Source organism: Bos mutus, chromosome 16, assembly GCF_027580195.1.
Source record: "Bos mutus isolate GX-2022 chromosome 16, NWIPB_WYAK_1.1, whole genome shotgun sequence".
Classification (NCBI taxonomy): Eukaryota; Metazoa; Chordata; class Mammalia; order Artiodactyla; family Bovidae; genus Bos; species Bos mutus.
The window spans coordinates 22,433,073-22,703,444 of NC_091632.1; the positions used below are offsets into that span (position 1 = coordinate 22,433,073).

Sequence of the window (270,372 nt, forward strand, 5' to 3'; positions counted from 1 at the left end):
GCTGCCCACAGGTAGGCATGTAGATAAATCATGTCAAAGTTGATGAGGGATGTCATGATGCTCACTCCTAAACATTCATGTGTCTTTGAAGAATAAGGACATTTGGAGAGGCGAACTTTGAGTTGGGTCTTGTTGGATGAAGAGGAGTTCATCAGACAAAAGGAGAAGGTCATTCCAGGCAATGGCAAATGGGTGAAAGGTGAGGAGCATTTGGGGGGAAAGGTTACGGAATGTGACCAGAGCTGAAGTGGTTGGGGAGCAGGTAGAAGAGGAGGCTGGAGCAACTGATTTGAACCGACTGTGGAGAAAGGGGAATGTCCCACTAAGGATTTCATCATGGGGCCCCGGGGAGGGGGCAGGTGGGGGTGGGAGATACTGGAGGTTTTAAAAGGGTGAGGACATGCTCCAATTTTTTTTTTTTTTTTTTAAATCTTGTACCAGAGTAGGCAGGATGGGAAGGATGTAAGAAGATGGTTTAGGATGTAGGAAGGTGGACAGTGGCTGTGAGGATGGAAAGGGGAGAGTCCAGAGATCAGATGATAGTAGACGGGGACTCAGAGGCTGACTGGAAACAGGAAGGGCACTTCTCTGGTTGTCCAGTGGGTAAGACTTTGCCTTTCAATTCGGGGGGTGGGGTGGGGACAGGCTCAATTCTGGGTTGGGGAGCTAACATCCCACATGCCTCCTGGACAAAAAAAACCCTAGAATATAAACAACAGAAGCAATATTGTAATGATTTCAAAAAAGACTTAAAATGGCCTGTATTTAAAAATTTTTTTTTAAAGAAAGAAGGGTGAAAGTGAGAGATCATTGGTGGTGAGTGAGATTTTTCTCAAGACCAGCTGAACAGATGTTTTCCTGCCATTCATCAAGTCACATCTGCACACATAATGGTGTACGTACTGAACGAGTTTTGGACAAGTATGAAGACCTAGTATGCAGGTGGAAATATGGATTTTGAATGCTAGAAAGGGCCAGAGAGATGGGTTTGGGTCCAGGGGTGCAGCAGCATATAGACAGTGGTTGAAGCAAAACAACTTAACTCTGGTGGAGGCTAAAGTACAAGCAGAGAGGCTGGCCAGGGCACAAGCTTGGGCAGCACCTCTATGGAAGGACAGACGGAAGACAAGAGGGACAGCTACGGAGGTGGGAGACCAGCCAGAGAGGGGCCTGTCCACCTCGTAGGTTCCCAGTGAGCATTAAATGAGCTCATGTGTGTGAGATTCCAAACTCCAGGCTAGGACAGGTAGTTGCTGGGTAAGTGAAAGTACCATCCTTAGAGTGGAGGAAGGTTCTATCTAGGTGACACGTGTGACTCCAGGGTCAATAGGTGCCAGGACTGACCAGGCTAGTCCTAACTTGTGCCTTGGAAGCTGAAAGCTGTGTTCCTGTTGCCAAGAAGGGAAGACCAGATTGAACTAAGAGAAGGAAGGTAAACCTTCATTATGAGGATCCTCTTGAAGCTGGGGATGTGAACATCTGGAAAGCAGGGAAAGAGCTTTCTGCAGCTCTGGAAGGGGCAAGGATGGGGCCGTCTATGCAGTGAGTGGCAGCATTGCTGCATGGATGCTGGAGTCAGATGTGTGTGTGCTAAGTCACCTCAGCGGTGTTCGACTCTGTGACCTTATAGACTGCAGCCCGTCAGGATCAGGAGATTCTCCAGGCAAGAATACTGGAGTGAGGTGCCATGACCTCCTCCAAGGGATCTTCCTGACCCAGGGATCGAACCCGTGTCTCTTATGTCTCCTGCATTAGCAGGTGGGTTCTTTACCACTAGCATGACCTGGGGAGCCCTGGAGTCAGATGTTCAGTTCAGTTCAGTCGCTCAGTCATGTCCGACTCTTTGCCACCCCATGAACCGCAGCACGCCAGGCTTCCCTGTCCATCACCAATTTCGGAGTTTACCCAGATTCATGTCCATTGAGTCAGTGACCCAGTATCAAATCATGGCTCTGCCCTCCTCCTCTCTTCAGTTAGCCTCTCTATGTCTTGGTTGCCCCATCTGTAAAACAACGACAGCAAGCCTACCTTCTGCACAGGTTAGCACAAGGGTGAGATGAGAAGAACCATAAATGTAGGGCACAGAGGTGCTCGATTCACGTTAGTGATTGTCATCACCATCGCTGCGGCTGGGGGCTTCGGGAAGCCTGGGGCTTCGCTCCAGCAGGTTTTCCTGTGGCCCACACTGAAACAGCCCAGCCAGAGGGCGAGTGGAGGCGGAGTGGCTCTCTGGGGCTGGTCACACAGCTCAGCGCGTGTCTCCCCTGCTCAGATGTGGCCGGCCCATTAGGCAGAGCTCATTTTTTTCTCTGCCAAACATCATGCACCACCCCCTGCTGCGCTCTTCCCTCTGTCCACCTGGGCCTGTTTCTAGGACATCTGCTATGGCAGGGGCTGACGGCCGGGGAGCTTGTGGAAGGACCACCTGTTCCCTCGGCTCCCCCCTCCCTCCCTCCCACCCTGCCGCTGCCGGCCCCAGTCTCCAGCGGCTCACACAGCCCGCCACGTTCCTCCCTCCGTGCATGGGGGCCGCAGGCAGTGTAAGAGGCACGTTTCCTCCCAACTTGTTACAGTGCTCACAGCCGGTGTTGATGCTTTGTCAAGCCTCCCACTTGGCTACAAGATTGCTTTTCCTCTGAGCTCCTGTATCAGCCCTCCCCGCCCCACCCCACCCCCACTCTCCCTATGGAAATGGGGTTCGGGGACAGTGACTCAAAGGAAGGCAGGTTCCCTGACTCCCAGGAGATGGCAACCCCCCGCTGTAGCTCTGACCTGACTTCTCTGCACGTGCCTGAGACATTCACATGCCAGGGCTTGCTGGGTGAGCGGTCCTTGTGCATGTCTGTGGCCTGCGTGCTGTGCTTGGTGGCTCAGTCATGTCCGACTCTTTGCGACCCCATGGACTGTAGCCTGCCAGCCTCCTCTATCCATGGGGATTCTCCAAGCAAGAATACCGGAGGCAGTTCTCCTCCAGGGGAGCTTTCCAACCCAGGGATCGAACCCGGTCTCCTGCATGGGAAAACCACTGGGTCATGGAGAGCTCTGCAAATGGCACGTCCCTCCCGTCAAGAAAAAGTCAGGTGTTAGCCGCGGCTGCAACCAGCTGAAATCCGTTCTTCCTACCAAACCCAGCACCTCCCTAGCACCTGCCTCTCTGGAACACCTAGGAGCGGGGGAAGGGGATGGAGTGTGCAGTGGCTTTCCTCACTGAAGACCTTCAGAGGGATGGCATGACATGGCACGCCTCTGTGTGTTTGGTGCCCTGTTTCCAGCTCAAGCTGGGCTCTGAATCACTGATGTCGGCCAGACATTCCCCAACTTTGGGCTGGTTTTTCTGCACTAGGGGATTCTACAAGCCCCAGAGGGGGTCACATTTGGGAGGCGCATAATAATAAATATCATTGTGTAAGCCAGCCTGTCTATGACCCATTTCCAGAAAGTCCTCTGGTTGAAGTTCAGCCAAGAATGCTTGTGATCCCAAAAGCCTGGGGAGGCTGGGTTGACAGTGGATCTCCGAGACATCCACCAAGTCCAGCGGGGGATGCATTCCTCCCTTCCCCATCCAGCATTTCACGACTATACCTATATTAGGCTGGACACTGCCCTAGGCACAAGTCCAAGGTTCCAGGCCACCCTGAGGTAGTGTCTGAGGGGAGCACCCATGTCTCAAAGGCAGCTTTCCAACCGAGGAGAGCACGCACAGTGTCCCTAGAACCAGGGAGAGTCTGGTGTGCTGAGCTTTCCTGAGAGATGAGGGTGGGTGGGCTGGCAGTTAAGCTGCTACTTGTCTATGGGAGTCTTTCAGTCCTCTGCCCCTCCACACACACACACCGCACCCCACACACACACACAGCCCCCTGCTGCAGCTCTGACCTGACATCTCTGCACGTGCCTGAGACATTCACATGCCAGGGCTTGCTGTGTGAGCGGTCCTTGTGTATCATCTGTGGCCTGCGTGCTGTGCTTAGTTGCTCAGTCGTGTCTGACTCTTTGCAACCCCATGGACTGTAGCCCACCAGACTCCTCTATCCATGGGGATTCTCCAGGCAAGAATACCAGAGTTGGTTGCTATGCCTTCCTCCAGGGGATCTTCCCTGGAGGGAAGACTCACACAATCACGATTTGAGAGTAAAATAGGGTTTCATGCAGGCTGTTTGCAGAGTCTTCCCAGACAGCAGGGCACCTTCTTCTTGCCCAGAACATTACCTATCAGCAGTGTGGTTGTCCTGGATGGAGGATACAATAGAGGGAGCCAGTTGGTCAGGACCCCCCTCTCCTCCCCAACCAGGCATCTGTCAGATTCTCTCGGTGCTTGTTTCCTGCCTGCAGTGATGCACAAGCCAGCGGGCAGTACCTGCCTCACATCGCAGGTCTGGAATCCAAGTCTTCACTCCTCAGCCCAGAAAAGAACAGGGAATTGGAAGTATAAACCTCCCTTTTCAGCCATTTGCAAATCCCAGGCTTCACTTTTTTCCATCCTCAAATCTTTTATTATTCAGATGATACTACTCTAATGGCAGAAAGTGAAGAGGAACTAAAGAGCCTCTTGACGAGAGTGAAAGAGGAGAGTGAAAAGCTGGTTTGAAACTCAACATTTAGAAAACTAAGATCATGGCATCTGCTCTCATCACTTCAGGCCAAATAGATGGGGAAACAATGGAAATCGTGACAGATTTTATATTCTTGGGCTCCAAAATCACTGCAGATGGTGACTGCAGCCATGATCCTTGGAAGTAAAGCTATGACCAACCTATACAGCATATTAAAAAGCAGAGACATCATTTTGCCCACAGAGGTCTGTGTAGCCAAAGCTATGGTTTTTCCAGTAGTCATGTACAGATGTGAGAGTTGGACTATAAAGAAGGCTGAGCACTGAAGAATTGATACTTTCAAACTGTGGTGCTGGAGGGGACTTTTGAGTCCTTTGGACTGCAAGGAGAACAAAGCAGTCAATCCTGAGGGATAGCAACCCTGAATATTCATTGGAAGGACTGATGCTAAAGCTGAAGCTCCAATCCTTTGGCCACCTGATGCAAAGAGCTGACAATTGGAAAAGACCCTGATGCTGGGAAAGATTGAGGGCAAAAGTAGAAGGCAAAAAATTGAAGGCAAAAAGGGGTGGCAGAGAATAGATGGTTAGGTAGCATCACTGACTCAATGGACATGAATTTGAGCAAACTCCGGGAGACCGTGGAGGACAGAGGAGCCTGGCACGCTGCAGTCCATGGGTTGCAAAGCGACTAAACAGCAACAAACAACAAATCTTTTATTCTAAGTGGTTTCTTAAGGCCTTGGAAAATTATCAAGTGAGAACAATCTGGATTTTGATAAAACTTTGTTTCTAAGATTCAGTGAGTGGAAGTGAGATGCTCTCAGAAAAAAAATGACACGTGACGAAAGTGCAAAGGAGGAGGGTGATAAAGAGGAAGACAGAACCCCAGGGTGCTTAAGGAACCCTCCTAGTTTGGAACTGGTAGTAGTAGGGTGAGATGGGGCTCATCTATGGCCACTGATTTATTTGGTGCTTTAGGGAACGCATCAACACGCAAGCACAGGCACCACAGGGAGGGGTCTAGAACAGCACACTGCAGGGGGACCCCGGGCACTGAGAGCATGCAGGATTCAGGGACAGGCAGGCAGTCTGGTAGAAGTGTGGGGTAAAGCAAATCATCACAGCCAGGCAGGCAGGCCCATCTGAGTGCAGCACACCACACAACGGCAAGCGCAGGGCCTGTGAAGGGCCACGGGCCGAATGCAATCATGAGAAAACATCTACTGGGGGCTCCATCTACCAGCAGGAGGGTGAAGAGGAACAAAGGCCTCCCCAAGCCCCACATAGCCCAGATGGGAACTGGAGATCTGCCTCCCTTGAAAGCCGCCCCTGGGTTCTTTCCAAGGTAGGAGCCAGGGTCCTCATGAGCACAGAGGGCTGGGGAGGCATCGCTGGGAAGGGAGGTGGGGCAAAGCAGCTGAAATGAGTTTTCCTGAAAAGATTATAAAAGCCCAGATGTTAGCTGAGGGACTTTAGCAGAGAAAGGGACCTCGGCAGTCACACATGGGAATCACACACGCAAAAAGGACAGAAGCAGCAGACAAGTCCAGAGCCAGCGATGACACACAGCCGAGGGCAAAAAACAAAAGAAAATGGGAAGTGTGAATGGTGGGAGGGATGGGGAGCAAGGAAGAGGGGTAGGAGGAGGATACAGGAGAGAAATCTATGGAAGGCAGAAGACGAAGGGTAATGTCTTCCCAAGCCTCTGCTTCATTCATCTCACAGTGATGAAGTCTGAGCTCCAGAAAACATCACACACAGACGGGATGCTGTATGTTAGGAACTCAGGCTCTGGACTTGAGCTGAGAGCAAAACCCAGCTTGACCACTCGCTAGCTGTGTGATGGCAGTAAGTGACTTTACCCACCTCTGCCAGCGTTTACTCAAATGTAAAATGAGGACAAGACAGAACCTGCCTTATGGGGTAATTATGAGAACTGAAAAGTAGTTCAGGGGAAAGAAAGCACAGAACAGAGCCTGGCACACAGGCAGTGTTCAGTAAACGTTAGCTATCATGACCTTTGTTGAAACAGAAGCCAGTCAGCCAACATTCATAGAATACACACCAAACCGGGCATGCTGCCAGGGGCTGAAGATAAAAAGAGGACCAAGACCATGATCCTTGCCCTCTAGGAGCTCACAGAGCAAACAACCAGACTGGGAATCAATTCTAAGTTCAGGGCAACATAGGGAGGAGCAAGTTCCAGAGACGAGAGAGCACTTGAGCTCAGCCTCAAAAATAACAAACAAACTCAAGTGAACACAAGTCCCATCGTTGTAGAACTCAGACTAGTGTTTGCCTCTGATGTGGGGTGTGGTGGGAGGTTGGCTGGAAGGAGCATGAAGGTTTCTAGGATGATGGAAGTATTCCATAGCTTGATTGGCTCTTAGGTAAAATGCCATCTGGCAAGCTGGCATGGTGTATGATGGCTACGTGGGTGTCTACATTCATCAAAACTCATTGAGCTGAACACTTAAGATCTGTGCATTTACTATATGCTAGCTGTATCTCAATCTGTGTAAATTAGTGAAGTCGCTCAGTCGTGTCCGACTCTTTGCAACCCCATGGACAGTAGCCAACCAAGCTCCTCCGTCCATGGGATTTTCCAGGCAAGAATACTGGAGTGGGTTACCATTTCCTTCTCCAGGGGATCTTCCCGACCCAGGGATCGAACCCAGCTCTCCCGCATTGTAGGCAGACGCTTTACTGTCTGAGCCACCAGGGAAGGTCTTTTTTTTTTTTTTTTACATGAAAGGTACTAAATCCAATCTAAAATACACTGAAAGCCAAATATAAAATAGGAACAGAATAGGCATTTTCCTAAAAGGAATAATTGCTATTGGGAGAAATCTACATGTAAGGTATTATCTTGCTTTGATACAGCTAAAAAATAAAAATAAATTTCATGTCTAAATTTTTAGGCTTATAATATATAATTCTGTTTTTACAGGTAGTTCAACTAGGGGAAATAAGTTAGCACAATCATTTGAATTGGTTGCCTACATACTGGACAGGGCTTATTCTTTTTTTTTAACTTCTTTGCACATGTAAAGCATGCCATAAGATGTCCTGTTTTGCCATGGACGATGCAACCATTTTTAGGTCGACCCTGGCAAAGAGAAGAACCACAAGACAAAGAAGAAAGTAGAGAGTCTAGTTTTCCCCTTAATGCCATTGAACCTTGTGTGATTTGCCAGGGTGTAGATTAGTTTACTGAAAATAAATTTGAAAGTGAGAACTGGCCTCAGTCATTAAAAGGAATGACATAATACCATTTGCAGCAACATGGATGGATCTAGACTGTCATCCTGAGTGAAGTCAGTGAGATGAGAAATATCCTATGACATCCCTTATATGTGGAATCCGAAACAAGAAATGATACAAGTGAACTTACTTACAAATAAGGAGGAGATTCAGACTCAGAAGAGGAACTTACGGTTGCCAGGGGGGAAGGGATAGTTAGGGAGCTCGGGAAGGTCATGTACACACTGCTGTATTTAAAATGGATAACCAGCAAGGACCTACTGTACAGCAAATGGAACTCTGCTCAGTGTTACGTGGCAGCCTAGATGGGTGTGTGCGGGGTGGTGGTGGTTGGGGTAGAATGGATCCATGTACATGTATGGCTGAGTCCCTTTGCTGTTCACCTGAAATTACCACAACATCATTAATCGGCTATACCGTAATACAAAATGAAAAGTTTGAAAAAACTGGGATTGGAGAGTCCTTCAGAAATCAAGAAAGTGTTTTCATTTCCTCTAACCACTTCCAGTAGACAAAGGTCCTGTCTCGACCTCAGTTGCCTTGGAAAGAATGGTCAGGGAGAGCTGAAAGAGATGGAGGGCCACGTGGCTGGGGCCTTGCGGATGTTGAGTCCTGACCGCAAGTGACCCAGGTACAGAGCTGTGTCTGCGCAGTCTCCATTAAAGAGAGTGCATCTGCTCTGGGCTCACGGGGCAAAAATGAGGTCAGGTTCTGTTAAAGCCAGTGCAATTCACAGGCGAGCTCAACTTGCTGGATTGACAGCAACTGTTTAGTCATTACTGAAATTGCAGACATGAACCGACTTACCTGCTGGGAAGAGAATTTGGGATAAACCGTGAACTTCAAAAACTTTCTGCCTGGAAACTGAAGGGGTAACCATGGCAACCGGAGGCAGGTCGAGCTAGGAGAGGGCTCTTCATCTTGAGCAGGGAGCTTTGTGCTCCTGGATTCGCCCCTCTGCGCACCATGCATCAATCCCTTTGTCTCTTTCACTTTCTTTGCTGAATGAAAAAGTACTAGCTCAGGAATCTGGACACCGGGCCCAGGGTGCAGCTGTTTTCAGCTCCAGTGCCCTTAACTAAGTGTCTTACCCACTGCTGTTTTGTTGTCTGCAGAACGGACACTTAAAAGCTCCTTTGGCCTATTCATGGGGATACAGAAAGAACAGGAAGGTTTGAAGAGGTTTTCTGCCTAACCACTATTCTTGTTGTCATGTGGCCATATCCAGGCTGATTCCAGCGTGGCACTACCAAGGATAAGACCGAGGGTTCAATCCATCCGTAAACGCACCTTTATTGCTTGGAGAAAAGCTATCCCAGACACCACCCACGTCCCCATTCGGCAGCTGTGTGATAAGTGTGCACTGGGACAGGGGCGGCACCAGGTGAAAAAATAGCCATCTCCCAGATAATGCGTCATCGTGTGGACCAAGGACCGAGCTGAGCAGCAGACGTTCAAAAAGGCCTCCTTCCGTGGCCTCCTCCCACGCCTTGCTCATCGCCCTGCCCCACACCAGTCCGGCCCCAGACTTGTGAGAAAGGCAGAACAAGAGCCAAGGTGGGCGAGTCCGGGTGCAGGTGGATCTGGCACTAAGATGGCACTGCTGCCTCTACCCCTGCGCTCCATGAACCAAGCCTCTAATGGGCTGGGGGGCTGGGGAGGGCTCAGCTCTGGTTTCAGAGTGCATCAGCTTTTGACTTCCTGGGTCAGCTCCCGCAGGCACTGCCTTAAAAAAGGAAACTGCTCTGACAGAAGATCCCCCACGTGGTTCTGATTTGGGCATCATTTCCTGTAGTCATGCCTTGTTTCACAGCCTTCCTTCCCCTTCCCCTCTGTGGTTTTTCGCCTTTCCCTCCCTGACCGGCTTTTCTGGGCCTTCTCATGGGTTCTATCAGGGGAGATCTCTTCTCCTGTGTCCTCTCTTTTCCGACCCTTTACTTCCAGGCCTCATTGAGAAATAGCAACTCTCAAATGCCCCTTGTGAAATAAACACCTAAATTCCCAGAGTCACAAAAAATGTGCTATTGAGGCTTATCCTTTTTGTCTAGCAACTTTTGTATCCCTACTAAGTAAATATGAGAGTGAAGACTGACTGAGTGCTGACTATGAGTTGAGTGCTGTCCCAAGCACCTTCTGGGTGTGGTCACAGGTGCTGCATCTCCCAGATTTCCTTCTGGGACCAGACCCCCATTCCCCAGTGTGCTGGCTGCTGTAGTCACAGCAGTCTCTCTCAGTTGCTGCCTTGACAGAGGGAATTGCATGGTTTAAAATGAGGTAGTCCAATGAACCGGTGACATGGGGTGCAAAGGCCTGCCCCTTGCTTCAGTGGGGGACTTCTCAGAAGGGCCATCCCACTCCAGAGCATCCCCTGGGACCCACTTTGGCATTTGCTTCCTCCCTCTGCCCGGCCCTGTTTCCCTCCCACCCTCTTAGTTCCCAGAACTCTCCCCAGCGAGTCTCTGCCTCAGAGGAACCGAGTTTCCTGTTTCCTAGGGAATTCAAACTAAGAATTAAATGTATTTAGTCCTCACAACAACTTTATGAAATAAGTACATGATTTATTCTAGAGGCAAGGAAACAGAGGCATGGAATGGTTAAGAAGCCTGCCTAAGGTCTCCCATCAGTAAATGGAAGAGCCCAGATTTGAAACTGAAAAATGTGGATCTTACACTCAGGTGCAGGCTCTTTTGCATTGCATTGCAGGTGGATTCTTTACCACTGAGCCATCAGGGAAGCCCTCAGGTGCAGCCTCTTAATAGCAATCCCAAAGGGAAGTATCAGAAAATGGGGAAACTGGGGAGAGAGGCAGGGCATTTATTACCTGTATCTCAGAGATGAAGATGCTGAACTAGCTAACAACTGCTTAAAGGCAGGATCATTCATTAGTTACCGAAGTGTTGGGATTTGAAGAGGACCAGCAGAAAAAGTATGGTAAGTTCATATTTGAATTCCGGGAGAACACTCACTGTGTGACTTTGAGCAAATCATTCAACCTGAGTCTTAGTAATAAGTACATAGTAGATGCTCAATAAAGCCAGCACCCACCTCCCCACAAACACACACACTTCTTGTCTGCTCTTTCTAACTCTGATCTTGAGCAAGTCTTTTTAACGTTCTGACTCAAGTTTCTCCGTCTATAAAATGAGGTGATGACGACAAAGGGCTTATTTGGTTGACCCGAGGCCATCTGGGTAAGAATACAGTAAATGGAAGTTATCAGTATTACCATGATGCTGTGCTGTCGGGCTTGCACCGTATGCTCGGGTCGTTAGGGCCGAACAGGCTCAGGCTGGAGCTGTGATCGACACCAGATGTACTCCCCTCATCCACCACCCCCACGCAAATTCTCCTGGCATCGCTGAGTTGGTTTCCTGCTTTTACTAGCAGCCGGCGGTTTTTTTTTTTTTTTTTTCCCTACTAAACTGGGTGCGCGCGTCTCATCTCGGTGTGACTTCTCTGCCGCTTCTCCTCCCCACGCCGGCGGCCGCTCGGAGGAGGGGGCAGCCCCGTGAGCACCCCCGCGGGGCGAAGGTTGCACCCGGCGAGGGCGCATCCTGGGTCGGGCGCCCCGCCCCGTCGAGCTCCAGGCCCCGCCTCCGCCTTCGCCCGCTCTCAGTACCGCTCTCCGATTGGTCGGCAGCGCGCAGCCTCTCCGCCCCCTACAAGGGAATAAAAGCTGCTGGCTCCGCGCATCCCGAGTAGTAAACCCAGACAGGCGCTGGCCGCCTTTCATCTGTATTCGCGTTCTGCGGTGCCCGCTGGAGCCCGCTACCATCGTCCCCAAGACGTGCTGCCCTGCATCCGTAGCCATGTGTCGGACCCTGGCCGCCTTCCCCACCTCCTGCCTGGAGAGGTAAGAGCAGCTTCTCCAGATGCCTGGGGAAAGAAGAAGTCCCACCAACCTTAGGGAGTGAAGCAGAAAGCTTGCAGACCTGTGTGGTCTGGAGAACAGGATGAAAATGACTTCAGAGGTAGAGGTCAAATTGGTTCCACGTTCTCAGATGCCTCTCTTAGAGTCTCAGGGAAGGATGGGTGACGGGAACCGAGAAGGCAAAGCCAAGGGAAGCAGGGGGACCACTGTTTACTGCCATTCCCCATCATTCCTCTGCCAAGTGGCAGTTCTACTGCAGGAAGACTGTGGTGGCATCACCAGGCAAAACTGAGTCTTCCCCAGTTTCTTAAGCACTTGGTTTTCATTCTGAGTTACAGATCTAAGGGCATGGCCTCCTCTGATCCTGGAAATACAGGGAACTGTTTTTCAGGCCCTCAGCGAGGGATGTCCCCACTTCCCAGGGAGCTATACACCCACTCCAATCCTTGCTGGAGTCGGTGGCTGGGAAGGAAAAAGTAAAGATGAAGGCAGAAATCAGCTTCCACACAGCTCCGAAAATATTTGTGACAAGCCTAGAGAGTACTGAATTACCTTCTGCTAAGTCAACAGGCACAAAAAGCCTGACCTAAGTGGGGAAAAAGCCCATATGTGCTATACTGCAAACCCCCAAACTGTAAGACAGTCAAGTCACGGCTCAAATATTGCTTTAATTGTTTCTGGGCTCATGATACTGATGAGAGAGGTGAAGTGTAAGCCCTGGGAACAGCTATGGGTTCCCAGAAACACTCAGGCTTGGAATTTGGGTGGCACAAACCTGTGCTCTTCTGGGACTTCATGGATCTCTCTGCCCTGGTTGAGCAAGGAGAGAATCCTCATGAACTCATGCTTTGCCTTCCAGAGCCAAAGAATTCAAGACACGGCTGGGGATCTTTCTTCATAAGTCAGAACTGGGCTCTGATACTGGGAGTGTTGGCAAGTTCGAGTGGGGCAGTAAACACAGCAAAGAAGGGTAAGTCCCGCCGACCAGCCCGGAGCCCCTAGAGGGAAGGAGCCAGATTTAGGAAGGGAGCCCTGAGAAGGAAAATACTAGGAGACATTAGGACATACCGTCGTGGACCTCTTCCTAGAGATTGTAATGGAACTTCTTGCTGGTCTGCTGTGGCTGGCTGGCTCATGGGTGACTGGGTGAATGGCTCCAGCCTTCTAAGTCCACCAACAAATGAAGATACCCAGGGTTGGAATGTCTAGTTACCAGATTCTCCCATCTGGAGATGCCATTGGGTGTGTGACCAGGGCAAGGGCAGGGCCCAAGGCCACTGGACTCTGCTGCTACTTGCGTGCAGTTTACCGGGAAGCCGTGTTATATTGACCATCAACTGTGCCAGGTGCTGTGCTGGTCTCTGGGGTTGTGGGTAGGCATAATCTCTATTCAGGAGACCCTTATTTCCTTGGGAAAGTGTACAAAACAAACTGAGAGGGGAATCGGAGGAATTTTGGACAGCAAAAACACAGTCTTAGATATTTACTGAGGGCCGGAAGGTCCCTGCTTGGGTTTCTGGTTACTAGACACAACCATTTCCCTAAACCTCAGCAAAAAGTTGGGGAGTTTGAGGAGTCAGCTCCGGTAATTTTACTGAGCAAGCCTCCGTGTGAATTATACAACTTCAGAGTTCTGGCTAGGATTTGTGCTGTGTATTAGTTTGTTGTTGTTTTTAAAATTAAAATCTTGCCCCCTCCCCCCCTTTTTTTTTAGCAAAAACTTCTCAGAAGATGTGCTGGGATGGAAAGAGTCATTTGACTTGCTGCTGAGCAGTAAAAGTGAGTTGTGTCTGTTGTGTCTGTCTGTGGGTGGCACACGGGTGGCACATGGGTACCCATGTGCCGCAGAGCCAGCCTGAGGATGCTGAGAACATGGGCAAAATAATAGTAATAATAGTAATAATCCCCTAGTGTGTCAGCCTCTATCCAGAATACAAAGGCAGGTCCTTGTTTGAGAAAATTACATCCCCAAAATAGAGCCATTAACTACAATTGCTGTCTTTTCTTCTTTTATTCCCGGCTGGCTGTCCCCGCTGTCTGACCTGTCTCTTCCTCTCTCCCTGCAACCCCAGATGGAGTGGCCGCCTTCCACGCCTTCCTGAAGACAGAGTTCAGCGAGGAGAACCTGGAGTTCTGGCTGGCCTGTGAGGAGTTCAAGAAGCTCCGGTCCGCTACCAAGCTGGGATCCCGGGCTCACCGGATCTTTGAGGAGTTCATCTGCAGTGAAGCCCCCAAAGAGGTCAGAGCCATGACACATTCCAGGGATCCTGCAGACCCTGCCTGCTCCTTCCCCACTGAGAACTGGGGATGATCAGGGGCCAGTAAGGGAAGGGCCAAGTTTAGAAGCAGAGTGGCCTTATCTGACACAGGAGGCTGGAGATCAAAAAAGCCAGGCTCCAGGTCACCCCTGGGTACCATTACCCTCAGAGTCACAATGGGACTGGAGGGGTTGGCAGGGGTTTTGGCTTCTGTCGACACCCACCTTTGTAAACTAAGCCCTTTTTAGAGACTCAGAATACTTAACACAACTGCGGAGACAGGTCATTTTAGGATAACCTGACTCACTCACTCAGGTCTGTGGTTGGTGACCCTTTCAACCTTCCCTCTGGTCTCCACCGTGTTTGATAAGGAATATGACGCCACCTCTTGGAGAGAAGGAAGTAATGGCTTGCCTTTGTATCTTATTTTGTATTATTTTCTGAGCATTTTTATTTCTCCCATAAAGATATGTTGGGCACCAGTTACATGCAAGGCACATTTATAGTCATCAAGGATATGGCAGTGAACACAAAGCCTCTACCCCAGTGAGAGAAGATGACGATAACCAGTTAAATAAATATTTCCAGGGGGTGATCTGTGCTCTGATAAAAAGAAAGCAGGCTATGAGAGGGAGTACCAGGGTACAGGGTTGGAGGATGTAACACAGGAAACAGAAAATACAAAGATCAAAGAGTGCCTTTGTGATCACAGGCCAGCAAGTGGGCCCGTGTGGAGCAGGAAGTGAGAGAGAGAGGGAGGTGATGTCACACAGGTGGCAGGCGGCCAGGTGCTGGCCCAGGTAGCCTTGTGGGCTCAGCACCCGTGTCGGCCTTTTCTTGGAGTGATGGGGAACAACAGAACTGCCAGAAAACTGACTTGTGTTTTATAAGGCTCTCTTTGCTGCTGGGTGGAGAACAGACCCTGGGGTTCAGGGGAGGAGAGAGAGACCCAATAGCAGGTGCTGGCACTAGCCTAGGAGAGAGGTGGCAATGACTTGAACCTGGGTTGTCACAGAGAAACAGGTGAAAAGAGGGTGGATCTGTACCCATTCGTAACATCTCCTGGGTTGTTCTGAGAGAGAGGAGGGTAGAAGGGAGGAAAGGCCCAGAGCTGAAAAGCCCACTGATGGTCAACTCAGCAGAGCCCCAGTTCCTGGTTCAGAATCCAGTGCTTCTTCCACTGCCCCCTCCAGTCCTCCCAGGCCTGCCAGCCCCCTCACCCTGGCTCTGAGCCCCCCATTCACCCACATGCTTGTCCTCCTTCCCACAGGTGAATATAGACCACGAGACCAGGGAGCTGACCAGGACAAACCTGCAGGCCGCCACAGCCGTGTGCTTCGACGCGGCGCAGTGGAAGGTGCGAGCCCTGATGGAGAAGGACTCCTACCCGCGCTTCCTGAAGTCCCCCGCTTACCGGGACCTGGCCACGCAAGCCACAGCCGCCTCTGCCTCCCTGTCCAGCAGCAGCCCAGCTGAGCCCTTGCACACCTGAGCCTCAGGGCCTGGAAGGAGCCAGCCGGGCAGAGAGATTGAGTCACCCACCCCCGAGGTGCTGTCCCCATGGGGAGGCAGGTTCTGCAAAGCAAGAGAGGACAGCGAAGGAAAAAGCTGACCCGGTGACACCCTCACCTCCAGATCCTTGGGACTGAATTCCATGCGTGAGAGGGTCACCCCACTTCTAGGACCTGTGGACCAGGGCTGAAGATAAGGGTTGTGTGGGGCTTTCAAGGGTGGGAAGAATGATGGTGCAAGAGTCATCATTGGCTCTGGCCATTCTCAACAGGACAAGGGATATTCCCAGGGGGCTTTGCAAAATGCATGGATAAAGGGGAACTTGAAAATGAGGGAGAGAAAGACAACCAGGTTAGCCAGTTTTGCTTGTCGAACGGTTGACCTGTTTTCCTAATTTCCAGACTGTCCTGGGCATGAAGGGAGCCATGAATGTGGAGTCTTCCCATCCTGTCCTCCTCACCTGTCTCTGGGCTACTGGTGGTGGTGGGTGGTGGTGGGGGTCCCCTAGCTTGCACTTCTCAACACTTCTGTGTCCAGCCTGGCAGTCTTGTCAAGGCCAGAAAACCAATGTGATGCTTACCCCGAATGAGATATTTACCTCAAAAACTGGCTTTCAAGCCCCTCTCCAAATCAGTAGAGAGGCCTGAAAACAGGCCATCTTGCCCATGCGAAATGAACCTTGGTGCTCTTGGTGGGCTCTTGCGGGGGCCTCTGACTCCATGTGTGCTGCCGGGTCCACCTGTGAGCAGGACCTGCTGAGAGCCTCTTGCTGGGATGTGCCCCCTCTTAGCTCTGAGCTGCCTGGAGCAAGACGTGAGGCCTCTTGGTGAGCAGCTTTAGTCCAGCCCTTATGCTGGGCAGGGTGGAACGAGGGAGAAAGAGCTCCTGGGAGACAAACCTCATGGCAGTTCCAGAAAGTCCTGTTTAAATCAAGCTAATATTTTATTTTTGTGAGGAGAAGAACAGGGAAAAAGAGATTCCCCAGGATGGAAGGGGAACCTTGTGTTTCTTTCCTGTGGATTGCGGGGGCGTACTCACTGGGGGTGTCCATGGAAATGAGGCAGGGACCTTGATGAACTTGGACAGCCTGTAGAAGCTGGGAATGAAACTGGGGTGGAGAGAGGCTGCTGGCAAGAGCAGGACTAGGGGGAATCAGAACCTGCTTGTCACCCCAGGGCATCACCAAACACCCATTCCCTGGTGGGACTTCTGCCCCGGCTGGGCTGGGGAGGTGAATTAACCAGGCAGCCCCTCTTGCCCCCAGGGAATCCACACTGTTCTCTCTGCGCTAGGAGCTCCTCCAGGAGAAAAGTATTTAAGCCTAACATATTGTTGGTTTTGTGACAATGGTCATGGCACATTATTTTTTATTTCTGTTGTCGTGTTGTTGCTATTATTATTTATTGTCATTTGCGCGTCTGCCTCTCCTGGAGAATCCACAGGAGCTGGTAGCCTGGCTGTCTCCCTCTTTCCAGCAGATGCTACCTCTTGAAGTGCTGGGAACCTCTTGGCGCCTGCCAGGAACTCCTCGCCATTTAAATATTTATTTATTGTTGACCACGGGAGCTGGTTTCCTAAATGTGAATGATGTACTTATTCAACCCCCATTTTCCTATTGCAGCATGTTATTTTATTGTGAAATAAAAATAAAACCCAAACACGAGATTGATCCTGTCTGCAAGGGCCGTATGGTCAGGGGAAGAGGGAAGGGAAGTGCTCAGGGCGGGGGGTGCCTTGTGGGAGAGCTGGTCTCCAGAAATGTCACAGGACACACGGGGAAGCTTGCCGGTATGTGGGCAGAGGTGCACATCCAAGGCCCGAGTTTGCCTGGTGACTGGTTCTAACAGTGGCCTCCAGGATGGTAACTTCCTTCAGCTGGTGACGGCCCAGCTTGTTGGGGGCTGGCGTGAGGCACTCCGCCCGTGGCAAAGGTCATGAGGAAGGAGGCTCGACATACGCAAAGGCGGGATCGGGCCTCAGGAGTCCCCCTGGAAATCCTCGAGCATCTACCCCGATAACCAGAGCCTGCCTACTTTACTACTTTGTGCTCTCACCTACACCTCTGACTTTACCACCTCTTTCTGAGAAGGAATTAACTCAGAGCTCCAGTTAATAATAATTCCTGGGCATGACAGGAGTGTTTCAACTTACAAACTCTTCTGAAGTTTCTCTAGCCTGCCTGACAGGCTTGTCCGGCCACATGTGATTGCTCACAGCCTCCCAACCGTGAGAGGCACGAGATGCTTTAAACCTTCTAAAAACAGGTTCTTTAGAGAAGTTAGAAAATTATTAGTATAAGTATAGTGGGCTGATTAGAAATTGTATTGGTGAAGGGTTTTTCATTTGTTGAGCCAATGTTTGTTGCTAAGTCTCCACATCCACTGCCCTTATACACATTAATGAATGTATAGAAGAAATAAGTATTAACCTTTGATATTAATCACGTTGGACCTTAGGCTAAGTAAATTCTTTCCTTAATTAAAACCCACTACACCCTCACCCTATAAGAATGTAACTTTATCTGGTACCTTCGGAAGGTGGAGTCTGTTTTAAGAATAATCACTCCTGGAGGAATAACTGTTGACTAACCGCTGTCACAAGGAGAGGGTCATAAATTGTCAGCAGGCCCCCCTGGCCAGAAGATGAAGTAACACCCCTAAGACCTCTGTATACATTTGTATGAAGCACCTGACTTTAATAAAAGTCAGGACTGCCGTCCTCACGTGACTTTTGTATAACATCTCAGTGTATAAAAACACTCTGGAAAATAAAGAATTGGGATCAGTTCCTTGAAAGACTGGTCTCCCCATGTTGCTCTCTCTCTCAAACTCTGGTTGAGTCTCCATCTGGAGTGCAGAGCCTGCCATGCTTACTAATTATGCTTGGGCTTCTAAGATCCGACCGGGAGGCCTCAGTGTCTCCTGTCCTTCAGGAGAATGGAAGGACGCCTGCGGCCTACGTAAGTGGTGCAAGCTTCTTGTCTTGAAGTTTTATTGGTTTCCTGCGTAAACCAAGCTACTCAGCCTCTTTTCTCCACTGAATTTTCCTGCTGAGCTATCCTCATTCTATTACTCTTTATATCTTTGATGAATATTTAAATTAAGTCACCGACGCCATCTCCCCTTCAAATACCCTGGATCAGCCGGGGCTGGACCCTGGCACCAGCTCATGTCAAGCTGTTGTGTCCTGTTGATGGTGAGCCTAGCCTGGGACCTGGGACGCTTTGCAGCAAGGCTGCAATGCTTGTACCTGGATACACGTTGAGCAACAAAACACAAAGGCACTGTGGGACTCAACCCTGTGCATGCACAGCTGGGGCAAATTCTGAACTCAAAAGATACAAAGAGACCAAAAAACACAACTGCCACTTTTGAGCAGCCTAGAGTAAAAATAGGGTACTGCACAGGCACCCTGCACACAACACCACCTAAGGGGTGGACAGAACACCTAGGCTACCCCTCCTGCCTAAGCCTGAACAACACTCCACCCTCCCCTCACAAAGGAACCAGCTCCCACTCCTCAGGGAGCGAGCAAGCAAGGGAACCTGCTGTTTGCTCTTGCTCCCCACTGCTGCAGCAGCGGCCTCAGTTGAGCCGTGCCTGAATTGTCTGGCTGCCAGTGAATTTCTATTGATTGGGGAAGGCCAAGAACCCTGGCTGGTAACAGTCGGACCCGGCTCAGCTGTCATTGCAGAGCCCATCTCCTCTGTCCACCTGACCCAACATGAGCTGTTCCCGGTTCTTGGAACAGCAAGGGGTGGCTTGCCCTGGCCAAGTCACCGCACATTATCAGTTGCAGGGGTTGGGGGGGCACTTCTGTGCCATTTTCACCTTTGCCCATTTCCAATTTGCATTAGTGTACTTTTGGGCTTCCTTCATAGCTCAGTTGGTAAAGAATCCAGCTACAATGCGGGAGACCTGGGTTCGATCCCTGGGTTGGGAAAATCTCCTGGAGAAGGGAAGAGCTACCCACTCCAGTACTCTGGTCTGGAGAATTCCATGGACTGTATAGTCCATGGGGTCACAAAGAGTTGACATGACTGAATGACTTTCACTTCACTATGAATTCAAGGAATCAGCATTCCTTATAATTTCATAGACATCTCTGAGATGAACTTTGGGAAGCAGCGTGATGCTTGGGACTACTCCATTCCCGGGGAAGAGAATGAGCAGTTTGCACTGGGTTAGAAAGAACTTGGCCTTAGGCTTGCAAGGATCAAATCTGCTCTTCCTCTGCCAGTCACCTCCTTGTTCTCCCCAAATTCCTCTCTAAGTTGAATTATCTGTTTATATGCAAATCTAGGCTTTATATTGACTTTTATTTCTCCCTCATTGTTAGTCTTCAGAGAAAGCAATGGCACCCCACTCCAGTACTCTTGCCTGGAAAATCCCAGAGACGGGGGAGCCTGGTGGGCTGCTGTCTATGGGGTCACAGAGTCAGACACGACTGAAGTGACTTCACTTTCACTTTTCACTTTCATGCATTGGAGAAGGAAATGGCAACCCACTCCAGTGTTCTTGCCTGGAGAATCCCAGGGACGGGGGAGCCTGGTGGGCTGCTGTCTATGGGATCACACAGAGTTGGACACGACTGAAGTGACTTGGCAGCAGCAGTGTTGTTAGTCTGAGTAAAGTGACCAGACTTCAGTAGAAAAGCCCATGGAATCATATTTGAAGCCCAGATCTAAGGGGCAGTTGTGTGTGTGATGCCAGGAGGGATTCTGAGGTTAACAGTCAGAAAGGAAGATGGGAACAAACACCAGGGCCGGCCCTGATCTCGTTTAGTCCAATGACAGCTCTGTGAGGTAGGTGTGATAACCCTCTGATACAGACAGGGAAACTGAAGCTCCTAGGGGTGGGGTCTGGGGGAACATGCCCAGGGAAGCCAGTTTGAGAGAGGGGCAGAGATGAGATCTGAATACAATTAAACCCAGGGGGTGGGGTGGGAAGTCCAGTCTGTGAGAGATGGTCAAGGGATATGATGCATGAGGGAAGAAAAAAGATGGTACCCAGACAGTCAGGAACCTTGTCTCCATTACTTTTCTTCCACCTTTTGTTTTTTTTTTTTTTTTTTTTTTAGAACAAGCATTTATTGTATCTAGTGCATCCTGCATGCCTGGCAGAAAACCAAAAATAGCTGTAACTGTAGGTGGCCTCAGTTAATGGTGGATGGGGATTCTGGGTAAGTTCAGACAAGGGCACAAATGTGTATTTTCTGATGCAGTATAGGCTTCCCAGTTGGCACAGTGGTAAAGAATCTGCCTACCAATGCGGGAGACTCGGGTTGAGATCCTGGATTGGGAAGATCCAACGGAAGAGGAAATGGAAACCCACTCTAGTATTCTTGCCCGGGAAATCCCATGGACAGTGGAGATTTGTGGGCTACCATGCATGGGGTTGCAAAGTCAGACACGACTAAAATGACTGAGCATGCATGTATGGCTGCCAGTAGGAAATGGTGGGTGTAGTCGGCGAATGGTAGAGCAATGAATGGGAGGAGATGGACTTCCAGGGACTGAGGTGAGTACTAGCAGGCTCCTCATCCAGTAAGTCCATCCTCAAGGCTTGTTGCCCTCTCCTAGCCCTTCTTCACATACAGGATGGTCTTGAAGCCCATGGTGTAGCCTCAAGGTGGTAGATACTCATTAGAGATAAAGAAGACTCTTGGCTGACCTTGGAGACCAATGGCTCTTGGTCTTCCAGGTGTCAGGCATAGACCAAACATGGGACCCCTGTTGTATTGGTTCTCAGAGTGTTTAAGAGATTTCTTGAAAATCTTGCAGCCAGCAAGAAGTCTCCAGCATCTTTAAACTCACCAACTCAGTTCGTCCCCCCAGCACTTCAGGCTTTGGCTTAGCACCCAAAGCCCTTCTTGAGTGGGCCGCCCATGCTTCTCCGGCCTCTGCCCCCTCACCTGCCCCTTGAAAACAAATCGTACACGGCTCCCACACTCACCCTACTGTTCAAGCCTCCTGGCTTCTGCCTCCTGGCCCACCTCCCTGCTGGGTTGCCTACTCTCATCACAGCTACCTACGGCCTCCTTTATCAGCCCAGGGAAGCAACTTTCAACAGCTGGCCCAAGGGTCTTTCTGGGGCGCCGTCCCTGAGCCCTTGGGTCTGATCATGGACGCCTGTGCCTCACCTGTCCCCGCTGTGCCAGTCTTTAGCCATAAAGCAGTGATCAGAGCAGTCCGTGCCTGCATTCAAGCCCTTCAGTGGCTCTCCTTTGACCCTGAGAGAGTCCAGCTCTCAGGATGACATACAAGGCTCTCTGACCCGACACAAGTCCCTCTTATGACTTCCCCCCTGCTCAGGCGGCCCATACCCACCTGCTGTTTTTCTCTGCTTGGAATGTCTTTTTCCTTTTATTTGTTTTTAACAATTAGAGCTTGGGAGCTGTGGAGGAGAATGCCCTCCTCAAAAAGCCTCTCGAAAATCTAGCAAAACCATCACCTTCTTAAGTGAAGCCTTCCCAGACATCCATTTCCCAGACTCTCTCTGACACTTCAATGATTCTAGGACAGCCTTGCCAACAAAAAAAAAAAAAAAAAAAGCTCATAACCTGAAAGTTGAGAATTGTGTTTATTTATTTGGTGGGGATTTTTAGGACTTCAAGCCCAGGAGGCAGCATCTCAGGTGGCCCTTGAGAAACTGCTCTGGGGGTGGGGGTGGGAGTGAGGGTGTGGTGGGTGGAAAGGGAAGGAGGGGAGCCGGGTAGGAGGGTGGGGAAGGGAGTCAGGTTATATAGAAGTTTGTAACAAAAGAGGTAGATAGTCTGAACATCGAAGATTATTGTTAATTAAGGAAAATCAGCTATCTCAGGGAATTTAGGGCTCCTCTATGTATGGGAAGATGAAAGAGTCAGGGCTCACTGAACTCATTCCTTTCATATGCATCTCAGCTATCTGGGGCCTGTATCTTTTTTTTTTTTTTTAATTTTGTTGCATCCTTAGTCACTGTAGGGAGTGGTGGGAGCTGACAGCTGCTGGATTGCAGGCATTGTTCTCCCTTCTGGGGGCCCTCGAGGCTCAGAAATTCATTTGGAGGGCAGAATCTCAAACCGATGCCTGTGACATCCTTGTTTATAGATGTGGCAGGAGATATTCCTTTTCACACCCTCTTCTTGCTGTGACTACTTCATGTAAGACATGACTCTGTCACTTACCTCTTCACAGCTCTTTTTTTCACTAAACCACTCTTCAAGATTGGGAGCCATATTATTTGATCCAATGGGACAGACAGACCATGGCAGAGTGCAACCCAGCCTGTAGAGTTGGAATGTTGGAGTAGAAACTGGTTCATTCATTGTATGACCTGGGGGAGTTATTAAACCTCTCCAAAGGCTTAGGTCTCTCATCTGTAAAGGAGGATAATAAGAGTGCATGCACCCTTCATAGAGCATGGAATGAAAACGTGTTTGGCACAACACTGATGTCTCACGAATATTAAACTGTAATTATTATCTGATTCCAGGTACTCAGCATGGTCAATAACTATTTATTGACTTTTGAAAAGAATGCAAGAGTCCCAATTCAAAGCCAGGATTCCAAGTCTACTTTTCTTTCTTTTTTTCCTACTTTTCTTAGTACAGCTGTTTCCATACTATATTTTATTTGCTATGAAGGGCATTCCAGAATTCCAGCAGAGGGAATCAAGTGTTGAGACATTAATCCTGATAGTATTCACTTAAAGCCGGGTTGGCTGATGCTGTTTCCCCATCAGTCCTGTTGTTTCCTGTGACTGTGGAGGCCTGGCCCAGCCCGCACCAGGCCATCCCACACTCTCTGCTGCCTCCCTGTGGCTATGTCAAGTCAGGCTATACAAACCTTTTCCTTGGAATCGCCTGTTATTCAGTCATTAAGTCATGTCTGACTCTTTGCAACCTCATGGACTGGAGCACGCCAGGCTCCTCTGTCCTCCACTATCTCCTAGAGTTTTCTCAGTTTCATGACCATTGAGTCAGTGATGCTACCTAACCATTGTATCCTCTACCATCGCTTTCTTCTTTGGTCTTCAATCTGTCCCAGCCTCAGGGTCTTTTCCAATGAGTTGGTTCTTTGCAACACATGGCCAAAATATTGGAGCTTCAGCATTAGCCATAGTCCTTCCAATGAATATTCAGGGCTGAGCTCCTTTAGGATTGACTGGTTTGATCTCCTTGTTGTCCAAGGGACTCTCAAGAGTCTTCTCCAGCACCACAGCACGAAAGCATCAGTTCTTTGGCACCCAGCCTACTTTACGGTCCAACTCTCACATCCATAGGTGACTTACTGGAAAAACCATAGTTTCGACTATATGGGCCTTTGTCGCCAAAGTGATGTCTCTACTTTTTAACACACTGTCTAGGTTTGTTATAGCTTTTCTTCCAAGGAGCAAGCATTTTTAATTTCATGACGGCAGTCACCATCCTCAGTGATTTTGGAGCCCAAGAAAATAAAATCTGTCACTGCTTCCACTTTTTCTTCTTCCATTTTCCGTGAAGTGACGGGACCAGATGCCAGGATCTTAGTTTTTCTGAATGTTGAGTTTCAAGCCAACTTTTTCACTCTCCTCTTTCACCCTCATCAAAAGACTCCCTTGTTCTTCTTCACTTCCTGCCATTAGAGTCATATCATTTGTGTATCTGAGGTTGTTAATATTTCTCCCAGCAATCTTGATTCCAGCTTTTGATTCATCCAGCCTGGCATTTTCCATGATGTACTCTGCATATAAGTTAAGTAAGCAGGGTGACAATATACAGCCTTGACGTACTCCTTTTTTAATTTTGAGCCACTCAGTTGTTCCATGACCAGTTCTAACTATTGCTTCTTGACCTGCATACAGGTTTCTCAGAAGACAGGTAAGGTGGTCTGGTATTCCCATTTCTTTAAGACTTTTCCACAGTTTCTTATGATCCACACAGTCAAAGGCTTTAACATTGCCAATAAGGCAGAACTAGATATTTTTCTGGAATTCTCTAGCTTTCTCCTTAATTTAATGTCTATTGGCAGTTTGATCTCTGGTTCCTCAGCCTTTTCTAAACCCAGTTTGAACATATGGAAGTTCTTGATTCATGTACTGCTGAAGCCTAGCTTGAAAGATTTTGAGCATAACCTTGCTAGTGTGTGAAATAAGTGCAATTGTGTGGTAGTCTGAACACTCTTTGGTATTGCCCTTCTTTGGGACTGAACTTTACCAGTCCTGTGGCCACTGCTAAGTTTTCCAAATTTTTGGCATATTGAGCATGGCACTTTCACAGCATCATTTTTAGGATTTGAATAGCTCAGCTGGAACTCTGTCACCTCCACTATCTTTGTTTATAGTAATGCTTCTTAAGGCACACTTAATGTTATACTCCAGGATGTCTGGCTCTAGGTGAGTGACCACACCACTGTGGTTATCTGAAGAAATCTCTAGTCTCTCCAACACCATTGTAACCTATTTCTTTGCACTATTCATTTAAGAATTAAATTTGCACTATTTAAATGAATTTAAATTAAAATGAATTTTAAGAATTAATTTGCACTATTTCATTTAAGAAGGCCTTCTTATCTCTCCTTGCTATTCTCTGGAACTCTCTATTCAGTTCGGTATATCTTTTCCTTTCTTCCTTGCTTTTTGCTTCTCTTATTTCCTCAGCTATTTGTAAGGCCTCCTCAGACAACCATTTGGCCTTCTTGCAGTTCTTCTCCTTTTGGGATAGTTTTGGTCACTGCCTCCTATACAACGTTACAAACCTCCATCCATAGTTCTTCAGACACTTTGTCTACCAGATCCAATCCTGTTTGTTACTTAACAATTATGTTAATAATTTTCAATTCAATTAATGTTTCACATCATTATTAAACTGCATTAATAAACAAAACTAAAGGTTATATTTCTTGGATATAATTATTAACATAATTGTTAAGATAGTTCAGTAGGTACAGGGGTTACAGTAAGATTTCTTTATTCAGCAGGGCTGCACAGTTTGTGAGATTGTAAATTGTAAATTTCTCAAGATAGAAAACAGTACGGAGCCTCCTCAGAAAATTAAAAATGGAACTGTCCTATGATCTATTAATTCGCCTTCTTTTCTTTTTATTGTAGCTATATGGGATAATGGGTGTTAACTAAACCTATTGTGGTAATTACTTCATAGTATATGTGAATCAATACATCGTGCTATGTAACTTTAATTTCTAGAATGACATATGTCAGCTATTTCTCAATAAAACTAGAGGGAATTCCCTGGCAGTTAGGACTTGGTGCTTTCACTGCCAAGGCCTGGGTTTGATTCCTGGTCATGTGTCATGGACAAAAAAAATCAAAATCAAAAAGTAAAATAAAACTAGAAAAAAATTTTTTAATGGAAGCTCTTAGGTAACAAGAACAAGGTGTTTGGGGCATATTAAGTGCTGATCACAAGGTAATTCACTGTTACTGAACCTTTTAAATTGGCCCAGCTGTTCAAATTACTTTCTGAGGAGAAGAAAGATTTAAAACTTAAATAATTGAGGAATGATCCTAAGGGTAAGGAATGTAATGTAGTTAGGTGCTAGATAATGGAGTTTCAGTTTTCATTATTTAGAAAATATCTCTCTTGACTCATAATTCCCATTCTGGTGTTTTCAACCTTCCTGATTCTACTTATTATTCTCTGTAGGATTTTCCCCATAAAGCACATTATACATAATTTACTTATTTTGTTCATTTTCTGGCTTCTCCCACAAGAATGAGGGTAGGCATCTTTCTCTGTGCTGTTCCTTGAGGTAGCTCAAATCTCTAGAACAATTGAATTCACTTAATCACTTTGTGCCTCATTTTCTCCATCTGTACAATGGAGTCAAAATAGCATCTATCTCAGGACTTAAGTGACTGAACAACAACAAAAATGTGTATTTTTTGTTCGCCCAGAACAGTTCCTACAGCATACTAAAGAGCTACATAAATGCTTGCTACTACCATCATTATTATTAGTTCAGATAGCAAAAGCAGCGTGTGCAGAGACACGGAGGTGGGAAGCAGCATGATGTGATGGGGGACTGGATGGTAGTGGTGATGATGCCCATAAGGAACTGGGATGGTCAGGGTCATGATATCATGACCTGAAATCATGTTCAGTTCAGTTCAGCTGCTCAGTCGTGTCCAACTCTTTGCAACCCCATGAATCCCAGCATGCCAGGCCTCCCTGTCCATCACCAACTCCCGGAGTTCACTCAAACTCACGTCCATCGAGTCAGTGATGCCATCCAGCCATCTCATCCTCTGTTGTCCCCTTTTCCTCTTGTCCCCAATCCCTCCCAGCATCAGGGTCTTTTCCAATGAGTCAACTCTTCCCGTGAGGTAGCCGAAGTACTGGAGTTTCAGCTTTAGCATCATTCCTTCCAAAGAACACCCAGGGCTGATCTTCAGAATGGACTGGTTGGATCTCCTTGCAGTCCAAGGGACTCTTAAGAGTCTTCTCCAACACCACAGTTCAAAAGCATCAATTCTTTGGCACTCAGCTTTCTTCATAGTCCAACTCTCACATCCATACATGACTACTGGAAAAACCATAGCCTTGACTAGACGGACCTTGCATTTCTCAATGATTAATGGTCTATTTCTCCGTACTAAGATGCAAGCTCCAGGGAGACTCCCCACGAGGCATTTGTGTGATGAATCACTGTATCCCAACATCATTCAACTCCCTGCCTGAGGTCACCCAGCAGAACAGCCACAGCTCTGGACTGCCAGCCCTGTGCCCTTTCCAGAGTGCCCAGGTGAGTGAGGGAGCTTGGGCTTTGGGCTCACCCAGCTTTCCTGAGCCTCGGTTTCATCATCAGCAGTATTGTTAGGGGTTGACTGGGTGCATATCTCTTGTGAAGCAATGAACAAAGTGCCGGGGACCCAGTCAGTGCTTAATAAATGTTTATTTACCGCTCATTTCCCTTAAGAAGATATGGGATTTGGAACAACATGGTCGGGATGGAACTGGGTGCTGTGACCTGAAAGGCCGCAGGCCTAGCGGCAGGATGCATGCGGCCTCCCTGCCCCCTCCATGCCCCGGGCTCCTTGGTCCATGGGATTCTGCAGGCAAGGATGCTGGAGTGGGTTGCCATTTCTGCCTCCAGGGGATCTTCTCAATCCAGGGATCGAACCCAGGTCTCCTGCATTGCCGGCAGATTCCTTACTGTTTGAGCCGCCAGCGAAGCCCGAAGATGCTACTAGCTCAGGCCACCGCTGCCGAGTGTGGGCGTGGTCAGCGTTCCCTCCTCCTCCTGTCACTCTCCGGGCTCCGCCCCGCGAGCTCAGTTCTCAGGAGGGGCTGTTTTCCTGCCGGCAACAGTATTTGACGGTTAGATGCCGTCAGAGGAATGACTGAGGACGAGGCATCTACGTTTAGAAGGTAGGATACGCAGAAGGAGGAGAGCTGGGAAAGCTTGAGAAGGTGTTTTCTTTGAAGGATTCCTCGGGCTTTGGGGACTGGAAGTGAAGTGGGCGTGGAACTGGGGGAGAGGAAGGAGCACACGGAGCCAGTCCCAGGGGACCCTTTGCACCTAAGCCCTTCTGAGATTTCCAGGGTTCTGTCATAATTCACACATTATTTCTTCAAGGCGTCTCTGTTTATCAGGCTCCTCTGGTCGTGTGGGGAAAATGAAACTGAAAGCAGGACTCTCCTTTCGCAAGGTTTTTGTTGAGCTGTTTTTATTTTCTACTCTGATGTTTTACTCGGAGTTCTTTTATTATTGTTATTATTATTATTCCCTGGAGCAGGAAATGGCAACCCAGTACTCTTGCCTGGAAAATTCCACGGACAGAGAAGCCTGGTGGGCTACAGGCCGTGGAGTCTTACTACTATCTTTTTTTTTTTTTTTTTGCATTTCCTCATAAGTTAGTCCAAGGTGTGGTGTTCTTAAATGATTGTATTACTTTGAAATTAGCAGTTGAAGGAAGCGCCTGAAATAAATAAAGGAGCAGAGAAGAAAAGAAGTTTGAACAAACCCTGAATCCTCCAGGTTTCTTTGAGCTTCTTTCTTTCCTTGATCTTTTCCAGCCCACCTCACATTCATTGTAGATAAAGTTGTTTACACAAACATTTGATCCAAAGAGTTCAGCTGGGTGACTGTGCTTCTGCTGCACATTTGGTTAGCTCTCTGAGGATAGAGGCTTTGAGACTGTCAGGCAGGTGGGACTACTGAAAAATGGTTGCTTTGTGATTTTTGTAGCAGAAGCAGTTATAAACATTCAGGTAAGTTTGCTGCCCTCTGCTGTCTGAATTGTATCTAAATTGCTCAGATCTGATGGAGGGCTGCTGCTGCTAAGTCACTTCAGTCGTGTCCGACTCTTAGCGACCCCGACCCCACGGACTGCAGCCTACCAGGTTCCTCCGTCCATGGGATTTTCCAGGCAAGAGTACTGGAGTGGGGTGCCATTGCCTTCTCCGCTGATGGAGGGCAGTTGGACTAAATTGACCCCTCATAGATTCCCTATTTGTGTAGCATGTAAAGCACTGGGTGGGAAGAACAGGGTGTGTTAAAGTTTTTTTCTTCTTTTCATAAAGTGATGTAATTAGCTCTACCATTTATTGAAGGCCTAATATTTTACCTTCTCTCTACTTCAATGCACTTTATATGGGGGACTGTATTTTTTGTCGTCCCTATTTGAGGAAACAAAAAATTCAGACTCAATAATATAAGGTTACACAATTAGGAAGAGTCTAGAGTTACACAGTGGCACCCCACTCCAGTACTCTTGCCTGGAAAATCCCATGGGCAGAGGAGCCTGGTAGGCTGCAGTCCATGGGGTTGCTAAGAGTCGGACATGACTGAGCGACTTCACTTTTCACTTTCATGCATTGGAGAAGGAAATGGCAACCCACTCCAGTGTTCTTGCCTGGAGAATCCCAGGGACCGGGAGTCTGGTGGGCTGCCGTCTATGGGGTCGCACAGAGTTGGACACGACTGAAGAGACGCAGCAGCAGCAGAGTTACACAACCAGGGGCCAAACTTAGATCTTGCAGAGGTGGGAGTTCGAGTTCTTTCCCACCTCTGGGATCTAATGCCAGATGACTTGAGTTGGAGCTGATGTAATAATAATAGAAATAAAGTGCACAATAAATGTTATGCTCTGAATCATCTCCAAACCCACCCCTTCCCCACCCCCAGTCCGTGGAAAAATTGTCTTCCACAAAACTGGTCCCTGGTGCCCCAAAGTTTGGGGACTTCTGCTTACTCTACACTACTTTGAATAGGAGTGCACACTTTTGCACTTGCAAAGAGCCAGGAATGGACTGAGCATGCTTAACCAGAAATGCAGATTGATGAAAAACACATATTTTCTTATTAAACAAGGGTTCTGGTTTTTTAAAGAGGCCATTTATTTCTATTGAGAGTGTGTTTATATGGCATTGGAAAAAAATGTATTATAGGTTGAGAATCTTAAAAACAATCATAGCCTTTGACTGGTCATTCAGTTCTTTGAAATCAATTGAAAGAAATCTATTATAAGACCTATCATAAGAAAACAAGATCAGTTCAGTTCAGTTCAGTCGCTCAGTCGTGTCCAACTCTTTGCAACCCCATGAATCGCAGCACGCCAGGCCTCCCTGTCCATCACCATCTCCTGGAGTTCACTCAGACTCACGTCCATCGAGTCGGTGATGCCATCCAGCCATCTCATCCTCTATCGTCCCCTTTTGCTCCTGCCCCCAATCCCTCCCAGCATCAGAGTCTTTTCCAATGAGTCTACTCTTCCCATGAGGTGGCCAAAGTACTGGAGTTTCAGCTTTAGCATCATTCCTTCCAAAGAACACCCAGGGCTGATCTCCTTTAGAATGGATTGGTTGGATCTCCTTGCAGTCCAAGGGACTCTCAAGAGTCTTCTCCAACACCACGGTTCAAAAGCATCAATTCTTTGGCGCTCAGCTTACTTCACAGTCCAACTCTCCCATCTATACAGGACCACTGGAAAAACCATAGCCTTGACTCAACAGACCTTTGTTGGCAAAGTAATGTCTCTGCTTTTGAATATGCTATCTAGGTTGGTCATAACTTTTCTTCCAAGGAGTAAGCATCTTTTAATTTCATAACAAGATAAAATAAGCTAAATTTGCTGCAACATTATTTAGAATTGTGAAAAAAAAATCAAATTTTGAAACTCTTGTTTAAAAGTTACTTTAAAAATCTGCTCAGTAGTAGGGAACTGAAACACCTCTCTGATGGTCTATTGCAGACATTAAAATATTTTAAAATACTTTGTAATAACATAGGACATTATTTATAATTAAGGTGTTAAATGAAAGGAGCCAAATACAAAGTTACAGGTCATGAGTCCAACTATTTTTAAAAATAATGTATAGACTATACTAAAATATTAACTATGCCTGTTTCTAAGCAGTGGGAGAATAGAGTAATACTTTTCTTGTTTGCAATTTACATATATTTATGTTGTTGTTGCTGTTCAGTTGCTAAGTTGTGGCTGACTTTTTGTGACACCCTGGACTGCAGCACACCAGGCTCCTCTGTCCTTCATTGTCTCCCGGAGCTTGCTCAAATTCATGTCCATTGAGTCGGTGATGCTGTCTAACCATCTCATCCTCTGTTGCCCCCTTCTCCTCCTGCCCTCAATCTTTCCCAACATCAGGGTCTTTCCCAATGAGTCGGCTCTTCACATCAGGTGGCCAAAGTATTGGAGCTTCAGCTTCAGCATCAGTCCTTCCAATGAATATTCAGGACTGAACCCCATGAACAGTATAAAAAGATATATATTTATAATATTCTATAATAAAAAATTCTATAATAGATGTATTTTGAAAACATTGCTAGTAAAGTTAATTTCTCTAATTCAAATGTTTTCTCACTCTTGTAACACTACAAATTACCTCTCTCATCTCCAGGCGAAAAGTCAGAAGACTGCAAGAGTATTGTGCCTCCTCATACTGGTGGTCTGTAGCCAGACAATTCCTATTTCCCCTGACAGGAGTTTCTAACAGTTCAATGTCTCTTTGATCAAATCCCAAGAAGATAAGTTTTCATTTTCTCAAAGAGAAGGCAAGAAAATTGTAACCAGTGGTATATACCATCATGGAGACTGAGAGCCATAACAACCCTCAGGAAAGACCCACACCCTCTAGTAATGGGAAGGCTTCAATGGGAGACAATCATTCATTAATTAAAGCTGTTAGAGATGAAGACATTGAGTTGGTCCAGCAATTGCTAGAAAGAGGGGCTGATGTCAATTTCCAGGAAGAATGGGGCTGGTCACCTTTGCATAATGCAGTACAAGTTGACAGAGAGGACATTGTGGAACTTCTGCTTAGTCATGGTGCTGAGCCTTGTCTGCGGAAGAAGAATGGGGCCACTCCCTTCATCATTGCTGGGATTGTGGGAAATGTGAAGTTGCTCAAACTATTACTTCCTAAAGTAACAGATGTCAATGAGTGCGATGTTAATGGCTTCACAGCTTTCATGGAAGCTGCTGTGTATGGCAAAGTCGAAGCCTTAAGGTTCCTGTGTAACAACGGAGCAGAGGTGAATTTGCACAGAAAGACAATGGAGAATCAAGAGAGGGTCAAGAAAGGAGGGGCCACTGCTCTCATGGATGCTGCTAGAATAGGGCATGTAGATGTCGTAGAGATCCTCCTTCATGAGATGGGGGCAGATGTCAATGCCCAGGACAATAGGGGCAGAAACGCCTTGATCTATGCTCTTCTGAACTCTGATGATGAGAAGGTGAAAGCCATTACTCGCCTTCTGCTGGACTATAAGGTTGATGTCAATGTGAGGGGGGAAGGAAGGAAGACGCCGCTGATCTTGGCAGTGGAAAAGAAGAACCTGGATCTGGTGCAGATGCTTCTGGAACAAACAGCTATAGAGATTAATGACACAGACAGTGAGGGTAAAACAGCACTGCTGCTTGCTGTCGAGCTCAAGCTGAAGGAAATTGCCCAGTTGCTGTGTCGCAAAGGAGCCAGCACAAAATGCGGGGACCTCGTCGCAATAGCGAAGCGCAATTATGACTGTGACCTTGCAAAGTTCCTTCGCCAGCATGGAGCCGTAGAAGACGTTTGCCCTCCTGCTAAAGCCTGGAAGCCTCAGAGCTCACGTTGGGGGGAGGCCCTGAAACATCTTCAGAGGATATACCGCCCTATGATAGGCAAACTCAAGATCTTTATTGATGAAGAATATAAAATCGCTGACACTTCCCAAGGGGGCATCTACCTGGGGTTATATGAGGAACAAGAGGTAGCTGTGAAGCGGTTCCCTAAAGGCAGCACACGGGGACAAAATGAAGTCTCTTGTTTGCAGAGCAACCGAGCCAACGGTCACGTGGTGACGTTCTATGGCAGTGAGAGCGACAGGACCTGTCTGTATGTGTGCCTTGCCCTGTGTGAGCACACGCTGGAGAAGCACTTGGACGACCGCAAAGGAGAGGCTGTGCAAAACAAGGAAGATGAATTTGCCCGCAACATCCTCTCATCTCTGTTTAAGGCTGTTGAGGAACTACACCGGTCTGGATACACTCATCAGGATCTGCAACCGCAGAACATCTTAATAGGTGAGTCCCCAGTCTTCTCCAGAAATGTAGGGTCTTTATTTATCAGAGGAACAGCTTTTCATGGCAGAATAGGAAAGAACTAGAGTCAGTGTGAGTTGTTCAATTTGAGGATGAATGTAGCAAATCCGTAGATACAGTGCGGTTTCTCCTGCTACCAGGTAGAACCTGTATTATTCTGTGTGGAGGTGAAGGAAGCTCATGGAATACCAGGCTAAGCTTATGCTGCCCTTAGCAAATACAAATATGAATGTAGGTCTTGGATGGAGCCAACTCCAAGTTCAAATTCTTAGAATAGTCTGCAAGTAAGAGAATCTAGAAAGTGTGTTCCTTCAGACAAGGTGGCAGCTAACAGTGAATGTTGTGTGTGTGCTCAGTTACTGTGAAACTTAACGGCAAAACTGAGGTCAAACTTGGGATCCAGGATAAGATGTGACACAAATGAAACACACTGCAAGGAGGCTGAACAAGTCAGTGTGTGCTCTTGTAAACCAAGACCATACACTAAAGCAATGTTCAAGGAAACAAGCATAGCTGAGTATAAAGTCCCAGGAGACAAGGTAGTGCAGGAGTAAGAGCCTCGGCTTGGACTTCCCTCGTGGTCCAGTGGTTGAGAACCCGCCTGCCAATGCAGGGACACATGTTCGATCCCTGGTCCAGGAAGATTCCACATGTCGCCAGGCAACTACGCCCATGCGCCACAACTACTGAAGCCCTTACTCTAGAGCCTGTACTCCACAGCAGGGGAAGTCACCGAAACGAGAAGTCCATGAACCGAAACTAGGGAGTAACTGCTGCTGTCCACAGCTAGAGAAAGCCATCTTGCAGCAATGAAGACCCAATGCAGCCAAACATAAATAATAATTTAGAAAGATCCTCAGCTTCAGCCAGGTTTAGGGAGCCTTGCAGCCTAGTCCCACCACTTTGTAGTTTTGTAACCTCAAGCAAGTTGCTTAATTCTGTGAGTGTTGGTTTCCTCCCTTGGGACTGATAATACCTCCTTCATAAGGTTGTTACAAAGTCTAAGTGCCGTGTGTCAAATGGACAAGTCACCTGTACATGGTACGTGCCCAACAAAGGCCAGGTACTTGTCTAGAGGGCTAAAGCGGAAGTGGATACCTAACCTACAGACATGCACTAGTTTAACTCTGGTGTAAGGGACCAGGGCAAAAAGAAGGTGTGGGCATTTAGAGGCAGAGAGCAGTATATAAGGTACTGGAAGACAGAAATGGGTACACATAAGATCTGGCTTTAGTTTGAGGACGCGTGCTCATGCCATTCCTTCCTGGTTTTAAGCAGCTTTGCTGAGGAGACGGACAAGGGTCAGAAGTATGTACAACTCTACCTGGTGAGAAAGAGTCTTTGAGGTTCATTCAGGGGTGAGGACCTTCCCAATTCTACATGCCGATCTTGATGTGAAAGGGTCACACATCACATTCTAAAGAAAAATAATCTCTGACTACCTATTCTTCAAAATTTCTAGCACCATTTCTTCCACTCCTAAGCGTGAACAATAAAGAATCGATTATATTTCTGCATCAAGGTGGTGAACCTAGCACATACTGCAGACTCTTCCCTGTATTAAATTCTTCAAATGATGGGAAAAGATTTTTAAGTGAATTTGTAATTAAAATCAACACTAAAAAAAGAATTCTTAGAGGACAAAATCCTTGAGGAATCATGGAGAGGCTAAACATAGATAGGATGGGATTGAAGAATAGCATAGGAGCCCAGGACAAAGTCAGAAAGCCACAGAAAAGCATTCCTCATGAAAGCGGGAAGAGTACAGAACAGCACCACTCAAAAGCGATGGAAGCCAGAAGTGAGGGAACCAAGGACCAGAGAGCAGGCAGATCGCTACCTCGGTAGAAATTAGGAAGATCAAACCCTGGGCTTCCCCTCTCCCTAGGGACCAAGCATCTATGACAGGCCTTTCTGCCTGCAGACAGGGGGACTGCTTGAGACATTGAGTCACTGATGATTTTAAGAGAAAGACTCAAATGTGTTCCTTTATATGGCTGGGAAATATTCCATCTATTACATATATATGTACCACAACTTCTTTATCCATTCATCTGTCGGTGGACATTAGGCTGCTTCCATGTCCAAGCTATTGTAAATAGTGCTGTGATGAACTTTGGGGTATATGTGTCTTTTTCAGTTATTGTTTCCTCAGGGTATGTGTCCCGTAGTGGGATTACTGGGTTATATGGTAGTTTTATTCCTAGTTTTTAAAGGAATCTCCATACTGTTCTCCATTGTTGGTGTATCAATTTACATTCCCACCAACAGTGCAAGAGGATTCCCTTTCCTCCACACGCTCTTCAGCATTTATTGCTTAAAGTGGGGGGTGGGGGGTGGGTGGCAGGGAGAGGGTGGGACGAATTGAGAGAGTAGCACATAACATTACCATGAATAAAATAGATAGCTAATGGGAAGTTTCTGTATAACACAGGGAGCTCAACACAGTGCTCTGTGACAAGCTAGAGGGGCAGATGAGGTAAGACTCAAGAGGAAGGGATATAGGTATACTTATGACTGATTCACATTGTTTTATGGCAGAGCCAACACAATAGTGTAAAGCAATTATCTTCCAATTAATAATAAATTTAAAAAAACTCATAAGAATTCAGGAAAAAAGAGAGAAACAAAGAGCTGTTATATACACAGGATATCTGCCAAAGCAACTATTAAATGGCATGGCCCACTTACCCCAGAGCCTCACTGAGAAAAAAGCAAAGCAGAAGATCTGACAGTGCTCTCATCCCTCCTCTGTGTTGGATGGCATTAACAGAAGCAACTCAGGATGTCAGGGAGTCTCAACTGCAATGTAAAACATACAGTCAAAAATCACCTAAGAGTTGCTGGTAGACTTCCCTGGTGGTTCTAGTGGTTGGGACTCCCTGCTTCCAATGCAGGGGCCATGGGTTCCATTCCTGGTTGGGGAACTAAAATCCCACATGCCACACGATGTGGCAAAAAAAAAAAAAAAGTTATAAGAGTTGCTGATACTGAAAGGTTGTTGCTGAACCACAAAAGATGCCAGGATTCTTGGCCTCCGGAGGAGAAGAATTCAATCCGGGGCCAGTGACAAGGCTTGATCACTCAGAGCTTTTGTGTAATAAAGCTTTATTAAAGTATAAGAGATAGAGAAAGCTTCTGACATAGACATCAGCAGGGGGCAGAAGGAGTGCCCCCCCTGCTAGTCTTTAGGCGGATGTTATATAGCTACTAGCATTCTGCTAATTAGAGAAAGGAAATGTCTCAAAACTCAGAGACTGGCACCAGGCCCCTCACCCACAACACACATTTTGAGATAACATTGGCATTAGGCGAGTCATCCCGGGTTATAAAACGATTGACATGAATCTTGAAGAAAGGCAGGTTTCCAAGTAAATATAGAGAGTTTCATTAACATAGATTAGGAGAATAATGTATGAGTAAAACATACTGGTTTGTCAAGTGGGTTCTGAGTCTGAGGCAGAACCGACTTGAAGACAGAGTCCAGGGTAAATACATGGTTCATTAACATAGCTTAAAACAAATATTTCCATAAGAAAAATGCATTGGTTAGCTAACGGTTTGAGAAAAGTTAAGTTCAGAAACGCTGGGCTGGATGAAGCACAAGCTGGAATCAAGATTGCCGGGAGAAATATCAATAACCTCAGACATGCAGATGACACCACCCTTATGGCAGAAAGTGAAGAAGAACTAAAGAGCCTCTTGATGAAAGTGAAAGAGCAGAGTGAAAAAGTGGGCTTAAAGCTCAACATTCAGAAAACTAAGATCACGGCATCCAGTCCCATCACTTCATAGCAAATAGATGGGGAAACAGTGGAAACAGTGGCTGACTTTATTTTTGGGGCTCCAAAATCACTGCAGGTGGTGACTGCAGCCATGAAATGAAAAGACACTTGCTCCTTGGAAGAAAAGTTACGACCAACCTAGACAGCATATTAAAAAGCAGAGACATTACTTTGCCAACAAAGATCCATCTAGTCAAGGCTATGGTTTTTCCAGTGGTCATGTATGGATGTGAGAGTTGGACTATAAAGAAAGCTGAGTGCTGAAGAATTGATGCTTTTGAACTATGGTGTTGGAGAAGACTCTTGAAAATCCCTTGGACTGCATGGAGATCCAATCAGTCCATCCTAAAGGAAATCAGTCCTGAATACTCATTAGATGGACTGATGCTGAAGCTGAAACTCCAATACTTTGGCCACCTGATGTGAAAAACTGACTCATCTGAAAAGTCCCTGATGCTGGGAAAGATTGAAGGTGGGAGGAGAAGGGGACGACAGAGGATGAGATGGTTGGATGGCATCACTGGCTCAATGGACATGAGTTTGAGTAAACTCTGGGAGTCAGTGATGGACAGGCCTGGTGTGCTGCAGTCCATGGGGTCTCAAAGAGTCAGACACAACTGAGCGACTGAACTGAACTGAACTGAACTGAACTTCAGGTGGAGCTAGGTGTCATCATGGCAACATAGAATTTTAAGAGAAACCTCTTTTTAAATTTGTATAGAGAAGGGGAGGAGAAGGCAATGGCACCCCACTCCAGTACTCTTGCCTGGAAAATCCCATGGATGGAGGAGCCTGGTGGGCTGCAGTCCATAGGGTAGCTAAGAGTGGGACACGACTGAGCGACTTCACTTTCACTTTTCACTTTTATGCATTGGAGAAGGAAATGGCAACCCACTCCAATGTTCTTGCCTGGAGAATCCCAGGGATGGGGTAGCCTGGTGGGCTGCTGTCTATGGGGTCGCACAGAGTCAGCCACGACTGAAGTGACTTAGCAGCAGCAGCAGCAGAGAAGGGGAAAAAAAAAATCTTAACATTTGTAGTTTGTTTCCTCCTGCCACTTAAGAGAGAAAAAATGTCTGACACTTGCAGCCTATTTCCTCCTTTTGGAAACCCCTGACCCTCCTGCCTGTTATCCTCTCAATACCATGAAAGAGAGGCATGAAACAGGAGAATTTATACCCAAAGAAACATAATTATAACCAAGTGTATAACTTTCTCATGGCTGTTGAAAGAAATTGTCGCAAACTTGGTGCCTTAAAACAATAGGAATTTAATCTCCCATGGTTCTGGAGGCCAGAAGTGTGAAACCAGTTCCACTGGCACCAAGTCAAGTGTCAGCAGGGCCAAAGCCCCTCTTGATACTGTATACAGAAACTGGGCGTAAGCTTTAAAATTTTTATAGCACTTTAACAATGTCTGTTGAAAGTAAAAATAAAAAATTGGGCTCAGATGGTAAAGAAACTTCCTGCGATGCAGGAGACACGGGTTCAATTGCTGGATCGGGAAGATTCCCCTGGAGAAGGAAATGGCACCCCACTCCAGTATTTTTGCCTGGAAAACCCCACGGACAGAGGAGCCTTGATGGGCTACAATCTGTGGGATCACAAAGAGTCAGACAGGACTGAGTGACTAACACTTTCACTTTTCATGGGAAAAAAAATCAAATGCTAGAAGAGATGTGAAGTGTTCATTAAACACTTTCAAATTTCTGTAGCAGAAAACACCAAGTGGCTTAAATAAGTGAAGGGAATTATTGAAATAATTGAAAACAGTCTGTGATTTATGATGTGCACCCCCGTCTGCTCCTTATTCTCCATGCATTCCTATCTGGAATTCTCTCTTCCCTTTCTTCCCCATTCCACTCACCTATCCAATTTCTACTGATCTTTTCTCTCTAGGCATCTCTTCCTTTTTTTTTTTTTTTTTTGGCCTCATCCTGAGGCTTGTGGGATCTTAGTTCCCTGACCAGGGATTGAACCCATGCCCCTTACACTGGAAGTGTGGGGTCCTAACCACTGGGTCTCCAGGAAATTCCCTAGGCATCTCTTCCTTAATGAAAACTTCCCCCTCTCTATGCAGCCATGTAGTTCTTCTCATGGTACACTTTTAGGGCATCCTGAACTTTTGGCTAGCATTTTGAAAACTGCAATTAATGTTTAGCCATGTATTTATCCCTTTACTATCGGTCTCCTTGCCCAGAGACTCTAAACTCTGTAGAGCAAGGACTGTGTTCTCCTTCCTCGCCATCATTTTTTCTCTCATAAGACATTTGTTGAACAATTTGATGGGTTCATTTTTGTTAGACTCTGAATTTCCCTACAATGCTGAGGTCCAAATTCATAATGAAAGGGCTCTGAGTACACAGTTGCACTGGCTGGTATCTGCGGTTACCCAGCCTTCCTTCTCAGACTCCTTTAAGCCACCTCTTTGAGGACAAATCACCTTTCACTCTGTTCCCCACCTCTCTTATCCCTGTTTCTGAGAACTCAGTGGCTTCCTTCAAGGGAGGAAGATGCTGAAGGGGGGAGGGAGGCAACGACTCATTAGAAGCACGTGGTTGACTCGTGGTCACAGATGACAATGTCATAGAGGGCAGTGGCGAGTGGGCTTGATTTGGTGGAATGCTACGCTAAGGTGGTGCTGGATTTGGACCCTTCGGCTCTAAGGTCCAGTTGTTCTTCAGCTATAGGACGTAACCTCAACTCTGGCCAGCAGCTTCTTTACAAGTCTGTGCTCTTTGACCCCAGGAATTGCATGAAGGGGGAGCTGGCTATACTTATCCTCTTGCTTCCCCAACCCGTGGCTTGGGATGTGTAAAATGTACATCTTGCTCTTGGCAGATACCAGTAGGTCAAAGAACGCAGTGCACATGACTGTTTTGAAAAGTAAACAAGGCAGATATGAGCTCATCATTGTCTTCCTCAGTGATGATGGATTGTACATTGAGTTACAGATTTATGTAAATTAATTCTAACATGGGGATTGAGGATTTTCTTTTTTAAAAATGTATTTATATATTTTTTAATTGAAGGATAATTGCTTTACAGTATTGTGTTTGTTTCTGCCAAACATCAACAAGAATCAGCCACAGTATACATGTCCCCTCCCTTTTGAACCTCCCACCCACTCCCACCCTCTAGGTTGTTACAGAGCCCCAGTTTGAGTTCCCTGAGTCATACAGCAAATTCCCATTTGGCTATCTATTTTACATATGGTAATGTAAGTTTCCATGTTACCCTCTCCATACATCCCGCCCAAGAATAAGCAATTTCAATGCATCTCCACAAACTCTCCTTTAGATTCCAAGAATGGTGCTTGCCTGGCAGATTTTGATAAAAGCATCAAGGGGACTGGAGATCCACAGGAAATCAAGAGAGATCTAGAGGTAATTTCTAGAAACAGTTTTCTTTTCCATCTCTCTACTTCCTCATTCGTTCATTATCTTACTTCCTGTGGCTGATTAAAGGACGTTCCTATTTTGCCTAGGAAAGAAAGAAGTTTCAAGGCATTTCCCTGGTATGATGGCCCTCACTCCCTTGCAGACAACAGCATCTCTCTGGGTGGGTGTGGAGTTGGTCCTTGCTGTGGCCGTTTCTGTGTCTCTTTGCATGTCTCTTTACCCTCACAGGCTAAATAGCAAATACATTGAGCATGCCACATTTCTTGAAGAATTACCTCCAGGAGATTTCTCCAGAATAATTCCACAATTCCTGTAGGAGGTATTTGCTGCCTGAAGACAAAGTAAATGAGATTTCTTTTCCCACTCTATTCAAATGCATGTGCTAAACTCCTAGGAGGGCCAGATACTAAGGCCCTCTGAAGCACATGGGAATGATGGGATTGATCCCCAGCTCAAAAGAGACTATACTTGGCCCCACAGGTTAAGATCCTAAATAACTGTTTCCCCAGAGAGGAGACAAAGCAGGAGACATATAGCCTCTGTAGACCACAGCTCCTGGATAGACTCTGAGCCGTTAGGGCAGCTGGCCCCTGGAGTTCTCCAGGGTGCTGAACTTCCAACCCAATTGGTAAGAGTTCTCCATCCATGCCTGGCCTTTCTGGCTCAGTGGCTCCAGATTTGAGCTCCTTCCCTGACTGGTGTCTTTCTTAATGCAGAAGTTCCTGTGCTGGTCTCCTCCCTAGTCTTTCTTCCCTGCTGTGTCCTGACTCCTGGGGTGTTCACTGTGTTCTTCTGGACCTGGTCTGGCTCTTTAATGTCCTGCCTGACACAGGCCCAACCCAAAGTCCCTGTTCCTAGCCAGACTCTGAGCAACCCCCTCCCCTTGTTTAAAACCCTCTCCCTTTCCCTGGTTTATCTAAAAATTCTATCTGTACTTTGAGGTCTAGCTCAAATTCCTCTTCCTCTACACAGTCTGCTCTGACAGCTCTGGCCTGGGATTATCTTTTGCTCCTTATAAACCTAAACTACACTTTCTTGAAGAGTTATCCATGCCCAAGCCCATACCCAACCTGTGGGCTCCTTGAGATTCTACCCATTTTCCATTTGCTCATAGCCTGTGCCCCACCCTCCAAAGTTCCCCAAATAGAGTGCTAATTCATAAGCACTTTTGACTTGATTTATGGGCTTCCCTGGTGGCTTAGATAGTAAAGAATCTTCCTACAATGCAGGAGACCTGGGTTTGATCCCTGGGTGGGGAAGATCCCCTGGAGAAGGGAATGGCAACCCACTCCAGTATTCTTTCCTGGAGAATCCCATGGACAGAGGAGCCTGGTGGGCTACAGTGCATGGGGTTGCAAAGAGTCAGAAATGACTGAATGACTTTCATTTACTCATGGCTTCTGTGCAGGCCCTGGGACTGCTGGTCCTGTATGTGGTAAAAAAGGGAAACGATACTTTTGAGATGTTGAAGAATCTAAGAACTGAAGAGTTGATTGAGCGTTCTCCAGATAAGGAAACTCGGGACCTCATTCAGCATCTGTTAGTCCCTGGGGACAATGTGAAGGGCCATCTGAGTGGCCTGCTGGCTCATCCCTTCTTTTGGAGTTGGGAGAGGTAAGGAAAACAGTGTATATTACAGGCCTCTAGGATGGAGATGGTGAGTGTATTAGTCAGGGCTCTTTATATTGGGTTGGCCAAAAAGTTCATTTGAGTTTTTCCATAAGATGTTACTATAGAAGAACCGCAAAGAACTTTTCAACCAACCTGATATATATACAAAATAAGGAAATGCCTCATGCAATACTGGGGCTGAGAAGTTCCACCATCTGCCCTCTTCAAGCTGGTGACCCAGGAAAGTCAGTTGTATAATTTAGTCTGAATTCAAAAGCATAGGAACCAGGAGAGCTAAAGATGCAGATTCCAGTAAAGGTCTGAGGGCCTAAGAACTTGGAGAACTGAGAGCAGGAGTAGAACCATGTCCCAGCCAAAGTGATCAGCAGGGAGGGGGCAAATTTCCCCTTTCATTCTGTTCAGGCCACCCATAGATTGGATGATGCCTACTTGCACTGGGAAGGGCTGTCTGCTTCACTGGTTCAAATGCTAATCTCCTCTGGAAACATCCTCACAGACACACCCAGAGTAATATTTAATCTAAGTGCTGTGTGTGTGGTTGGTGAAATTAACAGATGAAATTAACCATCACGGTGAGGTGGGCAGGAGTCAGACTGGGAATAAGCAGACCCAGGCTTTTCTCTCAGCTTGGAATTTCCTGGGAGGACGTCATCAGAAGAGTGACTTAACTTCTCTGGATCTGATTTTCTCCATTGAAGAATAGAAAAATGATCTGGGCAAAAAGAGACAGCAAGTGCTCTCCTAATGTGCAGATTGTTTAGAAACATGCTTTTACTACTCTTATCAAATGCCAAAATCTAATAGTTTCCTCCTTCTGGGAAAAGTGGGAAGGGTGGAATGATCATGATCATTCTGTCATTCTCAGCCGCTACCGGACCCTCCGGGATGTGGGAAACGAATCTGACATCAAAACACGAAATACTAATGGCAAGATCCTCCAGCTTCTGCAACCTGAAACATCTGAACTTCCAAGTTTTGCCCAGTGGACAATTGAGGTATGAACAACTCCTATGGTCTGGGAGTTATTCCAGGAATAAGAATCTGTGTTATGTGTTATGTTGGTTTTCCTAACTTTTTTATACTATGAGCCTGGTTCAGTCAAGGGGTAAGAGGGGTTTTCCTTGCCTTCTTCCCATCCCAGACCCCCTCAGCTCTTCTGGGTCTCTGCTGTAGGCGAGGTTCTCCTGAGATATTTATCTAGGCTCCTCTTTAGGATGGACTTGTCACAGCCCACAAGCCTTTTCCTTTTCTGTGACTCTTTCTCTCAAGCCTTATTTTCTGAGTGAGGTCTGACTAATAATTCTATTTCCACTGTGACACGAGCAGCTGATTAAATAGAGTTTAGTCCAAGGGAGGTACTTCCACAGGGGCATTTCCATCCAGGGAGCCTGGCTGCCTCTTATGCCAGTGAACAGCCCAGCATTGAGCATCCACACACCCATACCTGCTTTCTGGATGAGAAAACAGAGAAACAAAAAACAATCATCTTTCAAATTCCTTCTCTTCCAGAGAAGGTCCGCCCAACTTGAACTCAATATAGTGGAACATGGGCTTCCCAGGTGGCACTAATAGTAAAGAACCCGCCCGCCAATGCAGGAGACACAAGGGACGTGGGTTTGATCCCTGGGTTGGGAAGATCCTCTGAAGGAAGGCAAGGCAACCCACTTCAATATTCTTGCCTGGAGAATCCCATGGACAGAGGAGCCTGGTGGGCTATAGTCCATAGGGTCATACAGAGTCAGACATGACTGAAGCAACTTAGCACACAGGTACTTATGGTGGAGCATAGTAATTAATCACTCATTCAGTCTAATTGGCACCATCAGAACTTTCACTATTATTAGTTAGAAGACATCTGTCAAATACAAGTATGTGTTAGGACCACATGAGGTCATGGATATACAAAGCAGAATATAGCATCCAAGTGGGGCTGAGAGACCTACAGAAGGGATGGCTGTGGGATACATGCTGGGTACCCCTGAGACATAAGCAGAGCATTATGGGAAAATCCATAACTCTCGTCTTTGAGTGGGACCAACATCTTTCATATCTTGGGCCTGATGTAGGGCTCTGCTTCTCCCATACCTCCTTGTTTCTGGGTCTCGTTTTGCTTTCCTTCCCTTGTCTGCCTCTAGATCACAGGTCACACTCATAATTGCTGGCTTAATCTGTCTTTCCCGCTGCCCAGTAAGTTCTGCAAGGAACTGATGGTACCACCCAGGCAGCCTTCTAGTCACCAGTTACTCTTCCTAAGGGACCCTCTGGCTTCATGGTTGTTGCATCTTATTCTCTTACTCCAAACTATTTCTAAATATCAGAACTATCTACAAAGAGTGTGAGCACAAATAGCCAGTGGGAATTTGCTGTATGATGCAGGGAGCTCAAACCAGGTGCTCTGTGACAACCTAGAGGGGTCGGAAGGGGTGGAGATGGGAGGGAGGTTCAAGAAGGAGGGGACATATGTATATACTTATGGCTGATTCATGTTGCTATATGGCAGAAACTAACACAATATTATAAAGCAATCATCCTCCAATTAAAAATTTAAAAAATAAATGAAAAAAAAAGTGAGAGCACAAAGAAGAAGGCATTACTGATATGAGAGCAGCTGCCCTGGGACACCTAGGGACAAGGAGAAACATGTAACCTTTGGAACCATAACTACAAACAAAACAAAGAACAGCCACACTCACTACGGCAATGGCTGCAAGGCCTGGTCTCAGTCAGGACAACCCTCCTTAAAGAGGCGATGTAATCAGGTTTGAATTTGGAAAGGTGGCCGCAGGATAGCAGTACTGTATAGTATAATGAGCCAATTTCCTCATGTAGTAGCCAACGATTTCCTAAACCGTGTTTTACTGTAGTTAATTTCTATGAAAATAATTCTCTTGGAAAATAGATACACAAATTTAAAGTTATTTATGGTCCCACATCCAAATACAAACACAATTAGCACTATGGTGCACCGTGTTTACTTCCATTCTTTTCTATTAATTTGCTTTATTAATTAGTGGTAATTTTGACCTATATTCATATTTGTATTCTGCCTTTTTGTATTAACATTCTATCAGATTTATTTTGTATTGTTACCACATTTTTGTGTAATTTTTTTTTTTAGGTTGACAAATCTGTGATGAAAAAAATGAATGCGTTTTATAAAAAAGGGAATACCTATCAGAACACTGTAGGTGACCTGCTGAAGTTCATCCGGAATGTGGGAGAGCACATTAATGAACAAAAGAATATAGAGTAAGAACTGTTTTCACTCTTATAAGTCATATATGAGATGAGAATAATTTAAAAATTCCGGTTCGAAGTTTACATCTGCTATTGGATGGAAAGAAGAAAACTTATTTTGATGAAGGGAAAGTCATTCCTCCCTTCTGTTTGGAAAAGGCCCACCGCGAGGGTCTTATAGTCGATGATGGACGTTCCCATCAGGCTCTTGTCTTCCTTTTCCGTTTTTGTTGAGCCTGCTTCTAATGAGAAGGGACACAGGAGACTGGGTGGCTGCGTAAAACAAATGTACATTGTGAGTGTAGCCCCATGTTAATTCACTTAGCTTTTGCTCCCGAAAACCTCAGTTGCAGACTCACCCAAAGTCTGCAGTTTTCAGGGCTCTTTTGGATTTCAGCATTGTAGATAAGGGATTGTAGAACTGTATTATCTCCATTTTATGGATAATAAAACTGAGGTGCAAAAAAACTTAAGTTGCCGAAATTTACTGTTAGATGAACAGTCAGGAGATGAATCTTGCTCTGTCAGATTCCAAAGTCTTTATTTATTCTGCTATAGACACCAGGGGAGCAAAAAAAAATCTCCAGGGCCATATGCTGTAAAAGGGAGGATGCAGAGTTTGGGGCAGGCGTATCAAAATATTTCTGTTTCATTTCAGGATGAAGTCAAAAATTGGAGAACCTTCCCAGTATTTTCAGGAGAAATTTCCAGATCTGGTCATGTATGTCTATAAAAGACTACAGAACACAGAATATGCAAAGCATTTTCCAAAAAATCTCAACCTGAACAAAGCCGACGTGTGATGCAATTGGTGGTGGTGAGCAGGCTGGCCAGCCCTAGTGCCTTTTGAATTCAGGGAGGTACAATTTTGCTGTGCGAGTCACAACTCTCTGGGCCTCTTGATTTTTTATTTTTATTCTTTGGCCATGCCATGCAGCACGTGGGATCTTGTTTCCCCCATCAGGGACTGAACCTGGGCCCTCTGCAATGGAAGTGTGGAGTCCCAGCCGCTGGACCACCAGCGAATTCCCTGGGCCTCTTGACTAACCTGGTTGCTTGTGAGTGATGAATTGGATAGCCGATGTGTCAGTTCCTGGCGCAGTGCTCAACATTCTCCACATTCACGACAACAAAAAGCGTATGCTCAAACTACTTTGGTCCTTAGTAAAGCTTAGTGGCAGGAGCTGAGAGGGCATCCTGCTGAGATGGCATCCTCTTGCCGATTGCACCGAAGGAGTGAGTTCCTGGACCCCTAATGCTTTATTTTTACATCAATTATCTCATGTAATTCTTCCAACGACCTTGCAAGATAGGATTAATGTCCCCATTTAGGAACTGAAGAGTCCGACAGACTCAGGGAGGTTGAACAACTGGACGCAGCTTATACAGCCTGCACAGAGTGCCGTATAAACGGACGTGGAGCTATTGTTAACTCTCACTCGGTCACCTTAGAACTCAATGACTAGCTCAGAGCTTTTCTGCATGAGACCCAAAAAGAGTAGGTCAAAGGGACTCTAAGTGGTTCATTCGTTCCATTCATTCATTCATTAATATTTGTTGAGCACTAACTAGTATGTCTAAGCACCAATTATATGAGCCGCGTCCCTTCTAGAATCACCTGTGCTGGTTTCCTATGACCTAAGGTACTATTTTTGAACTGTTGACAATCTTGCCCTTCAGAGGTTATTTGGCAGTTAAATGGCTTTCTGAGCAGAGGGTAGGAGGTGGTACTGGTGTTCTAATAGAGGTCAGGGATGCTGCTGAATGCTCTATGATATATGCAGGACAGCACCCCGCAAACAGAATGATCCAGCCTAAAATATCAGTGGCTTGAGGATGAGAAACTCTGCCTTAAGAGGCTGTGACACCTCTGAGCTGGCTGGGAGCCCAGGACTGTGGAGTGTGTGGCCCACCTCACAAAGGAGTGACCAGAGTTTGATGTCTTGCTTTAGGATCTGTAATGAGACAGCACCAGGGTCACCTCCTCAGGAAGTCCCCTGAAGCCCCTCACTTTCCACACCCGAGTCTGAGTGTCCTATCTGCTCCCTAGCACCCATAGCCACCCCAGAGCATGCTTCTCTCCACCCAGAGCATGGTTCTTCCTCTCTGGAATCTAAGCTCCTTAGGGCCCATGATATATTGATGTGTGTTATTGCAGCCTAGCAAAATGTCTGCCACATGGCAATGATCAATAATTATTCATTGAAAAATGAACGATCCATCTTATAGATGAGTAATATTTGTAGATGACATTTTGATGGTGTTTTACACCTGCATATTTTATCTTTTAGTTTTAAAAATAATCCTGTAAGCTAAGTGTTATGATCCTTATTTCGCAGATGAGGAAACTAAGGTTAGAGACAGATTGATTTACTCAATGCATAGGAAATGTGACTATCTCGATCTGAAAGGACTTTCTGGCATGAAGTCTGATTTCTTTCCATTTATCCTCACTGGCCTGACGTGCTGCGGTTCATGGGGTCACAAAGAGTTGGACACGACTGAGCGACTGAACTGAACTGAATCCTCACTGTGGTGGTGAAGATGAAGCTTTGTAATGAAAGGAGCTGGGGAAGAACATGTCTCTCAGGTTCTTTTTAAAAAAGGAGGTGGGGACTTCCCTGGTGGTCGTGGTTAAGAACTGCCTGCCAATGCTGGGAACAGGGGTTTGATCCCTGGGCCAGGAAGATTCCGCAAGCCGAGGGGCAGCTAAGCCCCTCGTTGTTGTGTGCCACAGCTACTGAGCCTGTGCTCCAAAGCCCATGCCATAACTAGAGAAAGCCCACAGCACTGACGATCCAGCACGGCCATGAATAAACAGATAAATAAAAATTTTAAAATACATACATAAAAAGAAGGTGGTCTCTGTATAGCTCAGGGAACTCTACGCAGTGCTCTGTGGTGATCTAAATGGGAAGGAAATCCAAGGAAGAGGGGATATATGTGTATACATATAGCTGACCCACTTTGCTGTATAGTAGAAACTAACACAACACTGTAAGGCAACTGTATGCCAATAAAAAGAAATAAAAAATAAAAAGGAGATGGTATCGACTTCCCTGGTTGTCCAGTGGTTAAAACTCTGTGCTTCCAATGCAGGGGGCACAGGTTTGATCCCTGGTCAGGGAACTAACTGGCACCTCAAGCAGAGGTTCCAGTTACACAGAGATGAGGGGAGCTTGCCTGCCTAGAATGCACTAAACAACTGTGCATGCCTCATGGTACAGCCAATGGATAAATTAAAAAATATTAAAAGGAGATGGTCTAAAACAGGTGTTATGGAATGAAATTGACAAGTGCTGGAAGAAACTTAAGATTTCTCTTTAAGGTTTCAGGAGCAGTAGTTTTAAGTTTTAAAAGTAAGATTTGATTTTCTGATTTGTAGTGAGTACCTAGATATGACAATCAAATGTCCATTAGTAAAATTCAGTAAAACTTTGAATTATCTGAATGTCTGATTTTCTGAGTAACATTTCCACTTTAGAGAGTGGTGATATCTATAGTAGGAAATGCTCAATGATTAACTCCTGGGTAAATTTTAAGAAAGGCATTCTGCTCTTTAGTAATGGGAAAAGGAACCTAATTTTAGCCCCCCATTAATCTGAGACACCCTGGGTGTCCTTGTAGAAAAAGATCTGATCATTTTTCTCCCTGCTTTAATTCTCTAAGGGTTTCTGTGGATAATGCTACAAATATTTCTGATTCAGTTGCCATTATCACAAACATTTAATTGAGCTTGTAGTTCATGTTAGGTACTGTGTTAGGCACTGTGATTCTGTGCATGGATTTGTCAAGCAGAGGTGCCAGCTACACAGAGATGAGGGGAGCTTGCCTGCCTAGAATGCACTAAACAAGCAACATAAGAGAGAAAATTACGTTAAGAATAATCATTACCACCTCTTGAGCACCCACCGCTTTCTAGAGCCGAATACTTTTACATATGACATCCCGAAACACACATGACATTGCCATAAGATGCAATTATTCCGATTTTATAGAAGATACAACTGATGCCCAGAAAGAATTGCTAAGTATGGGTAGTAAGTGGAAGAGCCAAGGTGCAAACCCAGTTCTGCAAGTCCATAGAGTGTGGTTTTTCTGGACAGCCAAAGATGGCTTTTCATCATCCTTTTCATCATCTAGTCCTCAGCTACAGGAGTCCAGGTAGGCTGGGTGGTCACTGTGTGGCTGTGTCTCGGGGCTTTTCATCCATTCCTTCATTAAGCCTAGGAGGTCAGAATTACCCATGACCTGCAGAGCAACCGAATCCAATGGTCCTTCTCTGTCTTCATTAAGCTTATACCACAGCTGATTCAGGTAACTGTTCTCTTGCCCATGCCTCTGTCTTCTTTAGCATCCTCACATCACACTCACCTGCTTTCCTTCCCCACTGGCTGTTCCTCCACACTGTCCTTTGCCAGCTAGCTCCTCCTCTGCTCAAACGCTAAACACTGAGTATCCCCCAAATTAATCCTCAAGCAAGTCACTCTTTTCTCTTTCCCCGTAGTGTTCTTTTCAAGAGCCGTGACTCGTATCATCATAAACAGGCAGATGATATCCATGTTCTGAAATTTATGTACCTAGTTGCCTACAAATTATCCGTCTTTTGCTTCTTTTTTCCCCGTGCCCCCACATCCAGTCTATTAACAAATCCAGTAGATTCTCGCACCAAAATAAATTCTAAATCTGTTCACAGCCATTTGTGTCTGCTGTGCTCTGACCATCATCATTTCTTGTTGGACTGAAACATGAGCCTTGAAATTGGCTACTGTGCTTTCGTGCTCATCCTCCAATAATCTTTTATCCACAAAGTGATCTTGAAAAAACATGGGTCACATCAGGTCACTTCCCTGAGGAAAATCCTTCAGTGACTTTCCATGGCAATTAGGATAAAACCCAACTGTTGCCACCATATGCAGGGCCTTATGTGAGCAGACGGCATCTGTATTATTGTGCCCATTGCTTTGCTGTCTTACCTGGCAGGCTCAACTCCTCCCATACTGGCCTTGTCTCTGTTCTTCGAGAATGCTGAGACCTTTGCCTCCTGGAGGTTGTGGCTCTTGTTCACCCCTCTGCCTGGAATTTGTATCTAGTTCCTTTTCATCATTTAGTTCTCAGCTACAGTGTCTGTACTTTGATGGGCCTTCCCCTATCCAAAGTTGTTCCTAACTGTCATTATTTTTGAGGACACCATAGCACTATCTGAATTTTATATGAGATTATAAAATTTTTTTCACATAAAAAAAAACCTTTCTTCTTCATGATGATGAGAACATAAGCTCCGTGATAGCAGTAATGCTGTCATATTCACCATTATATTCCATCTCTGACACTTAGTACAGTGCCTGGAACAAAGCAAATTTTGATATATTTTTATTGAATGGAGAAGTAAATGCTTCTATGAGTGTAATATGTCACCATTAAGTTAGAATTATCTCATTATAAGCCTTTCTTTAATATATAAACATCTAGAAGGGCGAGATTTTTTTCTTGTTCATTGTGTTTGGCACTGAATAGGTGGTTTGGTAAAATTCATTGTTTGGCTGATCCTTTCGCCCCCGGGGGCTCTGTCATGTTAATATGGGTCTCTCAATGAATGCTGAGGGCCTGAAAAATACACAATTGAAAAGTGTGACAGCAGGTGTCGTGTGGGAGGCAGCGAAGGACATTAGGACGCTTTCTGGTGTCTCTCAAATTATTTCAAGACATTTGCCTGTAAGAGAAGCAGACGTCAGGTCCCTAACTTCCCCTGGCCTGTGGAATAACGAAGTGGTGATAGAGTCAGGCCCATGGACTTGACTGACTGTCGTCCCTCCCACCAGCCCAGCTTCCTCTGAAGTTTGTTTGCAGATGAAACTTTCTTTGGTATTAGCTTGCACACACTTAAGGCAACAACTCTACCCCATGTGCTGTATTCAGAAGTAGGTGGCGTTTATGCCTATTTCCCTGGAGCCTGGTACAGTGTCTGACATGTTATAGGTGCATAGGAGATGCTTCTTAAATTCACTATAATTGATTTTTGAAGGGTCCCTCCTGCAGCATGGGAAACGGGTAAGTCATGGGGCTCACTCCAAGGGCAGCTTCTTCTCATTGCCCACTCGCCTCCACTTTATGACAGTGGGGTTTCAAGATGCTTTGGATAAAGTGCAGCAGAACCTTCCTCCAGAGGAAATGTTGGGAAACCCAACTTTCCCTTTGGGCTCTCAGGGTTGCCAACATGGCCAGTGCAGTGCCTGACATATAGGAGGCACTTAGTATCAGTTGCTGCTATTGTTAATCACCTAGCTCATGACAGGCTTGCAGCAAATCTTTTATGCTCCTTCTCTCTTCTCCTATTGCAGGAAATAGAAATATCAAGAGGGAAAAGTGTCACAATGTCTCATTTCTTCCACAGTGTTTTTCACCGGAGTCATGCTTTAATTGCTTTATGGACTGTTTGCTTAGCTTAAGAAAGGCTGATAACAAATAGAAGTGAGTGGAATAAAACAGGGGGATTGGATTTTCAGAGGCTCTAGAGAAACATTAACAGGATTAGACATTAATAATACTTATTGTTTTTAAAGATTAGTATGTGCCTATCACTATGTTTATCCCTAATAGAAGCCTATGAAAGCTTAACACAAGAATCCTAAAGTGATTTCGTGTTTCCAGGAAGGATGAACTCCAGTAGGGAGAACTATCAATGCAGAGACTTTCATTCTCTTTCTCTCCTGAAAATTCTCTCCTCTTCTGGAGTATTAGGTAGGATTCTGTTTTTGTGATTTTGTAAAATTGAGATAATCAAGTAGGATTTTACTTAGTAGCTCTTTTAATAAAGCTCAAATGAAAGTGACTGAAGTATGGTATTTCTTTCATGATAAAGCCTCAGTGGCCAGAAATCCAGGAAGGAGGTGATTATGCCCCATGAGTCACGGCGAGAACAGTGTTTTGCTATCTTCAGTGATTAACGAACAAGAAACACTACAGTGAACAAACCAAGACCTCTGTCCTCACAGAGAATTAGAGAGGTGGAAGATGGAATTAAGCATTAATATAGGTGTGGGGTCACTACGAGTCGGTCACGACCGAGCAACTTCACTTTCACTTTTCACTTCCGTCCATTGGAAAAGGAAATGGCAACCCACTCCAGTGTTCTTGCCTGGAGAATCCCAGGAACGGGGGTAACCCCAGTGGGCTGCCGTCCATGGGGTCGCACAGAGTCAGACACGACTGAAGCGACTCAGCAGCAGCAGCAGCAGCAGCAGCAGCAGCATAGGCATAGAGGGACTTCCCTGGTCCAGTGGTTAAGACTCTGAACTCTCTATACAGGGTTTGATCCCTGGTTAGGGAACTAGATCTTGCATGTTACAACTAAGATTCAGTACCGTCAAATAAATAAAACAATAAAATGCAAAAAATGATACGGCACACTAAAAGGTGATAATGACCAGGGATGAAAGTGTGGTAGATTAAGAGGTTGGAAATTAGAAAAAGTGAAATTAAAATAGAGTGACCAGAAGAAAAAGCCCTCTGTACTCATTCTCATTATTATCTTCTTCTCTTCTTTGGGCTTCCTGGTGGCTCAGCTGCGATGTATCTGCCTGCAATGTGGGAGACCCCGGTTCGATCCCTGGGTTGGGAAGATCCGCTGGAGACGGATAGGCTACCCACTACAGTATTCTTGGGCTTCCCTGGTGGTTCATCTGGTAAAGAGCCCACCTGCAATGTGGGAGACCTGGGTTTGATTCCTGGGTTGGGAAAAACCCCTGGAGAAGGGAATGGCTACCCACTCCAGTATTCTGGCCTGGGGAATTCCATGGACTGTATGGTCCATGGGGTTGCAAAGAGCTGGACACAACTGAGTGACTTTCACTCACTCACTTTTCTTCTCTAGCAATAAACTATATATGGCACGTATCATTAGTTCTTGAAACTAGCTCTGTTAGAATCATTTGGGGCCTGTCCTAGACTAATTAAGTCAGAACCTTGGTGGGGCCCAGGCTTAAGCTTTTCAAAAAAAAAAAAGATATCTGGAAACTTCAGGCTTCTTTCTGATCCAACACATAAGGAGCTTAGAAATCATCACTCTGTTCTCACGGTAAGTAAAAAGTTGAACTGAAGAATCAACTCCTCTTCTATCTGTCAGAGAAATGAAGTCACAGGACAAATGACTACTCCCCAAGCGAGAGAGATGAATACAGAGAATCCTAACTTCCAGAGCAGAAACCCACCTCGGCAAGAACCAGTAACAGGATAGTAAAACTTAAGTTGTCACGTCAGTTCAGTTCAGTCACTCAGTTGTGTCTGACTCTTTGTGACCCCATGGACCGCAACACGCCAGGTCTCCCTGTCCATCACCAACTCCTGGAGTTTACCCAAACTCATGTCCGTTGAGTCAGTGATGCCATCCAACCATCATCCTCTGTCATCCCCTTCTCCTCCTGCCCTCAATCTTTCCCAGCATCAGGGTCTTTTCAAATGAGTCAGCCCTTCGCATCAGGTGGCCAAAGTATTGGAGTTACAGCTTCAACATCAGTCCTTCCAATGAACACTCAGGACTGATCTCCTTTAGGATGGACTGGTTGGATCTCCTTGCAGTCCAAGAGACTTTCAAGAGTCTTCTCCAACACCACAGTTCAAAAGCATCAATTCTTCAGCACTCAGCTTTCTTTATAGTCCAACTCTCACATCCATACATGACTACTGGAAAAACCATAGTTTGACTAGACAGACCTTTGTTGGCAAAGTAATGTCTCTGCTTTTTAATATGCTGTCTATGTTGGTCATAACTTTCCTTCCAAGGAGTAAGCGTCTTAATTTTATGGCTACAGTCACCATCTGCAGTGATTTTGCTGCTGCTGCTGCTAAGTCGCTTCAGTCGTGGCCGACTCTGTGCGACCCCACAGACGGCAGCCCACCAGGCTCTGCCATCCCTGGGATTCTCCAGGCAAGAACACTGGAGTGGGTTGCCATTTCCTTCTCCAATGCATGAAAGTGAAAAGTGAAAGTGAAGTCGCTCAGTCCTGTCCGACTCTTAGCGACCCCACGGACTGCAGCCTACCAGGCTCCTCCATCCATTGGATTTTCCAGGCAAGAGTACTGGAGTGGGTTGCCGTTGCCTGAGCCCCCAAATAAAGTCTGTCACTGTTTCCACTGTTTCCCCATCTACTTGCCATGAAGTGATGGGGCTGGATGCCATGATCTTAGTTTTCTGAATGTTAAGCTTTAAGCCAACTTTTTCACTCTCCTCTTTCACTTTCATCCAGAGGCTCTTTAGTTCTTCTTCACTTTCTGCCATAAGGGTGGTGTCATCTGCATATCTGAGGTTATTGATATTTCTCCCGGCAATCTTGATTCTAGCTTGTGCTCCATCCAGCCCAGCATTTCTCATGATGTACTCTGCATATAAGTTAGATAGGCAGGGTAACTAATGAATTTCTGGAGGCTCAGTGTGGACAAGTCTGAGAGATGAAAACTCCAGAGGGACTCCGCTGTTAAAGGGATGGTAAAGGCTCACACCTCCATGGACCATGTATCTTATTGGAGGAAGTCCTTTTAGAATTTTCTCAGGATTCAGCTCTTCGGTTATACCACTCCTGGTCAATCACTTTCTTCATGTTCTGAGAGGTTAGGGGAAAAGATAGAAAGAGGGAACCAGCAACTAATGTCCCCGCCCCCAACTTGGTGCCTGGTCCCTGTGGAGTGCACTTGGCCTGCAAGACTTCAGGTTACTCTCCACACAGCTCTATGAGGGTAGACACTGTCACCTCCATTTCACAGAGAAGGGTGTGGGGAATTCAGGGAGGCTGAGTAATTTGCTGGTGATCACAGAGTTCCTAAGGAATGGAGAGAAAACCAGCCTGCGTCAGGGGAAACTGGAACTCTGAAGGGAGGGCAGCAGGGCCTCCTGCTTGGGCTCTGCTGGCCAGGGGAGCGCCCATGTGCCAGAGACTCTGGATGACAATGGCTGGCGCCTGGTTTTGATCCAGAATAGGGAGTAGTATTTCTACTAACCTCTTCAATTGGAAGTGACCTTAGGAGTCTTCTGGGAAGTAACATCCCTGTGCCCTTTAATGAGACTATGGGAGGCCCACGATTATAAACATGGCTGTTTTCTATTCTGGTTAATGATATGCGGAGCTCGTTGAGGAGCAGGGGTGAGGACCGGCCCCCCGCGGTGCTGCACAAGAGAGCGCCTCTCTTCTGCAGTGACACCTGGGTCATTTGGAGCCACTCATGATGATGGACTACTGCTACAGAAAGAGGGCCGATTTATATCACTTCTAGGCCCACAGAACTGAAAAGCTTCCGGAAGGTGGAAGACAGATCTCTCTCGGGCTCTTTTGCTCTGTTTCTTTCTGTCAGCCTTTAGTCTGAATGGGTTATATGAGCTTCCTTTAAAAAACAGAAAGTTCTGAAAGCATCAAGCATTACTGGAATATGAAAATGTTTCATAAGGAAATTTGGATATTTCTTCTTTATTGTGCTGGTCACAATTGTATTGATTACTAATTCGATTTTCTGGTCAACAGCACCATCTACTCTAATGGACTGTGAGGTCAGCGTAATTGGCTGTAAGGTCAGGGCAGCCATGAACTGCATATTCTGTTTTCTCCACTCCATTCTCAGTGCCCAGCACAGTTCGCTTACAAATGCTTTCAATGTGTATTGACGGCGCAGCTATTACATGCATTACTGTGCTAGGTGTTGGAGGTATGAAGAACAACAGGACATGGTATCTGCCCTATAAAAGTATATAGTCTAGTAAGCGAGGCACAGACATGCATATTAAGTCGCTTCAGTCATGTCTCACTCTGTGCGACCCCATGGACTGTAGCCCGCTTGGCTCCTCTGTCCATGGGATTCTCCAGGCAAGGATACTGGAGTGGGTTATCATTTCCTCCTCCAGGAGATCTTCCTGGCCCAGGGATTGAACCCACGTCTCTTACGTCTCCTGCATTTGCAGGTGGATTCTTTACCATTAGCGCCTCCTGGGAAGCCCATACACAAACAGGTATCTCTGAGAAGTGGGGGGAAACTGTTGCAGAAACAGAAGGGTAAAAGGAGAAAGGAGATAATCAGAAGATGTCAGCGCTGTGATGTCTCTTATCACCCAGTGGAGAAGAAAGGGAAGGTCATTTTAGATAATCGTGTTGCTGGAGGTTGGAGTTCATGAGCAGGAGGGGCAAGAGATGAATGTGGAAACCTAGCCTGTGGTCGAGTTGTCAACGGTCTTGTGTCTGCCACTAAGGAGCTGAGGCTTTTTCAACTGGGCAAAGAAAGCCTGACAGTCAGCAAGGAAACAAGACCTTAGTCTCCAATCACAGGGACTGGATTCTCCCAACAACCTGAACTAGCAAGGACATGGATCCATCCATAGAGCTTCTATAAAGGAATGCAGTCCTGCACACCTTGATATTAGCCCCATGAGTCCTAGGTCAGACTTGTTACCTTCACAACTGTAAGGTAATAATTTGATGTTGTTTTAAGCCACTGAGTTTCCAATCATTCATTATGGTAGCAACAGAAAACAAATACAAGGGATTTCCCTGATGGTCCAGTGGCTAAGACTCCACATTCCCAATGCAGGGGGTCCAGGCTCGATGCCTGGTCAGGGAACTAGACCTCACAAGCAATAACTAAAGTCTGCATGCCGCAACTAAAGATCCTGCCCGAGGCAACTAAGATTCAGCACAGTAAATTAATTAATTAAAAAGAAAAAGAATACAAGGGACAAGAGTAGGCCAGCTTCCTTACCTGTCTCTTCTGCCTCAGCCCTTTCCTTAGAGGTCCATGGCCCCTGTAGGTCTATTGTGGGGACATCTCTTTCTCCATTCTGATGACCCAGGACCCAAACATAATTTCACAGAAAAAGCAATAGCTCAAAGCAAAAACTGCAGCTCACTGGGCTGTGGACCAAGCTTGCCCACATCCAGGTTTTGCTTACCCTGCACATGTTATAAAAATTCTAGACATCTCATTCTTTTTTATTTTTCTTTTTCCTTCCTTCCCCCTTTCTCCCCCTCTTCCTTCTCTCCCTCTTTCACTTTCTCCTTCCTTTTCTTTCTTTCATTTTTTCCCAAGTAAAGAACTCTGACAGCACTGGGTTGGCAGCTCGAGCTGATTGTCAATGTCCCCTTTGAGCTCATCACAGGCTCTACCACCTTGTTATCCCTTGGGGGTTACTTTACCCTCTTACATGACCCACCTGAATTCTACAGGTGATTGACTTTGGGACATTTACCTACTTCTGGTATTATCTCTAACACCAGATCTCTGAGGATCTGAAGTTTCTTATTCTCTCACTTCAGGGATCTCTGAAGCAATCAGAAGCAATCAGTGAGACTCAGTGAAAGAGTACAGTTTTTTCCTACTCAGACTGGTCCTCCTAAGTGCCACGCGGCCTTTTAAATAACATGTTTGCAGATGCTTGCACACCTGTGCATGAATACACCTATGAGTGAGCATGCAGAGAGAGAAAGAGAAGTGAAAAACAAGCAAAGATCACAGTTTTGAATGACCCACTGAACAACCTTTCTTTTCCTTCAGTGGGACCCACTTACTGCCAGCCTATGGATCCAGCCTTGCCTCAGGCCACTGCAAGGGTAGGCAGGCAACAGCCCTGAGTTGGTATTTTATTAGACCCTCATCCGTCACCTTGCTGCTGACCTGACGTCTTCTCTGGTTCCACATTCTGATTCCTGTTCTTTTGGACCAAGCTCATTCCTGGCACCTCAGTTTCAGTAACAGGGCTCTTCATCCTTTTCCTGGCATCTTGCCTTAGTTTCTTGCCTGAGTTTTGGGAACTGAAATTCTGTCTCATGCCCTCTGCTGCTTCTGTTAACTAAAGTCCTTTTCTGGAGCCCTGGCTCTGTTTGGGGAGGAGGAGGCCTTACTCCCTTCCTCTGGATCCCCTTATGTTGGATGCTTGCTCTGCTGGACTTTGTCCCAGCGCCCAAGAGGCTCCCCACTCCTTGCCTCTATCCAGACCCGCCCTAGGCATATTCGCCTACAGTGTTCCTGGACCCGTCATAGTCACAGCCCCACCCAGATGATTCTACAGTCCTGGGTGGGCATGAGCCCTGCTGTCCTCACATCTCAACACTTACCATCTTAAGAAAAGTCTAGGGAATAAAGGTCATCAGCGTAGCAGGATACTTTGTTTGGAAATTAGACCAGATTCTCCAATAAGCTTTCTAATTTTTCCTTGTCCCGCAACCCATGGAATCAAAGAGCCACGTGGAGGGCTTATTTAGGGTATTCTGACCCATTTTGCTCCCAACTGTCTCCAAAGGACAGAAAATGGGCCTGGCCACTCTGATGACAGTAATTCGGCTTACAGGCTAGACATCTTCCTGAGTCTCTTTATTGATTAATTTGGCAAGTGGACAGAACTCCAGGGAAGAGCTCTTCCTTCGGTGTAGAAAGCTGTGCAGATGGTCGCCATGCAATGAGAGCTGGCCAGCGAATCGGGAGTGATGTGTTCTGGTCCAGACTCTGAATTCATTTACCGTCTCTGTGTGCCAGTTCTTCATCTATTTAAAAATTAATGATCTCAGACATGGTCACTCACAGGGTTGTGAGGATCTGCTGAGACAACAGGGGTGTGAGTCATTGTCCGAATGGGAGGATCCTTGCAACAAAAGATCTGATCTGATAAAACAGTACCTTGCTTCCTAGAGTGTTTAATGCCATCTGCACATAGGTCTCCTGGGATTCTTCAACCACCTTGTGTCAAGGATTTGCTCAAGGCCATGTGGCTGCAGAGTGCAACAGGTGTCCAGACCCTGAGGGTAGGTGTTCTGTTGCACACCCACCATGGAAAGACTGTCTCTGACTCCAGGACAGGATGGGATTGGGGGCAGAGGTGCTTCTCTCCACTCCCATCTTAGCCACTGCAGTCTGGTCCCGCCATATCCAGGCCGCTCCCCCACTGATCTTTCTGGGGGCAGATGGCGTCAGGGCATTTCATTTCTGACCAGAAAAGGTTCTGTCAGTGGGAGGAGGCTTCTGAGAGATGATGTGCCTCTGTTGGGGTCTGACTTGATTACTTCCTCTCCTTTTTGGTGCTGGGTAATTTTGGTCTGAAGGAAGAGAGAAGAGTGGCCAGTTATCACAGTGGCATTGAGGTAACTAGCACTGTACTCTCTGCTGGTTGGTTGCTGTCCTCCCCTTTAAGTGAGGTGATGGCCAAAACCGATACCCTTTTACCCCCAGCATTCTTATCCTCATCTTCCTCTTTAAGAACTTGTAACTCTGAAGCAACCCATTGCCTTTCTGTGCAAAGAGCCCCCAAGTTTCTGGCTTGTCTTCCAGGCACCAGCAACCAGCAAATGATACTTGGGCAGCTCCAAGCCCCTGTTGGACTAGCAGCAGATCTGAGAAGGTGGGATGGCTGGTGAGAAGCCAGGCCTGCCATTCATAGAGCCTACTGTCTATAAACTTGACCTTCCAGTAGCTCTTTGGCACTGTTTCCATGACGCCCCTAGGGATTCTCCTATAGCCCTAACTTACCATCAGTCCTGCTCTGATGCTTGTACAGAAGTGAATTAGGCTAAATCAGATTTTGACAGTCTCAAATCCTCTCCATCCTTATTGCAATATCTGGCCATGCAGAAGAATAGCTCTTCTTTCCTGTCTTATACATTGTACTCCGGAGGACTGGAGTATTAGTGTGCTATGTTGCTTCAGTCAAGTCCCACTCTTTGCGACCCTATGGACTGTAGCCTGCCAGGCTCCTCTGTCCATGGGAGTTCTTCAGGCAAGAATACTAGAGTAGGTTACCATGCCCTCCTCCATGGGATCTTCCCAATCCAGGGATCAAACTCATGTCTCTTACATCTCCTGCAAGGCAGGTGAGGGCTTTACCCACTAGTACCACCTGGGAAGCCCCCAGAGTATTAGGGCAGCCAGCAACAAAAGATCATGTGCGACACTTCCCCCAACAATAGCATTCTACTGGGAGATGGGTCAGGGGCTCCATTTTCTTAAAAGTGTCTGTTTTGATGGAGGTGGGCAACAACCCATAGAGAAACCCTTCCCTCACTAGCCTGACTATAAGCCTCTTGAGAGGCTCAGCTTCTTGGTTCTGTATGCCAAGGGGTGTCGGGATGTGGAGCTAGGTTTCTCCCCCCTCTCCCATCATATACTTGGACAAAGCAACTTCTTCTGGACCAAAGAAGAGGACTTCCAGTTCATGCCTACCCTGGGACAGAACACAGCTGCATGGCAGAGATCGCATGTCTTGACTGAGTAAAGATGCTAGATGAAGCTAAAGACAAATACAGAGAAAAACACATCAGCACTAATGGCACAGGCACTCATCGGAAGATCATTCCAGGACAGCCTCCAGGGAAGGAGTCGGGAAAGGGAGGGGGAAGCAGTGGTGCTCCAGGGACATTTAGGAGCCTCATTTCTGGGCTACGATATATATATTTTTTGTCTTAGGAGACATTTCATTTGGATGCAGAGGTCATGATGCCAACCTCATAGATCCAAGGAAGTAAAATAAGGAGATTAATCTGCCAGAGGAGCACTAGAATCACAAGACTTTAGGGCTGTTTGGATTTTACAGATCATGGGAATGTTCTGTAGCTGCCTCCCTCATTAAGCAACAAGGGGACATAAACGGACAAGCAGGTAGGGGAAGCTGGCACCTCATGCCTTTGGGAAGCAGAGAAGCAGTATCTCCCAACCTGGAAACAAATGCTGACAACTGGGATAGAAAGGAAAGGCTGGTTGGGAGAGACCATGTAGACCACAGAGGCAGGTTTAGTGCTTGGGGGTGGAATTGGCTCGAGGCTGAAGATGGGGAAGAAAAAAGGATATAACAAGGACCCCAAAATGTGAAGCTAAAGCCAGAGAGTTTATTACAGGGATAAGAAGATCAGTAGCAGGAGCCTCTGGAAAGTAGATGGTGTGGGGTGGAGGTCCTGTTTCAGTCAGCAGGTACTCTCAGTGGGACGAAAATGTTCCCATTGGGATGTTACTATTGTCTCTTAATAAAGATCACACACCATGCCCAGAAATGGTCGACAGCCAGGAGAGAGACAGAGAAGCTTAAGGCATTCCCCTTCAAGGGCCTATACCAGGAGCCATCATCAGGAAGATATAATTATTCAAATGAGAGCTGTGCATGGAGCCCTGGAAGGGTGGTCAGGAGACCTGGTTCTCACCCCCATCCCTTGTGACTGGCAGTCACTTCCCATTTTGGGGGTCTTGGTCTCTTCCTGGTCAGTAAGGAGACTTGGCCTTCCCGTCACCCTCTAAATGAGCAGTGGACTTCCACCTCCAACTCACAGTTTTGGACTGAACTTCCTGCCGCATCCCGGGGTTGAGGCCGCAACCACTCAATGCCTCTGCACAAGGTGAATCTGAGGATGGCTTGGTCTCCTGGAAGGAAGAAGGGGCACACAGCACAGTGGTGCCCAACAGAGTAAGTCTGCATACGTCAGCAAGAGAGGCCCTGTGTACCATTCTTCAGATTACAGGATGTGAGTCATAGAACACTACCTCCACCTCCACCACCTCTGCAACGGAGATCGGGGGCGTGAGGCTGAGACAGGGAAGCAAGATGGCCCAGGACTCTCCAGGCTGAGAACCCAGGGGGCCTGACCCTTAGCTCAAGGTGCCCTGCTGCCCTCTTCAGACTTCTGAAAAGATTTGGGCATTTGCTTCCTGGGAACTCAGCAGGAGGAAGGGAGCCAAAGGCTGGACGCTCTGGGGCCACTCCTAAGGGACACTTTCTGGCTCTTCCGAGTGAGCAGCATTTGCCCTTCCTGCCTGCCCCCTTCCCTCTCCTTTTTCTGTCACTGCTCCTCTCCTCCGCTACCCCCACTGGCATCCCCAATAAGCCCTTGCACCCCCAGGGACATTTTGCCCCACATCCTAAATAGATTGCTGATTTCCGTCTGCTGATGTGACACTTCCGTCTGCTAAGACAAGGATGATGAGCAATATTCATTGACCCTTGGGGTGACTGCAGCGGGAGAGGTAGATGGTGTGTTTCGGACTAAGGTGAGGACACTCTCAGAGGGGTAGGACACTCCACACCAGCCAGCCTTGCTTCCCTTACCATTTGGGGGGTCAGCCAGAGATGGACTGAGGTCTCAAGGACCCTTGTTTGCACTCCAGGAAGCAGGTGGGGTGCTTGTTTGTGGGGGATGGGATGGGGCAGGGGTGGGTATCTGGGGAAGTGGACGTGAGAATGGGGCGGCTTTGAGCTGAAACGACAGGACACTCAGCTCCTGCTGTCTCAGGATGGTTAGCAGCCGTTTTTAAGTTTCTTGTCCTGTCTCTGTGTTTTGTCCTGATGCTGGTACAGTTCTCAGATCTGTTATCTTTGTTTCCCAAAATTTCTACTGCAGAGACATCCAGTCTTACCCTTTGCCAGGCACTTCCCTGTGAACCCTCCTCCCTCTCTTTAAAATTCCCTTTTTGGCTCAAGTACTGATCTCACAGTAGGTATCTGGGAAGGGGCTGAGTTTAACTGCTCTGCATTAAGAAAACATACATATGTATATATTTATTGATTAATATATGTTAATAACTGTATAAGCCTCTCATAATCACACAACCCAGAGATAATTCTATTGATACTGTATTTCTAAATTCTTTCCTGTGTTTCATAAAAATTATATAAATACATATTTATATATATTTACCATGCTAAAATCATACTCTGCCTCCACTTCCTAATTTTCTTACTTAACACTATGCCCCATGCCCGAGGTCAGGGGTGGCAGCCGAGTGGAACAACCCCACGTCCAAGGAGCGGTGGCTGCACAGGTGCAGGAGGGCTGAGAGGAGCTACTCCACATTCAAGGTCAGGAGGGGCGGTGGTGAGGAGATACCCCTCATCCAAGGTAAGGAGCAGTGGCTGTGCTTTGCTGGAGCAGCCATGAAGAGATACCCCACGTCCAAGGTAAGAGAAACCCAAGTAAGATGGTAGGTGTTGCAAGAGGGCATCAGAGGGCAGACACACTGAAACCATACTCACAGAAAACTAGTCAATCTAATCACACTAGGACCACAGCCTTGTCTAACTCAATGAAACTAAGCCATACCGTGTGGGGCCACCCAAGATATGCAGGTCATGGTGGAGAGGTCTGACAGAATGTGGTCCACTGGAGAAGGGAATACCACTTTAGTATTCTTGCTTTGAGAACCCCATGAACAGAATGAAAAAGGCAAAATGATAGGATACTGGAAGAGGAACTCCCCAGGTCGGTAGGTGCCCAATATGCTACTGGAGATCAGTGGAGAAATAACTCTAGAAAGAATGAAGGGATGGAGCTAAAGCAAAAACAATACCCATCTGTGGATGTGACCGGTGATAGAAGCAAGGTCCAATGCTGTAAAGAGCAATATTGCATAGGAACCTGGAATGTCAGGTCCATGAATCATGGCAAATTGGAAGTGGTCAAACAAGAGATGGCAAGAGTGAACGTCGACATTCTAGGAATCAGCGAACTAAAATGGACTGGAATGGGTGAATTTAACTCAGATGACCATTATATCTACTACTGTGGGCAGGAATCCCTTAGAAGAAATGGAGTAGCCATCATGGTCAACAAAAGAGTCTGAAATGCAGTACTTGGATGCAATCTCAAAAACGACAGCATGATCTCTGTCCGTTTCCAAGGCAAATCATTCAATATCACAGTAATCCAAGTCTATGCCCAACCAGTAACGCTGAAGAAGCTGAAGTTGAACGGTTCTATGAAGACCTACAAGACCTTTTAGAACTAACACCCAAAAAAGATGTCCTTTTCATTATAGAGGACCGGAATGCAAAAGTAGGAAGTCAAGACACACCTAGAGTAACAGGCAAATTTGGCCTTGGAATATGGAATGAAGCAGGGCAAAGGCTAATAGAGTTTTGCCAAGAGAACGCATTGGTCATAGCAAACACCTTCTTCCAACAACACAAGAGAAGACTCTACACATGGACATCACCAGATGGTCAACACCGAAATCAGACTGATTATATTCTTTGCAGCCAAAGATGGAGAAGCTCTATACAGTCACCAAAAATAGACCAGGAGCTGACTGTGGCTCAGATCATGAGCTCCTTATTGCCAAATTCAGACTTAAATTGAAGAAAGTAGGGAAAACCACTAGACCATTCAGGAATGACCTAAATCAAATTCCTTATGATTATACACTGGAAGTAAGAAATAGATTTAAGAGATTAGATCTGATAGATAGAGTGCCTGATGAACTATGGAATGAGGTTCATGACATTGTACAAGAGACAGGGATCAAGACCATCCCCATTGAAAAGTAATGCAAAAAAGCAAAATGGCTGTCTGGGGAGGCCTTACAAATAGCTGTGAAAAGACGAGAAGTGAAAAGCAAAGGAGAAAAGGAAAGATATAAGCATCTGAATGCAGAGTTCCAAAGAATAGCAAGAAGAGATAAGAAAGCCTTTCTCAGCGATCAGTGCAAAGAAATAGAGGAAAACAACAGAATGGGAAAGATTAGAGATATCTTCAAGAAAATTAGAGATACCAAGGGAACATTTCATGCAAAGATGGGCTTGATAAAGGACAGAAATGGTATGGACCTAACAGAAGCAGAAGATATTAAGAAGAGGTGGCAAGAATACACAGAAGAACTGTACAAAAAAGATCTTCACAACCAAGATAATCACAATGGTGTAATCACTGACCTAGAGCCAGACATCTTGGAATGTGAAGTCAAGTGGGCCTTAGAAGTCATCACTACGAACAAAGCTAGTGGAGGTGATGGAATTCCAGTTGAGCTCTTTCAAATTCTGAAAGATGATGTGAAAGTGCTGCACTCAATATGTCAGCAAATTTGGAAAACTCAGCAGTGGCCACAGGACTGGAAAAGGTCAGTTTTCATTCCAATCCCAAAGAAAGGCAAAGAATGCTCAAACTACCACACAATTGTACTCATCTCACAGGCTAGTAAAGTAATGCTCAAAATTCTCCAAGCCAGGCTTAAACAATACGTGAACCATGAACTTCCAGATGTTCAAGCTGGTTTTAGAAAAGGCAGAGGAACCAGAGATCAAATTGCCAACATCCACTGGATCATCAAAAAAGCAAGAGAGTTCCAAAAAAACATCTATTTCTGCTTTATTGACTATGCCAAAGCCTTTGCCTGTGTGGATCACATTGAACTGTGGAAAATTCTAAAGAGATGGGAATACCAGACCACCTTGACCTGCCTCTTGAGAAACCTGTATGCAGGTCAGGAAGCAACAGTTAGAACTGGACATGGAACAACAGACTGGTTCCAAATAGGAAAAGGAGTACGTCAAGGCTGTATACTGTCCCCCTGCTTATTTAACTTCTATGCAGAGTACATCATGAGAAACGCTGGGCTGAAAGAAGCACAAGCTGGAATCAAGACTGCCGGGAGAAATATCAGTAACCTCAGATATGCAGATGACACCACCCTTATGGCAGAAAGTGAAGAGGAACTAAAAAGCCTCTTGATGAAGGTGAAAGAGGAGAGTGAAAAAGTTGGCTTAAAGCTCAACATTCAGAAAACGAACATCATGGCATCCAGTCCCATCACTTCATGGGAAATAGATGGGGAAACAGTGGAAACAGTGTCAGACTTTATTTTTCTGGGCTCCAAAATCACTGCAGATGGTGATTGCAGCCATGAAATTAAAAGACGCTTACTCCTTGGGAGAAAAGTTACGACTAACCTAGATAGCATATTCAAAAGCAGAGACATTACTTTGCAAACAAAGGTCCATCTAGTCAAGGCTATGGTTTTTCCAGTGGTCATGTATGGATGTGAGAGTTGGACTGTGAAGAAAGCTGAGCGCCGAAGAATTGATGCTTTTGAACTGTGGTGTTGGAGAAGACTCTTGAGAGTTCCTTGGACTGCAAGGAGATCCAACCAGTCCATTCTAAAGGAGATCAGCCCTGGTGTTCTTTGGAAGGAATGATGCTAAAGCTGAAACTCCAGTACTTTGGCCACCTCATGAGGAGTTGATTCATTGGAAAAGACTCTGATGCTGGGAAGGACTGGGGGCAGGAGGAAAAGGGGACGACAGAGGATGAGATGGCTGGATGGCATCACCGACTCAATGAACGTGAGTTTGAGTGAACTCTGGGAGATGGTGATGGATAGGGAGGCCTGCCGTGCTGTGATTCATGGGGTCGCAAAGAGTTGGACACGACTGAGCGGCTGAACTGACTGAGCACTATAAAATAGATTTGCTTCCCTGGTGGCTCAGACAGTAAAAGATCTGCCAGCAATGTGGGAGACCCAGGTTTGATCCTTGGGTCAGGAAGATCCCCTAGGAGGGCATGGCAGTCCACTGAAGTATTCTTGCCTAGAGCATCCCATGGACAGAGGATCCAGGTGGGCTACAGTCCATGGGGTCACAAAGCATTGGACACAACTGAGTGACTAAGACTTTTGCTCTTTCAAATGGTAGGGCTGGATGGAGACAGTTGGAGCAGGAACCTTCATCCGTGGTAGTGAAGTAGCTTGCCACCTCTGTTACTGACCAGAGTCTGAGACCTATGTCCCCAGAGGCACCCCGGGAGATACTGCTGGGGAGCAGTGTGTGGGTGGGGTACCCTTTTGCTAGCACTGAGAGCCACAGATAAAATAAGGTGTTAATGTTTCTCTGAGGGCCAAGTTGATAAGATGGCTGCCCCCCAACAAATGCCCTTTGTGAAGTCTTAGAGCTGGTCCTTCTGGGCTTTGCTCTCCCTCCGTGAGTCTCGTCTGCTAGAGAATGGGGCTGCGGGTCACAGTGAAGCTTACCTCCACTCCAAGGAGGGTACTTGTACACAGGTTTGGGAGAAATTATTATGTCCTTAAACTTCTTTCCCATGTACTGGAAGTAAGACTGGATTGCCTTCCAGGCACAAAACCTGTGAGAAAAATGGCTTCGGGTCACAGAGAGAAAACTACCCACTGAAGGGGCTGGACCACTGAGCACAGAGGAAGTGGGTGGGGACCAGTCCTCACAGAGAGGGGGTCGTGTCCTACGGAGAGGAGGAGAGCCCTGGGCCTCAGAGTGCTGCCTGCCAGAGGCCCTCTGAGGCCGCCTCTTTGTCCAGGCCCGGCTCCAGGGAATGCCTGGCCTGGGTGGGATGTTAGGACTTCCTTCTGGAGTCACCAGTGAATGGAGTCTGTAAAGAATGTGCAGCACTGAGGCCTGGGTGGGGCTAACTGCTGGGATGCTGACTTCAGCCTTAGACTGGGGCGGGGGTTGGGGAGGGGGTGGGGGGGGGGCAGGGGTGGATGCGGGTGGGGGCGGGGTGAAATCACTATCTATAACCCTACCTGGAACAGTCAGAATGTCTGACTGGCCTCCTCCAGGGGCCTGATTCTTAGTTTCCAATCTGTCCCTTAACTGGGGGCTGTGATCCCCTCAGCTCATTCCCCAGAGTCCTTTCCCTGGAGTAGACCCTGGTTCCTCATGTAGACTCACTGTAACTGGGGAACTCTCGGTCCCTAGAAACCCTGGAACATTCCCCACCCTTCCTCCATGGTCTCTAACCCTTTGCTGTCTGTCAGCCTGCTCTTGGATGGTGACCTCTTGGAGGTCGGTCTTGGTGTCTTGACCTCCACCCTTCCTCCTCCTCCCTGAATGGTACTGTATTCATTCACAGTTGGTTTTTCCCATTCCGCTTACTGAACTGGGTGTCCCTTTCATCATGAACCACTCACTACGCCACAAATGCGTTCTTTATGGTGCTTAAGAGACCAAGAGACCTGGCTTCTAGTCCTGGTTTTACTTACCAAGTGATCCTGGGCGAGTCCCTTAATCACTCTGAACCTCAGTTTCCTCATCTATAAAATAGTGACAGTAAGACTTTGCCCCACCCACCTCACAGTGTTGATGAGAGGCTGTCTGGGGTAAAGTGCATGAACACAGTTTGCACAACATGAAACTCTTTGTAAGTGCACAGGAAAGGAAGTAAAGAACCGGCTCCACGAGGATTAGGGATTCGAAGCCTGCCTGAAGCGCCTCTGTACTTCCTCAATAGGTCTGAGGAAGAGCTGAGCACGGACTCCAACCAGGAACAGCATGTATTTCTCAGGGGCTTCTAAATGTCTGGAAAGTTTCAGGATGAGTTTCCATTGAGTCCTGGTTTGGAGAACTAGAATCAAGTTTAGATTTAAGTGCTAGATAAAAATTGGTGTTCAAAAGGCTAACCTGGGAGCTTCCCTGTTGGTCTAATGGTTAAGACTCTGTGCTTTCACTGCAAGGGGTACAGATTCAATCCCTGGTCGAGGAACTAAGTTCTGCATGCCACGTGGTGTGGACACACACAAATAATAATAATAAAAAATAAAACAAAAGGCTAAACTGATTATCTTGATCTTAGATTTTTGTATTTTTTTAATTCTACATTAAATAATTTATTATCTTGGTGATTTTAAAGTAAAGGCTAATGATGGGTAAACAACCTGTGGTTTAGTCGCTGAGTCATGTCCAACTATTATGACCTCATGTACTATAGCCTGCCAGGCTCCTCTGTCCATGGGATTCTCCAGGCAAGAATATTGAAGTGGAGCCATTCCCTTCTCCAGGGGATCTTCCTGACTCAGTGACTGAATCCAGGCCTCCTGCATTGCAGGCAGATTCTTTACTGACTGAGCTACAAGGGAAGTGTAAACAACCTTTACTTCTATTTTAATAAACAAAAAAAATTTTTTTTTGTAGGAGAGGGGAACCCTTAGGAGTCAGAATCACAAAATAGTCTAAATGTCCAAATCAGCCTGGTCTGGGAACATTTCAGCCAGCTGTCCTCTGGTCACTATCCCCTAGGGTACTGCCTGTCACTATGTTGATGGCATGAGCTGGAGCTGGAGTAGATCACAGGAGTTAATAACTGGCTGGGAAGACTGTGAGGACCTGGGCTAGTCTCTCAGCCCAAGCTGTGACAAGTAGGTTCTGAAAGCAGTGGGCCTCAAGTTGTATCTGTCACGCAGCCGTTTGGTTAGTTTAATGTTTGTATTTTGACCTTCACAGATTCCTCACCATGTTTTCACTTTGAGTTAATGGCCACATTTGCTACTTTAATCTTGAGAGATATGGCATGCAAATCTGATTGTTCATCTCCTTTGAAAATGGAAATATCTAACAGTCGTACCCCTAGTGATAATTATGGGATTTCAGCCTAACAGAGCAAAGGTTTTCTGGTTACTGCCTCCATGAGACTCCTTAAGCACAAATACAATTGTGTTAGTCTTGACAGAATTTACCCCCCAAGTACTTGCAGTCCACTCTCATCCTTGGGGCTTTCCCAGGTGGGGATAATGGTAAAGAACCTGCTTGCCAATGCAGGAGATGTAAGAGACGCAAGTTCGACACCTGGGTCGGGCAGATCCCCTGGAGGAGGAAATGGCAATCTACTCCAGTATTCTTGCCTTGAGAATTCCCATGGACAGAGGAGCCTGATGGGCTGCAGTCCATGGGGTGGCAAAGAGTCAGATACGACTGAAGCAACTGAGCACACACGTACCCTCATCTTTAGGTGAGGAACCGAAACCTAAGAAACGTAACACCTCTTCCAAGCAAGCCCAGAAGAGAGCGGGGGCCAGTTACCCACCCCTTGCATGGCCTTCCACCCTCTGACTCAGTGTTCAGTGTGATGGATAGAGTGGGTGAGCAGGAGAAGGATATACCACTGTAGTTTCCACGAAAGTAGAAACTGAAACAGAGGGCTAGAGGAAGACAGAAAGGTCTCTCAAAAGTCAAATGTGTTTTTCTGACCTCATGGTCCTCAGATGAAGGGAGAAATTACCTTTTCCAGAAGTACATAATGATGGGGAAGACAGACATAATAGCCCCATGGAAGATGCTCCGATCCAGGCGGCCGTCTGAAATGGCAGTAAGGATCGCGTCCTTCTGGGCATCAGAGATGTTCACCTACCCGCAGAGTGGGAGCCTGTCACTGGCAGAGGTTCCAGGGAAGGCAGGAAACCTCTTTTGGACCTCAGGACTTTTAAGACCATCCCCTCCCCAAAGGCAGAAGTTTTTAATGGGACTGCTAGGTAAAGGTCATCGGGTTGACCCAGACTTAGGAGGTGCCTTATGAAAGCTTTCAGGATTCTTGTAGGGGCCAATGCTTCTTGGCAAAAGGCCAGAGAGGAGTGGGGGTCCTCCTTACTCTCAGCCTTGGAGGGACATCTGCATGCAGGTACAGCTTTAGGATGATACTAATTTTGGACTTCATTAGGATCACATCATTTTCGTTGTATGCCCGATTGACTTGTAGCACACGAGCTGAACTCACCAAATCATTAAATCTAAAAAGAAGTAGTAAAGAGGAAATCAGCAAGGAGAAAAAGCAAAATTAAACAGTGTTTCTGGCCCAGATCTATTTCTGTCCTAAAAACATAAGAGCTAGTCCTGAGCCAGGTCATTCATTCAATCATAATTCATCCACTGGCAAATGTTGAGCACCTACCACATGTCACAGGTTATGCCAAGTGCTTCTTCAAGTATATTTCTTCACTGCAAGCTCCTTTATTTATCCCATCCTCCCTTCTTTACCCATCCTGGAGCTTTCATCGGTTTTGCCTGCAACTATTTCAAGAGCTAAGTGTAATCTTGCTATTTTTTCCCCTCCTGTGCTGACCCTCTCACAATTACCACCACTCTCTGAAGCAACATATTCCTTTCCTTAATTTTTTTTTATTATAGTAAAATATGCAGGACATAAGATTTCCAGTTTAATCATTTTTAAGTGTAGAGGTCAGTGACATTAAGTACATCCATATAAACTGTGAAATCATCACCATCAACTGACTCCAGAACTGTTTTCATTTTCCCAAACTAAAACTCCATACACAACAAACACTAACTCCCATTTCGCCTTTCCTCCAGCCCCTGGCAGCAACTACTTTTTGTCTTCTAGCAGTATATTCTTTTACTAACCAAAATATCTGTCAGTTATACCTTGAGTACACAGCATACTTCTCTCAGGCCATTTTAAATCTTAACCGTTTAAAATCTTCTTAAGAGTAGAGTACCATGGGCCTCCCATTATCAGCCTATTCTGCATGTCCATTCATATACTTGATCAGCGGGTAGTTATTAAGGTTTTACTCTGTGCTGGTGCAGTTCCAGGAGCAGGGGTTCAGCAGTGAACACAGTAAACAATATCCTGCTTTCCAGGAACTCATAATCAGTGAGAGGAAGAAGACACATTTAAGTAAACAGATGAATAATTCAATATGCAGTAGAATGCTAAGGAGACAACAAAAGGGGATGAGTGACAGGAAAGGGGGCAGGCACTGAGACTTGTACAACGAAAAAGAAAAAGATAGTCATCTGAAGATCCGAGGGCAGGGGCTTCTTCCCGCCAAGAGGGCAGGGGTGCAAAGGCTCTGAGGCAGGCACCATCTTGGGAGGGCACTGGTAAGACAGAGCAGAGACCCTCCTTGCTAGAGCGTGGGGTGAGTGGCAGGTAGCATGAGGTAAGCTCCAAGATACAGACAGGCTCTGTTCATCAAGGCTCTTTAGGCAGTGAGAGGATGTCTGGACTTCCTGCCAGCGGGAATGGGAAGCTGCTGGCACGCTTTAAACAGGAGAGTGATATAATCAGTCTGCGCTGAGAAAAGGCTGCTCTGGTGGCTGTGTGGACAAGTTTGTAGAGGGCAAGTGAGAAAGCAGAGATGATGGTGGCAGGACTTGGAGCACCAGGGAGGGCTGTTCACGCTGGTATTATTTTTCTGCCCCTCACTCGCCTCCCCCTTGAACACTTAAAAAAAAAACCCCAAAACCCTCACTAACCGCTACTCATCCTTCAAAGTTCAGCTTAGGTGACCTGTCTCCCAAGAAACCGCTCCTAAGCACTCAGTTGTCTACATGTACTTCCTGGGCTTGACTTGACAGCTATCATCCCACTTCTTAACCTCCATTTGTGTCTTTCCTCTGCCATCCCATTAGTCGGTGGGGTCTTGGAGAACAGAGAACATGCCTTAGCAGGTTTTTTTTTTTTTTTTTTTTATATCTGCAATGCTAAATTCAGTACCTAAGAAATAATAAACAATCAATAAATATATGTGGAACTGAGCCAAACCCTTCCTTGGGGTACCAGTGGGAGATCTCTTAACCAAACACCCCTAACTGGTGTGCTGAGTTACCAGGTAGGTGCCCTGCACGTCTAAAGAACACATTGCCTGATCCTGATGGCACACCACCATACGCACTGCTGGGACCTTTTCATGAACTCGCTCACTTTTCTGTAACTAACTGAGGCAAATAGTTACAGAGAGCTGTTCATATCTCTTCCCAAATATTTTTGCCTGTTGGTACTTTAATTTGTAATTTATGAAAATTGACAAACTATGAACATGAAAAGAAAAGGAATTTGTTGTTTTTGTGAAAACAAATTTGAATGCTTTGGGATGTTTCAATAAAGGCAAGTTTCTATATAAAAAATTGCTCTTGGGACTTCCCTGAGGCCCAATGACTAAGACTACCCACTTTCAACGCAGTGCATGAGGGTTCAACCCCTGGTGGGGGAACTAAGATCCCACATGATAACATAAATTTTAAAAACTGTATTAAAAAATGGCTAATGAGATCAGCTAGACTCCAATTTTTAAAAATTAAAAAATTAAAAATTACTACTGAGTTAGATAGGTGTGGAAGGCAATTTTAAATGTTGAAAAAATAAGTATAAAAATCCAGAAGGATTAAATTGCTTTGCAGTAACTATAGTTTCTCCCTCCACTACAGAAGAGAAAAGTTAGAAATAGTAGATCACATTTTGGGTATGGTTTACACAAGAAAAATATGTAGACCTCCAATTAGTGGAATGGTTTTGGCTTTACTTCAAGTTTTACAGGTAAATTTACATGAATATGTTTTAACTTAAAATTTATCTGCTTAATGTCATACATTCATACACACACATTTTATTGTTATACTTCCTTGCTTTAATGAAAGAACTATTGGTCCAGTTATGCAACATAGTGGACATCTATCATATTAACAAATAATAGGGAAAAAGTGCTCCACTTTCTGGGTATAAATAAGTGCATTTCAACAGCGGGAACTGCAGAATATGGAGGAGCTTTTAAGATCGAGAGGAAAGAATGGTGGGCATGGATTCAGGGACCTTACACAGTGAGGTTTTCAGGTGGGGACTGCTGCCTGGCAGAGCTGAAGTCCTTGTGTCTCTTCCAGGCCACTGCAGTCTTTGCTGGGAGGAACTAAGTGTGGAAAGCCATGAGGGGAAGGAGAAATAGGAAACTTACTTTTCCATTTCAGAAAAGAAATAGAAATCATTGACGGCATAGTTGATGATGATAATCCTGTGACCAAATACCCGGCGCTTCATAAGGACTATGTCTCCATTTTCATGATCTGTGCTCCGGACACTGGGATTTGGCATTGGGCGTCCTGATATGTTTGGGGCTGTGGAGAAATCTGAGAGAGGGGGAGAGGGAGGAAGAGAGAGAGACAGAGGAATCAACATTTATCAATGGGATCATTGGTCACAATTCTATAAAAATAGCAAGAATACTGACTAAACCTTTTACATGTACATGCTGTGTGTTTGGAGTGGGTTGCCAGGCCCTCCTCCAGGCGAATCTTCCCCATCCAAGGATCAAACCCATGTCTCTTACATCTCCTGCAATGGCATGGGGGGTTCTTTACCACTAATGCCACCTGGGAAGCCCCTACCCTTTTATAGCACTTACTATTGCGAAGAATAGTTCTAAGAGGCTTTACATGTATTTACTCACTTAATTCTCACAACAACACAATTATTATTTCCATTATACAGATGAGGCACAAAGTCACTTATGCAGGATCCTCCAGTTAGAAAGTGGCAGATTCAAATCTAGGCAATCTGGCTCCAATATCTGTGACTCTCATTTTATGTCTTGCCCTAAAAATGGGATGCCATAAGGGCAGATCATATGCTGCAAATTCACTACTGTATCTCCAGCACCTGGAAAAGTGCTGGCCACACTGTGGATTCTCAAAAAGTGCACTGAATGAACAAATGAACTAATGAATGAGGTAGTTGAATAAATCCATACAAACAACATGAGGAAGTAGTTTTGTAACATGTGAGAATTCAAAGTTCTTGAGACTGATCATTACCTGTCTTTTCTGGCTTCTGAAATAGAATGCACTGGGCTCACATCCTCACTATGTGGAACTAGGCTTGCTTTCATACCCAGGACCTGGAGTTCTTGCTAGACCCCAGGCTAACCCAAGCATTGAAAGCAAACAGGACCCTGCAGGGCCTTCCCAGGGACAGACACCTCCACCTCCACTCCCCACGTGCCCTGCCTCTTGTTTATAGAAAAGCTTTAGCCTCCTGGGCCTTCTCTGAGTTCCAAAGAACAAATTGAATCAGAGAAGTGAGAAAATGCAGCAGCAACTAAGGAAAAGAGTCAAGCAAGACAAAATAATAGTAGTTATCTGTAGTTTATCCAACCAAGGACGTTTGGTTCCTCTTCAAAGGCTATAGATAATAATCTATATGAGCCATATCCTTGAGTTGTTTTTTGGACACTAAAACCCCAATCAGGTGAAAGAAGTTAATTGCATGCTGACCACCAGCATGTAGATCCCAGACCAATATGAACCAGAAGGTTGATGAGGTTGACCCGCAATTACCTCACTACCAACCAATCAGAAGAATATCAATGAGCTGATCAGGTACCCTGCAACCCTCTCCCTCATCTTGCCTTTAAAAATCCTTCCCTAAAAGGCAACAGGAGTTCGGGTCTTTTGAGCATGAGCTGCCCATGCTCCTTGCTTGGCTCTGTGTTGGATGCCTCGCAAAAAATGCTATACCTTTCTTCACCACAACTCAGTGTTAGAAGACTGGCTGTGCTGCAGGTAAGTGAGTGAACCCAGGTGTGGTTCTGCAGTAGCATGACATAAAGCAGTAAGCTCTGTAGCTTCTTACCTGGGTTAACCCTTATAGCTAAAATATCAACAGGGAAGAGGAATAAATAGAGAAGTGACTTACTTTCCTTGTTGTGTACTTCCAGGTGAAGATAGTCTTCAAGTTCCTGGCGCTTATGGGGATGAGACATAAATCTGCGGTAATTACAAAAGCTCCTAATAAAGCTGATCATCTTCAGCCAACCTCTCTTCTGGGGAAAGAGAAAGGAGAGTCACATATTCATTAGCATAGCCTGCTGTTCACTGAGTATACTATGTGCCAGAAACTTGACATTCATCACATCGAATCCTCACATCTCCTTTAAAAAGAGTAAGTTTTAGCCTCAATTTAAAAGTAAGGAAACTCAGGTCAAAGAACTTATATAACCTTCCCCAGAATAAGCCAGAATCACCCAGGCATGGTTGAGGTCACTGACAGTGTTCTTTCTACCATAGTCTTCCTACAGTGAAGATTTGAGATGCCATGAATGGGAGAGGGCATGTGAGAGCTAAAAACAGAAAGAGACAGAGGACAGAGATAAGCATGACTCACAGGAAGGGGAATAATAGCTCAAGCAGATTTTGAAATGTTGAAGAAATAAGGAAATGAGTAAATCATTTCTAAGCATTATAAAAGGAAAATATAACTACACATGCACACACTCATACACTACCCCCCCCCAAAACACAGGGACACATTAAAAATACATGTTACATTTCCTCACCTATTTCTTAATAGATTACCAGTGACAATTCTCTAGTTTATTTACCCCTTGAAATGGCAACCCACTCCAGTGTTCTTGCCTGGAGAATCCCAGGGACTGGGGAGCCTGGCGGGCTGCTGTCTATGGGGTCACACAGAGTCAGACACGACTGAAGTGACTTAGCAGCAGCAGCAGCAAGCTGATATTCAGAGCCAGAAAGAATCTTGATTAACTAGTTCAGTTGTCTCATTTCATAGAGAGGAAACCTCAGTGTAAGCTTGGCTTTGGAGAGCTAGTGAATGAATGAATTTTAGTTGCTAATTTGTGTCCGACTCTTTTATGACCCCATGGACTGTAGCCCACCAGGCTCCTCTGTCCATAGGATTTCCCAGGCAAGAATACTGGAGTGGGTTCATTTCCTTCTCCAGGGTACCCTCCTGGAGATCCCTCCAGGGATCAAACCCTCAGTCTTCTGCAGGTGGATTCTTTAATGCTGAGCCACCTGGGAAGCCCATAGCGAGTCAGTGGCAAAGCATATAAACTACTGGATTTAGTGTCAGAAGTTTTGAGTCTGGAGCCTATCTTCACCTTAATTGGGTAATTTGGGTCAACTTCCTTAATGTATGTCTCAATGTCTCCATGTGAAAGATAGAAACAATAGCCTTTAGGGTTATGGTGAAGGTTAGTCATAATATATGTATATCACTGTGTGCAGTGCTCAGCACAAAGCAGGAACAAGTACATGCTGAGTCCTTTTTACACCTTCTTAACTAACAGGAACTGAAAGACTTGAATTAAAACTCAGCATCCTGGTGTTGGATGCAGTATTCTTTTCACTCTCCCAAATGATTGAGTTGACCCACATATGGAGGAAATAAAAAGGAGAAAGAAGGGAGCAGCATGTTATCATACCTGGGGGTCTGCATCAGTGGGCATAGGCATTATTTTTTCACTATCCTAATATAATTGTTTTTATTTCACCCAGTGGGTATATAATTTGATATAGTTGTGACTATAATACATATATGATTTGGAGTTCTGTTGGGTTAAAAAATTTCTTTGTCACATCTTTTTAAAAAAAATTGAATGAAAATTTCTTTAAACTGTACTCTACAATTTTCAAAAACTTCACACATATGATTTCATATAGTCCCATAATAACTTCCTTCCTGACCCTTATCTTGTCCCTCCCTACCTTTCTTTCCTCACTGGTAACCATAATTTCTTCCCTATATCTGTGAGTGGCATAGGCATTCTTTCCAGAGATTCTCTGGCATGATCTTTAGTGTCAAATAGAATTGGGTGCAAATCTTTCTGATGACCAGTTCTACAACATGCTGATCAAGTGATTATTTAAGAGGAGTATGTACTTTTTTTCTCAAACCCTATGAAGAGACTTTCCTGAATCATATTCCTGTCTCCTCTTTCTTTCCTTCTTCTGTCCTCCCATGGGAGAAAGCGTGAGTTCGATAATTGATGAGCTTGGAAGCAGGACAGGGCAGGCTTTGTTCTTTAGCCTCCAGAGTTCTCTCTGGGAGCTGCTGGTCTGCAGACACCTGTGTTCAGGCCTGCCTTTTGTCATACAGCAGGGAGCTCACCCAGCTAAGTGGGGGTCTAACTGTTCCTCTTTGTTAGTGACTGGACATGTAAGAAAGTAAGGGTACAGAGAGGATTATTAAACCCACTTGACTTCACAGCCAATCCATGTCCCCCAAGTCAGCTTTCAGTAGTTAAAAACAAACCAACAAACCAACATTTTGATCTCCATATGACCAGCCTCTGTGCCTGCCATTCAACTGGTTCTAATCACAAATAGTGAAGACAGGGGTTTCTTGAAATTCCCTCTGGGTAACAATTGCTCTGTGCCTCAAATTCTTCCGTTGTAAATGGGGATTTGAAAACCTATCCCAAAGAGTAGCTGCTTTGGTGAATAAATAAGCTAACAGTGCAACTCTTCTGCGTGGTCGGCAATGCCTAGGCGTGGTTTCCTGGTCCCCAGTCTTGTCTTTGCTATCTTCCCCACTGACCTGGGATTCCTGCAGGTAAACTGCCGTCTTTGAGGGCTTCTTGGGTGAAGCTATTGGTATTTCAGCTTCCTTCTCCAAAGGTTGAGGTGGAAACAGTTCTTGGTAATCTTTAAACCTGCAGCAGGAGACCAGGAATATTAAAGAATGCAAAAACATGGTACATGAAAGATAACAGTCCAGGCAAACCTCTCTCAGCTTTTGGAGGAAGGGGAATTTGGTGAATGGTGAGATATTCAAAAACACTCCTCTAACCATTCCAATCCCTTGCTCATGTCAGTCTGTTCTTCCTGACCAATACTGTAGTGTTCCTCGCTCAGGGAGGTGAACAGAAATGTGTGTGTGTGTGTGTGTGTGTGTGTGTATGTGTGTGCAGGTAGGCAGGTAAGAGGGCAAGTTCAGCTTTTATTTTGTAGGGACGCTTGGCAGTGAACCGTGAGAGTAGACTCTGACACTAATGTGACTTTCAGAAGTCAAAGAGCAGCTCAGAGAATCACTGCCTTCACCCAGCAACACTCACCACTTTTCCTCCAGAGACCTCATGACGAAGCCCTGGAGCATTAACAACGTTGTCGTGCTGACATGATGCATGAGAGAGACTTCCTTGATAAGAGGGGCATTACACTGCAGCATTTGCTCTAGAAAATGCAAGAGAGAAGAAAAGTCATCATTTTCTTATGCACCATTTCTGAGGTGGCTAGGACTTTTTTCATCCAAGAGCCTTATGGTTCCTTGTTCTCAGTCTGGCCAGATTCAGCTCTCCACAATTTGTTTGAAAATCTCAAAAGTACATTTGGAATGCTATGTGTACACGTATTTGTAGAGCAAATACTTCCTGGGTTAGTCCATTCCAAATTTCAAAGATAAGTGCTTAAGGGGAAAGCAATATTTTAAAGGACTCCATTTCTGCAGCTAGTTTGAAGTTTTCAGTTAAGGAAGAGAATAGAGGAATAAAGGATTAAAGTTAAGTGGCTGAGGCAGATGGGAAATCCAAGATTACCAATAAACATTCTAAGGGCAATATGATTCTCCAGGAGTTCAAAGACTACTGTGTTCATTAAAAAGATTTAAAAGCTTATTAAGGACAGGATCTGCATATTCTTCTTTCTCTTCTAGCTCATTCAAAATGATGCACAAAACTTAATATCCTGAGGCTCAACAAATAAATATTACTTACAAGTAAAGACCTGCCCATTTTAGCTTCCCTGGTGGCTCAGATGGTAGAGTGTCTGCCTGCAATGTGGGAGAACTGGGTTCGATCCCTGGGTCAGGAAGATCCCCTGGAGAAGGAAATGGCAACCCACTCCAGTACTCTTGCCTGGAAAATTCCATGGACAGGGGAGCCTGGTAGGCTACAGTCCCTGGGGTTGCAAACAGTCAGACATGACTGAGCAACTTCACAAGTAAAGACCTGCCCATTTACTGCTTTTTCTTCTTTCCTAATTTATAACCTATCTTGGTTTAACACAAGCAAAACACACACACAAGCCTATCTGTTCATCTGTTCCAAAACAGGAGGCTTCTTCATTGCTTTGCAAGAAGATTTGTTTACCTCCAGGATGGGATCATGCTCACTCCCTTTGGTGTTCCTCTAGAATTATAGGTCAGTACTTTACTTGCAGTTTCTGCTTCTGGACAAGATGAATTTACATGGATCAGATTTACCCTCCTGGCCTTAGGCAAGAAAATAAGACAAAACTTACGCAACAAAGATTTTCAGGGAGACAGTTCTCCTTCTCAGCACCTTTCAGTACTCTTTGCATCCCATAGATGGTGGACACTCTAGCTTTGCATCCTGCTAACACATGATTTTGGATCTAACTCCAGTCTACTTGATGTGAAGGATCAAATGACTGGAGTTTGAATTCAAGTTTCACTAATTGGACAAGTTAGTTAACTTCTCCACATTTTACTTTCCTCATTAGAAAAATGGAGTTATTTATCCCTACCTTCTAAGTTATTTATACCTATCTCTTAAGGATTAAATTAAATCCTACTTTCAGGGTTGAGAGGATATATTTCACATACAAGTATAAGTATCTTCTTTTACTTGTAGTATTATATTTTGGATTTATTATTGTATTATTATTTTAGTTTTTCTATAGCGATTTTCCTACTTATAAAAAAACTAAATACTAACACATGTTAAGAATTTAAATAAAACTCTTGCTTCAAGCACATTCTGATTTTAACCCACTATCCATTCTGTCTTATCAATATTATACTTCAGGATGGTTACATATAAAAGAACAACAATGAATGTAGTTTTTTGGGCCTGTGTGTCTTTCTTTCAGTTTTATCTTTAAGAAAAAGAATGATAGATTTGATTTGTTTTTTCTTCTTTGAAACACTGCATGTTATCACTTATATGTGGAATCTAAAAAATTTAAAAAAATGAATATAACAGAACATAAACAGATTCACGGATATAGAGAATAAGCTAGTGGTTATCAATGGGAAGAGGGGAGGGAGGTAGCACAAGATAGGAGGAGGGGATGAAGAGATATGAACTATGTTTAAGATAAATAAGATATAAGGATATGTTGTTGGATAAAGAAATGGCAACACACTCTAGTAATCTTGCCTGGAAAAACTGCATGGACAGAGGAGCCTGGTGGGCTGGTGTTCATGGGGTTGCAAGAGTCGGACATGACTTTGTGACTTCACCACGACCACCAAGGATGTATTATATAGCACAGGGAATATAGTCTTATATTAACTTTATATAATATAATACATAATAATATATAATATAGTAATTTATAATAACTTTAAGTGGATTATACTCTATAAAAATACTGAATCACTATGCCCTATACCTGAGACAAATCTAATGGAAATTAACTATACTTCAATTTTTAAAAGTGGATTTATTATTATTCTCTGCTTTCACCGTCTTCAGCTTTGTCTCAATACTGCCCCATGTGGCCGCTGCTCTGTTCTGCTTTCTCAGGGAGAGAGCAGTCTCTTCCCCAAACCTAAGATTCTAAAGGGTAAAGGAAACGATTTCAGGAGAGGAGAATGCATACCAGGAGAGTTTTTGCCGTGGAAGAAAGTCTTGATTACGTTTTCAAAGAGAGAATTATAAATCTTTTCATTTGTCTCAACGCTGATCTTCTGTATGGCGACCAGGAACTGCAATGGGGTTTCAGCCCTCCGTTCTCTGAGGAACTCCCTGAAGAACTCCAAGTGCTGTGTGTTTAGGAGGACTTCTGTCAAGTTTCTGGAAAACAAGAAAGCATCATTGGCAGAGAGAGAGAGACGGTGACCCTGGATTCTGCTCCAGTTAGGGAATGGGGAAGGGCCTCTGCCAGACTTCAGGGCTTTGAACTGTGACTGAAGAGCAGAGTGGATAAATTGGTTACTCTGCTTGTTTCCTAGAGATTAACTTAATGTACCCATCCTAAGCTTGGTCTAATCATTTGACAACCCCAGTGGAAGAAGAGAAGGAGTATTTTAAAGGGGGCTTTTTTCTTTTCCAAGGAAAACTTCTTCGATTATGGATTCATTGGCAGTCATTTCAGCAAGACAGAGCATGAGTGACCAGCAGTTGTTAGATCAATATTTCTAAATTTCCACTGCTGATTTCTTCGTTCACTGTTTCTTGTGTACAGGTGTTGCCCTAATGTTTCAACTCAATTCTCTTGACTCTTGCCTTAGGATTTGTTTCTGCTAGGTAATCTCTACATCCTCTGTGGTTTCAGTTTTCATTGACATGAGGAAGGGACTTTCACTGTTACGGTGAAGCTATCTCTCCAGTTTCTGTGAATTCCACTTCACAGTTTCGGCTGCCCATTGAACCTTATCTTTATGTCATTTGTCATTGGTAGAACCTTTCCATACAAATTCACAAGTTGTCCAACTTGTTCTTCTCCTGTTAAATACTTGTCTTGTTAAGAATGATGTTAGCTATAAGTTTTTTCTTTTTATTTATTTATTTAATTGAAGGATGATTGCTTTACAATATTGGTTTGATTTCTCTCATTCATCAACATGAATTAGCCATGAATTAGGTTCCTCTGTGTATGGGATTCTCCCAGCAAGAACACTGGAGTAGTTGCCACTTCCTTCTCCAGGGGATCTTACAAAGCCAGGGATCAACCCCGGGGTTTCCTGCAACTCCTGCCTTGGCAGATTCTTTTACCAGTGAGCATTGTGGGAAGCCCATGAATTAGCCACAGGTGTACATATGATCTCTCCCTCTTGAACCTCCCTCACATTTCCCACCCTTTCCCACCCCTTCAGGTTGTTACAGAGCCCCAGTTTGAGTTCCCTGAGTCAAACAGCAAATTTCCATTGGCTATCTATTTAATATATGGTAATGTATATGCGTTCTCTCCATTCATCTCACCCTCTCATAAATGTACTTTTAAAGAATGAGATGATTCCCTTCTAAGTTTATTGAGAATTTTTATCATAAATGGATGCTAGATTTTATAAAATGCTTTTAATGCATCAATCGAGATACTTGTGTGAAGTTTTTTCCCTTATTTTATTAACATGATGCATTGTATTAATTTATTTTCAGATGCATTATTTGCATTCCTGGAATAAATCCCACTTGGTTATGGTATATAATCCTTTTTAAATGTGGTTGAATTTGGTTTGCTAATATTTTATTGAGGATTTTCATACCTAGGTTTGAGAGGGTTATTGGTCTGCAGTTTTCTTATGATAATTTTGTTTGGCTTTGGGATCAGGATAATACTTGCTGCCTCATAAACATATTAGAAGTGTTCCTTTTTCCTCTATTTCCTCAAAGAGTTTGTAGACTATTGGTAGCATTTATTCTTTAAATATTTCATAGCTTTTTCCAGTGAAGCCATCTGTCTAGACTTTTATCTGTGAGATTTTAAATTATTAATCCAATTTCTTCTCTTGATATAGAGATTTACTCACATTTTCTATTTCTTGAGTCAGTTTCAGAAATTTGGGTATTTCTAGAAATTGCTCTATTTCATCTAATTGTCATTGTCATACTCCTTGCATTTTCTTACAAACAGGTTAGTTTCTTTAGGGTCAGTGGTCCTCTCTTCTGGTCCAGGTTTTGGAAATCTGTGTCACCTCACTTTTTCCCTTTTGTCAGTATAGTTAATGGTTTATCAGTTTTGTTAATCTTTACAAAAAACTTATTTGTGCTTGGATTTTCTCATTTTTCTTCTCTTCATATTATTGATTTCTACTCGTTTATTATTTACTTCCTTCTACTTCCCCCAAGTTTAGTCTGAATATATCATTCCACCACCTTTAGTCTCCATTGTTTTATTATTGAAGTATGGCTGATTTATAATATTATATTAGTTTCAGATATATATAGTATTCACAGACTTGAAAATACTAAATTTTCAAATAGACTTGAAAATCTGTTAAAACACAGAATACACAGGGTAAAGGGACATAAAACATAATAGTAGAAAGCTAGATTGGGGGAATTCCTGGGTGGTCTAGTGGTTAGGATTCCACACTTTCACTGCCAAGGGTGCAGGTTCAATCCCTAGTCAGGGAATTAAGTTCCCACAGCTGCATGGAGTGATCAAAAAAAAAAAAAAAAAAAAGAAAAAGAAAAAAGAGAGAGAGAGAAGGAAAAGAAAAGACTTCTTTTATATTCAACTAAACTGCTGCTGCTAAGTCGTTTTAGTCGTGTCCGACTCTATGCGATCCCATAGATGGAAGCCCACCAGGCTCCCCCGACCGTGGGATTCTCCAGGCAAGAGTACTGGAGTGGGTTGCCATTTCCTTCTCCAATAAATGAAAGTGAAAAGTGAAAGTGAAGTCGCTCAGTCGTGTCCAACTCTTAGCGACCCCATGGACTGCAGCCTACCAGGCTCCGCCATCCATGGGATTTTCCAGGCAAGAGTACTGGAGTGGGATGCCACTGCCTTCTCCATCAACTAAACTAGGAACTACATATTTTTGTAGACATAGTGGAGAGTGGTGAATAGTACAAACTGGAACAGCAAAAGGAATAAATGATTGAACTTCAGGGAATAATTTTAGTTCCTTGAAGAGGAGGAAGCTCCATCTAGAGAATTTAGAAGAGACAGAGGACTTATAACCCTCAATGAACATTATCAATAACTGAAAACATACTTCTGGAAGCTTTCTCTATACAAAATATTCTGCCAGTGACATTGACTAACAAATTTGTATGTGCTAATACATCTCTATCATCTATAAGAGAACTTATCATACAGCCAGTCATTAGTAGATAATACTAAATTAAAAAAATAAGTGCCTGAATGAATGGCATGCATAAGAAAATTATCATCAAGTTGAGAAGGTGGAAAACATACTTAAAAAATTAAAAAGTAGTAAAAAAATAGAACATGGTAAGTTCTTGTATTTTAAAAGTTTATTACTTCAGAGGAGGTAGAAGTCATAGCAGATATACAACTGGAGAACTTTATTTTGTAGAGATGGAGCTTATGCTAAGGTGAATGGAAAGAAAGAGTGGGCATTTCTGAAAGAAAAGATCACAGACTCTTTGTCTAGCATTGGGAACTTAGAGGCTGAGACAAGAAGTAAGGAGCTAGTTAGGAGACTACCACAGCTGTATGCAATCCACAAAAACACAAACTGGCAAGGACATCCATACAAAAATGTTTCTTGGGGTACAAGTCATAGCAATGGAAAAGTAAAGATAATATACATGTCCACTAAAAATATATAGTTAAATAAACCATGCAACATCCATAGTATGGAAGAAGGTAAATCTATTTATATTGACATGAAAGGATATCCATGATAGCTTGTTAAGTTTTAAAAAGTTATTGTATAATATACATTGCATGGTGCAAATTTTAGAAAATAAATAGTGATTTAAAATAACAAAGTATCCCTGTGCATGTACAGTATGATTAAGGAAAGCGTGTGCCTGAACATATTGTTGTGACCAGATCCTATGTCTTACCTGGGTCTTATCGAAGGCTTCCTCACATTAGCCCTTTTAAAGAATGACATTCTCCTTTTTGAGGGTAAAACCATCTTTGGTTCTCTGAAAATTTCTACAGTAAAATCTAAAAATAAAATTACAAAAGTGAGGAACATCATATTATAAAGAACACTGCAGACAGTAAGAAAGAACAAAGTGTGAAGGACATTATCACATATTGAATGCATGTAGAAAAACCAAAGTCCCCAGTGGCCAGTGGCCTGACATAGCAGCTGTTACGGGGACTTGCTCCCTAAAACTCCCATTCATGGATCACAGTCTTGTCGTGGCAAAGGGACTTATGTAATTCTATGAAGCTATGAGCCATGCTGTGCAAGGCCACCCAAGATGGATGGGTCATAGTGAAGAGTTCTGACAAAACCTGGTCTACTGGAGAAGCAAATGGTAACCCACTCCAGTATTTTGACTGGACTAACCCATGAACAGTATAAAAGGGCAAAAAGATATGACACTGGAATATGAACCCCCCAGGTTGGAAGGTGTCCAGTACACTACTGAAGAAGAGCAGAGGACAATTACTAATAGCTCCAGTAAGAGTGAAGCAGCTGGGCCAATGGAAACAATGCTCAGTTGTGGACATGTCTGGTGGTAAAAGGCTGATGCTATAAAGAAAATATTGCATAGGAACCTGGAATGTTAGGTCCATGAATCAAGGTAAATAGAACATGGCCAAGAAGGAGATGGCAAGAGTGAACATTGACATCTTCAGTTCAGTTGAGTTCAGTGGCTCAGTTGTGTCCGACTCTTTGTGACCCCATGAATCACAGCACACCAGGCCTCCCTGTCTATCACCAATTCCCAGAGTTCACCCAAACTCATGTCCATTGAGTCGGTGATGCCATCCAGTCATCTCATCCTTTGTCGTCCCCTTCTCCTCCTGCCCCCAATCCCTCCCAGTATCAGGGTCTTTTCCAATGAGTCAACTCTTCGCATGAGGTGGCCAAAGTACTGGAGTTTCAGCTTTAGCATCATTCCTTCCAAAGAAATTCCAGGGCTGATCTCCTTCAGAATGGACTGGTTGGATCTCCTTGCAGTCCAAGGGACTCTCAAGAGTCTTCTCCAACACCACAGTTCAAAAGCATCAATTCTTTGGCACTTAGCTTTCTTCACAGTCCAACTCTCACATGAACACTGGAAAAACCATAGCCTTGACTAGATGAACCTTTGTTGGTAAAGTAATGTCTCTGCTTTTGAATATGCTATCTAGGTTGGTCATAACTTTCCTTCCAAGAAGTAAGTGTCTTTTAATTTCATGGCTGCAATCACCATCTGCAGTGATTTTGGAGCCCCCCCAAAATAAAGTCTGACATTGTTTCCACTGTTTCCCCATCTATTTTCCATGAAGTGATGGGGCCAGATGCCATGATCTTCGTTTTCTGAATGTTGAGCTTTAAGCCAACTTTTTCACTCTCCTCTTTCACTTTCATCAAGAGGCTTTTGAGTTCCTCTTCACTTTCTGCCATAAGGGTGGTATCATCTGCATATCTGAGGTTATTGATATTTCTCCTGGCATTCTTGATTCTAGCTTGTGCTTCTTCCAGCCCAGCGTTTCTCATGATGTACTCTGCATAGAAGTTAAATAAGCAGGGGGACAGTATACAGCCTTGACGTACTCCTTTTCCTATTTGGAACCAGTCTGTTGTTCCCTGTCCAGTTCTAACTGTTGCTTCCTGACCTGCATATAGATTTCTCAAGAGGCAGGTCAGGTGGTCTGGTATTCCCATCTCTTTCAGAAATTTCCACAGTTTATTGTGATCCACACAGTCAAAGGCTTTGGCATGTTAGGTATCAGTGAACTAAAATGGATGGGAATGGGCAAATTTAATTCAGAAGTTCATTATATCTACTACTGTGGGCAAGAATCCCTTAGAAGAAATGGAGTAGCCCTTACAGTCAACAAAAGAGTCTGAAATACAGTACTTGGGTGCATCTCAGAAACAACAGAATGATCTTGGTTCATTTCCAAGGCAAACCATTCAACATCACAGTCATCCAAGTCTATGCTCTTACCAGTGAAGCAAAAGCAGCTTAAGTTGACCAGTTCTATGAAGACCTACAAGACTTTCCAGAACTAACACCAAAAAAGATGTAGTTTTCATCATAAGGGATTGGAACACAAAAGTAGGAAATTAAGAAATATGCAGAATAACAGGTAAGTTTGGCCCTGAAGTACAAAATGAAACAGGGCAAAGGCTAAGAGAATTTTGTCAAGAAAATAAGCTGGTCACAGCAAACATCCTTTTCCAACAATGCAAGAGATGACTTTACACATGGACGGCACCCAATGGTCAATACAGTAATCAGATTATGTTCTTTGCAGCCAAAGATGGAGAAGCTCCATACAGTCAGCAAACACAAGATCTGGAGCTGATGGTGGCTCATGAGTTCCTTAGTGTAAAATTCGGATTTAAATTGAAGAAAGTAGGGAAAACCAGTAGGCCATTCAGGTATGACCTAAATCAAATCCTTTGGGATTATACAGTGGAGGTGACGAAAAGATTCAAGGGGTTAGATCTGATAGACAGAGTGCCTGAAGAACTATGGACAGAGGTTCGTAACACTGTATAGGAGGCAGTGACCAAAACCATCCCAAAGAAAAAGACATGCAAGAAGGCAAAATGATTGTCTGAGGAGGCCTTACAAATAGCTGAAACAAAGAAGAGAGGTGAAAGGCAAAGGAGGAAGGGAAAGATACACACAACTGAAGGCAGAGTTCCAAAGAAGAGCAAGGAGGGATAAGAAAGCCTTCTTAAGTGAACAATGCAAAGAAATAGAGGAAAACAATAGAATGGGAAAGACCAGAGATCTCTTCAAGAAAATTGGGGATACCAAGGGTGCATTTCATGCAAAGATGGGCATAATAAAGGACAGAAATGGCAAGGACTAAACAGAAGCAGAAGATATTAAGAAGAGGTGGCAAGAATGCACAGAAGAATTGTACAAAATAGGTCTTAATGATCTGGATAACCATGATGGTGTGGTCACACCTAGAGCCAGACATCCTGGAGTGTGAAATCAAGTGGGCCCTAGGAAACATACTACAAACAAAGCTAGTGGAGGTGATGAAATTCCAGCTGAGCCATTTCAAATCCTAAAAGATGATGCTGTTAAAGTGCTGCACTAAGTACTATATATTAGCTACTGAATATACTGACTTTACATATAAAAACACATACAGATTATAAGTATATGGATAGAGAAAAATATGCTATGCCAACACTAGTCAAAAGGAAGGAAGAGGACTTCCGTAGTAGTTCAATGGTTAAGAATCTGCTTGGCAATGCAGAGGACACAGGTTCTATTCCTGGTTGGGGAAGATTCCACATGCAGCTAAGCCCATGCACCACAACCACTGAGCCCTCACTCTACAGCTCATGCTTTGCAATGAGAAGCTATGGCAATAAGAAGCCCACAGGCTGCGACTAGAGAGTAGCCCCCACTAGCCTCAACTAGAGAAAGCCCGTGCACAGCAATGAAGACCCAGCATAGCCAAAAGTAAGTTGTTTTTTTTTTTTTAAAGAAGAGTATTAATTTTATACAGAACAGTCTTCAGAGAAAGGAGAGATATACATAATGATAAAGGGGTCAACTCTCTAAGAAGATACAACAATTTTTAACATACACATGCGTGAACAAAACAAGAGTTCTATGTGCGACAGAACTACAAGGAGGAAAATGTAAATCCACTTTCAAAGTTGGACACTTCAACACTCCTCTGTCACAGATGGAAAGATCCAGCAGGCAGAATATCAATAAGGATCTAGTTGAAATCAACAACACCATCAATCAACTGGAGCAATCAACTAGATAGCTACAAACCATTTTATCAAACAACAGTAGAACACACTTTTTGCTGAAGCTCACGTGAAACATTTACCGGTGCTGAACACATTCTGGGCCATACACATACCTTACAAAATTTAAATGAATAGAAACCATACGTCTGCTGTCAGACCACAAAGCACTTGACAGAAAGATAGCTGGAAAATCTCAAAACACATGGAGATTTAAAAACATACTTCTAATAACACATGGCTCAAAGAAGAAAATTTTAAAGTATTTTAAATTAAATAAAAATGAAAGCACAACTTATCAAAATTTGGGAGGTGAGAAAAATAGCAATGAGAGGAAAATGTATAGCATTTCATGTGTATATAAAAATAGAAGAAAGATCATCTAAATCAATCCTCTAAGTTTCTACCTTAGGAAAGTGAAAAAAGAAGAGCAAATAAAATGCAAAGTAAGCAGAAGAGAAGAAATAATAGAACTTAGAGCAGGATTCAATGAAATTGTAAGGAAATCAATAGGGAAAATCAATGAAGACAAACATGGTTCTTTGAAAAAATCAATATCAATAAGTCTCTGGCTAGACTAAGAAAAACAGAGAGAGGACACAGATTACTTGTATCAGAAATGAAAGCAAGACTATCACTACAGATACCATAGATATAAAAAGGGTAAGAAAAGAATACTAAGAACAACTCCATGTCACATTTTGAAAACATAGATGAAATGGATCAATTCCTTGAAAGGCACAATTTACCGAAAGTCATACAAAAGGAAACAGATGATCAGAATATATATATATACATTTGAAATATGAAGATCTTCGTATTGTATCTCAAAGCCCATCAATAAACAACCACTAAGAAAGAGGCACTAAAGGACCAAGAAGACGGAGGGACTTAGCCAGTTGATGTCAGCAAGTCTGGTATCACAGTCCATCTGAAATCACTGTCTGTCACGGTCTACCCTAGCATTGGCACAATGAGCTCATGAACAGAGTAGGTGGGTGAAACGGATGGAGGCTGTGTATGGACCCAGTAGCACGGGCCCCATACTCATTAAGGCTGATTTAGCTACCAATGTTGCCAAATGTTCAACTTGCCAGCAAGAGACAAACACTAAAACTCACATATTTCAACATCCTTCATGGAAAACCAGCTACTCACTTGGTGGCAATTTGATGACATTGGACCTTTTTATTCTGGAAGGGGCAGCTGTATTGGATTGGAACTGACATGTATTCCTAACTGTGAGGTTTCAGCTAGCATTGATATTTGGGGCTTAGAAGTGTTTGATCCCCTGAATAGGATCTCCCGTAACACTGCCTCTGATCAAGAGATACACTTACAGTAAAGCGGATTGGCAAAGGGCATACAGTAGTTGGATCCACTAGTTTTGTCACCTATGAGAGCTGCTGGCCTGGTAGAGTAACAAAGCCATTTTTTGAAGGTCTAGCTGTCTGTCACACCAGCTTGGAGATGATACTTTTTGAAAAATGAGGCATCATCCTCCAGGAAAAACCGAAGACCATAATATGAAGCTGTGGCCCCCAGTGAGTCGAATATTGAATATGAGAATCAAGGGATGACAGTATAAGAGATCCATTTATCATCAGTTTTGGTGACCTACTTAGGGAAATGTTTAATCTTTACAACTTAAGGTTCTGTGGATCTGGACCAGCGCTGTCCAATAGAAATATAATGGGAGCCACATGTATTATATAAATTTAAAATTTCTAGCAGTCAGATTTAAAAAACTAAAAGGAAAAGAGTGAAATTAATTATAGTAATGTGCTTTATTTAACCTATTGGTACCAGCTATATTTCAAGAGCTCAATGGCCACAATTGGACTAGTGGCTCCTGTATTGGACTGTGCCAGCTTGGAGGTCCAGGATCCCAGAGTGGGAATGCTATGACTAGGGACACAGTAGGAGCTCAGTCACTTCAAGTTCCTTATGCCAGAGGCCAGGGAGGCAAAGGAGTCACTGCACTGGCGGGGCCATTGACTGTGGTCACCAGTTATGTAGCAGGGGCTGTGCAGAATGCACTTGGCCCTCTTGGTATTCCCGTGTCCAATTGTGATGGTAAAGCAACAGGTGAGCAGCCACAGCCTGAGAAGTCATGATGATCAAGGGCTCATGTCTCTCAGGGGTGAAAGTCTAGGTTATCTTGCCAAGTAAGTCCCCTGAGACCAGCAGAACCACTAGCAGAACCATAGAAGGAATCTGTCACGAGCAGAAAAGCAAGGAGAAAAGGAGTATTTGTTGTGATCTCCAGACAAGCTGTAATAGTGTGTGTCAGCCTTTCTTACATAAGTTCCCTAGGAAAGGAAGCCACCAGATTCCTGGAAGCACTGTTACAAGATGGGGTAAAATTTCCTTACAAAGTAAGTGGACAATACTGAGTGCTCCGGTGCATGCCTTAGCTCATTTCTTTAGGAGCAAAGCACTCATTTTCCCAGCTGCCTGGAGTTACTGGCTGCTGCCACAGGTGAGGTCCTCTCTGGAAGTGTCTTTGGCCAAAGGGCACTGCCTGACCCAAGGTTATGTCCTCCCAAAGTCAGTCACATCCCATTTGAGTCAGTGAGGAGGTACAAGTTTCTTGCCTCAATGAGGGACAACTCTGAAGGGCTATCTTAGCTTTAGAGCTTCCTATAGGATCTGCTGATGTTTATCATAACTACCTCACAGTTCAGCACCTACCTCTGCCCAGTTCTGCTTTCCTCATGCCCATATGGGTGTTATTTCTAAGAACATACCCCCCAACAAATCTCCTTTCACAAAACTATGACTCTAGAAATCTTGGTAGGAGACAAATCTGTCTTGTTGAAAACCCCAGAGTGATAACTAAGTAAGAAGGTAGGAATTAACAATTTCATCATCGTCTTCATTCATTTACAATTGCATCTGACTTTCATGATGCCCTTCTTTGGCTTTGTAGGAGAAAAGACAGACATGGTCATTCTCTGCTGACCATCCTTTTTTTGGTTTATGCCTCTTGTGGTTTTGAGACTCTTTCTTACCTGGTTGTCTCACATCCATCCTTGAGTTTAAACACTTACCTATATGAGGTACTTTTTCACAATATATTTTGTAGTCCTCACTGATCTTCTCTATGGCCACCTTTGGATACTTATAACAGAGTTCCTCAAAGGCCATTTTCTTTATGTCTATCAAATAGGGGAAAACAAAAATGGAGTCTTGTTGTCTACTGTGGTTTCAAAGATTCACGCACTTTTTTTTGTTGTTGCAAGTATTGTCTTTAAAATGCTATTTAAGTAGGACAATAGTGTTTTACTGGAATGTCTATATAGGAAATACAAGTTTCCTAGGCCAAATCAGAAGCAAGAAAATACTGCCTCCCCTATCCTCTAGAATGGGGGCTTTTGCCCTTCTTGGGGAGACCTGACCCGTGGAAATTTTCTGCTTAAGGGTAACTGATATGACTTTGGAAGAGGCACTAAGTGTTAACATGTATACTAGAAGTAATCCATCCAAATGAATATGGACCCTTTCAAACCCCATCTGGTATAGGGAGGAGCTGCAAATGCATTCAAACATTCTGCTGTTGCGCCAAAAAATTTGATGCAATTGCCTTCAGAATTGACAACTCATATCTCTGAATATCAATAGTTGTGAATAATTGTCCTTTGAGAGTGAATTATTTTTTTCTAAAGGTAGCTATAGATCATGTCTAGTCATGCATGGTGAATTGGGAGGGAATGACTTTCTGTATTCAAAATGAGATGGGACTGTAAGGCTGAGGCAGCAAGAAAAGTTTTAATGAGGTATTGCTGCTGCTAAGCTGCTAAGTCACTTTAGTCATGTCCAACTCTGTGCGACCCCATAGACGGCAGCCCACCAGGCTCCCCATCCCTGGGATTCTCCAGGCAAGAACACTGGAGTGGGTTGCCATTTCCTTCTCCAATGCAGGAAAGTGAAAAGTGAAAGTGAAGTCACTCAGTCGTGTCTGACCCTCAGTGACCCCATGGACTGCAGCCTACCAGGCTCCTCTGCCCATGGGATTTTCCAGGCAAGAGTACTGGAGTGGGGTGCCATTGCCCAGGCAACCCTAAAGGAAATCAGTCCTGAATATTCATTGGAAGGATGAATATGAACTGATGCTGAAGTTGAAACTCCAATATTTTGGCCACCTGATGCTAAGAACTGACTCACTTGGAAAAGACACTGATGCTGGGAAAGATAGAAGGTAGAAGGAGAAGGCGATGACAGAGGATGAGATGGCTGGATGGCATCACCGACTTGATGGACATGAGTTTGAGTAAGCTCCAGGAGTTGGTGATGGACAGGGAAGTCTGGCGTGCTGTATCCATGGGGTCGCAGAGAGTTGGACACAACTAAGCAACTTAACTGATACTGATAGGCAATGGCAGAATAGCAGCACTGTGCCTACCAAGGTCAAAACACTCATTTGTGTTATGAGCGCTGAGATTTAGGGTAAATCTCATCACCCACAGTTTCCCTGAAACTCTCTAGGGCAGTCCAGGACTTTTGCAGGTTATACTGGTGGGATCTAGAAGGAATATGGGGTGTGGCCCTCTGAATGTCAGTGTCCTTAGGTCAGCATTGTCACTGTTATCATTACCATCTCTCAGTCAGAAGACTGCAGTGGTAAAAGCAGTGGATTATTGCCGCTATCGATTCAGTTTTCTAGTCTTTCATCAATCCCTCCCTTGCTGAGAAACCCTGGGCAAGACTCTTACCTCGGCTCAGTTTCTCTACAAGAAATATAAGAGTATTCTAGCTCTGATGCTCAGAGAGTTTATGGCATAGTCTGAGTGGAGGCTTCAGCCTACTTGGGGAGTCAGGGCCCGGACTTGGACAAATGCACAGGAGGCCCTTCATTGGGGTAGATTTGCATTTCAAGAAAGCAATGGCAGAGGGTATGCTGGAGGGAGGGAGGGGGCATCTCCATGGAGGTGATTACCACTCTTCCTGATCCCTCCTGGCATTTCATGGCCATCAAGGGGAATGCCCCTGCCCAGCATGTGTAGGGTCAAATTTATCAGCCATCCTTTCTTTCATTTTTCTCTTGATTCCTGGGAGAGGATTTGGAATGTTTGGGATTTAGAGAAGGGGAAATCCTAAGGTAAACCAGATGGCCTGTTCATGCTAGCTTTTAATAATTCATGCCCGAGTATGTTCCAAAGGGCAAGCACCCAAACAACCTGCTTTGTACACAGAGTGCACATCAAAGTTTTAAAAGAGGTGAGGGTTACATTTTTTAGTGGAATCTAACAAGTACTACTTGTTGAGGACCTACTTGCTGTGCAAATGCATTACCACCTATCCTTTCAACAATGCCATCATCCCCATTCTGTAGATGAGGAAAGGAGACTCAGGGAGATACAGTGGCTGGCCAAGTAAGCTCACAGAGCAAAGGAGTGGTGGAAATGAATTTTCAAAGATCTTGATTACAAATTTCATGGCTGCAATCACCATCTGCAGTGATTTTGGAGCCCCAAAAAATAAAGTCAGCCACTGTTTCCCCATCCATTTGCCATGAAGTGGGCTCCAAAATCACTGAAGATGGTGACTGCAGCCATGAAATTAAAAGACGCTTACTCCTTGGAAGGAAAGTTATGACCAACCTAGACAGCATATTCGGAGAAGGCAACGGCACCTCACTCCAGTACTTTGTCTGGAAAATCCCATGGATGGAGGAGCCTGGTAGGCTGCAGTCCGTGGGGTCGCTAAGAGTCAGACACAACTGAGCGACTTCACTTTCACGAATTGGAGAAGGAAATGGCAACCCACTGCAGTGTTCTTGCCTGGAGAATCCCAGGGATGGGGGAGCCTGGTGGCTGCCGTCTATGGGATCACACAGAGTCGGACACAACTGAAGTAACTTAGCAGCAGCAACAGACAGCATATTAAAAATCAGAGACATTACTTTGCCAACAAAGGTCTGTCTAGTCAAGGCTCTGGTTTTTCCAGTAGTCCTGTATGGATGTGAAAGTTGTACTATAAAGAAAGCTGAGCGCCAAATAATTGATGCTTTTGAACTGTGGTGTTGGAGAAGGCTCTCGAGAGTCCCTTGGACTGCAAGGAGATCCAACCAGTCCATCCTAAAGGAGATCAGTCCTGGGTGTTCATTGGAAGAACTGATGTTGAAGCTGAAACTCCAGTCCTTTGGCCACCTGATGCAAAGAGCTGACTCATTTGAAAAAGACCCTGATGCTGGGAAAGATTGAGGGCAGGAGGAGAAGGGGACAACAGAGGGTGAGATGGCTGGATGGCATCGCCGACTCGATGGACATGGGTTTGAGTGGACTCTGGGAGTTGGTGATGGACAGGGAGGCCTGGTGTGGTGTGATTCATGGGGTTGCAAAGAGTCAGACACGACTGAGTGACTGAACTGATTACTAATACATATGTCATTACTCAATAGAATGTCAAAAAACAGTTATTACCAGTTTTTACAAAATGAAATGGAATAACATAGAGAGTATGAGAGTATATAATCTTATGTAATAAGGACAGGTGTTGCTTTGTGAAAAAATTTTAATATATATTTATACACACACATACATATACAGGTATATGTTTCCCAAAATGAAGTCAAAAGTATTTATTGTGCTTTGAAGTTTGAGAAATATTGCAGTACTCTGACTGCCTCAGCACTGATAATTAAAGCAGTTTGTTCAATTTGAACAACAGTGGCTACTCTTACTATTGCCAAATGTTATGTTAATAGCTTTCATGGATGGTCTTGGGTCATCTTCACAACAAGCCTATTATTCCCGTTTTACAGTTGAGAGAAACAGGGCTTGAAGATAGGTTAAATACATTGTTCAGGTTCACACAGTCACTAGCAGAGCTAGGATATAACCCAGATCTGTGGGACAGCAGAGCCTTGTGTTCCTAACCAAGGCTCTCCACTGCCTGGGTGGCTGGTGTGTTATGTTGGGGGAAGCGAGTGGCTGTTAAAAATATATTCACAGAAATGTCTTAGACCTGATTCTGGGGAGGAATGGCACATGTTTTTCAGATGCACGAAATGGAGTAATCACTATATAACTGTGATGATGTCTTGGTGGTCATGAGCCTGGTCAAACTTGAGTTCTCTGGTTCCCTTTCAGAGCCAGTGGGGGCCTCTGCAGTCAGTCAGTCTGGATTCAGATCTTGACTCTGCCACTTACTGTGTGACCTTGGAAATGTAACTTGTCCTTTCTGTGCCTCAGTTATCCTGTACTTACCTCACATGTTATTTGGAAGATCAAATGAGGTCCTCTTTACCACCTTTGCATTGCATAGTGCTGACACATAGTAAATACTTAAAGTTAAAATACTAATACTTCACAGCTGCTTGTATGTAAGGATAAAAAAAAAGTTATGGTGACTGACCTTACCTGCCAGAAACACTGGAGACTTCCTTTCTACCCGGAGGGACCCACCTTGCTTCAGATCCTCAGTAGCTATCTTTTGCCATTGCATAGATTCCATTTCTTCCATGTTAGCCAAACCCTGGCTTAACTCCAGTGATTCCTCAAATCTCTTGTAAAGAAGAATGATATCTTCTTTGCTTATAGATTCTTTTTTATGCCACTTGGTCCTGATGAGCCTGCTCTGAGTCTAAGAGAAGGAGATGGTAGCAGACAGCATTTGCTATAGAAACTAGGCCAGAAGCAAGATTTTTACAGCTTGGTCCTTCTTTGCCTCCCTGTCACATGGACTCTGATTATTTTCAGTTTGTTAAGAACTATTGTTCCTTTACAGATATACACACACACACACACACACAGACACACACACACCCCATATATACCACACATCTTCGAATCAAACTCTTTCTCTATAAGTGAGAAATTCTATATGAATGTGACTTCTTCAAAGTGAGCTTATGCACTTGGATCTTTTTCCTTGAGAGGTTTCTCTTTAGACCATCAGAGCCCATCAACCCCAGATAGAAAAATTGATAGAAAAATACTTAACATTTCATTAACTTTAACAAAGAGCACTTCTGAAAGAGCAGTAACTCCCTTTTCTTCCCTCAACCTCATGATTCCTCCCCAACTCAAAGTCCCTCCTACTGTAAAAACGAGAAACCAGTAGTCCTCTTCATCCAGGAATTCAGTATACCAGGGGCTGAGGATCTGAAATCCAAATACAACATAAGCATTATGAAGAGATGCTTGCTGCCTCTGTCCTGCTAGTATTCACATGGGAGAAGAGAAGGCTGCAGATTCTGGATTCTCTAATTTGGAGATATGGAATAGCAAACATTAGCCATGACCAACCAGGAAGTATTCCTTTGCCTCTCTGAATATGACAGCTTCCGTCACAGCCTCTCTCTGAATCTCAGAGAACAGTGATTGATATTTACTTAAGAAGAGGCTTCCCTAGTAGCTCAGATGGTAAAAAGTTTGCCTATAGTGCAGGAGACCAGGGTTCAATCCCTGGGTCAGAAAGATCCCCTGGAGAAGGGAATGGCAATCCACTCCAGTATTCTTGCCTGGCAAATTCCATGGACAGAGGAATCTGGCAAGCTACAGTCCATGGGGTCGCAAAGAGTCGGACACGACTGAGCGACTAACATGTTCACTTTCACTTTGAGAAGAGAAACAACAAATCCTTTACTGAAGGGCAACTATTTGACATTTAATACTTATTTATTCATTTGTAAAGTACTATCTCATTGAATTCTTAAAAGGGTCCTGGTAACCAAGCGTCTCTTTTTGGTATGTCTATTCTTAACGTCTCCCACTTGAAGACCTTATCCACTTGAATACTTCATCAGATTAAAACAAACAAATAAACAACAACCAAAAAAATCCCACAAGTCAGTGCTTAGCTAGATTGATTTATCTGCGCTTACTTTCATTCATTTATTGATTTGATGACTATTTTCTGAGTGCCTCCAGACACTGTGCACATGACTGAAAATACAGAGACCAATAAGCTACAAGCCTAGTTCTCAAGGAGTTCACTTTCTAGTATGACTCATGCTATGATAGATGTGAGAACAAAGTTCTTTGGGAGCAGAGAAGAGGAAATAATTAGCTGTTTTGAGTTCAGAAAATCCAAGTAAAGTTCATAAAGGCAAGAAGAATTAAATCACAATTTATACCTTGCAGTATAAGTAGGAGCTCACCATCCTGACATGGAGTAAAGAGCATTCAGCTAATTGGAAGAGATTAAGCAAAGAGACAGAGAAGGGAAAGAAAATGTATGAAAACAATGAGTATTCCAGGATGGCTGAGCTGTAGCTTTCTGGTAAAGAGTTCAGGGCTGGGGCAATGGCAAGGAATGAGGTAGAGAAGGCCGATTGGGACTATATATAAGGAACTTGAATGGTTTGATAAGTAGTCTGGACATTATTTTACGGGCAATAAGTTGCTTATAATAATTTAAAAGGAACGTAAGATTGTCTCCAGAAATTGCCCAAGTCATGCTGCCAAAAGGTGAGTTTAAGAGCATGAGATTTAATAACTTTATCAGATCTCCTAGGCTTCTGAGGAAACCAAAGTGAAGTATATTCCTGAGAGAATTCAACTCAGTGATTGAATAATAGCAATCTATAATGTAACATAGTGATGGATAAGCTCTAAATATATATGTATCAAATATTAAAAATCAACATGTGAAATGAGTATTCCATGGATGTCTATTTAGGTTTCAAAGATTTATGAGTGGCGACATCAGCATCATGGTAGAAGATGCTCCCTTGTCTCTCTCCTTCAATTTCCAACTAGTGAACACCCACAATTCAACAAATGCATCTCTGTCCAACACACCAGGATGCTCATGGGGTCCACCCATCTGTACACTAAAATGGGTGGACTGGCAGAAGCATCCACAACTCCAGCTCATTCTCTCCCTTCCCTCCCGGCACCTGATCCAGGTGTTCCTGGACACAGTGGAGATGTCCATCATCCCAGTGCCCCAGGAAGTGATGCCAGTGACAGCAGCGGTACCACCAGCAGCAAGGTACCAGACACCCCGGAAGCGCAAGCAGCAACCATGAGGACACCAGCGGCAACTCTAGCGGAGGCGGTGGAGGATGGAAAGTGCCAGATCTCAAACACAGCCAGAGGCACTCAGGTAAGAGAAAGCGAAAACTTGTGCTGTATCACCTCCTACTAAGAAACAAAAGAAAAGCCTCTAAGTACCAACGTTTTGAATTGTTGTTGTTTCGTCGCTAAGTCATGTAACAGCTCTTTTGTGACCCCATGGACTGTAGCCTGCCAGACTGTAGCCTGGAATTCTCCAGGCAAGAGTACTGGAGAGGGTTGCCATTTCCTTCTCCAGGGGATCTTCCCAATTCAGGGATCGAACCCGTATCTCCTCCATTGACAGGTGGATTCTTTACCTCTGAGCCACCAGGGAAGCCCTTTGAATTGTTATAATCAAGTTTTAAACCTTTACCTAAATAAGGATGTTTGCTACTAATATTCAAATGCATTGGCAGAGGAACAACTTATCAAGCACTATGAAGAACACAGTCACACAGTATCATTAAAAGAAAATGATGGTTCTCCAGAAACCATGTCTCCACTGAAGTCATGAAATATTACAATCTGAGAATTCAAAATCATATCATGAAGAAAATCAGTGAGCTGTAAGAAAAAATCAGAAAAGCAATTCAATGAGTTCAGGAATAACATTACTGAACAGAGGAATACTTTACCAAAGAGACTGAAACTCTAAAAAAAAAATCAAACAAAAATTCTGAACCTGAAGAACTCGATAAATGAGATGACGAATGCATTAGAAAGCACTGGAGGGAATTCCCTGGCAGTCAAGTGGTTTAGGACTCCATGCTTTCCCTGCTGTGGGCCCAGTACAGTCCCTGGTTGGCGAGCTACAGTCCTATAAGCCACATGGCATGGCTAAGGAAAAAAGGGAAAAAAGCACTGAAAATAGAGCAGACTCTATTGAAGAGAAGATTAGCACACTCAAAGATAGAAATCCAGAAATGATCCAGAGAGAAGAGAGAGAACTAAGAACTTAAAAAGAAGAAGAAAAAGGAGAAGAGGAGGAGGATGAGGTAGAAAAAGGACAAGAGTTTCTACAAGAGCTATGTGATTTCATTAGGAAGGGCAACATAAAGCATATCCCAGAAGGAGAAAAGAAGGGAAAGGGAGCAGTGAGTTTACTTAAAGAAATACTATAAACCTGGGGAAGGAACTGGATATACAAGTTCATGAAGCTAAGAGAATACCTAATCATCACGCCTCAACACAAAAGGATATTCTCCAAAACACATTGTTTTAAAACCGTCCAAATTTGATGACAAAGAATTTTAAATGAAGCCAGAGGGAAAAATAATGGTAACCTACACAGGAACCCCCATTAGGCAGCCAGCAGATTTCTCCTATCAATTATCTAATAATAAGTAAAATAATATCTAAAAACACCATGATTGTTTTTTAAAATTTAACCTACTATTTTTATTTTTCTATAGTTCTTTTTAGTTAGAATGTTAAGAGTTTCCTTCAGAATTGAGTTTGTCCATCACTGGGTACTTTCTTGGCCTCTCCTCAGGACAGTGTGTAAGGAGTTAGATAGCAAATATTTTAGTCTGTGTGGGCCACAGACCAAACTGTCTATTGCAATGATTTAACTGTGTAGTTGTAGCACATGACAGCACATAAACAAATGGGCATCAGATCAGATCAGATCAGTCACTCAGTCGTGTCCGACCCTTTGCGACCCCAAGAATCGCAGCACGCCAGGCCTCCCTGTTCATCACCAACTCCCGGAGTTCACTCAGATTCACTTCCATCGAGTCAGTGATGCCATCCAGCCATCTCATCCTCTGTCATCCCCTTCTTCTCCTGTCCCCTGTCCCTCCCAGCATCAGAGTCTTTTCCAATGAGTCAACTCTTTGCATGAGGTGGCCAAAATACTGGAGTTTCAGCTTTAGCATCATTCCTTCCAAAGAAATTCCAGGGCTGATCTCCTTCAGAATGGACTGGTTGGATCTCCTTGCAGTCCAAGGGACTCTCAAGAGTCTTCTCCAACACCACAGTTCAAAAGCATCAATTCTTCGGCACTCAGCCTTCTTCACAGTCCAACTCTCACATCCATACATGACCACAGGAAAAACCATAGCCTTGACTAGACGAACCTTTGTTGGCAAAGTAATATTTCTGCTTTTGAATATGCTATCTAGGTTGGTCATAACTTTCCTTCCAAGGAGTAAGCGTCTTTTAATTTCATGGCTGCAGTCACCATATGCAGTGATTTTGGAGCCCAGAAAAATAAAGTCTGACACTGTTTCCACTGTTTCCCCATCTATTTCCCATGAAGTGATGGGACCGGATGCCATGATCTTTGTTTTCTGAATGTTGAGCTTTAAGCCAACTTTTTCACTCTCCACTTTCACTTTCATCAAGAGGCTTTTGAGTTCCTCTTCACTTTCTGCCATAAGGGTGGTGTCATCTGCATATCTGAGGTTATTGATATTTCTCCTGGCAATCTTGATTCCAGCTTGTGTTTCTTCCAGTCCAGCGTTTCTCATGATGTACTCTGCATATAAGTTAAATAAACAGGGTGACAATATACAGCCTTGACGAACTCCTTTTCCTATTTGGAACCAGTCTATTGTTCCATGTCCAGTTCTAACTGTTGCTTCCTGACCTGCATACAAATTTCTCAAGAGGCAGGTCAGGTGGTCTGGTATTCCCATCTCTTTCAGAATTTTCCACAGTTTCTTGTGATCCACATAGTCAAAGGCTTTGGCATAGTCAATAAAGCAGAAACAGATGCTTTTCTGGAACTCTCTTGCTTTTTCTGTGATCCAGCGGATGTTGTCAATTTGATCTCTGGTTCCTCTGCCTTTTCTAAAACCAGCTTGAACATCAGGAAGATCACGGTTCACATATTGCTGAAGCCTGGCTTGGAGAATTTTGAGCATTACTTTACTAGCGTGTGAGATGAGTGCAATTGTGCGGTAGCTGAGCATTCTTTGGCATTGCCTTTCTTTGGGATTGGAATGAAAAGTGACCTCTTCCAGTCCTGTGGCCACTGCTGAGTTTTCCAAATTTGCTGGCATATTGAGTGCAGCACTTTCACAGCATCATCTTTCAGGATTTGCTGCTGGCATATTGAGTGCAGCACTTTCACAGCATCATCTTTCAGGATTTGCTGCTGGCATATTGAGTGCAGCACTTTCACAGCATCATCTTTCAGGATTTGGAATAGCACGGCTATGTTGTAATAAAACTTTATTTATGGACACAGAAATTTGAATTTCGTATAACACCCATGTGATCTGACGCATTTTTCTTTTGATGTTTTTTTCCTACTGTTACAAAATGTAAAACCAGGGAGTTCCCTGGCAGTCCAGTGGTTAAGGCTCCACATTTTCACTGCAGAAGGCAGGGGTTCAATCCCTGATTAGAGAAACTAAGATTCCACAAGGCTACAACAGCCCCAAAAAAACCAGCCCCCAAAACCCACAGCAGCAACAACCTGTCTAGTAAAGATATTGGTGTAAAACCAGTCTTAGCTTGCTGGCTATGTAAATACATGAGGTAAGCTGGATTTGGCTCCAGGACTGGAGTTTGCTGGCTTTGCAGCAGACTAGGGGAATCTGGATGCTGGCTCTGCACTTGCCAGGAGACCACAGTGAGACCTTAGACCTTGCTCTGTCATCTGTACAATGAGAGTGGAAGCTGAGGGAACTTCCAGGGCTTCCTCTGACGCTAAGGTTCTATGGATCTGATTAAGGGGCGTTAAGAGGATGAACGTTTGTGAGCCACCACTTGTCAGACGCTGCGCACACAGTGCCTTTCTCTGAGGGGGCTGTTGCGATCCCCATTGTAATGTTGAGGAGGCAAGGACAAAGGGGCCCCACAGCCCTCTACCTCAGATAAAACAATTTGAAAGTGGAGAAGTTGGCCTTCAAATCCACAGCTGTCTGCTCTCTTCACTAGAACTCAATGCCCTTTGTGTCTCCAATCTTACTTCTTCTCTTTGAAAAGGAAACGTTTTATTGTTGTAAAATATATATATAACATGAAATTTGCCATTTCAACCATTTTTTTACATGTACAATTCAGAGGCATTAATTACATGCATTATATATTATACAGCTATTACCACTGTCTATTTCCAAAACTTTTTCATAACCCCACATGGAAATTCTGTACTAATTAAGCAACAATTCCCCATTTTCTTTGCCCCCAGCCCCTGGTAACTGTGAATCTATTTTCCATTAGATTTTCTCTTAATTAAGGAACTTCCAGTTTAATTTCTTGTCATCACTGTTGGTCTCCTTGTCTATGAAATTCCATATCCCTGACATCTTCAGCACTGTCTCTCAATCTTCCTTTCTCTGGTTAGAAAACAACAGCTGCTTTAAGACTGATGCTGTCTTCCACATCTTTCCCTTTTCATTTATTTGCCTTTTACAGTATAGTATCCTCAACATTTCTATAAATTTATTGAATTCACAAATATAATAACAAAATATGATTTTATCCCAATTCTCATTTTACGTCTGAGGACAAAGAGACCTAGGAAAACTAAAGAATTTGGACTTCCTAGTTTGTTCAAGACCACCTAGCCAAATGGTGATAAAACCAGGATTTAAAACTTCCCCTATATTCCACATGGATTCTGTTTTCACGTAAGTGAATCAGAAGTTAGGAAATAGACGTATATTAGCTGGCATGCTATCAGTATTCAACAAAAGGTAACTGGATAATTGGAGGATGGTTGAACGGATGGATGAAAATGAGAGTTCTTACAGAAACAAGTGTCTCAAACCAGAAAATACTGCCCTGAGCAAAGCCCAAAGTAAGGATCATCTCCAGTTGGGATTAATTGATTCAACAAATGACTGCTGAATGTACTATTGAGCACTCAACACTACACTGCCAGTAGCTTTCTAGATGCTTGGAGACTAGTCACAAAACATAAAAACCTCTGCCCTCATGAGGAGAAGGAAAAGAAGCAAAATAAGTTTAAAAAAAATCTATCTCTATAACACACACGTATATAACATATATACATATTGTGCATTTATTTAAAATATAATACAAGTATATGTGTATATAACAGATGGACACTGTACACACAAATGCATACATGTACATTATAAGGATTATACATGCATACACACGAAGTGTATGTATGTATGTGTGGAAGGATACATACATGGATCCAGATCACGGTAAGTGCTAAGGAAAAAGTAAAATGGGGATAGGGCTGAAGTTTTATATAAAGTGGGCAAGTAAGGCCTCACTGAGATGACTTGAGCAAAAACCTGAGGGAGGCAGGGACTCAGTCGTACGGGGATCCACACATTACACGCAGCGGGAGCAGTGCGGCTGAGCTGGCATGTGTCTGGCATGACCAAAGTGATGAGCATGGGGGCAGAGGAAGGTGAAGCCAGAGAGGAGAGGCAGAGGACAGACACTGCAGGCCTTGTTGGTTTTAGCAAGGACTTTGGCTTTTACTGGAGACAGCCATCTGTCTTCAATGTCCTCACTTTTATTTTCAGTTAAATCATACAACTTACGTTGTGGCCAGTGTGGAAATGGATCTGCTGAGGGCCAAGAGCAGATCCAGAGGCATCAGCCAGGAAGCCATTGCAGTGAACCAGGTGAGTTTGGACAGAGCTTGGATAAGAGTGGTTATAACAGGTGAAGGGAGGAATATCAGATTTTGCTTATTTTCAGGGTTGGACCAACTGAATTCACCCACAGACTAGACACAAGTGTGAGACAAAGAGGTGAGTCATAAATGATATCAAGATTTTTAATCTTAGAAACTGTCATAGCCCAGCATTGTCTAATAATATAAATACTTTTAATATCTTTGCAGCAGACCAAAGGCCAAGGGAGGGAGCTTTGCTGTGCGGATGTGCTGATGCAGAAACACAGCCTATCTAAGCCTCCATCTAGTTCCAAATGCCTCCACAAAGGGTGGGGCAGGTAGGGAGAGGGCTCTGGAACTTCTACTCGGGAACTGTGCAGACAGCTTTGACTGTGCACCCCCTGGACAGATCTCATCCAACATTGCCCAGATGTGCAATCCTGGATAATTAAGGTGCATTGGAAATTGTGCTGGACTTAGAGCCAAGAACTCCTGGGTTCTAACCCTGGTTCCTTTACTAGTCCAGCACAACTTCCAACGCACCTTAGTGGCCCTGTGGTTTTCCTACCCTTCTTTGTAAGTAGTCCCTTTTTATTGAGCTCTCTCCTCAATTTGGCTCAGCCACTTGTTTTCTGCCAAGATTTTGAAAATAGTCAACCTATTACTTCCTGTGGGTGTCTAGGATAGCCCCATGCTTTTATCTAATGTTTTGGGATAAGAATAAATCCTCCCACTTGGCCATTTCCATGATGGCTAGTCTAGGAAAGGGAGACCCTGTATTTTGATTCATGACATTTGGCTCAGAGTTCTTAAAACATCCTTCAGTAGAAGAGTCTGAGATTGGGAGACTCCATATCAGGGGGAATTGAAGAAGAAATAAAAGGTGGGTAGTGACTGTTCTTCCACCTTCATCCTACTTTGGGGTTCTGGCTACTTCTTGGGAATTTATATAACTTACTCATAAGCAATCAACCAACTCATTGATACGTATTGTGTGGGTAGTTAAATCATTAAGTTAGTCAGTACAGATGACCAGGTAGGATTTTTGGTAAGTCTTGACCTAATCTTCCAGATACCAACCCATTTCTGTGATGCATGGCCTACCTTGCATATCTCCTTCTGGGTTCTGGGAATCCAGGGGTTCACATCCCCAGAAGGCAGCATCTCCTTCAGGCCTTCAATGGTTTGGGATTTGAGTGGCAGGCATGGACCAATCTGCTCATTCAGGTAGAGCTCACAGATCCTGTTGCCCAGCATGTGCCGAAAGATGGCTTTCCCAGTCTTCCTGTTACTCATCAGGACACTGAGGAAATGGTGCAGGTCCTGCCAGAGGTCCAAGAGTTGGATCTCCACTTTCAAATTTAGCTTCTTCAGGTGGTCCCGGAAGGGACTCCCTGCACAGGCATCTGCACACAGGGCCCAGTGGGTGTACCCCAAGGAGAGGTTCTGCTTCACGGCCTTCTTGATGGTCACATGGGAGGAGTAATTGATGATGGGGGTGACAGTCCTCAGGTGGGTTGAGAACGCTGTCTCAAAGAGGCCCTCCATGTGGAGGTGGCTCTTGGCTTTCTTCTTCACATTGGACTTCCTGGCATAGAGAACATCCTTTTCTGGGGAACTAATGATTCTGTCTTTTGAAGAGGCCTCTTTTGGGAAAGGCTTTTGTATGACCACCTTGTCTTGAGAATCCAGCTCCGGGGGGGGCACTGTGTTGGTATCTGGATTGGTATCCATTTCCAGGGACCACGAGCCACAGTCTATCAAGTGCCACATCTTCCTCTTGATCTTCCTGCTTGAGTAGTGCTTCTGGGGTTGGTGGGCCTTCTTGATGTTCATATTCAGAGGGAGCCCTCCTTCATGGGTATAGCAGATACTGTACAGGCGAGTCTCGTATTCCTGCATCAGAGCCTGGCACGATTCCTCCTTGGCCATGACTGTCTTGGCGTGGGTGTAGAAGTTGGGGAGCCAATAGCTCTGGAGTTTGAACAGGGCCACTTTTTGCATGTGGCTCAGGATCTCCCTCCTGGTGGTTGACTGGTTGGGATGCCAGATGGACAGGTTCAGGAGGGCCTCTGGAAAAAATAAAGAGAGAGAGAGGATGAAAATGATGTGGGGATAGTTAAGTTTTTTAATTTTTCCAAATGTTTTTGTGTTTCATTCATTCCTCATGCAACCCTAGACAGGTCAGAGATAAAGTGAACATGATTTTAGGGTTTGTTCAACACACAATGACCCCTTATTACTCTGATCACCTTGCTTCTTCCCCAGAGAAATAACCATTTTGTGGGATTCCTCAAGTTACTTTTTAGACTACTGAACATTATTGTAAAGAAAGCAAGTGGTACCAGCAAATATGTTTAAGAACAAGAAACATGTACCTCTGAGTGGAATTTCTCAAAGTTAGATCTGACTAAAGGGAGGAGTTTGGTCTGGATAATTTGGTAAAGTCCTGACTAGCCCTGATTTTAATATCATCAATTCCCAAGTATCTATATAAATAGAGAGGAGTGTGACTAACCCCAAATACTGCAGCTTCTGGAGCACATCATTTGTATTGGGGTTAGGAATGCCTCCTCACTTAATAAATAAATACATTTGAATGAATTTGATGTTCTAGAGAAGGAGTTGGCAAACTTTTTTTATATGAAGAGTTAGTAAATATTTTAGGCTTTGTGAGCCATTTATAGTCTCTGTTGTACAGTCTTCTTTAAGCTTTTAAAAAAAAAAAAAAACAGTCTTAGCTCATAGGCCACATGCACTGCATTTGGCCTGTGGACTATGGTTTGTTCTAGAGAACCCTAATTGAAAACAAAAGAAAACAACAACAACAACAACAAAAAAACCCACAAAACAAGCCATGCAGGCTTAGCAAGTGCAGGAACTGTTCAATTACCTTGTCCCAATTCCCCTTCACTCTTTCCAGCTAACCTTCACTAACAAGCAACATCTCAGGAAGGGGCACATACCAGCTTACGGCCAACTGTCTCTCTCAACTGTTCACTGTTAAGGGTTGGGGTTCCCACTGGCATCCCTAATGGAGAGAGGAGCAGTCTGCAAGGCAAGGGACTGAGGACTATCAGACATTGGACTGATTTTTTCTTGCATCCCCCAGGGATTTCACCTCAGATATGCTTTATGATTCTTACTGATGTTCATGTTGCAGAGAGTCACCACCCGTGAGCTTTCCTGCAGATGGGTGGCCTTCAGCACAAAGAGGAGGGAAAGGTAGTGGTTTCTCACTTCCAGGTCCATCTCATCTATGCTCAGGATCTTCTCAACAAGAATCCAGAAATCCACCAGTTCTTCACCTATGGATCAGACAGGATCACCTATGGATCAGACTGAGCTGCACCCCAGGCTTGCCCCTCCAGTGGCTGTATCTGAGTGCGGCAGCTGACACCCCCACCCCACTTCCACCCCCACCTGCTTGCTCTACTGCCTCCAACATCACCTTGAGCCACTCCTTTGGCTTAAGGGATCATTTCCAGAAATGTCCTAATGCAGGAGCTGATGGGAGACATAGAGAAAAGGGACTTAATGGGTAGGACTCTTTCATGATTTTTTTTTGGGGGGGGGAGTGTTAGAAAAACTGTCAGTTTAGGAAAAACCACATGAGAGTAGATCGTTAGACATTCAAGTTTTGTCCAAAAAATAAAGATCAGCGTAAAAAGAACATTTCTTAGATCATGGACCCGGAGCAGCCTGCAGAAGGACACTGGAGCCCAAAGGTGCCAAGGACTACATTCCCCACTTTACAGCTTTGCCAGGGCTGAAGTCTGAATGACAAACTATAAGACAATCTGTCTAGTTCTTCCCTGCCTGACCCCTGGAAATCCAGAATTTCACCTTTATACTAAGATTTGTTCCTGTGTCAAATTTAATGATGCTGAACTGGAATGTCAGCTAGTATTCACTGCCAGCCTCCTAGACTCATCACCTACTGGACCCAGTAGAACAGAAAGCACTTTTGCTACAGGGATTTGTGTGTATACTTGTTCCTTGTCTGTCTCCCCACTGTCACGGCAGCTTCGGGAAGCAGGGACTTAGGGCTCTTGTTCACCTTTGTATCCCCACCTGCAAGCGCAGTGGCTGCCATACAGTGGTGCTCAATAAACATTGTTAAATGAATGAATGAATGAAAGGGACTCTGAGTGCTTTTGCCATAACCTACACAATAGACCCCAGTTTCCAAAGACTTCTACCCAAGCTGTGTTACAAAGCACTTTTTGTATTCACCATAGATACACAGAACTGTTAGTAGCAGCAGTAGAACTGCTCCAGGGTATCCTGGAAGCTCTTAAGAACTTGCAAAGGCCCCAGGAACAACTCCAAGAACCCACCTGCACTGCCCTTGAGGTAGGTATAGAAGCGCCACATCCCTCTGACCCCGCCAATGCATTTCTCGAGTAGCCACTGGTCTGCCTTTTGCCATCTCATCATCTTGGCTGCCAGGAAAAGTCCATGGTAAGAGATTGAGAATGAGCTCTTCCCCCAGCCCCTCTCTCAGCCTGGCACATGGCCAGACTCCCATTCACTCAACGGGAGTGAGGAGAAATGGTGGCCAGTGAGATGAGTAGGGCTCTGACTACGTGGTGCTTTTGAAGCCAGACCCAGGCCCTCTAGTGACACATATTGAGTGACATGGGGCGGGGGGAGGGGCGTACCTACAAGCATACGTACAATCCACAGATCAAAATCACCCTCCAGACAAGGCCTCTGGCCTTCCATGGTCCCCACCTGACAGCAAGTTTTCCAATACATGTGTTGAAGGAGGGAGATGAGTAAATGGGCGATTTGTTACAATATTTTACTCAATGGGATTTCCCAAATTGTCACTTTCCCTAGTTTGCTTTGGCTAGTTGAGCTGAGTCAAGTTATCAGTTCAACCCTAGGTGAAAATTTTATTCATTCATTCTTTCAACAAGCATTTATTATAGGCCTACTAAATGCTGGGTACCATTCTAGGTATTTGGGATACATCTGCAAACAGAACAAAAATCCCCATCCTCAATGAGCTTATATTCTAGCAAAGGAGACAGACAACAAACGATAAGCATAATAAATACATTTTCTAGTAAGGCTGAAGGTTATAAGCACTACAGGAAGAAATGAAGAAGGAAAGGAGGGTATAGGTAAAGCTGGGCAGGGACTGGATGGGTGGGCCGTGGGCTCCCAGGCTAGCTTTCATTGAGGAGGTGAGAAGTGCACAGAAATTTAAGGTGAAGGAGGGGCACCAATGTGAATATATTGGAGGAGCATCGGCCCAGGCAGAGTGAACAGCCAGTGCAAAGCCTTGAAATGCAAATGTGCCCAGTATGTGTGAGGAACTGCAGAGGACAAAGTGGTTGGAATGGAATGAACCACGGAGAAGTAGGAAAAGATGAGATCAGAAAGGAAATGGGGCCAGGTCTCTAGGACCTGGAAAGGCATTTCAGGGGCTCTGGATTTCAGATTGAAATGGGAGCCATTGGTGGTGCTGGTGGTGGGAAGGGACAGCGAGCAGAGGAGTGACATGATCTAAAGGAAGTTTTAAAAGGCTCACCCTGGCTGCTGGGAGAAGAGAACAAGAGAGCGAGCTAGGAGACTGATTCAGAGATGATGTCAATAGCCAGGTGAGACAGGCAGAAGGCAAACTTAGGGTTGCCAGTGGGGAAGGATGGAGGGAAGGGATAGTTACGGAGCTTGGGGCGGACATGCACACACTGCTATATTTAAAATGGATTACCAACAAGGACCTATTATACGGCACATGGAATTCTGTTTAATGTTATGTGGTGACCTAGATGGGAGGAGAGCTTGGAGGAGAATGGATACATGTATTTGTATGACTGAGGCCCTCTGCTGTCCACCCAAAACTATCACAACATTATTAATTGGCTATATCCAAAAATAAAATAAGAAGTAAAAAAAAAACAGCCAGGTGAGAAATGACGGTGGCCTAGGCCAGGTGATAGCCATGAAGGTGGTGAGCTACCTTTGATTCTGAACGTATTATAGGCATTTTGGCCATCATTACCTCTCTCATTCTTAGCTGCAGTGAGACAAATAGCCCAGCCCAACTAACTCCTGTTTCTTGTTCTTGGTACCAATTTCTCAGCCTAAGATATCACCTATTGCCACAATGCAGGCTAAGCCACCCACACATCTCAGGCTGTAAAGGCAGCCAGTATTTGTAGGACTGAGAGACTTCGGACGGTTTGCACCCAGCTCCCCATGTGTCTATACACACATGCCCCCACATGCTTACCTCCTTCTGGGGACTTAATGAAACTGATGAACTCCTGACAGAGAATGTAATGGAAACATAAGTTGGCTTTACAGAAGAAAGGTAATCGATATTTTTCCAACCAGGTCAATAATCCTTTGTACTTTGCAATCTAGAGTCCAAACAAAATAGGAACAGAAAGGAGAAATGGAACTGAATTGCTAAGAAATGCAGCTTATTAAAAGGAGCAATTACATAACCTTATGCTTGTAGTATTTGGCCCAGAGGCATGTTGATTAAAAATAGTATCTAAGAGGCTCTCAAAGGAGTGAATGGATTGGTAGGAAAGCAAAGACTTTTTCCTTCATCAAAAAAATCTTATTCCTGAGTGAGGTTAAGAAAAGACCTAAGTAAAAAACAAAAACAGGGCAATGACACAGTCTTAAGCTTTGCTTGATAGAGGAGAAGCAGAAGAGATTTTGGTCTGTGGTATCAAGTCATAACTCTACTCAACTTGCTTCTTTGTAAGCGCACTTGCAACTTTTCACAAGCTCCCAACCCATATCAACTGCACAACATGTACAAAAGCACACAAAGACTGACACATACCATATAAGTAAGGGAGGAATACCCAAAGGATCGCATCCCCAGAGATGGGATAAGAAGATAAAATTTTTAAGTGTTGGGATTCTCCTTGGGAAAACAAACACATGCATAAGAATCAGAGTGCAGTGTCTTCCTCAGCAATCCAGATCCCAGAGAAAAATAGAACTTTGCTGTGAGCACGGCTTAGTGCTTAGTGTGATCGTTCTGATCCCACCTGTCACAAAAAGGGCATGAGGGAGGCATTGCTGAGTCCAAGGTCTACAGAGTAGAAAAGGAGAACAGGAAGGGGGAGGAGAGAAAGACAGTGGACAAGGACAAGGAAAAAACGTATTAAAAAAAAAAAAGACTGGGGGAAAATATACGCCCCGTGGTCAAGTAGTCATTAGGAACTGTCAAGCATTATCTTGACTTGAGTTATACTCGTTGGGAAGATCCCCTGGAGGAGCGAATGGCTACCCCCTCCAGTGTTCTTGCTTGGGAAATCCCAAGGACAGAGGAGCCTGGTGGGCTACAGTCTGTGGGCTCGCAGAGTCAGACATGACTGAGTGACTAATGCTTACTTTACAACACAAATAATTGCTATGGGCCCATGGGCTACACTTCCTTTCCCACATCCATGCAGGTATTACTTATCAATTCCCAGACTCTTTCTGGCTTAGGTGTGGCCTTGCAGAGTTCTTCTCAACACAGTGCTCCAAGCATCGACTACCCAACCATCACAGTGGACATGAGAGGTTAACTTCTTTTGCTAACCATGGACTGAAATACAGAGGAAAGAACTCAGCAGCAACTGCCTGCCTAAGCAATAAAAATGCAAAAAGGAGAACTGTCTGCCTGGCTTGATTCTGTTTGTCCTACTCACCTGCTTTATAGTTTCTTCCATAGTCACCCTGTCATGAGCTCCTGTCCCTTCCCCTCCCCCGATCCACACTTCAAATCCATCTGCCTCTTCCCCTATCCCAAACCATCCACCATTCAAGAATCATGCTCACCAAGTCGTGGGGTATTTCTGGCCACAAGCTCCATTGTGAATTTTCAACAGTGTAAAATGGTGTCTGGCCAAAGACCTGAAAAAGAAAGCTAAGAAACAGCCAAAGGGGTCTAGAGCATCTCTTTGTGGAAGTGTCATGGTCCATCTGTAGTCACAGGGGAAGAGAGGTTCCACTGCTTTCCTATTTCAAGGGACATTAATTCTTAAATTTATTCCAGTGAACCAACTTGCTTTGTGCAAAACAACAAAGAAAGATTAAATTACAAGATTCATTTATCTTTTGGCTCCATCCTGCTCCGACCTGGGAGTTATCTTGTCTGTGTGCAAAGGCCAAAGCTCATGACTTTAAAAGGTGTTTACTTTGTGTATTGCATTATTCATTTCTCCAGGACCTAGAAGGTTAGAGCAAAGGCTTAAAGCCTTTTCATAAAGAGAAATATCTTTGGATTTGCCTAACCTGTTGAACTGGAGAAAGTAGAGAGGACTGAGGAGGTGAGGAATAACGGTACAAATTATTGATACTTAGGGGGGCATTCAGTTCAGTTCAGTTCAGTTCAGTTGCTCAGTCATGTCCGACTCTTTGCGACCCCATGAACTGCAGCACGCCAAGCCTCCCTGTCCATCACCAACTCCCAGAGTTCACTCAAATTCACATCCATCAAGTCAGTGATGCCATCTAGCCATCTCATCCTCTGTCGTCCCCTTCTCCTCCTGCCCCCAATCCCTCCCAGCATCAGAGTCTTTTCCAATGAGTCAACTCTTCGCATGAGGTGGCCAAAGTATTGAGTTTCAGCTTTAGCATCAGTCCTTCCAAAGAACATCCAGGACAAATCTCCTTTAGAATGGACTGGTTGAATCTCCTTGCAGTCCAAGGGACTCTCAAGAGTCTTCTCCAACACCACAGTTCAAAAGCATCAATTCTTCGGCACTCAGCTTTCTCCACAGTCCAACTCTCACATCCATACATGACCACTGGAAAAACCATAGCCTTGACTAGATGGCTAAGTAATGTCTCTGGCTTTGAATATGCTTTCTAGGTTGGTCATAACTTTCCTTCCATGGAGTAAGCGTCTTTTAAATTTCATGGCTGCAATCACCATCTGCAGTGATTTTGGAGCCCCAAAAATAAAGTCTGACACTATTTCCACTGTTTCCCCATCTATTTCCCATGAAGTGATGGGACCAGATGCCGTGATCTTTGTTTTCTGAATATTGAGCTTTAAGCCAACTTTTCACTCTCCTCTTTCACTTTCATCAAGAGGCTTTTGAGTTCCTCTTCACTTTCTGCCATAAGGGTGGTGTCATCTGCATATCTGAGGTTATTGATATTTCTCCCGGCAATCTTGATTCCAGCTTGTGCTTCTTTCAGCCCAGCATTTCTCATGATGTACTCTGCATAGAAGTTAAATAAGCAGGGGGACAGTATACAGCCTTGATGTACTCCTTTTCCTATTTGGAACCAGTCTGTTGTTCCATGTCCAGTTCTAACTGTTGCTTCCTGACCTGCATATAGATTTCTCAAGAGGCAGGTCAGGTGGGCTGGTATTCCCATCTGTTTCAGAATTTTCCAGAATTTATTGTGATCCACACAGTCAAAGGCTTTAGCATAGTCAATAAAGCAGAAATAGATGTTTTTCTTTTTTTTTTCTCGGAGAAGGCAATGGCACCCCACTCCAGTACTCTTGCCTGGAAAATCCCATGGATGGAGGATCCTGGTAGGCTGCAGTCCCTGGGGTCTCGAAGAGTCAGACACGACTGAGTGACTTCCCTTTCACTTTTCACTTTCATGCATTGGAGAAGGAAATGGCAACCCGCTCCAGTGTTCTTGCCTGGAGAATCCCAGGGATGGGGAGCCTGGTGGGCTGCCGTCTATGGGGTCACACAGAGTTGGACACAACTGAAGCGACTTAGCAGCAGCAGCAGAGAGGCTAAAGCTCCAATTTCTGGCTGAACTCTTGGCGTATCACATTTCTAAGGCATCTTCTTCTTTTGCTACTCAGTCCTCCAGTCATTTCTTCTTGCTTCTTTATCCACCCTTCCCCCCCATCTTCATCCTCAGCCAGTTGTCAAATACCTAGTCATTTTTCAAGACTTGGTTTGTGTCACCTCTTCATTGGTTCCTTTCTGACTCTCCCAAGTAGGAGTGGCCTGTTCTTTCAATGTTCTTCCATCTCACCTCCTAGAGATGTCAATCATGTCACACACAACCCTTTTTGCACTCACCTTAAATACTGGTCTCCACATTAGACTGGGAATTCCTTGAAGACACAATGGTATATCCATGTCCCCAGTACTAAGCCTAGCATCTGGCACAAAATGACCACCCAATAGGTATTTGTGGAATAATAGTGTTTTTTCCTAGTTGTATGAAATTTCAACGAGGTAGCATCCCATGGAAAAAGGCGCACTGAGGTGAGCAACTATTTATAAGGCACCAGCATTCAGATGTAACCAAATATTCCAAAAAAAAAAAAAAAATGCAGGATTGGTGTAGGCCTGGGTTTAAAAATATTTTGATGTGTGAGGTCTGTTTTGATTGCATAGATTAAAAAGCTATATAGATTTGCTTCCAGTTAACAACTCAACAATTGCTATGTGTTAAACACCCAGTGAGGGGAGTAGAGCAGAGTGAATAATCCATGGTTCTTGTCCTGCAGGAATTCACAGTTTCACAGTCCAGTGGAGAAAACACACACACACAACACAAGAGAGCAGCAAAGTGTCAAGGAGCACAGAGGCGGGGGAGATAAGTTCTGATTGGGAGGACCTAGGAACTCCTTAAGGAGAGCAGGATTTAGGTAGCTATCTGAACAATGATTAAGAGTTTGGTGGGTGAAAATATGGAAATTAAGAACCCAGGCAGGGAGAGGCATGGAGGGAGAGAATTCCAGGTGAATGCCCTCTGCAGGGTAGAGATGGATCACGGGAGCACTGGGTACCAGCAAAGGGTGTGATTAGAGATAACCATGGACAGGTAAGAAGGCTGGTGATTTGGGATTTGATTGTATCAGTAATGGGAACTCCTGGAGATTTTAGAGGATTTTCTGATTCATATTTATTTGCTCAAATTGAAATAGTTTTGATTTGATATGAAGTTTTTATTTATTTTTTTAAAAGGCACTCAGCTCAGTGATATTCACTATTTGGCTGTTAATGAAACATTTGGATTTAGGTCTGAGAATGCTTACCGGGAGAGAGAGAAATGTGTTGAAAAAATCGGCAAAGATTTCATCCTCTAGCAGAATTATAAGATTTGTCGAACCAATTATCTCTATAGGGGAAAAAAAAACTCTTATAAGCAAGATTGCATTTAGGATGAGAAAATGAAGCAGTTGAATGGATCATTTCACAAGGGCAAATTTCCACATGATGATGGCCTTTAAAGTCATCCAACTCAATTTCCCACCCTTTCCAGAACCCTCCTCAGCAACCCTGCTTAAGCACTCCCAGCTGTGGGAAGCTTGCCACCTTACAGGGCTGCCCATTCCATTTATGAAGAAATAAAATAGTTTTTTTCATTCTTTTCATGGGGTTCTCAAGGCAAGAATACTGAAGTGGTCTGCCATTCCCTTCTCCAGTGAAACCCTAATACTTTGGCCACCTGATGTGAAGAATTGACTGACTGGAAAAGACCCTGATGCTGGGAAATATTGAAGGCAGGAGAAGGGGATGATAGAGGATGAGATGGTTGGATGGCATCACTGACTTGATGGACATGAGTATGAGCAAGCTCCAGGAGTTGGTTATGGACAGGGAAGTCTGGAGTGCTGCAGTCCATGGGGTCGCAAAGAGTCAGACATGACTGAGTGACTGAACTGAACTGAAAATAGTTTAGTAATATCTTTCCTATTGTGAACTGTCCTCCTTTATTTTCTTTCCATTTGTTGAAATTCTGCCCTCTGAAGCTTGACCAAATTCACCTAAGTTCTCTTTTAAAGGGCAATGGTCCCATATTTATAAAGACATCACAACATTTTGGTTACCTCCACCCACTCTGGCTAGTCACTAAGCATTTCTTCAGTACTTCCTTGCGTGGCCTTCTTTCCATTTGGCTCCCCTCTCATTGGCTGGAGGGGCACCCATAATTCAAGCATTTCACATTCTTCCCAAGGAAGAGCATAAGACAACTATTGCCCATCTTCTAAGTTATACTAGTTCTAAGTTATACTAGTGTGGCCGGAAATGAGGTTAGCTCTGGGCACTCTCACATTACACTATTCACTCCACCATCTTTAATTTATGCAGTCACTTTACAGAAACCAAGTCAAATTTCAACTAGTTGGTTTTGGCCCAACATTAAAACCCCCAAAGAGCTTTTTTGGAAAAATATTGGTTATGTAACATATTTATCATTTCTCTCAAGCTTGATCATTGTGCTGCCCAAATTAATACAAGGAAAAAATGCTGACTGTCTCAAAGCCAAGCATAGAGACCACCAGTGGCTTCTCTAAGTTTACTCTAATTCACCCTCTATGCTTTTTAGTGTATAATGTTAACTAGCAAATAGTAAGTTAATCGTCCTGTTAATGGCCCAGCATTTTTCTATTCTATCTAAAATTTATAATGAAAGACTTACAAAATGAGAAACCTAAATATTAGACACTAGACCTATCTCTCAGTTTAGCTAAATGTGTGATGAGAAGAGTAAGTGTCACTCCACCAGGATGAAGTTACAATAACATAAGAAAACTAAGCAATTCCCTTCATTGCTTTTCCTAATGATACTTTGGTGGTTATTATTTTCTTGTAATAGAAAGAGAAACCCAGACAGTCAAACATTGTTATAATAGAACAGATGCCAATTTTTGCCCTCTGTTCCACAGATGTCTTTTTTGCTATCTAGTGTAAATTTTTATGTTTTTCTGTCTCTCTCTTCAGCCCTCTGCACATCTTTTTATAATTCCCTGATTTATTTAATCTATTCCACATGGATAACTTAAAAATCTATGTTCTCAGTCCAGACTTCTTTCTTTGACTCTAGGTTTCAGTATCAAATGAGCTATGGGATATCTCCACGTGACACCCATCAGACACTTTCATCTCAACATTTTCAAAGCTGATCTGATAGTTTTTCTTCCCAACCTGCTCATTTTCCTGTATTCCCAGTCTCAGTTACTGGAAGCACCATCCAACTGTCTGAACCAGAAACCTGAAAATCATCTTTGATTTCTCGTTCTCTCTGTTTCTCTCTCAATACTCCCACACGCAATGGAGCGGCATGTGCTTTCTCCTTTTATGTATCTCTGTTATCTATTCTTACATCTCCATCCATAAAGTCACTTTCTTATTTCAGGCTTCTATCATTTCTCATCTAGACTGTTGCATCAGTTTCTTCAAATGTTCTTGCTATTTCTAATCACTGCCACCATATTATTGTTAAAACTCTTCAGCAATTCTTCATTGTCCTACGAGATAAAGGCTAAATTCCTTAGTACAGAATCTGAGGCTTCACCCAATCTGGTTTTTATGTTCCTTCCAAGCCTCACCTGGGAGGCTCCACTCCATGTTGCCTCCTGTTGACCAGCCAATACATTGCTCTTTCCTGCACAAGCTATGCACTCTCACATCCAACCTCTGTATCTTTGTTCCCACATTCCCATCCCCTGAAACATCCTCTCAACCCCAGGCTGCTTTGCAAATTGTTATCAAGAAATGGTTTACATGTAACCTCCCTGGTAAACCAAGAATGGCAGAATGTACCACAATAGTAAAACTGATCACTACTCGCCGTCACCTCACATGGTCATGTACAACGTCCATCACAACAATTAACAAGTCACTGTTTTCACTCACTGATGCATCTGTCTTCCTCACCAGACTGAGCTCCATGAGAGGAGAGGCTTTTGTCTGTTCATGGTTTTTCTTCTAGACACTATCAGTGTTTGCAAAGTGTTCTGTGTTTAGTGAGTTGTTCCTTCAAGAGAAGATCTTCAATCTTTTGGACTCTTGTTCATTTGTTTGTCATTCATAAAGCCTGGTAAGGATTTGTTGAACATATTATTGAGAGGATCTGACCGCAGGAAAGTGATGTTTGGAAGAAATTTCTCAATCGACTGTTTTTGTAGCCACACATACATTGATGGTGACAAGGGACTGGACTGTGACAGTGCTTGGCATTAACAATACAGTCTTCATGGGGTGTAGGAAAAGGCTCTCCGTATACTCCCCTTCCCCATCCTACTTCTGCATTCCTGTTTCTCCATTCTTACCTGTTCTGCCTTCAAACTTTAGAATAATCTGAGGCTTTCAACATTCATTCTATACAATAGTGATGTTGATTTGGTAATAAAGAAATTGTTGGATAACCCCCAACCTCATGCCAGCCTTCTCCCTGGAGGAGGTATGACATGCAATGGCCTATATGCATGTTAATTCTTCCCTCTTAGGTATTCCTCCTAGTGGCCTTGGTTGTGTTATCAGTGGGCCACTATCTGATCCTCAAAGATCTGATGGCGTGGGGTGGGGGGAGGGGAAAAGAGAGAAGGAAAACAACGGGCACGAATAACAGTCTACATGTGGTGTCCCTGATTGACTCATTCCTGTTAACACTGCGAAGGTGAGTGGTTTGCCTTATTTGAGGTGCTCAAAGCTGCTGAGACATCCCTTTCAGAGACTCACCAGCATTGCTCATGTCGCCTTGCTCTTCCTGCTACTGTGATTGTTTAGGAGTGGAATCAGCCCCCAGTCAACAGAACCCTGCCCCTTATGAATGCACAGTGACACCTCCTGCTAGGGGTTCCAGATTCCATACCTCTGGTATAGAACTCAATCTGATAAATCTTATGTTAACTGAGCTCCTAAATTCCCTTAACTATACAGACTCTTCCTATACCTAGGGCTTTAGTCCATACTATTTGGCGTGCATTGACAGTTTCCTTTTAATTGTTGTCTAACAATTCTTGAGTTGAAGTTCTGTCTCTTGAACTTGACTTCATTCTTTGAGGGAATAGGAATCTGTTAACTTCTGATGTGTCTTCTGGATCTAATATCCTTCTAGAAATTTAACCGGTATTCAATAAATATTTAATGACTTGACTCTCAGATAAGCTGGAAAATTCAACCTAATATCCATGCTGTTTTCTACCCCTTCTCTTCTTTTCCAGATAGTTTCCTCTGGGTGGTTGTGGGTTTGAAAAGAGATTGAACACACATTAGCTTTCATGTAGAAGAATTAGACTAGGTGTTTGTACTTTATTCTCATTCAACTCTTAGTCATGCAAAATAGGGGTTATCATCACCTCCTTTTCAATGCAAAATAGTAAATGCAACATTGAGATTGGGCTCTGCCTATCTGATTGGAGAGCTTGTGTTATTTCAAATATGCCAGTAAATCAAACCTTCCTTTCACATGAAAAACATACTTTAATGGGCTTAGAAATAACTCTCCTGGGACTTTCTCACAACAATGTATTTTTCTGTATAATTTCTTCCACTACTTCTTATGTATATCCTTATATGTTTAATTAGACTTTCCCACAGATGTTATAAAGTAAGATGTAAACAATATCTGTATGGAAAGGAGCTACTTAGAAAAAGGTATCCCACATATCTATGAAATTAACTGTAAGACTGAAACAAAGCTATTCAACATTTTCATCCAATCACAGCATACAAATGAACTGGAGATTTTCTGTGACCAGTTTTGACCAAGAATGTATTCCTGATCAATTTCTCATTCATTTAGGCCAGTAACTCCAAGAAAACAGAGGTAAGCAAGAGGCAATATGGGAAAGAAGTTATAATTCTTTCATTTTAATTTTTCTCAGGATAGTATGTGTGTGTTTAGTCTCTCAGTCGTGTCCAACTCTTTGCGACCCCATGGATTGTAGCCCGCCAGGCTCCTCTGTCCATGGGGATTCTCCAGGCAAGAATACTGGAGTGGGTTGCCATGCCTTCTTCCGGGGGATCTTCCCAACACAGGGATCAAACCCAGGTCTCCTGCACTGCAGGCAGATTCTTTACCAACGAGACACCAGAAGCCCAAGGATGGTATAAATGGTATAATGTTTTTTCAATTGTAAACTGGGCCAGGCCTCCTTCTGGGGTCATGAGCAACTCAAAGACAAGAGCAGAAAGTTTTCTGTCCACATGCAAAGAGTCTTAGAGATGAAGAACAATAATAAATGATGAGAAAATAGAAGTTTCTAACATATTCCCAATGTACCAAGGTCTAAAACATTTGTCACGAGTTGGAAATTTGGAACTCAGCATAAATTTACTCACAGAGAACGACTTGTTGTAAGACAAGTGTTCAGAATATTTTGATGTGGAAATTAACTTTTGTTACTCATTTTTTTATTGCCTTCAAATGGGTTTGAAGACTAAGCTCATGTTCACTTGAAGGAAAGGCAAATCATTTTGGGTAGTCCCAGCTTTGGGTCCGGAGAAGGCAATGGCACCCCACTCCAGTACTCTTGCCTGGAAAATCCCATGGACAGAGGAGCCTGGTAGGCTGCAGTCCATAGGGTCGCGAAGAGTCAGACATGACTGAGAGACTTGACTTTCACTTTTCACTTTCATGCATTGGAGAAGGAAATGGCAACCCACTCCAGTATTCTTGCCTGGAGAATCCCAGGGATGGGGGAGCCTGGTTGGCTGCCGTCTACAGGGTCGCACAGAGTGGGACATGACTGAAGCCACGCAGCAGCAGCAGCGTTGGGTCTGATTTGCCACATTTAGATCCCTCCTCACACCGTCCTGGGATACACATAAATCAGCCCAAAGAAGATCTTGAACACCGAAGGGGTCAAGAATAAGTGCATTGATTAGGGTTTTGTGGAGTTTTGTTTTGGTTACTCAGTCTCTGACCATTCTGCTTATTTGAGATGAAAAACTGTGAGTCTTGGAGAGACTGTCTCCCATTATAAATGCCTGAGGGACCAGACGGCCCCTCTGCTGTCCTGGCAGCAAAGACTTGGACACTTGTCCTAGATTCAGCAATCAGATCCTCCATCCAGACCTTTTTATTTTTAAGGGGTGACTCAAAAGCTCAGGGGCAAGGAGAGCTAATGCATGGCGGTGCCTATGACAGCAAATGCTCACTGGTGATGGTGCCAGCAGAAGTGGCAGACTGGAGATGGCCGCAAAGGCGGGAAGAAGATGCGGTGGTTGCAGATTAGCTTTGATTTTGTTGAAGCAAAACCATAAATGAGTGACTCGCCTTTGGCACATACCAACCAAACAGGCCTGCAAGAGTTAAATAATTTTGGTTATTCTTTAGCTGTTACTGCTAATAAACACTTGTAACCGGACATGTCCTTCACAAAGCTAATTACTCTCTGACTCCATATAGATTATACTCTGCACCTGGCATTCTTCTCCCCCTAGACTCTCTTCCAGCATTCTGCATTTCAGAAAGAAGGTCCAGGGCCGATAACTTCAGGAATAGCAGGCCTAGTTGCTGAGTTGCCTGATGCTAGCTGTGGTCATTTTGAAACTGCAGGAGAAAAAAAAATGCAAGACCTTCATAAGGGTATAAAACTTTTCCCTATTCCTGAGAGATGGTGGCACAGTTATTAAGCGAAACATAACAGGCTATGTTTCGCTTTTGCCTGGCAAAAATAATAAAGATACTCTTTTCTACTTCCTCCAAATTCTGTCTCTGTATTTCTATTTGGAATCAGTGGACTGGGAGCCAAGGTTTTGGCAACAATTTTAATGTGTGGTGCTGCTAACCACCAAAGATAAAGTATATGTTGATATCATAATAGTAACTATGGGGACTTCCCTGGTGGTCCCGTGGCTAAGACTCTGTGCTCCCAATATAGGGGCTCTAGTTCGACCCCTGGTCAGGGAACTAGATCCCACATGCCGCAACTAAGAGTTTGCATGCCAAAACTAAAGATCCTGTATGCTGCAACGAAGACTGAAGATTCTGTGTGCCACAACCAGAACCCAGCACAGCCAAATAAATAAATAAAATAGTAGTAGCTATGGCATGTGGGTATCAGAATGATCCAACATGCAGGTTCTTGGTGGTGGCTAATGATTATAGAGTCCCTTGGGAAAAAATATGTGGCAGCTTGCTCAGATTCTAGTTGAGAACATAAACTCCATGGTGGCAGGAATTTTTTTTATTGTTTTATTTAATGATGCATCCCAAACATCTAGAGCAGTTTCTTTCACATAGAAGTGCTCAAAAATTTGAGCGAAAGAATTAATATGAATACAAACCCAAAAATGAGCTGTCCTGTAGAATTCTAGACCCCTCATCCAATTTTCAATCCTGAGTCAGACCTAGAAGCTCTTAAATAAAGTATTTTGCGCTTTAGGAAGAACCTTGCATTATCTTTCCAAGAATTTACTGACTGTCTTCCAAACTTTCATCAGAGATTACTGGAGTAAAGTAGATGCCCAGAACTTTGGGAAATCATTGTTAAGCTGGATCTGACCCAACACACAACTGGGAAGTGTTAGAGCTGAGATGTGAGCTCAAGGATAATTTTTAAAAAACAGTCTATTTTATATTTGCCTGATAATAATAACCATCTGGGAACTTGTAAAATATACAAAACCCTTGAACCTCACCCAGGGTTTTCTACCAGAGTAGGGACCTGGTAATGTGTCTAATGAACACCTTGGGTGATTCTTAGCATCACACAATGTGGGGAGACGTCTGGCACCCTTTTACTTTGGGAATTCTAAGGTCTTGAAAGGGTCAGGAATCTAACTGCACATAATTCACTGTTGGCTTTTAGTCCTTGCTGTTACTGGGGTGACAGCACTCCATTTGGTTGCTAACAGCTCCAGTACTCAGCATCCTTGAGCTGCGGGGGAAGACAGTAGGGCAGTGATTCAGAGCAGAGATTGGCTTTACATAGCTTTATTGAAGGCAAGTCTAAAAGCATAGTGTCTTCAGGAATGTGGGTATAGATCAGTGCTGAATAGGCCACTCTTTTAGAAAGAGAACTAAAAGAATTTCTTTTGCCCAGGTTATGCTAGCTCTTTTCCAAAGAAGTGATAATCTAAGGAATAAATTTGATTATTAAACTGTCAAGAGCTTCACCCTGAATTCTTTTAAGATGAGTGAGCATGTGTGTCTGTTACACTGATTAATGAATGAGGTAACTGATGATTGAAGAAACATGGTAGGCTACAAACATCTTGGAATATATTAAACATCGAGAAACACATGTAAACATACTTTTAAAAAATGTGTGCTATTTTGTGAATGCTGTTTTTTCTATAATAAAATGCTTAATTTTTGTTTTGTATTTATTTTAAAGTCTGACATTAAATTTACAAGAGCCTTTTTAAGTTCTTAGGAGAATTTTCTTTGTTAGGTTTGTAAACCTGCCTGCTATTTAAAGATATTTTGAAATCATATTTTCAACTCAAAATATGAAATGTCTAAGAAATTTTAGTTAACAAAATATGGAAGTGGTATCTGTTTAGGAAAATTTATCCAAAGTATTATAAAGCAATTTAAAGTAAAACTATATTTATAAGCAATTTTGTATGCTAAGTTTAAAAGTTGAATAATCAGTTTATTAAACTTTAGTTAACAAAATATGGAAGTGGTATCTGTTTAGGAAAAATTATCCAAAGTATTATTTTATTGAAAAATGAGGAACAAGTGAAAGCAATTTAAAGTAAAATTATATTTATAAGCAATTTTGTATGCTAAGTTTAAAAGTTTAATAATTAGTTTATTAAATATATACCATAATATATTGAATACAGATTATAACACAAGCAATACCAAACATTTTGTTGTTGTTGGCGTCATGCTCCCTTGTAATAGCCTATTAACCTGAAAAGTAAATTATCAAGCATTCCATAAGACAATTTCCAGGGTTCTTCCTTAACTACCTTTCTTAGGTGGGGCAGGAACTCAGTAGTTTTCTCTGGTACTATCGGGCCATGAAATTCCATCCCTGGAACTGTACCACCAGGCTTATGAGTACAGGAATGTGCGACCTCAGCATGCCTGCCCTGAACTCCTCTAACAAACTCCTGCTTATCCCTCAAAACCCAGATTGGAACAAAACTGACAGTTCATCCATGTTACACCTACACTAGATACTCTATTTACACATTCAGTCAACTATTCATTGTATGCCTATTCTGTGATGAGCTAAACAAGCATTTTGATGATTTTTATAGAGTTGCTTAAAAAACAGTCATTTTAGCTCACATGTTTTGACACTGCTATATTTTTGAGACACACACACACATATATCTATATATTTATATATATATATCTACCTGTATCTGTGTATGTCTACATAGATATTCATATGTCTATATATCTATCTACCTGTGTATCTAGGTATATAGACCTATACATATACACCCTACATCTATGTTGAATCTATGCTCATTCATGTCCACACGTCTAAGTTTAATAGGAAACAAATAGACCTTCATGATGCTTAAGCTTGCAAAACACTCGCTTATACATTTTTCTACCTTCTTCTTTACACCTCCCTCATTTCTTTTAAATTGATATATGTGTTAGTCACTCAGTCGTGTCTGACTCTTTGCGACCCCATGGACTGTAGCCTGCCAGGCTCCTCTGTCCATGGGATTCTCCAGGCAATACTGGAGTGGGTGGCCATTACAGTACAAACAGAGAGCAAGTGCCCCTTTCCCAGCTCATGGAAAGATGGTGCCCTCCGGTGGACAATGGCAAAGATCACACCTTTCTCTCCAAAATTCTATTTGAGTCTTTTGTTTTTTTCCAGATCTCTTCAATTGATTTCGCATTCCGCCGTGATTAGGGTTACTATCAGAGTGCTTGTACCTACCATGATATGAGGAATACAGAAAGTTTCTTATCACCTGAACAGCAGGCCTGCCCATTCCATTTTATCAGGCCTCAGTAATAATCCTTTGTGGTTATTTAAACCTTCAAAATAATCCTTTGAAGGCCCCTACTAATATTTATTATTTCACCTCAGAGATACATGTTGTGAGACATAATAATATTTGAGGCATTAATTTACTATAAGAAATGAGCTCATCAGTATCTGACCTCAAAAGTACTCAGAAGAGAAACATCTGAGAAACTCAGAAGAGAGACATTAAAACGTGGCTTTGGTATCTCTCAACCTTTTACATTTATATAGACAAAAATTTTATATTTGTATAGAGAAAAATACCTTAACATATTAATATTTGGGCTTTTCTTGTCTGCCCTTATATATAACTTTTCTCTTAATTAGTGAAAGACATTACTGCAAGATGAGGTCATATTGTAATGGCAAAAAAAATTAATTTTTAGGTTAAAAAAATCCAAAATACACTTGCAATATGAAGAAAAGAGCAGGCCTAAGTGAAGTAGAAAATGGAGTTTTGCCAAATCACTAGGAAGGGGCGTAGACGAAAAGTAGACTCCCTACTACCGCTACCCCAAGGCACTGAAGGAGTATAAGCTAGGCCACGGGAAGGAGGAGCTGCAGGGCTGGACAAGGCCTGAAAAGATACCCAAGGTTGTGGGTGAAAAACAAAGGGAAGGGACCCAGAGGTGACAACCAGGAAGAGGGTAGAACCTCCAGGGGAAAGTGCAGAGCTCCATGGTCACCAGGAGCAAGGAGAAGCACAAAACTGGACTAATGCCTGGAGAATATTTTATCTCCACCTGGTGGGGGCAGGCGGGAATCATGGTCACCAGATCATCCCACCAGTGCAAGGTGTGAGCTTCAAAGGAGAGCTAATCCCTGCTTGCACAGTGGATGTTCAGCACATGGATACCAGCCCTCCCCCTTATCCTGAGACAGCGCTGAGCCCCCTGTAAATAACACTGAAAGTACCCCCTTCCTTTGCAATTCTCAGAATGCTCACAAGCCCCTAAAAGCAGAGGGCAGAAGCTTGTAACAGCCAATTTACCCCTGCTACACCTCAACTTTTTTTTAAAGGCTTTATTGAATTTGTTACAATATTGTTTCTGTTTTTTTTTTTTTTTTCTTTTCTTTTTTTTGGTGGTAAGGCATGTGCAATTTGAGTTCCCTCACCAGGGATCGAACTGCATCCCCTACACTGGAAGGTGAATTTCTAACCACTGGGCTGCCAGGGAAGTTACACCTTAACTTTTGAACAAGAAAATTAACAAGGAAGAATAAGGCAGAGCCGAAGGAAAGAGGCTCCATCTAGTTTTCCTAGGAATTGGAAGCAAGGGGGAAACTGGGAGGATAATGACTCTCTAGAATCCTTGTGCCATCTAAGCATAGATATTTTAACTGTGACCACGAATGAGGGAAGCTTAGATTCTCCATACTCTGGGGACGGGAGGGAGACATCCGGATGGGTGGGCTAAAGACATTCTTTTACAAGTTCCCAATAATTTAACTCTACTCCTCAGAATTCCATTCCCTTTGACATGCAGCTATTAGCATTATGTGAACATGGCTAAATGTCTGGCTACCTTAAGCCAGCTTGTTAAGACTTTTGAGTTTTAGGTTATCATCTATAAGCCTATCTCATACAATATTTGTGAGGATTAAAAAGAAAAGTGGGGGGAAAAAAAGTGGGTAGAATAAACAAGCCATAGGATTTCATTTTATACGAGACGACCGAAAAAGGAATGGGTCCTGGTGAGTCTTACTTGGAAATCAGTTGAGGTATGTACGGAGCAATGGGTTGATCTACCCAGGTAGAAGAATCCAGCACACACTACACTGGGTGAGATGGGGGTGGAGAAATTCTGGAAGCAGGCGAACCCTTCTGAGGCCTCACTCTGTGCAGGCTTCTGCTCTGTTCTACTGGACCCTGCAGAGGAAACTTCCTTGATGGACTTTGGTGATGGTGGTGGTGGTTTAATTACTATGTCCAACTCTTGTGATCCCATGGACTATAGTCCTCCAGCCTCCTCTGTCCATGAGATTTCCCAGGCAAGGATACTGGAGTGGGTTGCCACTGGATGGTATCACAATATATTTATGCCAAACTCATCAAAATGTATACATTATGTCCAACTTTTTTTTTCCGGTATATTAAGTACATCTCAACAAAGCTTTAAAAAAAAGCATCTGACTTTCTGTTTGATAAACCATAAAGTAATCAAAATAAAGGCCTCAATAACAGTTCTGTGAGTTCTAGATGGTCAAAATATCAGTTCAGATTTAGTATGAGTATTGAAGTGATCAAGAAAGAGAAAGGATGAGGGGGTAGTTTTATGACAGGTAAATTATTATGCTGCACTAAAGACTGTAAATCATTTTAATTACTAAATGTCAGTGACCAGTGGTAGGTATTCTATGTGGTAGGTGAGGGATATTTATAAAAACCCAAAGGCAGGGTATAGTACATTTATTTTCACATTCTATTGCATTGCGGGGCGGGGGGTGAGGAACACAGAGAGGAGCACAGCAAGCAGATGCTTTGGCTGAAGCTGAGGTGAGATGGCGGAAATACTTGGGGAGTTGAAAGTGTAGGTCACAGCAACAGGCCTCTTGGGCTTCGTTTGCCTTTTCTCTGCTCACTGATTAGCAAACAAGACTGAGAGAAGCCTAAAGAGGAGCGAGTCATATGTCCTTGGCACTTCTGAAGGAAAGACACCTGGTCTTCCTTTCTGACAGCTTCTCTTCCCTCAACTTCTCCTCCAGATGTTCCGGAATGTGCAGGTGACAGGAACCATTCCAGGCTCACCTGATCTGGGCATCAGCAAACTTATGGCAGAAAGTGAAGAACTAAATAGCCTCTTGATGAAAGTGATGGCTTAAAGCTCAACATTCAGAAAACTAAGATCATAGCATCCAGTCCCATCACTTCATGGCAGATAGATGGGGAAACAGTGGCTGACTTTAGTTTTCTGGGCTCCAAAATCACTACAGATGGTGACTGCAGCCATGAAATTAAAAGACGCTTACTCCTTGGAAGGAAAGTTATGACCAACCTAGACAGCATATTAAAAAGCAGAGACATTACTTTGCCAAAAAAGGCCCGTCTAGTCAAGGTTTTTCCAGTGGTCATGTATGGATGTGAGAGTTGGACTATAAAGAAAGCTGAGCGCCGAAGAATTGATGCTTTTGAACTGTGGTGTTGGAGAAGACTCTTGAGAGTCCCTTGGACTGCAAGGAGATCCAACCAGTCCATCCTAAAGGAGATCAGTCCTGGGTGTTCATTGGAACGACTGATGTTGAAGCTGAAACTCCAGTCCTTTGGCCACCTGATGCGAAGAGCTGACTCACTGGAAAAGACTCTGATGCTGGGAGGGATTAGGGGCAGGAGAAGAAGGGGACGACAGAGGATGAGATGGCTGGATGGCATCACTGACTCGATGGACATGAGTTTGGGCGGACTCTGGGAGTTGGTGATGGACAGGGAGGCCTGGAGTGCTACAATTCACGGGGTCCCAAAGAGTTGGACACAACTGAGCGACTGAACTGAACGGAAACGTAATGATACCACCAAAAGGAAAAGCCATAGATCCAGATCATCAGCATGGCAAGGGAAATTATGTGCCAGCAGAAGAAGGTGGTAACAAACAGAATATCATTTTTGTCATCATCCATCCATTTGTGGCCAGAGATTGGTTTGAACAGCATAAAGCCTATCTGAATCAGCCAAGAGCCTGCAATCATATACAAAAGAGCCTTCATCACCCAGAACCGCAGTGAGTTGGGAGCCCACAGCTCTGCGATCACCACCAGCAGCAATAGGAACAAGACCTGGACAAACAGGATGTGACTATATAGCTCCACTCCTTCTGCGTCCTCCAAGTGAGACACCATCAGGGTCACAATCAGAAACATGCTCAGCGCCTGGGCGCCTTGCTCCAGGGCAGGAGCCCTTTGGGGCAACACGTTCTGGCTCACCACGTCTACACATCCACTCAGGAAGAAGGTCGCGTAGAAAGTAAGATGCTGCCACTGTTTGTCGTAAATAAAGTTTCTCTGATGAAATATCTTGCTGATAAGTACAAACTGCCCTTGAACGCTATGCAGTTCTTGGGCCACTAAAATAAAGCTGCTCAATATCTTCACCAGCCCCACATAGTGTATTTGCTGCAGCTTTGCCCATCTTCCTTGGCTCCAGGGACGGCATGGTGGATACTGGACAAGGCGGTTGCTTATCAAGGCCTTAGAGATGAGTCGTGCGTGATAAAGTCCATAGAAGAAGATAGACAGTCCTGGGAACAGATGACCCTCGAAGCCTCCCATGAAACTGAAGGTAGGTCTGACCACAGGCAGAGACAAGAGGCTCAGGTGTGCTCACGTCAGGCGCTAGAGTCTGCAGGGAGCCTGTAGACTTTTTGAAGTCTACTTATATTCTCTATTCAGCTCACAGCATCCACATACAGAAGGAAAGTGATCTTGGAAAAAACCCAGTATCATAGTGGGGTGGGTGTCATGGTTTCCGTTCTTGTCTTCTGCTCTGGTTCACTGATAGCTAATCAACCATTGCCAGATGAAGAAATAAACACATTATCCAGCACAGTGCTTGGGCAACTTCCCTTCTCAGAGACTGTGCTTCAGATTTCTCATTTCTACCTTCCTTACTTCCTTCCCCAATTCACAGAATGTCAGATAGTACTCAGAGAAAGCAGGGAGAACACACAATATAGGTAAGCATCCTCATATATAACTTCATACAAATACTAGGAACAAATGTGCTCTTCTGGGTATAAATAGTTAAGACTCACAAGTAAACATACACAGCCCAATTACTCTGATATTATTTGAGGATGACCAGAAAAATGCTCACTCCTGAGAATCTCTTCTGCTCATCTCCAGATAGACCTAAAGTGCCACCACTTGAGGTTCCTTCCTTTGAGGTTGAGTGTTTTTTCAAATTATATAGGCAAATAGGTTCTATGCAGAGGTTTTGTTGTTGCTCAGTCATGTCCAACTCCTTGCAAACCCTACAGCATGCCAGGCGGCTTCCCTGTCCTTCACCATCTCCCAGAACTTGCTCAAACTCATGACCATTGAGTCGGTGATGCCATCCAACCATCTCATCCTCTGTCAACCCCTTCTCTTCCTGCCTTCAATCATTCCCACCACCAGGGTCTTTTCCAATGATTTGGCTCTTTGCATTAGGTGGCCAAAGTATTGGAGCTTCAGCTTCAGCATCAATCCTTCCAAAGAATATTCAGGGTTGATTTCCTTTAGGATTGACTGGTTTGATCTCCTTGCTGTCCAAGGGACTCTCAAGAGTCTTCCCCAGCACCACAGTTTGAAGGCATCAATTCTTCAGCACTCAGTATTTTTTATTGTCCAGCTCTCACATCCATACATGACTACTGGAAAAACCATAGCTTTGACTATACGAACCTTTGCAGGCAAACTGATGTCTCTGCTCTTTAATATGCCATCTAGGTTTGTCATTGCTTTTCTTCCAAGGAGCAAGTGTCTTTTAATTTCATGGTTGTAGTCACCACCCACAGCAATTTTGGAGCCCAAGAAAATAAAGTCTCTCATTGTTTTCATTGTTTCCCCATCTATTTGCCATGAAGAGATGGGACTGGATGCCACGATCATAGTTTTTTGAAGGTCGAGTTTTAAGCCAGCTTTTTCACTTTTCTTTTTCACTTTCATCAAGAGGGTCTTCAGTTCCTCTTCACTTTCCGCCATAAGAGTAGTGTCATCTGTGTATCTGAGGTTAATATTTCTCCCTGCATGCTTGATTCCAGCCTGTGCTTCATCCAACCTGGCAGTTCACATGATGTACTCTGCATACAACTAAATAAGCAGGGTGACAATACACAGCTTTGACATACTCCTTTCCCAATTTTGAACCAGTCTGTTATTCCATGTCTGGTTCTAACTGTTGCTTCTAGACATGCATACAGGTTTCACAGGAGGCAGGTGAGGTGGTCTCATATTCCCGTCTCTTTAAGAATTTTCCATAATTTGTTGTGATCTACACAGTCAAAAGCTTTAGTGTAGTCAATGAAGCAGAAGTAGATGTTTTTCTGGAATTCTCTAGCTTTTCCTATGATCCAACTGATGTTTGCAATTTGATCTCTGGTGCCTCTGCCTCTTCTAAATCCAGCTTGTATATCTGGCAATCCTCAGTTCACACACTGTTGAAGCCTAGCTTGATGGATTTTGAGCATCACTTTGCTAGCGTGTGAGATGAGTGAAATTGTGCAGTAGTTTGAGCATTCTTTGGTATTGCCCTTCTTTGCGATTGGAATGAAAACTGACCTTTTCCAGTCCTGTGGCCATGGCTGAGTTTTCCAAATTTGCTGGCATACTGAGTGCAGCACTTAACTATGCAGAGGTACTGATTTGAAATCTCTTGCAAAAAGCATTTCAGTAAAAATTCCTAGGTAATTTTATTTTTCAAAATAATTTTTATTCATTTATTTGCTTTTGGCTGGGCTGGGTTTTCGTTGCCATGCAGGCTTTTTTCTAGTAGGAGAGAGCAGGGACTACTCTCTAGCTGCGCACTCTCTAGTGCACACACTTCTCACTGAAATGACTTGTGGAGCCGGCTCTGGAGCATGCAGGCTTCAGTGTTGCAGCACATGTGCTCAGTAGTTGAGGCTCCTGTGCTCCTGTGGTGCATGGGCTTAGTTGCTCCATGGCATCTTCCCAGACCAGGGATCAAACCCATGTCTCCTGCACTGGCAGCTGGATTCTTTCCACTGAGCCACCAAGGAAGCCCAGGTAATTTTCTTATGCATACTAAATTTTGAGAATCACTGAGTAAAACATAAGTACTTATAACAAAGAAGATCCTATTAAGTTAGTAACCTTCGTGTGAATTAATCATCAAATATTTTCTCTCATAGGGAATCCTCCTACGCTCTTGGTGGGAATGTAAATTGGCGCAGCCACTATGGAGAGCTGTATGGAGGTTCCTTAAAAAACTAAAAATAGAGCTACCATAAGACCCTGCAATTCCTCTTGTGGGCATATATCCGGAGGAAAACATGATCTGAAAGGATACATGCACCCCAGTGTTCACTGGAACATTGTTTGCAATAGCCAAGACATGGAAGCAACCTAAATGTCATCGACAGAGGAATGGATAAAGAAGATGTGGTACATATATACAGTGGAATATTATTCAGCCATTTAAAAGAATGAAGTAATAACATTTGCAGCAACACGGATGGACCTATAGAGTGTCATACTGAATGAAGTAAGACAGAGAAGGAGAAATATCATGTGAGATCCTTTAAATGTGGAATCTAAAAAGAAATGACACAAATGAATTTACTTACAAAACAGAGACTCAGACTTAGAAGATGACTTATGGTTGCCAAGGGGAAGGGACAGGGAGATTGGTATGGTCATGTACACATTGCTATATTTAAAATGGATAACCAACAAGGACCTATTGTATAGCACATTCAACTCTGATCAATGTTATGTGGCAGCCCGGATGTAAGAGATATTTTGGGGGAAATGGATACACGTATATTTATGGCTGAGTCCCTTCACTGTTCACCTGAAACTATCAGAGCATTGATGATTGGCTACGTGTGCATACTAAGTCACTTCAGTCTGTCCGACTCTTGTCAACCTGATGGATTGTTGCCCATCAGGCTCCTCTGCCCGTGGGATTCTCCAGGCAAGAATATGGAGTGGGTTTCCATGCCCTCCTCCAGGGATCTTCCCAACCTAGGGATTGAACCCATGTCTTCTATGTCTCCTGCATTGGCAGGTGGGGTCTTTACCACTAGTGCCACCTGATATGGAGAAGGCAATGGCACCCCACTCCAGCACTCTTGCCTGGAAAATCCCATGGACGGAGGAGCCTGGTGGGCTGCAGTCCATGGGGTCTCGAAGAGTCGGACAGAACTGAGCGACTTCACTTTCACTTTTCACTTCTATGCATAGGAGAAGGAAATGGCAACCCACTCCAGTGTTCTTGCCTGGAGAATCCCAGGGACGGGGAGCCTGGTGGGCTGCCGTCTATGGGGTCGCACAGAGTCGGACATGACTGAAGCGACTTAGCAGCAGCAGCAGCAGCCACCTGAGAAGCCCATGTTAATTGGCTATGCTGCTACTGCTAATTGGCTATACCCTGATACAAAATAAAAAGCTCAAAAAACATTTTCTCTCATGAAATAGCATTCATTTAGAGTGGTGATGGTTATATCATCCTTCATAACAGTCAATCAAGTACAAGGAATGTCTCAAATTAATAATATTTTATGTTAATCCTGTAGATTTCCATATTGGTTTATTTATCTTTTGTTGCTACTATGAATAGATCTTCCATTTTACTTTTACTATATAAGAAACTATAATATTATATTGATATTTATATTAATCATTTTGTTGCATTTACATACTGTTCTTACTAATTTCCAAATGCTCTTAGTTATCATATCTGTAAATAATGAAAAACTTATGCCCTTTTAGATATATTTTTGTCTTTTCTAAATGCCTTTCCTAATTGAGTTGGCATGGTATAAATCTATTGCTGTTTTGTTTATGAAAGCTTCCCTCCTCTGAGAAGTGTCCCCCTCACACCATCTCGGTTAAGTGGGAGCTGTCATCTATTAATAGATTCTGCTTTCCTAGTAACAGATCAGTCAAGGAATGGGCACTTGATCCAGGGGTCATGGGTTTGATCCCTGGTCTAGGAAGATTCCATATGCCATGGAGCCAACTAGGCCCACGGCCCACAACTACCAAGGCCGTAAGCCACAACTGCTGAACCGCAGCTACTGAAGCCTGGGTGCCCTAGGGCATGTGCTCCGCAACAAGAGAAGCCACTGTAATGAGAAGCCTGCGCGCCTCAACTAGAGAGTAGCTCTTGCTTGCTGCAACTAGAGAAAGTCCATGTGCACCTACAAACACCCAGTACAGCCCAAAATTAACTAATTTATTAAAAAAAAACACATAATGCTGAGAAGCTATTTTTCTTTAGGGTAGATAACCATAAATGACTTTCTGAGTCATAGACAAGTATTCCCTTTCTTGGTTTTAATAGTGATAAACGTCCCTTCAAAGTGGTGGTATCAATTTTCATTCAACCCAAATTAATCAACAAGTTCTCTAGATTCTCCTTCCTAAGTAACTTTTCCTGTGGTCATGTATGGATGTGAGAGTTGGACTGTGAAGAAGGCTGAGCGCTGAAGAATTGATGCTTTTGAACTGTGGTGTTGGAGAAGACTCTTGAGAGTCCCTTGGACTGCAAGGAAATCCAACCAGTCCATTCTAAAGGAGATCAGCCCTGGGATTTCTTTGGAAGGAATGATGCTAAAGCTGAAACTCCAGTACTTTGGCCACCTCATGGGAAGAGTTGACTCATTGGAAAAGACTCTGATGCTGGGAGGGATTGGGGGCAAGAGGAGAAGGGGATGACAGAGGATGAGATGGCTGGATGGCATCACTGACTCGATGGACATGAGTCTGAGTGAACTCCGGGAGATGGTGATGGACAGGAAGGCCTGGTGTGCTGTGATTCATGGGGTCGCAAAGAGTCAGACACAACTGAGCAACTGATCTGATCTGATCTGATCTGAAGTAACTTTTCTGGTCCTTCTAGTCCAAACCTACCCACCGCATTTGTTCAGGGATCACCAACCCTGCATTGTTTCAGTATCTCTTGACCAGGTTCCAATCCTCATCAATTTCTATCTACATGGCAACCATAGTGAGGCTTGGGGAGTAAAGACCAAATCATGCACTGGTTACTTTGAATTCTCTAGTGGCATCCCATGACTTGTGGATAAAATCCATGCCCTTAGAATGGACTTCAAGGCCCCTTATGTTTTGCCTTGGCCTTATTTCCAGTCTCTTTCCACATGCACCATTGTCTCCAGGCATATCAGAAGATTCCAGGTCAGTCTAGAATGGACTTCCTATTACATATTTTTTCCCTACCTGAGAAACTCTGCCTTTCCTTCAAGATTCAACTCAAACACTGCCTCCTCTCAGCTGGGGAGGATTCCACTCATGCAACATCTTCTCATCTCTATAGTTACACTTGTCACCCTGTTTCACCAGTCCTTATTTCCTGGGAAGTCTTTGAAGCCAGAAACCATGTTCTGTTTTGTCTCTTTATTTTTTTGAATTTTTATTATTTATTTACTTATCTTTGGTTGTGCTGGGTCTTCACTGTTGCACACATCCTTTCTCCAGTCGTGGCGAGTGGGGGCTACTCTCTACTTGCAGTGCACGGGCTTCTCACTGCAGTGGCTTCTCTTGATGCAGAGCACGGGTTCTAGGTGTGCAGACTTCAGTACTTTCAGCTCACAAGTTCAGAAGTTTCAGTGTGCAGACTTGTGTGTGTCTGAGTTGCCCCTCAGAAAGTGGGATCTTCCTAGGCCAGGAAGAGTCCCCTGTGTTGGCAGGTGGATTCTTTAACCACTGGACCACCTGGGAAGTCCTGTTTTGTCTCTTTAGAATCTAGCTCCATGCCTGAAGATACTCAATGGTTGTTTGATGGGTGAATAAATTATCACATAAACACATGGTCTCTACCATAAAATGCTTATAATTTAGTTATAAAGACAGAATGAATACATACAAATGATACATACTAGGTCACTAATGCTAAGAGTGAAATACCAAATGAGTGAACAAATGACCAGAATATGCAATTAGAAGAGAGAGCTCACTCCAGCTGTAGAAGTCAGGGCAAATGGGATCATTCCCAATGAAGGACTAGAGAGACTGATTTTTGTGAGTTCCATTTGTCCTTAATTAAACACAGAAGAGGCAGAATGAACGGACGCAGATGACATGGCATAATTATAACTTCTCAGAGACACAGACTCCTTTTGTATAAACCGATGTTTTTCAACCCTTTTCTTTTTTTTGTCCTCCCTAAGAAAGCTTTTCAACATACGTTCCCTTATAATCCCTTCATGAAAACTTAATACCTAGATACACTGTCTATATTTTTATGTCCTATGGCCCTTTGGAAAGCCACAAACCATTGTAACATCTAAAATCACACATTTTTAATTCCTCTGGGGTGACAGTGCATCCTTTGAGAGCACGTGGTGTAAACCAAGGGCAGAGTATGATCCAGCAAAGAATCTGTACTCTATACTCTGATGCAGTACAGAGCTCACCTTCAAAAAATGTTTATCTTCCAAAAAGGTTTTTCTTTCAACAGTAGGCAGTAAGGGCTCCTTAGTGAGAGGTAGACGAGATGGCCTCAAAGATTCTTCCCAATTCTGGCTGTCAGAACCTAGAGATCTCAGGGGGAATGTCCTGGTATTTAATTAGAAAACTAATTTAATTAGTAAACTAAACCCATTAGGAAACTCATGTTCTATTAGAGGGATGTGAGTGAAAATTGCTTTCCTCTTATTCCTCTCTAGTCAATAACAGGGTGACAACTGTAAGAGAGAAGGAAGTGTCATCAAAAAGTACATCTCTGGTTTGGACATTTTTAGCCAAAAATAGATGAAATGCAAATCAGGAGACTTCGTTTGTCCAAGTGTGGTAGAAACCATGAGCTCCCCTCTATTAAGTCAGACATAGCACTGATGGGGTACCCATCAACGATGGGGAAAGAGCAAGTGCAAGACTTACTTGCTGATGCTCTGTGACCCACAAGCAAAGGCCTCTGCCTGAGGCAACACTCCTGGAACTACTGTGGATGCTTGGCTACTCGATGGTTTGCTCCCAGGGACAGTCTAATGGGCACAGGTCGCAACAGTAGAGCACGCATCTTGCTACACATCAGAATCACTAAAGAAGAACTTCATCGAAACGTAGAGTACTATGCTTTTAAAAATAGAGAGAGAGTATTCAGGGCTTCCCTAGTGGCTCAGAGGTAAAGAATCCGCCTGTCAATGCAGGAGAAACATGAGTTCAGTCCCTGGTCTGGGAAGATACCATATGCCATGGAACAACTACGCCTGTGTGCCACAGCTATTGAACCTGTACTCTAAGAATTCAGGAGCCACAATTACTGAAGCCATCATGCTCTAGAGCCCATGCGCTGCAACAAGAGAAGCCACTGCAATGAGAAGCCTGTGTACCACAACTAGAGAATAGCCTCTGCTTGCCACAACTAGATAAAAGCCCACACAGCCACAAAGACCCAGCACAGTCTTTGTGGTTTTTAATGCAGGGTACTCAGAGTGACTCTACTGAATAGTCTTTAAGTCGGGTCCAGGAATCCGCACTTCGAGTCACATGCCCTCTCCCGACACTGGCGATCCCAGTGCAGGCTATCTTTTACCTGATGCTTGGAAACTGTTGCCCTAGATTAGAAAACACCACTCTGGTCATCAGGTCACACCTGGAAGCTATCTTCCTGCCCTCACTGACCCACAGATTCCCACAGGAGTGTGGGTAACATCTTTATAAAAGCATAATCCAAAAATATCTTACCAAGAAAGGCTGGCATGCAGGAGAAAAAGGGACAGGGGAGGAAAGCGGCTAAGAGGGGGATGGATTGGGGAGGGAGGGGGAAGGGAGGGTGGAGGAGAGGAGGGGAGATGGAGAAGGTGAGGGAGAACACAGAGAACTCTGCAGAAAGAAGACAAAGAAGGTGAACACAGCCCAGCCCCTGGGAGCGAGAGGTGATGAAAGGGGGAAACAAGGGAGCTAGAAGGCTGTGCCTTCTCTTTCCAGGTAGGAGAGAAGAAAGAAGTCCTCCTTGTCCAGGCTCAGGAGACAGTATCTGTTAGTGATTAAGAAAATGGATGTATGAGACCTAGTTTGGCTAATTGCTGGGCAGATGTTTTATCTTCTCTAAGACTTATTCTCCTCATGAGTAGATGTGGAATTGTAATTGTGAGGATTCCATGAATTAGTGCATTTGAAAGCAAGTTATAAACATAAGGTACTTTAAACTGTTAATCTCAGAGCTGGATGAGACCACAGGGTCTATTTCCTCCATGTCCCTTTTTCTTATAGGAAGAAATTGAAGCCCAGAGAGAAGTGACCCACAGGATGTCACATGGTGACTGGTGAGTGGGTAACAGTATATGCTGAGATACTCAGTCACAAACTTTCAAGAAGTTCAAGAGAACCCCCAGGCCAGCATCAGGCAAAAGGGGCAGGAAGCAGGGGAAGGCTCTTTCCCAGTCAGCCCCCTCAACTGACGGCCCCGAGGCCACAGGAGAGCCAAGTACTCTGGCTGGTCCACAAGTTGGATCTTGGTCTGCCCCACCCCGCCCAACCCCTCAGCCATCTCGTTAAGAGGAAAGGCCAAGTGAGGCATCCTCAGAACTGGGGGACAGTGAGAGCCAGCATCAAATGAGCAGAAGCATCCCACCCCCACATGGACAATATAATCCAGGTGGAATATAAATATTCCACCATTAAAACTCAGCTGGTAATGTAGCTGGAAAAGGTTCTAATAAGATCAGGCTGGGCTTCCTGGTAGAAGGATGTGTTGGCTGAAGTTTGCTGGAGTGGCTAGTCAATATGGACTCCAGAACACAGATACTTAAAAGCAGGAATGTATCTGTCTTTATCCAGTGCTAACCAAGGAGAAAGACTGGATCAGGGAGGAAATCTGTACTATATTAAAGAAGTGAAATCTTTTTGGAGAAGGGACAATTTATCAAGCCTTTCCTTTACCTGCTTTATTTTCTCCATGAGTACATTTAGTTATCTGTGTCCTGAGTCAACGTTCTGAACTAACTTATTCCTTCCTACTGTGATCTCAGGTGAGGAGCAGGGTGGGGGTGGAGCGTGGATGGGTGGTGGGGGCATGGGGTGTCTCATAGGCAGGCACAAGTAATTCAGTCCCTGGAAAGACATATCCTTTAATGTTAATGAACACACTTGGCCTTCTGGTTTGTAAATGTCCATTAGTCTTTCAGAACCTAAACAGACTGATAAAAGTGAACTTCTGGATCTGTAAAGCTGAGGTATTGGTCCCACTCAGGATTTATCCTGCCTTCCTGTGAGCCCCAAGCCCTGCCCCAGCCTACTTTCCACCATCTCAGCTAAACAATACTCTAATACTGCCCAGATCACATACTTACACTTAAGAGAAACACCCCAGAAATACCAATGCCTTAATCCATTTCAACAAGTGTGTATTAACCAGCTACAATCAGCCAGACACTATACCAAAAGCTAGTATTACAAAGATAAGTAAGACATAGCACCTGCCTTCAAGGAACTCAGAGGCAGTACCTTGTGTGATCCATAGACCACCAGTGTCAGCATCACTGCAGAGCTTGTTAGGAATGCAGACTCCCAGGCCCCAGGCCACACTTACTGAATCTGAATCTGTATTTTGCTAGGATCTCCAGGTAATTTGTATGCATATAAAGTTTGAGAAGTACTGATCTAGTAGAAAAGATCCAACTAAAACTATCTTGAATTAAACTTTGTGGAGGTGAAATAAACCAAGTATGGTGGGAATAGCAAGAAGGGTCTGGTTAATTCTGAGGGAGGAGTAGCCATTTGCACTGAAACTGAGCTGGCCAACAACTTGGGGCTGGGAACAACTGAGTAGGTAGGAGCACTCATTCATGGAACAGGGCACGAATAAAACTGAATGTGTGTGGTGTGTGGGATGCAGGTGGGGGTGGAGGTGAGGGTGAGGCTAGGCCACATACAGAGTCAGACTGGGACAGACTGGAACAAAGGTCTTTCAGGAGCTCCTAAATCATGGATGGCTGCCCAGCCCATATGTGCTGTGTTCTTTGCACGGCCCTTGTCACCAGCCTTCCACACTAGGATCCGACCAATGCGTGGACAGCGACAAGCTTCTTCCCAATTCCTGGCCCTCGGTGACCCCTGGAGGATGAGGGGCTGATGTTTGCAGACAGACAGCAAAGGATGCCGAGTCTCAGATCTCATGCCAGGCCACCTGGTCGCTGGCAATGACTCTGCAGAATGACCTTGGTAGGAAGTGGATGCACAGATTCCCACGGATTCCCACAGATTCCTGGCAGCCCAAACAGCCTCTGGGGAGAAGGCTTCTCCCTTATTCAGCTTGTAAGAGAAGCTGACTCTGGAGAAAGTCGAGAAACTAGTGACATACAATGGAAGGGGATTGAGGCAGAGTCTGGGCTGTCCTGACCCAGCCTCTAGCTGTATGACCATAAGGGGTCTCTGGGTCTCAGTCGTAAAATGAAGAAGATGGGCCAGGTGATTCCTAGGTCCTTTCCAGCCCTGATAGCCTGTGATTCTGGAGACTTCTAGTTTTAGAAAGGTCTGCCATGTTCCCCTTTTTTCCAAATTACTTAGATTCTTTAGGAATTTACTACCTAGTAGCAAAATAAAACATCCTGAAAAAAAAAAAAAAAAAAGACATCTTGGGAACAGGATCTCCACCCAACTAACAAGAGCACCTGGATTATATTGTCCATCAGGGTTACAGTTAGAGGACTAGATACATAGATAGATTATAAAACAGACATTAGACATCTTGTGTTTGTGTTTGGCAACCGAGCACCAAAAATGCAGTCTTTGATTCTGGCCAAAATGTTGTCATATATATTTGGAGAAATATGACACATATTAGTAAAGAAGAAGTGAAATGAAGTGAAGTCACTCAGTCATGTCCGACTCTTTGTGACCCCATGGACTGTAGCCTACCAGGCTCCTCTGTCCCTGGGATTCTCCAGGCAGGAATACTGGCATGGTTCACCATTTCCTTCTCCAGATCTCCCAACCAGGGATGGATCGAACCTGGGTCTCCCTGTATTACAGGCAGACGCTTTACCATCTGAGCCACTAGGGAAGCTCAGTAAAGAAGAAAGCAGTATATAATTCCATAATAAAGTGTTCTGTCAATGGTCATTGTTAACATTTCACAGTGCTAAACATTTTATAGGAAATACCACATTTACCTCACTCAAACCTATGAAGTAATAAATCATTTAACACATTTTTGCCTGTAAATAATAGAAAACCCTGCTGCTGCTGGCTTAAGCATTAAGAAATTTACTCTCTCACTGAACAAGAAACCCAGAGGTAGTGTGGCTTCAGAGCTGATTAATATGATGGCTGAATGAAATCATCAAGGGTCCAGTTTATCTCTAGTTTTCTTCTCTGACATTCTCTTTGGCCTTGTGCTCAGTTTAGCAACCATCATGGCTTCAAGATGCTGCCACACTTAGAGACACCATATCCTCATAGAATGTCTAGTGGCAGGAGAAGACAGCTCTATTGTGTATATAAAATATTCCTTTATGATGGAATTGTTTACCAGAAGAACTAGAACAGGCTTCCCCTCCCATCTCTCTGCCCAGACTTAGATTTCATTCCACCCCTAAACCCACCAGCAGCAAGGGAATCACCACTGGGCTCAGACTGCTCTACTCCACTTTACTCCTTGCCCATGGCTGGTAAGCAGGCCCACCTCTCTCTGAGAGTGAGGAGGGAGCTAGTGAAGAAAAAGGGAGAGGGGAGTGTTCTATAGGAAGAATAGAGAGGCAAGTGGTTGTTAAGGCAAAAAAAAAAATGTTTTTTTACAGTTTTAGAAATGGAAATTTCAAGAATTAAGTAACTTGTTCAAGGTCATACAACTTGTGAGTAGCAGAGCTGGGATTCAGAAGAGAGCCCGTACCCTGACATGTTCCAAACCAGATCAAAGTCACCTGCCTTCTGCAGCCTCCCCTGCCTTCCTGACCTCAGCCTCCAGGGGTCAGAGGCTTCCTGCCCTCTCAAGGCTGCAGTACACAGATGCTATTACTCTCCACGCCTCCTCCAGGGCCAGGACTCATCCATCATTTTATTTCTCTTTTTCCCCCCTTTTCCCCAGGCTTAGTTTTAAAATAAACCTCCATCTACGCTCCTCATTTTCCTTCTCAGTATAAAACATACCTCTTTTCTTTTGCCTCTTCCTCAGTCTTACCACTGCCCAGACCTCAGTCCTAATACCAGGAAATGTTTAGAATAAGCCAAGGCTCAGACTTTGGACCCTGCCAAGCCAAAGTTCCAGTTCTGGCTCTGCCATGTACTAGCCACGTGACTTCAGGCTACTGACTGAACGTCTCCATGCCTCAGTCTCCTTACCCGTAAAAGGAGGATATTTACCAAATGAGGTTATAGTAAGACTTGAATGAGACAGAGTTTACCATTGCCCTCAATAAATGGGAGTTATTAGCAGCTCGGCAGGCTCCACTGTCCATGGAAGTCTCCAGGCAAGAATACTGGAGTGGTAGCCATTCCCTTCTCAAGAGGACCTGCCCAACCAAGGGATTGAACCTAGGTCTCCCACACTGCAGGCAGATTCTTTACTGTTTGAGTCACCAGGAAACCCTATTTTTCTTAATTAGTATGATAAAAATGAAAACTCATGTTACCGCAGTTTGTGGAGCTTTCTCCACATTATCTGGCTTAATCCTCATAACAGCCATGCCACGGGAGGATGCTCCCTCTCTGAGATGCTGAGGACACCGTGTCTGAGAGAGGTGAAGAGCTCTGTTTCATTCAGATTCTTCTAGTACATTCTATGGTCCATCCTTGGGGTGCTAGCCCCTCACTAGGCATGTCAGCTCACCCTCCTTGTTGTGGATTATCTGTTATGGGCTGGAATGTGTCTATTTCCCACTCCTAAACTCATATGTTGGAGTCCTAACTGCCAATGCTTCAGAATGTGACCTGATTTGGAAACAGGTGTATTGTAGATGTAACTGTATGAGTGAAGATGAGATCAGAAGGAAGCAGGATGACCTAATACTAATGGGACTGGTGTCCTTACAAAAAGAAGAAATTTGGAGCACGCCCCTGGTGGCCCAGTGGTTAAGAAGACGCCTTGCAATGCAGGGGGATGAGGGTTCGATCCCTGATTGGGAAACTAAGATCCCACATGCTGCAGAGCAACGAAGCCTGCAAGCTGACCAAGCCCACATGCCACAACTAGACAGTCTGTGCGCTGCAACAAAGATCCCTCATGCTGCGACTAAGACCCAGTGCAGCAAATAAATAAATACAGTTAAAAAAAGAAAGAGGAAATTTGGACACACACACGGAGAACACCATGTAAAATGAGGGCAGAAATGGGGTGATGTTTCCACACCACGAGGAACACCAAAGATTGTCAGTAAACCACCAGAAGCCTTGGAAGGAACCAACTCTGCTGACATCTTTATGCAGAAATCTGTGTTTCAGTTCCCCCTCATCCATAATTTTGGCATGAACATCCTAGCTGGTAGGGTTTCTCTGTGGGTTCAATCCCACTGCCTGCCCCAGGGTTAACTCATGAGCCTGGCATCTAGCTCTGTGTTACAACTTACATTTTATCACCTGGGGATTTGGGGCTTCTTTAGAGCTTGGATAACAATTGATAATCTTCTGTACCATTTTTCTAGGTTCCTCATAGATGCATTAATATACAATATTTGCTTCAGGAAACTCAACTCAATGCTCCGTAGTGACCTAAATGGGAAGGAAATACAAAAAAGAGGTGATCTATCTATCTATCTATATGATTTCCTTTGCTATACAACAGAAAATAACATTGTAAAGTAACTATATGCCAAGAAAAATGAAAATATAATAATCTCGTTTGCTACTTATTTATTTTATCCAGCATTGTTGTTGTTTAGTCACTAAGTCATGTCTGACTCTTTGTAAATCTACAGACTGTAGCCCGCCAGGCTCCTCTGTCCATGGGACTTTCCAGGCAAGAATACTGGAGTGGGTTGCCATTTGCTTCTCCAGGGGATCTTTCCAATCCAGGAATAGAACCTGGGTCTCCTGCATTGCAGGTGGATTCTTTAGCATCTGAGCCACCAGAAGCCTGGAATGGAGGTGGGTGGGATATGGGATTAAATCAATCTGTTATGTTGCAAAAAAATGGAAGTCCTTGGAGTAGATATAAAGAGAAGCTCATTTTCTAATCCATTTATGCAAACAAATTACTTTTTTTTAACAAATTACTTTTTAATGACAATGAAACCTAAGCTTATTTGTCATCAAATTGTCCAGGAAACAAATTAAATAGGGTGTTTATTTTCAGTTTTTAAAATAATTTTAGACATTAATATCACTAAAATGTGTTGAAACATCTCTGGTTCCTTTAATATGGTGTGGTGAATATAGTTTAATTTGTTATTTTTAGTAGCTCAGTTAGTTATCTAGTTGTGCCATCATATAGTCAGGGACATCATAAGGCAGGGAGTAGGATACACAGGGGGCGCTGTGATTATTCACACTTCAACTCAAACTGTTAATGTCATTTAAGTTTTGTTTTGCTTGTTTTTTTTTTTTTTTCCCCCTTAGGCTACCAGTTAGTTCTTATCTGCTGTCAATATGTCAATTTTCCCTTCAATTAATATGCTGTTTTTAATCTATGACCTAGTCAATGAGTTAGGGAGATACACTTATTAACATTATATATAAAAGATCGACTTGGTGCTGAGTGAGGTTTCTAGATACCTCTCAGCAAGGCTGAGGTCCACTACTTGAATTTTAGAAAGTTGATTCCAGTTGAACCGTGTGTGTGTGTGTGTGTATTTAATATTTATTTACTTGTTTGGCTGCACCAGGTCTTAGTCGCGGCATGTGGGATCTTCAGTCTTCACTGTAGTATGCAAACTGTTAGTTGCGGCATGTGGGATCTAGTTCCCTGACCAGAGGTTGAACCAGGGCCCCTGCACTGGGATTGCAAAGGCTTAGTCACTGGACCACCAGGGAAGCCCCAGCTAAAGTTTTTAAGACTGCTGTTTTCTCTTACACCTTCTCTATGTTCCAGATACTTGAGGTTTTCTATTTATAATCTTCCAAAAGTAAGAGAAGTGTAACTATGGATATTATTCTCAGAGATTCCTCTTCAACACTTAACTCCATGCATAAAAATGTGGATTTGAATGCTCTTTCAGTTTTCCTTCTGTGTGCCCTCCCTCTCCCAGCTAATACTGCTCTGTCCTCCTCTCTAAGCATGCATGCAAGCAGCATATTGTTATGAAATAAAATTGGCTTCATAAAACAATGATGAAATAATAAAATTGGATCCCCCAGTCAAATTCCTAATTTTTCTTATGACGTAAACTTGGAAAGTCATATAGCTGCTCTGAACCTCAATCATCTAATTAAAAAGAGTGATAATTCTTCTTAGTTGTGAAAACTGAAAAGTGGTAATGCTTGTGAAAGCATTTTCTAAAAATATTGTCATTAACCAGTGTAACCTTCTCACATATCCTTGCTAACAATTATTGAGAACTATTCTGTGACAGACACTGAGTTAGGCTTTATAATTTTTTTTCTCATTTTGTTGTTCTGTCCAACTCTTTGTGACCCCATGAACTGAAGCACGTCAGGCTTCCCTGTCCTTCACCATCTCCTGGAGCTTGCTCAAACTCATGTCCATTGAGTCAGTGATGCCATCAAACCATCTCATCCTCTGTCATCCCCTTCTCCTCCTGCCCTCAACCTTTCCCAGCATCAAGGTCTTTTCCAGTGTGTTGGCTCTTTGCATCAGGTGGCCAAAGTATTGGAGCTTCAGCTTCAGCATCAGTCCTTCCAATGAATATTCAGGATTGAATTCCTTTAGGATTGACTGGTTTGATCTCCTTGCAGTCCAAGGAACTCTCAAGGCTTTTCTCCAACACCATAGCTCAAAACATCAATTCCTCAGTGCTAAGCCTTCCTTATGATCCAACTCTTACATCCATACATGACTACTGGAAAAACCATAGCTTTGACTATATGGACCTTTTTCTCATTTAATCATCACCAAAAAAATCCTAATTTATGCTAACAATAATGCTAATTTTATCCTCATTCTGAGAATGAGAAAACTGATGCTTAGAAGGGCTAAGTACTTAACCCAAGTTCACACAGGTGATAAGTGTTACAGTTAGAGGGTTTTAAGTTCAGGCAGGAGGATGCCAGGCCTGAGCTCTGAGTCTCTATACAATGACAGAATTCAGATATTTTGCTGGTGGCGTCAGGGAAGGAGGAAGGGGAGCAGGTTAGTGAAGGCCCCTCAGATCACATCCCCGTGCATGGCTGTCTCTCCACCATTCTCTTCAGGCACAGAAGCAGTCCTGCCCCAACATTCCCACAGCCAGCTTTCAGAGTGACACTTCAAGAATAAGTCAAACTCCCTTCCAGGTAGAGAGGACAAACCCACCTCCCCACTGGCCATGTTGAATTTTTATGGATCCCTGTATGCAGCTGCCACTGCAATGTTCCCATGGAGCTGTGAGTCAAGCAAGGCCCTAACACCCATGGAGATACTTCTGGTTGTTTCTATCACCCCAGCCAGCAGTTGATGATCTAATAGAAAGCTAGATTTCTACAGACTTGTATATGGCTCCAAGCTGTTGTCAGTGCCCAGTGCCCAGTGCCAACATCACAGGTTTACAAACACTTTTTTTGCCTGCTCTTTCCTTCTAGCTATGCATCTGACTAATCTCTCTATGTGAAAAGCCCCAGGATCAAAAGAGGATATTGAGTTATAATCTAATAATCTAACAATCTAAAGAATTCAGCAATGACTGCAATCTCCTGTGAGAGTTTTCCTTACAACCTGGGCCATGTGAAAAAATAAGATTACTGAAGAAGGACTATAATCTGAAGCTAAGTGGGGTTTAACTAGATGGAGCTGTCACCTTCTGGCCAAATAGTATTGCTGCTCTCTCTCATGGTTCTCCATTACTCCATCATTTATTGACTCCTCAGAACTGGATGGCATTTAAACATAAACTAATGGCACTAATAAACCTTCTATGCAACACACTCTGTGGATAGCAGATCCTTACAATAAGCATCCTCCCTGTTTGACAGATAAAAAGTAAGGTTCAGGGACTTGTCAGAGGTCACATAGGCAGGAGGTGGAAGACTGGGATTTAAACCCAGGTTGAGTTGGGACCATAGCCTGGTACTTGTTCCTGGGCCACACTGACTCTTGGACTGACTCTCATCACTCATTCTCTGGGTAACAGGACTGTGTCCATCTTGCCTGATTAGAATCTCAATACTGTACATGACAAGATGAATAACGCTACTTCTAAAATACCAGCTGGGTTGCAGTTTTCTCACCCTGATTCACAGAAATGAAGAGGCATTGTTAAGGCATCTAGGCTCCTGTCTGAGAAACCAGTGCCTGCTGCTAACTACCAGCTGACAGCAGTGCCTGGCTTCCTGCAGAAACAGTCTGTTTTAAAGCCAGCATCCAATGTACTCACTCGGAAAAACTCCTTCTCCCCACCTCTCCTTAGATCCCTGGTGAGTTTCTATTTCCCATTAATCTTTATCCCCAGAATTGTATTCCCAGAATGGACCTAACTCAGGGAAAAAGCCAAAGGTTGGATTCGCATAAAAATATGTGCTTTTCATTAGATTGTCAGCAGCACAAGTTATAACCTGCCCAACTTCAACACTTGGAATAGAAACATAACACATAGTCTGAGAAACACAATTAATGCTATACTCCCACTATGTCCCTGACTGCTCAAGATCTCTGGCTCCCTACTGATTCATCAGACCCAAAATAAATGCTACAGTCTGGCATCCAAGGTCTTCTGTTATCTCCAGTTCTCTCTAGTCAAACCTAGCTATTCCTCCAAAGCTCCCTAGGTTGGCAGGCAGTCCCCTCCCCTGCCCAACTCTTCCTCTCTGGGTGCCTTGGCTCATGCCTGAAATGCCTTCTCACCTCTATCCTCCCCTCTAACCCCATCATTTCTTTTAAGACTCACAAGGCTCCAGTAAGCCTTTCCTGACCAGCCTCTATGTCTGCATTTCTTTTCATGAGCTCTTATTCAGTAAACTGTTACTGAGTCCAAGCTCACTCTGCTCACTGCACAACAGGCTAGTAAGGCTACAGACAAGGTGTTGCAGCAAGGAATATGACTTCATTTGGAAAGCTGGCGGAGGAGAAGGTGGTGGACTAATGTCTCAAAATAACCATCTTGTTGGGGTCTGGATGCCAGGTTCTTTTATAGAACAGGGACAGGGAGGTGAGGAAGTAAAATTTTAAAAAGCCATTAACCTTACAAATATCTCCTAGAATGGCCAGTCTGGAGGAGGGAATGTGTTAATTTCTCCCTTCCTCCTCTGGGTTCTGAACAAAGGCATTTTAGTTTAACAATTAAGTAGAGGGGCAGTGTTCCCCAAGCAGGACATTATGTATGATTATAATAACAAAAGCAATGAGAAGCAAAGATTAACGTCAAAGAAACGATCCAACATGTAGTCAAAATTGGCTCTTCCCTATAACAAACCAACAAATACTGAGCGCTTCCATTAAGTCATCATGCCCTTCTTTGCCCAACATTTTTTAAAGCCTTTTCTGTGTGCCAGGCACTGAGATATGCATGTTGCAAATCAGCCTCTTGCTCTGGTCTCCTTTATAGGAAACCTCCTCAAAGAAGTTGTTTGTACTCGTGTCTCAATTCCTGTCCTCTCATGCTCTTTTGAACTAACTTCAAACAGATTCTTGCCCCCACCTCTCCACTGAAATTGTTCTTTTCAAGGCCACTAATGATTTCTATGATGCTAAATCCAATGGTCACTTTCCAGTCCTCTTCTTTGTTGACCTTTCAACAGGATTTGATACAAGCATCTGACTCTATCATGTCCTCTTAAAAAGAGTAAGTTTTACTTAAGAGAAGTTAGATAATATTCCAAAAAAATATCTGTTTCATCCTCTTTGACATTATGAAATAAAGGCTGAATACACACACACACACTTAAAATTACTATAATTGTTTTAGCTGCAACTGTAATCTGATATAAGGATGGATACTCAAATAATGGGTCTTGCTTCTAACAATGTATTTTCTCCCCAAATAGTAACTTTTGATAAAATCTTGCACAAAGCAAAAGTACAATGTTCCTTTGACTTAAATAATTAAATATTAAATGCATATTATCATACTAAAAAGAATATTTTGTAAAGCAGAGAGTCTAGTTTCAAATAATTCAAATAATTCAAATTTTCACGTAAATGAATGCCTGACAAGACAGTAACAGTTGTGTGGGACCTGAGATCATTCTCTTTGTGTGATATTGGTCCACACACAGGACCAATATTGAATGGTCCTTGATTCTGCTTAGGAAAAGCCAGTAGCACCCCCAATCATTTTTAAAAACCAGAAGTGCCCCATAAGAATTCCGCAATGCTCCTTTGGGAGTGACACTATGTGGGAGAATTCTCTGTGGTCTTCTGCATGTCTGAACAGCTCATGAACAGAGATGTGGACTGTCTTTCCAAGGACACTGGTGTAGCAAACAGCTTTGGAACATACAGACAGGGTCTGTCTCAGAGCAGAGGATAGGCACGCTTATTGCTTATTACAAAAGCTTCAGGCTTCCTCAGCCTGGGGTTGTTTTCCTGTCATGCAACCCACCGTGTGTGTGCATGACCCTCTGGCCCTCTCCACATTGCCTTAGGGAACTGAGATTCAGGGAACAGGGCAGGGAAAGGCGGGTACTCTGTCTACTGCTATTACTGAGAGTAATAACGTCTTGTCTGTGACCCCAGGAACTCATGTCTTCTGTCAGCAACCATTAGGCTGTGGTAAGCTGATTTTAAAACTCACATCCTTCACAGTTCCTGAGAATCATTTCACTGAAAATCAGTAGAATTATATGCTCGCTCCCATTTCTATATTCTAGTCCTGACTTCTCCCTGAGCTCCCGATACTTATAACCAATTGCCATCAGTACTTGATTGGAGTAGGAAATGGCAACCCACTCCAGTATTCTTCCCTGGAGAATTTCATGGACAGAGGAGCCTGGAGGGCTGAAGTCCATGGGGTCGCAAAGAGTGGGACATGACTGAGCACGATATCAATACATCAACATCCAACAAGCATCTCAAATTTAAAGTGTCCCCAAATAAACTCCTTGTCTTTCCCCCAAATCCTTTTTCCCGAAGCCTTTGTATCACAATAGAAGGAAATTCATCTTTCCAGTTCCTCAGGCTAAAAAATTTTAGTGCTAGCTTTTTTTCTTTTAAATGCTTTCTTTCTGTTATGCTACACATCTAGTCAATCTCTTAATCCTCTTGACACTACCTTCAAATATCATACAAACTCTGACCACTTCTCACCATCTTCACCTCTCTTATCCTGGTCCACACCAGTATCAATTCCCACCTGGATAACTATTATCTTCATAACTGGTCCCTTCCCCAGCAGAGACATTACTTTGCCAACAAAGCTCTATCTAGTCAAAGCTATGGTTATTCCAGTAGTCATGTATAGATGTGAGAGTTGGGCTATAAGGAAAGCTGAGCACTGAAGAATTGATGCTTTTGAACTGTGGTGTTGGAGAAGACTCTTGAGAGTCCCTTGGACTGCAAGGAGATCCAACCAGTCCATCCTAAAGGAGATCAGTCCTGAATATTCATTGGAATATTCATTGGAAGGATTGATGTTAAAGCTGAAACTCCAATACTTTGGTCACCTGATGTGAAGAGCTGACTCATTTGAAAAGACCCTGATACTGGGAAAGATTGAAGGTGGGAGGAGAAGGGGATGACAGAGGATGAGATGGTTGGATGGCATCACTGACTCAATGAACATGAGTTTGAGTAAACTCTGGGAGTTGGTGATTGACAGGGAGGCCTGGTGTGCTGCAGTCCATGGGGTTGCAAAGAGTTGGACACGACTGAGCGACTGAACTGAACCAGGTTTCTGAAGGATTCACTAGCTCACATCACTTCTTTTACATCTCTGCTCAAATGTCACCATTATCACATAAGTCTTCACTAATTACCCTAATTAAAACAACCACCTCTCACAGGCCTGGTGAATCCTGTTCCCTTTCTCTGCTTTATTTCTCTCTCTAGACTTTATCAGCGTTCAATATATACATACATTGCTTGCTTATCTTTTATTATCTATCTCCTCCCATTAAAATGTAATTATGTGTTGAATGAGTGAATCAATGCAATCTTCAAAACACACCGCTATAATTGCAGAAGTAGAATTTGAAATAGTTGCTAGAACTGAACTACTCATACCATGTGTGGAGGGAGAGGATAAAATGCCATGAAACAACTAACAAATAAAACCTGAAACCAGGAAGCCTCGGGTTAGATCCTAGTTATATCGTCAACTAGTCCTGAACTACTGGGTAAGAGAATAACATTGACCAACAGTTATTTCATTTGTTAAACAAGTACATTCCCTGCCTATCCCACGGGTTCTAGTAAGATATCCCCAAAAGCTCTGCAAACCATAAAGAATTTGTTTTCTGGTTTTTATCTTTAAAATATACCACATTTTTCATTTATTCCCACTGACACAGTTACAGCCTTAATGATCTTGACCTCCAAGCATTCCTGTGCTTTCTTGTATACCTGTCTTGTCTCAAGCAGTCCTGTGTGTATTAAATGCCTTTGCTCCACCTGTGCCACTTGCCCTGGTTCAGATCCCCTACTACAAAAGCTCCAGATTGTAAGAGAATCTCCTTCCCATTTCCCTACATGACACTGGAATATCACTGTCAGGCTTTTCAGGGTGTGCATGTTATTAAAGGTGTTACTGTTCCCTAGCAGCTCCCAGGTTACAGGTATTGGGCCAATTCACCTTTGCGACTTCCACAGCTCCTAACACAGCATGGTGATAGCACAGTCTCTAGTTGGCTGAGTGAGCTCAACATGTCAGGGAGCAAGCTAGAAGGACTTTATACTTTCTCACTGATATTCTCTGCAAAGAAATCCCCACTTTCCAATCTCTCACCAGTCTTAACTTCTTACATGGGTTACAGCTGCGTGATGGGCAAAAGGCAGCAGTGTGACTCCAAATCTTCCCTTTGAAAGTCTTGCGTAGAGGTCCCTGCACCTCCCCTTGGAAGGACAATGGGATTTCCCAACATGGTTGTATTACTGGCCTTTGAAGTCTCTGTTGAAGCTTACAGAGGCAAAAGTGTGAGCTACAGCTAAGATCTTATTTCAAGCGTTTGTTGAATTGAATACCAAAAATGGAAAATGACACGACAGAGCTCCAAATGAGGTCTATTGCTCTTGAGACAAGTCCAGATGACCAACTCTGCTAGGAACACAACGGCTGATGGATTCTTAAGCTCCTTTCTGGAAAAGTCTTTAACGAGAAGACTGGGGAAACAGTGAAGAGAATGTCTTTGAAAGAAGTGATGATGTAGATGTGATGATACACTTGGAAAAGATACTCATGATATCCTGGAGTTTGTAACAAGATGGGAACAGTTCAAACCTGGACACGAGGGTCCTTTGATGAAAGGAGGAACTGCCTTTGCTGGGGACTGCCTGTGGCAATCCTACACCTCCTTATTTAAAATCAGTATATACCTGCAGATCCCTCCCTTTCTTGCCCTCAAAATCCCATGTCCCAGTAGAAATTCCTGGGAATCTGTTTTTCACCAGCTTAGGGCCTGGAATGAAGGGGAGAAACAGAAATAGGCATGAGGGACACAAATTACCATTATTCAAGCATATACAATGATTTACACACTTGCCTATTACAGGCCATTTAATCTATTTTTTAAAACAATATTTATTGACTTATTTAGCTACACTGGGACTTAGTTGTAGCATGTGGGATCTTTAGTTGTAGCATGTGGGACCTAATTCCCCTGCATTGGGAGCACAGAGTCTTAGCCACTGGACTACCAGGGAATTTCCACAAGCCCTCTAATCTTTACAATTATTTTGAGAAATATACAGAACTAGCCCCATGGGGAAACTGAGCTCAAATTATTCAGATTTCCCCATGAAAACATAGCTAGAAGAAACAGGGTAGGTACAACTTGGCGTTCCCCCAACACTCCCTGGACTGCCCTGTCAGTGCTCATCCTGTGCACGCCACCGGGAAGACCACTGCTCATTCCTACTGGTCCAGACCCCACTAGTCTTAAAAGGATAGCTCCCATCTAACAACCTGCTCACAGCAGTTCTTGGTTCCTTCCAAAGTGGAAATAGTTGCTTCTTCCTCAATCAGATGGAACTTTGTACCTCTTTTCTGGCATGTCACAATCCCCCTGTAACATGGCCATTTGTGTACATCTTATTTCCTCTGCTAGAACAAAAGAATCCTTGTGGGCTGTGACAGTGTCTTATTCACCTTGGTACTACTTACAACATGTAATAAAAGCATTAGAGCAAATTTCTTGCTCGTAGTAGGTTTTCAACACATGTTTGTTGAATGAGGAACACAGAGGCATTGCAAAAGGTGAAATCTCAGGTGTGCTGGTACCAGAACTCCTTGTATTCAGCTCAAATGAACAAGATCTGAGGGTTCGCTGTCATCAAAAGCAAACGCTGGCCCATTTCCAGAGGGCATCTACCCCTTCCTGGCTTCTGCTTCAAAGTTTCCCCTAAGTCCCAGTCGCAGCCCTCTTGATCTTTCCCTGTTTGCTCATTAATGTTAATTTGGGACATGAAAAGATCCAGGACTGAATATTTCATTCAGGCTAGGTCTTCTTCATCCAGTAACTGCAGACAAAACGTACAGAGAGGGCAGAGGTTATCAGGATGAGGCCAGTGCATGTAGCATTTGTTTAAACCCTGGCCCCTCTGTTCATGGATATACATCTTCAGTCAGCGTTGGGATGCTAAGATCAGGAGAAGTAGATTATATCTCTTCATAGAGATGCCATGAGTCTTCAAGAAGTTCCACAGCTCTCCTTCAGGGAGGGAGTCAGAAAATACCAATTTGTGTGAAAATAGCTTTGTTTTGAGTCCTGGCTGCTGCTGCTAAGCTGCTAAGTCACTTCAATCATGTCCGACTCTGTGCCATCTACCCCATAGATGGCAGCCCACCAGGCTCCCCCGTCCCTGGGATTCTCCAGGCAAGAACACTGGAGTGGGCTGCCATTTCCTTCTCCAAAGGCTATGGACTACGATCACTCTTAAGAATATCCATTATTGGGACTTACCTGGCGGTCCAGCAGTTAAGACTCCCAGCTTCCATTGCAGGGGGTACAGGTTTGATTCCTATCCAGGGAACTAAGATCCCACATGCTGCATAGTGAGGCCAAAAATAAATATATATCATTTATCATTATCTGAGTTCTTACTATATGCTAAGTATTGTGCTGAATGTTTTCACATGGATTACCTCTTTTAATCCTCACAGTAATCCTCAGGGAGATACTATAATTGACATTATTTCGTATGATGAAAGCTAGAGAAGTTAACTTACTGGACTGATATCTTATAACTACTGGACAACAGAGAAGGTAACAAAGCTGAGATTCCAGCCACGGCAGAGCAGGCCCAGGGTCTGGACTACTACCTACCTCATCTTATTGTTTCTTAGGATGTCTCAAAATGTTTTCTTAGCAGACAAAAAAGATACTAACCAATAATGGCTATCTTAGATGCTACTGCTCTGAATGAAGTACCGGTGGGGTAAGGCCCTGGTTTTTATTAAATTCGATATATAAAAATTCATTTATTTGAGAAATGAAAGAACAGAAGTCGTCACATAAACAATTGGTGCCATGAGAAAGCAAGGACAACTCTGCCTATCTGACATGCCTGTATGTCAATCATGTCCAGGTTCCAAGATTCAGCAGGACGGTTTGCAAAGTTTTACAGAGCTGGAGCCAGAGGGGTGAGCAAGGTTAGAGAATGTAGAAGCACAGTAAAGTGTTACCAATAACAACACTTATTGTTAATAAATGTTGTTTAATAACAACAAATAGTGTTGTTCGAATAAATGTAAGTTACTCAGTCCTATGGAAATCTTCTTAAAGGAGGAACAGAAGTTAGGACAAAAATAAGAAATAACACAAACATAAGATAAAATTCTAAAAATAAGTCCAACTACATCAATGATCACAATAAATGTATCTTAAATTCCTCTGTCAAAGTAACAGATTTTCAGAACGTGTTAAAATACAAAGTCAAGCAATAGGGTGATTATAAGACATATGCTTAAAAAACTGGGCACAAAGGTTGAAAACATAGGCATTAAAGTAGATTAGAAAGATAATAAAAGAAAGTAGATGTTATAATACTAACATCAGACAAAACAAAACTAAAGATGAAAATCACTAACAATTAAAAGGGATAAATATATTTTCTCTTTTCTATTCAATTCACAAAGAAGATAAAATAATTATCAATTTTAATGTATGAATATTAACACTGTGGCATCTGTATGCACAAAATAAAAACTGATAGAAATAAAAAGAAAAATGAACAAATAGTCATAGTCAAATAGTCAAAGAATACAACATGCTCATCTCAGAAATCATCATATATATATCATATAAAAATTAACAGGAATATAGAATATTTCAATACTTCCCATGGAACATTTATGAAGGAAAAACAACATATTTTTAAGAAGCAGAATAACATCAACATAAAAAAGATAACAAAAGAAAAAAGAAACAATTTCTTTGGAAATTAAAATATGGTCTTCTAGATAACTTTTAGGTTCAAGAAAAAATATAATTAAATTAAAATGTAAATGAAAAATTATCCAGAATTGAATGACAATGAAAGCACTCCATGATTCAAAGCCCATGGGATGCAACCAGAATGGATTCAGATAAAGAAGGAAGTCTTGAGAATTCCCTGGCAGTCCAGTGATTAGGGCTCAGTGCTTTCACTGTTGAGGACCTGGGTTCAATCCCTGGCTGGGGAACTAAGATCCCACAAGCTGTGTAGTGTGGCCAAAAAGAAAAAAAAAAGTCTCATGGACATTTTCTGAGCTTTCAGTTTCTTTACACTACAGCTGCACCATTCAATACAATGTCCACTATCCACATCTGACTAGTTAGATTTAGACTCATTACAGTTAAAAATTCAGTTTTCAAGGTTCCTTGGTGGCTCAGTTATAAAGAATCTGCCTGCCAATGCAGGAGATATGGGTTCAATCCCTGATTCAGGAAGACCTTACATGCCATAGAGCAACTCAGCCCAGGTGCCACAACCATTGAGCCTGTACTCTAGAGCCTGGAACCGCAACTACTGAGCCCATGTGCCACAACTACGGAAGCCCATGTGCCCTAGAGCCCGTGCTCCAAAACAAGGGAAACCACCACAGTGAGAAGCCCATGCACGCCAACTAGAGAGTAGCCCCTGCTGCTAAGTCACCTCAGTCGTGTCCGACTCTGTGTGACCCCATAGACGGTAGCCTACCAGACTCCCCTGTCCTGGGATTCTCCAGGCAAGAACACTGGAGTGGGTTGCCATTTCCTTTTCCAATGTATGAAAGTGAAAAGTGAAAGTGAAGTCGCTCAGTGGTATCCGACTCTTAGAGACTCCATGGACTGCAGCCTACCAGGCTCCTCCATCCATGGGATTTTCCAGGCAAGAGTACTAGAGTGGGGTGCCATTACCTTCTCCCCAGATCACCGCAACTAGACAAAAGCCCACACAGCAACGAAGACCCAGAACAGCCAAAAAGAAATAAAAAATTAATTTAAAATTTTAAAAATTCAGTTCCCTAGTTGTACTGGCCACATTTCAAGTACTCAATAGCCATAAGTGGCTAGAAGTTATCATACTGGACAGCACAGATTATGGAAAATTCCCATCTTAACAGAATGTTCTACTGGGCACTACTTCTTTAAAGTTTGCCAGGGCAGTTCCAATATACCAACTTAGCTTGACTATAGGCCACCATTGGCCCAGGTTTCAACTGGCCAACCTGGCCAACTATTTATACCATTCCCAGATGCTCAAGGCACATATTGAGCCTAGAATCTCAGGAAGGTAAACACATATTGATAAATGTGGCCCATTTCTTCAGTTTCACTTTACATGTCAAACACCTTTAGAATTCATCCACGTTCACATTGCCCACACTCTGGCCAGGGCTGATTGGTGAGCTTTTATGATTCTTTTGGTGTCTTGATTTCCTCTCTCACCCCAGACCAGGTCTTGTACATTCTTGTCTGGCCTGTATTAGGATCTACTCTTGTTATGGACACAAAGGTAATAAGAGTGGTGGGAGTAGGTCCTACGAAGACTGGCATCCATTGATGACGGATCCCTCCTGGATATAGCCATTGGAAGTTATCTGTGCAGGGGAAGACCTTTTCTCTCAGGTGGGAATAGGTCTTTCCTCCATCAGAAAGAGAGGTCCTATGGAATTTGGGAGTTCAAATTTCTCAGCTTCACTTATTTCCCCCATCCCAAATCTCAGGGTCCCATTCCTTCCCCCATAGGTGAGCTAATCTTATCATTAGAGACTGGTGGTGCTCAGTCACTCAGTCATGTCTAACTCTTTGTGGCCCCATGGACTGTAGCCCACCAGGCTCCTCTGTCCATGGATACTCCTCTGTCCATGGATTCTTTTCCAGGCAAGAATACTGGAGTAGGTTGCCATTTCCTACTCCAGAGGATGTTCCTGATCTGGGGGATCAAACCTGGGTCTCCTGTATTGGCAGGTAGATTCTTTACACTGAGCCACCTGGGGAAACCCCCAGAGACTGGTAGGCCAGGCATTTAATTGGCCCTGCTCTTCTATGACCCAGCCAGTACAGCACTGGGTTCTTAGCCATATTGGCCCTGCAACGATAAAAAATGAAGAATTCTTCTAAAGTTGGTATAAAGACTTTTGAAAGAACTTGACACTAAAACCTTCCCTGAGCTTCTGATAATTTTCTAAGACTACTGACCAGTGACTCTGACTAACCTTGACCTTTCCCCAGGAACACTCCTGTCATGTCAATGAACTATTCTAACCTGCACTCTATGCATCACTCAGCATAACATTGTCTAAGTAATGTATAAGTTGTGTATTTCCTGTGCATGTCTGAGTGTACTATATTTTTAACTATATCGGAAGCTTTCTGAGGTCAAGATTTAGTAAATTCATATTTACTGAACTTCTGAAGGCATTGTGGCTCATTCAGGTATTTCATGCCAGACAAATGGCAGTGGCTGTGCCTGGGGCCCCTTGAGAACATGGGGTGGGGGCTGGGGGAGGCAGGTCTGAGGCTGAATCTCACCATGGAACAGCCAGACCATGAAGGACTTCTGTGGGCTCCTGTGGTCAACCTGAATTTTCCTCATGAAACTTCTTCCAGGTACTCAGTGTCCACAGACCCTGGAGCTGTCTGCCAGCTCTGCTAATCATTCACTGCCTCTGACTTCCTTCTTGGCTACTCGTGGGCCCTGTCTGGTTTGGGGTGGGCGATTCCTATCTTCAAAGTCTTGATCAGGATGTTCGTGTTTTAATGAACATCATGCAGCTTTGGTGCCTGGCCAAGGTGGGGGCCTGAGAAACCTGGACGGGACCTGAAGTGGGGCTCCTTGTCCTCATACGTGCCACTTTCAACCTCACATTGCTGCTGGGTCAGTGTAACTGGTTCTCTCTCATCCTCTGGCCACTGACACAGTTTCCAGAAATGGCCAAGAGGTGGAGATAAATATGGTGGTCAGGAGATGAGTGGTATCTGCTTGTCCCTCAATGTCCACTATGTCACTTAGACCTACAGCTCTGATGTGCTGGAGATCTCATTATGAGTGATCTAAAAAAGGTTTTTTTTGACATCTGCCATCCCAACTAGGTAGAATGGGACTACTCAGAAAAGTACACTGGCTCTTTGCTAATAAATACTTGGTGGAGCAATGGCCTTTGCTGCACAGAAGGCCACTTCTGCTCCGAGCAGCTCAACTCCCTAGAGCAAAGGCAAGAACCAAAGAGGGTACCGGAGATTTCTCCCCCCTTTTTCGCTCATCACAGTGTCACGTGCATGTCACTGTACCCCCTCTGCCCTGAGAGTTCAGCTCTTCGAAGTTGTCTGAGTGTTTTGATCATGAGCTAAAAAGGAAAAATTGTGGGGTGACAAAATCACTCCCTTCTAGGCTACAACTGCATGTTTCCCTCCCTCTTTCTCTCTCTTTCCCTCCCTTTTCTCTTCCATTTCCATCCCTACACTTCCCTTCCCTGCATCCTTCCTCCCTTCCTTAAATAACACAGAGGACAAAGGTCTTTCCTTTTTCTAAAGAGAAACTAAAGCTCTGGTATTTAGGAGGAAAATAAGACTGGATTCCTGATTTACTTCCAGTCATTTCCGCCCCCACCCACCAATTCACCATACTGCCTTCTTAAAAGCTAGTATTCTATAGTAAAATATAAATTAACAGTGGCTATCATTAGGTTTGGAATTGCTTATTTTTTCTCTCATCTTTGCTTATTGATTTTTTTATAATTTTCCTATAAAGACTACATATAAGTTTTGCATTAGTTCAGGTAAACTAGCTGCTATAACAAACAATGTGAAAATTTTCCATTTCTTAATCAAAAAAAGGTTTATTCCTTGACCACATATAGTCTAAAATGAGTATTCCTGAACAATGTACAGGCTTGCTAAAAGGAGTATCCCAGGAAACCTGTTCCTTTCATCGTGTGGCTCCTCCAACCTCAACACCATAAGACTTTCAAATAAGCTGTGATATTCTGTATAAATCCAGAGGAAAGGAAAATAGCATGGAAGAGTATGTGAAAAAGGATTTTATGGATGTGACCAGAAAGTAATATATGTCATTTCCATTCAAACTCCATTGGCCCAACTGCAAGGCTGCATCCACCTTTAAGACAGGTGGAAAATGTAGTTTATCAGCAAAGAAAACGGAAATGAATGTGGTGAATTGTTAGCCAATGTATGCCACACTTGCATAAGAAAAAGAAAACAGTTTGAAGTTAAAATGGAACAAGGCAGGCAAGCACTTCGTAAAGCAATCTTAAACTCTCCCGCAGCATTTTCACACTCACTATCCCCTACAAGACGACTCTTACCTTGAACACAATTCTATGTGATTTCACACTCAAATCACACTCAAAGTGGGATTTGTGTGTGAATTTCTTAACTCTCCCTCAGTTAAGAAATGACCTTCATCCTCAAGAGCATGGACAGATTGGATTCTCTGATATTAAAGAGATGCAGGAAAGGGAGAAGCTGAAAGATAAGACTGAAGGCTCTCAGGCAGTGCTGTGACCTGGGTGTAAAATTTCCTCTCCACTAGGAGTGCTATCGGATATGAGTGCTGCCTCTCTGCGCACAGCATTGCTTACACAGTAAGGAGAGAGAATCGATTATGCAGAAGACTGTTTGATGTCACCATCATTCACATTGAATGATGGACTTCTCCTCTCAGAGCACCTACCCCTCCCAGAGAAACTCCTATTCCACGTACCTCTTACAACAAACCTAGAAACTTTGGTGTGCCCAGGGCATGCCTCACATTCCCTGTACCTTGATCTTCACTATCCCCCTTATAAGAAGACTCTTACCTCGAACACAATTCTACAAATGCAGATGAATTCACCTAGTGCCTAGAACTCTTTCTACCTATATATGTATAAGACACACAGCAGATGAGAATAAGGTTGATGAGCTAATTCATATTAAATATAAGTTGTTCAATGAATCTACTTGTCTCAACACATTTGCATGTTAATAAGAAATAACTCATATCCAAAATTAATCTCAAAAGGTAGTTTTTCTATTCATCTATTGTCCGGTGGAGATTTAGGGGCAAGTGAAGGGCTTTTTTGGTGGTCCCGTAAATCTGTCTTTTACAGAAAAATGAAGAGGCTGGACAGATACTCAATATGTATAATGTGAGCACACTCCCAAATGTTTATAAAGTTTTATGCTTTCAATATGATCAGAGGATAAGTAAGGGATCTTAAATGATGTGCAAATGTTTTAGTATAACCCAGGGCTTTTCTGGATAGTCTCTGTGTTCATGTACCTGTCCACTGCTCCTCTAAGTACTGGACAGTAGCAGAAGAAAGCAAGCCATGAGAGAGAAAGACAAGCGCAACCAGAAACATCTCAAAGACCCAAACAGACCTCATGGGAGCATATATTCTCACAGGTGCATACTGGGAAATATTCAGCTTCCTCCTTTGGCAGAAGTCAATTAGTTCTCAGTGTACTAGAGTGGAATGGAACAGTGAGAACCAGCTCACTAAAAGTATAGACTCCCGTCAAGAACTTTCCATTCTGTCAGGGAGCAGTGACCAGAAGGAGATGATAAAAGTAGGTAGAAGTTAGTTAGCTATATATATATATATATCCCAAAAACTTGAAGATCACTCAAGCAAGAGGGCAGAAGGAGAGGGCATCAGAGGATGAGTTGGCTGGATGGCATCACTGATGCAATGGACATGACCTTGGGCAAACTTCAGGGGATGGTGAGGGACAGGGAGGCCTGGTGTGCTGCAGTCCATGGGGTTGCAAAGAGTTGGACACAACCGGGTGACTGAACAACAAGAGCAAGAGAGAGGAGAGTAGATAGCCTGAGTTTTGCTCTTCTCTCCTTTGTTACAGATACATTGTGCTTTGTCCTATGTCTCTGGTGAGGCAGTTTTGCCTCAACAACTAAAAGGAATTATCATATAATGTAGGTAGAAATATGAATTGGTCCACATTTTCTTAAAGTCACTTTGACAGACATTTGGTGTGCCAGAATTTAAAATGCATTGATCTTTCAAGCAAACAATTCCACTTCCTGCTACCTGCAGTGGACATTTGTCATGTGAACCTAACAACATCTTTGAAATAGCCTCCTAACATTTTGATTATTTCCATTTTTTCAGGACTGCCTTCCTAATAGATATCTGCTTTTAACCCCTCACCTCCTTTGTAGTCAGCTAGGGTCCAGGTTTTAGAAAAGCCAGTGGAACCAGAGATCAAATTGCCAACATCCATTGGATCATCAAAAAAGCAAGAGAGTTCCAGAAAAAACATCTATTTCTGCTTTATTGACTATGCCAAAGCCTTTGACTGTGTGTATTACAATAAACTGTGGAAAATTCTGAAAGAGATGGGAATACCAGACCACCTAACCTGCCTCTTGAGAAATCTGTATGCAGGTCAAGAAGCACAACAGACTGGTTCCAAATAGGGAAAAGAGTATGTCAAGGCTGTATATTGTCACCCTGCTTATTTAACTTATATGCAGACTACATCATGAGAAATGCTGGGCTGGATGAAGCACAAGCTGAAATCCAGATTGACAGGAGAAGTATCAATAACTTCAGATATGCAGATGACACCACTGTTATGGCAGAAAGTGAAGAACTAAAGAGCCTCTTAATGAAAGTGAAAGAGGAGAGTGAAAAAGATGACTTAAAACTCAACTTAAAACTCAAAATTCAGAAAACTAAGATCACGGCATCTGGTCCCATTGCTTCATGGCAAATAGATGGGGAAACAGTGGCAGACTTTACTTTTTTGAGCTCCAAAATCACTGCAGATGATGACTGCATCCATGGAATTAAAAGACACTTACTTCTTGGAAGGAAAGTTATGACCAACCTACACAGCATATTAAAAAGCAAAGACATTGCCAAGAAAAGTCCATCTAGTCAAGGCTATGGTTTTCCAGTAGTCATGTATGGATGTGAGAGTTGGACTCTCACATATAAAGAAAGCTGAGCACCAAAGAATTGATGCTTTTAAACTGTGGTGTTGGAGAAGACTCTTGAGAGTCCATTGGACTGCAAGGAGATCCAACCAATCAATCCTAAAGGAGATCAGTCCTGAGTGTTCATTGGAAGGACTGATGTTGAAGCTGAAACTCCAGTGCTTTGGCCACCTGATGCAAAGAGTTGACTCATTTGAAAAGACCCTGATGCTGGGAAAGATTGAGGCGGGAGGCGAAGGGGATGACAATGGATGAGATGGTTGGATGGCATCACCGACTCAATGGACTTGAGTTTGAGTAAACTATGGGAGTTGGTGATAGACAGGGAGGCCTGGTGTGCTGCAGTCCATGGGGTTACAAAGAGTCAGACACGACTGAGTGACTGAACCGACCTGAACTGAGGGTCCAGGTATATGACCAATTAGACACACCCACATAATACTTCAACTCAGAATTGAGCAATGTAAGGAAACTGAATCCATATGAGGTCTCTGTTCAGTAACAAGAGTACTGGCAAAGATGGAAACCTCTGTCCATCACCAAACTGATTTGCCCTGTAGTTCTGAGGTCAGTGCCAGAAGCAACAAGTTAAGCCCGTCTAACAGTGAAATTCTGGGCATTAGTCCTTCAAACTTAACCTGGAGTCTTTTTCCAGCCTTCCTAATGATTCTATAATGAATTCCTTTCCTTTAAACTAGCCAGAATGGATTCTTGTTGTCTGTAGCTAAGAACTCTGATACCGTGTATATTCTAGAAATACTCACACATCTACACAAAAAGCATGTACAAGAACAGGTACTGAAGCACTGTGTCCATAGGTAACTTTAAATAATAAATGTTGACCAATAGAGGGATGGGTAAATAAATTATGGGGTACAACGTAGAAGTTAAAAGGAATAGGGGAGACCTGTGTCCTGACATAAAAAGATCTCCAAGATGAAGTGAAAAAAGTTAAATGCAAGAAATACAGGGCATATGATGCAGGTTTTGGAGACAGATGTATTCTTGTTAACTTCAGAAAGTCTTAAAAGTTCTTACAGCTGTCAAGAATGGTTAGGACCATAGGGTAGTCAAGAGAAAAAACATATTGATAGGTGTGACTTGCTTAACATATATACACTACAGCTGATTTTATCTCCATTTGAATAATGAACCAATTGGATTTTAACCTATAATTAGTGTGACTATATAATTTATCACTCAACCTTGGACGCTTGAGAGAGAAAAAATACAAAACTAATTTTTCCACTGAAACAACAGGTAAAAATCAAACTACTCCAGACAAATCAGAATCTATGGTTAGTCTGCTGCTGCTGCTAAGTCGCTTCAGTCATGTCCGACTCTGTGTGACCCCAGAGACGACAGCCCACCAGGCTCCCCCGTCCCTGGGATTCTCCAGGCAAGAACACTGGAGTGGGCTGCCGTTTCCTTCTCCAGTGCATGAAAGTGAAAAAAGAGGTGTGCCATATACTTTTAATTTGCCCCTTCAAATTCATTTTTCTCCTCTATCCTGCTTCCTATCCCAGGAGACTGGCTTTGTGTATTACACATCACTGAGCTCACTTATCCTCTGGCTTTTGGCCAATGACTAGCCCCAGTAGGAGGATGGAAATAAGAATGAGATTGGGGTATTATTCTCCTAGCTTCTACCTCTGGGGTCACTTCAGGGTGGCCGTACCCCTCCACCACAACACAATCAGTATTAGTTTCCTAAGCTGCCATAACAAGTGACCACACACTTGGTGGCTTAAAACAACATGAACTTATGCTCTCACAGTTATGGTTGCCAGAAGTCCAACATCAAGGTGCAGTCAGCACTGCTCCTGTCTGGAGGCTCTCAGAGAACGTCTGTCCCATGCTTCTGTCCTAACTTCTGATGGCTGCTGGAAATCCTTGGTGTTCCTTAGCTTGTAGATACATCACTCCACTGTCTGCCTCCACCTTCACGTTGCTCCTCTGTGTGCCTCTGTGTTTCAAACCTCCCTCTGCCTTTCTCTTATAAGCTCATCTGTCATTGGTTTAGAACACACTCTAAATCTAGGATAATCTTACCTCAAGATCTTTAATTATGTCTGCAAACAGCCCTTTGCCAAATAAGGTCACGTTCACAGGTTCTGGGGTTAACACTTGAAAATATCTTCTTGGAGGCCATCATTCAACCCATGATGCTGTCCTTGCACACACCGAGGAACTTCTCTCATTTCATGTCCCTTGGGCCCGAGAGGTTGTAATAGCTCCAGTGGTTACTCAGCTATCCTTTTTGGGCTTCCCTGGTGGCTCAGATGGTAAAGAATCTGCCTGCAATGCCAGAGACAGGAATTTGATCCCTGGGTTGGGAAGATCCCCTGGAGAAGGGAATGGCTACCCACTCCAGTATTCTTGCCTGGGGAATTCCATGGACAGAGGAAACCAGTGAGCTACAGTCCGTGGGGTCGCAAAGAGTCAGACATGACTGATCCGACTTTCACTTCACTTCACATACCCTATCCACATCTATAAGAGAAGTACCTTTATTGAATCTTCCTTTGGGATTTTCCTGGTGATCCACTAGTTAAGAGGCTGTGCTTCCACTGCAGTGGGTGCAGGTTCCATCCCTACTCAGGGAGCTAAGATCCCTCAGGCCACACAATTCAGAAAAAATAAAAATTAAAGCCTTCCTTGAACTATCCCTGCTTGGGTTGCCATCTATTTCCTGCTGGCACTCTATCTGAAACACCAGTGAAGTAATTGCACTGGAGGCCAAAAGCCTTAAACAGAATTTACTCCCAGATATTTGAAACAATGAAAAGAGAAACATTTTTACAAATGAATTTCACAAAAGTAAACATACAATGCAGGAGATTAATTTTGTAATCTTGCAGGTAACACATTAAGCGGGTCATCCAAATTCAATCAAGACCAAAGGATTAATTAATTCAATGAAAAAATCCTAAACGAGTTGCTATATTCCAGGTACTAAAAGGCTCAGATGGTAAAGTACCTGCCTGCAATGCAGGAGACTCAAGTTCAGTCACTGGGTCGGGAAAATTCCCTGGTTGGACACGATTGAGTGACTAACACTACTACTACTATGAAGGTATTAGCAATATAATAATATAATAATGAGAATGACACAAAGATATGCAATTATATTGCAACTTATAATAATGAACAAAAAGTAGGATTGGATGGCGTGTTAAGCAGAATTCTAGATGGCTCCCAAGATTCCTGCCCCAGGTATACATGTTCTGTATAATCTCCTCCCCTTGAGTGTGAGTGGGACTACAGGATATAATGGAATATCACTTCCATGATACTAATCAGTTGAATTGTAAGTTACTGAAAAGGAAGAGTGTCCTGAATAGGTCTGACTTAGTCAGGTGAGGTCATTACAAGGTGAATCATCAAGGAGATACACTCCTGTTGGCCTGGACAAAAGCAAGCTGTGAACTTCCAATGAGGGTCACATGGCAAGGAAGTGTGGGCAAACCTTTAGTCACTTATAGCCAGCAAGATAGAACAGCAAGGAGCTGAATTCTGCCAACAGCCAGTGAGCTTGCAAGAGGATCCTGAGCCAGCTAACACCTTAATTTCAGCTTGATGAGATTTTGAGCAAAGGACTCAACTAACCCATATTAGATTCCTGACCCATGGAAAATGTGAGATAATAAATTCATGTTGGTTAAACTCCTAATTATATGCTAATTTGTGGCACAGCAATAAAAAACTAATTACTGGTAGCATTAGTTTCAGGTAAAGTGGGTTTTTGCTTGTTTGTTTTAAAAATATTTATTTATTTGCCTGTGCTGGGTTGGCACTGGGGATCTTCGATCTTCATTGTAGTATGCAACAAACAAACTCTTAATTGTGGGACCTAGTTTCCTGCATACATGCATGTTAAGCCACTTCAATCATGTCTGACTCTTGGCGACTCTAAGCCCACAAGGCTCCTCTGTCCATGGGATTCTCCAGGTATGACTACTGGAGTGGGTTGCTATGCCCTCCTCCAGGGGATCTTCCTGACCCAGGGATTGAACCTAGGTCTCTTACATCTCCTGCATTGGCAGGGGGGTCCTTTACCACTAGCACCACTGGGGAAGCCCCTAGTTCCCTGACCTTGAATCCAGGCCCCCTGCATTGGCAGCACAGAGTCTCAGTCATTGGACCACCAGGGAAGTCCTTGGGGTGAAGGTTTATCCAACACTGGTCAATGATGAGAAACACTGTACTTCATTAAGATGTGTGGCCCTATTATTGGAAGATTGTGTCCAAAATGAAGCAAAGGTCATAATGAGAATGAGAAGCTTTGGGACCATCAAGTTCTTGTGCTCTCTATCCATAGTTCCAAGGCAACTTTGAGAATTCACTTTCCTGGCCTCAGAAACTGTGGCATGGACAGGGTACATGAGAATTCTAGACTTCGGGATACTGAAGGCCAGGAGGGAGTTGGGTGGGAGCAACCAACTTCACCCTTCAGGTAGTCTGCACATCAAAGTTGATGGCCAAGAGATACATTTATATCAACTCCCAGTGGGCCTGTTGGAGGCTTGGTAGACAATGTAGATTAATTGATTTAAAACAGATAAACCCTTAAATCACATCAGCTTACCACTACAGAAGGTTATTTCTCCCACACTCATAAAACTAAATGCCAGCATTTCTAGTTAGTAGATCAACTTCTCAGATGGCATTAGAGGTAAAGAACCCATCTGCCAATGCAGGAGATAAGAGACCTGGGTTCGAGTCCTGGGTTGGAAAGATCCCCTGGAAGGAAATACAACCCACTTCAGGATTCCTGCCTGGAGAACCCCATGGACAGAGGACCCTGGCGGGTTACCGTCCATGGGGTCACAAAGAGTCAGACACGACTGAGTGACTAAGCACACAGTAGCACAGGCAGCCTTTCACCTAGCCTCTCAGAAGTCAGACTCTTCCTATCTTGTGACTCTGTCCTTCTCTAGTGCCTCACAATCTTCTGTATTCAGCCAGCAGATATGGAAAAAGAAAGGATGAAAAATAGGAGAGAAGTTTCTATGGGCCATGTCTTGAAGCGGTGTATATCAATTTCATACACATCCCACTGGCCCAGACTCAGTCACAGAACTGTTGAATAACATGGTCCCTGGCTGGGTGGCAACTTCCCCAGCAACACCCTATATTGTGGGAGGAGAACAAGAATATTCAGTGGTGAGACAGATGCATCTCTCACAGGGAATTTTGAAGTTTACAGTGGGGTTCCCAAATTGCAGAATTAAGAATCCTTCACAAGACAGCACAAAGGTTAACTCTTAATTTGGGGATGCATATTCTGGGGTGGAAAAGGATTGATCTATGGAGGAACAGACTCAGGGTCCTTGAGTTCTGTCCTCAGCCATGGGTGAGAGTTAATACCATAGCCGTAAAGGAAGAAATAGGTATAACAGAGATAACGTGAGTACGTGGTCCCACCTTGCCAAAAGTTTTCAGAAAAAAAAAGCAGCTGTTGAAATGTGATCACCCTGAAATCTATTATCAGTGCAGTTCAGTTCAGTTCAGTTCAGTTCAGTTCAGTTGCTCAGTCGTGTCTGACTCTTTGCGACCCCATGAATCGCAGCACGCCAGGCCTCCCTGTCCATCACCAACTCCCGGAGTTCACCCAGACTCACATCCATTGAGTCAGTGATGCCATCCAGCCATCTCATCCTCTGTCGTCCTCTTCTCCTCCTGCCCTCAATCCCTCCCAGCATCAGAGTCTTTTCCAATGAGTCAACTCTTCACGTGAGGTGGCCAAAGTACTGGAGTTTCAGCTTTAGCATCATTCCTTCCAAAGAAATCCCAGGGCTGATCTCCTTCAGAATGGACTGGTTGGATCTCCTGACAGTCCAAGGGACTCTCAAGAGTCTTCTCCAACACCACAGTTCAAAACCATCAATTCTTTGGCACTCAGCCTTCTTCACAGTCCAACTCTCACATCCATACATGACTACTGGAAAAACCATAGCCTTGACTAGACGAAACTTTGTTGGCAAAGTAATGTTTCTGCTTTTGAATATGCTATCTAGGTTGGTCATAACTTTCCTTCCAAGGAGTAAGTGTCTTTTAATTTCATGGCTGCAGTCACCATCTGCAGTGATTTTGGAGCCCAAAAAAATGAAGTCTGACACTGTTTCCACTGTTTCCCCATCTATTTCCCATGAAGTGATGGGACCGGATGCCATGATCTTCATTTTCTGAATGTTGAGCTTTAAGCCACCTTTTTCACTCTCCACTTTCACTTTCATCAAGAGGCTTTTTAGTTCCTCTTCACTTTCTGCCATAAGGGTGGTGTCATCTGCATATCTGAGGTTATTGATATTTCCCCCGGCAATGTTGATTCCAGCTTGTGCTTCTTCCAGTCCAGCGTTTCTCATGATGTACTCTGCATAAAAGTCAAATAAGTTACAGCCTTGATGTACTCCTTTTCCTATTTGGAACTAGTCTGTTGTTCCATGTTCAGTTCTAACTGTTGCTTCCTGACCTGCACACAAATTGTCTGGGGAGGCCTTACAAATAGCTGTGAAAAGAAGAGAAGCGAAAAGCAAAGGAGAAAAGGAAAGATATAAGCATCTGAATGCAGAGTCCAAAGAATAGCAAGAAGAGATAAGAAAGCCTTCCTCAGCGATCAATGCAAAGAAATAGAGGAAAACAACAGAATGAGAAAGACTAGAGATCTCTTCAAGAAAATTAGAGATACCAAGGGAACATTTCATGCAAAGATGAGCTCGATAAAGGACAGAAATGGTATGGACCTAACAGAAGCAGAAGATATTAAGAAGAGATGGCAAGAATACACAGAAGAATTGTACAAAAATGATGTTCATGACCCAGATAATCATGATGGTGTGATCACTGACCTAGAGCCAGACATCCTGGAATGTGAAGTCAAGTGGGCCTTAGAAAGCATCACTACGAACAAAGCTAGTGGAGGTGATGGAATTCCAGTTGAGCTCTTTCAAATCCTAAAAGATGATGCTGTGAAAGTGCTGCACTCAATATGCCAGCAAATTTGGAAAACTCAGCAGTGGCCGCAGGACTGGAAAAGGTCAGTTTTCATCCCAATCCCAAAGAAAGGCAATGACAAAGAATGCTCAAACTACCACACAATTGCACTCATCTCACATGCTAGTAAAGTAATGCTCAAAATTCTTCAACCAGGCTTCAGCAATATGTGAACTGTGAACTTCCTGATGTTCAAGCTGGTTTTAGAAAAGGCAGAAGAACCAGAGATCAAATTGCCAACATCTGCTGGATCATGGAAAAAGCAAGAGAGTTCCAGAAATCTATTATACCAACTGTGAAACCTAAGCCATGGTTATGCAATGAGGTATAAAGCTCCTATTATAGGAAATTTCAAAGAGGAGAATTATGAATTGGTGTGCCAGGATAAATAAACCAAATATGTCCTTTCAAACTAAGAAATAAGAATGTTGTTTCCATCTCTCATGGCTTTGTTTTGGTAAGTTAGTGACAAACCCCAAGGCTTAGTAATGCTTATTCGAAATTAAGATGAAAATCTGGCACATAAACAGATGGGCTCTGACCTTATTCTGATTTCCACAGACCCACTCCCGGTGTGGTTTTGCTCAAGGCCCCACCTCTGGCTTGCTCTCCTCCTGCGGTGGGTTTCTGCCTAGCAGCAAGGTGAGTTGTAGTCATTTTTTGATGCTGATGATAATGATAGTGCCCCTTGCAAACAGAAAGTAAACCAGAAGATGTTCAGCACCATACTAAAATCCTACAACCATTGAGTTTATAGTGTAGCTGTCTAGATACTGTTTCTGAACAAACTTCTACCCCCACCAGGAACTGTTCTCAACTTGTCATTCTATACTGTCTGAATCTACATAATACAATATGGTGGGCACCAACCACGTGTAGCTATTGAGCATGTAACACGGCTTGTCTGAAATGAATTGTGCTGTTATGTGTAAAATATAACACAAGTTTGTACACTTAGTATGAGATATGGAATCAAATACTTCATTTATTAAAAATAATTTTTATAACTTTTATATTACATGTTGAAATGATATTGTGGACATATTGAGTTAAATATATCTTATTAAAACTAATTTCATCTTTTTAATGTTGCTGTTAGAAGATTTTTTTACTTCTAAATTTTTTATGGAAGTATAGTTGATTTACAAAGTTGTGTCAGTTTCTGGTGTATAGTAAAGTGCTTCAGTTATATATATATCATATAATGTATATGCATTATATGTGTTACATAATATGTATGTCCTTTTTCATGTTCTTTCCCATTATGGTGTATTACAGGATATTGAATCTAGTTCCAGGAGTTATGTGGGAATTTGTTGTTTATCTGTTTTATATATGGCAGTGTGTATCTGCTAATCCCAAACTCCTAATTTATCCCTCTTCCACCCCTTCTCCCCTTTGGTAGCCATAAGTTTGTTTTCCATGTCTCTGAGTCTGTTTCTGCTTTGTAAATAAGTTCATTTTTATCACATTTCAGATTCCATTTATAAAGGGTATCATATGGTATTTGTTTTACCAACTTACTTCACTTAGTATGATAGTCTTGAGTTAAATCCATGTTGCTGCAAATGGCAATAATTCTTCTTTATGGCTGAGCAGTATTCCATTGTATGTATATATCACATCTTCTTTATCCATTCATCTGTCAATGGACATTTAAGTGGCTTCCATGTCTTGACTATTGTAAATAGTGCTGCTATGAACATTTGGTTACAAGTATGCTTTCAAATTATAGCTCTCTCCAAATACATGCCCAGGAGTGGGGTTGCTGGATCATATGGCAACTCTATTTTTAGCTTTTAAAAGAGCCTCTGTACTCCAGCTGCACAAATTTACACCAACAGTGTAGGAGGGTTGCCTTTTCTCCACACCCTCTCCAGCATTTGTTAATTGTAGACTTTTTAATAATGGTCATTCTGATTGGTGTGAGATGGAATCTTGTAATTCTGATTGCATTCCTCTAATAATTAGTGATATTGAGCATCTTTTCATATGCCTACTGGTTATTTGTATGTCTTCTTTTGGAGAAATGCCCTTTTTTAAAAAAAAAATTAGACTGTTTAATTCTTTTGTTACTGACTTGTATGAGATGTTTGTATATTCTGAAAAACTAAGCCCTTGTTGGTCACATTATTTGCAAATATTTTCCCCTAGTCCATAGGTTGTCTTTTTGCTTTGTTTATGGTTTCCTTTGCTATGCAAAAGCTTTTAAGTTTAATTAGGTCTCATTTGTTTATTTTTGGTTTTATTTCTATTGCCGTGGGAGACCTAAGAAAACATTACTAATAATATTTGGCCTATGTTCTCTTCTAGGAGTTTTATTGTGTCGTGTCTTATATTTGAGTCTTTAAGCCATTTTATTTTTGTGTATGGTGTGAGGGAGTGTTCTAACTTCATAGATTTACATGCAGTTGTCCAGACTTTCCCAACTTGCTAAGAGACTGTCTTTTCTCCATTGTATATTATTGCTTCCTTTGTGGAAGGTTAATTGATCATGGGTGTTTTGGGCCATCTATCTTGTCCATTAACCCATACGTCTGTTTTTCTGCCAAGACCACAGTGTTTTGGTTATTGTAGCTTTGTAGTCTTGTCTGAAGTCTGGGAGGGTTATGCCTCCAGCTTTGTTCTTTTTCCTCAGGATTTCTTTGGTAATTCTGGGTCTTTTGTGGTTTGATATAAATTTTAGGATTATTTGTTCTAGTTCTGTGAAAAATGTCATGGGTAATTTGATAAAGATCACATTAAATATGTAGATTATTTACATAGTATGGCCATTTTAACAATATGAATTCTTCCAAGAGCATGGGACATTTTTCCATTTTTTTGTATCATCTTCAGTTTCCTTTGGAGAAGGCAACGGCAACCCACTCCAGTACTCTTGCCTGGAAAATCCCATGGATGGAGGAACCTGGTAGGCTGCAGTCCATGGGGCCGCTAAGTCGGGCAAGACTGAGCAATTTCACTTTCACTTTTCACTTTCATGCATTGGAGAAGGAAATGGCAACCCATTCCAGTATTCTTGCCTGGAGAATCCCAGGGATAGTGGGCTGCCGTCTATGGGGTCACACAGAGTTGGACACGACTGAAGCGACTTAGCAGCAGCAGCAGCAGTTTCCTTTATCAATGTTTTATATTTCTCAGCATATAGGTCTTTCACCTCCTTGGTCAGGTTTATTCCTAAGTTTTTTTGATGTGATTTTAAAAGGGATATTTTTTTTTTACTCTCCCTTTCTGATATCTCATTGTTAGTGCAAAGAAATGCAACAGATTTCTGCATGTTAATCTTTATCCTATGCTGTTACCTTGCTGAATTCATTTATCAGTTCTAGTAATTTTGGAGTCTTTATGGTTTTCTATTTATAGTATCATGTCATCTGCATATAGTGACAATTTTACCTATTCCCTTCTACTTTGCGTAACTTTTCTTTTTCTTACCTGATTACTGTGACTAGGACCTCCAACAATATGTTAAATAGAAGTGGTGAGAGTGGGCATCTGTATTTTGTTCTAGATTTTAGCAGAAAAGCTTTTAGCTTTTCACTGTTGAGTAATATGTAAGCTGTGGGTTTGTCATAAATACCTTATATTATGTTGAGATATGTTCCCTTCTGTACCCACTTTGGTAAGAGTTTATCATCAATGTGTTGAATTTTATCAAATGATTTAGAAAATTTAAAACTACCTATGTGACATTTGATTATTATAGAACCAAGGTAGTCTAAATACTTCCCTAACGTTTTGTTTGAGAGTATGTGTGTGTGTGTGTAGAGATGTGTGCCTTCAAATGGTAAGCCCTTTGAGGATAACTAACATCATATACTTTTTTATATGCCTGCTGTACTCAGTAGAATCCACAGCAGTTAGTAAATTCATATTTACTGAATTTCTGAAGGCATTCTGGCTCATTCTGGTATTTCATGCCAGACAAATGGCAGTGGCTGTGCCTAGGGGCCTTCAATTACATGGGGTGGTGGCTGGGGGGCGCAGATCTAAGGGAAGTCTCACCATGGAGCAACCAGGCTGAGAAGGACTTCTATGGGTTCCTGTGGTCAACCTGAGTTTTCCTCATGAAACTCTCTTCAGACACTCAGTGTCCACAGATCCTGGAACTGTCTGCCAGCTCTGCTAATCATTCACTGCCTTTGGCTTCCTTCTCGGCTACTCATTGGCAGTGTCTGGTTTGGGGTGGGCGATTCTTATCTTCAAAGTCTTGATCAGGATGTTCATGTTGTAATGAACAACATGGAGATTTGGTGCCTGAGCAACCCGGACGGGACCTGAAGTGGGGCTTCTTGTCCTCATATGTGCCACTTTCAACCTCACATTGCTATTGGGTCAGTGCTGCTGTTTTCTCTCCTCCTCTGGCCTCTGGCTCACAGTTGCCAGGAACAACTGTCAAGGAGAGTGATGGAGCTGGAGGAAGCTCTGCTGCTCCCAACTCACTAGGATCACAGCCTCAAAGTAGTAGAAGCAACAGTAAAAATGAGCAAATGTGGCTCCCCTTGAGGCCTACAGACCACGTACTTCCTGTCCCATCCCTGCTGATATGCAGAAGAGCAATACATCTTGTGCTTCTCCCAGATCAAATCCCAAAACCCAAGACAATCCCTGGGGTTCTTGCCTCCTGACTTGCTTCAGAAGTGTCACTCAGATTTTCCCCTTGAATCTCCTTCCTCTGATCATTGAGCCCTATGGTGCTCTCACAGGGTTTTGATAATTCACCAACAGGGAAACGGAGACAGGAGATAAATATTCTCCCTTCTGTGCAACAATATTCATGGCATTTATTTTCACTTTAATAGAAGGTTAAGTTCAACACAATTTTTCTTTTCAGGTGAAAGGTATGACAGGCAGCAAGTCAAAGGAGAACTCAGATTTCTGACTTCCAGTTTATGCATTTTTCACTTCTTCATGCTGCCTTCTTAGAACGGTGTTTCCATATCTCAAAGAAAACAGTTGTCACTTCCAGATTATGGAATTACAGATGACTTGTAGTGCTTTTTGTGAATGTATATTACCTCATTTTTCTACAATGACTACACATTGAATAAAAAATACCTAATGTTAAAAATTTAAAAGACCAAACTCCCTCAGAAAGCTGAATTAAGCTCTTCCTAATTTACTTTCACACTCAAATCCCTAGCCCCACCAAATCTCTCAATAGCAAGAAGAAATCTGAATTGCTGTCATCCTCAAGGGCAGAAAGATTTAACTTTTTTTCTGGTATTGATTAGACTTGAGAATGTACAGATAGTTGGGTAGGAGTGAGGTCTCAGAGACAGTGCTGTGAGCTGCATGTAAATTCTCCTCCTCTTCACTAGGGGCACTGTCAGCATCCAGGTGCTGCCTTTCTGCCCCACAGCATTGTTTGTACCTTAAAGAAGGATGGTTATGCAGACTGTGAGGTCAGTACTGTTCATGTTGAGGGGTGAACTTCCTCTTCCCTCAGCATAATTATCACCCCCAGAGAAACTCCTATTGCTTGTACCTCCTACAATAAACCCAAAGCCATCGTAGGCGTCACATTCCCTGTACTTTGTTCTTCATCATTCTCTCTTCCTTATACTCAGCTGGCTGTTACCCAATACCTAGGACTCTGTCTTCTGAGATGCATTAGACACTAGAGGAGTCATAGATAAATGAAACTGATGGGCTAATCCATGTTAAAATCCAAATGGCCAACATCAGCTCACTGGAGTCACTCCTCTTGACAGAACCAGCACTTTAGGGATTACACCTTAATTCCTTGTATCAGTTAGAGATGGATCATGGGAATATGAATTTCTCAAGGACATTAGACTTTACACATTTGGAGTGAAGAAGTCTATGGAAGGCTTTTGGCTCTCTTCTGTGTGGTGGGCTGGCAGTCCTTTCATCCCTGTGTGGCAATAGTCAGGAAGAAGTATATTACCAAAAAAAACCCTGGGAAAGAGCAAGGACAAATCGCAGCCTGTGAAGACAGGCTATAGCTTGTCTTCCTCTTGTCACCTCACAGTTCAGTGGCAGGTGGCTTGCAGAAGCTTGTGTCCTTTACACAAAGAGAAGCTGAGGGAGCGATAGGCCTGGCTGCCCATACCAAGGTGAGCAGACCAATAACTGAATGTGTGAGCTGTAGGGGCACCTGGTACCCTACACCTTCAGAGTTTATTAGGTTGCTGCTTTACTTTCATCTTCAGATTCTTATGTAAACTTCTCTTGCAGTCAACTCAATCTCAAACCATATAGGAAAGGTAACTCTGGGAAACATGGCTCAGGCTTAGTCAGGTTGACATAGCACAAAATCCTCCAGTCCCTAAAATCAGTATAAAAAGGTAGCTTTTCAGATCCATTTACTGGCTATTAGAGATGCTGATGTGGGGAGATAAATGTGGGAATGTAAAGAGATAAGGGGTGGAGAGGAAGCGAGCTTTCTTGGTGATCCTCAGAGCAAGTCTATAAAAGATCAATAGAAAACCCAGATAGGTGCGAAATATGATCATGTATCCAAATGTTTTTAAATATATGTGTCCAGAAAGAAAACCCTGTGATTGGGCCAGAGTTATGTCTGAGGGGTGCCGAAGGACACCCAAGGATTTGTAAGTGCTCAGGCTTCCTCTCGAGACCATGGCAACCCCTAATCCCATTCCATCCTCCTCTCTCCTCTGAGTGCTGGGTAGGCAGTCCCAGGGGGAGGAAGCCATGGGAGAAAGGGACAAGTATAACGAGAAGCACCCCAAGGGCCCTAGAGGGGGCCCCCTAAAGGCACATTCACCAGCTTTCTTCTTTGGCAGAAGCCAGTTAGTTCCCAGTGTTCTAGAATGGAATGGAACAATGAGGCTTTATGCCACTAAAGCGGTAGGCTTGTTTCAAGAGGCATTTCCTCTCTGTGGGGGAGCAGTGGGTGGGGCAAAACGATAAAAGTTGGTGGAAGGCAACTCTATCCAAAGTCCAGACCTTGAGGTGGCCCTAGAAGGACGTGCCTGTGTTTTACTCTTCTCACTTTCATTAGATCGATTTGTGACTCAATGGGAACCTTTATCGGTCACGTGTATCCAGGGTTGTTCCTACTCGCATATGGACTGTATCGAGCGGTAGTGGTCTCCAAAGCTGTGATATTCAGCGACTCTTTCCCGGATCCTTCTTTGCCTCCCAAGAATAAGGGGAGATGGGCCAGGCTGTGGAAAATGTCCCACAGAGGTTTGCTGAAGATGCTGGCCGGCTTTGGCTTGATGGCGTATGAGATCAGCTGTGTTGAGAGAGGATTGACGCTGATGAACAGGGACCTGCCACCAAGATTCATGTATGCCAAACAGTGGCAGCACCTCACCATGTTCATCCTCCTCACCCTCAACGGCTGTATAGACATCATGAGCAAAAACTTGCTGCCCCAACGCTGTGTGCCCCTAGAGAAAGGGATCTTGGTGCTGACCTTTTATGTGCTCCTGCTGCTGTTGGTGTCGCATGTCCAGGACTCCGTGGGGGTGGAGATGCATGTTCACTCTCTGCTCATCTTGGTGGTGTTGCTGCTGATGCTGGTGTTCACCGCCAAGCTGTGGGCTCCAGACACGTTTCAACTCGCTGTGATCGAGACCTTTCTGTTTCAGATGATGGGTTCCTGGCTGGTACAGGCGGGCTTCATTCTGTACAAACCAGTCTCTGGCTACCCGTGGGAGGATGATAACATTAGTGACATCATGTTTGTTACCACCTTCTTCTGCTGGCATGTGATGATCAATGCTTTGTGCCTGCTGGGAATCTATGGAATGTCTTCCTTTTGGCATCGTTGCTACCATCCTAGCTGGAAGCTGACGGGGTCCAGAGAAGCTCCAGGTTACATATACTCCAGGAGACCCCTCTACCAATTGCTACAGGAAGTGGAGCACTCAGAGAAAGATGACCAGGCTCTGCTTTCAAAGAGTTCACCCTGAGACAGGGCCTGGAACGCCTGGCTCACCGTCAACCCCATCTACCCCCTTGTGGGTTCTCCCAGACATGCACTGTGCCCTTTGGTCCCTGGTGAAGACATAGTGGCCATGAAGGAAAGCCACTGGTCTCCATCTGCCAGCGCACCTCCTGTCCCTGAACATCTAATCATTGAGGAGACGAGAAGGGGAAACTGATAAGATTGATGGGGTTGAGGATGGGAGTAAGAGGAAGTGTGCAAGGAGAGTGCAAGGAGAGTCATAGGGGGAGAGAATGCAATAGAAGGGGGGGCTATGAAGGGGTGAGAGGAGAGTCTGTTATTCACCACCAGATGTTTCTCCAGGCACAAGTGACTGCCTGCCTTTTACCTGATGGAATATTGATTTCTCACAGCTCAAAACTAGAATCATTCAAGTCTCATCCTGACAAAGAAAGTGGGTACTTCTACATGCTTAGCAAAGTGGCACCACCATGTGGAAGTAAGATACACAGAATTTATAATTTATATTGGTTGAAATGACACTTTTGCCAACTCTACTCTCCCCCACCCCCAACCTCAACACTTTGTAATGACTGGCTTCATTTCAAATTCAAATTAATAAAGTAAAACTTTATTAACGCTTTGCTATGGTGACATTTCAAATTTGCAGGCTTAAAATTTTTATAGAATTCAAATGTTCAATCTGTCTCCAACTTCCTCCTTTAGTACTCGTATTCCAGTCACCATCACTACCATGGTGCATATAATTTACTAGATCCTGTCCCCCTTGGGTTGTGGCAAATTTCACTGTCTTGCATCTCACAGAAAGCCATTCCACAATCACATCTTTGCCATGTTCTTTGGTACCCAGCAAAAAAGCCACCTTCATCCCAATCCCACTGAGCACCTCCAAGGAGGCCTTCTCCAAAAATTCCTACTGACTCCCTTGTTCTGGAACTCCTAAGCACTTACGTTACACCTGCCTTGTTAATTTGCTCACACGGCTGACACTTTGCTTTGCTCTGTTTCTGCAATCATTTTCCCTGGGTAGGTTTTTCCTCACCACCTTGAGTGTAATCTCCTAAGAGGTAAGGACTTTGTCATAGCCAAGTTACATAACTTCCTATGTATGCACCAAATATGTACCATAGGTGATGCTTAATAAAGGCTTATTTGCTTCCAGAATTTCCACATTCCTGTTCCTTCAAAATGTGTTGCTGGACAGACCCAAGGTTCTGGGAACCTCTGGAACACACCAACCATCCTAAAGCCTGAGTCACCTCCTTAGCAATGGGCCCACTTTCTTCCTCATTCTTGGGATAAGGAAATCCACTAAGCTGTTTCTGAAATGTTTACTCTGTTATTATTTTTTTAATCCTCCCATGTGTTTCTATAAGGAACCTCTAGAAAGCTGAGACTCAGCAGGTTGAGTTGCCCAAGTCTTGTAATTGGTACAAGGCAAAACAGGAATTCAAGTGCAGGTGTGTCTGACTGAAGCCAGTGACTGTGTCCTCTGGGCCACGAGGACTTTGCCCATGGCAATGGAAAAGGGAGTGACCCTCAAAATGAAATTGTTGAGGGACTTGCCTGGTGGCCCAGTGGTAAACAATATGCTTTGCAATGCAGGGGACACAGGTTTGATCCCTATTTGAGGAACTAAGATCCTACATGCCTTGGAGCAACTAAGCCTGCATGCTGAAGCCCGTGTGCTCCACAGCCTGTGTGCCACAACTAGAGAGCCCGCATGCCGCAACTAAAGAGCCTGTGGTGCCAGCAATGAAAGATCTGCATGAGGCAATGAAGATCCCGCATGCTGCAACTAAGACCCTTCACAGTCAGATAAACTGTTGAAAGGAAATAAAGGAAGAAAGTCAGCCAGAAAGCCCAGCTGGAGCAAGAGGCATAATACAAATACTCTATAGACCCCCCCAAAGAGTACGTATGTCACTTTCTGTCCATGACCACCCCCAAGTCTCCCCTGGGAGTGAAAGTCTGGCAGGCTCTCAACCTCTAGTTAGGCCTCAAATGTCTGGGCTCAGATCCGAGTGAGAGCTGAGAATAAGAATTGTTTGTGACCAAGTTTTCTGATCCTTGCTATTTCTGCTTAACTCTTGGTTCCTAGACTCTTTTCAATTACCTTTTGTGGGGGAACTCCTTTTCTCTTTACCTCTCATACACACTGATGGGAGATGATGAAAAAGCACAGATGCTGCCGGTGGCCCGTTTCTAGTCACTTGAGGTCAAATTTTATAATGATAAACAAACCAAGTAATCAGTTGATATCCCCAACATATTATCTCTTAAATATCCAGTGTAGATAATAAACTTGAATGTTATTAATTTACTATATAGTATTTGAGACATAACAAAGAAGCCTTGAAGGCCAGCTAAGACTTCCCAAACACTTCTAAGGTTATGTGGAGAAATTTGCAATTCTCACAAAATTCCACCAGAGGGCACTACATCCGCATCACCCCAAGCCAAGCCTCTCACTCTCCAACCCAGTAAACAAGTCTCCCAAGTACCGGTTCAAACTAAGTGGGGGGAGGGGAAAGGAGGTCAGGAAAAATACAGAACCAAGTATCCAGAAAACATACCCAAGGGCTGTTTGTTTCCTGTTAAAATTTGGCATGCGAATGTGAAATAAACGGACTCAAATCAACTAATGGGATGGGGGTGAGGGAGGAAAGGCTGTGGACCCAGCTGAGGACATCTTCGAGAAGAACACCAACTAAAGGACATACTCTGATCCAAGTTGTTTTTGACCATAATGCTAATTTCCTAAACTTTTAAATAAGCTTCAATAATGTTCCAATTAATCTAGAGAACAAAGATAAATCCATACAAATCTCAATACATTGAGAACAGGAACAACACTTATCTGTGAAAATCCCAGATTCACAAAACCATGAAACAGGTTATTAAACACACAAAATTATCTCCAAAGATTCCTTTTAAAAAGAACCTGTCATACAGCAATTCCCCCACCTCACCCTCCACCCTGGAATATACTGAATGTCTACTATGTGAGGCACACAGGGGAAGCCACAATGGACTCAGAGGTAACCCGGTTGGTTCCTGCACTGTGGATACAGTAGGGATTTCAGAGATTAGAGGTGGTGCCCAGGAATGCATCAGCCCAGCCTGAGAAGGCTGAAGGAAGGGAAACAGAAAAAGGCTCTCAAGGGAGCTGTACCTTGGAAGCATGTAAGGCTGTGAAATACTGCACTAAGGTGATTCGAGCAGGAGGCTGCAAATGAGCAAGGCCTCAGCTTTCTCACCGTTAAGCTAAAATGATGTAAAGATTAATTCTAGGATGGCATGGCTGTAGTTTTCTCGGTAGGACTTCTTTTACCATGTCATTAGTAAGATGAACTTACTTCCTCCCAATTCTCCAAGCAGTTTCCTTTTAGAGGTAAGATTTGGGGTAAGGCTCAAGACCTAAACCTTCAAGCATAATGTGTAGGCTGGGAAACTAAGCGTTCTTTACATTTGAATGGTTTCAAGGGGCCTTCAACAAAACTCAATTCAGACTAAACAAAAATAGCTAAGACCTGAACTTATCATTTCCTAACCTGAGCTTAAGAGTATATAACAATCAGAAAGGATATAAAGAACAGTTCCTCTGGGTTCAGTATTTGATAATACCGAACTGAGGTGAAACCTGGTCTTTCCTTCTTTACTTATGTAGCTTCAAGTCTGAAAGCTCGGTTGATTGCAGCTTCTCCCCCAAATTTGCTTTAAGAGTAATGACATCAGCTTCCAAGGCTGTTTCTTTTCCTTTTATTTTTATTTTGCTTCTAGATTTTACAATGGTCTATTCTTTTGGAAAGAACTGGTGTTGGTTTATTAAAAAGAGAAAAAGTTTATAATGCTGGGTTGGGTTTCCAGGGTGTTCCTCAAGCCTGAGTCTCAGCAGTCTCTTCAGCATGAGTTAAGGTTTTGTTCACTGCCTACTGAAATCATCCAAATGTTAGAAAAACTCCATTTCCCAAACTACATGTTCTGCTTAAAGATTTGAGTATGTTTGAGCCTTACCCCAAATCTTGTCTCTGAGTGCAAGGCCACCAACTACACAGGCCCTAGGAAGGCACGCTCAGGTCACTAGATTAAGGGTTTACAATCTGCAAAGTGAGACTGGGTCCTTTAAAAGAGAAAGAAATTGAGAGAAGAACTCATAGGTAAAGTCCACCCCAAACAAGGCCTTTATTTCAAGCAGCAGAACACTGAAGAAGTCCTTTTTTTCAGTCCCCAGCCATTTCCGCAGATTTGGAACCAAATTTTGACCTGTGATGTTTCTCTCCCACTCCACCCACCCCTTGGACATAGCTACTCTAAAAGAAAAAAGCCTGACTTCAAAGCCCATGAAACAGAATCCCCTGTCTGCTTTGATATTGAGTGTACCAGGAGACAGAAGAGTCCACGGTTCAAATGCTCTAATGCTTTTTAGGGAGCAGGAGGAGACTGGGGGTGGCTGGCAATTTAGGGAAGAAGGAGAAAGAGAACAAAGGGCAGCAGACACAGCAAAGTCGAACTGGATGAAACAGGCCATTCTCCTTATAACTTCTCTAAAAGTCCAGTCTGGGTTTCTGGGGGCAAACCAGTTAGTTGAAGCTCTTTTCTTCTGCTTTTTCTTCCTTCATACTCTTTTAAGCTTCCTTGAATAGTTCTTGAACTCATTTGGGCCCTAATTCAGTTTGGTTAAGTAAGTAGGGGGCTGACTAAGGAGGACAAGGCCTCTTGTTCTGCCTGAAAAACTCAGTGGTCATGTATTACCTTGCTAACCCTCACAAAGTATGCCCCCGGTCACATGAATGGATCAAAGCAAATCCATTTCCACTCTTGGAAAAGCAGCTCAAAGCACATGTTCTCTTGATGGTGCCGCTGTCAGTTCTGTGTAGTCAACAAACATCAGTTATTGACCGGTTATTGACCCCCCTGGACACTCCTGGGGGACACACAGATGAATAAGGAAGGTTTAGACACCAGCCAGGGCAGCAGGCTGACTCACATACTAGAAGCTTTAAGAACTGAGCTTTTCTATTTTCTATTCCGTGTGCCATCCCTACCTCTGGTGCAGGCGGTGACCAGTACAATAGAAGGCTCTGGCTCACTTCTGGCAGCCTGGCAACTGAAAATTAACGTTTTTTAAAACAAGAACATGGCCTTTCCCCTCCCAACACCCCCTCCTCAACCATTTAAACTCAAGACTTCACAGAAATAAACGGAATGAAGACAGCCCACTTTGTTATCAGATCTAAACCCACTCTCATAAAACTGATGGTGGCGCATTAATCAGAGTTAGAAGGTTGTACTTCATGGGTTACGGCAGGGAAAGAAATAATTGAATCCCTTCAGATTATCTTGGCCTACAATAATTAAAATTATTGCTTTCTAGCATTGCTGTGTGTGCCATCACAATTAATCCTTACAATATACAAGGTAGCTGTTATGCCTAATTTGTAGGCAAGGAAACTGAGGCTTCAGAAGTCAAGCCCAGATTTGAACCTACATTGCCTGACCTGAAGCCCAGCCTTTCGTCATCATTTGAAGGATCACAAGTTTAAGTGCAAGTGTAAGGACGGAATACCTTACACTTGCAAGGCGACTTACCTGGTCCAGAATGTCACCTGTCTGAAACACACCAAAAGCCTCTGTTTGAGATGAATCTTGAGTCTGTCATCTTAAAGCACCGCAGTGTTAGCCACACTCTCACAGGGGAGGGATGTGGACCAAAGAAGCCAAGTTATGTGTGTGGTCACAAACAACATTTCTTTTCCATATTTGTGGTACAAAAAATAACCAGAAGAGCAAACTTCTTCCCTTCCTCTTCCAAAGAAACATGATTTCTTAGTTTTCAAACAGAAAATCTCATTACTGGGGCTCTTGAAAGGTGCGATAAAGGCTAGACACCATCAGGAGGATTCAGGCAATAAAAACAGTATGATTAAATCTTATCACTGGTAGCAATGAAGACATTATGTTTATGTGTGTTGTATACATATATATATATAATTGTATATCTGTTGACAAACATCCCTTTCAAGACTTTGTTCACACACGCGTTTTCTCAACTATCCTAATAAAGCTCTGAGGAGAGAAGAGGAAGGGGTACTGATTCTCATTTTCCAGACTTCAAAGATGTTCAATAAACTACATGAAAAGCAACACCAGACAGAACTTAAATTTTTGACGTACCCAAGGTTTCAAAGGGGGAGATGCCAAGACCTCAATCCCCTGTCAGCTGCCCTTCTTGGGAAACAGTTCGCACAGAGGATTTCAAATCTGTTGCGCGGCTCTAAAGGTCCTCTCTTGAACCGCTTTATTTGATTTGCAGATGAGGGAACTTGGGTCCAGAGAGGATGCAGAGTTGCCTCAGGTGTGGCAGAGGCCGGCTCTGGGTCTCCGCCCGCCGGGATCCTCTCTACGCAACGAGACAAAACACAGCGCGTGCACCACGAACGGGAGATGGAAGACTTCAGGTCACATCCCCAAACCCGCCGAGGAGGCCGCCAAGGGGCTCTTTCCGGCCTACCTCCGGCAGCCCCCTGTCTGCGCCGCCCCGTCCGAGGCCGGCCCAGGCACCGGGGAGCCCGGGGCTACTGCAGCCCGCACACCGCCGAACTCCCTCACCAACAGGACCTGAGGGCCGGGCAAGGGAGTGGGGATTCTCTAACGACGAAAGGCAAAAGCTGGTGCCTGTGGGTTGGAATTTCCTCTGGGCCGTGCAGTGGGACCTGGGAAAAGAACCCTCCCTCAGAATATCTGACCTGGGGGCGCCGGGGGGGCGAGCACGCGGGGACCGCCCGGGGCCAGGCGGGCGGGGGCGCGGCAGCCCGCCCGGTGGGGTCCTTCCCGGCAGGCCCCGGGCCCTCCGCCCGCCGCCGGCTCGCCCTGCCTCGCGCCCCTCCCCCATGTCCCCTCCCCCACCGCCCTTTCCCTTTCTTTCTTTCCCGGGTCCGCTCGCCCCCACCCGGCGGCGCCCGCTCGGCGGCTCGCCCAATGGCCGCGGTGCCGGGACGGTGCATCAGCTGATCCGCCCGGGCTCCGGGCCTCTGGGAACCAATCAGGGCGCCGGGGGCGGCCCCGGCCGCCGATAAAGCGTGCTGGGCGGCGGGCCGCCCTGCAGAGCTGAGAATGGGAGAAGAGCAGGCTGTCTAAGCAGCACCTCCCCGTCCTCTTCGCCTCTCTTCTCCTCACCTCGCTCTCGCCGCCTGCTCGCCCTGCCGCTTTGCTCGGCGCCCAAGTAAGCACCTGGCCGGCCCGGGGAGGAGGGCGCGGGGAGGAGGGCGCGGGAGGGGGGGGGGGGGTCTCGGGAGTGTGCCGCGCCGGCCTCGCCGCCTCCCGAGTCGCCGCTCCCTGACCGATCGTCTCGGCCCCTTCCCACCTCCTGGCTCTACTCTGCGTCCCGGCCTGGAGGGAGGTGGGACCGGGGGTTCCCGCTTGCTTTCGCTGCCCGCGGCTCCGGGCGGGTCTGGGTCGGCGATGGTGGGGCGCCAGGCTTCGCGGAGGGCGGGGAGTTGTTTTGATCTTTCTTCAGCTGCTGGCGGCCCGAAGCGCCGCCCCTGGAGGTCGCTGGGCAGGACGAGCCGAGGAGCCCGCTCGCTGCCCGGGCCCGGCGCCCCCCGCTTGGCCGTGTGGCGTGCGTGGTGGATGGAGCGGTCCCCTTGCGGGAGCCTCGCCCTCTTTCTCCGCGGCTGCGGGCGTCGGGGCACGGTTAGCTGCCTACGCCGAGGCCAGGCGCCGGGAGAGTCGGTGGTGCGGCCCGCTCCCGCCGCGGGGTGTACCCCTGTGACTGAACAATGGGGAGCCCGGGAGCGCGGCGTGGCCGGCGGGCGCGGCGGGTGGAGAGGCCTGGCTGGCCGGACAGGGGCAGCAGCGGCGCGCTGTCCCTCCGGCGGACTCCCCAGCTCCCCACCCCCTCCCCGCCCCGGCCTTGGAGGGGTATGGCCCCCTCGGCGACGCCCTGAGATCCAGTCGGGGGCCCAAGGGGAGGGGCGCCGACTTCTGGGACGTTTCAGTGGGAAAGGGCTGCTCTCAAAGTGGATTTTCCCAACTACCCTGGGGGCGGGAAGCGGGGATGCTCCCCCGGCCGCAAATCCGCGAAGAAGAACACGAACGAAGATGAAGACGACCTGGAATCTCGGTCCTCGGGGTCCCCCTCCAACTGCTTCGGCTTCGTCGCCTACTCGGTGAACGCCGGAGAGAAACCGCGAGTCAAGATCAAGTCGACTCAGGAGCCTTCGTATTCCTGCTCCACCCGGTGCGATTCCGACCGCACTCCGACTCCCTCTCCCTCTCCGTCTCCCTCGCCCAGAAAGCTCCGGTGCGTGGACCAGCGAGAGCCCGAGACCCACGAGAGGCGCGAACGCCACTCCAAAAGGAGAAGGGCCAAGGAGGGCATCATCGATACCTTTGATCTTACGTGGCTGGGGTGAGTGAGGAGCAGGGATCCAGGACCCTGCTCCCACCGCAGCTGCAAGAAACCGCTAAGGACCGCAGAATCCCAGCCCTCCATCCCCCCCACCACGTAAAATCTCGGCATCTCGGCGGCACTAGTTGATAGAGCAGGCGGCTGTTGGCATCCAACCTGTCACGGAACCGAGTTGGCATCACCGAAAAGAGCAGGCCGCGAGGCTTAAGGGAGAAAGTGTGACTTGAAATTGGAGGTGGTAACCGGTGGGAGAGCAAAGAAAGCCAGAGACGGGGTTATAGCTGGGAGCTGAAAGGGTCTGGGATTTCTCCTACTGGCTTTTAAAGGCAGGATGGGCGATGGGCATAAGGAGTGGGATTTGGATTTGACTGACCAAGTCTAGAGGGAGTCGGCAAAGATTGTCTGCTAACACAACTTGACAGACAGCTTCTCTTCCCGGAGGGGAAGGGTGAGGCTGTTGCAGGGAGAAGCAGTTGTTTTCAGCTGGGCAAACATGGACGGTTGCCCATAGAAACTTTGCCACTGTACTTCACAAAGTTGCCCAAGTCATTGGAGGGGAACAATATGTTCCTTCTCCAGCCACCCTGGGCGATCAATGGGGGAGGGAGGAGGTAGAACGTTTCCTTTTTGTGTTGGGGTTTGGTTTTGTGGCTTCAGTGTCTCTTCTTTGAGAGGTTTTGCGGTGGTGGCTCGCAGATTTTAGCATGCCTCAGCTTTTGAAACCCCAGATCTTTTTGATTTAGAAGTGGGAATTTCTTAATTAACTTAAAGTTCTCTGGTGGAATCTGGTCACTCAAACTTAAGTCTACTCTTTGAAATGAGAACTTTGCCTCAAACTGATGGAAGTCATGCCAGTGTGTGTCTTAAAATCTAGGTTGGATCAAATGTACCAAAGTACACATTAGTCGTTAGGAAGCCACCAGCTCTTAAATCTTATAGCTAGCCCCGGTTTCATCCTTCCAGCTAAATGGGGATGGGGTGGGTTGTTTATTTGGAAGGGTGGAGGAATCTTCAAAAGAACTTTTATTGAGGCATCCTCTGGGGTGTAAGGAAAAGGGAAAACTTAACCAAGAGATCTAGCAACCAAGCCTTTCTGTGGCCGGATTTTACTTGGAGACAGATGTCTGTTCTGCAGGCTGTTTCTGAACTTTCGTATTTTGTTTTGGGTTCACCACCCCCCACCCGCCTGCCCCCCAGTATCTTAGTATGAAAAATGAAACAATTCCTCTACCTCTGACATACTGCAAAAATAGAACTTAGTGCTCAAAAGTTTAGATTCTGGCTTGAGGAAGCGAATAAGGAGACTTTTGTTCAGCATAAAACTTTAATCTCCCTGAAAGCAAGTTAAATAAATGTACTGTACTTTTGAGTGTGTGACTTCCAAAGGGAGGGGCCGCCACTCCCACTGTGACTTCTTGATTTAATTGTCCTTATTGCGTTATTCCTGCAGAGGATCTGTTTGGAGTTGGTGTTCTTATTTTATTTTTTTCTCTCTCTCTTCAGAACACCTTCCACCATGGCCACCTCGGCGAGCTCCCACTTGAACAAAGGCATCAAGCAGGTGTACATGGCCCTACCTCAGGGTGATAAAGTCCAAGCTATGTACATCTGGATCGACGGTACTGGAGAAGGACTGCGCTGCAAGACCCGAACCTTGGATTCTGAACCCAAGTGTATAGAAGGTGAGAGGCTGGGCAGAATTGGGGGTGGGTGGCAGCCTGAGACCAAGCCACTAGATCTGGCCTCTTTATTCTGATGTAAAGCTTTTCTAAGGCAGGACTTTACAGACTTTATTCAGTCAACATTAAGCTCCTACACTGCCTCCAAGCATTAACAATGGACCCCTTTATTTAAATTGAGTCTTGCATATCGAAAGAAAAAAGATGAAGTCTGGGGGAGGGGGATTGGGAACTTTGTTGACTTGGGCATCCCATCTCAGGCTGATCTAAGGTACCCCCAGGAACCCAGTTTGAAAACCAAAGCTCTAACCTGACTATTCCATCTGCTATACAAACTCTTTTGAATGTCATTTAGGTTCTAGATGTAAAGCAAACACCCTAAAAGTGGTATCTAAGTAGAGCTAGCCATCATTTGTTTTTCACTGATGCACTTTTAGAATTCTTAAACTGGCTGATTGCTTATCCTACAGAAGCTATTATATGAATTGGGATGACTTTTGTCTTTTTTAATTCTTTGGTCTAGAACAAACCATAGCTGCCCTCCTTCTGGAAAGGGACTGAGGTCCATCATCTTTTACCTGATTTAGGATAGCTTACTCTTCTGATAATGCTCACATTTGAGTGAATGAATGAATGGCTATAATACAATACATATAGCATGTACCTGCTATGTGGCAGGTATTGCACAGGCCCTGGAAATATAAGATAAGAGTCTAGTCTCTGCTTTCAGAGAACTCATAGTCAACTGGAGAGAGATGAAGGAACTCGCCTTTAAAACATAGTGTGGATAAGTTACGTGGGAGCACCCTTGAATAAGTCATCGTGCTAGTGTCTGTTTATCTGTTAAAATAAGGACACCACATGAACTGGGACTGTCCATTACACAGTGTGGGGTAGGGGTGGGAAGTGAAAGAAATAAGCAACACAGATGGCCTATCAGAGAGTATTTCTCCTGTATTTCAACTCTTTAAATGATGACTGACTGACTAGAAATGTCCACTTTGTCTCCTGGGTGTCCAGTAGACTTATTTACAGAGGAAACATTATTCTTAGGTTGTTTCTGTGATTGGCACTTCTTTTAAGAAAGTGATACAATGGTCTTACTTGGAACACAGAGAGAAAGGACTGTAGGGCAACCTGCAAACATCAGGGTTTGCCTGTTATTAGCAGCAGTCATGCATCACTGACTTTCTGGACAAGACAGTGTAGATCCTTAGAGAGAAAAAGGTAAGTGAGAGGCTGTACTCCTCCCTGAAAAGTTCTTGTGCTTGCAACTTTAATTTCCCCCTCTCTTTTTCTCACAGAGTTGCCCGAGTGGAATTTTGATGGCTCTAGTACTTTTCAGTCTGAAGGCTCCAACAGTGACATGTATCTTGTCCCCGCTGCCATGTTTCGGGACCCTTTCCGCAAGGACCCCAACAAGCTGGTGTTCTGTGAAGTCTTCAAGTACAACCGAAAGCCTGCAGGTTTGTATAGGATAGACTTAATCCTAATCCATGAATTGTAAAGTTGTGGGGGGAGGATATTCCAAAATTGGTATTGGGAAGACGAGCTTATCCCAGAACTGTTAGAAGTTAGAACTAACTTCTAACTAGAAATCTGAAGGACTGGACATGCATCTCCCCATCCTGAACTTCCTTGTTGAGAGAGGTTGTGTGGTCCGTCCTCCCATTGTTGGCTGCAGAAAACCACACTGGATTTTTGCTGGAGGAGTGCCCCATGTCACAGTCCTCCTGCCTGTAGATTTTAAGAACTTGGATTCTAAAGTTAGAATGCTGGGTTTGAGTTTTACTTGTCACTTCCCCCATTTTAAAATGGGGGGAAATAGAGGGAGGGTGCTATAAGTATACTTACAGCTATAGGAAGTATAGCTGTATGATTCTGGGTTTGATCCTTGGGTCGGGAAGATCCCCTGGAGAAGGAAAAGGCAACCCACTCCAGTATTCTTGCCTGGAAAATCCCTGTGGACAGAGGACCCTGGCAGGCTATTAGTCCATGGGGTTGCAGAGACTCGGACATGACTGAGCGATTAAGCACAGCACATAGCTGATTCACGTTGTTGTACAGCAGAAACCAACACAAGACTGTAAAGCAGTTATCCTCCAATTAAAAAATAAATTAAAAAAAATGGAGCAACTAATAAAATCCGTCTCATAAAATTGTTTATAGAGGATTGAGTTATGTGCAAATGATTGAGTAGAATTTTATGTCAAATACCGGTTGCCTTTTTGTTCCACAGAGCTTGTCTTCTTTCTCTGTCTACTGACTAAAACAAGAGCATCTTGGTTCACTGATAACGTATGTTTGCCGTGAGGTTTGCTGTAACTGCACCTTTGGTTTTTTCTGGCAGACCTGTTTGTCCCAGTTTTCTGCCATTCACTTTTTTAAACTCCGCTGGAGTCTCACTTCCATGAAGTCTTGCCATACTTGGCCAGTGAGACTTTTTGGCAAGTCCTTTCTTAGTGACTCTGAGCCTTACTTGTCTTTGTTTTAAAGTGAAAAGTGAAAGTCGCTCAGTTGTGTCCAGCTCTTTGTGACCCCATGTCTATACAGTCCAAGGAATTCTCTAGGCCAGAATACTGGATTGGGTAGCCTTTCCCTTCTCCAGGTGATCTTCCCAACCCAGGGATGGAACCCAGGTCTCCTGCATTGCAGGTGGATTCTTTACCATTTGAGCCACAAGGGAAGCCCCCCAAAAACTCTGTCTTAGGAGGCATTAAATTGTGGTGAAAGACCTGAGTTCTGAAGTCAAGACAGGCAGGGTTTCCTGATTCTGCCTGCCCCGGCAGTTTACCTGCCATCTCTGAGCCTCATTTTCTCACTTGTAAAAAGGGAGACTTATAATACCCATCTTAGGGTTATTAGGAAAATGCAGCTGGCTCTGCAACCCTGTGGACTGCAGCACACCAGGCTTCCCTGTCCTTCACTGTCTCCTGGAGTTTGGTCAAACTCATGTCCATTGAGTCAGTGATGCCATCCAACCATTTCATCCTCTGTCATCCCCTTCTCCTCCTGCCCTCAATCTTTTCCAGCATCAAGGTCTTTTCCAATGATTCAACTCCTTACATCAGGTGGCCAAAGTATTGGAGCTTCAGCTTCAGCATCAGTCCTTCCAGTGAACATTCAGGGTTGATTTCCTTTAGGATTGCCTAGCTTGATCTCCTCGCAGTTCAAGGGACTTTCAAGAGTTCTCCAGCACCACAATTTGAAAGCATTGATTCTTTGGCGTTCAGACTTCTTAATGGTCCAACTCCCACATCTATACATGACTACTGGAAAAACCATAGCTTTGACCAGATAAACTTTTGTCAGAAAAGTGGTATCTCTGCTTTCTAATACACTGTCTAGGTTTGTCACAGCTTTCCTTCCAAGGAGCAAGCATCTTTTAATTTCATGGCTGCAGTCACCATCCACAGTGATTTTGGAGCCCAAGAAAATAAAGTCTGTCACTGTTTGTACTTTTTCCCCTTCTGTTTGCCACGAAGTGATGGGACCAAATGCCATGATCTGAATTTTTTTAATGTTGAGTTTTAAGCCTACTTTTCCCACTCTCCTCCTCTACCCTCATCAAGAGGCTCTTTAGTTCCTCTTTGCTTTCTGCCATTAGAGTGGTATCATTTGCATATCACAGAGGTCTGAAAATGGTTCCTGGGACATAGTGAAACAGCCAATAATAATCTGTAAAGATCTGTTACAGCATAGCAGTTTTTCCTGGTTGAGCTTGTCGCCTTTTTTGGTTGGTTGGGTTTTTTTGGCATGAGCCGGTACTATAGAACTTAGCACTTTGTATCTTCTCACTGGGAATGTAAGGCTGTTTGACAGACTAGACAAATGATTCTCTCAATAAAAATTGTAGATTTGGCTGTAAATGCTTTAGAAACCAGGAATAGGTCTAACAGCTAGAAGAAGTTCTTCTGTGAATAGAGGGTTCAAGTGCCTGACATTTGGTACTTGGGAAGGGGCCAGCTTGCAGATAAGGTGAACCCTTGGCTGTGTCCTGTGGGTCCTCTCCCATGTGACTTTGTTATGACCCAGTTTAGTTATAAATAAAGCCTTTTGAGAGTCTCCCTACAGATACATAATCGTAGCTTCTCTTATCATCCCCTCTCACACTGACTGGGGTACCGAAAGGTTGACCCTGGGTCAGTTCAGTAAATAACATCTCAGGTACCTGGAATCTGAGGACCACTTCCCATCAACACGGGGATTCAGTGCATTTGTCCATATGTCTCTAATAGCGTGTCCACTCTTTCTCCTAGAGACCAATTTAAGGCACACCTGTAAACGGATAATGGACATGGTGAGCAACCAGCACCCCTGGTTTGGAATGGAGCAGGAATATACCCTCATGGGCACTGATGGGCACCCCTTTGGTTGGCCTTCCAATGGCTTTCCTGGGCCCCAAGGTAAGTCTCCATGGTGAGAGGTGAATCTTGCTTTTCCCCAAGTGCTTAATTGCCAAGAGAAGTCTCTCTGGAGATGGGAGTGAATCCTTGTAGATCAAAAAGCTAGGAGGCTATCCCCAAGACTGGCTGAAATAATAGTGTAGAGAGTTAGCCCTTGTGTTACCTAAATCCAAATAATGGATGTTGAGATGTTAACATTGCACGGAAACCATGGGCTCTAGTCGGTGTCAACCCAGAGGAGCCCACTGCACACCACTCATCTGCCTCCCGGTAAAGGCAGGGATGGTGATTCCAGGAGAAGGTGTGAGAACTTTCTGACTTCTGACTTTGGGCCATGCATCTCACTTAGATAGGAATTTTCTTGACATCCTGCCTCCTGATCTTCCATCTTGATGCCTCTCCAGGTCCCTACTACTGTGGTGTGGGAGCGGACAAGGCCTACGGCAGGGATATTGTGGAGGCTCACTACAGGGCCTGCTTGTACGCCGGCATCAAGATCGGGGGCACGAACGCCGAGGTCATGCCTGCACAGGTAAAGGTCTCTAGCCCACCACCTGCCCCACCTAGAGGCATGCGGGGGCTTTTGCTAGGAAGGGCTATTTGGTGCCCACTCCTTAACCCAAAGCCCTCAAGGTGGCTTGGAGTAGAGATGAGCAGGAAGCAAGTGTCGGCTTCTGGGTTGGGGTGAGCAGCTGGTTTTGCCAAGGCCCATCTTCTCGTTCTCTCTAGTGGGAATTCCAGATAGGACCCTGTGAAGGAATCGACATGGGCGATCATCTCTGGGTGGCCCGTTTCATCTTGCATCGTGTGTGTGAAGACTTCGGAGTGATCGCCACCTTTGATCCTAAGCCCATTCCTGGAAACTGGAATGGTGCTGGCTGCCACACCAACTTTAGCACCAAGGCCATGCGAGAGGAGAATGGTCTGAAGTGAGTGCCGCCTCCAGCCGGGGCCATTTCACTCTCTCTGCAAGAATACCTGCCAGGGGTTTGATATATTGGGGATGAGTAAGCTGCCTTCCCAGTTGGGGCCTTTAGCTCTTGGTTCAAAAACTGTCTTCTGATCCTGTCATTTTGTTCCTATTTGGAAAGTTCCCCCAAAATACTCTTCAAGTAGGATTCAAGGATGGTGATGGGGAAAGTTGACACAGATGAATGCTTTTGAAAATCTTAAGTAAGAACTAAATTAATAACAATACAAGCATCTGAATGAGCTTAATGCCTGTGGGTGGGAGAGAGTTTCACTGGGACGTCTGCTGCCTGCTCAGCACTAAGAGACACAGGTTGTAAGGCAGGGTGCTGCCTTTGTGGAGAATTTCTTTTCCTGGGGCCTGGAAAACAGTCTTTGGTAGGTGAGTCACTCCATTCTTAGATCCACACCTGCTCCTTGAAGGGCAGGTTTCCTGATGGCAGGCCAGACCCTCATCTTGCCTGTTTCTTCCAGGTACATTGAGGAGGCCATTGAGAAGCTAAGCAAGCGCCACCAGTACCACATCCGAGCCTACGATCCCAAGGGGGCCTGGACAATGCCCGGCGCCTAACTGGGTTCCACGAAACCTCCAACATCAACGACTTCTCTGCCGGCGTGGCCAACCGTGGTGCTAGCATCCGCATCCCCCGGACTGTTGGCCAGGAGAAGAAGGGCTACTTCGAAGACCGTCGCCCATCTGCCAACTGTGACCCCTTCGCCGTGACCGAAGCCCTCATCCGCACATGTCTTCTGAACGAAACCGGCGACGAGCCCTTCCAGTACAAGAACTAAGTGGACTAGACTTGCAGCCCTCGAAACCCCTCTTAATTCTACATCTTACTCCCACTCTCGCCCCTCTCAATGTTATAATAGCTATAACTCAAAGGGTGGAATATCAAGGTCTTTTTTTTTTTTTAATTTCTCACACCCAGTTAATATCTCTTGCTTTCTTTGGTCAGGACTGAAGGGGTCAAGTTCTTAATCACTTCACGACCACCTACCTACCCCTGCCCTTTTCTTTTTCCTATCACCGAAGCTTTCTAGTGCATTAGTTGGGAGTGGGGCGGGGGAACATAACCACTGCTTCCATTTAATCAGGTGTGTTTGTCCAATAGGCATAGCTCTCCGGACAGAGAGCCCAGTCGTTGTGAAGGGATGGGGAGGACTTTTTCTGAGTGGTTACTGAGTCGGGGACAGGGGTGCTGGATTCTATGGTTAGGTTAGGATTTCCCTTCTTGGTGGGAAGTTCCATTACTTACAAGGTTGTAACCAACTTTCTATCAAAAGTGAAAATTGGGGAAGGAAGGGTGGGAAGTCAGGTAGGAAAATGCCCTAGATCTCCTGGTGTGGTGCTTCCCTTGCCTGGGGCTCAATGCCCTAACAGGCTCCGCATAAATGGATGGATGGCCCTACCTTAAAAGAAAAAGTTCTCATTGTGTGGCCCTCCATTTATAACACAAAGCAGAGTAGTATTTTTATATTTAAATGTAAAAACAAAAAAATTATATATATGGGTGTGCAGATAAATGTGTGTTTTCTCTTTAGGGAGAAAAAGCCATTCTGGTTACGGGGAACCCAAATTTGAGACTAAGTAGTCTGGTTAGAAATAAGGATCTCCTTTTGAGTGGGCGTGGGGATGGGAGAGGCTGTGCTGGAAGAGTTGGCTGTTTGGGGCTGATATTCCCTCACGACCACTTGAGGGCTTCTCTCTGCCCTGCTTGCCCTTCTGGGAGGCTGACGTTGGTTGGTTAACAGGTGGAAGCCCATGATAGCAGTAGCCATCACCTGAGCCCCAGGTTTAAAAGACACACATGTACTTGTACACACAGGGGTTTGGAAATATGAGTTGGCTGGTCAACTTGAGCATGTTACTGACAAGGGGGTATTGGGGTTATTTTCCGGTGGGACTAGCATGTCACTAAAGCAGGCCTTTTGATAATATTAAAAAAAAAAGATTTTTTTTTTTTAAAGCAAAACAGAATTTTAGATTTTAATCATATTTGTTAGGGTTTCTAAGTCTTTGTTTTACAGAATTGCTTGTTTGCTTCAGCTGTCTCCTCCCCATCTCTGCTCTGGAGGAGATGGGACAAGTCTGGAGTCCAAACAGTTGTAATTTTGTATCTTGGTGTCTGTTCTCTGAGTGTGAAATATTCCCTTCCTTTGTTAAGATTCCTGAGGAGTTACTATTTTTTTTTTCTTTTATAATAAAAACAAACCCCACCTTTGTCCTTACATTTTCCTTAGTGTTTCTGGCTGTTTTGTGTTGGTCGCAGAAAGTGGGCAGTGGTTTTTTTCTTACCATGACAATTTCTAATTGCCATGTACAGTATGTTCAGAGTTAGACAACTCTTCATTGTAAACAAACTGTGTTAACTGCCCAGAGCAGCTCTTATAAATGTTAGGTTGATTTATAAGATCGCTTCTGACTTCTGTGGTTCTTTTAAGTCCCTATGTGCCACTTCATTTCCCTTATTCTACCAAAAAGGGAGTTTTTTTTTTTTTTTTAAAGAGGCAAAGTAAGTTCAGGTATACCTGTTTTTGGAATTAAAGAATCTTTCCTGAGGCTTATTGCCAACGAACCCCATCCTGTGCTTTGGAATCTGGAGTGTTTGGCTTAAGGCCTATCCAGGCCCTAAAAGTTTGCAGTAGTGTACAAACCCCTGTGCTCCAGAACTTGACTTTGGCCTATCACACTATCAGGTTTTGAACACTGGCTTGATTTTATTGCAGCCTAGTCTGTTTGCAACTTGTCTCACTGCCCCTACTCCATTTCATCTTCTGCCCAGCTGCCAGTGGTTCATCTAAATAGCAAATATTGACCACGTTGCTACTCTGGTTAAAACCTTCCAAGACTGACCTAGCTCTGAGGTGAACCAGCCCCAGATACGCCTTGATACGCTTTTCCTTGCACTAGTGAGCTGTTCACGAAGCCCCCAAAGGCTCTGGAGACACCTGTATGCCTCTGCTCTTTGTCCCTTTCCCTGGAAATTCTTCAACTTCCTGAGTTTATTTCCATATCAAGCTGGGTAGAAGCTCCATCTTCTGTGGTGCACACACCTCCAGCAAAAACACTCATCCAACAGTTTCACTTTGTAAGGTGCCAGGTACCGTAGGCAATAGTAAGTAATTACCTTTTAAAAAGATGGTATCCTCTATCAGTTTGGAGGTAGTTGTAGCCTGCTAACAGCAGATTTAGACATAAGTTTTCTTCGGGCAAGTGTGTATCACTCTAGTCTTACATAATCCTGCTGCTGCTGCTGCTGCTAAGTAGCTTAAGTCGTGTCCGACTCTGTGTGACCCCATAGACGGCAGCCCACCAGGCTGCCCCGTCCCTGGGATTCTCCAGGCAAGAACACTGGAGTGGGTTGCCATTGCCTTCTCCAATGCATGAAAGTGAAAAGTGAAAGTGAAGTTGCTCAGTCATGTCCAACTCTTAGCGACCCCGTGGACTGCAGCCTACCAGGCTCCTCCATCCATGGGATTCTCCAGGCAAGAGTACTGGAGTGGGTTGTCATTGCCTAGACACTTTTTTTTTTCTTGTTTTGGAAGGTTCGCTCAGTCGTGTCCGACTCTGCAACCCCATGGACTATACAGTCCATGGAATTCTCCAGGCCAGAATACTGGAGTGGGTAGCCTTTCCCTTCTCCAGGGGATCTTCTCAACCCAGGGATTGAACCCAGGTCTCCTGCACTGCAGGTGGATTCTTTACCAGCCAAGCCACAAGGGAAGCCTAAGAATACTGGAGTGGGTAGCCTATCCCTTCAGTGGATCTTCCCGATCCAGGAATTGAGCCAGGGTCTCCTGCATTGCAGGTGGATTCTTAACCAACTGAGCTATGAAGGAAGCCTTTGAAAGGTTAGGTCCTGACCTAATTTTCAAAGTAGGATGATCTTTACCTATTTGTTTGCTGGGTGTGGTCCCAGTCGGCACCATGTTGCAGCATGATTATTAAGAGTGCCCTCTTGCTCGGCATTTTCCAGGTTTTGCTGATAAATTATTTCAACTGAAATTCTGTTTCCCTCTCCCCAGCCAAAGTCAGTTTCCCTTCCCTGGGTCACCCCCCAACATACACACACCCCACTGTTCTTGGGAGCAGTGAGAGGGTTGGCATATTCTGTACAGCGCAAGCACTACATTGAGTAAATAAGCCAAGCATGCTGTTTTTGTGCTCACTGTAACCAATTCTCAAAAGGACAGAAAAGGAATTCTAAATTAACGTCGTCAGGATCTAGGTGGAAACAACCAGTATATTTCCTTCTCCACCCTCTTAGGTAGAGTTAGCTTTGGCCTACACGTCACAGTGCAATCCCTTTGTATTTCTAAGGTGTTTTCTTATAGCTCATTTAGCAGACACTAGGTTACTTGATAACTTTATCAGTGATAGATTAAATGGAGACTGATGGTCAAGCCTTCAAGCCTTAAAGAGACAGGCCAGTATTCACAAAAGGATGAGTTCCCTTGATTTCATCCTGTCGGTGATTGGATAGGAGCTGAATGACAACACAAGCTAACAGAAGAATTATTATCGTTTAGTCACTAAGTTGTGTCCAACTCTTATGAACCCATGGACTGCAGCCCGCCAGGCTCCTCTGTCCAAGGGAGTTCCCAGGCAAGAATACTGGAGTGGTTGCCATTTCCTTCTCCAGGGGATCTTCCCGACCCAGGGATCATATCCATATCTCCTGCATTGATAGAATTCTTTACCACTGAGCCACCTGGGAAGCCTGTAAGGAGCTAATAGAGGATTCCAAGGAGTTCCTCGGATGGTTACTGTTGGGATCATTTAACAAGCCATATCTGTGCTACTGGGTAGGATGGTAGTGCTGTGCTAAGTTGCTTCAGTTGTGTCCAACTCTGTGACCCTATGGACTGCCAGGCTCCTCTGTCCATGGAATTCTTCAGGAAAGAAAACCAGAGGGGATTGCCATTCTCTTCTCCAGGGGATCTTCCTGACCCAGGGAATCAAACTGGCGTCTCTTACGTCCAACCTGCATTGGCAGGCGGGTTCTTTTCCACTAGTGCCACCTGGGAATACCTAGTGGGTAAAAGAACTTCCTAAACAAATACTTGGTGCCAGGGTTTCAAAAATCTCACCAAAGGCTTCACTGAGGTTAATTTCATCTACTCCTTGGCCCTTACACCAACAGAAGTGCAAAGTTTGAAAAGTAACTTGCTATCCCAAAGAAAGCCTGAAACTCACACAGCTTTTGTGACTGTAAACTTGAAAAAACAGGCAAGGATCCTGTTTTTCTTTCTCAGGACTGTATCCTTACCTGTCATGTTGTCTGCAGGACTTGTCTAATGAACTATTTTTTAAGTATCAGTTTTGGGAGCTCTAAGCCCATAGCTCTATTGGGTGGTGTTAAACCCATACAGTCTTGGTGGCTTGGCTATGTTTTAACTCTGATCATGGCACTAAGATGAAGTTCTGTTTTATTGAATTTTTAATGACTACTGGCTTGGTTAATTCTGGCTGGAATCAGTCTGCCAAGAGCCTCATGTTGTTTTATGAGTCATGGCAATTCATCATATCTTTCCAAAGGCTTCAGGTAAATTGCTACTATAATAATCTGACTTGACTAGAGCCCTATCATTTTATAGCCTTTAGCTCAGTCACCAGCCACTCATTAAAAAAGAAAAAGTCAACTTGATTTTGTAATAGATATACACACATATACAAAATATAGACATATACCATATTGAGACATATGCATATATGTACACATTAGATACACAATAGAGGCATCCTACACAAACCTTTTGCAAAAACTATAGCACCTTACAAAGGAGACAGGAATTTATGAATATCTCTTCCAGAAGTAGTATACATTCAAGTGGGTTCACTGGTCTGAGAAGCTGTCACCAGGGAGTCAAGACATACATGCTATAATCATTCTCAAAGCACAGTTCTACTGCCAACCCTTTCTAATTCTACACTCTGCTGTGCTTAACGGACAGGAGGTTCTTGGGCACTGTCAACTAATTGATTATCTGTAATTCACTGCCTGGAGCCCCTCTGATATGAAGCGGGTAGCATCCTACCTAGTCCCATGTTACAGAGGAAGTGTCTGTGTCGTTCCTATTGTCACTTGATGACTTGCTTTTGGGGGGTCTTGGACCTCAGCAAGCTGTCCTTTTTCTCATGGATTTCAGATTAAGTTACTTGCATTGTCTTGAGGTTGTCGCTGTCTCAGCTTCCTCTCAGCTCACCTTATGGCATCAGCAGATCTGCAGACTTAACTCCGGTGGGTGCACACTCATCAAATCTAAACTCTGGGGCTTCCCTAGCAGTCCACTGGTTAAGACTCTGTGCTTCCAATGCAAGGGGCATGGGTCTGATCCCTGGACAAAGAACTAAGATCCCACAAGTCAAATGGTGCTGCAAAAAAAAAAAAAAATCTAAAATCTTCATGGCAGCCTTTCTACATTTGCCTTTTTCAATGAAAGTACAGAATAACTCCTCCTTTGTCACTATTATTCTGCTCTATTGACATTAAATGGGGAGGTATTCACGATACCTCCAAACTTCATGGGGACCAAATAGGCACTATTTTTTTGGTGTTTTGGTGGAAACAGGAATGAGGGGGTCAAGTGAATAGAAATTCTTCCTCTTCTTCATTCCCCTCCCTCTTACAGCTGAGTGTCACTGGCATCATGAGACTGGTATGAGACTTCTGGTATGGGCCTATTGCTATGTATACTATGATTATCTTGTATGATCCTCATGATTTTTTGAGCTATTCTGATAACTACTCAAATAATTCTATATAATAAAGTACAGCATCATATTGGGAGAAGGAAGGAAAGAGGATACGGGACAGCGAGAGGGCGGTGAGGGTAGGGGAGAAAAGAACGCTTGTCTGGTCTCTGGAAAGGAATTTGCGATATATTAGGAGCTGAATTGAGAGGCAGTATAGTAGGAGAATCCACTTCCCCAGGGCTTTCTTTACAAGTGAGGATCATAGAATGAATGTATGATCTGGTGGTCCCATGGTTAAGAATCCACCTTGCAGTGCGGGGGATACAGGTTTGATCCCTAGTCCAGGAAGATCCCACGTGCCTGGGAGCAACTAAGCCCATGCACTGCAAGCACTGAAGCCCGTGTGCTCTGGAGCCTTCACACTGCAACTAGACAGAGTCTGTGTGCCGCAACGAAAGATCCATAACAAGATCCTGTGTGCCACGACTAAGACTCGATGCAGGCAAATTAATACATTTTTTTAAAAATAAAAAAGTGAATGTACTGGGTTCTTCCTCCCCAAACAGCCTATCTCCAGACTCATTCCTAGGTAGGCTTAGGAATCAGAAACTCCCACCCTATTAACATCTTTACATAAGTGCATTCTGGCCTAGTCTACTTAGGGCACAAGCCTTTGGTAAATGTTTGTTGAAATAACAGAAAGGTCATTGCCAGTGTCAGTCAGTAGCTAAAAGAAGTGGGGTGGAGGGTGACTGTGGGGGTGGGAGGGCATTAAGCTTAGATGTTAATAATTCGTGTATGAGCTTCCTCACTCATGCAGTTAACCCCTAATTACCTGGTCCAGAAATATTCTCCTCTCCCTGATTCCAAAGGCAGGCCTTCAAGGATGATCATCTGTATCCTGGAAGCAGCTAAGGGTTGCAGGCTCCTCCCTTCCCTAAGAAGGGAACAGTTGGGAACATCAGATCAGATCAGATCAAATCAGTCACTCAGTAGTGTCCAACTCTTTGTGACCCCATGAATCGCAGCACGCCAGGCCTCCCTGTCCATCACCAACTCCCGGAGTTCACCCAGACTCACGTCCATCAAGTCAGTGATGCCATCCAGCCATCTCATCCTCTGTCATCCCCTTCTCCTCTTGCCCCCAATCCCTCCCAGCATCAGAGTCTTTTCCAATGAGTCTACTCTTCGCATGAGGTGGCCAAAGTATTGGAGTTTCAGCTTTAGCATCATTCCTTCCAAAGAAATCCCAGGGCTGATCTCCTTCAGAATGGACTGGTTGGATCTCCTTGCAGTCCAAAGGACTCTCCAGAGTCTTCTCCAACACCACAGTTTAAAAGCATCAATTCCATCACCTCCACTAGCTTTGTTCGTAGTTGGGAACATACCTAGACTCAGTTCAGTCACTCAGTCGTGTCCGACTCTCTGCGACCCCATGGACTGCAGCACACCAGGCCTCCCTGTCTATCACCAACTCCCGGAGTTTATCCAAACTCATGTCCATCGAGTCAGTGATGCCATCCAGCCATCTCATCCTCTGTTGTCCCCTTCTCCTCCCACCTTCAATCATTCCCAGCATCAAGATCTTTGCAAATAAGTCAGCTCTTTGCATCAGGTGGCCAAAGTATTGAGTTTCAGCTTCAACATCAGTCCTTCCAATGAACACTTAGGACTGATCTCCTTTAGGATAGACTGGTTGGATCTCCTTGCAGTCCAAGGGACTCTCAAGAGTCTTCTCCAACACCACAGTTTAAAAGCATCAATTCTTTGGCACTCAGCTTTCTTTATAGTCCAATTCTCACATCCATACATGACTACTGGAAAAACCATAGCCTTGACTAGATGGACCTTTGTTGGCAAAGTAATGTCTCTGCTTTTTAATATGCTGTCTAGGTTGGTCATAACTTTGCTTCCAAGGAGTAAGCGTCTTTTAATTTCATGGCTACAGTCACCATCTGCTGTGATTTTGGAGCCCAAAAAAATAAAGTCTGCCACTATTTCCACTGTTTCCCCATCTATTTGGCATGAAGTGATGGGATCGGATGCCATGATCTTAGTTTTCTGAATGTTGAGCTTTAAGCCAACTTTTTCACTCTCCTCTCTCACTTTCATCAAAAGCCTTTTTAGTTCTTCTTCACTTTCTGCCATAAGGGTGGTGTCATTTGCATATCTGAGGTTATTGATATTTCTCCTGGCAATCTTGATTCCAGCTTGTGCTTCATCCAGCCCAGTGTTTCTCATGATGTACTCTGCATAGAAGTAAGCAGGGTGACAATATACAGCTTTGACGTACTCCTTTTCCTATTTGGAACCAGTCTGTTGTTCCATGTCCAGTTCTAACTATTGTTTCCTGACCTGCATACAGATTTCTCAAGAGGCAGGTCAGGTGGTCTGTTATTCCCATCTCTTTCAGAATTTCCCACAATTTATTGTGATCCACAGAGTCAAAGGCTTTGGCATAGTCAATAAAGCAGAAATAGATGTTTTTCTGGAACTTTCTTGCTTTTTCGATCATCTAATGGATGTTGGCAATTTGATCTCTAGACTATCTGGCATTAAATGATTCATTTGTACATAAATTGGCACCATCCTAATAGAATCGGCCTGAGATAAGCTATGCACAACCCTGAAATTCCTTTTGGATTTATCATTTTGTGCAGTAAACCATGTCCAACAATGAAATGAAGCAGTTAAGGGCTGAATTTGCTTTCTTGGGAGACAAATGATTTCAACTGACAGTTATTTGTTTGTGATCAACGTTCACAGCTGAATTTAAAAAGTTAGGGATGTTGGAGAAGTCTGAAAGAAATGAACAAGTCATACCTTGACATAGCATTTCTTTGGGGGGGAAATATATGACAATGTTTTAGTATGAGTAATAATAGGAATATTTAACCTATTTAAAACTCATTTCTTCTAGGTTCAAAAATTTCTCTCTGTTTGAAGACTCTGGCTTATGGGTAGGAGTCTTAAAGCAGATGACAATCTTCCCCAGGGAGATCAGCCCAGTACTCTCCACCCCTGAGGGACTCTCCACTTTGAAAGCATTGACGTGTATTACCCATCACTGTCTCAATAGCTTCCCAGGTGGCTAAGTGGTACAGAATCCACCTGCCAAGCAGGGGATGCACGGGTTTGATCCCTGGGTTGGGAAGATCTCCTGGAAAAGGAAATGTCAACCCACTCCAGTATTCTTGCCTGGGAAATCCCATGGACAGAGGAGCCTGGCGGGCTGCAGTCCATGGGGTTGCAAAGAATAGGACATGACTTAGTGACTAAACAACAAGAAGTTTCCTGGGGTCAGAAATCTGGGAGTGACTTAGCTGGGTGGTTCTGCCTCAGAGTTTCTTGGGAGGCTAAGTCAAGCTGTCAGGGCTGCAGTATGTGAAGATCTGACTGCGCTGTAGGATCTGCTCCCAAACTCAGTCACATGACTGGGCAGGAGGCTGCAGTTCCTTCTCACATGGGCCTCTCCACAGTGCCACTCATGACATGTTGTTCTTCACAGTGAGTAAAGCAAAAAAGAAAGTGAAAGAGAGAGGGAGATGGGAGACATACTCTTTCTATAACCTAATCTTGGAAGTGACATTCCATCACTTTTGCCATGCTCTGTATGCCAGAAGTGAATCACTACAATTGTTCCACACTTGGGACTTCCCCAGTGGTCCAGTGGCTTGGATGCCCAATGCAGGGGACCCAAGTTGGAGCCCTGGTTGGGAAACTGGATCCCACCTTCCACAGCTAAGGATTCTGTATGTAGCACCTGAGACCTGGCACAGCCAAATAAATATATAAAATAAAACATAAAATAAATTTGGTCCACACTTAGAAGGAAAAGCTCCGCCTCTTGAGGGGAGGAGTATCAGAGACTTTGTGGGCAAATCCTTAAATATATCAGGATGGGCAGCTTTGGCCCTGAGACAATAGTAAGTATTACCTGGGGAGCAAGTGTTTTATTTATGGTGTTTTGTTTCCTTCCTTTGATTCCTGTTTTTAATTATTCCCACTTGTCTGTCACAGAGTGGAATTAGGGATTTCCCATTCAGCGTGAAGGGTGATATGGTCACTTCCTTCCCTTTCTCCATCCCCAACAGCACACAGGTACTCTGGGAGCCATACAGGGAACCCGGAGCAGGCAAGAAGATAGAAGCAACATTTCCAGGGACCAAAAAAGCCCCAGAGTGTGTATGTGCATATAAAATGAATTCCCAGACTGGGCTCCTATAGGCTTTCTAAAGCCAAGTGCAACCCCTGCATTCATATTAGCTCCACTACAAGTCCAAATCTTCATGCTCCTCTGTGAGAGGTTTCCTTCCTGTCAAAGATGCCCTTGATGGTCATTGTAATCCATATTTCACCTGGGTTAAAATGTTTGGAGAAGATATATACACAATAAGATGGGTTCCCACTAAACCTAGTTCCTGTCTAATTCTAAAAATTGATATTATAGATCATCCCTTCTCCCGATCGATACTTAAGGGAAAAAAAGCAAATCCTAAGCACAACAAATACAGACTGAGAACCCCCCCAAAACCTCTATGTTCTTACCACAGCATTTCCAGGAGAGATTCCTGTGGTGTTGCACTAATATTTCTGCCTGAATAATCAAGATCTGGGAGCCAGGGACATCTCCCAGGGGATAAGGTTAACGTCAGTCGCTTCTGGGAGCTTGAAACTATTGATATGGTCCTGCTGTTTGTCTACACAACTATTGAGAAACCAATAAATGCTTCTAGGGGCTACTAAGCTAGTGTGGATTGTGCAGTTTTCAGTAGAAATTATTCCAGACGTGACTTATTCTGGAGGTGGTGACAGCATGGAAAGAATGGAAGGTTCTCATCTCAGATCTCACATGTATCTAATCACTGAGTCTCTCTTTGCCACCACTCACTCCACCCCCACTGTCCCTGGTCTCTGACCTGTTCTTCTCTGCCTTTAAACAGACTGGAAAGCTCCAAGACCTGACTGAGTTCATCTCAAGAGACAGATGTCTGGTGCCCTCAGAACATGTCAGCCCTTTTCTACTTAAGTGAAAGTGAAAGTCGCTCAGTTGCGTCCTACTCTTTGTGACCCCAGGGACTGTACAGTCCATGGAATTCTCCAGGTCAGAATACTGGAGTGGGTAGCCTTTCCCTTCTCCAGGGGATCTTCCTGACCCAGGGATCAAACCCAGGTGTCCCACATTACAGGCGGATTCTTTACTAGCTGAGCCACAAGGGAAGCCCAGGAATACTGGAGTGAGTAGCCTATCCCTTCTCCAGCTGATCTTCCTGACCCAGGAATCAAACTGGGGTCTCCTGCTTTGCAGGCAGATTCTTGTAGGAGACCCCAGGTCGATTTCTGGGTCGGGAAGATACCGTGGAGAAAGGAAAGACTCCAGTATTCTTGCCTGGAGTATTCCATGGACAGTCCATGGGGTTGCCAAAAGTCGGGCACGACTCAGCGACTTTCATTTCCCTCTCTCTCTAGTGATTTCTGCTTATCCTCCTGGCAAAGAGTCCAAGAAAGCTCAGAAGCACTGAGCACCGGCTGTTTTCCTTCCATCTGAGTTTCACCCAGCACAGCGTGGCAGGCAGCAGGGTTATTTTGCTTTCATGAGCCATATTATGTAACTAAAATTTTGAACAGCAATGCTGAGCTAACTGAGACATCACAACAGAAGGGTAAGGGAAGAGCAATCAAAAATGGAGAGATGAGACCTCCCCAGTGGTCCAGTGGTTAAGACTCCACACTCCCAAAGCAGGGTGCAGGCATTCAACCCCTGGTTGGGGAATTAGGGTCCTGCTTGGTGCCAAAGAAAAGAGAAGAAGAAGTGGAGCAAGAATATAGAAAGAGGGCAAGAAGGAAGGAGGGGAAAAGTGGGAGGAAAAATGGAGTGTCAAGTGGAGGTGATGTTGTTTAGTCACTAAGTCTTGTCCAATGTGGAGATAGGGAGACTATTTATTTCTCTTGCTTGTTCATATATTCTTGATCTCCAGAGATGAGATATGCTACCTACAAAGTTCTCTTCCCCTCCTTTGAGCTGGGTTGGAGGCTTCCTTCGGGTCACCATTTTTGGAGGAGCCTGCTGAGTGCCAGCTGCCTGCAGGCATCACCCAGGACCCACTGGTGTCCTAAGAGGCTGCAGTGGTGTAGCACAGAGTGCTCTCAGTGGCATACAAACCGGCATGACACTGCCTCCATTCACTCAGCCTCCAACACAATTCCACGCTGACCGCATGGGTCAGGGGCTGGTGAGTGGGAAAGCCCCAGAGGGCTCTAGAGACCTGAGGCCTTCTCTTCTGCTGTATTTCAGAAGATTAGAGCCCAGTCTTACCTACTTCCTCACCCACTTGCAGGAACTTGAGTAGTCATCAGGGACAGGTGCCAAAGACAGGGGGAAGGGTTCTGAGTTTGTACCCACAAAGTGTCACTTGGTTTCATTTACTTCAGTCGAATGAAAGCTGAAGCCAAAAGCAGTGGTACTGAAGCAGGGATGACCCCTCTATGTCCCAGGCCAGATGTTGCACTGACCTTTGGTATCAAAGATGTTGGTGCAGGAATGTGAATCCTAGAATATCTGAACTTGGAAGTCAGCCTAGGGCAGTCACCTAAACTTTCTTTTGGGTTATTCCTCTCTTGGACACTCTGGTTAAAACATACAAACAGAAGGAGTTATGGACAGTTACGGATACCCTTCTCAAATATGCTTTATTTATCATTTCAGTGTGTTCAAAGTCTTCCTGAAGCCCAACCAGGGAATCAGGTTTAAAAATTCCTTCCCAACAGGTCATTTTGTGCAGAATTCCAAGTTCAGGAACTGTTTTTAGAGCATCCATTAAAGGCGATCATGCAATTTATGCTCAAGCTCTATAAGGCAGGGAGGTCATTCTATCATAAGAAAGCCCTTTCTGTTTATGAAATGCTTTATGCTTTTCTTCATGATGAGGAAAAATTTGCTTCTTTGCAGTTGTTGTTATCTTTTCTTTTCTCTTTTCATCTTTATCCTCATTCCACCCTCTGAAATTACACAGGACTCATGTCTACATTGAGTCATTTCTTTTTCACATTGAGCATTCCCAGTTACTTTTGTTCTATAATGACTTCTAGATCTTTCCCCAGCCTGTTCTGATTCCTCTAGATATTTTCTGGATCATTGATCCATTTCTAAAAGGTTGATTCCCTAGGACCATTCTAATAGGTGTAATTTTACAGTAGGTGCCTGCTTCTTCCTTCTTCTAGACATTAAACTTCTAATTAATGTAAGAAAAATTTTGCTGAGTTTTTGAAAGTCTTATCACACCTGTTACTTTGCAGTCTATTAAAACCCTTGACAGGAGGAATGCATTGCTCTTAAACCAACATATACTGTGCTCCTGATTTTCAGGTTAGGTCTTCATAAGAATATAACATTTATCCTAAGTCAGAGAAATAGAAATATCATATGATATCGCTTACATAAAGGAATCTAAAAAATGATATAAATGAACTTTTACAAAACATAAACAGACTCTCAGACTTAGAGGACAAACTTATGGTTAACAAAGGGGAAAGACAGGTGGAGGAAGGATAAATTGGGAATTTAGGATTCACATGTACACACTGCTATATTTAAAGTAGATAACCAACAAGGACCAACTGTATAGCACAGGGACTCTGCTCAGTATTATGTAATGGCCTGAATGGAAGAAAATCTGGAAAAGAATAGATACATGTATATGAATAAATGAATCACTTTGTTATACACAGGAAACTGGCACAACATTGTAAATCAAGTATAATCCAATAGAAAATAAACTGTTAATAAATAAATAAATACAATAGATAATCAACAAGGACCCATGTACAGCACAGGGAACTCTGCTCAACACTGTATAATAACCTAACTGAGAAAAGAATTTCTATATGTATATGTATAACTGAATCATTCTATTGTATGGCTGAAACTAACACAACATTAAAATGAACTATAATCCAATATAAAATAAATTTTTTTTAAAGTTTATCCTTGTTACAAATCACCTTATTGATTTTGGTACAAATTTTTCAAGTCACTGTTACCTTTTTGAATTCATCTTGTTTCTCCTTTCTGAGTCACTAGCAAATTATATAACTGTGTTACTATAAATTCTTCAATCAAATAAATGACAAAAAAACAGAATGGAGGCAGATATAAGTAGAATATTTCGCTGTAAAACTATGAAAAATCTTCCTTTCAGGTTGGAATCAATTCATCAATTAACACTGAATATTCATTGTTTCACCAGATACCAATCCATTTAACCTTCATTTATCCAGTTTACATTATTTTCGATTTGTTTAGTTTACTCACAAGAGACTTTTTTCTTACTGGAATCGAGACAAATTTTGTTCTTATCTACTAGTTTAATGACACTATTTTAAAAAAGAAGAAGAAAATAAAGGAAGGAAGAAAGAAAGAAAGAAAAGAAAAGTGGCCAGGTTGCCATGACTTGTTCTTAGTCTATTTGTTGTGATCAGACCTTTTGTTTCTAATTACCACATGATAATTTGCTTTCATGACTTTTCTAAAATTTTGTTGGCATTAAAAAGCTTACCAGTCTCAAGAAATTGTTTAATTCTTAGAAAGGTAGTCTCCCCAGACTGAAACAAGAAGAAATAGAAAATATGAATAGACCAGACACAAGCACTGAAATTGAAACTGTGATTTAAAAACTCCCAACAAACTAAAGTCCAGGACCTGATGACCTCACAGGCGAATTCTATCAAACATTTAGGGAAGAGTTAACACCTATCATTCTGAAACTATTCCAAAAAATTGCAGAGGAAGGAAAACTTCCAAACTCAGTCTATAAGACTATCCTCACTCTGATAGCAAAACCAGACAAAGATACCACAAAAAAAGAAAATTACAGGCCAATATCACTGATGAACATAGATGCAAAAATCCTCAACAAAATACTAGCAATCCAAATCTAACAACACATTAAAAAATCATATACCATGATTAAGCCTTTGACTGTATGAATCCTAACAAACCATGAAAAATTCTTAAATAGATGGAGTAGCAGACCACCTTACCTGTCTCCTGAGAAACCTGTATGTGGGTCAAGAAGCAACATTTAAAATCAGACATGGAACAATGGACTGGCTCCAAATTGGGAAAGGAGTACAACAAGGTTATATATTGCCACCATGCTTATTTAACTTATATGCTGAGTACACCATGTGAAATGCCAGACTGGAATCAAGATTGTCATGAAAAATATCCAACAATCTCAGATATGCAGATAATATCACTCTAATGGCAGAAAGTGATGAGGAATTAAAGAGCCTCTTGATGAGGGTGAAAGAGGAGAATGAAAAAGCTGGCTTAAAACTCAACATTCAAAAAACTAATATCATGGCATCTGGCTCCATCACTTCTTGGTAAATAGAAGAGGAAAGAGTGGAAGCAGTGACAAATTTTATTTTCTTAGGCTCCAAAATCATTGCGGACAGAGACTATAGTCATGAAATTAAAAGATGCTTGCTTCTTGGGAAAAAACCTATGATAAACCTAGACAGCATATTAAAAGTCAGAGATATCACTTTGCCTACAAAGGTTTATATAGCCAAAGCTATGGTCTTTCCAGTAGTCATGTATGGATGTGAGAGCTGCACCATAGGACGGCTGAGAACTGAAGAACTGATGCTTTTGAATTGTGGTGCTAGAGAAGACTCCTGAGCATCCCTTGAGCTGCAAGATCAAACCTGCTGCTGCTGCTGCTGCTAAGTCACTTCAGTCGTGTCCGACTCTGTGTGACCCCAGAGACGGCAGCCCACCAGGCTCCACCGTCCCTGGGATTCTCCAGGCAAGAACACTGGAGTGGGTTGCCATTTCCTTCTCCAATGCAGGAAAGTGAAAAGTGAAAGTGAATTCGCTCAGTCGTGTCCGACTCCTAGCGACCCCATGGACTGCAGCCCACCAGGCTCCTCCGTCCATGGGATTTTCCAGGCAAGAGTACTGGAGTGGGGTGCCATTGCCTTCTCCAAGATCAAACCTAGAGGAAATCAATCCCGAACATTCACTGGAAGGACTGACGCTGAAGCTGAAGCTCCAATAATTTAGCCACCTGATGCAAAGAGCTGGCTCATTGGAAAAGATCCTGATGCTGGGAAAGACTAAAGGAAAAGGAAGAGATGGTTAGATAGCATCACAACTCCAAGAGAGAGTGGAAGACAGAGCAACCTGGTGTGCTGCAGTCCATGAGGCTGCAAAGAGTCAGATCCATCTTAGTGACTGAACAACAACAACATGATCAAGTGGGATTCATCCCAGGGATGCAAGGAGTTTTCAATATCCACTGATCAACAAATGTGATACACCACATCAACAAATTGAAGAGTAAAAATGATACGATCATCTCAGTAGATGCAGTAAAAGCTTTTGGCATAATTCAGTATCAGTTTATGATAAAAACTCTCCAGAAAGTGGGCATAGAGGGAACTTACCTCAATATAATAAAGGCCATATATGACAAACCTACAGCTAACATCCTACTCAATGGTGAAAAGCTGAAAGCATTTCCTGTAAGATCAGGAGCAAGACAAGATGTCCACTCTTGCCACATTTATTCAACATAGTTTTGGAAGTCCTAGCTATAGCGATCAGAGAAGAAAAAGAAGTAAAGGGAATTCTTGGAAAAGAAGTTAAACTGTCACTGTTTGTAGATGACATGATACTATATACAGAAAGATTCTAAAGATCTACCAGAAAACTACTAGAGCTCATCAATGAAAATGGTAAAGTTGCAAGTTACAAAGTTAATATACAGAAACTTGTTGCATTTCTCTACACTAACAATGAAAGATCAGAAAGAGAAATTCAAGAAACAATTCCATTTCCATCACATCAAAAAGAATAAAATACCTATGAATAAACTTACCTAAAAAGACAAAAGACCTGTACTCCAAAAACTATAAGATGATGATGAAATAAATCAAAGAAGACACAAACAAATGGAAAGATATACCATGTTTGTGGACTGGAAGAATCAATATTATCAAAATGCTATACCATCCAAGACAATCTACAGATTTAATGCAGTCCCTAAAAATTACCAATGGCATTTTTTCATAGAACTAGAACAACAAAAAAACACCTCAAAATTTTTATGGAGATACAAAAGACCCTAAATAGCCAAATCAACTCTGAGAAAGCAAAACAGAGCTGGAAGAATCAGGTTCCCTGACTTCAGACTATACTACAAAGTTACAGTCATCAAAACAGTATGGTACTTACTCAAAAATAGAAATATAGATCAATGGAACAGGATAGAAAACCCAGAAATAAACCCATGTACCTATGGTGAATTAAGCTATGAAAAGGAGGCAAGACTACACAATGTTGGAAAGACAGTCTCTTCAACAAATGGTGCTGGGAAAACTAGACAGGTACATGTGAAAAAAAAAGAAACTAGATTATTCTTTAACACAGTACAGAAAAATAAGCTCAAAATGGATTAAAGACCTAAATGTGAAACCAGACACTATAAAATTCCTAAAGGAAAACAAAGGCAGAATATTCTCTGACATAAATCACAGCAATATCTTTTTTTTAAAAAAATCTGTCTCCTAGAATAATGGAAATAAAAGCAAAAATAAACAAATGGGACCTACTTAAACTCAAAATCTTTTGCACACCAAAGGAAACAATATACAAAATGAAAAGACAACCCCAGGTTGGGAGAAAATATTTGCAAATGATGCAATGGACAAGGGATTAGTCTCCAAAATTTATTAATACAAACAGCTCATGATGCTTAACAGCATCAAAGCAAACAACCACTCAAAAAATGGGCAGAAGACCTAAATAGACATTTCTTTGAATACATTCAGATGGCCAATAGGCACATGAAAAGATGTTCAACATTGCTAATTATTAGAGAAATGCAAAATCAAAACTACAATGAGATACTACCTCATACCAGTCAGAATGGCTATTATCAAAAAATCCACAAACAATAAATGCTAGAAAGGGTGGGGAGAGAAAGGAACCTTCCTACACCACTGGTGGGAATGTAAATTGGTACAGTTCTATGGAGAACATATGAAGGTTCCTTCAAAAACTAAAAATAGAGCTACCACATGACCCTACAAGCCCACTCATGGGTATATATCTGGAGGAAAACATGATCTGAAAGGATACATGCACCCCAATGTTCATTACAGCACTATTTACAACAGTCAAAACATGGAAGTAACCTAAATGTCCATCAACAGAGAAATGGATAAAGAAGATGTGATACATACATACAATGGAATAGTACTCAGCCGTTAAAAATGAAATAATGCCATTTGCAGCAACATGGATGAACCTAGAGATTGTCATATTGAATGAAATTAGTCAGAGGAGAAATATCATATAACATCCCCTATATGTGGAATCTAAAAAGAAATTCGACAGTTGAACTTACAGAACAAAAAGAGACTCAGAGAATGAACTTATTTATGGTTGTCTGTACACACTGCTATGTCTAAAATGAATAACCCACCAGGACCTACTGTACAGCACATGACACTCTGCCCAGTGTTATGTGGCAGCCTGGATGGGAGGGGAGTAGGGGAAAATGAATACATGTATATGTACGATTGAGTCCCTTCACTGTTCACCTGAAACTGTCACACAACATTGTTAATCGGCTATACTCCAATATAAAATGAAAAGTTTTTTTTAAAAAAAGGATTTGGGGAAAAAAAAAATGTAGCCCTCCCAGTACAGCCTCTGCCCCATTGCTTCACCTTCCCTCTTTAATTGCAGCCTAAATTTCGCATTACTCAGTCCTTTGCTTCACTTTATGGCTTGGCACACGTGTAATTCTAAACAATAGAGTGTTTGATTTCTAAATTAACTTGTTCAACACCTCTCTTCCCACTTAACTCTGAGAAGAGGAATTGTGTGGTTTCTGGTCTCTGGTCTGTTCTAGCCTCAAGCATGGCCTTTAGCACATAGCAGGGACTTAGATGTTTACAGATTTTATGTCTATTCTTATAAAAAAAATGCTTACCAGTCTCTTTGTTGTACGGCAGAAACCAACACAGCATTGTAAAGCAATTATCCTCCGACTGAGAATAAATTTAAAAGAAAAAAAGCTTACCAGTCTCACTACTAAAATTTGTGTTTTAAAAACTTAGGGCAGCAATCAGCCAGTGTACAGTATCCTGGCTTCTATCGTGCTCAGGTTACTGAGAGTGGTTCCAAGAGCACTTTAGCAGGTAGTCCTCCCTGCCCCGCCCCCAGCTGGCCCCACTTGGCAGGTGGTTAGCTGGGATTTTTGCCTCAGGGGAAGGTTGGGTTGCTGGCTGGAAACTGAAGCCGGGTGGAAATCTGAAGCTACTGGAAGCCTAGCAGTCCTCAAGTGAAAGCTCAAACACTTTAAATCTTACAGGGAACGGGCTCCCCAAGAAAGGGAACGTCTGAAAAGATTTAAAGGAAGTACTCTTCAAGACAGAAGAGACATGGATATTGTTTTAGGGCCCAGGAAGGAGACAGGATTCACCTGAAGAGGCTGGGCCAGAGCAGTGAGCCGGCCATGTGCTTCCAGGGACTGCAAGCATTGACATCACCTGCAGCAGCTGCTTGCCGCTTTTTCCTTCTGTTGGGCACCAAGTAATTCTTCTGAATTTCTTTCCAGCTCTGGGCAGGCCAGGGACCCAGCAACCCAGGCTCGAAGTGCACCAAGAGCACCACTTAGAGGAGGCGAGGAGGGCAGCTTTTGAGTTGTCAGTGCAGCCAGACGACTCACCCTGGAGATGCGTTTGCAGAGCAAGGACACCTTTTACTTAGCTTGTAAATCTATTTGGAGTGGCTGAGTAGGGATTCTGATGGGGAGTATGAGGTTGCTGAAGCTACCAGGGCACCTCAGGATCACTACTATTGGCTTCAGATTTCATTTAATTAAAGCAGATGAAGTAAAATAGCATTTTATGTGTGTAAATTCAGAGTTCTCTACCTTATCTTTGGCACCTTCTGACACCTATCCAAGTTCCTAGTAGATACTCAATAAGTGTTGAATGAGTGGATGAATTCTTAATAGAGCTGAGTTACTCATTTATATTCCTTTATCTTTTAGGCATGTGCTTTAAAAAAAAGTATAAACAAAAGTCTCTATAATAAAAGACTGTGTGCAAAGTTTTTGTATTTTTTTTTAATTCTCCTCCTGGCATCAGTAATCACTGCATACTAGGTGCTGTTTCTTGTTTGTTTTGGGTTTTTTGTTTGTTTTTATTAGAAGTTATTTTATAATGTGTGTTAGTTTTTGCTGTACAACAATGTGAATCAGCTCTATGTATACATATATCCCGCCCTCTTGAGCCTCGCTCTGCTAGGTGCTGTGGATCCATTTAACTCCACAAGAATCCTCTGAGCTACAGTTACTATTGTTATTTCCATTTTACAGACAAAGCTGAGGCACATAAAGATTAAGCCACTTGCCAAAGGCCACACGTGAGTAAAGGCATAGTTGGGATCTGATCCCAGGCAGTCCAGTTCCACAGGTTTCCTGGAACTCTGTGGTCTGTCATCCTTAAAAATGGCAATGACAGTGATAACTGTCCTGAGCCTACCACTGCTGCTTCGGGGACATAGTAAATGAAAGTGCTTTGTAACTCGCGCAACGTGACACTGTCGTACGTTAATTTTAGTTACTTACAAGTGTAACAGAGCCCTTTCTCTTGTTTTAACTTTTTGTGATGTGGCCAGTTTTATTTTGCGTCCTTGGCTCCTGCTCCTTTGTCTTTATGTTTCAGAAACGGAACGTTTCTAACTCAGGTTAAGTTTGACTTCTCGGTTCCTCGGCGTGTTCCTCTGAAATCGCTCCTAACTCGAAATGGCGTAAATCAAAGACGCGATCACCTCGCTACACGTCTTGCTAATGGGGGCACAAAGTAAACTGAGATAAAGCACAAGTGCTCACAGACACAGTTCAAAATTATGGCGGCTTGTGGACGGAAGGGATGGTTAAGAGAGTTTGGGTTAGACATGTACACATTGCTATATTTAAAATGGATAACCATGACTTCCCTGGGGGTCCAGTGGTTAAGAATCTGCCTGCCAATGCAGGGGACATGGGTTTGATGCCTGGTGTGGGAAGATACCACATGCTGCAGAGCAGCTAAGCCTATGAGCCACAACTCCTGAAGCCTGTGCACTCTAGAGCCTGTGCTCTGCAACGAGTGAGAAGCCCACACACCGCAACTAGAGTGTAGCCCCCGCAGCAAGACGCCCAATGCAGCCAAAAATAAATGAATAAAAAATAAATTAAAAATGTAAATACGTAACCAACAAGGACATACTGTTAGCACAGGGTAATCTGCTCAATGTTATGTGGTAGCCTAGATGGGAGGGGAGTCTGGGGGAGAATGGATTCATGTATATGTATGGCTGGGTCATGGTGCTGTGGACCTGAAACTATCACAGCATGCTCCAATATAAAATAAAAAGTTTAAACAAAAATAAAACAGACAAAAGGGATAGAGTGGCTTGATGCTGAGATGAGGAGTGTGCCTCCCTGGGAAGGAGCCTGGCATTGCCACTCTGCTTGGGTGTGGGGGGTACGTGCTGTTTCTACCAAGTCTCCTGCAAAACAAACACTGAACGCTACTCTCAATTTTCGACTTTTTTTGTAAAAGCAAAAATCCTCTTTGGATTTGTTACCAAAACAAGTACTAGGTCTTTAGGTCTTTCCTGAAATCAAAGGCAAACAAATAGAGGAAAACAACAGAATGGGAAAGACTAGAGATCTCTTCAAGAAAATCAGAGACACCAAAGGAACATTTCATGCAAAGATGGGCTCGATGAAGGACAGAAATGGTATGGACCTAACAGAAGCAGAAGATATTAAGAAGAGGTGGCAAGAATACACAGAAGAACTGTACAAAAAAGATCTTCACGACCCAGATAATCACGATGGTGTGATCACTGACCTAGAGCCAGACATCCTGGAATGTGAAGTCAAGTGGGCCTTAGAAAGCATCACTACGAACAAAGCTAATGGAGGTGATGGAATTCCAGTTGAGCTATTCCAAATCCTGAAAGATGATGCTGTGAAAGTGCTGCACTCAATATGCCAGCAAATTTGGAAAACTCAGCAGTGGCCACAGGACTGGAAAAGGCCAGTTTTCATCCCAATCCCAAAGAAAGGCAATGCTAAAGAATGCTCAAACTACTGCACGATTGCACTCATCTCACATGCTAGTAAAGTAATGCTCAAAATTCTCCAAGCCAGGCTTCAGCAATACGTGAACCGTGAACTTCTTGATGTTCAAGCTGGTTTTAGAAAAGGCAGAGGAACCAGAGATCAAACTGCCAACATCCACTGGATCATGGAAAAAGGAAGAGAGTTCCAGAAAAGCATCTATTTCTGCTTTATTGACTATGCCAAAGCCTTTGACTGTGTGGATCACAATAAACTGTGGAAAATTCTTCAAGAGATGGGAATACCAGACTACCTGACCTGCCTCTTGAGAAATTGGTATGCAGGTCAGGAAGCAACAGTTAGAACTGGACATGGAACAATAGACTGGTTCCAAATAGGAAAAGGAGTACGTCAAGGCTGTATACTGTCCCCCTGCTTATTTAACTTCTATGCAGAGTACATCATGAGAAACGCTGGACTGGAAGAAACACAAGCTGGAATCAAGATTGCCAGGAGAAATATCAATAACCTCAGATATGCAGATGACACCACCCTTATGGCAGAAAGTGAAGAGGAACTCAAAAGCCTCTTGATGAAAGTGAAAGAGGAGAGTGAAAAAGTTGGCTTAAAGCTCAACATTCAGAAAACGAAGATCACGGCATCCGGTCCCATCACTTCGTGGGAAATAGATGGGGAAACAGTGGAAACAGTGTCAGACTTTATTTTTGGGGGCTCCAAAATACAGATGGTGACTGTAGCCATGAAATTAAAAGACACTTACTTCTTGGAAGGAAAGTTATGACCAACCTAGATAGCATATTCAAAAGCAGAGACATTACTTTGCCAACAAAGGTTCGTCTAGTCAAGGCTATGGTTTTTCCTGTGGTCATGTATGGATGTGAGAGTTGGACTGTGAAGAAGGCTGAGTGCCAAAGAATTGATGCTTTTGAACTGTGGTGTTGGAGAAGACTCTCGAGAGTCCTTTGGACTGCAAGCAGATCCAACCAGTCCATTCTGAAGGAGATCAGCCCTGGGATTTCTTTGGAAGGAATGATGCTAAAGCTGAAACTCCAGTACTTTGGCCACCTCATGTGAAGAATTGACTCATTGGAAAAGACTCTGATGCTGGGAGGGATTGGGGGCAAGAGGAGAAGGGGATGATAGAGGATGAGATGGCTGGATGGCATCACTGACTCGATGGACGTGAGTCTGAGTGAACTCTGGGAGTTGGTGATGGGCAGGGAGGCCTGGCATGCTGTGATTCATGGGGTCACAAAGAGTCGGACACGACTGAGCAATTGATCTGATCTGATCTGATCTGATAAAGGAACCTAGAATAAGGTGAACTTCTGAAAAGTGGGGGATACCTGTATGTCAAATCCATTTGACATAATTTCATTATCACTTTCCTTTTGTGATACGAAAAGACTAAGTGTAACGATAATTATTCTATTCTTTAAAAAAATTTTATATATGTATTTGTGCTGATTCTTCATTGCTACGCACGGGCTTCTCACCGCAATGGCTTCTCTTGTCGCAGAGCATGGGTTCTGGGTGTCTGGGCTTCAGTAGCTGTGGCACATGCAGTCCTTCTGGACCAAGGATCAAAGCCATGTCCCCTGCATTGGCAAGCATGACTCTCAACACTGGATTTACCAGGGAAGTCCAGATTGTATCATATTCTGAAAGAACTGCCACAAGAGCTAACATGACCAGATGAATGAAGAAGAAAAACAACCATCTTGAACTTTCCACTATGATTCTCAGTTTCCTGGGCTCTTCACACCTAAGTACATACTAGCAACCTAAGAGGCAACCTATTTCGCCTTCGTGCTTAATTGCTCAGTTGTGTCTGACTCTTTGCATGTCTGACTCCGTGTCTCAGTCGTGTCTGACTCATGGACTGTAGCCCACCACATTCCTCTGTCCATGGGGTTCTCCAGGCAAGAATACCGGAGTGGGTGGCCATTTCCTTCTCCGGGGGATCTTCCTGACCCAAGGCTTGAACCCGGTCTCCTGCACTGCAGGTGGATTCTCTACCATCTGAGCTACCAGGGAAGCCATAGAGTTAGTGCATTCCTTGACCATAGAATTTTTGCTTTCAAAACGCAATGGACTTATTTGTATGCTGTTTGTTTTTAACTGGTAGGGATATATTAGACTAAACTAGTAATAAGCTTCAGAGAAGGCAATGGCACCCCACTCCAGTATTCTTGCTGGAAAATCCCATGGACGGAGGAGCCTGGTGGGCTGCGGTCCATGGGGTCGCTAAAAGTCGGGCACGACTGAGCGAGTTCACTTTCACTTTTCACTTTCCTGCATTGGAGAAGGAAATGGTAACCCACTGCAGCGTTCTTGCCTGGAGAATCCCAGGGACGGGGGAGCCTGGTGAGCTGCCATCTATGGGGTCACACAGAGTCGGACATGACTGAAGTGACTTAGCAGCAGCAGTAATAAGCTTTCACTTCCCCTCCACCTTTTCTTCAAACATCATGTTTCTTCAAACAATCATGTATATAAAAGATGGTCCTCTACAATTCCAAACTAACCGAAGAGTTCTGTGTTCCCAGCACTATCTTCTTTCTACAACTTCGCTAATAGGGCAAATTAGAAACTTGCAGAATCAGGGATGCCCACCTCTAGAGGAGGGAGAGAGCGAGTACATATTTTTAAGAACCATCCAAAGGACTTCCCTGGCGGTCCAGTGGCTAACACACTGCACTCTCAGTGCAGGAAGCCCGGGTTCTATCCCTGGTCAGGGAACTAGATCCCACATGCTGCAACTAAAGATCCCACCTGCCACAACTAAGACTCGGCACAGCCAAAAAAGAAGAACCATCCCCTATAATTCTGGAAACACCTCTTAGCTTCAGAGTGTGGGCCAACTCCTGTTCTGGACTCAAAGGATCTCGCTCACTCTCCATCTGGCATCAATTTACATAAGTTCATCAAGAGTAATTCCCTATACTTGTAAAGTGGGACTCATAACACCCCAAGCTGCCCAAGGAGCCTGTTGCTACAAAGCCTAGTCTCACTCAGGAATTAGGAATATTCTGGACTGCATTTTGAATGGACCACCCAATACTAATTCCATCAAGTCCCCATCCCTCTTTTTCCCAATCCAGCCAGAGCTCCAAACCTCAGCCTTTATCACAGGGTCTCTCATATCCCTGTATTCCACATATCCCCTAACGTAGACCAATTTATTCCTCCCTTCCCCACAACTGACCTCTCCACTGTGCTCTCTAGAACTCCTGGCTTGTAATCAGCAGACTTTCTTTTTTTTTTTTTTTTAATTTTTTATTGGAGTATAGCTGCTTTACAATGTTGTGTTAGTTTCTGCTGTTCAGCAAAATGAATCAGTTATATATAAATACACACACATATCCTTTTTTTTTTTTTAGATTTCCTTCCCATTTAGGTCACCACAGATCATTGAGCAGACTTTTCTGTGCTATACAGTAGCTTCTGATTAAGTTTGTTTAGCCCCGCTGAGCATGTGGGATCTATCTAGTTCCCTGACCAGGGATTGAACCTATGTCCCCTGCACTGGGAGCATCGTGTCTTAGCCACTGGACCACATGGGAAGTCCCCTGGACCAAGTGAAAAAGCAAGGGGGTGCACACAAAAAGCAGACGCACGAAAAACACACACACTTCCAAATACGTTTATATGCTTATATTCATAGACTATTCCCGGTAAAATTTACAAGTACTGATAGTGACTTACTTGAGACAGGGATAAGAGAGAATTGTTTGTGGTTGTTTTTCTCTACAGTTTGGAGTTTACAAAAAAAAGCATGCATTTATCATCTTTTCCGGGGGAAAAAAGTGCCTACATTTTTTAAGCACATGGGTCTAAGTCTTCAGCACTGAGTCAGTGAAGGAGCAATGTCTGATCTTCTTGCCTTTGGGCAAGTCATTTAATCCTGCTGAGATTTTCCATCACCTACAACATGGTTACAATGATATACAGCCCTCAGGATTAAGTAAGGTCACTCTGTGGATGTGCCAAAGCACATGCGTAGGGAACACAGCCGGTATCAAACGAATGCTCGGTAGCCTCCGTTTCTGTTCCTGCAACCATAGGTAGCACCTGGGTACATCATCTATTGCGGCTTGGGTTTCCTTTCTTATGCCAGGAAAGTTGCTGTGAGTGCCACAGCTATTTAAATCAACTGACCTTTCCAGTTAAGGTTCTGGACAACCTCTATCTTAGGCTGGAGATGACTAAAGCTGCTGATGACGGAGGCAACTGGTGGTGTATTGGGAGGTGTGGCAGGGGTGGGGCTGAGCCTTCCTCGGAACCTATGACCTACTGGCTCTCACGGTCTACAAATTTCTCTTGTTAGATATGCCTGCCAGCCGCACACTGTAATCTCTGAGAAGACAGAAATAGCAGGGCTCATGGTTCCAACTCCCATTCTTTGGGAATGGGACTTGGGCCTGAAGTTTTTTTCTACCTTTGCCAGAATTTTAATTCCCTTTATTGCCTCGGCCGCCTCAAGCCTTCTCCTGAGGGTGATGGAGCTTTGTCGAAGCAGTAGGGTTGGGCTGGCAGGCTTTCCAGAGGACACGAACTAGAGAAACACGCAAGAACACTGTCTCCTTAAGAAGCACCATCAGGCTATCGCTGTCTCACCTGGTTCATTCAAGCCACGTGACCTCACTAAGGAAAGTCATGAGCTTTAAGCACCTCCTACCCAATTTCCATCAGCTCCACGTATTCCTGTCTTCATCATATAATCTAAACAAAAGCAATGAGCTTGCTGACTGCAGATAGTAAAATCACTCCACACACACAGCTGTAATAAAACTCTTCCTTGAATTAAGCTAAACTTGCTCAGAGTTCAACAGCTGCCATGGTTTCCACAAAGTTTTACGCAAATACCTTTATAATATGAGAAGCAGCTTATACAGAGCTCCATTCGACCCTCAGGGCTTTCATTTATAAAAAGGTGTTACAAAGGGTTAATTTTATATGTCAACTAGGCTGGCCCATGGTGCCCATCCATGGTTTCTGTTTCTGTGAAGGCATTTTTGTGTTATATCTTTTTCTTTTTAAAAACCTTGGCTGTACTGGATCTTCACTGGGGTGCGAGGGCTTTCTCAGAGGACGGGCTCTAGAGCTCTAGGGCTCAGTAGTTGCAACTCACAGGCTTAGTTGCCCCGAGGCATGTGGGATCTTAGTGTCCTGACCAGGGATAGAACCCACATCCTCTGCATTGCAGGCCAGATTTTTAATCACTGGACCACCAAGGAAGTCCCTCTGTGAAGGTGTTTTTGGATGAGGTTGACATTTAAACTGATAGACTTTGAGAATTTCCTGGCAGTCCAGCGACTGGGACTCTGTGTGGCCACTTCAAGGGACACAGGTTCCATTCCTGGTTGGGGAACTCAGATCCTACAGGTCTTGGGGCATGGCCAAATAAAATAAAATAAATTGATGGACTTTGAGAAACAATGTGGATGGGCCTCATCTAATCTGTTGCAGAACTTAATGAAAAAAAGAGTGACTTTCCCTGAGCAAGAAGGGATTCTATTGTGACTCAAACTGCAACTCTTCTGTGAATCTCTACCTCTTTTGTATGTGCCAAGCCTCTGCAATTGCATGAGCCAACTCCTTAAAATAAACCTCTCTCTCTCCCTCTCTTTCCCTATCTCTTTCTCTCTCTATCTCACCTCATATATATATTTATTTATAGATAAGCATATATATATTTACAAATTTTGTCCTAGGAGAAAATAGAACCTAATTAATTTTTACCAGCATCTTTACCAAGGTCAAAAAAAAAAAAAAAAAAAAAAAGCACACATTGAAAAAAACTAGAAAAAATATGTTAAATGTTAAAATTAAATACTAGAACTATGGTTGATTTTCCTACATTTAAAAATGTTTAATAAGGTGAGAATGTATTACATTATGATGAAAATGTTTAAAATTAATTTCTTAATAGGGAACTTTATATTATGAAATGGTAGAGCTTTTAAGTAAAACAAAACAAAAACAGTGTGTTTGCTATGCAAATATAGCTTCAAGTCAACTAGCCCAGGGCTCTCTTTCAACCGGATGCTGCCACTAAGACCCTCTAGGAATCCAGCTCAGAGAGTGGGGCTGCCCATCTCCCCAGATTCAGATGTGACCAACAGTCTATGAAGGCCAACTTCATGCAAAGCTTGATCTGGGTGCACTTGCTCTCAGCGCACATTCATCTGATTCTCACAACTCCTCTAGGTGTGCTCAGTGGCTTCAGTTGCATCTGACTCTTTGTGACCCCATGGACTGTAGCCCGTCAGCCTCCTCTGTCAATGGGATTATCCTGACAAGAATACTGGAGTGGGTTGCCACTTCCTCCTCTAGGTGACAGGTACACTATTCTCAATTAGCAGATGAAGAGACTGAAGTTCCAAGAAATGATGTGATTTGCTTAAGAGGCAGAGCCAGGATTTGAAACCTAATTTCCTAACTCCAGTCCCTATCATGGTTCCCTTTGCTGAAATCCCAGAAGATGTGAGAGAGGGCAATACCCAGAGTCTGGTTCATTCTACATCAGCTTTTGTATTGGAGCAGGTATCACGTGAAAAAAAAATGCTTATGGTCAAACTTCTGTGTATCAGTTCCAGGAACTGAGCCACCGCCCATTTTTTGGCCTTTTATAGTTGGCCTCGGAACTGTCACGGCACTGCTGGCTGTGTCATTCAGCTTGTTGTTGTTCAGTCGCTAAGTGCTGTCTGACTCTGTGCAGCCCCATGGACTATAGCATGCCAGGCTTCCCTGCCCTTCACTACCTCCCAGTGAAGGACATGAATTGCTCATATTCAAGTCCATTGAGTTGGTGATGCTATCTAACCATCTCATCCTCTGCTGCCCTTTTCTCCTTTTGCCTTCAATACTTCCCAGCATCAGGGTCTTTTCCAAAGAGTTGGCTCTTCAAATCAGGTGGCCAAAGTATTGGAGCTTCAGCTTTAGCATCAGTCCTTCCAGTGAATATTCAGGGTTGATTTCCTTTAGGATTGACTGGTTTGATCACCTTGCAGTTCAAGGGACTCTCAAGAGTCTTCTCCAGCACCACAACTCAAAAACATCAATTCTTTGGTACTCAGCCTTCTTGATGGTCCAACTCTCACATCTATACATGACTACTGGAAAGAACTATAGCTTTGATTAGTAAGCCCTTTGTTGGCAAAGTGATGTCTTTGCTTTTTAATAGCTGTCTAGGTTTGTCATAGCTTTTCTTTGAAGGAGCACGCTTCTTATAATTTTATGGCTGCAGTCACCACCTGCAGTGATTTTGGAGCCCAAGAAAATAAAGTCTGTCACTGCTTCTACTTTCTCCCCTTCTATTTGCCAGGAAGTGATGGGACGATCTTGAATGTTGAGTTTTAAGTTTTAGTTTGTATGTGTATAACAATGAACATATAATGAGGCTCAAGGTCCACTGGAAGTTGAACCTTGTGCCATCTTGGGCTCAGTTTTTTATCATGTCCTATGGTTCTGTCATTGTTTTAAAGGTTGTGCCCTGCCCGCTTCCCTCCCATACCATGGAAATCCCATCAGGGGAGATTTGGCTTATCTGAAAGGACAAAGATTGCCTTGGGGAACATAATCCATTTCCAGGGTGTGTGCCATTCTTTTCCCTTCTCCTAAGTTCTTTTTGGGAACTCCTGAAATGTCCCCATCTTTTGCCTGCTTTTGAAACAAGTGTTCAGGGAGCTGCCCAGGCAGGTTCAAACAAACAGCTGCCAAAGCCCCAGCCCTTCCCCTGCCACACTTGCTGCTGCTGTGTGTAGAGTGGGATCTATGGCCGTAAACACTGGAGTCAAGTTGCAGACACTCAGCTTTCTAGCAGACTGTCCTTCTGTGTTTTTGGTTAGGGGGATTTGAAGCCCCATGCACGCCCCCTCCCTCCATTCCATGTTTCTCTGAGTCTTTGAGGGCTGTGGCTCCGTCCGATTCCCGGTGTGTCTGGCACATGCTCTGGACCTGGTGGTCCCAAGGGACCTTGGAGTGCAGGAGCAATTCCTTTACATTTTCAAAGCCAGACTTGGCTAAGGCCTTTCTGGCATCTCTATTCTTTCCCCAAAGTGAACCTCTCTAGAGTCCTGTGTGATTGTTAGATCACATTTGTCAGCAAGGAACCTGACTGTGGCCTTAACCGAAAGAGGTTTATTTTTCTCAGACAAGAAGAAGTCAGAGGTGAGACTTCCATGCTGTCCAGTGGCTAAGACTCTGCACTCCCAATGCCAGGAGGCCCAGGTTTGATCCTTGGTCAGGGAACTAGATCCCACATGTCACAACTAAGACCCAACACAGCCAAATAAATAAGTAAAAAAAAAATTTTTTTTAAGAGAGAGAGAGAATATTCAAGTTAACAAAGAAATATGTCTCTTTAAAAAAAATTTAAAAAGGAAGAAGTCAGAGGTAACTGCCCAGGCTGTGCAGCAGTGCTAGGATATAATCAAGGTACCAAACTGCTCAGAAGATGTTTTTGCTCCATGATCCTTAGTATGTGGCTCTTCTCGTAGTCTAAAGATGGCTTTTGCATCTCTTAGCATTACTGAGAAAGGATGCTGCCTTCTCTTTTTTGCTTTTAAGTATGGGGCTTCCCAGGTGGTGCTAATGGTAAAGAACCCACCTGCCAATGAAGGAGACGTAAGAGATGCAGGTTCGATCCCTGGGTCAGTAAGATCCCCTGGAGTAGGAAAATGGAAACCCATTCCAGTACTCTTGCCTGGAGAATCCCATGGACAGAGGAGCCAGGTGGGCGATGGTCCATAGGGTTGCAAAGAGTCAGACACGACTGAAGCAACTTAGCACACACATGAAAGCAATTATTTTAATTAAATGAATGATCCATAAACTCACTGGCCTTGTAAAAATTTAGAACATTACAGAGAAGGCTAAAGGCATCCTTTCACCATTTCTTTTCCCAGTCCCTGGAAGTGAACATTGTTATCACTTTTTTCTTTTCCTTCAGAACTTTTCCTGCATATTTCATACATTTATATATGCCCATGGAAAATATAAAGCTTTTAAAAAATTTCATTTGTATTGTATGGATGGTCCTTCAACCTTTTTCTTCCCTTTCCAATTCAACTGTATATTTTGGCAATTTATTCTTTTATTACATGTAGCTTTCTCAAGTTGTCTTCTACTTTCTATTTCTAAACTGCTTCCTGATATTTCCTAATATGAATATATTACTCTAGCTTCTTTAGCCAGTCAATCCCCTATTAATTGAGACATAGGTCATTTCCAATTTAGGATACCGAAGAAACATGATCCACAGATCATTCTTATATACATGCCTCTTTTGTATATATAGATACCATAAAATGAAATTTCTGGGTTTTAGGAGGCAGGCAATTTAAATCTTTACAGGTATTACCAGGTAACCCTCTCCTCCCATGCAGAGATAACCATATCGAAGAATGTGGTTTGTTCATCTTTAACTCCATTCTACCTTTAGGTCTAGCACAATCTAAGCTCAGTAAGTGCCTGCTGAATTGCACACTCCACCAAGATTTTATATAGAGATGACCCAGTCATTTGCTATTTCTAAGGCCTCCCGTAGACTGGTTTTTGTTCTAAAAGTTCATCCTGTTGAGTCTAATGTTCTCTCTCTGTCTCTCTGTGAGATCTTAGTTCCCCAGCCAGGGATTGAACCCGTGCCCTTGCCAGAAAAAGCATGAAGTCCTAACCATTGGACCACCAGGGAATTACCCTCTCTCTCTTTATCCTTATACTTTGGTTCTTTTCTATTTTGAAGATCCAGGGAGAACAAACCTAATTCCAGTTTCATGTGATCTGTGCAGCTTATATCAGACTGATGATTGCTGCTCTACCCCCATTTCCATGCCCATTTAAAATTTTTCAGGGTTTTTGTGAAGATAAATGAGATAATCTTTGTGAAAGTAGTCTGAGTTCTTTTCAAGGGTAGGATGTAATACGGCAACAACATGTCCCCAGTTTTTGAGGACAGGATTCATTTCTATCTTATGAACTCTTATTTCATACCATTTAAGGTTTTTTTTTTTTTTTTTTCTTTCACTAGTGTATTTTTATTTGTAAAAAAAAAAAAAAAACTAGCACAAGAAATCATTTTAATCTCACATGGGATGAGCAAAATTTTTTTTTTTTTATAAGATATTGTACATGTTTTAATGCCATTCTCCCAAATCATCCCACCCTCCCTCTCCCACAGAGTCCAAAAGACTGTTCTGTACATCTGTGTCTCTTTTGCTGTCTTGCATACAGGGTTGTCATTACCATCTTTCTAAATTCCATATATATGCATTAGTATACTGTATTGGTGTTTTTCTTTCTGGCTTACTTCACTTTGTATAATAGGCTCCAGTTTCATCCACCTCATTAGAACTGATTCAAAAGTATTCTTTTTAATGGCTGAGTAATACTCCATTGTGTATATGTACCACAGCTTTCTTATCCATTCATCTGCTGATGGGCATCTAGGTTGCTTCCATGTCCTCGCTATTATAAACAGGGCTGCGATGAACATTGGGGTACATGTGTCTCTTTCAATTCTGGTTTCCTCGGTGTATATGCCCAGCAGTGGGATTGCTGGGTCATAAGGCAGTTCTATTTCCAGTTTTTTAAGGAATCTCCACACTGTTCTCCATAGTGGCTGTACTAGCTTGCATTCCCACCAACAGTGTAAGAGGGTTCCCTTTTCTCCACATCCTCTCCAGCATTTATTGCTTGTAGACTTTTGGATCACAGCCATTCTGACTGGCAGGAAATGGTACCTCATTGTGGTTTTGATTTGCATTTCTCTGATAATGAGTGATGTTGAGCATCTTTTCATGTGTTTTTTAGCCATCTGTATGTCTTCTTTGGAGAAATGTCTATTTAGTTCTTTGGCCCATTTTTTTGATTGGGTCGTTTATTTTTCTGGAATTGAGCTGCAGGAGTTAAAGCAACTTATTTTTCATTTGTTCAGATCTTTTTATATGGCAATTATACATATTTTAATACCTGCTCTGTTTTCCAGAATGTAGAATGTAGAATGTAATATGGCAACAACATGTCCCCAGTTTTTGAGGACAGGATTCATTTCTATCTTATGAACTCTTATTTCATACCATTTAAGGTTTTAAATGTGTAGTATTTTCATAGGGCTCAAAAATTTACAAAAGGTATACACTGAAAAGTCTTGTTCCCATTCTTATTCCCCATCCTTTTAGTTCCTGACTCCTCTTTCCAGGTCCCCACATAACAACTTTAATTCATTTTTGGGTAGCATTCCATAACTTCCTTATTTAAACACTTACAGATACTTAAATAAATTTTTGTGTTTCCTCACTCTGCCCCCCACCCCTATTCCTCACTTCTTTCTATTCACATTATATCTTTCTTTAAATTAATTTTTATTGGAGTATAGTTGCTTTACCGTGTTGCATTAGTTTCTGCTGTATAGCAAAGTGAATCAGCTATATGTATACATATATTCCCTCTTTTTTGGATTTCCTTCCCATTTAGGTCCCTGCTCACATTATATCTTGATATTTCTAAATGAAAACACATAGTGCTTCCCATAATTACTTTTGACTTTTTCTATTAATAGAAACTTAAAACAGCATATGGAAAATTTAATCTTTCAAATAACCTCCATCAAGCCTCAACAATTATTGCTAACTTGTCAATTTTTAAACCTATTCTTCTTTTAAAATTTTTGTTGTAGAATCTTAAAGCATATCATATTTCTATATTCATCTTTCTTATTTTTAATGGATATACAAATACTCTGATATAAAGACATGTACCATAATTTATTTTAGCAGTCCTTCATCAACATGTTTCCACAGTATAATTCTTTTTAATAAATGGAATTATATCCATAAATGTATATATGTGTATGTGTGTGTGCATGCTCAGTCGCTCAGTTGTGTCTGACTCTTTGCAACCCCATGGACTATAGCCTGCCAGGCTCCTCTGTCTATGGAATTTTCCAGGTAAGAATACTGGAGCGGGTTGCCATTTCCTACTTCAGGGGATCTTCTTGACCCGGAGATCAAACCCGAGTCTCCTGCCTCTCTTGCACTGGCAGGCAGATTCTTTACCACTGAGCTACCTGAGAAGCCTGTGTGTGTGTATGTGTACACACAGATACAGATAAACACAAACATACACATGTAGTATACTATTTTTTATCATTTAAAATTTTCACATAAACAAATTCACTACTTAGAAAAGGAAAATATCTACCAAACCATGGTTTCAATTTGGAGTTAATAAAATGGAATCACTGCAGAACCTGAACAGCAACTGTGGAGCTTCTGATCTGCTCTTCTCAAAATGCTGTAGAATCTTTGATATTAAGTACCTGCCCATATTAACACTCTTCTCACAATTTCATCATTAAGAAAGCTATGGATTTTCTGAATTTTATCTTCTCTTTTTTCTCTGCAAAGCCTTTCTCAACTTACCCAGACTTTGTCCAGTTTCTCAACCCCAGCACTACTGACATATCAGACTGGATCCACCCCCTGCCTTTTTTTTTTTTTGCTTTGGGGGACTGTTCTGTGCACGGCAGGATGTTTAGCATCATCCCTGGTCTCTGCCCACTAGATGCCAGTGACACTTCCCACCCCCCTCCATTCTGACAATCAAAAATGTTCCCAGACATTGCCAAATGTCCTCGGGGGAGCAATTTCCTATTGCTTCAGACTTACAGCAAACGGAGGAGAACTGGACAAGATGGCCAGCAGTAGACATGGAAACACTTCATGCTCTACTAGCTGATATCCAAGTACGAACAAGCAAACTGAATTATGCTTGTTTCATTTTCCATTCAGAGCCAATTACTTGTTTATTTAATAAAAAGTTCTAACTTACTAGTTTAAACAAGGCTTGAGAATCTTAGTAGAAGCAGAAGGCTAATGAATGAATTTGCTAATTCCCCTTTCAAGCCAATGACCTTGGTTAATATTTCTTAGCAGTGACAGGTCTTAAGTACTGTTTATTTTTTTACCTCTGAAAAGTCATATTTTGTGTATTTATTTTGTGATTTAATGCTGTGTTTTCTATTAAGTGTCTCAAAGTGAATTCAATGGAGTTGAGACATTTTTCATAGGTGACTTGAATTTATATCCAAATCTTGATTAATTTCCACACCAAAAGTTCTGTGTTTTGGTCTAGGTTGGCTCTCAAAGTGCGTTTTCAGTTTTAGAATTGGAAATTGATCTCAGATGAGAAAATGCAAGAGGAGTATGCAGTCTCCTTTATCTTTCTTTTTGAGAAACAACTTGTCTTCTTTACAGAGGGAAGAATGGAGCCAAACTTTGCCAACCTAGACTAAACATGCTATTAGGTGCTTAGAAACCTAGCTCTCCAGGGTTTGTTCACGTTCCTACTCTTCTATGAGATTCTGCACCAGCTAAGCCAGAATGGTCTATCTCATTCTCTTTGCTCTGACAGTGTTTTAAAACTCTGCCTAGGACTTTCCTGGTGGTACAGTGGATAGGAATCCATCTGCCAAGCCAGGGGACATGGGTTCAATCCCTGGTCTGGAAAGATCCCACATGCCACAGAGCAACCAGACCTGAGAGCCACAACTACTGAAGCCCGCGTGCCTAGAATCTGTACTCTGAAACAAGAGAAGCCGCCCCAATGGGAAGCCTGCTCACTGCAACTAGAGAAAGCTGGTGCACACCAACAAGGACCCAGTGCAGCCAAAAAAAAAAGAACCCTGAACCCTGCCTGACAACATGGTGAGGTGTGGACACATGTTCCCTCTTTTTTTTTAAAATGAAACTGTGTGACTTTATTTATTTACTTATTTAGTGTTTGGCAGTGCTTCAAGCGGAGAAGGCAATGGCACCCCACTCCAGTACTCCTGCCTGGAAAATCCCATAGATGGAGGAGCCTGGTAGGCTGCAGTTCATGGGGTTGCTACGAGTCAGACACGACTGAGCGACTTCACTTTCATTTTCACTTTCATGCATTGGAGAAGGAAATGGCAACCCACTCCAGTATTCTTGCCTGGAGAATCCCAGGGATGGGGGAGCCTGGTAGGCTGCCGTCTATGGGGTCGCACAGAGTCGGACATGACTGAAGCGACTTAGCAGCAGCAGCAATGCTTCAAGATTAGTAGTATCTCAGTTGCCCAATCAGAGACTGAACCTGGGTCACAGCAGTGAAAGCACTGAATCTGAATTACTAGATCACCAGGGAACTCTCCACATGGCCCCTCTCTTATTTATTTTTAAGAGTTTATGAATTTTGTATCAACACACACCTGAAGAATATGAGTGGGAATGGATCTTAAAGATGAAAGCAATTAAAAACTGCAAGAGGCCAGATAGAACAATATGGTACATGGCCCCTCCTCCATTTGACTGTGAGCAGCTTAAGGGCATGAACTCATTCATTTCTATCCCTGAAATCTCCAGTATCCATTATCTTACATGGCACGGGACCCTGCCAGGCTTCTCTGTCCATTTTTTTCAGGCAAGAATACTGGAGCAGGCTGCCAGTTCCTACTCCAGGGGCTCTTTCCAACCCAGGGACTGAACTCACGTCTCTTGCATTTCCTGCATTGGCAGGCAGATTCCTTACCATGGTGCCATCTGGGAAGCATCTGAGTCTCTTATCTGCCATATATTTTACACATAATCTTATCTGATATTTACTTTGCAAAGTGTATTCTTATACCCATTTTTCAGATGAATTAGAAAGCTGAAGTTCAAAGAGGCTGAGAAACTTACTCAAGGTTACCAAACTCAGAAGCGGGCATGCTAGAATACAGACTCAGAGGTCTGATTTCTACATATTTGTTCTTTCCATGTATCATTTCACTATGTGATGGAGGAGAATCTCTTGGGAAGCTCCTATGTGGAGTAAAAGCTTTAGTCAAACATTCTTATTTTTTTCTCCACAGGACATTCAAAACCTTGGTAGCGTCTTAGATTTCTCCTTTACAGGAGAGAGTCCTTTCTGTTAGAATTGGAAGGACGTGTGTCTCCTGCCTAGAGAAGAAGTTTGTTCATAGTAAGACAGAGATCCATTGGAAGGGTCATCTGGGGTGGTAAGAACCCTCTGGCATGTTCCAGCCTCATTTCCTCCCTGGCACTGCACAAGGAGGGTACGAGCGGTTTTGGACGAGTGCCTCTGAGACAAAGCCTGTGGAAAAAGCTGGGGTGGGGAAGACCTTGAGAACATCAAAGCCCTAATGAGGCCTTTCCATGCCTGGTGTTCAGTGACTTCTTGACCAATTCTTTTTGTAGTTTTTTCCTACTTCTTTGCTCCTGGTCTATCTCACATAGGGTAACTATGTAACACTGTCCAAACTAAGACAATTTTGAAAGGAGAACAATATTAATAATAACTCTAGGATAACAGAATCTCCTGGGGAAACCAGTATGCAGGGTTTCTCTCTTTTTTGGCCATGCCTCATGACTTGTGGGATCTTAGTTTTCCCAACCAGGAACCAACCTGGGTCCCCTGCATTGGAAGGCAGATTCTCAACCACTGGACCACGAGGGAAGTCCCCCTGGTCTCTCTGTTTTAGAAGTCTTATTTCCATAACATTTCAGAAACCTTTCAGAGGTCAATGGGCTTGACATCCTTGAACACAGGGAATATATGTGTACAGGTGAGATAGGACATATCATAAGGCAGAAAAAATTGTGGGGCCTTTTCCAATCTGCATGACCTTGGATAAGCCACTCAGCCTCACTGAACTCAGTTTCCTCATGTACATAACAGCAAATGGTATTCCTCTCAGGGCAGCTTATATGGAATAAGTAAGAATATCACAGGTACTAAGTCTGCATACTAATCTCTTTCTCAGCTGGGCTGGGGACCCTTGTGGCTGTTGGGGTGGTGGTGGGAACCACTAAATATTTGGTTGCAAGGTCAGAAGATCTCTAGAAACGCTGAGAGATGATCTGAGTTTCAGGTTCCTGTGATCTGAGGATTCTTGGCCCACTATAAGTTAATGAAAGTGGGGCCCATTCATTTTTATTGGTTAAAGAATATCCATCTACCAGTTGGCAATAAGAAGGGGAAAAAAGAAGAGAGAAAAAAGCACTTCAAAACATACTTCCTGTACTGCCCTGCAAACGGGCAGAGAAGGGCTTGCGGGAGGATCTGACATGAGCCCACCCATGACAATGTGGAGAGAGGATGAGACGTCATCTTGGTTGCTGTGTTCACAGGTTCCATGTAAATAGGAACCGAATAAATATGAAGTGAAGGAAAGAGCTGAGATGCTAAGCTTAAGGCTGGAAATAACCTCAATTTTGGCCTTTTACCTGTTTTCTTGGCCCTGGCAATAGGCTTGCAATCTCCTGACTGGACAATGATCCCTTAGGCATCCAAGTTCAGTGAGCATTTCCCAAGACTAATTAGTGTTTAGGAGAGACTTTTCCTGTTAAGACAGCCTCTGCCTTAGGCTTCCTTGTTCTGAGAGGAGGTCAGTACCTGCTTGCCTGAGACCTACTAGCTTTGATTAGAAGGTAAGACTGTTGAGCTGATGCTTTCTTGGTCGGTACTGACTTCATTAGTTGTGCTGGAACAGCCATAAGATAGGCCAGTGATAGGCCTTGTCTATACCCTGAGACTAAGCTGAGAACACCCTGTAAACAATGGTCACGAATTCCATCCAGAGAGACAAGGACACAACTGACTCTAGTTACTGGGTTTCTGAAAAGCACACAGCTGGGCCTGGGCTGGCTCATCTTCCCTACCTTTGAACTCCTTCTCGAGGCCTGGGGCTGTCTCTCTGTTTTCAGGAGCCCTCCAGGCTCCTCTGCTCTTTCAGGGCAATGAGCAGCAGATGTGCTCAACTGCTAGAAGGCACATGGCTGGGGTGCTATTTCTGGCTTGGGCTGAACTCAGAAGTCCTAGAAAGAACGTTTGTGACACTACTCTTCTGAGAATTCATAATGCTCTGCCTGGCTGTTCCTGATAGTCATTCAGACAATAGGCTTGTGGACCATGGCATCCACAGCGGGGCCAGGGAGGAAGGGTGATGGAAGTGGTGACACAAAGCAGCTCTCTAGTGGCTGGTTCAGAGCAAACCACATCCTTGGCTGCTTCATTTATTTATTCATTTGTGCATTTATTTATTTTTTACTTATTTTTGGCCATGCCATGTGGCATGTGGGATCTTGGTTCCCCAAACAGGGATTGAACCCACGCAATGTGCAGTGGAAGCACAGATTTTTAATTTTTTTTTTTTTAAGCAGGAGAAGGAATGATTATTACTAGCAGCAAGTAAGGAAAACACGTTTCCAAAGTAGAGTCTCCTTAACAGCAAAATTGGGCAAATTTTAAGCTGAAGGTACATGCATATTCATGAGGGGGCTTGAACAGAGAAGAATTCAGCAGAGAATTGGGGCAAAGGTTGACAGAGTCCAAGCTTTAGTTGACTGAAGTCGGGAGGGTCAACATCATCATTCCATCCTCCACCTGGTGGGAGCCTTAGTTCCTGGTCTCAGGACTTAATAAAGCTCACGTTCTTGATGTCTCATTGCAGAAAGGATTCAGCAAGACAAAGTGATAGACAGGAAGTGGAGTTATTTAGAGAGAAACACACTTCACAGACCGTGGGCCATCTCAGAAGGTGAGAGCGACCAGAAGCGCAGATTCTTAACCACAGGGCCACTGGGAAAGTCCTGTGAATTCACTAAACAGCTGCACCTGGGAACTTCATGCACATAAGAGAACAAATCCGACTTAACATTCCTGCTTTCGTGGATTTTATATTCTAGCAAGGGGGATACAGATAATAAATAATAAGCATATTAAATAAAGTGTTTAATGTTAGAAGATGTTAAATGCGATGAAAAAAGAAACGAGCAGAGCAAAGGAGACCAGGAATGCCAGCGGGGAGGATACAGTGTTAGACAGGGAGGTCATTCTAGATGTCATTGAGAAAGAGATTTCGAAGACTTGAAGGAAGTGGTTAACTCAGCTCTTTTCTGAGGGAAGAGTGATCAAGGCAGAGGTAACTTCTAGAGGAAAGGTGCAAAATGGGAAGATGTCTGGCCTGTTCAAGGAGCTGCAAGGAAGCCAGAGTAGCTGGAGGGGAAAGAGCTAAGAAGAAGGCTTCAGGGAAGTGAGGAGTGTGGGGGAGGCGCTGAAACAACAGGGCCTTGTATGCTGATGTGAAGACCGTGGCTTCCACCTTAAATGAGATTGGAAGTCACTTTCAGGATTTTTGAGAAGTGGCATATCTGACATTCAACAGGATCATTCTGGAAAGATGGCGGCAGCAGTGGAGGCGTACTTTTGGGACATTTCTGAATCTCCCTGTAACAACAGACGGAGAAATGAGAATGAAAACTAAAAACCCTGGGACAACATTTAGCTCAAAATTAGGTGACAAAGTGTCTTCACAAAAAAGACATGGACAGAAACACATCAGCAAAAGCCATAAGACCTGCATGGTATCAGCTTCTCTGTGTCATGGTATCAAACATGCAAATTTGAGAAGATCATTCTGCAGGCAGGTGACTGTGGGGCCTGAGGTCAGGTCCCGGGGCTGGAGCACACCAGTCCCTCTGAACTTTTGAAACTGCCCATTGCAGGCTCCTTTCCTGGACACAGTGCTATTGAGGAGAAATTGCTGGGGGTGTATTCAAAATACAACAAAATAGGACAAAAGAGATGCATAAAGAAGCAAAAAGTCATGAAGATGACAAGGATTTGAGAGAACGGGACAAATATGTTAGATTGGCAAAAATATATAAATTATATCTTATATAATTTATATATATTAATATATAATTATATATAATTATTAGTATTATATATTAATTAATGGGAGTCCTGAAGAAGAAAACCAAAGCAAGGAAACAAAAACTAAACACTGTAACTTAAGAAAATTTGCCTAAATTTCAAAAAGAAAAAGGAAAGAGATTTTAAACTATATATTGGAAGAGCATATAAAGTGCTGGAGAACAAACATGTATTAGTAAAACTTTTAGATTGTAAAGGAAGTGAAATGAGCATGTTACTTATAAGAGAAAGAAAATTTGTTTATCATCAGACTTTGTCACAGCAATACTTTATGCCAGGATCAAATGGAGTACCATTTTTAAGTTACTCAAGGAAAGATGAACTGAGGACTTTATTTAAGGTTGGGACTTCTTTAAGAAAAAAAAAAGTATTTATATGGATGCTTTGGGTCTTAGTTGTAGCACATGGGATCTTTACTTGCAGCATCCAGGATCTTTTTTTTTTTTTAGTTGCAGCAATGTGAACTCTTAGTTGTGGCCTGTGGGATAGAACCCCAGCCCACTGCTTTGGGAGCATGGTGTCTTAACTACTGGACTGCCAGGGAAGTCCTGAACTGAGGATTTTAAATCCAGCAAAATTTACCTTTAAAGTAGAAACGGCCCTGACAAATTTATCAACAAGCAAGAGCTCAAGGAATATTGTTCCATGAGCCCTTCGTAAAGAATGTTGTGAAAAATGTGCTTCGGACAAGCTGAACAATTTAGGAATAATTAGTACAAAGACTATTGTGAAAGTCGCTCAGTCATGTCTGACTCTTTGCGACCACATGTACTATAGTCCATGGAATTCTCCAGGCCAGAGTACTGGAGTGGGTAGTTGTTCCCTTCTCCAGGAGGTCTTCCCAAGCCAGGGATCGAACCCAGGTCTCCTGCATCGCAGGCAGATTCTTTACCAGCTGAACCACCAGGGAAGTCCATGAGGACTGTTGGTGAATATTAAATACATGGCTCCTTGTAGAATTAGATTAAATGAGAGTTAGCAGTAGGGCATTGGAGAAGGCAATGGCACCCCACTCCAGTACTCTTGCATGGAAAATCCCATGGACGGAGGAGCTTGGTGGGCTGCCATCTATGGGGTTGCAACAGAGTCGGACACGACTGAAGCGGTTTAGCAGCAGCAGCAGCAGCAGCAGCATTAAGGCATAGCGTATGTAATAACAGCAATATGCTCTGACAATGTAAATTTAGTATAGCCATTAACAGACAAAGAACAGGAATGGCATAAACAAAAGCGATCTGAAGGGCTGGGGTGGAAAAAATATTCTTACAAAGGAAAATATGTCCTTTCGACCAGTTCTCAGGAATGCCTCCTGCCCTAGCCAGTCTATTTTCATCTACAAAGGCTCCTGACTGAAAGGAGCTTTGCAGTGAAGTTCAAACAGCCACCCACTCGCATTTTTCTAGCCCACAGGCTGTTTCCCTGCCCAACAAACACCATCCCATGTCACTGCAGGCCTATCTGTGGCGCTAACAATATCCTGCAGACAAGACGGTTCAGGAGTTCACATTTTTATGAGGTTCCTCTTTTGCCACCTGTGTTCTTTTTGGACTGGCTTAACATTCCCCAGCCCTGGAGAACAGGCTGCAAGGGAATCGAGCCGGAGTGACTGAAAGCTGGAGGCCCTTGTTCTTGTTGTTCTCTTTAATCTGGGTCTGTAATCCCCAGGAATCCGGCCGTGGCATACGCCTTCTCACGGTTTCCTGGGTCCTCAGCGACTTCCTGGCACGCATAGACTCGGGGTCCCCAGGAGTACCACCTCCCAGCCCTCCCGCTGCCCTCCGCCTTGCCTTTCTTTCTTTCCTGCCTGGAGCTTGAGCCTGATGTGCAAACACACACAATCCGTCTCTTATGTAAGTTTCCTGGTCCCTGAGCTGGGTGACTCAGCACGGGGTGGTGCCTCGCACTTTCCCAGCCTGGGGCAGCACGCTAGCAAGCTGTCATGGAACACAGAACTGCCGATGGGGTCCAGCCCAGCAGCCTTCCCCAGTGTGTCTGCTGAGCCCGTGAAATCCGTGGGAACCACCTGAGGGCTTAGTGCACCGACCCATGGGGGTGGAATTCTCCATCTCCCTGCCCACTCCCTGTTTCTTCCTCTCTCACCTTTGGCACGGGAGCTTTACATTTGGTTCTCCTCTGCCCGGAGGCTGCCACTTTTTGGGTCCCAGCTAAGCGCTGAATGTTTGTGTCCCTCCAAAATTCGTATGGTGAAACCCTAACCTCCCCCACCCCTAGTGGGTTGGTGTTAGGAGGTGTGCCTTTGAGAGGTGATTGGTTTGCTTACTTATTTACCTGCTGCACTGGGTCTTCCTTGTGGTGTAAGGACTCTTTGGTCGGGCAGGCAGGCTTTCTCTAATTGTGGGGCACAGGGGCTGGCCTAGTTGTTGCGTGCATGATTGTCTTGTGGAACACTGGCTCTGGAGAACAGACTCAGTAGCTGCAACATGCGGGCTTCTCTACTTGCAGTGCGTGGGCTTAGTTGCTCCATGGTATGTGAGATCTTGAAATTCCCTGGTAGCTCAGTTGGTAAAGAATCTGCCTGCAGAAGTAGAATCTTTGCTCCCGAGCAGGGATGGAACCCATATTCCCCGCATGGGAAGGTGGATTCCAGGGAAGTCCTGAGAGGTGGTTGGTTTAGATGAGGTATCAACGGTTGAGAATCCCCCTCTCTCTGCTGTGTAAGGACACAGAAAGCAGGTGGCCATCTGAGAACCAGGAAGAGGGTCCTAACCAGAACCCCAGCAGGCTGACACCCTGATCTTGGACTTCTAGCCTCCAGAACTGTGAGATTAATTTCTGTTTCATCCACAGAGTGTCTGTGGTATTTTGTTATAGCAGCCCAGCAGCCTGAGCCGTCAGTCCCACAGACCTGAGTGAGCCCCCATGTCTGGGTTCTACCAAAGCTCTCAGGCAGGCAGCAAATTGGTGTGGGAGGACACACCCTTGGTGTGGCTTGCTGGGACCCAGACTCACTCTCACTCTCTCCTCTGTCCCCAAGCACAAAGGAAGTCTACTGAGAACACTGGGCATAGAGAGGACAGACTTCAGCTGGTTCTGTTAGCGGAAGCACACTGACTGAAACCGCCCACCCTGGTCAGGCACCACAGAAACCATTTACATGAGTTGTTTTACGACAGGAGGTCCTGGTAAGGAACACAGAACTAATAAGCCACCACCAACCAGAAGAGTTCGGGAAAGGTCAAAAGGAGACACCACATGTCCGACCACCTCCCAGAACCCTTCTCTCTGGCATCCATCTTGGCTGAACAAGGAGTACACCACCAGGAAGGACTCTGAGTCAGAATGATTGGCTAAAGGCAATCAGAAACTAATCCCATCACCATGAAACCCGAGACTGCAAGCCAGGTGGCAGAAAGTTCTCCTGGGTTCCCTTAACCTCCTGTTCTCCATCCAGGCACCCTTTCCCAATAAAATCTCTTGCTTTGTCAGCACATGTGTCTCCTCAGACAATTCATTTCCGAGTGTTAGACAAGAGCCCAGTTTCAGGCCCTGGAAGGGGTCCCCATTCCTGCAACAGCTCTGTTCTTGGGTCTGGTTCTCTCTCATTTCCCTCTGCTGCAGGCATGTTATTGAGTTTCCTTTCCTTTCCAGGACAGGGACAGGTGCTGGCATCCTGCTGATTGCTGGACTAGGAGCCAGAGACCTCAGATTCTAGTACAGGTCTTGTCACTAATCAGGTGCTCACAGTTAAGCAGCTTGCTTTTTCCCTTTGTGCCCCAGGCATGCATCTGAGCAACACCTGCCTTAGAACTGTTACTTGGTCATTAATAAAAGCTGTGTGCTGGCTCCTCCAGGGTTGCAATATGGTGCTTAACCAGACAGCTTCGATTGCTGCCCTCCTGGAGCCTGCATTCCAGAGTGAGGAGGCAATAGAAGAAATAGGTAAATAAGACAATTACTGATTGTGACAACTGCTCTGAGGTTCAGAGGATGAGGAAACAGCCCCTGGGAGGATGTGATATTTATTTCAAAGCCTCCACCTGCAAACTGAGAAGGGGCCAGCCCTTCAACCTGGGAAGAGCACTCCAGGCAGATCTCTGAGCTAATAAAAGTAAAAATGCTCTACGAACTATATAGTGCAATGCAGTCATCAAGTTTAATAGGAGTTAAATTGTCTTCAGCCTCTGTGGCTTTGCCCCGCACTCCTTGATCAGAGCCTGGAGCTGGCTTCACTGGCCAGTGTCTGGAAGGCGGCATAAGGACAATGAAGTCCCAGGGTGTGGTGGGAAGAAGGGTGGATGAGTTCTGCTCTCTCTGAGGACATGATGATCCAGCCTCTCTAGGCAGACCCATTTCCTCCCAGTGTTTTGGGTCTTTGTCACCATGCTTGCAACATGCAGCTGGCATTTATGGGAGCACCTGTTGAGACTCTCCCCTCCTCTGAACTGGAATTCAGGCTTGGGAAGGCCCCCTCTCCCAGCCTGTCCATGTGTGGGTCCATGTTCCTTGCTATCCATTTGTTTGTTATTTTGCTGTCTGGCTAGATCCTTTTGGGGAGCCAGTGGGGCTCCAAGCATGCCTCGACTGTGAACTGAGGCAGTTTACCTCAGTAAAGAGGGGCCACTCAGGGGCCGGAATGTTTCCACGTGTCTTCTTGGACAAATATCCAGGGGCCTGTGGAGCGGTCATGCAGTGTATCTACCTTAGCAAACTCCAGCAGCCAAGTTCTCCAGTTGACCGAGTGAGCAGCCCCAGCTCAAGGGACATAGGAGGGCTGCTGCTTCACGTCCCCTCAGAGCTAGGGACGCTGGACAGAGAGCCACAATGCCAGAGTCCCTGCCTGTTAAGCCTGCAGCCCACTCTATTTTATGTTCCTTCCTTTGGTGCTAACATTCTCTAGCTATGTGACTTTACGAAGATGGTAGTTTTCAAACTTCAACGGGCATCAGAAATCTCTGAGAGCTTGTGGAAGCACAGCTCCTTGAACTTGCTGAATCAGTAGCTCTTTGAGTTAGGGGTGCAGGAGTTTTTGTTTTTAACAGGCATTGAAGAGTGATTCTGACTGCATGTACACCGCAGCTGGGGAAACCTGGCTGTTTAAAGTCATGATTTAGGTCACACGTCCCTTAAAGGACTGACGGTTCCTCAGGGAGCCCTGAAGCCAGGCTGCCAGGCAGAGCTCCTGGAGGCACCATGAGAAAAAATGCCTCCTCCAAGGTGGCCCGAGGCTTCCCAGAGTGTGGGGCCCAGGGCGTGTGCTCAGTAATGCTGACTGTACGGATGAAGACTTGAGACTTGGAGAGATGGAAAGGGCAGTTGGGGGTGGGCTGTTAATTACATTTGTGCTGCCAGAATGCAAGTTCTAGAAAAGTAGGGGCTTATTCTTAATTATTCCCAGGACCTGATCCATAAAATGCTAAATGAATTAATGACACCACCCACTTCTCTCTCCCTTGGGAAAGACAGAATATCTGAAAGCCCAGTGAAATAGACCTACCGTGTCTGACAAAATTCCCTAATTCCTCAAATATCTGATTTAAATGGACTCAAACAGGGTCAACGTTGTGTGATTAAAAAATAAATCAGGACATCAAGGTATTTTTTGATGCCCAGTGATAGGCAAACACATCAACGGGGTGTAGCAAAGTGAGTCATGCAATTTCTATTGTAATGAGGAGGGTGGAATAAGTGATTTCCCTTTCTTCCCCTTAAATATCAGGCCCAGAGCAGTTAACCCATCAGGAAAAGTTACTAAATAACAAACTTCATTATAAGCAAAGATAAAACAAATTAAACTCATATTGGAAAACCATTTTAGACCCACCAGGTGGGCAAATATACAGTCTGACAATAGTGAGTGTTGGCCAGGATGTGGTAGAAAAAAACTCTAGTTGGCTGCAAGTGGTCAAGCACTTAGGAGAAAGAATTGGACAACCTCAAGCAAAGTTGCAAATGTGCCTGCCTGTTTCATCACTCAGCATTCCCACTTCTAGGGAGTTACTCAATTCTTTTCTCCACCCAAATGTCTCTTTATCTCTTTTGTCACTGTGCAATCGAAGAATTGATGCTTTTGAACTGTGGTGTTGGAGAAGTCTCTTGAGAGTCCCTTGAACTGCAAGGAGATCCAACCAGTCCATTCTGAAGGAGATCAGCCCTGGGATTTCTTTGGAAGGAATGATGCTAAAGCTGAAACTCCAGTACTTTGGCCACCTCATGTGAAGAGTTGACTCATTGGGAAAGACTATGATGCTGGGAGGGATTGGGGGCAGGAGGAGAAGGGGACGACAGAGGATGAGATGGCTGGATGGCATCACTGACTCGATGGACGTGAGTCTGAGTGAACTCCGGGAGTTGGTGATGGACAGGGAGGCCTGGCTTGCTGCGATTCATGGGGTCGCAGAGAGTCAGACACAACTGAGCGACTGAACTGAACTGAACTGAATCTAGAAATCATTTTTTAAGTGAGGAGAAAAACAGTTTCTTCTTCTATTTATACTCACTAAAAGAGAAACCTGGAGCCAGGTTTCCTAACTCCAAAATGTTAATAAATGAGTAAAAGGAGTTCACATTTGCATCTCACCAAACACTCAGCTCGACGGGGCAAGGACGGTGGCCTCCCCTCTGCTCTCAGCTGTGTGTTGTACCTGCGATCACCCACTGCCCTGAAATCTGGAGGGCGTGGGTCGCATCACAATCAGGCTGGACTTCTCTTGGCTCATGACTGTTACTGTGAGCTGTCCTTGGTGTGCATGCTCAGTTGAGACCTCTGCGACCCTGTGGTCTGTAGCCAGCCAGGCTGCTCCATCCGTGGGATTCTCCAGGCAAGAATACTGGACTGGGGTGCCATGTCCTCCTCTAGGGGATCTTCCCGACCCAGGGAGTGAGCCCACGTCCCTTGCGTCTCCTGCAGTGGCAGGTGGGTCCTTTACCACTAGTGCCACTTGGGAAGCCTGCGCTGTCCTTTAAGATGTGCTGTGCTTGAGAGGAGTCCAGCCCTGACCACTGGATATGCATTTATAGTTCTGACCATCACTTACGCTCAGAATCTCAATTCTACTTTTATTTCCTGGTGAGAACTCCTTAATCTATATTCAAGTTAGTGTACTTAGTTAAGGTATTTGGGCGGGGGCTTGGTCCGCATCCAAATAGATGCAGAAGAGAATGAACCCTGAAATCTCAACCCATCAGCAACATCGGTTATTACATATTATGTGTTCATCAGACAATATGTATGGTATTGAGTGGTTCTTTTCTTACTGTTATAAATGTGAAGCCTGTGTCTTTTGAAAGGCTGTTGAAAGTAAATGCATTGCCTGTCACCATTATCCAAGACTTTGATTCCATATAATAAAAAGGGACTTAGGACAGAGCAGTGGTAACTTAACTTTCTTGGGAAGATGAGGAAAGAACAGAGGGGAAGTTAATCTGTAAAAGATACTCCATTCTTGCACAGGTTTCCACGTGCTGCTGGACCATAGTTTGAGACTACACACCCCCATCTGGACCCTATTAAAATGCATCTCTTGACCAGTCACAGGAGGAGCCTGGGAGGGGGAGGAGAAGTCAAGGGAGAGGAGAAGTCAAGACAAGTTGACCTCAAAGGTACCACGGAAAAGGTAAGGGGCTCCAAGACAATGGTCAGGTCTCTTTCTACTCAGAGAGCCTGGGTTTCAGAGATAAAAGTCTGCTCTTCCAACGAGGAAGCCACGGTGGATAAACAGATCTCTTTCCTTAGCTGCCAGAACAAGCACAGCTAGATAACAGTTCGTAGTCTCCCAAACTAAACATCCATCATACCTGTGACTTGCAGTAGCGATTTGTGTTCTAAATCAATTCTACCTTCAATGTTGAAAATCCCCAAGGATCTAAACCAGAGGTTAAAGCGGTGGGGGGGAGGAGGGGGGCGGGAGGGGGATTCTCATTTTCCTCCAAAGTCAGCTTTTCCCAAAGTGTATTCTGAAGAATATTTGTTTGATCAAGTCACGCCGTGACAAAGCATTTCATAGTCAAATGAAACAGGATGCTGAAAGTCATATCGTCTTCTCAGAGATCCACAGGAACGTATCTGAGAAGTCTTGTGGCCAAGAAATCAAGTTTAGATTTTTTTTTAATTGGAGTATAATTGCTTTCAGGAGAAAGGAATGGCTACCCACTCCAGTATTCTTGCCTGGAGAATCCCATGGACAGAGGAGAGCTTGGCGGGCTACAGTCCATGGGGTCGCAAAGAGCCAGACACGACGAAGCAAGTCATACATAATTGCTTTACAATATTGTATTAGTTTCTGCTGTACAACAAAATGAATCAGCTATGTACATACATATACCCCCTTCCTCCTGAGCTTTCCTCCCACCCCACCTCCCCATTAATTTAAGATTGTTAAGCTCAGTGTTTAGAAATAGGACCAAAGAACATTTGTGCTTATAACACAAGTGCTGTGGCACATATTTAGAGAAGCACTGCTTTTGAATACCTTCTTTCTTCAAAGGGAGGAATTTTGTTTTGTTTGTGATGGAAACTTCATGTAGGCATGCAAGAACAAGCTGATAAACACACAGACACACACAGAAACACCCTAGGCTGCCTCCAGCCTCAATCCCCAGATAGGCAGAAGAGGAAGCATCTGAAATGACCGTTTAGGTTCTCTTCCCCTCCAGATGTGAAGCTGGCCTGAGGTATGACAGTAATTGCTGCCTGGGTGGGATACAGGGGCTGCTCTTTTTATGGGGGGAGGGGGACTGCTGCTCTTTAATGAGGCAGTTAGGATGGGTGGAGGAGGAGGAAGCTCTGGGAATAGGTGATAGGCAGCCAGGAAAGCGCTGGCCTAGGGAACACCAAGTGGAATTTTCCTCTGGAAATCCTTTTGAACTAAGTGGATTTGACTGTTGCACCCCTGGTTGCCTAGATCCCATGGCTAAGTGATTTTGTCTTCATTTTCCAGTAATGATTAACACTGCTGCAGTCTGGGAACAGTTTATTCAACTGCGGTGACGGAAACAAGGAGAAAGCCCTTCCTCAAACCCCTCGGCAAAATCTGCTTTCCACTTCTGACTGATGGTGGGAAGAAGAAAGACGCTGCATTTGGAAGGACTGTCAGAATCAAATATGTCTGAAATCTTAAATGCTTCTCAGTGTCTGTTTTGTGATTTTTAAAATTTTGTTTACAAAAGCTTTTCTCTTTCCTCCCCCTCTCTCCTTCTCTCTCCTCCCTCCCTTCCTTCCTTCCTTTCAGTGAAAAGAGGAAAGGATAACAAAATATTGCTCATTTGGGAGAGGTAACAATAGAAAGCCAGCAAAAACTGCATCTGGATCCACCTTGCAATGCAGGGGATGTGGGTTCGATCCCTGGTTGGGGACCTAAGATCCCTCATGCCACGGAGCACCTGAACCAGCACGCTGCAACCACGGAGACTGCATGCCACAACTAGAGTCTGTGCGCAGCAAGGAGTATCTCGAGGGCTGCAACTGAGATCTGACACAGCCAAATAAACAAATAAATAATTAAAAAGAGAGAAGAATCTGCACCTGGGAGTAAGGGGAGAGCTTCCCCTTCCATGACCGAGTGGAAGCCTAGAATGTCAAAATAAGAGGGACCTCAGGGATCGTCCTGACTCATCTTCTCAAAGAAGATGGACCCAAAGGTTGATCTCTCGCACAGGACTCTTCATCACAGCACTGCCGCTTTCTCTGCTCCAGGCTGGAAGCAGGCTGGGCAGAGCTTGTTAGGCAATGTCATGAGTTTTGCTGCAGCTCTCTCTGAAGCAGGGGCGACGTGACACGTTTGAACCTCTGAGCTAGAGCATCCTCTGGATCGTGCTGAGACTTGGTCAGCTTGGGCGGACAGGGTGGTTGAGGTAAGGAAGAGATGTGTTGTTGTTGTTGCTGCTGTTTAGTTGCTCAATCGTGTCTGACTTTCGTGACCCCACAGTCTGTAGCCCAACAGGCTCCTCTGTCCATGGGATTTCCCAGGCAAGAATACTGGAGTAGGTTGCCATTTACTTCTCCAGGTGATCTTCCCAACCCAGGGATCAAATTCACGTCTCCTGCACTGGCAGATAGATTCTTTACCACTGAGCCACCAGGGAAGCCAAGGCTGAGATAACCAGCCTGCAAAGAAAGGCTCCTTATCCTAAAAACCAAGGATATTGAAAACATGCTTGATGCACTTCTAAGTACTCAGCCAAAGTAAGTTTGCCAAAATCACAATGTTTAAGGCTTCTATGATGGAGTAAGAGGGACACAGAGCAAGATGTGGACTACACCAGGCTCAGGGAAACCCACCAGAACTCTTACATCATCTGAAACCCCTGTGTAACCCCATCTTTAATGAGGTGATGGCTGAGCTTAAATGCTGGGCCTCTCAGCCATGCTGTGAAAAGTAGTCTCCTACAAAGGATGATCACCATGTAATTTGAGCTCTCTAGCTAAAACAAACCCTACCTAGCTGAATCCTCCTTCAAGGGGAACTCTTCCTGTTCACAGTTTCATGTCATTCAGTGCTATGGAACCACTGGTACAGAACATGGCAGTGTTTGTTCTAGATACCCATCCCTTATTTTTGTGACAGATGGATATTCTGTTATGTGAACTTTTTTATGGTTGGCAGTAGTATCAAGTATCAGTTATTTGTTAACCACATTCCTAAAGTTAATATGCAATGACAGAAATTGTTAATTATACCTGTGACTACGGTCATAAAAATCATTTTTAAGGCAGAATATAGAGATTAAGTGATGAAGAGGCAGGGATGATAAGAGCAAGGAAAGGGGAAGAGACAGTTTTGCAGGTGACAGAGGGTGGTGGTGGGGGTCTCTAAAAATCTTGGCCAAGACCTAATCTAATCATGAATGTTGTTTTCTCTGAATCTGAAGTAATAATGTGATGTATGAGCAAGAACTAAAAAGCATGGGAAAAGTGCATTTCAAAGAGTAGGGGTATTAGCATGAGGTTTACAGCCTCAAAATGAATTCCTATGATGGAACTGACTCACACTGGATACAACACGACTTGACATGCTCCTCAGTTACAGCCACAAAGAAGGGGCCGTCAGGAAAGGAAGCTAAGATTGCTAAGGACATACAGGCCACCAAATGCTAGGGCTGGGAGGACTCCGGAGGTCATCTAGTCCCTTCTCCTGCCTTATAGTTCTCAGACAATGAGTCAGCTGGTGGAAGGCGGGCAAGAATGGGGAAACTCCTGTCTCTGATTTTGTCCTAAATATCTCAGAAATGAGAATGATGTCTTGGCCACCACGATGCTATCGATCTGTTCTAGTATTTAAAGGAACATAGTGCATGGATAAGAGTGACTCATATTACTGAGGGCACATAATGTTGTATCTGGCACCATGCTGAGGATATGCAATGCATCCTACCCCATTCAGCACTCACACCAGCCCTAATAAGGCAGGTACTTTGTTATACAGATCAAGAGGTCAAAATATAGAAAGAGTGAATAACTTACTCTAGATCTAGCAAGTGGCCGAGCTAGAGCCCAGAACCAAGTTTGCCTGATTTTACCCTTCAAACTCTTAACAGTCCTATTCGACTCCCCATTGGCAAGGAAGTCTCACTGATATGAAATGATTCTTTTTATACACTGAAAAATTGGTTTTGATTGATGGGTCAAAAGACACTTCCCTTACAAGTAATAAGAAGTTCATTATTAGGGTTGCCAGATTTAGCAAATAAAAACATAGAATGATACATTTGAATTTCTGATAGAGAATTTTTTAGTTTACATATTTTTAGTATAAGTGTGTCCCAAATATTACAATGGAACAGACTTCACACTAAAAGACTATTCTTTGTTTATTTGAAATTCAAATTTACTGGGCATCCTGTGTCTTATCTGGCCTCCATGTTCATAATGAACGAGAAAGTTGGTGAGTTTAGTCTCTCTGCGGGCCACTTCATGCTGCTCTCTTCCATGGCTGACCCCCTTCTACTGGGAACCTTTTCATCCAAGGCTGCTATAAAGCCCTTCAGTCCTATAGTCTCTTGGTATCTATGTTTTTATTGTTATTTAATTGCTAAGTAGGGTCCGACTCTTTTGTGACCCCATGGACTGCAGCCCACCAGGCTCCTCTGTTCATGGGATTCTCCAGGCAAGAATACTGGAGTGGGTTGCCATGCCCTCCTCCGGGATCTTCCCAACCCAGGGATCAAATCTGTGTCTCCTACGTTGGGAGGTAGATTCTTTACCACTGAACCACCAGGGAAGCCCTGTCTATGTATATCATAGACTAATTTATTAATTTTAAATGTTTTTATTAGTAAATGGTTACAGAAGAATATATGTAACCATTCTACTTAACAATCACTGAGTCAATGGTTATAAGGCCTGTTCAGTATTTTAAGATATGGCCAATTGTTTTCCAACATGATAGTATAACAATTACTCTTCCACACTGGCACACTAGTTCCCTGGGTTTATAACCTCACTGCACATGGGATATTGTCAAACTTTTGCCTTCGTAGTGGGTGTAAAGTGCCCTCTCACTGTGATTTCCATTTCCCTGATTTCTAATGAGGTTGAGCATCTTTTCACAAATTCATTGTCTCCTCCTCTTCTTGTTTTCAGAGTTTTGCACTCCAACTATGTGCTGGGGTCTAAAAGTCCACTGTTTTATGGAAGAGACTTGGAGACAGTAACTCAGGGGAAGATCAAACAGAGAAGACTCCAGGTATGGAGTGCACACTGGCCCTCTGTGAGCAGAACGAGGGGACTGTGCTTTGCACACGGCACTACCTACAGGCCTGGAAACACTGCTGTTGCTCCACCAGCACTTAGCTCCTCCCCACTGGCAGCCCAGTGTTGGAGAAAGTATTTCCAAGCCACACTGACCTGTTTCCTAGCTATGTGACAGAGAGTTGCTTTCTTCCTCTGAGTCTCAGTTTTCTTATCTATAAAAACATGCCTTGCAGGGTTATTCCAGGGTTAAACAAGACAGGAAGTGGAAAGGACCGCCAGGGAGGGCCTCAACCCATGATGCCTTCTACCAGGCTTCTTTAAGAACCAACCAGAAGAAAAACATCTCAAGACAACCAATATCCTGTTCCAAAGAATTAGAACAGATCACCAGGAATTTTGCACTTAAGATCTTATTTGTGGCAAAGGTAAGCCTAGGGTTCTTCTTAGAATCAAGAGATTGAGTGGATTTTGGAGACAATCTGACCTGATGACTCCTTTCCATGCATTACTGGGAGTAGATCATTGGAGAGCTGAGTGTCAGCCATTATTCCGAGGCGCCTTCAGAGGGAGATTCCACCCAGCTGCCCGACTCAGTGTCCCACAGTCTCTGTAGTTCAGAGTTCTTCCCAGTGTCTTACTTAAAACCTCTCCTGCTTCAGCATAAATTGTTCCGTCTTCTCAGAGTGAGGGAGCCCTGCCATGAGACAGATGGCTTGAACTACAAAGCAAGTCTGCTAGCTGCTTCACTGGCCTGACTCACAAGTTACTATTATGGAATAGGCTTCCCTGGTAGCTTAGTGGTGAAGAACCCGCCTGCCAGTGAGGGAGACACAGGTTCAATCCCTGGGTCAAGAAGATTCTCTGGGGAAGGAAATGGCAACCCCCTCCAGTATTCTTGCCTGGGAAATCCCATGGACAGAGTAGCCTGGTGGGCTACAGTCCATGGGGTGGCAGAGAGTCAGACATGACTTAGTGACTCTGCACGCTCCCATATTATGGAATGTTGGGCCTAGGCTGCACCACTTAATTCACATGAGAAAACCAAGGCCCAGAGAGGTCTGTCTACCTGGATATGATACTACAGCTAGTAAGGGGCAAGAGCTGGGTTTCAGCTCCAGTTTTCAGAGTCAAAAATTCAGGATTATTTTGTTCCCCATCACCGAGGGTCTGTTTTTATTGAGTGTATGTCCAGAGGTGACCCAGAATCCTTGGGTCATCTGAGGACCAAGTTCAGACATTGTACTCCAGGAGTCAGGAGACCCCAGTCCCAATCCTGGTCCTCTTCAGAACTGCTCCTCTGGAGAATGTAGTGACAAAAGAGCTTTTGTTTATGTGATCATTTGGAGGCTAGAATTCTGCACTGGAAGATATATATATATATATATGCGCCACGCCAAGTCACTCCATTCACGTCCGACTCTTTGCGACTGCATGAACTGTGGCCCACCAGGCTCCTCTGTCAGTGAGATTCTCCAAGCAAGATACTGGAGTGGATTTCCATGCCCTCCTCCAGAGGATCTTACCGACTCAGGGATCAAACCCTGGTCTCTTATGTCTCCTGCACTGGCAGATGGGTTCTTTACCATTAGAGCCACCTGGGAAGCACCCCCCCACCCATATATATACAATTTTTTAAATGGAGAGTTACTGTAACTTTCATCCAACTTTAAAAAAGGAGTCCAGGACCTTAAAAAAAGCCAAGTAATGCATTCATTTATCACTCATTCAGCAAATGATTTTCAAGAGCCTACTGTGTGTGAGATACCCTACTAGGCCCAGAGAATATAGTAGAAGTACAATAAACGTGAGCCCCACCTCACGGCACCTGCATTCTAGTGAGAGGGGCAAATGATAAATAATAAGCAAATAATAACATGAAATACCATCAGATAGGTTCAGAACTACTGGTCCAGCTAGACTTTGCCTTCCTCTCTGGACTCAAATATGCAGTTTTCCTCTGCTAAGAAAGCCAAACCCCAGTGGAAACGGACTCAGTTTAACTTCTCAGTTGCAATTTGAAAGGATGTAGCAAAGTCCCTCGGAGAAGGCAGTGGCACCCTACTCCAGTACTCTTGCCTGGAGAATCCCATGGATAGAGGGCCTGGTAGGCTACAGTCCCTGGGGTCGCTAAGAGTCGGACACGACTGAGCGAATTCACTTTTACTTTTCACTTTCATGCATTGGAGAAGGAAATGGCAACCCACTCCAGTGTTCTTGCCTGGAGAATCCCAGGGACGGGGGAGCCTAGTGGGCTGCCGTCTATGGGGTCGCACAGAGTCGGACATGACTGAAGCGACTTAGCAGCAGCAGCAGCAGCAGCAGTAAAGTCCCTAAGCCTCCTGACCCTGTTCCTCGTAAACAGGGTTGTCTTGTGCAGTCAGGCTGATTAGATTAACCCTTCATTCCTCTCTGCCCCCCAGGCAGGCAGCATAATTCCAGATCTCTAGAAATGAAAGGCAAGTCTGTTTGGCCAGGATCAGCAATGCACTTTCCCCTTGCAGAATCTCCCTGCTGATTACAACTGCTGCTTGTGCAACACCAAATGATCTGAAAGCCCCAGAAAGACAAACCACCAAGAAGCATGGGTGAATGTTTAAAATGTGTGGATTCTCATAAGGATATTGTTCAGAATTTTTATCTCAGATCAGCTTTTTGTGCAGCTGCTGAGTGGGTTTTTCATATGCGCACCTCTACGGTTTAATAATGCAAGTGAGCTGGACTTCCCCGGTGGTCCAGCGGTTAAGACTTTGGGTTTCCGCTGCAGGTGGCAGGGGTGCTATCCTGGTCGGGGAAATTCCTCGTGCTGTGCAGTGCAGACAAAAAGGAAAAAAAAAAGGCAAGTGTGTCGATTCCCACCCCACCCCCATCCCCTGCCCCGCCTCCATTTCCAATCCACGACAAACTCCGAATTGTTGCTATTTTTGATTTGGTGTTTCCCTAAATTCAGCTTTGGGGGGTGGCAGTAGCAAGAAGGAATGACCTGTTGAAAGTGACATAACTCTGCAGTCTGACTCTAGGACACCTGATTTCTGGGTTTCTGCTCTCCAGGCACTAGATTAGATCCAGGGGCCTTGCTGAGATTATACATGCATGCGCACACAATTATTATCGGAATGCTGTGCGGCTCCATTGATTAGAATGTTTACCTTACTAATTCTAGGGACAGCGTCACACCACCAACTGAAAGGCCAGTTCTGGTTTAAAGAAAAACAGACTCTGTCAATGAAACTGAAATGTGTGTTTGTTACAGTTTGAAAACACAAGTAAATGAAAATTTTAAAAGAGGTTGGGGAAGGTCATGGATATCCATCACTTGGAGGGTGAATAAGAAAAGATTAATGACGATGTACAATTCACGTTACCAGGTCAGGATGGGAAATCCTGCTGGTTGTCCAAAAAGGGTGAGAATTGGTTCGAACTCCATTGATGGCTTCTATCTTCCTTTAGCTTTCTTCCCATCTCCATCCTCCACTCCATGTCTCCCTGCCATCCATTCATATCTTGGATCTGGTGGGGAAGTGACAGTCTCTTTTCCTGAGAGTCTCTCTGGGGATGGGCCTCAAGTCATGGTATTACTAGCCTTGGAAATCACCCTCCTTAATCCTCTAGTGAAAGCATGAGAGAGTGTCAGAAAAGAAAATATACCTGAACTAGAGAGAAAGTCAGGCTTCCTGCCCAAGGAGCTACTGGTTATTTCTGGAGAACCAGGCCTAGGATTTATGCCCATTGCTAAGAAGGTGTCATGGAGCAGACTGAAATAATCATGTACTGTGTCCTCCCATCTCTTAAATCCATGCAGGACTGGTTCTTGGCCTGGGGTGTGGGTGTGTATGTGTCTGTGTATGTCTGTGTGTGTGCGTGTGTGTGTCTGTGTGTGTGCGTGTGCATGTGCGTGTGTGTGGTGGGATGGGGTGGGGTGGCGGGAGAGCCTGAAAGGTTTGTGTGTGTGTGGACTATAGGGGGGTGGAGGGGGAGGCTGAAAGATAAACTGAACAGGGACTCTCTTTTTCATTGCTATTGTGACTCAGCCAATTCCAGGATTTAAGGTCAGGCTCATTATCCATTATGCCTCCAATTCATTTCTCCCGGGGAATGCCATCTGTTGGGGGTACTTATTTCTGGGCAGCACAAATGCTACTAGTTGGGTTTTGGTGTAGCTGCTGCTTGGCACGCCTCCTGCTAGTCTTGTCCCAGGTGGCAGGGAGCAAGGGTAGGGCTCAGGCATTTGCTGTCATCCAGTTCACCCTCTTTTTGCATGTTCTGCCTATTTTCTCAGCTTTCTGTAAACACCCCTCATCCCCTTGACCCCACACATACACAGCAACACCCTCCCTTAGTTTTCAAGCCACAACACGATTTCAATGCTTCTGTGCTTCTGTGAATTCCGTATCAAGTGTACTAAGGCTCAACTTTGCCTGGAGTAAATAAGGAAGTGCTGTTAGGAAATTCTTCCCTTAGGAATTTACTTATGTCTTAAGCTAGACCAGCACCTTTTGTTATTACAGCTGTTCCTCACAGCGGTGCCCACAGGCTTGCCTTTCTGACTCCCTATTGTGAATGCATTGTTGGTTGACATTCACCCCTAGAAGAAATCGCTACCTTTTCTCCAGTTGGTAGGATAAATTCACGTGCCAGTTTAGGCTGGTTCACCTGTTCTGTACTAAGTGACCTGAATGGGGCTGCCTTCTCAGCACCTCACTGGTCCCAATGCATAGACACACTCCACTAAGGAAGGCAGTCCTGACATGGGAACTCGGGAATTCCTGGAAGATTTCGGGAGTGATGAGCACAGTTCGACAGAGAAGCAGGATGCATATGCTGGCTTGAAACTCTGGAGACAAGTTCCTGTTCAACACCCAGGGAAGCTGGTTTTCTGGCTGAAGTCTTATAGTTAGGAAATTCTGGGGATGTGAGTTACAGAGGGCAGAGCTAGGGATGTGAAGGGGAAGGAAGTCATGTGCTCCAGACAGTTAAAGGAGACATTCTTGATTTTTCTTTCCTTCTCACCGCTCATAACCAGTCTATTAGCAACTCAGGCAGTCCCACCTTCAAAGTTTGTCCTGAAGTCACTTCTCTCTGTTAACCCTCACTGCCATCACTCTAACTGAGCCTCTGCTGTCTCTCACTGAGTCAACCAGATTACCTCCTCCAACTAGTTTTTGTGAAGCTCTCTTGCTAATTTCTCAACTTCTAAAGAAAATTTTTAAATTTTTGGCTGCACTGGGTAGCATGTGGGATCTTAGTTCCCTGACCAGAGACTGAATCTGTGCCTCCTGCATTGGAAGCGCAGAGTCTTAACCACTGGAGAGCCTGGGAAGTCCACTCTCACTAATTTCTAATTAATTCTCTATGTGCATTGCAGGCAGATTTTTTTTACTCACTGAGCCACCATGGCTGCTGCTAAGTCATGTAAGTCATGTCCGACTCTGTGTGACCCTGGACTGTAGCCTGTCAGGCTTCTCTGTCCATGGGATTCTTCAGGCAAGAATACTGGAGTGGATTGCTGTGCCCTCCTCCAGGGGATCTTTCTGACCCAGGGACTGAACCTGGCAGCAGGTTCTTTACCACCAGTGCCACCCATACTAGGTTAAATAACATGTTATAAAAATAACATCTTATAAACATTAACATAGCTATTTTTAAAAATCTTTTTAATGTGGCATTCATGACTCACATTATATTTCTATTGGCCAGGACTAATTTGGATCACCAAAACACTCGTCAATGTGCATTAAATTCTTGTTTACTGATGGCTGTTTATTTGCTTCTAATCTGTCTTTGAAGTTTACCAAAGATAAGTCAAATGTTTTTCATTTCCTTGTTCCATCTGTTCCAGATTAGGAGAAAGCCAAAACAAAGCTCAACACCAACACCACCACCATCAACAGAAGAAATCTCCTGAGCCATGCAGGCCCCAGCAGCAAGCCAAGGAAGGCAAACTGGGATTGGGGGGCCAGAGGGTAACCCAGGATGGTGGCTAGATGGGGTGAGTGGCTTCAGCAGCCAGAGGTCTTCCCTTAGGCCTAGGAGGTGACACAAGCAATTCTCCCAGGATCACCCTGATGAAGCAATAAATAAAGGTAACAAGGCGGAAGGTCACTGAAACCTGGTCTCAGCCAGTCCCGGGACACTCTCTCCTACCATGTAAGCCAAGGGGCTGGCAGAGAAGTCTCCTCATTCATTCAGTTCAGTTCAGTCACTCAGTTGTGTCCAACTCTTTGCAACCTCACGGACTGTAGCACACCAGGCTTTCCTGTCCTTCACCATCTACCAGTTTGCTCAGGCTCACGTCCATCGAGTTGGTGATGCCATCCAACCATGTCATCCTCTGTCGTCCCCCTTTCCTCCTGCCTTCTATCTTTCCCAGCATTAGATCTTTCCCACTGAGTCAGTTCTTCGCATCAGATGGCCAAAGTATTGGAGCTTCAGCTTCAGCCTCAGTCCTTCCAATGAATATTCAGGACTGGTTTCCTTTAGGATTGACTGGTTTGACCTCCTTGCCCAAGGAGCCCAAGGGACTCTCAAGAGTCTTCTCCAACACCACAATTCAAAAGCATTGATTCTTCAGTGCTCAGCTTTCTTTATAGTCCAACTGTCACATCCATACATAACTATTGAAAAAACCATAGACTTGACTAGATGGACCTTTATTGCAAAGTAATGTCTCTGCCTTTTAATATGCTGTCTAGGTTGGCCATCTTTTTTTCCAAGGAGCAAGCGTCTTTTAATTTCATGTCTGCAGTCACCATCCGCAGTGATTTTGGAGCCCAAGAAAATAAAGTCTGTCACTGTTTCCATTGTTTCCCCATCTATTTGCCATGAAGTGAAGGGACCAGATGCCATGATCTTAGTTTTTTGAATGTTGAGTTTTAAGTCATCTTTTTTACTCTCCTCTTTCACTTTCATAAAGAAGCTCTTTAGTTCTTCTTCACTTTCTGCCATAAGGGTGGTGTCATCTGTGTATCTGAGGTTATTGATATTTCTCCCTGCAATCTTGATTCCAGCTTGTGCTTCATCCAGCTCAGCATGATGTACTCAGCATAAAAGTTCATTGGCCCAGCTCAAAAATATATCCTTCTGCTTGTATGGTGGGGGGGAGCTGCAGAATTTAGAGAGTCACAGTGGCATGGTGGAAGGGAAATAACTATAGGGATAGCAAAAGCCCTAGTATTTTTTCCAGCTCTCCTTTCAAGGGCTTCTGGAGACAAAAGGGATTAAAATTTCAAGCTAGGGAGGAGTAAAAACTCTTAGCTAACTGATTGGCTAGGTTTATCTGATTAATCCTGGGGTGTCTGTGTCACAATTCAATGGAACAACATTTACTGAAGTATGGCAAGCTAAAAAAGCTTTGAAGTCAGCAGCCAAGGGAACGGGTGGGAGAAGGTGGGAAAGGATGAGATAGGGCCAGGAACTGCCTTGTTTTGGGAAGAAAAAAAGCTGAAAAAGGCCTCAGGCAAGGTGGAGTTAGACTAAAACAACTTTGTCTTTACTTTCTTTCAATTCCAGTTATTCATTCACTCCACAAATATTGAGTGCCTACTGTGTGTTAGGCCTTTGCCAGCACTATGATAGGACTTCTGGAGTTGTTGACTATTCTTGAAGAAATCACAAATACTACCTTAAGACCTTTAAGCAGGTAATAAAATGCTTTTTAGTTGCTCGGTCATGTCCAACTCTTTGCGACCCCATGAACAGCAGCACACCAGGCCTCCCTGTCCATCACCAACTCCTGGAGTCCACCCAAACCCATGTCCCTTGAGTCGGTGATGCCATCCAACCATCTCATCCTCTGTCATCCCCTTCTTCTGCCCTCAATCTTTCCCAGCATCAGGGTCTTTTCAAATGAGCCAGATCTTGGCATCAGGTGGTCAAAGTATTGGAGTTTTAGCTTCAGCATCAGTCCTACTGTTATAGGTAGAATAGGGAAAAGGAGTCCAAAATGGCGGTGGCTAAAAGACAAGGAAGGTCCGAGGACCAGAGTGAAGACTTCAGGCAGAACAAACAGAACAAACCGCACTCCTGGCTAAGCCCAATTTGCATAGGGCAGGCCCAGGTGGAGGAAAAAAACATATAAAAGGAGGAGCCAAAGCGCTTTCTCACGGACTCTCTCTCCCACGTGTGTGCGCTCTTCTCTCTCTCTCTTTCTCTCTCTCTCTCTCTCACTCTCCTGCTATCTTCTAAATAAAATAGAGCTGTAACACTGATTTGCCTAAGAGCTGTAGCACGGTTTGTCCAAGACCCGAGAGCTGTGACCCGCCGAGGGCTTTAATGTCCGTCGCTCCAAATCTTTGTTGTGACGAGACAAAGAACCGAGGAACATACACTCGCGTGACACTACCAATGAATATTCAGGACTGATTTCCTTTAGGATGGACTGGTTGGATCTCTTTGCAGTCCAAGGGACTCTCAAGAGTCTTCTCCAACACCACAGTTCAAAAGCATCAATTCTTCTGTGTTCAGCTTTCTTTATAGTCCAACTCTCACATCCATACATGAACACAGGAAAAACCATAGCCTTGACTGGATGGACCTTTGTGGACAAAGTAATGTCTCTGCTTTTCAATACGCTGTCTAGGTTGGTCATAACTTTCCTTCCAAGGAGTAAGCGTCTTTTAATTTTATGGCTGCAATCACCATCTGCAGTGATTTTGGAGCCCAGAAAAATAGTCAGCCACTGTTTTCACTGTTTCCCCATCTATTTGCCACTGCCTTTGCTGACACACAAACCCTTCCTGGTGAGGGTTCTGCCCACTTCCTTTAGCTCTGTTTCCACCTGTGACTCAGTCACACCGCAAGTCTGCTGTCCCATACTTCTGTATCTTCCCAGGTGCTGTAATTGTTCCTGAATGCTTTTCCCTCGCCTACCTTCCTAACCCTACACCTACCCTTCAGGATGGTGCACATATCATTTCTTCTTTGAAGCCTTGCCTGACTTCCCCCAGCTTGTTTAACTGCTCCTCTTTTGTGTTCCCAGTGTACTTTACAATGCATGCATTTGTTATTACTGCCTCCTAATTGTGTTAGATTCAACTCCTAGCCTGGCTTCTTCCTAACCACTTACTTGACCTTATGCAAGTTATTTAATGCTTTGATACTTCAGTTTACTCATCTATAAAAGGGAACAAAAAATGACATTTCTCATAAATGTGCTCTGAAGATTTAAGATATTTAAAACATGAAAATGTATTATAACATATGTTAAATATATTATACATCAGAGTATTTGATTTATGTTAAATATATGATTTGGAGAAGGAAATGGCAATCCACTCTAGTATTCTTGCCTGGAGAATCTCATGGACAGAAGAGCCTGGCGGGCTACAGTCCACAGGGTCGCAAGAGTCAGACACGACCTAGCAACTAAACCACCACCACCAAATATATGATTTTATATATCAAAACATATATTAAAATTCTTTGTATAGTGTAAGCACTAAACAAATGTCACTGTTATTCTAGCTGTTATTATTGTTCATCCATACTAGACTATAAGTGACTTGAGGGCAAAGATGTGTTTAATATCTAGTATACAGCTTAGCATCTGGTAGGTGTTCAGGGGATATTTGGGTTTTGTATCTTTCTCCTGTTTTCAGTGTTGCGTCTGTCACTTCAGGTTCTCAATTCAATATTTTTTTTTAATTGAGTAAGATGAGAAGAAAAAGGAGGAAAAAGATATTTGCATTTATTTATAGAGATTTCCTAACTCTGGCTGTAGTCCAGCCCCTAGGGACTGCAGAGATGTTATTTCTGTAGATAAGAGAACTTTGGCGCCTACCCTGGTCTTTCTCCCCATCCACCTCCCTCCTTGCAGAGATGCCTTACTGCTTTTACTGACTTCTCTGCCCATTCCTGGCACTCTGAAGATTTTCAAAGAATGTGGTGATAGTGGTGGTGGTATGGGGAGAAAGGGAGTTTGTATGCAGTTTGGGGAAAACAATACCAGGAGAGATGAAAAAGGTGAGATTGCACATGTTTCTTAAAGGCCCAAAGGCTTGGAGTGCTTTATCTGAACTTGAGCTTTTTCTGAATCTGACCCTGTAAGGCAGAGGGGCAATCATTCTTTTCCATGTTTTTGCTGAGCATCTTTAAGTCCTGAAAATAGGGAGATCATTCACCAGATAAGGGCTCAGGGTAGGCAGGGAACTGGACCAGATGAAGTAATCATTGTGATCAGATTTTTAAAACCAATATAATAGTATAAACTATGGCACAAAAGAATTCTTTACATTCTGATGTGATTTTTTAATGTAAAAGATCGTGAAAAGATATAAAATAATGAGACTGCACTGAATGAACAGCCTTTATTAAACACTATAATTATACAAAAGAAAAAGTACAGTCAAAAATATTTTAATGTTTGTAACATTTCACAATTGTTGTTCAGTTGCTCAGTCATGTCCGACTCTGCGACCCCATGGACTGCAGCACACCAGGCTTCCCTGTCCTTCACCATTTCCTGGAGTTTGCTCAAATTCTTGTCCACTGAGTCGGTGACACCATCCAGCCATCTCATCCTCTGTTATCCCCTTCTCCTCCTGCCTTCAGTCTTTCCCAGCATCAGGGTCTTTTCCAATGAGTTGGCTCTTTATATCAGGTGGTCAAAGTATTTGAGCTTCAGCATCAGTCCTTCCAATGAATATTCAGGGTTGATTTCCCATAGGATTGACTGGTTTGATCTCCTTGCAGTCCAAGGGATTCTCAAGAGTCTTCTTCAGCACCACAGTTCAAAGGCATCAATTCTTCTGCGCTCAGCCTTTTTTATTGTCCAACTCTCACATCCATACATGACTCTGGATATTTCACAATAAAGGTTTAATTCATGTCTTTTGCTCACTTTTGCATTGAGGCATGTGTTTTTTTTCTAACTGATTGCCAAGAGTTCTTTAAGAATTGTGGCTATGATTGAAAATATATTTTCTCATTCAGTAACTTGCTTTTCCATGCTTTTAATGATGTCCTTTGATGAACAGAATATTTAAATTTTAAGGGAGTCTGCATTATCACTCTTTTCCTTTAGGGATGATCTTCTATGTTTCCTATTTGAGAAGTCTTTGCCTGTCGCAAGGTCATGACAAATTATATGTCTTATTCTAGAAGTTGTATATAAATGAGAGTGTCCATATGGCTATAAGCATGTGAAAAGATGCTTGACATCACTATTCACCAGGGAAATACAGTTCTTTGTCCTGATGGATACCTAATATTCTAGGAGGAAAGACTGACCTGAAGCAAGCTTTGGGATGGAGATGCTAGGAAAGGGACATACAGTCTGAAGTAGGAAGTCTAACCTAGTCTTGGGGATTGCAAAGAGCCTCATGAAGCACCTTCAGACTCTAGAGAAGCTGGTGCTCATTGCAACTATGGAGGCTGTGCCCTCTAGAGCCTGCTCACCACAAGAGAAGCCAGCTTGCTGCAACTAGAGAAGGCCTCCATGCAGCAACAAAGACCCAGTGCAGCCAAAATATATTTTAAAAATTAAAAATAAATAAAAGAGAGTCAAAATAGAAAAGGGACAACTGTCTCCTTTTGGTAAGATCTGTGGATAAGAAGTAGAGCTGGAACTAGATAGCAGCTCTCCAGGGGCCTAGTCTCTTACTACCCTATATTCTATGCTCTTTTTTTGGTCTCAGACTAAAGTGAAAAGGGGGCCTTGGTTTAGAAGTGAAATTTAAGAGAAGAGCTACCCCCCTTTCCTGGAACCATGGCAAAAGCTGGAGAAAAAGGAGGGCTGATGGCTTGCATGGACTCATGGCTGAGTCCTTTACAAGAACCTATCTTTGTAAGGGATGCCCTCACAACAAGACTTTTTAATCCTTTTCATTGATTTTACCTAGAAATATTTTTGAGGCAAAAGCCAAAATCCCTCAAATAATGGGTTTCCACAAGGCCCACCAGGAATTCTGTGAAAGGATAAATGCCACCTAGGAGAGTTATAAAAGTCACTTGGTCCTTTCCCAGAACACAGTGCCCAGAATTAGTAAATTGGAAAGCAGAGAGGTTTTCCAGGACAGACAATTGTTTTTTGAGATGGAAGAAAAAAGAAGAGTTCTAAAACGATCACTTCTTGAAAGTCCACTGTATACTCCTTGCCCTCATTTCTCCAGATTCACTCTCAGCCCCCGGGAATTTGCCTTCTGTACTACTACTCTATGGAAACTGCCCCTGTCCAGCTTATCAATGACTACCTTTGTTTTTGGCAAACCCAGCAGCTTCTTTTTAGTGCTCATCCAAAACCAAGGATCTGTCCTGAAAAATACCTCTGCTTTTAAAATTACCAATCCTGGGCACTGAGCTACGGAAACAGACAGACTGATGTTCACAACTCTCTGTGGTGACACTCAGTGTTTCACAGAATTCCAAGCGCGTCTTGTGGGAACCCATTATATGAGGATTGTTTGCTCTGTTCATTTTCGTTCTATTGACCTTCCTCTCCTCTACAAGAGAAACTTTCAGAGTTCTCTTCTCCATGGCTTTGGTGATGTTCCTCATTCCAGGTGCTCCTTTTATTTTCCCATGTCTAATTGGCTTCTCTTGCTTTGCATCCCATTAAACACTGAAAAATTCTTGAAGAGATGGGAATACCAGACCACCTGACCTGCCTCTTGAGAAATCTGTAGGCAGGTCAGGAAGCAACAGTTAGAACTGGACATGGAACAACAGACTGGTTCCAAATAGGAAAAGGAGTACATCAAGGCTGTATATTGTCACCCTGCTTATTTAACTTCTATGCAGAGTACATCATGAGAAAACACTAGGCTGGATGAAGAACAAGCTGGAATCAAGATTGCTGGGAGAAATATCAATAACCTCAGATATGCAGATGACACCACCCTTATGATAGAAAGTGAAGAAGTAAACAGCCTCTGGATCAAAGTGAAAGAGGAGAGTGAAAAAGTTGGCTTAAAACTCAACATTCAGAAAGCTAAGGTCATGGCATCTGGTCCCATCACTTCATGGCAAACAGATGGGGAAAGAGTGGAAACAGTGACAGACTTTATTTTCTTGGGCTCCAAAATCACTGCAGACAGTGATTGCAGCCATGAAATTAAAAGACGCTTGCTCCTTGGAAGAAAAGTTATGACCAACCTAGACAGCATATTCAAAAGCAGAGACATTACTTTCCCAGCAAAGGTCCGTCTAGTCAAGGCTGTGGTTTTTCCAGTGGTCATAGTGCCAAGAGTTGGTGCTTTTGAAGTGTGGTGTTGGAGAAGATTCTTGAGAGTCGCTTGGACTGCAAGGAGATCCAACCAGTCCATCCTAATGGATTCAGGAAATCAGTCCTGAATATTCACTGAAGGACTGATGCTGAAGCTGAAACTCCAATACTTTGGCCACCTCATGCGAAGAACTGACTCGTTTGAAAAGACCTTGATGCCAGGAAAGATTGAAGGTGGGAGGAGAAAGGGATGACAGAGGATGAGATGGTTGGATGGCATCACCAACTCAATGGACATGGGTTTGAGTAGGCTCCAGGAATTGGCGATGGACAGGGAGGCCTGGTGTGCTGCAGTCCATGGGGTCACACAGTCAGACACAACTGAGCAACTGAACTGAACCGAAACACTAGTACTCTCCAGGGTTCTAACTAATTTTTTCTTTCCCTTTCATATTTGCTGAATAATGTCCTCTACCCCATGCATCATAGACTGATGATTTTTTTTCCTTTGGCCACATTGAAAAGAATGTGGGATCTAGTTCCCTAAATTAGGGATCGAATCCACAACTCCTGCATTGGAAGTGTGGAGTCTTAACCACTGGACCTCCAGGGAAGTGCCATTGACTGATAACTCTTAAACACCTATTTCTAAGCCCCTACATCTTCCGGGCTCTCAGCTTATAGTGTCAGTGATTGCCTACTGGACATTTCTTCACCTGGATGACCCAAAACTGTGCCATCTTCTACAAGTTAATCATGCCCAAGGATTGACACAACAGACTGGTTCCAAATAGGAAAAGGAGTACATTAAGGCTGTATATTGTCACCCTGCTTATTTAACTTATATGCAGAGTACATCATGAGAAACGCTGGGCTAGAAGAAGCACAAGCTGGAATCAAGATTGCCAGGAGAAATATCAATAACCTCAGATATGCAGATGACACCACCCTTATGGCAGAAAGTGAAGAGGAACTAAAAAGCCTCTTGATGAAAGTGAAAGTGGAGAGTGAAAAAGTTGGCTTCAAGCTCAACATTCAGAAAACGAAGATCATGGCATCTGGTCCCTTCACTTCATGGTAAATAGATGGGGAAACAGTGGAAACAGTGTCAGACTTTATTTTGGGGGGCTCTCAAATCACTGCAGATGGTGACTGCAGCCATGAAATTAAAAGACGCTTACTCCTTGGAAGGAAAGTTATGACCAACCTAGTGGCTAAGTCACATCAGTCGTGTCTGACTCTGTGTGACCCCATAGACGGCAGCCCACCAGGTTCCCCCGTCCCTGGGATTCTCCAGGCAAGAACACTGGAGTGGGTTGCCATTTCCTTCTCCAATGCATGAAAGTGAAAAGTGAAAAGTGAAAGGGAAGTCGCTCAGTCGTGTCTGACTCTTGGCGACCCCATGGACTGCAGCCTACCAGGCTCCTCCGTCCATGGGATTTGCCAGGCAAGAGTACTGGAGTGGGATGCCATCGCCAACCTAGATAGCATATTAAAAAGCAGAAACATTACTTGGCCAACAAAGGTCCATCTAGTCAAGGCCATGGTTTTTCCAGCATTCATGAATGGATGTGAGAGTTGGACTGTGAAGAAAGCTGAGTGCCAAAGAATTGATGCTTTTGAACTGTGGTGTTGGAGAAGACTCTTGAGAGTCCCTTGGACTGCAAGGAGATCCAACCAGTCCATTCTAAAGGAGAGCAGCCCTGGGTGTTCATTGGAAGGACTGATGCTAAAGCTGAAACTCCAATACTTTGGCCACCTCACGTCAAGAGTTGACTCATTGGAAAAGACTCTGATGCTGGGAGGGATTGGGGGGCAGGAGGAGAAGGGGATGACAGAGGATGAGATGGCTGGATGGCATCACTGACTCGATGGACATGAGTTTGAGAAAACTCCAGGAGTTGGTGATGGACAGGGAAGCCTGGCATGCTGCGATTCATGGGGTCACAAAGAGTTGGACACAAGTGAGCGACTGAACTGAACTGAAGGATTACCTTCAGCCCAAGTAGAACTGCTATTTCTCCAGCATTTTCTGCTTCAGTTAATGGCACTAATATCTAAGTACCACTCCAGAATCCCTGGATTCATTCTTTAACTTTTCTCTCCTTTACCTAAGAACTCAACATGTCATCAAGTCCTGTTACCTCTATATCCAAGATTTCTCTTCCTGACACACTTCTGTATCACCCAGGACTTACTTTTAACCCAAGACTTACTCTATGCCAGCGCATAGCTCTCTGTTGCTATCAGTAATCACTTTTAATGCACAAATCTATGATCTTGCGCCCCTCTTTTAGGTCTATGAAGTCTCTGAAGGCTACCCATGTAGAATAAAAGTGTTACCCCCTGACTAGGGTACATAGGCTCACCCATACACTAGTGCCAGCTCATTTCCCCTGCGTCACCCCTCTGCTTGAACATGCCCTGGGTACCCTATCTCTACTTTTGCCCTTACTGTTCTACTGTACTTTCACGACGTCACCCTCTCTTCATATCTAACAAACTCTTCTCCGCTCTTCTACGCTGTCACCTCCCTGTGACTGTTCCTCCAGCTTCTTGTCAATATCCCAATAAACTAAGTCATTTTCTTTGCTCCCTCAGTACTTTGTACATGCCTCAATTATAGCAGCTTTTGCACTGTTTTAGAACTGTTTGCCTTACTGTTTCTCTCTTCCTCTCTCAGGGATCTTTCTTTATTCACACTCTAATCCCCAAAGTGCCTGGCATATAGCAAGCACTCAATAATGTATTCGTTTTAAGGCTTTTTCTCTTTTACTTTTGGTTTCTGACTTCTTTCCAGTAAACTGATTAAAGGTATAGGCAAAGCCCAACTCATATTTTCCCAGCTGAGCTAGTGCTCACAGACACAGCAGCCCTGAGAAATAGTAATAAGAGTGAAAGATCAAGGGCTGGGAGAACAAAGAACACATTGAATCTTTTCAGTAGGGCTGACTGGGGCTGCACCACCCCCAAGTGCTTGCTCAGAAAATAACAGTAATGCTTTATTGCCAAGTCCTGTCTTACACTTTTCAATGTGTAGGCCAGCTGGTGTCAACAACAACATGGTGAATGAGCCAATGGTGTGCGTGGACTCTGCTGGTGGGCATGTTTGTGGTGACAAAGGGCAAAGTATTATCTCTGGTAATAGGTGGGAAGCACGGCTGGAATCGGGCTACTGATCCTCTAATTCAGGGTTGGCCGTTTTTTTTTTGCAAGGGTCAGAAAGTATTATAGTCTCTATAATCTATAGACTATAGTCTCTATAGAGACTATATAATATTATAGTCTCTATAATCTCTATAGACTATAGTCTCTATAGTCTATAGAAAAAGCAGCTATAGAAGATATAGAGCAAATGACTGTGGTTGTGTTCCAGAAGGGGCTTTGTATTCCAGAAAAAGCTTTACTCATGGGCACTATAATGTGAGTTTCATATACTTTTCATCTGTTGTAAAATATTCTTCTTGATTTTTTCCCAATCATTAAAAAAAAAAAAAACACAACTATCCAGTAGTTAAGAATTCGCCATCCAATGCAGGGGACGAGGGTTCAATCCCTGATTGGGGAACTAAGATCCTACATGCCATGGGGCAACTAAGTTGGCTAAGTATTGAAACCCATGCGCTCTAGAGACCGTGCTCTGCAACAAGAGAAGCCATTGCATGGGAACAAGAAGCCCTTGTGTCGCAACTAGAGATGCCCTTGTGTTGCTAGGAAGACCCAGCACAGTCAAAATTTAAAAATAAAAAAAAAAGGAAAAACATTCTTAGCTCTCAGGCCAAACAAAAGTAGGTGTCAGGTTGGATGTGGCCCACAGGCCACAGTGTGCTACCCTTTTTCTGGTGCCGAGTCTATTGCTAACTACCCGGAATAGCTTTACTGGGGGCAAAGCCACATGGAGAGTGCTGACCGGATGACACGACCATAGCAGTCTCACCGAGTGCTGGGTTCTATGCTTCAGTGCAACACGTATGCTCTCATTATTTCTTACAACAACCCCGTGAGGGAGGAACTAGGATCATCCCTGCTTTACAGATGCTCAACCTGGTCACCCAGCTTGCCATGGTCAGAATTAGGCTTTTCAAGTTCTGTCTGGTTCTGTGGTGCATATCCTGACCACTGTGTCAGACTGTCTCCTGTGGCAAATTCTCAGTGTCGTGGAAATCATAAGTGATGGCTTATGTTTTTCAAGAACACAGATTTTTTAAATATATATACAAAAAAGAAGTCAGGTTTCCAAACGAAAAAAACTGGGGGCAATGAGGTCTGAAGGACAGATGTGGGCATATCTGGATGTGGGAAGATTGGCTCCAAATCCCCCAAGACTTAGTGATTTTTCTGAACTTGTTATCCAGTTCTTCCCCCAGAAGTTTGGAGGAATGCAGAAGTCATCTCACTCTCCAGAGGGACCCTCCCATCATTGCCTCCCATGAGTCCCCACTAACCTCCCCAAAACACACACACAGACACACACAGACACACGTGAGCATCTTAGGTGTGCATGTTAAACTACTGTCAAGCAATCTATTTGGCACTGGGATGTAAAGAACAGATGTCAACCTACGGCTGCTGCTTCCAGTGGGCCTTGCCAGGTGAGTGCAAAGGTGGGCCTCGCCCAGCAGTGCCTGCTCTTTCCTGCCCTCTGCTTCCATAGTTTCTCTTTCTTGGACACCCACCCACTGGGAAGCCAACATGGAGGGCCGCTCAAGGGTGGGCCACAGTGACAGCATAATGGGGCGGGGTGGCGTGGAGCTGGGTGCCCTCAGCTGCCCTCGCCACACTTCTGTAAAGTCCACTCGCAGCTTTTCTCCTCTGCACCCAGCCCCACCCACCACTTCCTCCCTGAGCTCACAAGCTACTTCCCTCTGCAAGCACTGGGTGACTGTCACCCCCACAGCAGGAATTGCAGGTCCTGGAGAGACAAGCTCACGAGGTCAGGTGGGGATGGAGTTAAGTTGGGGGTGGGGGTGGGAGCTAGAGCTTGGGCAAGGGAGATAAGAGAAGCACAAAAGGGGATTTAAGAGAGGTGACAGTGAGTGGAGGGGGTTGGAGCCAGAGGAGGAGGTGGCGTGTCCTGGAGCTCAGATGAACCTTGCTCCTGCCTCTGGTTTTTTTCCAGGCCTTCTCTTCCCATCCACCCATAGAAATCCTGGGAAACCTGCCTGCTCCTGAACAGGGTAGTTTCAGTTCTTTGGTAGAAATCCCCTACTTGGTTCCTTTGTCTCATTCCTCTCCTATATCTGATCTCCTCCCTCTTCCATTCTGCTAGCAAATCTTTTTGGAGCAAGCTGGGGGTGGGGGGAGGAGGGGGTGGGGTGGGGGGCCGGGTGTGCTGGGGGTTAGGGCACAGCAATGGAGCCTTAGGTGGCCGCTTGGCCTACCTCTGAACTCGGTTCCCTGTGTGCTGAACTACCCTCTTCGTGTGGTTTCACTCACCCTCTGCCCTCAGATAAGGCTGAGGGCCTTTGCTGGATGCTGTGCTGGACAACAGGAAGGTGGGCTGAGCTGTGAGGTAGGAAGATCTGAAGTCTCTGGACTCAGATCACTCAGCTTTCAGTGAGGCTTGGTGATGAAGCTGCGTCAAGGCAAGGCGATCTACATTTGAAAAACAAATTTTAAAATGTATTCATCCCACCCACCATTACAGAGTCATATTTGTTCATGGTAAAAACAAAAAACAAAAAACAAAAAACTTGGACAGTACAGAACCCTACAGAAAAAAAAGGAAGCAAAAGCACCCGTAATTCACAACCCTGGGAAAACTTCCAGCATTTGATCTTTTTCTGTCTACTCCTTGCTCAGTGTGTATCTCTGTCTCGATCTCTACCTATAACAAGTAATATCTACCACTTGAAAGCCTGCTTTTTTTTTCTATTGGCGTTCTTTTTTGAGTATTTCCCCATTTAAAATTCTTTTCAAGCAATGACTGACATGTAATGAATACATATGTGCCTTCCAATACTAGACAATGTTCATATGTAGGAAATCGTTTTGAATTATTATTGAGGACATTACCATCCCCACTCAATACTACACACACACACACACACACACACACACACACACATACATCTGTCTGAGAGTTTATCAGGAAGCCAGGAGGACCAAATACTCCTCACTACAGGGGCAGGCTCTCCAAATGGGATCTGTGGGCCTGGGGTGGGGTGGAAGCCAGGGGTGGGGAAGTGGGGGTGGGGAAGGGGTGGAAGGTAGGCATGCACTGCAGGGGGATTGTTTACAGCTGTGCATTCCTTATCTTGAAAGCTCCACCCCTTGACCAGAGAACATCTGGGCTGGAGTGTGCTGGGACCAGGGCTCAGAACTATGTGGGTGTATGTTGTGAGGCTCAGGCAAGAAAAGTGATTCAGCATGAACTGTGCCAAAATAAAACCAGACCAGACAAGGGAGTTCTATCTGTCTTCCTGGGAGTGTTGACATTCTCCACATTGTGGTTTATTTTCCTGCTTCTGTGGTCTGACTTTAATCTGGAGATGGTGGCCAGCACAGCCCAAAGTCTCCCGGCACGGCCAATGTGTCCAGTCCCCTAGCACATAGTTCTCGGGAATATTTTGGATTTGGGGGGAGTGAGCATGGAGTAGGAGAATGGGGGTATAAGTGGGAATTATGGCCAACAGTAGCTGTGAACCTATCTGCAAGAAACCTGACACAGTCAGCCGGTGAGAGTTCCTGAGGAAGGGTTCTCAGGGCCACGTTTCTCAGCGTGGAGTACCAGCAGCGGCTCTAGGGTCAGTGTGGAGGGTCAGCAGGATTCGACCCTACTAGCAGTTGGAAAGAAGTGAGAGGAAAAATGAGAGTAAAGGTGAAGGAATAGCAACAGAGCTTGATCACCAAGAAGCCAACTATCATGCTTGGGCATCCAAAAAACAAGGGAGCCCAATATTTAATGTGTCGTAAGGAATATTCATGTATTGACTGCAGGGAAGGTGGACAAGGGGAAGGTGATTAAGGCCTTAATACTCTCCAGTTATTAGGGCCTCAACGGGTCCTTGGAGAAGGCAATGGCACCCCACTCCAGTACTCTTGCCTGGAAAATCCCATGGGCGGAGGAGCCTGGTAGGCTGCAGTCCATGGGGTCAATAAGAGTTGGACATGACTGAGAGACTTCACTTTCACTTTTCACTTTCATGCATTGGAGAAGGAAATGGTGACCCACTCCAGTGTTCTTGCCTGGAGAATCCCAGGGACAGCAGAGCCTGGTGGGCTGCCGTCTATGGGGTCGTACAGAGCTGGACACGACTGAAGTGACTTAGCAGCAGCAACGGGTCCTAATGGACAGAAAGGAGATGGGAAAGGAGGACAAAGAGAAGATCGGAGGATAAAAGAAGAGAAAGTAAGAATGGTTTCCATCTATGAATATGTATAAAGTGTCAGCCATAGTGCAGACTTTTTGCTAGAAACTAGGAAGATGTAATGAAAAGTTTCAAGCTGTGAAACTGTTGAACAGCACACCACAGAAAATGTGTTCCTAAATCTCTGCCGAGTGATTGCTTCCAAAGACCTTCGTTGTTTGGTTTACCCAGGTGGCCTGAGGCTGGGTCATATGGAGTCAGAGGTTGTGTACAGATTTCTGGGCTGCAGATACCATGCTGGTCATATTCACTGGGTTGGCTCCCTAATCAGAATTCCTTTATGGCACCTGCACTTCAGGAGGAAACCCAATTTCCATCTTTAGGTGGAATATGCTCTAGAACCTTGGGGAAGGGCTGCGACTCTATAAGGAAGATCAAACAAACGTCATATGTCTTCATTTAAAAGGGGTCTGATATGTTCACCACTCATTCTTTCATTTGTTCATTTTTCAAGCCTAAGGGTTACACCTTATTCCTAAAGGTGAGGTTAAAAAGAATATCTAGAGCCATTTATTTTCCATAGTACTTTAAAACACTGAGAAAACTGCCATGACAGCCTCTCCCTGTGGCATTAACTATCTTGAAAACAAGTTGGACCTTAGAGCAGATTTAGAAGGGAGGGAGGACCATCCCTGAATTGCTGAACACTGGGGACTGTATAGCCTCAAAGTGAAAGCCCTCAAGGTTGAGAGTTGGGGACAGGCTGGGAAATCTGCTTGGAACTTCTTTAAAAAAAATTACTATTTTAATTTTTTTATTTGGCCACACCAGGTCTTAGTTGTGGCACACAAGATCTTTAGTTGCAGCATGTGGGATCGAGTTCCCTGACCAGGGATTGAACTCTGGCTTCCCGTACTGGGAGCTTGGAGTCTTAGCCACTGGACCACAAGGGAAGCCCCCGCTTGGAGCTTCTTATTCTTGGCTCTGATTGGTATCCAGTGGCTCATTATCCGGGCAGAATCATTGAAGGTACAGGTGATGCCACTGAATCCATGCTCAGAACCAACAACCACCTTTACTACCAAAGACTCTTAGGAGACCCGGCTGCTTTCATGCAAGGCCCGAGTTACAGAGATGAAGAGGATGCATTCCGTGCCCTTGGGTTAGAGCCTAAGAGAAGACTCAGGAAGGTAAACAACTGATTGGAATTTGAAGCAGAATAAAGTGAGTTACACACTGTGGAAGAGGCAGTGGGTTGTGGGGGTTCAGATGTAAAGGCATTTAATTTTATTGTCATGCACGATTATAGAAAACTTTACAGAGACAATATTCATTTCAGGTGGACCTTTAGGATAAGCAAGATTTGACAAGTAGAAAAGATGGGAGGACGTTTTCCAGGTTAAGGGAGTTACAAGGAAATATGCAAGCCTGCAATGGGTTCCAGGAAAAGTAACTCTGGGGAGGTAGCTTGAAGGGAGGGGGAAATGCGTGGAGCCATGGAGTGAAAAGTCATGGGCAGAGCACCCAAGACCCACCCAAGAACGCCAGCAACCTTCCCTTGGATGTTGGGGGGACGCAGGGCAGGACCACTGGAACAGCATGGTATTCTAAGTCAGGCACACCACGGTTTGCTCTCAGCTCTAACTACTTTAATCCTGACCGACACGAAACAAGCTATCTCAAAACTCTGATCATTTTCCTAATGTATAAATTGAAGATGACACTCTTTCCTCTCAGACTGACGGGAAGTTTAAATATGTTCAGAAAGTGCCAAACAGGCGCAGATGATAGACCCTCATTAAATGTATCCCCTTCGTTTACTTCCTCGGGTGGAATAAATTAGGAAGTATAAGCTGTGCATCAAAAAGCGATAATGTCATTCATTTTACAAATTATCGACCACCTACTATGTGTTAGGTCCTGTGCTGGGTGATGCAGGGTATCCGAGATGCAAGCTCTCAAAGGGAGAATAATACAGCTAGGGGAGATGATACACAAAGAGTCAAAAGTTAGGGACTTCCTTGGCTGCCCAGTGGTTAAGAATGCGGCTACCAACACAGGGGACACAGATTTGATCCCTGGTCCAGGAAGATTCCACACGTGGTGGGGCAACTAAGCCTTGGGCCATAACTACTGAAGCCCCACGCTCTAGAGCCCATGCTCCGAAACAAGAGAAGCCATCCCAGTGGGAAGCCCATGCATTGCACCTAGAGAGTAGACCCCACTCACCGCAACTAGAGAAAGCCCATGTACAGTAACAAAGACACAGAGCAGCAACCCCCCCAAAAAGTCAAAGAATAGGTAATAGTCTGAGTTAACTAACTCAGAGTCATCCTAAGCTGTCTGGAGAGCTGGACAAGCATCCAGATAGTGAACACTGAGAGTGAAATACAGGTGGACAAAGGGCAGGGTGAGGTCACTGAGGGCTGGGGGGCTGGGTGGCTGGAGTGATGTCAAGGAAGAGAAGAAATGTGAGCCAGACCTCAAACACGGTTAGTATTTGGAAAAACAGAGGGAAGGAAGACTTGTGCTAAGGGGTGAAAAACCACCCATGGCGCAGTCAGGCTGGACGGTAAAAGAGGGGTCCTGGGAGGTAAGGCTGACAGGCAGGTGGAGGCCAGATTGTAAAGCTCTGGAGGTCAGGCTAGGGACTTCAATATCCATTACAGACAATGTCTTTTTATCGTGTGCTTGAGGCCACACTGTCTGATCTGCCTGCCAGATGCATTCTGGTGTGTCCCCAGCCACACTTTGCATTTTTTATGCCACTTATTCTCTAGTATTTATATATTGCTTTATCTAATTTTTTCTGTTGGATACATGTATTACACTGCACCCTAAGCAAGACTGTCAGTTTCACAGGACAGGTCACAGAAGGATGTCCTAACTTGGTATGACTCAGTACAGCTTAAGCTGAGTCTAAGGGGATACCCATGGAAAAGCTGAGGTCATACCGTGGTGATGATCTGGAGGAAATGCCAGTTGCTGCACAGATACCATAATCAGCACATTTGTTGTCTCTTCAATGTTGATCTTAATGTTCTTGCTCCTGCGTTGATGGTTTGGTCCTCCAGTTTGAGCAGTGTTTCCATGGACCATATTTAATGTACTCCCCATCCATTAATACAGAATCCTCAAATACAAGGGGACAATTTTCTGATGAAGGGTCTTAGGTCTTCCAGGTTCTTTTGTGTTTTTGCCTGGTTGAGCTCTCTGACTTTCCTAGTAAAAACCAACCAATCATTTAACAAGAGAACTTCCAAATGTCCCTAACTCTCTTACCCTCTAGAAACCCTTGTCCTTTGAGATTCCCAGCTGCCCCAGTCTCAGCTTATTCCCGAGGAGGAGATCAACCAGGAACCTTGGGAATTGGATAACCCAGGGCGGAACACAGAACTCCAGAGCAAACATGGACTGCCCTGCTGTTTGCTTTGGTTTAAAGAGTTACTGGGCATAGTATACTAACCTTTTGTTTTGCAGGAGCTTTACTTTCCTGGTAAATAGCTGTTTT

General features: G+C 44.1%; 5 protein-coding genes and 1 long non-coding RNA gene across 6 annotated transcripts; 5 read left to right on the forward strand and 1 right to left on the reverse strand.

Moving 5' to 3' along the window:
• The first annotated feature begins 11,528 nt into the window (after positions 1-11,528).
• RGS16 (regulator of G protein signaling 16) lies at positions 11,529-17,120 on the forward strand. The gene is made up of 5 exons (XM_005910129.3): positions 11,529-11,669; positions 12,547-12,657; positions 13,402-13,466; positions 13,760-13,926; positions 15,216-17,120. The coding sequence occupies exons 1-5, from the start codon at positions 11,626-11,628 to the stop codon at positions 15,435-15,437; spliced, it is 609 nt and encodes a 202-aa protein (XP_005910191.2). The 5' UTR covers positions 11,529-11,625; the 3' UTR covers positions 15,438-17,120.
• Positions 17,121-27,694: 10,574 nt separating this feature from the next.
• RNASEL (ribonuclease L) lies at positions 27,695-52,072 on the forward strand. Its single transcript, XM_005910128.2, is given in 8 exon segments — positions 27,695-27,805; positions 31,295-32,955; positions 40,058-40,143; positions 41,567-41,772; positions 42,656-42,785; positions 44,909-45,039; positions 45,686-45,815; positions 45,817-52,072. Coding segments are annotated over 7 exon segments (2,208 nt in total). The 5' UTR covers positions 27,695-27,805; positions 31,295-31,481; the 3' UTR covers positions 45,868-52,072.
• Positions 52,073-58,356: 6,284 nt separating this feature from the next.
• Positions 58,357-182,280, reverse strand: RGSL1 (regulator of G protein signaling like 1; the record flags this gene model as incomplete). Its single annotated transcript, XM_070384382.1, has 22 exons — positions 58,357-59,090; positions 60,211-60,277; positions 61,306-61,398; positions 66,769-66,878; positions 69,765-69,889; positions 70,131-70,269; positions 73,231-73,402; positions 74,967-75,093; positions 77,613-77,727; positions 78,130-78,247; positions 80,639-80,832; positions 84,520-84,625; positions 91,409-91,516; positions 95,720-95,942; positions 96,401-96,463; positions 105,021-105,988; positions 107,063-107,224; positions 108,257-108,361; positions 110,164-110,293; positions 111,720-111,794; positions 114,907-114,989; positions 182,271-182,280. Coding segments are annotated over 22 exons (3,330 nt in total), but the record flags the coding sequence as incomplete, so codon positions are not given.
• Positions 175,107-177,508, forward strand: TEDDM1 (transmembrane epididymal protein 1). Its single transcript, XM_070384833.1, has one exon. The coding sequence runs from the start codon at positions 175,780-175,782 to the stop codon at positions 176,680-176,682; it is 903 nt and encodes a 300-aa protein (XP_070240934.1). The 5' UTR covers positions 175,107-175,779; the 3' UTR covers positions 176,683-177,508.
• A 1,464-nt stretch (positions 182,281-183,744) lies between the features above and the next one.
• Positions 183,745-194,377, forward strand: GLUL (glutamate-ammonia ligase). Its single transcript, XM_070384832.1, is given in 8 exon segments — positions 183,745-183,903; positions 186,595-186,773; positions 188,075-188,236; positions 191,030-191,176; positions 191,581-191,708; positions 191,906-192,105; positions 192,620-192,684; positions 192,687-194,377. Coding segments are annotated over 7 exon segments (1,119 nt in total). The 5' UTR covers positions 183,745-183,903; positions 186,595-186,607; the 3' UTR covers positions 192,938-194,377.
• Positions 194,378-242,667: 48,290 nt separating this feature from the next.
• On the forward strand, positions 242,668-246,814 carry LOC138991180 (uncharacterized). Its single transcript, XR_011467141.1, has 3 exons — positions 242,668-243,556; positions 246,285-246,387; positions 246,629-246,814. It is a non-coding gene; the product is annotated as an uncharacterized lncRNA (long non-coding RNA).
• Positions 246,815-270,372: the final 23,558 nt, after the last annotated feature.

Excerpts from the sequence above, each read along its gene's own strand:
- RGS16 (XM_005910129.3), top strand. The coding sequence starts at position 11,626 with ATGTGTCGGACCCTGGCCGCCTTCCCCACCTCCTGCCTGGAGAG. Across the intron at positions 13,467-13,759 it reads CTTGCTGCTGAGCAGTAAAA|ATGGAGTGGCCGCCTTCCAC; the intron begins GTGAGTTGTGTC and ends CTGCAACCCCAG. Across the intron at positions 13,927-15,215 it reads GCAGTGAAGCCCCCAAAGAG|GTGAATATAGACCACGAGAC; the intron begins GTCAGAGCCATG and ends TCCTTCCCACAG.
- TEDDM1 (XM_070384833.1), top strand. The coding sequence starts at position 175,780 with ATGGGAACCTTTATCGGTCACGTGTATCCAGGGTTGTTCCTACTCGCA.